The 288,358-nt window shown below is 43.0% G+C and overlaps 3 protein-coding genes, 1 long non-coding RNA gene and 2 pseudogenes across 5 annotated transcripts; 3 read left to right on the top strand and 3 right to left on the bottom strand.

Annotated features, from left to right (window-relative positions):
* Positions 1-67,621: 67,621 nt before the first annotated feature.
* LOC129647858 (uncharacterized) lies at positions 67,622-70,099 on the bottom strand. The gene is made up of 3 exons (XR_008712543.1): positions 69,974-70,099; positions 68,900-69,052; positions 67,622-68,824 (listed from the first exon to the last, which is right to left on the bottom strand). It is a non-coding gene; the product is annotated as an uncharacterized LOC129647858 (long non-coding RNA).
* Positions 70,100-98,318: 28,219 nt separating this feature from the next.
* Positions 98,319-98,912, top strand: LOC129647856 (GTP-binding nuclear protein Ran-like; annotated as a pseudogene).
* A 21,312-nt stretch (positions 98,913-120,224) lies between these two features.
* SERPINE2 (serpin family E member 2) lies at positions 120,225-190,659 on the top strand. Of its 2 annotated transcripts, none has more exons than XM_055573603.1 (9): positions 120,225-120,409; positions 161,139-161,419; positions 164,479-164,706; positions 170,660-170,857; positions 180,853-181,051; positions 183,340-183,440; positions 185,611-185,697; positions 188,686-188,769; positions 189,922-190,659. In XM_055573603.1, exons 2-9 carry the CDS (start codon positions 161,161-161,163, stop codon positions 189,957-189,959), a joined length of 1,194 nt encoding a protein of 397 aa, XP_055429578.1. In that variant the 5' UTR covers positions 120,225-120,409; positions 161,139-161,160; the 3' UTR covers positions 189,960-190,659. The 2 variants fall into 2 exon arrangements, with proteins under 2 accessions (XP_055429578.1, XP_055429577.1); XM_055573602.1 differs by lacking the exon at positions 120,225-120,409 and adding an exon at positions 159,906-160,007.
* A 9,818-nt stretch (positions 190,660-200,477) lies between these two features.
* MRPL44 (mitochondrial ribosomal protein L44) lies at positions 200,478-208,424 on the bottom strand. The gene is made up of 4 exons (XM_055573601.1): positions 208,203-208,424; positions 205,938-206,406; positions 201,868-202,046; positions 200,478-201,028 (listed from the first exon to the last, which is right to left on the bottom strand). Exons 1-4 carry the CDS (start codon positions 208,379-208,381, stop codon positions 200,857-200,859), a joined length of 999 nt encoding a protein of 332 aa, XP_055429576.1. The 5' UTR covers positions 208,382-208,424; the 3' UTR covers positions 200,478-200,856.
* A 773-nt stretch (positions 208,425-209,197) lies between these two features.
* On the bottom strand, positions 209,198-209,296 carry LOC129648046 (uncharacterized; annotated as a pseudogene).
* Positions 209,297-214,123: 4,827 nt separating this feature from the next.
* On the top strand, positions 214,124-267,716 carry WDFY1 (WD repeat and FYVE domain containing 1). The gene is made up of 12 exons (XM_055573600.1): positions 214,124-214,317; positions 235,768-235,835; positions 240,747-240,820; positions 247,957-248,011; positions 249,524-249,674; positions 251,442-251,554; positions 253,613-253,739; positions 254,725-254,830; positions 259,702-259,803; positions 261,456-261,586; positions 263,188-263,296; positions 264,335-267,716. The coding sequence occupies exons 1-12, from the start codon at positions 214,181-214,183 to the stop codon at positions 264,392-264,394; spliced, it is 1,233 nt and encodes a 410-aa protein (XP_055429575.1). The 5' UTR covers positions 214,124-214,180; the 3' UTR covers positions 264,395-267,716.
* The last annotated feature ends 20,642 nt before the right edge of the window (positions 267,717-288,358 follow it).

The raw sequence follows: 288,358 nt of genomic DNA, 5'->3' as shown, positions 1-288,358 counted from the left end.
ATGCAAGAAATGACAGGAAATAACAGGACATGAATACAAAAGTAACTTAGCAGATGTTCCTAGAGCTTCAGCGATGGGACCAGAGCATTGTTCTTTGGCACTAACCAGATAGGACAAAAATAGCACTAAATTCCTGCAGAAGCTCTAGGTGGGTGGCAGAACTTTGGGATAAAATAAAGTGAGAAAAGGCTTCTGTGATCCCTGTCTACAAAATCACTTTGAAGGAAGAATGTCAGAAAACCCTGTGGATTAGAAATTGAATAAGAATATTTAAGGGAGAGTGATTGAAGAATAGCTGGCTCTCAGAAGATTTCTGAGTCTCATGAAGATGGATGGGATTTTTAGAGTTCAATGATTTTTTTCAAAACCCAAAATTAATCAGCCTGGTCAGATGAGTAGGAATCCGCTTTTTATAGAAGGTAAAGAACTTGCTTAAGAAAGATTTCATACATTCTGTGGTCTTCTTCCTAGTTTCTTTATTGTACTTTGATTTGCATGGGAATCTGATCTCACAATGGAATTTTGATTATATTTGATGCCAAAATGTGAACCTGTTTCATCTGCTGATAAGAGAGTGGTTGGGGCTGGGAGAAAGTGATGAGCAAGAAGGGTTTGGTTCAAGTCCCTGTGAAAACTGCAGACATTTGTGTAAGACCCAGTGAATGCTAATGGAGTTTAAAATGGATTTTTAGTCATCTAAAAATCAAGAATATGCAAAAGAGGCCTTAATGATTGAAATCAGTGAATAATTTTATTTTTCCTTTTTATTTCAACATCCCATTCACTATCTTCGGCCTAATCCAATGTCCCTTAATCTGTTCATCCTCAGTTAATGTCGGAGAAGCCCCATTCTGACACTGAACTGCCCTGCTTGCTTGCTGCAGTCCTCAGGACAGGCACTCAGGGCAGGCCTTCTCTCTGGGTTGGGAAGACAGTCACTTTAAAAGCTGCCCAGGGCTTATCCTTGAAGCTTCTGAGGCAGCAGGATTCTAAGAATGACCCCTGAAGACCTCTATCTTTGTGTTGGCCCCTTCCCTTTGGGTGTAGACAAACCTGTGATTACGATGGATATCACTTCATGACTGTTACATTAGATGGCCAAGGAAGATGGTCCAGTGGCCCTGACTCAATCCTGTGTGACCTTCAAAAGCAGAGCATCTTCTTCTGGTCACCAAAGAAAAAGTTAGAGATAAAGCCCAAAAAGAATTTGAGATACCATTGTTAGCTTGAAGATGGAGGGGACCATGTGGCAAGAAATATGGGTGGCTTTTAGGAGCTAAAAATAGTCCTGGCTCAGAACCAGCAAAGAAACAGGGATCTCAAGTCCAAGGAACTGAATCTGGCCAAAAACCTGAATGAACTTGGAAGTCACTCATTCCTAGAGCTTCCGGATAAAAGCCCAGCTTGGGCAACACTTCAACTTCAGCTTTGTGCAATCCTAAGCAAAGAACCAGGACTGTGTGATGATAAATAGGTGTTGTGTTAGGTTGCCATGGACATGGCTACTTGTTACACTGCAATCGTAAAGAGGCCACCAAGAAGGATAAGGTAGGAATCATTGCAGAGTCTGAGTTGGGAGGACACCCACTCTGGGAGAGAGGCAACTGTGCATGAATCCTGATCAAATGCAAAATCCTCTTGAGGGTTTCTCTTGTGGCTCAGTTGGTAAAGAATCCATCTGCAATGTGGGAAACCTGGGTTCGATCCCTGGGTTGGGAAGATCCCCTGGAGAAGGGAAAGGTTACCCATTCCAGTATTCTGGCCTGGAGAATTCCATGGACTATACAGTCCTTGGGGTCACAAAGAGTCGGACACGACTCAGTGACTTTCACTTTTTCACTTGAGGCCACTAGTAGGAGAACACTTGATTCCGGGTTCCAAGAGGAAGCCTAAGTCCAGAGCACTGTCCAGGAAGGGATGGCTAAGCTTTGGCTCAAATCTACTGGGCCAGGCAGGAAAATCCAGGGGTCCAGGGGATGTCTTCTCCTTGTCTGTATGGTGCATGCCATGTTTGTCAAGACAACTTTACAACAACATTAAACAGATTTTTAAAGAAAATGCTTATCCATAACACCATTTACCTACCTAACAGCTTAGTAACTGCTACTGCTGCTGCTGCTGCTGCTAAGTCGCTTCAGTCATGTCTGACTCTGTGAGACCCCATAGACGGAAGCCCACCAGGCTCTCCGGTCCCTGGGATTCTCCAGGCAAGAACACTGGAGTGGGTTGCCATTTCCTTCTCCAATGCGTGAAAGTGAAAAGTGAAAGGGATGTCGCTCAGTCATGTCCAACTCTTAGCGACCCCATGGACTGCAGCCTACCAGGCTCCACCACCCATGGGATTTTCCAGGCAAGAGTACTGGAGTGGGGTGCCATTGCCTTCTCTGCCAGCTTAGTAAAGTCTTCAAAAATAACTCTTTTTGAGGACCAAGTTTCGTACTTTTAGTCATTGAAAACTAATTCTGATCCAGAAATTAGTTGTTTATTTAAAATATCGCACTTTCCACATTGAATATTAAGTTGCCAGCAAATAAATAAGTATTAGATCATGGAGAAAAATATAAAATAAAAGCCAAGTCAAATAATTCAAAGAAACACAAGTTACATTTTTAAATAATCTTACCTAATTTTTTCTCTTTGTAAAGTAGCACATGTATCTTAGGGGAAAAATTAAATTTGAACAGGTAAAAAATGGAAAATAAAAATAACTTGCAATTTCACCTCTGAAATTACATCAATATTTTGTATCTATGCATATGTTTATATATACCTTCCCTCATAACCAGATCATTCTGTGCAGATCATCTGTTAAGGAATTTATGAGTACACACATATATTTCATTTTATACAACTGAAACATCTTTCTATGTCATTATGTGTTATCTTCCTACCACATTATTTGTGTATGTTTTATTGAAGTATAGTTGGATTACAATGTTCTGTTACTATGACTGCAAAGTGACTCAGTTATACATATGTGTGTGTATATATATATATACACATTCTTTTTCATATTCTTCTCCATTATAGTTTATCACAGGATACTAAATATTGTTCCCTGTGCAATACAGCAAGACTTTGTTGTTCATCCATTCTATGTATACCAATTTACATCTGCTAACCAAACTCCCAATCCAACACTCTCCCACCCCATTTTCCTTGGCAATCATCGGCCTGTTCTCTATGTCTCTGATTCTATTTCTGTCTCATAGATAGGTTCATTTGTGTCATATTTTAGATTTCACAATACAAGTGATATCAGGTGCATTTGTATTTCTCTTTCTGACTTACTTCTCTTTGTATGATATTCTCTAGTTGCATCCACGTTGCTGCAAATGATATCATTTTGTTCTTTTTTATGGCTGAGCAGTATTCCATTGTATATATGTACCACATCTTCTTCATTCATCTGTTGATGGACATTTACATTGTTTCTATGTCTTGGCTATTGTGAATAGTGCCCTTATGAATACAGGGGTATATGTATCTTTTTGAATTATAGTTTCACCTGGATATAAGCCCAGGAGTGGGAATGCTGGATCATATGATAATTCTATTCTTAGTTTTCTGAAATCTCTATACTGTTTTCCATAGTGGCTACCCCAACTAATATTTCCACCAACAGTGTAGGAGTGTTCCCTTTTCCCCACAGCTTCTCCAGCATTTTTTTTTTAAGACTTTTAAATAATGGCCATTCTGACTGGTGTGAGTTGCTCACTCACTGTAGTTATGATTTGCATTTCTCTAACAATTAGTCATGAAATTAAAAGATGTTTACTTCTTGGAAGGAAAGTTATGACCAACCTAGATAGCATATTGCAAAGCAGAGGCATTACTTTGCCAACAAAGGTCCGTCTAGTCAAGGCTATGGTTTTTCCAGTGGTCATGTATGGATGTGAGAGTTGGACTGTCAAGAAAGCTGAGTGCCGAAGAATTGATGCTTTTGAACTGTGGTGTTGGAGAAGACTCTTGAGGGTCCCTTGGACTGCAAGGAGATCCAATCAGTCCATTCTAAAGATCAGCCCTGGGTGTTCTTTGGAAGGACTGATGCTAAAGCTGAAACTCCAGTACTTTGGCCACCTCATGCGAAGAGTTGACTCATTGGAAAAGACTCTGATGCTGGGAGGGATTGGGGGCAGGAGGAAAAGGGGACAACAGAGGATGAGATGGCTGGATGGCATCACCAACTCGATGGATATGAGTTTGAGTGAAATCTGGGAGTTGGTGATGGACAGGGAGGCCTGGTGTGCTGCGATTCATGGGGTTGCAAAGAGTTGGACACGACTGAGCGACAGAACTGAACTGAACTGAACAATTAGTCAAAGTTGAGTATCTTTTCACATGCCTGTTAGCCATCTGTCTTTCTTCTTTGGAGAAATGTCTTTAGGTCCTCTCATTTTTTGATGGGTTTTTTGGGGTTTTTTTGTCAAGTTGTGTGAGCTGTTTGTATATTTTGGAAATTAAGGCCTTGTTGGTTGCATCATTTGCAAATATTTTCTCCCAAGCTGTAGGTTGTCTCTTCATTTTGTTCATGATTTCCTTTGCTGGGCAAAAGCTTAGAAGTTTGATTAGATCCATTAGTTTATTTTCATTTTTATTTCTATCACCCTGGGAGAGTAGCCTAAGAAAAACATTAATACAATTTATGTTAGAGAATGTTTTGCCTATGTACTCTTTTAAGAGTTTTATGGTGTCATGTCTTACATTTAAGTCTTTAAGCCATTTTGAGTTTATTTTTGTGTATGGTAATAGGGTGCTTGCCACATTATTTGAATACCTATTTTGTAATACCTTCAATGGCTGTTGTATTTCTCCATAAGCAGGCGATGGCATTTCAGAGCAGCAGCTGGGGGCCTTAGTCAGTTAAGCTCCCTTGATAACTGTGAGGTTCATTCAAAGGTCACCAAAGATGTACTAACGTTTATTTTACCAATGGTGGGGAACAAGATTTTAAGGTGGTCAAATTGTTTGCTATGTTTAAAAATGCTGCAAAACTATTTTTGTGGTTGGGTTTATTTTCCCATCTCAGAATCTTTTAAAATTACATTTCCAGAAGTATAAAAGCTAGGTTAAAGGTTATATACATTAGATAGGTATTTAAAATCTGCCCTACAGAGAGGTCGAGTCAATTTACACTTCTGACAACAAGATGAGAGAGAGCCTGTTTCCTGCAGACTCACCAATATGGGATATGGTCATTTAAAAGTCATTGCCAATTTGAGAAGTGGAAAATGCTGTTTCATTTTAAATTATAGTCTTTGATTATTTATTAAATTCATCATCTTTTTAGGTTTTTGGTCAAGTTATGCTTTTACTTTATGACTTAACCTACTCATAATGTCCTATGCCTATTTTTCTGGCAGAGGTATTAAACTTTTATTGATTGATTTATGTAAGTTGTTTTTTTAAACTGGATCATGAAGGACAGGGAAGCCTGGCATGCTGCTGTTCACCAGGTCGCAAAGAATTGGACACAACTTAATGACTGAACAACAGCAACAGTATAGAGAGAATCATACACTCCTTATACAGGGAATATACTACCCTTAGATGGTCTGCCTTAGCTGTTGCAAATGTTATTTTCCTAGCTTTTCATTTATCTTCTGGACTTCCCAGGTGGTGCTAGTGGTAAAGAATCCACCTGCTAATGCAGGAGATGCCAGAGTCGCAGGTTAAATCTGTTAGTCAGGGAGACTCCCCTGGAGGAGAAGATGGCAATGTGCCCCAGTATTTTTGCCTGGAAAATTTCACAGGCAGAGGAGCCTGGCGGGCTACAGTCTGTGGGGCCACAAAGAGTTGGACATAACTTGCACACACACACATTTATCTTCTAGTTCTGCTTAGAGCAAATTGGTTTTGTTTTGCTTTGCTTTGAAGCACAGAGTTTTTCTATTTTAATATAATCAAATCAATTCATTCTCCTTTCCCTTCTACCTTTCTTCCTCCTTTTTAGAAAGACTCTCTCTACCACAAGATTATTTAAATAGTCATCTGTATATTCCTCTAGAAGTTCAGGTTCTTAATTCAGCTGGACTTTATTTTAGAGTAGAATATAAAGAAAGGATTGAATTTTTTTCTCATGTATCTAGCCAAATGTCACAACACTTTTTATCAAATAAATCATAATGTTCTATCATTTAAAAATGATACTTTTCCCATGCAATAATGATAACAAACCATTATTGAATAATAACTGTATTCCAGAAACTATGCTAAGTGCTTTTCATGTGTTAGCCCCTTTCATCCTCACCCCAGGAGTTGCTATTATTGTCTTCTTTTTACTGAGAAGAGCTTGATTTCAGAGGGTCTGGTGATCACACAGTCAAGTGGCAAGCCAGCAATCAGACTCAATCAGGCTAGCTCCAGAGTCTAAATGCTGTAAATACTACACCAAGCTGCCTCTCTAATTTTTAATATACGCTTCAGCTGATTTGGGGATATTGTATTCTGTTTAGTTGTTTTTCCTTGACGTATCACATTGCTCTTACAATTATACAATACATTTTACTCTTGGGTTGGATGAGTCTCTGTGAGTCAGAGCCTGCGCTTAGGGTTCCTCAGCTTGCTTTGCACACCAAAGATGTGATCAACAGGCACACTGTGGCCATGTTTCCAGTCCTGAAACCAGAAGCTCCTTCTCTTCTTCCACTTTAGACACTTGTAGTTGGATGCATGAGGTACCTTCTGCAGAGAGGAGAGTCACTTCTACTTCCTAGAAGGGCTCTGAAAGTCAGTTTGTCAAGGCTTGCTCAGTCAGGGCCCTGTTCTGCTGTATCTGCATAAATTCCTTGACATTTTGGGAATGCAAATGCCTCATTCTCTTGTCCTGATACAGTCATTTCAACAGCAATTTGGGAAGTACATGTATTGATTCAAAACCGAGTCTTGACAATGTTCTTGTTTTATCTGTTGAGGGTAAAATCCAGATTCTAGCTAATCTAGGTAAGTGCTTAGGGTAAATGCTTCTGATGGAACTACGCAGAATAAGAAAGAAGTACAAAGAATTAGGCTAGTGATACCCTGTCAGAAGCACTGTGGCTGCGATGGACCGGGCAAAAACGCAGCGGAGAGGAGCTACCCCATGCCCAAGGTCAGGGGCAGCGACTGAGAGCACCAGACCGTGATGGCGCAGGAGCGGCCGAGAGGAGCTATCCCACGTCCGAAGTCAGGGGTGGCGGCCAAGAGGAGCAACCCCATGTCCAAGGAGTGGCAGCTACAAGGGCTGAGAGGAGCTACTCCACGTTCAAGGTCAGGAGAGGCAACCTCGTCCAAGGTAAGGAGCAGTGGCTGTGCTTTGCTGAAGCAGCTGTGAAGAGATACCCCATGTCCCAGGTAAGAGAAACCCAAGTAAGATGGTAGGTGTTACAAGAGGGCATCAGAGGGCAGACACACTGAAACCATAATCACAGAAAACTAGCCAATCTGATCACATGGATCACAGCCTTGTCTAACTCAGTGAAACTGAGCCATGCCCTGTGGAGCCACCCAAGACGGGCAGGTCATGGTGGAGAGGTCTGACAGAATGTGGTCCATCGGAGAAGGGAATGGCAAACCACTTCAGTATTCTTGCCTTGAGAACCCCATGAACAGTATGAACAGGCAAAATGATAGGACACTGAAAGAGGAACTCCCCAGGTTGGTAGGTGCCCAATATGCTACTGGAGATCAGTGGAGAAATAACTCTAGAAAGAATGAAGGGATGGAGCCAAAGCAAAAACAATACCCAGTTGTGGATGTGACTGGTGATAGAAGCAAAGTCTGATGCTGTAAAGAGCAATATTGCATAGGAACCTGGAATGTTAGGTCCATGAATCAAGGCAAATTGGAAGGGGTCAAACAGGAGATGGCAAGAGTGAACGTCAACATTCTAGGAATCAGCGAACTAAAATGGACTGGAATGGGTGAATTTAACTCAGATGACCGTTATATCTACTACTGCGGGCAGGAATCCCTTAGAAGAAATGGAGTAGCCATCATGATCAACAAAAGAGTCCGAAATGCAGTACTTGGATGCGATCTCAAAAATGACAGAATGATCTCTGTTCGTTTCCAAGGCAAACCATTCAATATCATGGTAATCCAAGCCTATGCCCCAACCAGTAATGCTGAAGAAGTTGAAGTTGAATGGTTCTATGAAGACCTACAAGACCTTTTAGAACTAACACCCAAAAAAGATGTCCTTTTCATGATAGGGGACTGGAATGCAAAAGTAGGAAGTCAAGAAACACCTGGAGTAACAGACAAATTTGGCCTTGGAATACGGAATGAAGCAGGGCAAAGGCTAATAGAGTTTTGCCAAGAGAATGCACCGGTGATAGCAAACACCCTCTTCCAACAACACAAGAGAAGACTCTACACATGGACATCAGCAGATGGTCAGCACCGATATCAGATTGATTATATTTTTTGCAGCCAAAGATGGAGAAGCTCTACACAGTCAGCAAAAAACAAGACCAGGAGCTGACTGTGGCTCAGATCATGAACTCCTTATTGCCAAATTCAGACTGAAATTGAAGAAAGTGGGGAAAACCACCAGACTATTCAGGTATGACCTAAATTAAATCTCTTATGATTATACAGTGGAAGTGAGAAATAGATTTAAGGGACTAGATCTGATAGACTGCCTGATGGACTATGGACAGAGGTTCATGACATTGTACAGGAGACAGGGATCAAGACCATCCCCATGGAAAAGAAATGCAAAAAAGCAAAATGGCTGTCTGGGGAGGCCTTACAAATAGCTGTGAAGAGAAGAGAATTGAAAAGCAAAGGAGAAAAGGAAAGATATAAGCATCTGAATGCAGAGTTCCAAAGAATAGCAAGGAGAGTTAAGAAAGTCTTTCTCAGCGATGAATGCAAATAAATAGAGGAAAACAACAGAATGGGAAAAACTAGAGCTCTCTTCAAGAAAATTAGAGATACCAAGGAAACATTTCATGCAAAGATGGGCTCAATAAAGGACAGAAATGGTATGGACCAAACAGAAGCAGAAGATATTAAGAAGAGATGACAACAATACACAGAAGAACTCATGACCCAGATAATCACGATGGTGTGATCACTCACCTAGAGCCAGACATCCTGGAATGTGAAGTCAAGTGGGCCTCAGAAAGCATCACTACGAACAAAGCTAGTGGAGGTGATGGAACTCCAGTTGAGCTATTTCAAATCCTGGAAGATGATGCTGTGAAAGTGCTGCATTCAACATGTCAGCAAGTTTAGAAAACTCAGCAGTGGCCACAGGACTGGAAAAGGTCAGTTTTCATTCCAACCCCAAAGAAAGGCAGAATGCTTAAACTACCGCACAATTGCATGCATCTCACATGCTCGTAAAGAAATGCTCAAAATTCTTCAAGCCAGGCTTCAGCAACGTGAACCGTGAACTTCCAGATGTTCAAGCTGGTTTTAGAAAAGGCAGAGGAACCAGAGATCAAATTGCTAACATCTGCTGGATCATTGAAAAAGCAAGAGAGTTCCAGAAAATCATCTATTTCTGCTTTATTGACTATGCCAAAGCCTTTGATGTGTGGATCACAATAAACTGTGGAAAATGTGGAAAGATGGGAATACCAGACCACCTGACCTGCCTCTTGAGAAACCTGTATGCAGGTCAGGAAGCAACTGTTGGAACTGGACATGGAACAACAGACTGGTTCCAAATAGGAAAGGAAGTACGTCAAGGCTGTATATTGTCACCCTGGTTATTTAACTTATATCCAGAGTACATCATGAGAAACGCTGGGCTGGAGGAAGCACAAGCTGGAATCCAGATTGCTGGGAGAAATATCAATAACCTCAGATATGCAGATGACACCACCCTTATGGCAGAAAGTGAAGAGGAACTAAAAAGCCTCTTGATGAAGGTGAAAGAGGAGAGTGAAAAAGTTGGCTTAAAACTCAACATTCAGAAAACGAAGATCATGGCATCTGGTCCCATCACTTCATGGGAAATAGATGGGGAAACAGTGGAAACAGTGGTGTCAGACTTCATTTTTTTGGGCTCCAAAATCACTGCAGATGGTGACTGCAGCCATGAAATTAAAAGACGCTTACTCTTTGAAAGGAAAGTTATGACCAACCTAAATAGCATATTCAAAAGCAGAGACATTACTTTGCCAACAAAGGTTCATCTAGTCAAGGCTATGGTTTTTCCAGTGGTCATGTATGGATGTGAGAGTTGGACTGTCAAGAAAGTTGAGCACAGAACAATTGATGCTTTTGAACTGTGGTGTTGGAGAAGACTCTTGAGAGTCCCTTGGACTGCAAGGAGATGCAACCAGTCCATTCTGAAGGAGATCAGCCCTGGGATTTCTTTGGAAGGACTGATGCTAAAGCTTAAACTCCAGTACTTTGGCCACCTCATGTGAAGAGTTGACTCATTGGAAAAGACTCTGATGCTGGGAGGGATTGGGGGCAGGAGGAGAAGGGGACGACAGAGGATGAGATGGCTGGATGGCATCACTGACTCGATGGACGTGAGTCTGGGTGAACTCCAGGAGTTGGTGATGGACAGGGAGGCCTGGTGTGCTGCAGTTCATGGGGTCGCAAAGAGTTGGACACGACTGAGTGACTGAACTGAACTGAACTGAACTAGGGTGGTCATAACTTTCCTTCCAAGGAGTAAGCATCTTTTCATTTCATGGCTGCAATCACCATCCACAGTTACTTTGGAGCCCAAAAAAATAAAGTCAGTCGTTGTTCCCACTGTTTCCCCATCTATTTCCCATGAAGTGATGGGACCAGATGCCATGATCTTCGTTTTCTGAATGTTGAGCTTTAAGCCAACTTTTTCACTCTCCTCTTTCACTTTCATCAAGAGGCTCTTTAGCTCTTCTTCACTTTCTGCCATAAGGGTGGTGTCATCTGCATATCTGAGGTTATTGGTATTTCTCCCAGCAATCTGGATTCCAGCTTGTGCTTCCTCCAGCCCAGCGTTTCTCATGATGTACTCTGCATATAAGTTAAATAAGCAGAGTGACAATATACAGCCTTGATGTACTCCCTTTCCTATTTGGAACCAGTCTGTTGTTCCATGTCCAGTTCCAACAGTTGCTTCCTGACCTGCATACAGGTTTCTCAAGAGGCAGGTCAGGTGGTCTGGTATTCCCATCTTTCCGCATTTTCCACAGTTTATTGTGATCCACACATCAAAGGCTTTGGCATAGTCAGTAAAGCAGAAATAGATGTTTTTCTGGATATATAAATGTTGCCTATTGCACCTCCATTCTGAAACTTCTCTGGTTTAAGGAAGACCCCTTTCAATTTCCCCTCATTCACCTGTTGGTGCCCTTTTCGCTCCACTCCAGCTCATTCTGACTGTGGTCAGTGCTTCTGTCTTCTACCCACTTCCATTGGCCTTCCAGAATTCCAACCGGCAGTTCACTGAGACCTCGACATGCCCATTCTCCCTCACATCTCTGACACTAACCCACAGGCTCTAGGACAGCCTCTTAGAACTCTTTGAAGATCAAAATGAAAAAGCAGATTCTGATAAAGAGTAAATTAACATTCTGGCCAAACCAAGTTCTCATGGGCCTTGTGCTTTTGAAAACATCCTACCATGTTACCAAAGCAGGATGTGATTCATCCCCAAGCAGGGGACCTCTCAGTTACACACATCAGTAAAGCAAAGCTTGGGCCAAATACAACATGACTGCAGGCATCCTCACAGAGCATACTTTCCATGGAATGTGCCCTTTGCCTTCACTTGGCTTATGTCTGTGATGAAATCAGCTTCTACCTTTTGAATTCACATCAGATTGCAATGCTATGGGTGCTTAAGGGTAAGCTGGGTGGGGATGAAGATGTTGATCTGGGACATTTCTTTAAAAAAAAAAACTTTTTGTCTTGTGTTGGGGTATAGCTGATGAACAGTGTTGTGAGAGTTTCAGTTGAACAGCGAAGGGACTCAGCCATACACACACATGTATCCTCTTTGGGACTTTACATTTCTTACAACATGTTAGTAACCTCTCCAAGGTGATGATTAAACAAGAAAACTGGTGATTAAAGGAGAAAATGGCCAGATTGCAAGAGGAGGGCTTTCCAAGAATTATCAACTTTGCCAAACACCCTATGCCAGTGCCTGGAACACAGCGGGTCTTAGGGAAAGTTCTCCGCCCCCTTGCAGGACGTTAGGGCAGGGGAAAGCATGGGGTGGGCTAGAAGGAACACTCAAACCTGTGCCTGGTACCTCTAGCCCTGTGTTTCCACTTGACCTTCTCAAGCCTGCCACACACTGAGCCCAGATCACCCCAGCCCCTAAATGTCTCCCCTCCTCCTAACCTGACCCTAACTCTGCCCTTCACCTAGAGTTTTTCATTTAAAATCTCCCTTCTGAAGGACAAAATCTGCCTGCTATACACCTGTCCAAAGCTAACATAACTTGGGTGAGGGAGGGGCTATACCTATCTTTTCATATTAGGTTGCTATCTGGCATCATCTACCCCTTTCCCACTTTCTGTGTCACTTTACCTTATTCGTGTCCCTGTCAGTTTAGCAGAAATACAGCAGCCATTTATATATATATATATATAAAAGAACTGTGTTTCTTTAATATGGAAAAGAATGTAGTTTACAAATACAAAGGAAGTCTTATGGGTCTTGTGAAGCTAATGGTTAAAGACTTGGCATCTCAGGCCTGAAATGACTTCAGTGGGGGAAAAATCAGCTTTTAATGAAACTCACTGGAAAATTTGGGGCTTTCTTGGGCTTTGTACTATATTTTAGAGAAGAAATTAAATAAAAAGAGAAATCCAAGGGCTCATCTGGAGATTTATGTAACTTGTCTATTACACAATGACTTTTTAACAGCCACGTCATCATGTCTTGCAAGATCTTAAAGGCTCTGTTCTTATGTAACAAGTTCTCATCTTCCCATGTGACACAAAGCTATTTTAGATGATGAGGGTTGTTTGAATGGGCCTGCTTGTCCTTCATCTCACTTTCCACTGACATTCTTCTGCCACCAAAACACACACACACCTAAGCACATCACTGCTTTAGATCAGGGCATTTTTATAGAAAATATCTGAGGGACTTCCCTGGCAGTTCAGTGGTTGGGAATTCACCTTCCAGTGCAAGGGGCGTGGGTTCAATTCCTGGTGGCAGAGCTAAGATTCCACATTCCTCATGGTCAGAAAACCAAAACATAAAACAGAAACAGTATTGTAACAAATTCAATAAAGACTTTAAAAAACAGTCTACATCAAAAAAAATTTTTTTAATTTTATTTATTTATTTATTTTAATTGGAGGCTAATTACTTTACAATATTGTAGTGGTTTTTGCCAAACACTGACATGAATCAGCCACAGGTGTACATGTGTTTCCCATCCTGAACCCCACTCCTACTTCCCTGCCCATCCCATCCCCCTGGGTCATGTCAGTGCATCAGCCCTGAGCACCTTGTCTCATGCATTGAACCTGGACTGGCGATCTGTTTCACATATGATAATATACATGTTTCAATGCTATTCTCTCAAATCATCCCACCCTCGTTTCTCCCACAGAGTCCAAAAGACTGTTCTATACATCTGTGTCTCTTTTGCTGTCTCACATATAGGGTCATCGTTACCATCTTTCTGAATCCTATATATATATGCGTTGCTGCTGCTGCTGCTGCTAAGTCGCTTCAGTTGTGTCCGACTCTGTGCGACCCCATAGACGGAAGCCCACCAGGCTCCCCTGTCCCTGGGATTCTCCAGGAAAGAACATTGGAGTGGGTTGCCATTTCCTTCTCCAATGCATGAAAGTGAAAAGTGAAAGGGAAGTTGCTCAGTCATATCTGACTCTTAGCGACCCCATGGACTGCAGCCCACCAGGCTCCTCCGCCCATGGGATTTTCCAGGCAAGAGTACTGGTGTTTTTCTTTCTGACTTACTTCACTCTGTATAATACGCTCCAGTTTCATCCACCTCATTAGAACTGATTCAAATGTGTTCTTTTTAATGGCTGAGTAATATTCCATTGTGTATATGTACCACAGCTTTCTTATCCATTCATCTGCTGAAGGACATCTAGGTTGCTTCCATTTCCTGGCTATTATAAACAGTGCTGTGATGAACATTGGGGTACATGTGTCTCTTTCAATTCTGGTTTCCTAGGTGTGTATGCCCAGCAGTGGGATTGCTGGGTCCTATGGCAGTTCTATTTTCAGATTTTTAAGGAATCTCCACACTGTTCTCCATAGTGGCTGTGCTAGTTTGCATTCCCACCAACAGTGTAAGAGGTTTCCCTTTTCTCCACACCTTCTCCAGCATTTATTGTTTGTAGATTTTTCGATAGCAGCCATTCTGACCGGCATGAGATGGTATTTCATTGTGGTTTTGATTTGCATTTCTCTGATAATGAGTGATGTTGAGCTTGTTTTCATGTGTTTGTTAAGCCATCTGCATGTCTTCTTTGGAGAAATGTCTGCTTAGTTCTTTGGCCCATTTTTTGATTGGGTCATTTATTCTTCTGGAATTGAGCTGCAGGAGATGCTTGTATATTTTTGAGATTAATTCTTTGTCAGTTGCTTTGTTTGGTATTATTTTCTCCCATTCTGAAGGCTGTCTTTTCACCTTGCTTATAGTTTCCTTCATTGTGCAAAAGCTTTTAAGTTTAATTAGGTCCCATTTGTTTATTTTTGCTTTTATTTCCCTTACTCTGGGAGGTGGGTCGTAGAGGATCCTGCTGTGATTTATGTCAGAGAGTGTGTTGCCTATGTTCTCCTCTAGGAGTTTTATAGTTTCTGGTCTTATGTTTAGATCTTTAATCCATTTTGAGTTTACTTTTGTGTGTGGTGTTAGAGAGTGTTCTAGTTTCAGTGGTTGGGACTTCATCTTCCAGTGCAAGGGCTGTGGGTTCAATTCCTGGTGGCAGAGCTAAGAGTCCACATTCCTCACGGTCAAAAAAACAAAACAGAAAACAGAAACAGTATTGTAACAAATTCAATAAAGACTTTAAAAAACAGTCCACATCAAAAAAAATCTTAAAAAAACTTTTTTTAATTAAAAATAAAAATATTTGGATTCAGCAGGGTTTTCTTCCTTTGATAACTCAGTTTTGAGAGTCTAGATACAGCCAAGCTCAAATCCACTCTCATTTGCATTTATGCCTTATTACATGATTTAGTAGGTCATGGATCGTCCACCATTGTAATCCCGGTGGGAATTGGTGACACTGTAGCATAAATAAATTGAGGGTAAAACACAACAGTCTCCAGAGAAGTTCTTTCAGTATCAAATTTGTAATTGAATTTATACTTGGGTTTTATAAATTTTTCTATTTTATTTTTTTAAATTGATAATTATCAGAAAAATGCAGTATCCCAATAATTTTAACCATTCATTTTCAATGGACTCTTGTTGGCAAGTGATCTTTCAAAGGAAGATCTGTTCTATTTAAACTTATTCTGGTTACAAGAGCCTTAATGTAATACCTCAGTGCAAAGTATATGACTCTCAAGCATTGTTAACACCACTAGAGTCAAGAACAAGACCTGTTTTCTTTTTCTCAATCTATAGAATTGTACAGGCTCCTGATAATTTCTGATGTTTTCCACTTTTTTATTAGGAGGGTCTCCTGCAAAGCACGGAGAAGGCAATGGCACCCCACCGCAGTACTCTTGCCTGGAAAATCCCATGGACGGACGAGCCTGGAAGGCTGCAGTCCATGGGGTTGCTGAGGATTGGACATGACTGAGCAACTTCACTTTCACTTTTCACTTCCATGCATTGGAGAAGGAAATGGCAACCCACTCCAGTGTTCTTGGCTGGAGAATCCCAGGGACGGGGGAGCCTGGTGGGCTGCCATCTATGGGGTCGCACAGAGTCAGCCTGAAAAGCAATTACTCAAAGCCTCATATGCTCCACCTGAATTTACTTCCATGGAGCAGCCCTCTTTCAAGGCAATAAGCAAAGCATTCAGTAATTCCTTGAACTTAACCCCTAAAATATTCATCACTGCGGCTCTTACAGTGGAGTTACTTTGCCTCTAACTACCTTCAGAATATTTTGTTAAGGTTTTAATGTTTTCCAATCAGAGCCATAAAATCTCTTTAAAAAATGTGGCAATATGTTCTAACATAAACCTTACTTAGCTGGGTATTCTTAATACTTTTCTTAAATGAAATGCACATGGTCTTCACTAAACTCCCCACCCCACCCAAGTGCTACCTTCCCGGTCTGGTCACGGGATAGGGTGTTAGCACTGCTGCTGCTGCTGCGTCGCTTCAGTCGTGTCCGACTCTGTGCCACCCCATAGACGGCAGCCCACCAGGCTCCCCCGTCCCTGGGATTCTCCAGGCAAGAACACTGGAGTGGGTTGCCATTTCCTTCTCCAATGCATGAAAGTGAAAAGTGAAAGTGAAGTCGCTCAGTCGTGTCCGACTCCTAGCGACCCCATGGACTGCAGCCCACCAGGCTCCTCCGTCCATGGGATTTTCCAGGCAAGAGTCCTGGAGTGGGTGCCATCGCCTTCTCCGGGGTTAGCACTAGCACACACCATTGTCTATCTGGAGTTCTCTTTAAATGTTGGGTAGTTCCAGAAATATCCATGTGAGATTATACCCAGAAGAATTGGAAATTACCTGTGGTGTGATTTCTAGGCTGTTGATTCCTAGTATGGCTTGAGGAACAGAAGCACAATGCTGTATTTCCAGGCAGTTTGGCTTCACTTATTACAAGTTTTTGGCTTTGGTTTTGGTTGTTCTTTAACATCCGTAATCTCCAAAATTAGTCTTAAAAGGAGCACAACAGGGGTCCTTGATGGGAGGCTACTACTAATATGATGCCCAATAAAGTACAAATATTTATGAAGCTATTCTGGGACTCATAATTCAATTTTCTTGATGTTTAGAAAGGAATGCATTTCATTCCCTCCTTCTACCACAGAAGAACAGGTTTACTTGTTTCTTTGAAGTGACTGTCATGATTATTATGTTTTCCCTTCATGTAGACATATAGCAGAGATGAGAGAGGAGAAAATAAAGTCAAGTTACAGTAACTTTTAATCTGATCCAGTGAAACAATTTTGTTTTAATTTTTATTTTAAAGCCTCATACATTTTTGATGGCTTTCACACATTTGTTATTCACCAGAGGTTATTTAGTCTTGAATTTTCTGTCACCAACTACTGGCCAGAAGAGGGCTCAAAAGTGTTGAGATTTCAATAGGCAACCCCTGTTATTTTCTTTTCCTTGAACTGACTTGTATATATTAAAAATTGCTTTTGTAAATTATCTCCCAGGATCTTGGGTCTCATTTTAGATAAAGTTTTTCTCTCTCTTATACACTTTCCAAGATAACAATATTTAATTTGGTGCAGCACAGGTTTTTATGGTTCAGTAATATTTTTTCTAATTACAAATATCTTGTGTCTTTAATGCAGTGAGTCAATAACACATTTGGAGTAATTTGATTAATATGATGCATTTTAAAACAGTCAACAAAATTCCAATTATGTTCCATAGCTTCAATTCAACAGAAAAAATGTACATGCTTTAACTATCATGACAACCTTAATGTAACCCACATTTGAAGCATTTTAGTCCTTTGTCTCTACAGTTAATGCCTAGCTTTATTACTTCCTGGCCTTTGTTTACTTGTCATCGTTCCTCCACCCCACCCTCTATTACTTTCAGACCATTTATAAGAACAGTTTCTACGTCAAATTTAGTACATTGAGGTTCAAGGTTACATTACTCAAGATGACTCACATGAGGAAAAGTAGATCCAGAAATAAGCAGCCTTGTTGCCCTGAGCAAGTCACTTAATCTTTGTGAAACCCAGAAAAACAAAGCTGATGATCTCTGAGGTTGGTTTCAAAAAACAAGCTGTGTAATCCTCTAGCCAGAAATGCATATCCTCGAGGAAGGCATAGGGGTGACGCGCTCTTTTTTGAATACAAGTTTCATAAGATCCTAGGTAAATACCTAGTCCCGGCTCTAAAGGGCTAGGGTTGGCAGAACTAGGGTTGCCAGATAACATACACGACTCAAGGAATCCATGAGATAAGTTTATACTAAAAATTATTTAATGCTTATCTGAAATTAACTGCTCTATATTTTTATTTGCTATCTAGCAGGACTTTTTGCTGCTGCTTACAAGTGCTTAGTCATGTCAGACTCTTTGCAACCCCATGGACTATAGTCCACCAGGCTCCTCTGTCCATGGGATTTTTCCAGATAAGAATACTGGAGTGGTCGCCATTTCCTTTTCCAGAGGATCTTTCCAACCCAGAGTTCAAAGCCAGGTTTCCTGTGTCTGCTGCATCAGCAGGGGGATTCTTTACCACTAGCACCACCTGGGAAGTCCACCTGGGCCTTTAACCAGAACTAATTCTTTGGTCATTAGATAATCTAGTACTATCACAATAGAAAGAAGTTTCATCATTAATGCCAAACGTTATGTATTCCACAATAGGCAGATTACAGTTACCTGAAACTTTGCAGGTTCTATAGTCTTAGAGCCCAGAACAAATTTACCCTAAGGTTATGTAAAATCCTTGAACAGGCACTGTTTTAATACAAGAGGCTTCTCTGAGCTATATTCACTCTGCAACCTCACTCACTCTACAGTCTTAGCGGCTGGCATATTAGCCATGCTCAGTGGACTACCTGGCTAGGCAGGTAAGTTTCCTAGTCATTCAGCTCCACCTGAAAAGTAACAAGGAGACTTAGGGTGGTCTTTCCAATCAGCAGTGATTACAGTTCGTCGTGTAGTTTATGGTTTAAACAATGATATTTCTTTCTGTAGTCCCATTGCTTTTGAATGCCAAGAAATTGGTTCATCTTCAAAAGAAAATTTAGGTATAGAACCTCATCATTCTCATCTTACAACTCAGAGCTCCATTTTCTCTTTGTGCAGCAGGGAAGCCAACAACATGTAATATAACCAAGACATTACAAATTCTATTATCCCTTTACTCTCTAGACCATTGCTTTTCAAATTTTGATGTGCACACCTTGCAAATGGGGATCTTGTTAAGATGCAAACTATTGTTTAGTTTGGGGTGGGGGCCAGATGCTGTGTTTACAACAAGATTTGGGGAGATGCTGCTGTTACTGGACTGTGACCACTCAGAATAGCAAAGTAAACCACAGCACTCACCAAGCAACTCCTCACCTGTTCAGGGCATACAAGACCCCAGTCATTCCAGTAAGGAATGAGATAGTAAAGTCACTTAGGGCTATCCATGGAAGTCTCTGCTCCATATTATCTTTTTCAGTCATTCCAGATGAAATTGTTTGTTTAGTAACTCCAACATGTAGCTCAAAGTCCAATTTCAATTCTCCTAAATTAGCCCTGGAGTAGATTAAATCTTATAATCCCTGAGTAGCTAACACTACACTCATGGCACGTATTTACTATTTAAAAAATCATTATCAAAAAATCAGCGGTGGGTGGGGAGAAAGCACCAATAATTAAAATGACTTTACTTACTAAGGTTTTATAGTTTTCCTATTGATATTCTAATGTCCCCCCCTCACTACTAATTGCATAATCTCCTTAGTTTATCCAGAAGACAGTGAAGGTTATCATATGATGTTATTCTGAGTAGGGTCTATATGGCAAAATCACTGTAAGTCAACGATGAAGCAAAAGCAGAAAATGTTATTCTTTTCTTCAAACACAGGCAGACTTTGAATGTCTACAATGCATCAAGCTTTTTTTTTTACATTTTATATACTTTATCTCTTTAAATTTTTTCAATAACCCTCTAGAGTGGTTATATTATAATCCTCACTTGAAAGACCAAGAACTACTTCAATCTAAAAAGCTTCGGCAGAGCAAAGGAAATCATCAAATAAACGAAAAAACAACCTATGAAATGGGAGAAAATGTGTGGAAACTACATATCTGATAATGTAGTGTGTATGTTAGTTGCTCAGTTGGGTGTGACCATGAGCTATAGCCCACCAGGGTCCTCTGTCCTTGGAATTCTCCAGAATATTGTAGTCAGATGGCTAACAAACACATGAAAAGATGCTCAACATCACTCATTATCAGAGAAATGCAAATCAAAACCACAATGAGGTACCATCTCATGCCAGTCAGAATGGCCGCTATCAAAGTCTACAGACAATAAATTCTGGAGAGGGTGTGGAGAAAAGGGAACCCTCTTAACGCTGTTGGTGGGAATGCAAACTAGCACAGCCACAATGGAGAACAGTGTGGAGATTCCTTAAATAAAATTAAAAAAAAAAAAAAAAAACTGGAAATAGAACTGCCATCAGTCAGTTCAGTCAGTTCATTTGCTCAGTCATGTCTGACTCTTTGCAACCCCATAAATCGCAGCACGCCAGGCCTCCCTATCCATCACCAACTCCCGGAGTTCACTCAGACTCATGTCCGTTGAGTCGGTGATGCCATCCAGACATCTTATCCTCTGTTGTCCCCTTCTCCTCCTACCTCCAATCCCTCCCAGCAACAGAGTCTTTTCCAATGAGTCAACTCTTCGCATGAGGTGGCCAAAGTACTGGAGTTTCAGCTTTAGCATCATTCCTTCCAAAGAAATCCCAGGGCTGATCTCCTTCAGAATGGACTGGTTGGATCTCCTTGCAGTCCAAGGGACTCTCAAGAGTCTTTTCCAGCACCACAGTTCAAAAGCATCAACTCTTCGGTGCTCAGCTTTCTTGACAGTCCAACTCTCACATCCATACATGACCACTGGAAAAACCATAGCCTTGACTATACGAACCTTTGTTGGCAAAGTAATGTCTCTGCTTTTGAATATGCTATCTAGGTTGGTCATAACTTTCCTTCCAAGGAGTAAGGGTCTTTTAATTTCATGGCTGCAATCACCATCTGCAGTGATTTTGGAACTGCCATAGGACCCAACAATCCCACTGCTGGGCATACACACCGAGAAAACCAGAATTGAAAGAGACACGTGTACCCCAATGTTCATCGCAGCACTGTTTACAATAGCCAGGAAATGGAAGCAACCTAGATGTCCATCAGCAGACGAATGGATAAGAAAGCTGTGGTACATATACACAATGGAATATTATTCAGCTGTTAAAAAGAATGCATTTGAATCATTTCTAATGAGGTAGATGAAACTGGAGCCTATTATACAGAGTGAAGTAAGTCAGAAAGAAAAACACCAATACAGTATATTAATGCATACATATGGAATTTAGAAAGATGGTAATGATGACCCTATATGTGAGACAGCAAGAGACACAGATGTAAAGAACAGACTTTTGGACTCTCTGGGAGAAGACGAGGGTGGGATGATTTGAGAGAATAGCACTGAAACATGTATATTACCATATGTGAAATAAGATCACCAGTCCAAGTTCGATGCTTGAAACAGGGCACTCAAAGCTGCTGTACTGGGACAACCCTGAGGGATGGGATGGGGAGGGAGGTGGGAGGGGGGTTCAGTATGGGGGACACATGTACACCCATGGCTGATTCATGTCATTGTATGGCAAAAACCACTACAATATTATAAAGTAGTTAGCCTCCAATTAAATTAAATTAATTAAAAAAAAAAGAATACTGTAGTGGGTTGCCATTTCCTTCTCCAGGGGATCTTTCTGATCCACAGATTGAACCCAGGTCTCCTGCATTGCAGCAGAGTCTTTACCTCTGAGCCACCAGGGAAGACATATCTGAAAAGGAGTTAATATCTAAAGTGTGAAGAGAATTCATATAACTCAACTGCTCATATAACTATTAACTCTAATAACTAATAATTCATATAACTAAAAAAAAAAAAAAACCATGAATAACATAGTTAAAAGCTGGGCACAGAACCAGAACAGGCCACAGAAGACATACAAATAGCCAACAGGTACATGAGAAAAGTGCTTAACATCATTAATCATCAGGGAAATGCAAATCAAAACCACAATAAGTTACCACCTCACCTTCCCCAGGCCTTTAATTTCTGCCACCAAAACCCACACCCATTCTCAACTTTCATGACTTCTGTCCCCAGACCACTTCTGCACCAGTCTGGTGGCCTCACTCTCCTCCAGGAAGCCCCCCTCACTCCACCCTCACTTCTGGGACCTGGACTCCTTCCTGTCTTGAGCCTCCTTAAGGGAAGCATCTTCTTATTCCTATGCCAAAGCCTTTGTGTGGATCACAACTAACTGTGAAAAATTCTTGAAGAGATGGGAATACCAGATGACCTTACCTGCCTCCTAAGAAAGCTGTATGCAGGTCAAGAAGCAACAGTTAGAACCGGGCACAGAACAACAGACTGGTTCCAAATTGGGAAAGGAGTAAGACAAGGCTGTATATCATCCCCCTGCTTATTTAACTTAAATGCAGAGTACATCATGTGAAATGCCGGGCTGGAGGAAGCCCAAGCTGGAATCAAGATTGACGGGAGATATAACAATAACCTCAGATATGCAGATGACACCACCCTTATGGCAGAAAGTGAAGAAATAGTAAAGAACCTTTTGATGAAAGTGAAAGAGAAGAGTGAAAAAGCTGGCTTAAAACTCAACTTTCAGAAAACTAAGATCATGGCATCCGGTCCCATGACTTCGTAGCAAATAGATGGGGAAACAATGGAAACAGTGACAGACTTTATTTTCTTGGCCTCCAAAAATCACTGCAGATGGTTACTGCAGCCATGAAATTAAAGGACACTTGCTCCTTGGAAGAAAAGCTATGACCAACTTCGACAGCATATGAAAACAAAGGTCATCTAGTCAAAGCTATCGTTTTTCCAGTAGTCATGTATGAATGTGAGAGTTGGACCATAAAGAAAGCTGAGCGCCAAAGAATTGATGCTTTTGAACTGTGGTGTTGGAGAAGACTCTAGACAGTCCCTTGGACAGCAAGGAGATCAAGCCAGTCAATGCTCAAGGATATCAGTCCTGAATATTCACTGGAAGGACTGATGCTGAAGCTCCAATACTTTGGCCACCTGATGCAAAGCATTGACTCATTAGAAAATACCCTGATGCTGGGAAAGATTGAAGACAGGACAAAAAGGGGACGACAGAGGATGAGATGGTTGGATGGCATCACCGACTCAATGGACATGAGTTTGAGCAAGTTCCAGGAGCTGATGATGGACAGAGCAGCCTGATGTGCAGCAGTCCATGGGGTCCCAAAGAGTAAGACACGACTGAGTGAATGAACTGAGCTCACACTTGTTAGGATGTTTGTTATCAAAAAGACAAGAGATAACAAAATGCTGGTGAGAATGTGGAGAAAATGGAACTCTGGTACAGTGTAGGTGGGAATGTAAATGAGTGCAGCCACTATAGAAGGTAGTATGGAGGTTCCTCAAGAAGATAAAAACAGAACTACCATATGATCCAGCAATCTTCTGGGTATATATCCAAAGGAAACAAAATCACTATCATGCAAAGATAATCTGTACTCCCATGTTCATCGCCGCGTAATTCACAATAGCCAAGGTATGGAAACAAGCTCAATGTGTGTTGATGTATATGTGAATAAAGAAAATGTGAGATATATTTCAGCATTTAAAAAGACAGAAATTCTGCCATTTGCAACAACCAACATGTATGAACCTGGAGAGCATTACACTAAGTGACAGAAACAACTCAGGGAAAGGCAAATACTGCATGGTGTCACTTATTTGTGGGATCTAGAACAAAGGTCAAACTCAGTTCATTTTATTTAGCGCATACTATGTTCCACTCTCTCTGCTAGGTGCTTTTTAGCTACTACCTTATTCTGTCCTCAAATTTTAAGTGGATGTTATTCCAGAGAAAATACTAATTCAAAAAGATACATGTACCCCAATGTTCATAGCAGAGCTATTTACAATAGCTAAGACATGGAAGTAACCTAAAAGTGAACTGACAGATGAATGGATAAAAAAGAAGTGGTACGTATATGCAATAGAATATTCAGTTCAGTTCAGTCGCTCAGTCATGTCCGACTCTTTGCGACCCCATGAACTGCAGCACGCCAGGCCTCCCTGTCCATCATCAACTCCCGGATTTCATTCAAACTCACGTCCATCGAGTCGGTGATGCCATCCAGCCATCTCATCCTCTGTCGTCCCCTTCTCCTCCTGCCCCCAATCCCTCCCAGCATCAGAGTTACTCAACCATAAAAAAGAATGAAATCATGTTCTTTGCAACAACATGGATGGACCCAGAGATGATCATACTAAGTGAAATAAGCCAAACAAAGAAAAAGACCATAATATATCACTTATATATGGAATCTAAAATATGACATGCCTGTTAGTCACTCAGTCATGTCCCACTCTTTGTGATTCCATGGACTATATAGCCCGCAAGGCTCCTCTGTTTATGGAATTCTCTAGGCAAGAATACTGAAGTGCGTAGCCATTCCCTTCTCCAGAGGGTCTTCCCAACCCAGGGGTGGAAGCTGCTTCTCCTGCCCTGCAGGTGGACTCTACCATCTGAGCCACCTCTCTTTCATTATTTTCCCAGATTCCTTAACTTTTCACAATTTTATAAAATCTCTCTGTTTATCACTGAATCTTATGAAAACCGAGCTCAAGGGAAATGTCCACCATTTGTCCGAATGCCTTTTCCTGCAACTATTCTTTTCATTTCTCTTTTTTTCTTTTATATCCATCTTGCACTCCCATCCAGGAAAGTCAAAACAATGTTTTTCTTCTGTGATATCTGAACTTTGAGTTGACTATTGGCATCAATCTTCATCCATTTACAACAGTCCTTTTCCTAATCAGAATTATAGTTGATGAGAAACTTGACATCATTTTTAATACAATCAAGGTTACTTGGAAACACAGGAGAGACTATAGTTCAGAATGGGAAGTTAGGCTTTTATTCACACAATAGTAATCTGTACATTCTTCCACAATATCTCATTTTAAATAGCCTCATGTGTTTAAAGCCAGAAGGTGGAGAGTGTATCGAGGGAGAAGATTGTGTGTCAAGAACATTCCTCAGTGGGAATCTGACTTGAGGTCCAACATGCCCACTTGCCTGGGAGTAGCCAGTCATTTTGGGTAGATCTGGACCAAGCTTCCACCTTGAATCAGGGCAGAAAGGTCCTTGTCTTCTTGAGTAATGACTCTGGTGAAGAGAATGAAAAATAAATGTGATTTTTCACAGCACCCAGGCCATTTATTGGCAAAACAGTTCTTACATGCAAAGAATTGAGTACTTGGCAATGCCCTGTCTTTCCAGATGCCTGACATGGGGCTACTTTCCACTGACCTGGACTGCCTGGACACCCTAAATTAGGGTCTCTCCTTTGGACCAGGGGAGAGTGCTATGCCTTTCACTTGTCACGACACTGACTGAAGTAAGGGGCCTGGATAGGATGGAAGATTTCCCTTCCATCCTTCCTTGTGGATTAACTAAAGAAGTATTTTCTATCATTGGAACACAGGCCCATGAGAGTCAGGACCCTGTCTGTTGTGTTCACCTTGAGTTCCCAGATCTTATCAAAGTGCCTGTTAAAAAGAAAGGATTTTCAAGGAACATTGTGGACTCGGTGAATATGGAACAAACTAATGAATGAGTGAGATTCTGCATTAAGCACCCAGTGTATATTGTCCATTGTATACCTTCTGTGACTGATGCTATGAATTGTAAGACAATATTCTATAAAGGGCACTGCTAGCCTATTTTTGCCCCCTCTGGGTGCCAGAACCTGACTGTCTGGTCCACCCTCACCAGATATCCCCTTGAGAGCATACCTGAGAGGTTCTTAAAAAAAAAAAATTTTTTTTAACTGAAGGATAATTGCTTTACAATATTGTGTTGGTTTCTGCCATACATCAACATGAATCAGCCGTAGGTACACATAAGTTCCCTCCCTCTTGAATCTCCCTCCTGGGGTGTGCTTAATGTAAGGTTTATGACAGAGATACAAGTCATTGAAAAAGATTGAGGATGATCAATCCCACACCCCTAATGAGAACAAGTTCCAGTGTCTTAAACACAGGCATACATGAGCAACCATTAAGGGAGGACAATGGGTTTTGTATTGATTTTTAGTTCCTCTTTACTAAAGGGCTGGTATCCAGTTTAACCAGGGTCACTAAGGCCTCTGTATGTATGGGTCTTCTCTGTTTCCTTTCCTGAGGGTTCCACGTTGCTTTTGTCTTCCAAGCTCCTTTTTCTTACTCAGGAGTCCTTAACATGATCACAGAGTCGTGAGACTTTCGCTAACCTGCATTCTTTGCCCTGAAATCCTGTCAGTACTTTCTGTGCCGCCCACAGCCTGATCCGGGAATGCCTGAATCATGGAAAATTTGCAAATCCCTTTGCCAGGAGGCAGAGGGAGTCATTACCTTCTCAGAGCCTATCAGAGGTTGTGCTCCTATTTGTCATCATCATGACATCCTCTGAGCATCAGCCCTGAACATCTTTCATATGACAGCAGTGAGATGTTGCTATTTAAGTCTTTCAAGCCCGGAACCCTTGCTTACATGTCCACATATTACTTGTTTTTTTTATTGTCACATAAATTTTTATTTTTTAAAAAATCACACAAAATATACTATTTTAGCATATTTGACTGTACATTTCAGTGGCACTAAGTGCATTCACATTGTTTTGAAACTTTCACCATCATCCATCACCAGAATTTTTCACCTTCCTAAACTGAAATTCTGTTCCCATTAAATACCAACTCCCCAACTCCCTTCTCCACTTTCTACTACCTCCCCACCACCTCGCCCCTGGCATCTCAGTTCAGTCGCTCAGTCGTGTCTGACTCTTCGCAATTCCATGGACCACAGCATGCCAGGCCTTCCTACCCGTCACCAACTCCTGGAGTTTACTCAAACACATCTCCATTGAGTCGGTGATGCCATCCAACCATCTCATCCTCTGTCGTCCCCTTCTCCTCCTGCCTTCAATCTTTCCCAGCATCTACTCATGTACTTTCTGACTCTGAATTTGACTATTTTGGGTACCTGGTATAAATGTATGTGGCTTCCCTGGTGGCTCAGCAGTAAAGAACCTGCATGAAATGCAGGAGACTCAAGTTCGATCCCTAGGTTGGGAAGGTCCCCTGGAGAAGGAATTGGTAGCCCACTCCAGTATTCTTGCCTGGGAAATCCCATGGACAGAGGAGCCTGGTGGGCTACAGTCCACGGGGTCACAAAGATTTGGACAGGACTTAGCAACTAAACAACAACAAAGTGTGTGTGTGAAGTAGACAGCTGATGAGGGGCTACTGTACATAGTAATTTTTTCAGTTCCTATGATCACTATCATTATCCCATTTTTCAAAATTTGCTAAAGGCAGACTTTCCCAAGGTGCATCCCATGAAACATTAGCTATCCAGATGCTCATTCTGAAAAAAAGTATTCCAAGTTTGAAAAAAGATGCATAAATCCCCTTCTTAAATATTCCCAGTGCACATGACTCTCACTATAAAAATAACTCATTTAGCTGCTTTTAACCCAGCGGTTCCCACACTTTGATCTCTCTGTTCCTATACAACACCTTTGGAAATTCAGGCCTAAACCACAGACCCAGTGAGAGGGAGTAAGAGAGAAGGCAGAGGTGTGAATCTGTGGTCTGATGACTCTTACCTAGCTAACTATACAGTACACTTTCTTTTACCAGTTCATTAATATGTGTGTTTTTCGTAATATATATGTGTTTGCCACAGTATACATAAGTATTGTTGTTGAGTCACTAATCCATGTCTGACTCTGCAACCCCATGGACTGCAGCATGCCAGGCTTCCCTGTCCTTCACTGTCTCTCAAGAGTTTGCTCAAACTCATGTCCATTGAGTCGATGATGCCACTCAGCCATCTCATCCTCTATCACTCCCTTCTCCTCCTGCCTTCAATCTTTCCCAGCATCACTTAGCATCTTTTCCAAAGAATCAGCTCTAGGATTGACTAGTTCTAAATGAAATCAAATACATAAGTATATGACACAGTATATCGCAGCTACCTTCTTTTTTTTTTTTTTTTTTTACTTGTTCATTGATACTCATAAATTAATCTGAATACTTATGTAGAATGCTGTAGGGAGAAAATGTGAACCTGAGGGAAAAATATATAGGACCTTTTTGGAAAAGGGACTGGAGACAAACACAGAGGACCAAGAGGGATTATGTCCAGGCTGAATAACTTACAATAAATAGAAGAAAGTTTAAGAAACAGCCCAGCAGTTTCCAGGCTTTGGGCATCACCAGTACCAATATCCTTCACATTTACATGGCACTCAACAGTTTGGAAAACCCCTGTAAATGTATCATAAAATCTGATTCTCATAGCTAACATGGCTGGTAGGTATGGGGATTCTGCTTCTGTGAATAAATGAAGCATCCAGAACTCACGCAATGTCCATACAGTTTGTACTCTTGTTGGGAGTTGAGCACAACACTTATTTTAATCCAGGGTCTTTCTAGGCTGAGGCTGTGTGGTTGATGAGAGATGAGGCTACAGTGGAAAGGAAATAAAACCTGGGACAAATTAAGAGAAAAAGCCAGAGACCACTGATTTCACAATTTACCCTGGAACTGGCCCCAGGAGGCCAGTCCATCTAGAGAGCCCCACACAAAGGGCAGGGCCCTTGTTCCAACCCTGGAGACACACTCTTCCACTCTGCCCCTGACAGGTGTTGCCTTGCCTGGTGAGATATTTGGGAATATTAAGGATTAAATAGGTTTGGAACGAAGATTTTCACAGGCTGATAGTCCCTCCCACCAAGTGGACAGAGGAACGAAGGAAAAATCAGAGAGGCTGGTGAGTCAGGACAGTGTTAGGTTTTCTGGGTTCAGAAGTTGGAGGATTTGAGGAAATCCTGAGTTAAAAGGAAAGAGGCAGTTTGGCAAGTGGTATAATTAAAAGTTGGTTTGTAAAAGGGTAAAAATTCTTCAAAAGAATGAAAACCAAGTGTTCAGACATCCCAGAAAGGAGAACTTCAAGGGAGTCCTAATTAAATCATGATCATTGAGTCATAAATGATTTCCAATGAGACAAAAATTTCCTTTTCTCGTGCATCATAATCTTAGAATTTCTTTGGTGGGCATTTTCCTAAAGTGCAAGCATTGTGGTAAGATAACAAAGTGGCTGGTCCCATTGACCATGACATGAAATGAAGCATAAACACTGACGTTTACCACAAATGAGGAAAGAGTAATGATGCCTAACTTCCTGAACTCCTGGCTGCTATGTACCATCCAAACCCCCAAAATGCTTTCTTTTTCCCCAGAAAATGAGGATGAGTTTCTAAAATCCTGGCTTTTGAAATAGGAACAAAATTTTCCTTTCATTAACATTAACCAGATTTCTTCCTTCACCTCAATGAAGCTCTAAAGCCACTGCTTCCCCCAACTTTTCTGGGACCCCCACTTCTCCTGGCAACTTGCTTTCAAGACCAACAGGCTTAGCAATTTCCTGACCATCCTCCAGTAGCCTGTGATGTACGGTGGGGTCTATGTACCCATCTGAGCAAACCTTGAGCATGTGTGTACATGCATCTATTCCATCTAAAATACTTCAATCTTTAATGAATGAAAGCTACCAGTATAATGGTACTATACCACTCTCCTTCCCCCATCTTTAGCATTTTTATTCCCGTTCCTTAGAATGTTCTCACTTTACTGCCTCTTCCTCCTCCTCCCTTTTTTAATGCACGTTTGTGTTTTAGGTGGAGAAGGCAATGGCAATCCACTCCAGTACTCTTGCCTGGAAAATCCCATGGACGGAGGAGCCTGGTAGACTGCAGTTCATGAGGTTGCTAAGAGTCAGACACGACTCAGCAACTTCACTTTCACTTTTCACTTTCATGCATTGGAGAAGGAAATGGCAACCCACTCCAGTGTTCTTGCCTGGAGAATCCCAAGGACGGTGGAGCCTGGTGGGCTGCCATCTATGGGGTCACACAGAGTCAGACACCACTGAAGTGACTTAGCAGCAGCAGCAGCGTGTTTTAGGTTGAGCCCCACCTCCTCCAAGAAGCCTTCCTTTGACCTCTTATCAGACCAGACTAGATTCTTCTCTGTATCTTGAATTTACCCTTAGTACTTGGTGACCGTAATTATTAGGTTGTATTTGCCAGTTAAATTAAAATCTTTAAAGGCAAAAAAAGAAAACACTTTGGTCCCCGCCGCATCACCTGCTGAATAAGGTCAGGACACTTTAGCATGGCGTGCAAGGTCTTCATCACATGTCCTTCATCTATGTGCCTAGTCTCAACTGGCATGTCTCCATTCTGCAACTTACCCCCTGAACCTCAGACTCTCTGAGACTTTTGCCTTTACACAAATGGGCCAGCTACATTCTGTCCCATATCCAAGGTTCAGCTCACAGAGTCACCCAACCTGAAAGTCTGTCACCACAAGTTCCCACCCCTTTGTTCTTAGGTGAGCCACGTCCTCACACTCTAAGACTCAGTTCAAGTGTCATTTCCAGAAGTTTTTCCTTTATCCCATCCACCCAAAACCCCAAATGCATTAGAGGAACACCAAGGTTTATGCTGCCATCACACTAAAAGTAGTGTAATCATCTCTTGATCTATCTACGTTCATTACACAATCATTTATTCTATGTTTGCTATATATTGAATATTCTAGAGAGCAAAACAAACATTCAGCTTACAATCTAGTGGGGAAAACCAATGATCAATTGATCACATATAAAAATAAAAGCATCGACTGTGCTAAGTGCTATTAAGGAAGAAAACAAGGATTCTGTGAGTGCAGACAGTTATAGGTTGGGGATGGATTCTTTTAAGAGGTTTTAACTGGGTTGGAATCTAAAGAGTAAATAAGAATTAAATAATTGAAGAGAGGGGCTTCCCAGGTGGTGCTAGTGGTAAAGAACCAGTTTGCCAATGCAGGAGACATAAGAGACATTTAAGTTTGATCCCTGGGTGGGGAAGATCCCCTGGAGAAGGGCATAGCAACCCACTCCAATATCGCTGCCTGGAAAATGCCATGGACAGAGGAGCCTGGCACGCTACAGTCCTTGGGATCACAAAGAGTTGGACACAACACACAAGTGAAGAGATTTGAACATGCAAGTGAAGCATTTCGAATAGGACAGGAAGTCCTGCCTTTATTTCCCTCTAAGCCCTAAGGCATAAGGTTATGAAACAGTATGTTGGGAGATTGAAGGCATGAACAAAGAAGGGATTTAATGAATGAATGATATCAGAGACCCTGGAGCCCTGAGGATAGCCTCCTGTCTCCATGTTATCAGCCAAAGAACTTAATCTAATAGTCACTGAAAGGCCTAAGACTCTGTGCTTCCACTGCAAAGAGCATGAGTTTCTTCCCTGATTGGGAAACTAAGATCCTGCATGCCACACAGCACAGCCAAAACTTTAAAAAAAGAGAAGAAAGTGACTGAAACTGCCCAATGAGTCTACTGTCACACCCCTTCTTCCCATTGCCTGAGGATAAGGAAAGTGGATTCAAGGGTCAACCCTCAAGGACCATCTGACACCAAAGGATGGTCAACAGTCAGGAAGTCAGGAAGAAAATGGCCTCTTAGAAGTGGAGGCCAAGAGTCTGGGCCAAAAAGATCTGAAAAATAAGGGCAATGTTGGGAAAGAGGAGGGGAAGTAAAGATAAAAGAAGAGAGTGAGACTCATGCAAAGACACTTCTGGCCACAGAAGAGGCAGCAGCTGAACTCTTTAGTTTGGTCAGAGGCCAGGCATAATGATTAAGAGCAAGATCCTGCTATAGAAATGGTGAGAGGAAATCTGAACCCTTGGGCTCTGCCTAAGTGAGAGTTTGTTTGTTTTCACTGACCAGACTGTGTGTTTACTCTCAGGCCTTAGAGTTGTTTGTCGCTGTTAGACCTCCCAGGGCTGTGGGAGGATTTCCATGGAGAATGGGTCTCAGTGCTGGAAGTCAAACTGGGACCAGTGTTACCTGAGGGGTCTCCTCAGAGGGAAACTTAGGGAGTGTTTGTTTATATTTTTTGTAATAAAAATGGTGTTACTGTTACCCTGATCTCATTAGGTCATTTTCTCTTTCATTCTTCTAACTCATGGTGCAGGGAGCTTTAGTAATTAAAACCTCTAAAGTGATGCCAGGAACAGATATGTAACTGTTCCTATCAGGAGGGAGTGTTACTTTTCTATCTGGAAAAGCATTTAAGAGCTGCTCCTTATTGATTTTTTGGTCAAAGCCATTGTGACCACTGTATCATAGGTGGCTGCCCCATCCTGAAGGGAGCCATTTGTCCAAATACCTGCTCTTTCAAGCTACTCCAGACTCAGTACTAATCTGCAAATCTGCATTCAGTTTTCAAAACAGACACCACACCCTCCCACCCCACTCACACCCTCCAGAAACAAGGGTATACCAAACATTGGCATATGTTCTGAAATATCTCTGACTAGAACTCAGCTCCTTGAAACCTCAATTTTATAAGGAAGGTTTTTTTTTGTTTTGTTTTGTTTTGTTTTTAAAAAAAGGAAGGAAGGAAGAAAGGAGAATCAAGATGTAAAAGTACCATGGGCAACCAGGAGCCGCAGGGAAAGTCTCATGAATGGAATTTTGAGCACATTGCTTATAGGAACACATTTCTAGATCTTCACAGAAGCAAAATGCTGGTAAGGAAAGAGTACTGACTGTGAAGCCAGGCAGACCCTTGTCAAGTCTCACCCCTTTCACTGATCAACTGTGTGAACCTGGATCCGTTTTGGTGAGAGGTCCCCATTTCCTCTATCCATAAATCAGCCGTATGAAATTTAGATTAAAAGGCTATTATGATTGGAGGTTAGAAAATAAGATCTCAAGGGTAATTCTTGTCTTCTTTCCAACATGAATACAGCGGGCTTCCTTCTCTGGTTTTATCCAGGTCCACCACTGAGTAGCCCAAGAATTTGAAGCAGTGAGACACTCCCCTGGATGGTGGTGAGAAAGACTCTCAGGTCATCTGATACCAAAGAAAAAGCTGGCACCAGAATTCAAATTGTCCATCTCCCTGCAGTCTTGTAGGGCCCAGAATAAGAGAAAATAGTTTTACTCTCCTATAAAAACTCGGCACAGAATAGTTCAATATGACAACACCTACCTCCTGCCCCCAAAGTTTACATTCTATCCAGAATATTATAGTTAAGAAGACAGGAAGTAAGAAAGATTTTGGAAGTATTTTCATCCACGATTTTTCAAGTTTCACTCAATTAACATCTTTCAAATTTTACTGAGGTCCTGTCACATTTCAGGCACTGATCAATACTTTAGACTATATCAGTAAACAAAACAGACAGATATCTCTGTCCTTGGGCAGCTTAAATTTTTGCCAATCATTGGCATATGCCAATCACAGGCAATAAACAATGAATTATGCAAGGAAGCAAGCATACACTGTGTTCAAAGGTGCTAAGAGCGACAGAAGAAACACAGGGTTTAGGTGATACAAGTCAGGAGAGGGCGAAAGGAGAGGAGTGGGTTACAGTTTTCAGTAGACAGTCAGGGAGGCCTCAAAAGAAGTTTTGTACTTAAAGGAAAAACTCTCTGATGTTGGATAAAAAAAAAAAAAAAAAGAGTTCTGGGAAAGCTAATAATCACAACTCTTTTTCTGTTATTGAATTCATAAACTGGAATTCGACTTTATATCTCATTGCCCGAGTAGACTTCAAGTCTTTGAGAATGAGCTCAGGTGTGTATCTCACAGTGCCCAGGATATCAAGAGGCATTACATGTGTGAGCTATTTTGATGAATGAACAAATAAATGATGAATAAATGAAACTCTCTCCTCTGAGAAATCATGGCTTAATTTGTTCTAACAAACTGGGTGCCTACTATCTTCCAAGGATTTTGGTCATTTGTCCCCTAGAACAAGCATACCTCTTTCTCCCTACTTCTCTCCCTGATGAATTTCCCATTCATTGCCCCCAAGAGAGAAGATGTACTTAAGTCAATATGGAAGCTTTCACTATGAAACTCGACTGTCAGTCAGAATCAGCCCAAGCTACCTCATTATTGAATTTCCTTACAGTTCCATTTGGTTATGAAGAAGACCTGAGAACCAGCGTATTGTGGTTAGGGCGACAAGGTCCTAGGGAGGGAGAAACTATAGACTGAACCTCCCAAGACACATTCTTCAGAAGGAGGATGCAAGAAAGGCAGTCACGTACTGTTTTGTCAACCAGCATGTGGGCAAGCTAAATCGCTTCAGTCATATCCAGCTCTGAATGATTCTATGGACTGTAGCCCACCAGGCTCCTCTGTCCATGGAATTCTCTAGGCAAGAATACTGGAGTAGGTTGCCATTTCCTTCTCCATGAAGAATCAGCAGGTACATGTAGTTTCAAGAACAAATTAGAAAATGGGGAGAGTGAGGCTGAGATTATGAGATAATCTCCTGAGTTGCTGTAGGAAATCTCCCTGGTTTTCATCTTGATACCTTTTACTGCAAGCTGCAGACAGAACTTGAGTAGATTCACAAGGCTAGACAAAAGCTGGCCCTTAGCCAGGAAACAACCAAGATACTAAATTCTCAAATGTAGAATGCTTTTTATTATATACATTGAACAAACAACTGTGCTTCCCGTATTTAGACTTATTCCTACGTCAAATCACCCATCTGCAAAATCTCAAAAGTTAACTTCGTATCATAAGTAAGTCCTAGGACAAAGGCCGTATTTGAGAAAATTTATCCAAACCAAAACCCCAGGAACGGAGCCTTATGGAAGTGTTCGCTGAACCACATGGCTGGGCTTGAATCAGTTCTCAAATATCTGAACCACCTGTACCTTTCCATGCCTTTGTGTGGAGGTCCTTCATGTCTGAACAGGCATCACTTTCCTTTTTGTAGCCAACTCAGGGCCCCACACGAGGCCTTCAGCAGAGCAGAAAGCAGCCTGCTGGAAATGAGTTAAGATGTGCTCTAATTACCAAGGGGGTGGTTACTAGGATGGCCTGGTAAAAACCAACCCGGTTTAAAATGGAGATGAACACACGCTGCAGTCCTCCAGGTTTTCATTTTCCAAGTGTGGGGCAGGGTAGGGCTATATGTCTGATACCTGCCCTTTTCATTAGAATATTTCTAATTTTGTGATCTCACTTCTGGTTGATTACTCGGTTCAGTTCTGGCCTCAGAGCATTTTCTCACCCTATGTACATGTACATTGCACCTACAGGTCCATACTATAGTATAAATAATTAATTTCATATTTGTAAAACATCATATAAGCTATGTGTTATATGTCTATTAAGCAAGGATATACATGTGACTGGGCTTCCCAGGTGGTGCTATTTGTTAAAGAACCCATCTGCCAAGCAGGATATGCAGGGTTTGATCCCTGGATCGGGAAGATCCCCTGGAGAAGGAAATAGCAACCCACTCCAGTATTCTTGCCTGGAGAATTCCATGGACAAAAGAGCCTGGCAGGCAACAGTCCATAGGGTCACAGAGTCAGACATGACTGAAGCTCCTTAGTACACACACATATATATTTACATACACATACATACATATATGTGTGTGCTAAGTCACTCACTCGTGTCCAACTCTTTGGGACTCCATGGACTGTAGCCTGCCAGGGTCCTCTGTCCATGAAATTCTCCAGGCAATACAGCAGTGGGTTGCCATTTCCTATTTCAAGGAATCTTCCCAACCCAGGGATTGAAACCATGTCTCTTATTTCTCCTGCATTTGATAGGTGGATTCTTTACCACTACGCCACCTGGCAAACCATATATACTTATATGCGTGTGTGCATGCTCAGTCACTTCAGTCATGTCTAACTCTCTGCGACCCTATGGACTGTAGCCTGCCAGGTTTCTCTGGTTCATGGGATTCTCCAGACAAGAACACTGGAGTGGGTTGCCATGCCCTCCTCTAGAGGATCTTCCCAACCCAGGAATCGAACTCGCATGTCCTGTGGCTCCTGCATTGCAGGTGCATTCTTGATTCTTTTGCGCTGAGCCACCAGGGAAGCCCATATACATGTATATCAAATATATATTGATTGGTTCAAACTCCGAGAGTCCAAAAGGAGCAGAAAAACTAAGCTATAGACACGGGGGCAGCTGTTTGGTGGAAATGAGCCATGACTTGTTCCATGAGGCAGCGGCTGTGAAGGGCGTGGGGAAGGATGGATGTGGCCGTCAGGGAGACAAACTCCTAAACCTCACTGGCTCCTTGGCCAGGATTGTGCTCAGGCCCAAACCACACACTAAGTCAAGTTTCTCAGATTCCTCTCAGAACCTTCTTTCTCTGCTCCGCTCTCTGGCAATCATTTCAAGGCCAGTTCCTCCCAGACCATCTTCCATAGCCTCTGCTTCATCCAAACTTGGCTTTTCCCCCAAACAGCAGCTCCCTTGGGTCCACCGCCTCTTTCCTGCTTCCTCTGCAATATCTTTTTACTAACATTTCTTTTATTAACAAGGCCTGAGGACTGGAGCCCTTTATTTCTGGTGTTCTTTTTTAATAAAATAAACTACTTCCATGTTATTTGTTTTATTTCGTTTCTGAATAATCCCACTGTAGGAGTGACTTTTGTTGTTATTTTCAGAGAGGTTTTTGGTTGTTGTTTGTTTAAGGAGGCTTAGGCTGAAGACACTGTGATGTCCCCCTGGCCCTGCCTCCGGGCTCTGGAATTTTCCTTCAGCCCTGGCCAGCCACGCCCTCGGCTTCCTGTGGGCCCTGGCCTGGCCGGAGCCGCGCAGCTGGAGCGGGGCTGTCTGGCCTGAGTGCCTCCGTCTTCAGCCTCCCGCTCTGCAGAACTCTCTGGGAACCATGAATACCCAAATTCCCATGCTTCTCCCCAGACACTCTCAGGTCGCCAGACTCCTCGGAGAGTATTTCCTATCTTTATTTTCCAGCACTCCATAATTTAAATACGTTGTTTTTCAGGGGAGGTGCAATTGATATCATCCAAAATCAAAACCTTCTGGAGGAAGTCTATAAAGTAAGCAGCTCCTTGTAACACAGTACATCCCCCCCAAATTTATTTTTTAATTTAAGGACAAGGTACGGTTACCAGCACTGAGAACCCTTAAAGATGGGGAAATTCTTTGGATTTCAATACACTGGAGCTAAGAACCACAAAAGCAGGGAGCTCTGTTTTGTATACTGATGTATCCCAAGCCTTCACATTTAACAGACACTCAGGAAAAAGTTTCCCAGAGGGAAGAAAGAGCTCATTATTTAAGTCATTAATATATGAGAGACCCACTGATACAGCTCATTAAGTTTAAACATTGAAATGGTCTAATCTACACCAATGCCCTTGCCAAAAAATAAAATTTCCTCTTCAACCTGTTGTCACACTGTGAATTTTGATAATTTTAAGATCTGTTCCACTCTTTATTAGACTGAATTCCAACCAAGATGCCCCAACAAAGAAAAAGCTCACAGGAAAACAAATTTTAAGGGTGCTAATAATGAATCTGAACATTAAATTCTTTTTTTATATATACTCTTATAGTACAAACATTACCTGAATTTCCAAGATGAAGGCTTTTGACAATGTTTAGTTCAAGTAGATACATAATAACATATGTTATTTGCTTAATGTCACTAATTCCAAGTCACTCCTGGAAAGTTTTCTGGCAATAAACTTCTTTCTGCTAATAAAACTGATGTTTACACAAAAAAGGCTGTATTTAATATCTTTATGTTTATAGAACCTGGTGCATAACAGATACCCAAAAAATGTTTGTGAAGGGAATGACTTTGGAAATACTTTATCACCGGGTGAATAGTACCATATTTTGAAGGCTGAATTTGACCAAATGGCCAGCAACATTGGTATACAAACACTGTGGAGCTATAATCTCTCCCTGAAGCATCCCGTATTTTAAAAGGGAATGAAAAAGATGAGCCTGGTTTATCTTATTTTGCAGAAAATAGGCTATGAGAAATCTTTGCCTGCTTCCTTGTCTTAGAGAGGGAAGAGGTTGATGAGATGGTGTTTTGCAAGAGTTTTATTTTCGTTTAGGTTTGAAGGATTTGTTAACAAAAGAAACCACTCATTCACAAATAAACAACTTCAATTTTTAATAGAAGATTATTTAACTTGATTTTAATATACAGTCATTAGGGAAAAAAAAAAGAAACAGAAACAATAGAAGTAACAGCATATACACCACCAAATTGAGCTGACCTACATCTAGACTTAAACAGCACAGGGAAGTCCCTCATTAGCAGCAATCTGGAGTCCTAATTGGGAAAGGGTCCCAGGCGGTGAGTCCACTCCAAGGGTGAAACTTCAAATTGTAGCTTTGCAGGCTCACACTTATAATCCCAGGCTGCAAACTGATATCATCAGTTTGCAAAATGTATGCAAAAATGCAGCTCTAGTTTTCCTTTAATTTTTACAATGCTGTTTGTTTCACCTTGTGATTCACAAGACTTCTTAGACTCCAGGGGTTGGCCAGACCTACAGGGGCTTAAAGAGATTCCAAAACTCACTCCCTTTCTTATCTAAAGTGCTGCCTGACTTGCTGTGCTTGCAGGCAGGCATGGAATCCGGTCAGTGTCCAGGCAGGGCAGAGGTAAGTCAGAGGTCAGCTCTCCCACTTCTGAAACCCAAACAAGACTTACTCCATTTTAATTTCCCTAATCAATAGAGTAGACTAGAAAGTTTCCCAGGTTTTCTGAGAGCACTGGATGGGAGTAGTATTAAACAGAATAAGCTCATTTGGTCTTAAGAGAGACAATGATATCTGGGGGAGGGCCTCGGAATCTGCATTTTAAAACATATTCCCTGAGGTGGATTTTTAACTTTGCCCAGGTAGCTAACATTCTCCACTCTTCCCTGTATCCGTGCCACTTGCAGTCTTGCAATGTGGTATTGCAGCTCTTCCCATAAAGATGGGAAGTCTATTTTCCATCCTGAATTTGGGCCACTCTGTTGACTTACTTTGACAAACTGAGTGTGGCAGAAGGAACAATGGGCCAGTTATGAGCCTAAACCTCCAGAAGCCTCACTTGTTTCCATTCATTCTTGTGTTTGCTGCTACCACCATTATGATCTATGACCATCAGGTACATGATCCATGAGCATCACAAACCTTCTAAAAATATATTTCAGTTTCCCCATCCCTCAGCCAGAAATGAAGGGCAGAACTGATATAAAAGCAAGTTGTGTTAATCCTAGAGTAACAGTCTATGGTGCAATCATGATCTTCAAGTGAAGAATTTGAGGGCCTGGAAATGGGAACTGAATCCTTCATTTTTTAGCAATGGATGCATTCTGCACTCCTTCTAATCTCTGGCCTAATAGCAACACTGTGTATTAGTATAGTGATGAAAGTCTATTGTGTGTATGCAGCTTGATTACTTAATGACTGGACAGAGAATTCTGTGCATACCGACCGGCAAGTTGTCTTAGTGTTATTAATCATCAAAAAGTGAACTCCACTGAGTCACAGGGAAAGAATAAGAGCTTAGTTATATTCACTATTTTTTAAACCACTTAAAAAATAATTTTGTTTATTCATTTAAGGTCTCATTGCTGCATGGGCTTTTCTCTGGTTTCAGGGAACGGAGGCTACTCTCTAGTTGCAATCCATAGATTTCTCATTGTGGACACGTCTCTTGCTGCAGAGCACAGGCTCTAGGCACACGGGCTTCAGTAGTTGCAGCTCAAGGGCTCTAGAGCCCAGGTTCAATATTTGCGGTGCATAGTTGCTACACAGCACGTGGGTTCTTTCTGAACCAAGGTTCAAACCTGTGCCTCTTTCATTAGTAGATGGATTCTTCATCACTGAGTCACAAGGGAAGCCCTATATTCGCCGTTGTTCATTTGCCTTTAGGTCAGCTTGAATGCACAGGGCAAGGCAGTACAGGAAAGTTATGTCGAGTGAAGATACCAGGAGTCAAGTTGCTTGAGCCAGTCCACATTCCCTTGTGTTTTGGAGGCTGATGAATGAGCGGCAACATGACCCTAACGACCTGACAGCAACAATGAAATCAAACTACTTTTTCAATTAACACATGGATTAAAGATTTCACAAGTACTTTTATTCTCCTTTTATCTGCTAATAGGTTTTCTTATTGGAGAAAAAGAAAGCCTGGCATATTCTACCCTATTATAATATTTCATTAAAACCAGTGACATTTTGAAATAATAAAAGAAAATAGCACCATAAAAGGTGATCCAAAAAGTAATACCTTTTAAAACAAATTTGCCTGACCATTAAAAATTCATATTATGTTTTGTTTAGCATAAAATAGGTTTAGAAGAGAGTTTATATTCTTTGAGAAACCTTCTTTTATGAGCCAGATTATGAGCTGAAATAACAATATTTCAAGTGGAAGAAGACTGAAGGAATAAAAGAAACCCTGGCTGTGTGTAGCTTTTGTGCCTTGAAGAGTCTTTTGGCATGCATAAGATAATTTCCTTCAATCTCATCTAAGAAGTAGATAGGGCATGTTTTGCTTCGCTCAATGTGCAAATGAAGAAATTGATATTAACTTGCTAAGTACACATTCTAGAGCCGATAATCAAGCACATTTAAAACAAGTAGGTTAAAATATACACACTACTATATATAAAATGGGGCTTTCCTGGTAGTTCAGTTGGTGAAGAATCCTCCTGCAATGCAGGAGACCTCGGTTCAATTCCTAAGTCTAGAAGATCCACTGGGGAAGGGATAGTCTACCCACTCCAGTATTCTTGGACTTCCCTTATGGCTCAGCTGGTAAAGAATCTGCCTGCAATGTGGGAGACCTGGGTTTGATCCCTGGGTTGGGAAGATCCCCTGGAGAAGGGAAAGGCTACCCACTCCAGTATTCTGGCCTGGAGAATCCCATGGACTGTATACTCCATGGGGTCGCAAAGAGTCAGACATGACTGAGCGACTTTCACTTACACTTTTGATATATAAAATATAAAATATATAACCAACACAGACCCACTGTATAGCACAGGGAACTCTACCCAATATCTTGTAATAACGTATAATGAAAAAGAACCTTAAAAAGAATACATCGGGACTTCCCTGAAGATCCAGTGGTTAAGACTCTGGCTTCTACTGCAGAGGGCATGGGTTCAATCCCTGGTCAGGAAACTAAGGTCCTGCATGCCACATGATGTGGCCTAAAAAATAAATAAAAATAATACATATGTATGTATGTATATATACATATATATGTGTAATTGAATCACTTTGCTTTATACTTGAAACTAATACAAAATCAACTATATACTTCAATAACAATTTAAAAATTAAAATTAGATTAAAAAATAAAACAAGTAGGTAGCTTCCACTCCACGGTGGTGTATTAGACCAGTGCATCTGTCTGCTTTCCCATCTGTGCCCACACTAAATTTATTGCAATGGATTAATAATAGTCACAGCAACAACAGGTATAACAGCATAGTAATAGGTATTTGTGTTTCTTCTCACAACAAAGGAAAGAAAGGGGAGACCATCAATAGATTTAAGATTTCAATAAACTCCTAGAAAAATGGAAAGCAGACTCTGGAATTGTAGATGATTCAAGTGGAGAAACTTGTGGTCAATAACAAGTAGAGAGATGGGTGAGCATCTGAGAAGGGAAATGATTTGCCTGATTTCAAGAAGTACAGGAAAGCTTGAATTTGGGGATTTAAAGTTCAACAGAGGGTCAGGGTCATGACAGGGTCAGGGTCATGACAGGGGAACAACTGAAGTCTGTGGACTAACAGGTTAAGCCAACCTTCACCCCAGGAGCAGGTGCCCAGGAGAGGCATTACTTTACCCTTCCAATAAGGAGTTCTTTTCTTGATTGAATGGAAGATTCAAGAGAACTAAGACCTTTATGTGGAAGATGGTACCCTAGAGAAATATTCTCTACATTCTAACTTTAGGGTCTCCAAAGCAAAAGAGCTGGATCACCACTCTTTCACTCTGACTTAGTAAACAAGCTTCACCCTTCTGCATCGAGCTGCTTAGTAACCCTTTTGTGATCTCTGATTTTTTAACTACACAAGTTTATTTCTTTAATATTTTTGAAAGCTATCTTCATACATTTAGAAATTAAAACTAAAGTAACTTTCTTACTAAATTATCATCTTGGAGCTCATTTCTCATATATGTTTATAATTTCATATTAGCTACAAATCATAACACTTTTAGTATTTTCCTGGCTTTAAAAAAATACCCTAAAGTAACTTTTTAAGTCTGTGAGTTAGTTATCAGATGGATCTTCACACCATTAAATGTTAGAGCAAAAGAAAAAGTTTACAAAGAAGACAATATGGAAATGATTAAATAAATCACTTGCATAAAATGAAAATTTATGCAGCTAGTCAAATTTTTAGACTAAAATTTATTTTCATAAAATATGTATATATTGTTGAGTGAAAAGTAAGTTACAAAATACTGTATAAGCCATTATTATCATTTTATTTAAGTTAAACTTAAATATGTGTACATGCATTAAAAAATTATATTTAACAAAATGATAACAGTGATTGGCCCTGGATGGTGAGATTATAATAGTTTACATTTTTTTTTAATATGTTTTCTGAATTTTCTATGTAAACATGGCATATTTAAGTAATTTAACAGTTCTTTTCTTGTTTTTCCATTTAACATCTTCAGTTCAGTTCAGTTCAGTCGCTCAGTCGTGTCCGACTCTTTGCGACCCCATGAATCGCAGCACGCCAGGCCTCCCTGTCCATCACTAGCTCCCGGAGTTCACTCAAACTCATGTCCATTGAGTCGGTGATGCCATCCAGCCATCTCATCCTCTGTCGTCCCCTTCTCCTCCTGCCCCCAATCCCTCCTAGCATCAGAGTCTTTTCCAATGAGTCAATTCTTCGCATGAGGTGGCCAAAGTACTGGAATTTCAGCTTTAGCCTCAGTCCTTCCAAAGAACACCCAGGGCTGACCTCCTTTAGAATGGACTGGTTGGATCTCCTTGCAGTCCAAGGGACTCTCAAGAGTCTTCTCCAACACCACAGTTCAAAAGCATCAATTCTTCAGTGCTCAGCTTTCTTCACAGTCCAACTCTCACACCCATACATGACCACTGGAAAAACCATAACCTTGACTAGACGGACCTTTGTTGGCAAAGTAATGTCTCTGCTTTTCAATAGGCTATCTAGGTTGGTCATAACTTTTCTTCCAAGGAGTGTCTTTTAATTTCATGGCTGCAGTCACCATCTGCAGTGATTTTGGAGCCCCAAAAAATAAAGTCTGAGTCTGTTTCCACTGTTTCCCCATCTATTTCCCATGAAGCAATGGGACCAGATGCCATGATCTTCGTTTTCTGAATGTTGAGTTTTAAGCCAACTTTTTCGCTCTCCACTTTCACTTTCCTCAAGAGGCTCCTTAGTTCCTCTTCACTTTCTGCCATAAGGGTGGTGTCATCTGCATATCTGAGGTTATTGATATTTATCCTGGCAATCTTGATTCCAGCTTGTGCTTCTTCCAGCCCAGAGTTTCTCATGATGTACTCTGCATAGAAGTTAAATAAGCAGGATGGCAATATACAGCCTTGATGTACTCCTTTTCCTATTTGGAACCAGTCTGTTGTTCCATGTGCAGTTCTAACTGTTGCTTCCTGACCTGCTTATAGGTTTCTCAAGAGGCAGGTCAGGTGATCTGGTATTCCCATCTCTTGAAGAATTTTCCACAGTTTATTGTGATCCACACAGTCAAAGGCTTTGGCATAGTCAATAAAGCAGAAATAAATGTTTTTCTGGAACTTTCTTGCTTTTTTGATGATCCAGTGAATGTTGCCAATTTGATCTCTGGTTCCTCTGCCTTTTCTAAAACCAACTTGAACATCTGGAAGTTCACGGTTCACATATTGCTGAAGCCTGGCTTGGAGAATTTTGAGCATTACTTTACTAGCGTGTGAGATGAGTGCAATTGTGCGGTAGTTTGAGTATTCTTGGCATTGCCTTTCTTTGGGATTGGAATGAAAACTGACCTTTTCCAGTCCTGTGGCCACTGCTGAGTTTTCCAAATTTGTTGGCATATTGAGTGCAGCACTTTCACAGCATCATCTTTCAGGATTTGAAAGAGTTCAACTGGAATTCCATCACCTCCACTAGCTTTTTTTTTCAACATCTTAGTATAAGCAAATAAATACTTTTAGTAAAAAATGTTTTGCCTAATGTACTCAGACTCTTTTTTTAAAAAAAGTAGTATGTTACATACTACTATATTATCAACACTATATTATAATTTATTTCCCTGGAGAAGGAAATGGGAACTCACTCCAGTATTCTTCCCTGGAAAATTCTGTGGACAGAGGAGCCTAGCGGGCTATAGTCCATGGGGTCGCAGAGTTGGATATGGCTGAGCACACATGTAGTATCATACTTTATTTAAACATTTCTCTATTATTTGATTTTTTGGAATTATAAGTAATGCTGAAAGAAAAACTCTTATTTAAAAATCTTTATCTCATCTCTCAATTTCCTGAGAATGCTTTCTTAGAAGTAGAATTACTAGATTTAGGAATTTGAATTTTACTAGGGCACATGGTATATGTCACCATATTAGACTTGCAAATCTTTCTCCAGCTCTATTTTTTTTCATAATTTCACTTCTTAGATTTAACTCTTTAATATTTTTGTCATAGCTGTAAGGTAAGATTATAAATTTAATTTTACCCCCTGGCAGAGGGGAGGGTCTCAGTTGTTCAGTCGTGTCTAACTCTTTCGACCCTGTGGACTATAGCCTGCCAGGCTCCTCTGTCCATGAAACTTTCCAAGCAAGAATACTAGAGTGGGTTGCCATTTCCTACTCCATTATCTCCCAGATATCTAGTCAACTTTCCCAACAATGTTAAAAACCACTTTATTATGTTCGGTACCTTATCTGTGTACGTACATGCTCCTTTGGTTACAGAACTAGTTGCTGTTTTCTGGTGATCTTCATCACCTTTTGTTGCTACAAATGACATGGTTTTGATGATCAAACTTTTAAAGTGAATTTTAAAATCTCAAATAATAAAGCTTTTCTTAATACTCCTTTTTTTCAAAATTTTCCAAGCAGTTCTTACTGTATTAATTTTCTATGGCTGTACAACAAAGCTTAGCATCACTCTAAGCACAACACAAACTTAGTGGCTTAAAACAACACAACCTTACAGTTTTTGCAGGTCAGCGCTTCACAAACCTGAGTGGGTTTCAAGGTGTCAGAAGGGCTGTGATTCTTATCTGAGGATTGGAAACCTCTCCCTAGCTCTCTTACTGTTACAGAATTGAATTCCTTGTGGTTGTACAACTCTATTTAAGTTGTAAATTAAGCACTAATCATTTATGATATGATCTGGCAATAACGATCTGCAAAATATCACCATCCGAAAGTCCTAACTAAGGACTTATTAGAAGCAAGGATAAGCATGACTCTGGAGAGTCAATCACACAGACATTTTTGTCTTTTCAAACATTTGAACATTTTCAAATACTTTCAGACATTTTGGGTGAGCTAATATATAATGAGGTTGGCTGGTTGCTCTGAATTTTGAAGGACAAAGTGAGGAAACAAAAGGATGATCTCAGTTATAGCACTAGCGAGGTGGCAATCCCTAGCCACCTAGCTCTCCAGATGGCTGTGTATGCTCTGAGCCAACATTCAATATATGGTGTGCTGTTTCTCCCATAACCAGGGTTTAAGAGTCCAGGAATCAAGAGGTCAGATGGGAGTGGCACCACTTACCATTACCCTTAGTGACACACTAGCAAAAATTTTGCTTCCTGTCTCTGTGACCTTATGTTCTGCTGGTCTAGAGGTCTTAGTTCCAAACAGAGCAATGATTCCACCAGTAGACACAACAATGATTTCATTGAACTGGAAATCAAGACTGTCACCTGGTCACTTTGGGTTCCCCATGCTTCTGAATCATCAGGCAAAGAAAAGAGTTACTGTTGTCTGGGGAGATTGGTTCTGAGTGTCAAGGGGAAATTGGACTGCAGCTCCACAAAGTGGGTAAGGAAGAGTAGGTCTGAAATACAGAAGCTCTCTTATGGTATCTCTTAGTATTCCCACGCCTGGTGATTAACGTCAATGGAAAACTGCAACAAGCTCATCTAGACAGGACTACTACTGGCCCAGATCCTTCAGGAATGAAGGTAGGGCTGGGTCACCTCTCTTGGTAAAGAACAATGACTAGCTAAGACGTTTGCCAATAGCCAAAGGAATATAGAATGAATGGTGGAAGAAGCAGTACAAATACCAGCTACAATCACCATGATCAGTTACAGAAATGAGTACATAACTGTCAAGTGTATTTCCTCCTTACTTTGTTATGAATATGTTTGCATGTATGTACTAATATTTCTGGGCTACTTAGGTGGCTTAGTGGTAAAGAATCTGCCTACCAATGCAGGAGACATAGGTTTGATCCCTGTGTCAGAAAGATCCCCTGGAGAAGGAAATAGCAACCCACTCTGGTACTCTTGCCTGGAGAAATCCCATGGACAGAGAGACCCAGCAGGCTACAGTCCATGGGGTCACATTTTCTTTGTTTTCCCCCCTCTTACTCCTTTATCTTGCAACATAAGATGTACTGACTCTATATCATAATACTTAAGTCTACTTATCATTGGAATTTACTAATAGACACATTTTATCATTGTAATTTTCCAAATAAACTTCAGAGGGGTTCAGTTAAGTTCTAAAAGAAAATCTCATCGAAATGTTTCTTTACTTGCAGAAGACGAAATATCTTATTAATGTATAGCATTCACACAGAAAAGTATACAAATCACGGGCACATACTCAAATTTTCACAGAACTAATACTTGCTCAAGTGAAAGTGAAAGTCTCTCAGTCATGTCCAGCTCTTTGTGACCCCACAGACTATGCTGTCCATGGAATTCTCTAGGCCAGAATACTGGAGTGGGTAGCCTTTCCCTTCTCAAGGGGATCTTCCCAACCCAGGGATTGAACCCAGGTCTCCCGCATTGCAGGCGCATTCTTTACCAGCTGAGCCATACTTCCTCAGCCTGCCTGATCTATCTCCATTGTTGTTGCTGTTCAGTCGCTCAGTTGTGTCCAACTCTTTGCGACCCCATGGACAGTAGCACACCAGGCTTCCCTGTCTTTCACTAACTCCTGGAGTTTACTCAAACTCATGTCCATTGAATTGGTGATTCAATCCAATCATCTCATCCTCTGTCACCCACTTTTCCTCCTGCCCTCAATTTTTCTCAGCATCAGGGTCTTTTCCAATGAGTCAGCTCTTTGCATCAGGTGGCATTATGTTTGTAAAATTCATCCAAATTGTAATTTGTAGTTGCTGATTCTCATTGCTGTATAGTATTCCATTGTGGGAATCCACAATTTATTTATACCTGCTGCTGGATCATTTCCAAATGTTCATTATAATGAGTTGTGCAGCTATAATCATTCTTGAACATATGCTTTGGTGAACATATAGCCATGGGGATTTTAATTAGAATTTCTATAAACTCCATACATAACTTTGACAAGAATTGAATACTTTCTTTCCTTGATCCAGTAACTTGATAGATCTATCCATTTATTTAAAATTCAAGTCTCTTTCAGTGGTGATTTTTCTATACTTACCCAATTTGATGCCCATTAGCCCTGGTCAAAGAGATAGAAAGAAGACAGGAGCAAGGAAATTCCTTTTTTTTTAGGGATTTATATTTATTTATTTTTAGGGATGTATATTTTAGGGATTTGTATCTAAATAAATTTTTAGAAATGTATATCTTATTTATTTTTATGGAGTATAGTTGCTTTATAATGTTGTGCTGATTTCTACTGCACAGCAAAACATATTGGCTACATACGTATATCCCCTCTTTTTTGGATTTCCTTCCCATTTAGTTCACCACAGAGCACTGAGTAGAGTTCCCTTTGCTATATAGTACATTCTTATTAGTTATCTATTTTATCAGTTCAGTTTTATACACAGTATCAATAGTATATGTATGTCAATCCCAATTCATCCCTGCCCCCTACAGGGCCAAGGAAATTCTGACATCTCTCTTACCTGCTAATGTTCACTATCTTGTCAAAACATTGCTTTGGGCCATTTCCCCCATATTCTGCTCTGAGAACAGATATTATGACTTTAGCTTCCTTCACTTTTCACAAGTGCTCCTTGAGCCCAGTCATTTGCTTTCACAACACATTTCTTGCTTTCCTTCTTGGTTATCTCTGGCTCATTCAGTTTTTTTGGTACATGACCTTTTAAAATGTGCACTCACTGGATAGCTCCCTGGGGGCCTATTTGGGGTGTTTTTAGAGACTTCCTTTTCTACATCATGCACTTTTAGAAATGCCCTTCCCTTTTGAATCATACTCTTGTTTAGAATCTTTTCTTCACATTTATAAAAATATCTGCTTTGGTAATATCTTGGACATGTGTCTTACTATGTCTAGAATTCTTTCCAAATAATGAAATGGTCATCAAGAAATGCCAGACATTGAGCAGATATTCTGCCCTAGGCAAACAAACCTTCTAGCTGATGGTGCAGTGCTAAAGCCTTCTGTCACTGTCATATCTTACTTTTAACTGAGCTGGTTTGATAAATTTTCATTAGAAAAACATCTGCTAGACCAAATAGTCTGTAAATGATGGAATCTCATCATTGGCTCTGGGCATGTACTTTGGGACATGGAGCCCCTTCCAATGATCTCTAGGTGGGTATCACTTCCGTTGTCACCTGGTCAAGAGTGCAAATCTGTTCTTTGCTGCAACCTCTGTGCTCTTTGACCTGGAGCAAAAAGAACCCCGCGATCCTTTTCCAGGCTCTCTAAGAGCCATGGAAAATATTAGTTCTCCAGGTACACCAGACCACAGTCCAAACTCACTCCTTGCACCCCATCTGCTCCATTAAGCATCCTTTGTTGTTGTTCAGTTGCTCAGTCATGTCCAACTCTATGCAACCCCATGGACTGCAGCACACCAGGCTTCCCCATTCTTCACTATTTCCCAGAGTTTGCTCAAATTCATGTCTATCAAGTCGGTGAAGCCCTCCAACCATCTCATCCTCTGTTGCCCCCTTCTACTCCTGCCTTCAATCTTTCCCAGCATCAGGATCTTTTCCAATGAGTCAGCTCTTTGCATCAGATGGCCAAAGTACTGGAGCTTCAGCTTCAGCATCCTACCTTTGCATAATTCTAAGTGAGAAGCAGTCACACACTCTCCTTGTTTTCTGATAACCCCAGGCTCCCCAGAATCTTTATGAAACTTGTACAGTAACTCCCTCACTGCACTCAGACAGCTGCACCAGGGTCAACCTGCCCACCTGATAGCTCAGCCAATCTTCTCTCCATGAAGCAGATGTGGTCTTTCCAACTCCAACTCCAGAAACAAAACCTCTTGGAGATTCCAGGGTCACTTGGCTGGGCAGAGTCGTGGCAGAGGTGGAGGAAGTAACCTCTCATCTTTACTAAAAGCCAGTGGCCCTTTGCTTTCTCTCTCTCTTTCCCGCTCCCCCCCGCCCCCCACTTTTTTTTTTCTAGAAACTCTCCCTACCCTTTTGTTGGGGTTAACAGGGCCATTTTTTGCAGCTGTTTAGATAGACCCAAAGGAAGGGCCGGCCCTGATTTCTTATGCCAATTTTTAGAATTCAGGAGTATGTAACAAATGATTTGTCCTCAGTTTTGAACCTAAGTCAGCTATCTAAAAATAATATAAAAGGTCTCCATCAACAACAGGTTACAAAGGATATATATAACAATGCTTTTCCAAGTGCTATGAAGAAAATGAAATCGTGTAACATGATAAAAGGAGATAGGATTCATTTTAGATATGAAGATCAAGGACAGCCTCCTGGAGAAGGTGGTACCTGAGCATCCACCAAAATGATGGAAATCACTGAGCCCTTTGGAGATATGGGAAGAGATACTTTCAAGCAAATGGAGCAGCATGTGCAAAGACTCTGAGGTGGGAGTAAGCTTAGCTATTTTGAGAAGCATAGAGAAAGCCAGTGTTCCTTACAATATGAATTTTGCCTGGATTGGGCAAGACTACACCCCCATCCTCAGCCTCCCACCCAAATGGCACGCTTCTCTTATCTATGAGAGTGCATTGCAGCACGTCTCCTAATAATAAAGTCAAGGGATAGGTGATGCTCAGTGAAGTTGTTCTTAGAATGACCAAGAAGCACATTTGACATAAACACATCATTAAACCTTGGACCCTTAGATATCACTAATGTAAAAACTATTCTTGTCTACTTTTAGGTAATGTGTCTACTTCTGGAAAGGCTACCCTGGGGGTAATTATCCTCTGTTGATGTCTGGATATTCTTTAAAATAAAGAAACCAACTGAAATCTTCAAAAAGATTCCTGGTACCTAGAAAGCAGCAGTCTACAGTGCTGAGTAATATAATCAGAGTGACTTTTTAAACAGTCGAATGAAAAAGACAAAGAAATGTGTTTCTTGGGATGCAAATTATCAACAACAAAGCAAAATAAGTTTGTGGACATTTTATGGCAACTTCTAGGAAGGGAAATGATAAAAAATATTTCCCAGAAAGTGGTAAAATAGAAATTAATTTCAAAATTCCCATCCTTAGCTGGGATTTATAAAATGTCATTGATATTTCCTTAAAAATCAAATTTTTATTTAAAAGAAGATTTTTTAAAAAAAACCACTTAAACTTATCCCCTGAATGCAGAACTATGACCAGAATTCACAGTCAATCCACAGTGGTAGTGGGAAGTGTGAGCTGAATTGTTCTTTTTGTCTCTTCCACCGCTCGTGGACACCCACTGACAAAGACAAAACAAAACAAAACAAAAGCTCTCCTCTTTCCTCCTTCTGTCAAAAAACAAGTCTCTGTGCATGTCAGCTCGTAGTCAAGTAGCTTCATTGTCTGACCTTTCTACTCCATAGAAAACCAAGTCTTGCAAAACTCTAATACTTACAAAGATATGGTACTGACCATCACAATTATAAGAGAGTCCTCACAGTCCTCTCCCCCAAGCCCTGTGTACCTTTGTCTAGTTCCTGGGACTGTGAATATGATCAGTTTTACTCTCATGATTAGGTTACATTTATGCCATAACTGACCTTGAGGTAGGGAGATTATCTGGGTTCAGTTTAGTTCAGTTCAGTTGCTAAGTTGTGTCCGACTCTTTGCAACCCCATGGACTGCCACACGCCAGACCTCCCCGTTCTTTTACCATCTCCTGGAGCTTGCTCAAACTCATATCCACTGAGTTGGTGATGCCATCCAAGCATCTCATCCTTTGTCATCCCTGCCTGACCTAATCACCGGAGCTCTTTGAAGGCAGAGAGTTTCTGCAGCTCATCACAGAAGAGAAAGTGAGAGATTGGGAGTTGGAAAGGATTCCGTGCACACTTGCTGACTGGCAGATGGAGGTCATGAGGCAAGGAATGTGGAAACAGAGAGCTTGTAGAAACAGAGAGCAGCCTTTGGCCAAAAAGCCAGCAGGGAAATGGGGAGCTTAGTCCCACAACTGTAGGGAACTGAATTCTGCCAATAATCTGAATGAGCCTGGAAGTGGAGTCTTCCCTGGAGCCCACAGATAAGAGCTCAACCAGACTGATGCATTAATTTCAGCCTTTGAGACTCTTCAGAAATCCCAGACACACCATGCCTTCTGATCTGTAACACTGTGGGCTAATAAGTGAGTGTTGTTATATATCAATTATATCTCAGGATTTTTTTTATAAAAAGAAGAAGAGCATTACTTAATTGTTTACCTTTTTCCCAGATCTTTTTCCTTCCATTCTCTGACATGTAGGTAGGCATCTTTCTCATGGACTAATTACCTATTTCCCTTACTTATTAAATACTTCCTTAGACATAACAGCTTAGCCTGTATCCCTTCTATGTGGGTTGAATGTAGGAGGACAGAGTGAACAGAGATGATGTACAAGAAAGAAGAAGAAAGAAAGATAAGAGAGAAAAGAAGAAAAGAAAGTAGGGAAGAAGAAGAAAGAGGAGAGAAGGAAGGAAAAAGGAATGGAGGGATGGAGGGAAAAATGAGAGGGGGGGTGCTCTGGTTATCTCTAGCTGTATAACAAATCACTGCAAAATTTGTAGTTTTAAAAAACAGCTATTCCATTTTCTCATGATCCTGGCTCAGATCCATGGCTCTGATGAGTGACACTTCAGCTCCATATGATACTGGCTAGGGCTGCAGATATTAAGGGACTTGGCTGGGCTGGAATGTCCAAGATGGCACTGACCCATGACCATGCCAACTGCTGTCTGGGAGGGATCTTAGCTGGGGCTGTTAACCACAGCCTCATGGTTCTCCTCCATGTGGTGTCTCCATGTGCCTTGGGCTCCTCCTAGCATGGTTGCTGGGTTTCAAGAGGCTAGAAGCAGAAATGACCCATTTTGTTTAGATCTGGGGCAGCAGTCCAATAATGTCACATCCCCTGCATTCTTGTCAGAGCCAGGTAAGAGCTTAGATTCAAGAGGAGAGGAAGTAGGCTCTGCTTCTTGAAACGAGAAGAGATGTACGTGTACAGGTTGGGGAAGGATTCTTGTAAGACATCATTGGGGGGGTCACTACCACAGGAAGCAAGAGAGAAATACATAGAGAACCACCACCACCTGCCCAGGGATCTTCCTAAAACTTAAGTCAGATCACACCGCTCCACCACTCAGGGTCCTACCACTGTCTGCAAAGGAATACACAACCTGCTCCAACCCTTGAGCTCTTCTGAATCCAACTTCTTTTACTCTCTCCCTGGCTCATTGCACTCCAGACACACTGATCTCCTGGCTGTTTTTCAAGCACTTTCTTATCTTAGAGACATTGCCTTTGCTGTTTGTCTGTCTGGAAAGCGTTCTCCAGAAATCCACAAGTTTTCTTGCCTCACTTCTTTATCTCTCAGATCAAATGTCAGGGGAGCTTGTCCCAGCCATCCTACATAAAATAGCAACTTGCATCATCTCACCACTGTGACTGAATTGTGTCCCCTCAACATTCACATGTTGAAGCTATAATCCCCAATGTGACTATATTTGGAAAAGGAAATAATATTAAGTGAGGTCATAAGAATGGAAACTGAATCTGATTTGCATTCTTATAAGCACTCCCTCTTTCTCTGTCATGCGAAGACACACCAAGAAGGTGGCCATCTGCCAGCTAGGAAGAGAATCCTCACCAGGAACTGAATCAGCCAGTGCCCTGACCTTGAACTTTTCAGGCACCAGAACTGTGAGAATCAATTTCTTTTGTGTAAGCCACTCAGCCTATGGTATTTGTTATGGCAGTTCAAATGGAGAAAGTGCTTATCAACACCCTCTAACCACCTATCCTTTATAGCCCTTTATCACCACCTGGACTTTGTATATATATTTGTTATTTGTGTGCTGTTTGGCTCTCCCCATCAGAATACATGCTCAATGGAGAAAAACTTTGTCTGTTATAAGTGCTGCTGCACCAAAAAACTATTGAGAAATACCTGCCAAAAATTTTGAGTGAAACAGTAAGAAGGGATTTTTAGCATCGATGAAGGTGGAAAGAGCATTGTTGCTTCACCAACTGAAAGCATCACACTTAACCTGCCTTTACCAGCAAAGAGAGCAAACGTTTTCAAAATGTAGCACAGATGAAATGCTGCCAGGACAACACCTTACTTAAACCTATGAGAGCAAAATGGAACAGGAAATGAAATAGTGTGATGGTGCTAGGTGATGCTGGACAGTGAACAGACTAGTCTTGAGTATGGGGGACATGTTTCTTACCTGTTCGTATCTTTGCAGTGTATTTGAGTGCCTCTCACCCACAGGAACCTGTTAGTGTAGCATAGGTTAGACAGACATGTCCCCTGGGAAAAAGTGCTTTAGCTCATTACAGACCAGTGATGTGTGTTTTGAATCTTCACTAAAGGTATATCTCAGAGCATCATCTAAGAGCTCTGGGCCTTTGTTTCCATGACAGGCTTACTGACGGTGCCCACTGAGAAATTGCATCATGAATCTGTGGTGGAATATGTTGATGCCAGAATATTAACCCTTTACAGGGGATCATCACTAACTTGCAACACCAAAGGTTAAGGTTGCAACAGCTTCTGGGACAAAGGAACTTGGAAGCAGCAATGACACCAGTTCCTTGGGCTTAGTACTGCTCACTTTCTGGCCAGTGGTTGAGTAAAGCAGCTGATGGTGCAGTCCTGTTTTACCAACCAGGAAACTGATATGGAATAAATTGTTTAAGGCCAGGTCACAGAAAGAATTAAAGAGAAATCAAGATGAGGAGTTGAAGAATTCAAACTAATGATCTGTTTTTAGTGCCAATTTAGAAAATTCTGCAGCAAGAAAATAAAATTGACCACTTAAGAGGTCATATTGTGTGTGTGTGTGTGCGTACTCAGTCATATCCAACTCTTCTCAACCCCATGGACTGTAGCCCCCAGGCTCCTCTGTCCGTGGAATTTTCCAGGAAAGAATACCAGAATGGGTTGCCATTTCCTACTCCAGGGAATCTTCTTGACTCAGGGATTGAGCCTGCATCTCTTATATCCTCTGTATTGGCAGGAGGATTATTTACCACTATACCCTCTGGGAAACCCCAAGAGGTCACATTTTGGGACCCATTTCTAGCTTCCAAGCCAAAGCATTCAGCTCAATTTCTCCATCAAGAAGCCATTTCTCAGAAGATACACTTTGACCCTGGCGAGACACCAGAGTTCTATGGAACTCTGTGGAAGCAGATCCACAGAAAAAAAATGTGACAGGTACTCTGTATCAGTTTCCTGGGGCTGTCACTACAAATTGCCATGAGCTTGGTGCTTAAAACAGAGAAATAATTTATGGTTTGGAAACCAGAAGTCTGAAATCAGTAAGATAGGTTCCTTCTGGAAGTTCTGACGTGGAATCCATTCTATACCTCTCTCCTAGATATTAGTGGCTCTGAAAATCCTTGGTATTTTTTGACTTGTGGACAGATTACTCCAATATCTGCCTTCATCTTCATATGGCTTTCTGCTCTGTATCTGTCTTCTTTTCTGGCTGTTACAGACACTCATCATTGGGTTTAATGATCTTAACTAGAGAACTCTAATTACATCTACAAAGACCCTTATTCCAAATAAGATCACATTCTGAGGTTCCAGGAGTTAAGACTTGAACATATTTTTTAGGACGACACTATTCAACCCATTGTCATCATGTCCAACTCTTTGACTGCGTGGACTGTAGCATACCAGGCTACTCTGTCCTCCACTATCTCCCAGAGTTGCTCAAATTCATGTTCATTGAGTCAGTGATTCTATCCAACCATCTCATCCTCTGCCACCCCCTTCTCCTTTTGCCTTCAATCTTTCTCATCATCACGGCCTTTTCCAGTGAGTCGACTCTTTACATTAGGTGGCCAAAGTACTGGAACCTCAACTTCAGCTTCAGTCCTTCCAATGAATATTCAGGGTTGATTTCCTTTAGGATTGACTGGTTTGATCTCCTTGCAGTCCAAGGGATTGTCAAGAGTCTTCTCTACTGCTACAATTCGAAAGTGTCAGTTCTTCAACACTCAGCCTTCTTTATGGTCCAACTCTCCTTTAACGTACTGCTGCTAAGTCACGTCAGTCGTGTCCGACTCTGTGCGACCCCATAGACGGCAGCCCACCAGGCTCCCCCGTCCCTGGGATTCTCCAGGCAAGAACACTGGAGTGGGTTGCCATTTCCTTCTCCACTGCGTGAAAGTGAAAAGTGAAAGTGAAGTCGCTCAGTCTCGTCCAACTCATAGCGACCCCATGGACTGCAGCCTACCAGGCTCCTCCGTCCATGGGATTTTCCAGGCAAGAGTGCTGGAGTGGCTTGCCATTGCTTTCTCCATTTAACGCACTACATGCTCTTAACCCAAGTTCTCAGCAGGGTCCCAGTCACATGGCCACAGATATGTGCATCACTTGGTTTTAAAGCTCAGATAAGATGAATAGCATTGTGCCCTTGCAATTCTGCAGTGCTCCTCCTCTCTCTAAAGCCCTGTTTCATTCATCTTCAAATCTCTTCTTGATTCATATCTTCCCAAATCACAATAATTTCTATAGATTCCGGCAACTCCCTCCCAAAATCCTGCTTGTTCCTCAGGCACCTCTATTTCTGCAAATCCATATCTTATTACAGAGTATGTTGAAAAACATACAATTCTGCTTATTTATCTATTTTGTACACAGCATATATATATATATATATATATATATATATATATATATATATATTGATCCCAATCTCCCAACTTATTTCCCCCCACACCCCCTTGGTGTCCATACATTGGTTCTCTATGTTTGTATCTCTATTTCTACTTTGCAAATATTGATAGGTTCTAATGAGAACCTTGGAGAAGGAAATGGCAACCCACTCCAGTATTTTTGCCTAAAGAACCCCATGGACAGAGGATCCTGGCAGCCTACCATCAATGGGGTCTCAAGAGTCAGACACAACTTAGCGACTAAACCATCACCACCACCAATGAGAACCTGCTATAAAGCAAAGTAGAAGGTACAATCTATTTGTAGAACATATTTTAAGTTAACCTTAAAAACACATTCCAAAAGACTGTTCTATACATCAGTGTCTCTTTTGCTGTCTTGTATACAGGATTATTGTTACCATCTTTCTAAATTCCATATATATGCGTTAGTATACTGTATTGGTGTTTTTCTTTCTGGCTTACTTCACTCTGCATAATAGGCTCCAGTTTCATCCACCTCATTAGAACTGATTCAAATGTATTCTTTTTAATGGCTGAGTAATACTCCATTGTATATATGTACCACAGCTTTCTTATCCATTCATCTGCTGATGGACATCTAGGTTGCTTCCATGTCTTGGCTATTATAAACAGTGCTGCGATGAACATTGGGGTTCACGTGTCTCTTTCAATTCTGGTTCCCTCAGTGTGTATGCCCAGCAGTGGGATTGCTGGATCATAAGGCAGTTCTATTTCCAGTTTTTTAAGGAATCTCCACACTGTTCTCCATAGTGGCTGTACTAGTTTGCATTCCCACCAACAGTGGAAGAGGGTTCCCTTTTCTCCACACCCTCTCCAGCATTTATTTCTTGTAGACTTTTGGATCACAGCCATTCTGACTGGCGTGAAATGGTACCTCATAGTGGTTTTGATTTGCATTTCTCTGATAATGAGTGATGTTGAGCATCTTTTCATGGGTTTGTTAGCCATCTGTATGTCTTCTTTGGAGAAATGTCTATTTAGTTCTTTGGCCCATTTTTTGATTGGGTCATTTATTTTTCTGGAGTTGAGCTGTAGGAGTTGCTTGTATATTTTTGAGATTAGTTGTTTGTCTGTTGCTTCATTTGCTATTATTTTCTCCCATTCTGAAGGCTGTCTTTTCACCTTGCTTACAGTTTCCTTTGTTGTGCAGAAGCTTTTAAGGTTAATTAGGTCCCATTTGTTTATTTTTGCTTTTATTTCCAATATTCTGGGAGGTGGGTCATAGAGGATCCTGCTGTGATGTATGTCGGAGAGTGTTTTGCCTATGTTTTCCTCTAGGAGTTTTATAGTTTCAGGTCTTACATTTAGATCTTTAATCCATTTTGAGTTGATTTTTGTGTATGGTGTTAGAAAGTGCTCTAGTTTCATTCTTTTACAAGTGGTTGACCAGTTTTCCCAGCACTACTTGTTAAAGAGATTGTCTTTAATCCATTGTATATTCTTGCCTCCTTTGTCAAAGATAAGGTGTCCATATGTGTGTGGATTTATCTCTGGGCTTTCTATTTTGTTCCATTGATCTATATTTCTGTCTTTGTGCCAGTACCATACTGTCTTGATGACTGTGGCTTTGTAGTAGAGCTTGAAGTCAGGTAGGTTGATTCCTCCAGTTCCATTCTTCTTTCTCAAGATAGCTTTGGCTATTTGAGGTTTTTTGTATTTCCATACAAATTGTGAAATTATTTGTTCTAGTTCTGTGAAGAATACTGTTGGTAGCTTGATAGGGATTGCATTGAATCTATAAATTGCTTTGGGTAGTATACTCATTTTCACTATATTGATTCTTCCAATCCAGGGCTTACCAATGGATGGTGAAATTATTTATACATTCTTTTGATTTCCTTTTTTATAATTTCTATGCTTTCAACATTTGTAATTTTTATAAACAGAAAAATATGTAAACAATAAAGAAACTTTATTCTATAGTAAAAAAAAAAAAAAAACACCACATTCCAATACACATTATGGGCAGACAAATTCTGTTTTATTCCACTTATTCAAAATGCCTAGACTTGTTAAATTCATACAGTCAGAAAGTATATTGGTAGATACCAGGGGCTAGAGGGTAGAGAGGGTGGGGAGGGGGAATGGGGAGTTAGTGTTCAATGGAGACCAAGTTTTAGTTTAGGAAGATGAAGAATTCAGGAGATGGATGATGGTGAGAGTTTCATTGTACATTCATACAACTATGTGAATGTACTTAGTGCCACTGAACTGTTCAGTTAAATATGGTTAAAATAGTATGTTTTATATTATGTGACTTTTACTACAATTAAAAAAAAAAAAGCATATGATCCTGGCCCTGTCACTTTGTCATGTCACCATAGAGGAGGTATGAACCTCTCTGAGGCTCAGTCTCCTTACCTAAGAAACAGGGGTCACTGTAAGAATTAATGATATTTTGTAGAGTCCATCTGGTGGCTCAGATGGTAAAGATTCTGCCTGCAATGCAGGAGACCTGGGTTCTATCTTAGGGTTGAGAAGATCCACTAGAGAAGGAAATGGCAACCCACTCCAGTATTCTTACCTGAGGAATCCCATGAACAGAGGAGTCTGGCGGGCTGCAGTCCATGGAGTCCCAAAGAATCAGACAGGAATGAGCAACTAAGAACATATACACACACACAAATACATGAAGCACCAGTTCAGTGCCTTTCCCTTATACAGCAAAGAGTCAGTCAGTGCTAGCCAGTATTACTGTTCTTCCAGTGAACACATTTTTTTTTTTTTCTGGGTGACATTAAGTGCCGACACTTGGTATGGCACAGTAGTAACAGGCTTTATGGGAATGTTTCTGAGGCTGGAGAAGAAACATCATTGCTTCTAGAGAATTAACAAAGAGATTTTCCTGTGTTCTGAAATTCCTCAAGGAAGATTTGGTAATGCTCTTGAATGCAACCAGCACAGGTCATGGCTTTTTCTGCCTCTAGGAAGGCAAGTACTCTCACCATTACTGATGATAGAATTATTTATCTTAATTTAAAAACCTCTTCCAAAAAGAAATTACCTTTCCTCTCTTGAAAACCTGCTTTAGGTAGCAGCTTCTTGGCAACTCTTACAAACTAGATAAGCCCATGTCCTGCTAAGTTTTCATGTGATTACTGACTTTCCACCTTTCATTCACTTTTTAGCAATCTTCTCTTGTTCTAAATTGTGGCCAGCGGATTCTAAAGATCTAACCTAATCACAGCAAGTTCCTAAGAGCATTAAATCCCTCCTTGTGTCGCCCTCTGAATTTCCCTGATACAATGAGACTACTGCTCAAAGCATCACCAGGCACTTTTAGTGTCTTCTGAATCATTAATATTAGTCGTTAAGTCATGTCTGACTCTTTCACGACTCCGTGGACTATAATCTGCCAGGGTCCTCTGTCCGTGGGATTCTCCAGGCAAGAATACTGGAGTGGGTTGCAATAATGAATCATTAAGAGAATCAATAATAATCAGTCAAGTTGGGATGCTAAATACATTTTCCCCTCTGCCAATTTCATGGAAATGGCAAATCTGCATGTTGTTGGTAAGATAAAACTCATGGCTTGCAATCGTGAATCAGAAATCATAATGTTGATAAGCCATCTGCTCTGTTCCCTAGTCCTACCAGATAGCAGAACATTACTATTTTCTAGGATCATTCTGGCTTCTATTACTTAAATCTTGTCTCTCAGTTTCAGGGCCTCCCCAATGGCTCAGCAGTAAAGAATCTGCCTGCAATGCAGGAGACATGGGTTCCATCTCTGGTTCAGGAAGATCCCCTGAAGGAGGCAATGGAAACCCACTCCAGTATTCTTGCCTGGAGAATCCCATGGACAGAGGGGCCTGGGGGGCTACAGTCCATGGGGTCACAGAGTTGGACACGACTAAGCAAGTAAGCACACATGCACATCTCTCAGTTCAAGACAAGGGCTGTACACTGATAGCTCATGTAACAAATACTGTCCCCAGGTGAGTTTTCATTGGAAGACATAGGATAAAAACCTTTTTATTTTTTTTGCTTTTAAGTGATCAAGTACTCCCCAGTTCAGCATGGTTCCTACCACTTTCCTTTTCATTTTTATTCACTTATGCCATTGCCTGAGGCATCTGAAATGATTTCTAGAGAGATGTAGCAATTTCACTGGAAGATGTTCGGTAGTGTTGGCTAATAGACCTACATAGGATTATTAATGACTCCTAAGTCTGCTAGGCACACCCATGCAGAGCTGGTTTGTTCATCCTGACTCATGGATTCATATTTCAAGTTTACTCAGATAGTTAATTGTCAGATTGTTTGATTCCAAGAACCACAGGCTAACTTTCACTGGGTTATGGTACTTTGGTATTTCCTAAGATGTGCTATAAAAACACCAGAAACAATATGCTTGAATTTTTCCTTCAGTGCAATATTTAATTTTTAATTTAGAATTTTAAATAAAATCTAAACTGGCCCAATAAATCCCAGGACAAAACTGAAAAATGTACCTAGGAGACTGAGTTCTTGTGGCAGAAAAACACCAAACAGCTAATATCAGTTTTCCCACTTTTGATTTCAAGTTAGTGGATGTTCCACACAACAAGTGTTCCTTGGTCAAATATATTGGGCAAATTCTCTGATTGTTGTTGAGACTACTCAGTTGTGTCAGACTCTTTGTGACCCTATGGACTGCAGCTCATCATGCTTCCCTGTCCATCACCAACTCCCAGAGCTTGCTCAAACTCATGTCCATTGAGTCGGTGATGCCATCCAACCATCTCATCCTCTGTTATCCCCTTCTCCCTCCTGCCTTCAGTCTTTCCTAGCATCAGGGTCTTTTCTAATGAATCAGTTCTTTGAATCAGGTGGCCAAAGTATTGGAGCTTCAGCTTTAGCATCAGTCCTTCCAATGAATATTCAGGACTGATTTCCTTTAGGATGGATTGGTTGGATCTCCTTGTAGTTCAAGGGACTCTCAAGAGTCTTCTCCAACACCACAGTTCAAAAACATCAATTCTTCATCCATACCTGACTACTGGAAAAAAACATAGTTTTGACTAGACAGACCTTTGTTGGTAAAGTAATGTCTCTGCTTTTTAATATGCTGTCTAGGTTTGTCATTTAATATGCTGATCTTTGTTGCTGTTGTTATTTAGTTGCTAAGCTGTGTCTAACTCTTGTGATCCCATGGACTATAGGCCGCCAGGCTCCTCTGTCCATGGGATTTCCTAGGCAAGAATACTGGAATGTGTTGCTATTTCCTCCTCCAGGGGATCTTCCAGACCCAGAGATCAAAGCTGCATCTCCTGCATGGGCAGGTGGGTTCTTTACCACTGAGCCACATAGGTAAAGAAAGCCCAAATTCTCAGATAAATGTAGTCAAATGCAGTTTTTACTGTAGAATCTGTGTTGTCAGTATGTTCCAAGAAAAGATACAGTACATGCTACTTCCTAAATTCATCTGTCTAGCAAAATCGATGCCCAGAACCTCTGTTCACCAGTATTGTAAGGTACATACTTTGAAAAAAATGCCAGTGCAATCTGTTGGGCAGAATTTATGACAAATGCTTAATACTTTAGCATCACCCCTGGTGGCTGAGCCACCCTTAAAAATTATAAGACCTTTATGAGACCTTGAGCAAGTTTCAAAACTCCTGTGAGTCACTCTGTCTTCATCTGGAAAGTGAATAAGTTTTCTTCCAGCTCAAAGTTTCTGATTTGCCCCAGAGCATTATGATATGGCATTTGGTCTTTTTCACTAAGTAGCTAAAGAGGATGAAGAAAAGGAATGCTATCCTATAAAACAGAGTTCTAGGACTTCCCAGACCCACCTGACTTGGCAGAAATACAGTTAGGATTCCAAGGCCAAGTGGTTATTTTTCCCCAGAGACGCACCGATTTGCTCCTTAAGTGGCATTTCAAGCCTTTGTGTGTTAAGATCACTAAAAATGTCTGCTGATGGCTGCTTCATCAATTCAAGATTTTTCATGGAATTATCATGAGAACTCTTACTCATTTGAATAAGGAAACTGAGAGAGGCTAACAGACTTTATTATTCAATTTCTTAAACATGATAGAAGTGGGTCTGAAGTTAGGATCCCTTCAGTGTTTCCAGTTTATCCTCGGGTTAGATTTTCTTTCTTCATTACACTAAGCAAGGATGGAAAAGGAGGTCACAGACTCAACTCCTCTCCCTCTGAGTCTTCACTTCCTGGGGTTTAAATCTAATGACTCATCTTCAGGATTGGCTTAAATGACCAGACAACAAGCCCACTATTTTCAATATTCAGAAAGAAGTAGAAGCAGTTTGTGCAAGTCACAAATACAGGTCACCAACCTCTGCAACTTATGAGTTTTCTTTCTAATTCCAAGAAATAAAAATAAATATTTCTGCTTGTTTCCCAACCTAAGGAAAAAAATAGGTTTTTTGGTTATGTATGAGAACAGAGCTTTGTCTGAAAGTTATTCTTCCAGGTAGATAAGAAGGTTGTTATAAAGTAAAATTCCCATTAAGCAACTTATTCTTATTACTGTTTTTTTTCTTATCACAGATGCAAACATATGCTTTGATTTTTTTTTTTTCTGGATGGTAATCTGTACTTGAAGAATTAAAAGTCTTCTGTTACAAATTTGAGTGAGTCCAGGAAAGCTACCTAACTGTCCTCTATGAGGAGCTGCCAATGTTTGGTGGTGGACGGAACCCATACATGAATTTATATCTAAGTTTTCCATCAAAATTTGGTGAAAATGAGGAAAAAAAATTGGAAGTTGTGTTGACTGAAAGAGATGGAAATACAACTCAAACTAGCATTTCAGCCAAAAAGACAATGTGTTGGCTGGGAAGTCTGATATGTGCATCTTGCTTCAAGGATAGTGAGATCTGGGGCTGTTTGTGACACTTGAACTCGCTCCCTCTTCATCTTTCCATTCACCACTGCTCGGTTTTAGTCTCAGGCACTTTCTCCATCTGACCTGAAGATTCCATTCATGGCCCCAAGCACCCCTTGTCTATCTTCTGATTCTGGAAGAAGAAAGAGACTATCTTCCAGTATTCCCAATAAAAAAATCTCATGGAAGGGCTCTGGTGGGACTTGCTTGAGTCACATGCTCATGGCTACTCCAATCAACATGACCAGAGTAAAGAGCTACTCTGATTGGCCAATCTTAGGTCATGTGCCCACCCTAGGTCAAGAAAAGCATGGCTGATATCCCACCATCATGGTGGAAGGGACAGTTTTCCAAAAGAAGAAAGTCTGACAGGCACACAGAAGGGATGGCTAATACAAAAGACACTGGCTTCCTGACAAGCACTGGAGAGCTGAAGGGAACTTCAGCTTAGCTAGCCTCCTCTTCCTATGCAAGGCACTACTAAGGACTCCTAGCAGTTCTGATATCTTATACCACATGTGTAAAACCTCTTCCCCAACTATCCCCCTCTCTCTGAGATGCATGAGGATTAGAGACTTGAGACCCAGACACTCAAAAATGTGCCAACAATAAAAAGAGGGTTAGTGAGACAAAATGCCTAGAATTCAAAGAAAACATGTTAAAAATGTATTTATTGAAAAATTATGCTTCATTTGTGTGCTTGTGTGCTTGTGCTCAGTCATGTCTGACTCTTTGTGGCCCCAGGGACTGTAGCCTGCCAGGCTTGTCTGCCCATGGAATTTTCCAGGCAAGAAAATTCTGGAGTGTGTTGCCATTTCGTACTCCAGGGGGGATCTTCCCAACTCAGGGATCAAACCTGCGTCTTTTGAGTCTCCTGCATTAGCTAAAGAATCTAATCTGCATTAGATTCTTTACCACTAGCGTCAACTGGGGAACTCCTATGTTTCATTTAGACTTCAAGAATTCCCTCTCACCCCAATACCCCCACCTCTAGTATTCAGTTGCTTAAAATGAGGTTAAAAAAAAATTTTTTTAAATACTATCCTTCTATCTTACTCAGATATCCCCCAACCCAGAAGCTAGTCAACTGGTATGAGAACTATGAATCATCCTATGATTGAATACTCAAAGCCTAAAAACATTTGCTGAAGATTTTAGGTAGAGTCAGTGATTCATGGCTGAACATTCTTCTTAAAATTCCATCTTGCCCTCTGAGTCATGGTTTTCACACTTCCTATTTCCCTTCCTGGGACATCCATCTTTCTTTTCACATCTATATCCCTTCTCCCTTTCCTTTTCACCTTCACAGAGAAGCTCTCTTGCCTGATATATAATAAAGGCCACTTATCTGCTATTCTCTGTTATGGAGCTTCATTTGCTTCCCTCATGGGGCTAATCACCCTTGATTACAGGTTTATTTATTTCTTTGCCTGTTTCCTGTTAGTCCTAGATTGTAAGACCCATGAACGCAGGGACATGCATTATTTGCTAACACACATCCAGCAACTAGCACAATGCCTGGCACATTGTAGAAAATGAAAAATGACTCTTATCAAGGGGAAGAGTGGGGGAAGGGATTGTTAAGAAATTTGGGACGAACATGCACACACTGCTATATTTAAGATGGATAACCAACAAGGTCCTACTGGGAACTCTGTAGCTTCCACAGGGAACTCTGCTCAATGTTATGTGGCAGCAGGGATGGGAGGAGAATGGATACATGAATATGTATGGCTGAGTTACTCTGCTTTGCACCTGAAGTTGTCACAACATTGTTAATCAGCTATACTCCAATATAAAATAAAAAGTTAAAACCAAAACAAAAAAGAAAAATGACTGAATAAAGTTAGCCAGAAGAAAGAAGTAACTTAGGGCTTCTTGGTTATTATCCAGGCTAAGAAAAGTAGGGAGAATTTAACCTACTAGGCACTGACCTTTTCTTTTTGGCAGAAACTGAGAAGGTGATGAGCTGGAGTGGCAGGAGAGGACCAGAACCTCCGCCTTAACCATCTTGTATGATTCCTCCCATCTCCCAGTTTCCATTTCACTATATGTTGTCCACTGTCTGCCCTGGCAAAACTTGCTGTTAAGAAGGGGCGAATAAACTCCTACACTCTGTTGTATGTGACTAAGAACAGCTTAACATAATAACTTTTTAATAGAACTGATGCTGAAGCTGAAGTTCCAATACTTTAGCCACCTGATGTGAAGAGCTGGCTCACTGGAAAAGACCCTGATGCTGGAAAAGACTGAAGGCTAGAGGAGAAGGTGGTGGCAGAGAAAGAGATGGTTAGATAGAATCACCGACTCAATGGACGTGAATTTGAGCAAACTCTGGGAGACAGTGGAAGGCAGAGCAGCCTGACGTGCTGCATTCCATGGGACCACAAAGAGTCAGACGTGACTTAGCAACTGAACAGCAACAACAAAGCCTCAAACTTCCATCTATAGATTTCAGCCTTGGAAGCTGGGGGACTTAGGCAATATATGGGGTGTCCATAGAGTCTGGGAAAAAAATAAATAAGTAAAATATTCTCTGTGAGACCCTCAATATATAAAGAAATAGCATGACATTATGTTTCTATACTTAATGGACACCCTGTATTTCCTATCTATATTCATATTTCCTATAATGTGTTCATGAAAGGAAAGGAATCTTTAAAATTCACACTTTTAGAAGGTTCTGGGGCTGAGAGAAAATAGATTTTTCTTGATTAAAAGTAAACAAGAGAAAAGACAAATAGTCTAGCACTCTGGAGAAATTTTCATGAAAGGCTTGGGGATAAGGGAGAGAGCAAAGTGGGAAAACACAAGAAAAAGGAGAGTGACTTCCCTGGCTATCTAGTAGTTAAGATTCCATGCTTCCAGCTCAGGGAGTGCAAATTCAACCCCTGGTCTGGGGACTACGATCCACATGTCATTCGGTGTGCAAAACAAAAAGTAAAGATGAATGGGAAAAAGGAAAATGGGGCAAAGACTTCTTAATCTTGATGAGTTCTAAGAGGAAGGCTGGAGGGAACTACTTTCTCCTGGAGCAGATTAACCATGGTATTCCCTTCTCCAAGGGATCTTCCCGACCCAGGGATCAAAGCCGAGTCTCCCACATTACTGGCAGATTCTTTACTGTCTGAGCCATCAGGGAAGCCCTAACAAGGGTATAAAGTGTGTTTACTTGTAGGAACATTTTTTTTTCTTTGATCTTATGGAGACTTGAATCTGAAGTCTGAATAAATACACCCTTTACCACTGGCTCAAATAATTGTCTAGTCAATATCAATGGAATTTAGGTTTCTTAAAAAAAGTCTGCTTCTTCTGGGACACACGCTCTTGGTTTATAGGCTTTTACTAATCCCTCTTAAAACACAGAGATGCATTTAATCACTCTCCGAGTATGAATCCAAAGTAAAAACTCTATCATAGTGCCCTATTAATAAAGGCACTAGGTCATCCATGTTTCCATGGATGAAGTCTCTACGCAGTAGCCTGGCCACAGTAGCCTTGTTGTTGTTTAGTTGCTAAGTCGTGTCTGACTCTTTTCAACCCATGGACTGCAGCAGGCAGGCTTGCCTGTGCTTCAACTATCTCTGGAGTTTGCTCAAATTCATGTCCATTGAGTCAGTGATGTTATCTAGGGCATCTCATTTCCAGACCAGCCATTCCCAGATGATATGGTCTTTTGAGTCCTTGCAGCTGAGCTCACCTCTACCCTGTTACCTATTTCTCCAACTCAGCACTTCAGTGCTCTAAGTAGTATTTATGCCACAAAGTCAACTAAGTGCAACTTACTCAGGAAAATGTAAATAATGCTACCAACTACTATAGATGCTGGGACTTGCTTTACATTACCCTCCCCACCCCCATGGAAGCTACCACTAGAGTTTTAAGGGTGATGAAATGAATAGCTAGGTCCTAGAAATCATCTCAACACCAGAAAAGACTTGCTGATATCACAGAAACCAAGAGAATCAGACCTGACTTCCTTCTACTTGCGGTGCTAATGAAAGTGACATCGACCCATACAAAAGAACCTGAAACCGAGGCTCAGCTGGCAACTCATGTGCGGGTCATGTGTTTCTGAACCCTGATGACCACTTTTCTGTGGTCAAAGAATAAATACAGTGGTAATAGTATGCCCTTGTCCCTACCAACAAATCTGCCAAGGGGATTTCTCAATACCTTTGTTCTTAACATGAAAGAATAATTTGTTGATACCTTAGTAAATAAGGCCATTGCTTCAAGCATGTGAAATATTTTGAATACACCACAAAAGTTTTGAGTTTCCTGTATGTTATTTGTAACCATTTTGAATGGTGGACCTTACTGCTTGATTGAATTTGTATTGGAAATTTCTACACTAACTGACCATATCCTCTCTGTAAAGTGGTTTGGGAAATCATGAATCCTGGAATTTAATTACATGGATGTATTTTTCCAATAAGGACTTGTCCAGTTTTGGCTGTAGATACACCTTGGGTCAGAACAAGCTGCTTTATGAAAAATAAGGTACATAAATCACTTAGAAAGAGAAACTCCTGAGGTGATGCTACAGCATAAACTAGCGCAGTTGTAAAACTCCAAAATGCCTCCAGTCTGTGCCAGTTCTAGTCACATAACTGCAGTCAGGCTGAATCCCTTCTAACATTTCGTTTTACAGGTGAAGACCAGAGAGACTGAAAGCTGTGTCCAAAGTTAGGGAGCTGGTCACTAACAGACCAAGACCAACTCTATACCTTGACACTAAAATGAAGCCCTGCTTTTGCCTTCACATCCTTTTCAAGCCAAACCTGTTCGTTATTATTTATTCAATCAGCATGAGCTTATTGGCCGATCACAAGGTACCAGGCACTGGGATTTGACTGTGAAATAATGCAGAATTGGTCATCGCCCTCATGGAGCTTACATCCGGCTGGGTGAAATAGATGAGCACATAAGTAAGATGATTACAATGCGTATGTTCAGTCATGTCCAATTCTTTGTGACCCCATGGGCTCACCAAGCTCCTTTGTCCATAGAATTTTCCAGGCGAAAATACTGCTGTGGGTTGCCATTTTCTCCTTCAGGGGCTCTTTCCGATCCAGTGATCAAACCTGTGTCTCTTGCATCTTCTGCACTGGCAGGTGGATTCTTTACCACTGCCCCACTTAGAAAGCTCCCAGATGATTACTAATTAGCCTATAAGCTCTTAAAAAAATTTTTTTAACAGGATGAAGAGAAAAACAGGGAAGTATCTACTTTAGATACAGCAGCTGCCTATCAAATAATAGCTCCCAACTTTAGACACAAGAATTTAAGCTCAGATCTCTGAGGGAAGAAAAATAGATAGCCATGAGAAGAGTTTGGAGGGGCATAAGAAAAAGATTCTGAGCATACAAAGGTGCTTTCAATGTTGCTGAGCATGAAGGTCAATCCAGACTGTTCTCTGACATGCTTAAGATGTCCAAGGATGAACCATGCCTGACTCTTACATATACCTGGTTCAACTCTTCATTCAATTCGAGATAATAAAGCTGGCTTAAAACTCAACATTTAAAATAATTAAGATCATGGCATCCAGTCCCATCACTTCATGGCAAATAGAAAAATGGAAACAGTGACAGACTTTATTTTCTTGGGCTCCAAAATCATTGCAGTGACTGTAATCATGAAATAAAAGACGCTTGCTCCTTGGAAAGAAAGCCGTGACAACCCAGACAGTGAATTAAAAAGCAGAGACATCACTTTGCCCACAAAATTTCCATATAGTCAAAGCTATAGCTTTTCCAGTAGTCGTGTATGGATGTGAGAGTTGGAACATAAAGAAGGCTGAGAGCCCAAGAATTGATGCTTTCAACTTGTGGTTCTGGAGAAGATTCTTGAGAGTCCCTTGGGCAGCAAGGAGAGCAAACCAGTCAATTGTAAAGGAAATCAACCCTGAATTTTCACTGGAAGGACTGAAGCTGAAGCTCTGCTCAGTTTCATACTCGTAGCTCTGCTCAAACCAGCTTGACTTCTTCCTGATTAGACTGAGAGCTGGGCTTCCTGGCAAGAGGAAAAAAATCAAATATAGGACTTAGGAAATTATTCAGATGATTCATGAGCAGATGAGAATCCCACGTGTTCTCGTCAGGTATTATATGGTCAGGCCGCTCAAGATGGCTGTTCTCTTGCTCTCTGTACATTCGGGCTTTAACAGTCCCTGCTTCACCTACACGGTACTTCCATGAATGTGTTTTCTCCTTGTCCCTCAGACCAGAAGAGCTCCACCTGCTGGTTGGATAAAGGGAACCATTCACCCTTGTGAAGGTCATTAACCTGAGGGTCTGTGAAGGACATTCCCCCCCGCTGCTGGTTTCCCTGGTAGCTGATGCACTACCCTGATGTCAATTCCCCTATAAGAGGTAACCCCCTCTCCCACAGGCAACGAATCCTTCTGCTCTGTCCTGCCCGCTGTCTACTGCACACTGTGGGAGCCTCGTTGCCCCAGGACCTTGCATCAGCGTGTAAGCCCCCATCTGTTAAATCACTGGTGTCTCTGTCACTGTCTCAGGCTCTTTCTTCTGTCTCGAGGCTGGGCAACTACAAGGCTGGCAGGCCTGAGGGATACAGGCCAACAGTTATATTTATCACATAATGAGCTTGTTTTTCAATATTTTATACACTAAACAGATGTGTAGCAAAAATGATGCCCAGAAAGTACAATTACAGTGGACTTGCTCATTTGATAACATGGAAACTTCTGATTGCATCTGAATCTATTGGCCGCCTTCAAATTTGTTCTGTTAAAATATCCCAGAGTCACTTATGTTCATCTTTTTGAAAAATAAATCTATTCTCCCTTTTGGGCATAAATAGGATTGTTTCCTCAAAGTTTCAGCCAAACCCCACTAGACTCCCTAACATCAGACCTCACACGCTATGATATAAATGTTTTGTAGATAACACGTATCTAAACCCACCCTGTCTGTCTGACTCAGTCAATAACTTGACCTCCCAGATAATCCTGGATTTAACTGCTGCAGCTTGCCTGAAGACTGGTTGCTCTCCAGCCAGCCAATTCAGCTGGAATGGAAGTAATGAAACTGGGACTACAGACTTGGTTCCCCTGAGGACTAATTAGTTTATCACAGAGAAAAAATTTGTCCAAACTTCCCCCACAACCCCAGCCATCTATTTTGGAAGTGCACTTACTGGGGAAGGAAGGTATTCTAACTCACTCTCCCCAAATCTACAGATTCTCTCTTCTTCTTGACATTTTCTTGCAAGGGATGTTTAGAGTCATTAGCTCAGTTTCCTTTTTTTCAGAGTTATTTCTTCTATGCCCAGATTCCTACCTCCTCCTAACACGCCACTGAAATAATTCCTTCTAAAAACCTCCAACAATCTGCTAACTGCTCTGAGAAAGGACCATTCAGAGCCAATCTATTCTCCTGGGAAGAAAAACAGTGGCAAACATAGTCTCGCTCATAGAAGATAAATGAGCCCTAGTAGAGGCTGTGCTGTCAGCTCCTTCCCCAGCTGCTGGGGCAGTTGGAAGTGAAGGCGTTCAGCTGGGTTGCTCTTTGGGAATCCGCGGCAGCTGAAAGCACCTGTCTGTCCCGAAGTCTTTACCTTTCTGGGGACCCCATGCAATGACTGGTTGGTGGAGAAGTGAGTATAAAGTGTCAGCCCTCTCTCCTTAAATTAAGACCACCCTAAAGGACCATCCTTTCCCCAAGCCCTCTGTGGGATGGACAGAAACCTTTGTTTCAAATGCCATGACACAACACCATCTCTTGATGAGAACTACCTTGGACTCTCCACCGTAGAAGGGACAGCAGTTGACTCTGACAGACATATAAACACATTTTATGGGGTCTGGGTTGGCCTCTTCTTCCCACAGGACCTCACCCAGCAACACCGCGTGAGCATCTGATCCACTGACATGGGTCCTGCATAATGTCATATTGGACCAAAGAACCCACTATAGAGCACAGAGGTGTTGCAGGGGTCACATGATCATGGGCACTACTGGTCCCATGACTTACTATACCACTCCGAAACTGCTGGCCTGATAGAACAATAGAATGGACTTTATAAGATATAATTAAGGCACCATCTTGAAGGTGATACCCCTGAAAAGGAGCTACCTTCCCTCCCCTCCACCCCGCCAGGACTCAGCATGTACTCTAAATCAGTCACCACTGCACGATGTTGGCTCACAGAAGGTAGAACACAGGTATCTAGAATCAATGGGCAGAAGTAGGAGTGGTCCCATCGGCCATCGTGCCCAGTGAAATGCTCTTGGTCTTCAAAACTCTACTTCCTATGGATATAAAGGTCCTAGTTCCCAGAATGGAAACACATGCACCAAGGGGCAAAGCAAGGGTCCCACTAAACTTTAAGCTACTGGGCTGCACCCAGTCACTTCGCTCTCCATGTGCCAAGAAACAAGAAGGTAAAGCAAGTTGCCTCTACCCTGGCAGGAGTGGTTGATTCGGATACTCACACGAGATGAGGCTGCTGTTCCAGAAGGAAGATTACATTTCGTACCCAGGTGACCCACCTGAGCCTCTCTTGGTAATGTTATGCCCAGTTTCAATAGTGAATGGGTAATGGTAGCAGCTGCAGCCTGAGAAGGGCAGACTGACCAATGTTCAGACCTCTCAGGCTGGGGGTTCTGGGTCATCCCACCAAGGAACCCCCCTGAACCAGCAAAAGTGACAGCTGAGGGTGTGAGAAATCTGGAATAGGCAGATTAGTTGTATCTCTGAGATGAGCTAAAGTGATGGGACCCGTAGCTCATCCTACTAACAGTTTTCTTCTAAGTATCTCTAGAGAAATAGATCAATAGAATCCAAGGAGAGTTATCCCCAGAATGTATTATATGGCAAAGAGTGGATCCAAGCAGTGTAGAGGGTAAACAGCTGTGCACATGTTCGGGTACAACCCAGATCCTCCCTCTCAAGATTCTGATACCCTCGCCCCCTGTTGCTGCAAATAGACAGGAGAGGACTTTCAGATGAGTCGTTCTCCAGAAACTGTCCTCTGCCAAGTAGAGCCACTTCACACAAAACCATGCCTTCTTCTCACTGGCAGCCCATGTTCAGTGACTGGATAATCCTAGGAGAATATAAATAACCACCCCCTTTGCCTCAGGGCAGGATGCACCGAAGGACCATCTCAGTTTCTGAGCTCCCCATAAAACAGGGTGAGGTCTTTGTGATTGCTGCTGTTGCTGTTCTTCAGTCGCCAAGTCGTGTCTGATTCTTTGCAACTTCATGGACTGTGGCACGCCAAGCTTCCCTGTCCTTCACTATCTCCCGGAGTTTGCTCAAACTCATGTCCATTGAGTCGGTGATCCATCCAACCATCTCATCCTCTGTCATCCCCTTCTCCTCCCTTCCTCTATCTTTCCCAGGATCAAGGTCTTTTCCAATGAGTCGACTCTTTGCATCAGGTGGCCAAAGGATTGGAGCTTCAGCTTTAGCATCAGTCTTTCCAATAAATATTCAGGGTTGATTTCCTTTAGGATTGATTAGTTTGATCTCCTTGCTGTCCAAGGGACTCCCAAGAGGCTTCTCCAGCACCACAGTGCAACACTATCCATTCTTTAGCACTCAGTCTTGTTTATGGTGTGTTACACTCCAATTTGTTCCTCTGACCAACTCACAATCTCCCATGAGTACTAAGATTGCTGACACTCCCCAGTGAACTTTTTACTGACCAACCTCCAACTCACAGTCTGTTCCCTGGGGAAGCTAAGACAGGAGCTTGAATATAAAAATCAGGTATCACAAAGGGTTTAAGGAGAGTGTGGATTCTGAAGATCCATAGAACTAGTTCCAATCCCAGCTTTCAATGTACTACTTACTACCTGTGAACTTGTAAGCAAGATGCTTACTTTCTGTTTCTGCATCTGTAAAATGATAATAAGAATGTGACATTCAATGGCATTGAAACATGTATAATATCATATAAGAAACGAATCACCAGTCCAGGTTCGATGCAGGATACAGGATGCTTGGGGTTGGTGCACTGGGATGACCCAGAGGGATGGTATGGGGAGGGAGGTGGGAGGGGGGCTCAGGATTGGGAACATGTGTACACCCGTGGCGGATTCATGTTGATGTATGGCAAAACCAATACAATATTGTAAAGTAATTAGCCTCCAATTAAAATAAATTAATTTAAAAAAAAGAATGTAGCATTCAAATGGCTGCTGCTGCTGAGTAAATTAGATATGATAAAGTTGTTAGCAGAGTGTTTGGCATAATAAGCACTCAAATGAAAGTACATATGCTTAAATGTGCCTTCTGCTGGGTTCCTCCTGAAGCAGACCTTGAGTCTAGTTATTTCAATGTGGGTAGATTACTGGGGAGGTGATCCCAGGAAGCACTCACTGGGGAAAAAGTATGTGAGTTGGAGAGAATAAAGGAAGTCAACAAGATAGTTAATGATGTGGGCAATTAGGACTCAGTCCCACCAGGGAACTCTGAAAGGTTGGGTAGAACTTGCTTTCCTCAAGAAGGGTAAGGAAGGACTTCCCTGGTGGTTCAGTGGTTAAGAATCTGCCTGCCAATGCAAGAGACACCAGTTTGATCCCTGGTCCAGGAAGATCCCCCATGCTGCAGGGGCAACTAAGCCCTTGTGCCACAACTACTGAGCCCAGGCTCTAGAGCCCATGCATAGTGACATTTTGGCCCAAATGCCATAACTACTGAAGCCCAAGCATCGAGAGCCCATGCTTCACAACAAGAGAAACCCCCTGCTCACTGCAGCCAGAGAAAGGTTATGCAGCAACAGGGATGCAGCACAGCCAAAAATAAATAAATGCATGATTTATTAAAAAAGAAAAGTAAGGAAGCTGGGACATTTGCCCCTAACTACTATCTGTCATCTGCCGAATCCTTTCCCTAGAGTGTTAATTCCTTGGTAATTTTCATTCTGCCTCACCTGCTCTGGAGCAAACACAGTCCAGCAAAGAGAGGGAATACTTAGGCAGAGTGTGAGAGGTGCCTGCAGTTAGAAGCCATAGGTGTGTGGGAATGGTGGATGCTGGGGTTTACAGGCGAGGCAATGACAAAACTTGCTGCTGTCTGCGTTTGCACATGTTATACAATAACAGTAATCTTCTTACACATTTTCACTTTATTCATACAATTTCATTTTCTCTGATCCTCTCCCTGTTTTGTGTTTGGGAGAGTATAGTGGGTTGGATGTATGCATGCATGTGTGCTCAGTTGCTTCAGTTGTGTCCAACTCTTTATGACCCCATGGACTGTAGCCCATCAGGCTCCTCTGACCATGGGGAGTCTCCAAGCAAGAATACTGGAGTGAATTGCCATGCCCTCCTTCAGGGGATCTTCCAGACCTAGAGATTGAATCCGCATCTCCTGAGTCTCCTGCATTACAGGCAGATTCTCTATCCCTGAGCCACCAGAGAAGCCCCATAGTGGATTGGATGGTGTCCCCCCAAAAAAGATACGACTGCATCATAACCCCTGGGACCTGTAAATGTGAACTTACTGGAGAAAGGGTCTTTGCAGATGTAAGTCAGTTAAGGATATTGAGATATGGATCTGGGTGGGCCCTAAATCCAATGGTAAATGTCCTTAGAAGATAGAGAATCTTATGACTGAGGAGGAGGAGGCAATGTGACCATGGGGTCAGAGATGGGACTGATGCTGCCACAGTCAAGGAACACCTGGAGCCACCAGAAGATGGAAGATGCAGGAAAGGATTTTTCCCTAAAGACTGGAGGGCCACAGCCCTGCCGACACCTTAGATTTGGTCTTCTGGACTGCAGAACCATGCAAAGAATCAATTTCTGTCTAATGTTTTAAGCCTCTCAGTTTATGGCAATTTGTCATAGCGGGCCTAGGAAATGAAAATAGGGAGTCTCCATAAATTTGTTTCTGAATGTGTTTGGCATTCTTTAGAGAAGGGCAGTAGCCATTGCCCTCGTAGAGCCTTTTTGTTTTGTTTTTAAGGTTTATTTATTTTATTTTTTGGGTGTGCGTCTCCATTGCTACGTGTGGGCTTTCTCTAGCTGAGGCGAGTGGGGCATGCTCTTTGCTGCAGTGTTTGCACTTCTCATTACTGTGGCCTCTCCTGTTGTAAGGCATAGGCTCTAGGTGCCTGGGCTTCCACAGTTGCAGTGTGTGGGCTCAGTAGTTGTGGCACACAGGCCTAGTTGCCTTGTGGCATGTGGGATCTGCTGGGATCAAGGATCGAACCTGTGTCCCTTGCATTGCAAGGCGGATTCTTAACCACAGGACCACCAGGGAAGCCTAAGACAGCTTTTTGCTGCTGTTGCTGCTGCTAAGTCACTTCAGTCGTGTCGGACTCTGTGCGACCCCATAGACGGCAGCCCACCAGGCTCCACCGTCCCTGGGATTCTCTAGGCAAGATCACTGCAGTGGGTTGCCATTTCCTTCTCCAATGCAGGAAAGTGAAAAGTGAAAGTGAAGTCGCTCAGTCGTGTCCGGCCCTCAGCGACCCCATGGACTACAGCCCACCAGGCTCCTCCGTCCATGGGGTTTTCCAGGCAAGAGTACTGGAGTGGGGTGCCATCGCCTTCTCCGAAGACAGCTTTTTACTGAGGAATAAAGAAGCTTGCACACAGACCAGTCCTCCAGTCCTACCCAGGCTCTCCCTTGGAGGATCTACACTGGCTGCATTTCCCTGACTGGCAGAGGCACATCACACCTTGAGAACCAGGAGATCCTCAGCACTGGTCCCCTGGCTCCAGACCACAAGCGTTATCCTTTTCTGAGGTTCTCTGGCCATTTCAGAGAAGCCAAAGGAAATGGAATCTCTTCTGTACTCACTTAGGCAGTCTGGGGAGAAAAAAATGAGTTAAATTAGAGCTAATTGAAGAAGCTGATTACTCTGTTGGAAGCATTTCAAAATGCATTCTGCAAATTGATGAACAAGATGGATATTTATTCCACAATCATTTTTCAGCTTCTCTGGGGCACCAGGAATTTTCCTGGGTGCTAACAGAGATAGGACTCCATAGCGAAAAGTAATGATTTTTTTTTTTCTATAAAATGGTTTATTTAGGTGCATATTCTCACTCCAGACAAGGTTTGTGCATGTGGTATGTCAGTGTGGTGAAGATCCATTTTGACTGTGTTCAGAGTTCTAGTCCTCTGTCTGACCTGTTACTTGGGGATGGATGCTCCTCCTATGATTTGCTTGCTTCTGAATGTGCTGTTCTGTATGATGTAGCAGGGAGCCCTGTCTCTAGGGGATATTGGGTGCAGAAGCTAAAAGGCTCCCTGGAGCTCCTTTCACATTTTAGAGGACAACATCTACAGGCTTAAAACGGTGGGGAGGGAGGGAGCAGAATATGATCCTTTCCACCCATCCTTCCTGGGCCATTTGGTCCAACCTCCTCCAAAATGCTTCTCAGACTTTTCTGGCCCAAGTAACCCATCTGCCGACGGTGCTCTGGACTGAGCCGCCTATGCTGACCCGAACATCTCTATTGTTATTTGCCTACTTTGTTAAGTGCAGGGACAGGATCCTGACATTGTCCTAGCTCAGGAAATCTAGTAGATGCTCAGTAATTTGTTTGAATGAGTATAGAATGGAATTCTTTAAGCATTTGGGGAAAAAAATGAATAAATCATGACATTTCTCTGCTCAAAGCCTCCTGCTATCCTATCACACTCAAAGGCCAAGGCCAAAGTTAGTACAGTAGCTTAAAGACTCCCTGCGACCCAGCCATCTGCCACCTATAGGACCTCATCTCCTGTCAGTCTTCTTCTTGCTCATATCTTGGACCTTCTTGTTGTTCTTTGAACACACCAAATATACTCTTTCCTCAAGACCTAACAAGCCTTTCCAGATTCAGCAAATAAAATATAGCATGCCCAACTCAAGTTGATTTTCAGATAATTTTTTTTTTTAGTATAAATATGTCCCATGCGATATTGGGGACATACTTATACTAAAAATAATTTGCTTTTTTATCGGAAGTTCAACTTGAACTGGACGTCCTATATTTTATCTGGCTACCCTATATGGTGATTCTTCCACACAGACCACCCTTTCCCTAGGCCCAGTCTACATGGCTCCATTCCTCACTTCCCTCAGATAGCATCCCATTAGAGAGGGCTGCCCTGGACACTCTGTCTAAAAGAGCAGGTCACCATCATCAACTCCATCCCTCTCCACCCCCATTCCCAAACTAATTCTTCTTCTTAACACTTAGGACCCCCTGACAGAGAGTATTTTTATAAGGCTCTTGTCCAGCTTCTCTACCTGCCTTGTCAACCCCATGTGAATAGGGATTTGTTTCATTTACTGACTTTTTTTTTTCATTCCTAAGACAGAGTTGGCACAGGATAGATCCTTAGCAACTATTTGTTGAATAAATAAATATAAATGGCTTATTATTGTTGTTCAGTCTCTAAGTTGTGTCCAACTCTTTGCGACCCCATGGGACTGCAGCATATCAGGCTTCTCTGTCCTCAACTATAACACAGAGTTTGCTCAAGTTCATGTCCATTGAGTAGGTGACACTCTCCAACCATCTCATCTTCTGCTGCCTTCTTCTCCTAATCTTTCCCAGCATTAGGGTTTTTCCAATGAGTCAGCTCTTAGCATCAGGTGGCCAAAGTCCTGGAGCTTCAGCTTCAGCAATAGTTCTTCCAATGAATATTCAGAGTTGATTTCCTTTAGGATTCCCTGGTTTGATCTCATTGCTATCTGATGGACTCTCAAGAGTCTTCTCCAGCCCCACAGTTTGAAAGCATCAGTTCTTCAGTGCTCAGACTTTTATGGTCCATCTCTCACATCCATACATGAGCTTTGACTATATGCACCTTTGTCAGCAACATGATGTCTCTCCTTTTTAATATGCTGTCTAGGTTTGTCATAGCTTTTTCTTCCAAGGAGCAAGTGTCTTTTAATTTCATGGCTGAAGTCACCACCCACAGTGATTTTGGAGCCCAAGAAAAGAAAATCTGTCACTGCTGCTACTCTTTCCCCTTCTATTTGCCATGAAGTGATGGGACCAGATACCATGATCTTAGTTTTTCTAATGCTGAGTTTTAAGCCAGCTTTTTCACTCTTCACTTTCACGCTCATCAAGAAGCTCTTTAGTTCCTCTTCACTTTGTGCCATTAGAATGGTATCATCTGCATACCTGAGGTTGTTGGTATTTCTCCTAGCAATCTTGATTCCAGCTTGTGAGTCTTCCAGTCTGGCATTTTGCATGATGTACTTTTCATATAAGTTAAATAAGCAGGGTGACAATATACAGCCATATCATACTTTTTTTGCAATTTTTAACTAGTCAGTTGTTCAATGCAGTGTTCTAACTGTTGCTTTTTGACCCACATACAGGTTTCTCAGGAGACAGATAAGGTGGTCTGGTATTCCCATTTCTTTAAGAATTTTCCACAGTTTATTTTAAATTGTTGATTTCTATAGAGATTATTTGTGTGCTGTGCTTAGTTGCTCAGTTGTGTCCAACTTTTTATGACCCCATGGACTGCAGCCCACCAGGCTCATCTGTCCATGGGGATTCTCCAGGCAAGAATACTGGAGTGGGTTGCCATGCCCTTCTCCAGGGGATCTTCCAAACCCAGAGATTGAACCCATGTCTCCCGCATTGTGGGTAGACTCTTTACCAGCTGCACTACCAGGGAAGTCCAGAGATGATTTGCAGGTAAATATTTAAGTGCTAGATTTTAATATTTGTATTCTATCAAGAAAATACTCTCTCTCACCTTCCACTTCTCACATCATGACAGACCCTATCCATAAGAAAACACCTCAAACAAGAAGGGAATAGTTTTCTCCAGTCGAATCTTTTACCTTCTTTCTTCCATGCTGAAATCCAGCTTGGAAACATGGAAGTGTTTTTTAAAATATAGTTGATATACAATATTATGCCAGTTTCAGGCATACTATGTCATGATTCAATATTTGCATACATTATAGAATGTTCACCATAATAAGTCTGGTAGCCAGATATCTGCCCCCATACAAAGTTATTACATTATTGACTATACTCCTAATGTGGTTTATTCCATCTCTGTGGCTTATTTATTTTATAAATGGAAGTTTGTACCTCTTCAGTTCAGTTCAGTTCAGTTCAGTCACTCAGTCATGTCTGACTCTTTGCAACTCCATGGACTGCAGCACACCAGATTTCTCTGTCCATTACCAGTTCTCGGAGTTTACTCAAACTCATGTCCGTTGAGTTGGTACCTCTTAATGCTCTTTAATATTTTTCCCCACCCCACCCCACTCCCCTCTGGTGACCACCCACTTGTTCTCTATATCTGTAAATCAGTTTTCATTATGTTTTGTTTGCTTTGTTTTCTAGATACTGCATATAAGTGAGATCATATCATACTTGTCCTTCTCTGTCTGACTTATTTCACTTAGCAAAATACCCTCTAGATCTGCCCATGTTGTCCCAAATGGCAAGATTTCATATTTTACTTCATTGTATATGTGTATATTTGTTCATGTGTACTATATATGTATATATACACAAAGCTTTTGCATAGAAAATGAAGCTATCACCAAAATGAAAAGGCAGCCTACTGAATGGAAGAACGTATTAGCAAAAGGTATATCCCCTAAGGAATTAATGTCCAAAATAGACAAAGAGCTCATACAACTCAACATCAAAAAAACAGACAACACTTTAAAAAAAAAAAAATGGGCAGGGGACCTGAATAGACATTTTTCCAAAGACATACAGAGGGCCAACAGACATGAAAATATGCTCAACATCACTCATCATCAGGGAAATGCAAATCAAAACCACAATGAGGTTATCACCCTAAATCTGTCAGAATGGCTATCATCAAAAAGTCTACAAATAACAAGTGTAAATAACAAGTGACAAGGATATGGTGAAAAGGGAACCATATGCACTATTGATGGGAATGTAAATTGGAGTAGCCACTGTGGAAAAAAGTATGGAGATTCCTCAACAAATTAAAAACAGAACTGCCATATGACTCAGCAATTTCACTTCTGGGTATTTGCCTGAAGAAAACATATGCAGGACTTCCCTGGTGGTCCAGTAGTTAATCTGCCTGCCATCGTAGGGGACATGGGTTCAATTCCTGGTCTGGGAAGATCCCACATGCTGAGGAGCAACTAAGCCCATGAACCGTAAGTATTGAGCCCATGCTCTAGAGCCTGGGAGCCGCAACTACTGAAGCCCACACACCCTAGAACCTGTGCTCCACAACAAGAGAAGCCACCATAATGGGAAGCCCGAGTACCACAATTAGAGAGTAGTCCCTGCTCACCACAACTAGAGAAAGACCATGTGCAGCAACAAAGACTCAGCACACCCAAGAAAGAAAGAAAGCATATGTACCCCAATGTTAACTGCAGTATTATTTGCCATAGCTAAGATATGGAAGTAATCTAAGTGTTTGTAGTTAGATGAATGGACAAAGTAGAAATCATTTGTTTAAAACATAAGTTCTCATCCTTTAGTTGTCAGAAAAGTATAGCATTAGAAGTCCAGCTGACTCTTGAATTAGAGGATTCATTTGACCTTCACTTTTCCCTGAAGTGGCCTGAGGACCAATTTGTCTATAATTAACAATCTAGGGAAGGCAAAAATGAACGTTAGTCATTAAGGGAATGACCCATGTTATTTCATCCCATGTTCCACTTTTCTATTTGTCCCTTGCCCGGGGATGGGGAGAGAATTGCCTGTTTAATTAGAGTTCAGATAGAAAGAAAATTGTAGCTGTTGTAGGTGCTCAACTGCCAGGTGAGGCCCACTGTTGTGATTCCTATTTGTCTAGCACTTGAAGGACTAGGCATTGCTTGGAAACATGTAATAGGCAGGTCCCTTAGGAGCTGCAAAGTTGACAACAAGGAAAGGAATGCTGAGTTCATCCAGCCAGTATCCAACAGGACAGATTTTGCCTTCTGAATCTTTACCCAAAGCAGATATTGGAGCCAGGATCACACTGGTGGTCAGTTGACTAAGTGGGTCCAGGAGAACCCAAAACTCCAAAGCCCTCCAAAACTCCAGTAGCGAAGAGTCTCTGTGACTTCTCCCTGCCCCTACCACCACACATTAGGCAGGGTTCTGTCACTATGTGCCTGACTTCCTGCCAACCAACACTTGAGTCCAGGCTCTGCCTCAAGAATCTGGGGGTCCCTGCCATGAATTAATCTTCAAGGTGTCTTCCACTTATTCAGAAATTGTAGTGATAATATAGCCTTGCCCCAACAAGAGTCTTCAAAGGCATTCAAAACCTTCCATCATCTACTTTTCCCCACCAGATCAGCCTGCACCCACTCATATCTCCAATTTCTACCTGCCTTTCTGGTCTATATTACCTTCCAGGCGTTCTTTCAGATGCTCTCTTTGACATGTCTATACCCTAAAACTTACCTCATTTTCAAGATCCTCTTAAGCCTTTATCGATTTCTGCTCAAAGGCCGGAAAGCTCCAAGTTTAAGCATTTCATTAAATACTCACTGCATTTTAAAGTTTTCTATTGTTTTTTTTTAACCAAGTAAATTGTAAGTACCCTGAGATCTTGAATAATTATACAGAAAATAAAAACTATACCTGATGATCGATTTATTTGTGAATGGCCCCAGTGGCATAACATATAAAACCTAACACCAACACCTAAGTTCATAGCTACACCCTTGGTTTTCTCTTATAAGTAACTAGAAGAAAAGGAGTCTTTGTTGGTTCACAATACCGGTCTTAAACTTATTTGACCAAATTTGGGAAATCCTATTATATTGACGTTGGTCCAATAAAGGCTGGTTTATAGACTCTTTCTAAGGAGTCAAAAATAAACATGTATGTGCTTAACATTGATTATATGTTATCTTTAATCCTTATTACAAATGTATGCAAAAGGATTGTTATCCTCATGTTAAGAGTTTAGAAAAGCTTAGTCAGGTAAGAAATGTGCCCAAGCTCACGTAGCTAGTCAGGATTTGAATTACAGGTTGGTCTAACTTTCAGGGCATTTCCCATTCATTCTGTAGGTATTACAGATCTTAAGCACTAACACCATTATTATAGAAAATGGTGAAGAAAAGTGTGCGGGCTCACAGGAGCTGTCAAATGTTCAAATAAACTGGCAGCATCATGAGCCCAGAAATTAGTCAATACACGATTTCTTTACATTCCCACGGATATTTGAAAAATCTCAAATCACAAAGTCTTCAGAAAACACCATGTTCACTCAAAATTTTGACTTGCTAAACCTGAGAGTGCTCAGAAAATATTAAACATCAAGATATGATTGATTGTCCTCCTGGGGGATGGGGGTGGGGGAGGGTGCAGAGAGTCAATGTTTTAATTTTCCTCAAGTTTGGTAGAGCTTTTTTAAAATAAAGATCTTCCTTTAGAAGACTAAATGCTTAATCCAAATGAGTCCTGGGACTCCACAGTGCTTCGCCTTACACAGTTGCATTTTAAAAATGCATGGCTCAATAGCCAAAAAGATTACATAATAGAAATTTCATTCTTCACTTGCATCTCTTATAGAATATCAAGAGATCAAATTCTTAAATCATGGGAATGCGTATCCAAATCCTGTTTCCTCTTATACCTATTTCTCTTCTACACTGAGGCTGTTGGAAGCCTCTCATTTACCAAATCCCCAAAATTCTTTCTGACATTCAATCCACATGAACTCTCTTCTCTTCCACCCTCCTTTCTGGTCCACTATCCCTCTCCATCCATTCTTCTCATTTGACACCACACACAGAGACAGACAGACACACACACACATACAGACAACCAGACTAGCAGCATTGCAACATTCCTAAGTGTGAGAAATAAAAAATGGCCACAATTTTTCATGCTTCTCTATATCCATACCATTTGCAATATGATTTTGTATCTCCTCTTCTGGACATAGAAGGCTCTATGTGCCAATTCTGAGTTTAGAGTTGAAAAAATACCTTGCCTCTTCTCTCTTTCTAACTTCCTCCCTACCCCCTCCCACCCCCACCCCCAACCACCGCATTTCTCTCTGTCTCTCTCAGCCCGGACATGGCTATATGAACAAGTATAGGTAGCATGCTGGAAGATGAGTAGAGGAGAGCCTGGTTGTTCCATCTGAGAACATCTTAGATAAATATATAGTGAAAGTGTTAGTTGCTCAGTTGTATCTGACTCTCTGCAACCCCATGAACTGGAGCCAGCCAGCTTCCTCTGTCCATGGGATTCACCAGGCAAGAATACTAGAGTGGGTTGCCATTTCCTTCTCCAAAACATGTAAGAATATAGTCAATATCAGCAAAGCCAGCCAGCAGCCAGCCCATGAACCCATCACCTATGCATGAGCAAGTCCAGCTGAGACCAGAAGAACCACCGTGCCAACACACAAATTGATGAGCTAAGTAATGTTTGCTGTTTTAAGCCACTGCTTTTTGGAGTGGTTGTTACACAGTACTAGCTAACTGATAAAATTTGTGAAAGAGAGAAATCAAAACCAAAGCAGAAGAGAAAAAGAAAATTCTCATAAAAAATTTCAAATTCATATGACATTCATATATCATTATGTTATTCATATGCCATTCTGCATATATATGGAATCTAGAAGAAGAATTTACTTACAGGGTAGCAATGGAGAAACAGACATGGAGAACATACTTATAGACATGGGGAGAGGGGAGGAGAGGATGAGATATATGGAGAGAGTTACATGGAAACTTACACTACTATATGTAAAAAAGATAGCCAACGGGAATTTGCTGTATGGCTAAGAAACTCAAACAGGGGCTCTGTATCAACTTGGAGGGGTGGGATGGGGAGGGAGATGGGAGGGCGGTTCAAAAGGGAGGGGATATATATATATATATATATACACACACACACTCCAAAATCACTGCAGATGGTGACTGCAACCATGAAATTAAAAGACGCTTACTCCTTGGAAGGAAAGTTATGACCAACCTAGATAGCATATTCAAAAGCAGAGATATTACTTTGCCAACAAAGGTCCATCTAGTCAAGGCTATGATTTTTCCAGTGGTCATGTATGGATGTGAGAGTTGGACTGTGAAGAAAGCTGAGTGCCGAAGAATTGATGCTTTGGAACTGTGGTGTTGGAGAAGACTCTTGAGAGTCCCTTGGACTGCAAGGAGATCCAACCAGTCCATTCTGAAGGAGATCAGCCCTGGGATTTCTTTGGAAGGAATGATGCTAAAGCTGAAACTCCAGTACTTTGGCCACCTCATGTGAAGAGTTGACTCATTGGAAAAGACTCTGATGCTGGGAGGGATTGGGGGCAGGAGGAGAAGGGGACGACAGAGGATGAGATGGCTGGATGGCATCACCGACTCGATGGACATGAGTTTGTGTGAACTCTGGAAGCTGGCGACGGACAGGGAGGCCTGGCATGCTGTGATTCATGGGGTTGCAAAGAGTCGGACACGACTGAGTGACTGAACTGAACTGAACTGATGGCTGATTCATGTTGAGGTTTGACAGAAAACAAAAAATTCTGTAAAGCAATTATCCTTTAGTAAAAAAAAAAATTAAAAAAAAATTTTTTTGTTCCCTCCTGATAGAAGCTGATATTTACCAACGAGAGTTTCTCATAGTCAGCAGCACTGAGTTTAGTGTTACCCTCACCTTCTTCTTTTGACCTGATCTACCAAAATAACTCTGGTCAAAAAAAAAAGGTACCCATGGACTTCCTATGACAAATGTAAAACTTTTCTCTAGCCCCTACTTATCATATTGAACAACAATTTAATCTGCAATTTTCTATATAATCCAAAGCAAAGGTCTTTTCTATCACAGACGTGGCTTCTGGTCAGAGTCCACTGTGTGAGGGTTTTGCTGAGAGTAGTGCCTACATATCAAAGAAGCATTTATCATATTCTGTGAAAGGTTTATGTGTGAGCAACAGCAATGTATAAGTCATTGCTTCCTGACAGAACTGTAATAAAATCTACATATTGGCTTCATCCACTTAGGAAATATTCCCCTTCTGAGGATATTTGTTTGCTTTCAGACATAAATTTTTTGAAGTTAGAGTACATACTTCTGAGATACTGCCAAAGAGCTGCTTACATCACATCCAAATTCTATCCCCACAAGATATTCTGTAGCTTGTTTTCTTTAAAACAGAGCTATAACATAATAATGATGATAAGGCATTTCCTCAAGATTTAACAAACACACATTTCAAGATAAATTGGATTAGGAAATAATATGTAATGTCACCATCTGGTGACTTCCCCAAAATGTTACAACTATCTCCATGCCAATAATCAACATTTTTATTAGTGCCTTAAAGCAAGAAAAGATGTTTTTTAAAAGAACATATGGGAATTGTTTTGTAATATTTAATAATCTATTACAGAACAGTGTACTGGAGTGTCTTTGAGGGTTCTGTGCTTATAGCACAGAAGTCAATTGTAACTAAATTAAGCAAAAAGGAACTTGTTGAGAAGGATATGGGATGACTGTCATAATCAAAAGAAAAGCTAAAATGAACAAATAAAAAGCCCCCACAGACTACTGAAAAGACAAGGAACAGAGTAGCTCCAAGTATGAGGTGCCAGGATCTGTTTACTATGTCACCCCTTCAGATTGTCGTTGTCTTGATGAACAGCCTCCAGATATTGTCAGTCTTTTTGTGCCAATTTTCTTTATAATTCCACTTCCAGGAAGACACTTGGCCTAACTTGTGACACCTACTTACTCTTGCCCAGGGGAGGGCTAGGTTGCCTCAGATCCAAAAGGAGTGCATCCAGTGGTGTGTATAGAAGAAAAGGAGGTGGGTCCCCAAAGCAAAATCAGGGCTCCATAATCTGAATAACAAAAAGCAGGTGCTGAGAACTCAAACATCAAATGTCTACACAGACAACTAGGCCCAGAAGACTTTGGAAAGCTGAATAAAACCTAAAGAAATATCTCCCTCCCATTGCTCTATCATCTACAGCTCTATGTCAAGACTTACCTGTTGTGCTTACCACTCAGTTGTGTCCAACTCTTTGCAACCCCATGGACTGTAGCCCACCATTCACCTCTGTCTATGGGGATTCTCCAGGCAAGAATATTGGAGTGGGTTGCCATGACCTCCTCCAGGGGATCTTTCCAACCCAGGGATTGAACCCAGGTCTTCTGCATTGCAGGCATATTCTTTACCAGCTGAGCTACCAGGGAAGCCTATCAAGATTAAGATATCACTAAAAACAATTCATAGACTAGGCCTGGAGTGAAGATGGGAGATAAAATATGTTAAGGGCAATTTGAAAGGAGAGAAGGTATTAGCTTTCAGCTTAATTAGGCATAAAAAAGATCTTACTATAGTCACTAATTCAGATGACCACTATATCTACTAAGGTGGGCAAGAATCCCTTAGAAGAAATGAAATATCCCTCATGGTCAATGAAAGAGGCCGAACTGCAGTACTTGGGTGCAATCTCAAAAACGAAAGAATGATATTGATTCATTTCCAAGGTAAACCATTCAGTATCAGAGTAATCCAAGTCTATGCCCCAACCACTAATGCCCAAGAAGCGGAACAGTTCTATGAAGACCTACAAGACCTTCTAGAACTAACACAAAAAAAGATGTCCTTTTCATCATACGGACTATAATGCAAAAGTAGAGAGTCAACAGATATTTGGAGTGCAAGTTTGGCCTTGGCATACAAAATGAAGCAGGGCAAAGGCTAACAGTTTTGCCAAGAGAAAAACACACTCTTCCAACAACACAAGAGACAACTCTACAAATGTACATCACCAGCTTGTCAATACTGAAATCAGACTGATTATATTCTTTGCCGCCACAGATGGAGAACAGTTAGCGAAAACAAAACCTGGAGCTGACTGTGGCTCAGATCATGAACTCCTTATTGCAGAATTCAGACTTAAATTAAAGAAAGTAGGGAAAACCACCAGGCCATTCCCTGGTAAATCAAATTCCTTATGATTATACAGTGGAAGTGACAAATAGATTCAAGGAATTAGATCTGATAGAGTGCCTGAAAAACTATGGACAGAAGTTCATAATATTGTACAGGAAGCAGTTATCAAAACCATCCCCAAAGAAAAGAAATGCAAAGAGGCAAAATGGTTGTGTGAGGAGATCTTACAAATAGTAGAGAAGAGAAGCGAAAGGCAAAGGAGAAAAGTAAAGATATACACATTTGAATGCAGAGTTCCAAAGAATAGCAAGGAGAGATAAGAAAGCCTTCTAAGTTAACAATGCAAAGAAATAGAAGAAAACAATAGAATGGGAAGAACTAGAGATCTCTTCAAGAAAATTAGAGATATCAAGGGAATATTTTTTGCAAAGATGAGCACAATAAAGGACAGAAACAGTATGGACCTAACAGAAGCAGAAGAGATTAAGAAGAGGTGGCAAGAATATGAAGAAGAACTGTACAAAAAAGGTCTTAAGAACCCGGATAACCATGACAGTGTGATCACTCACCTAGAATCAGACATTCTGGAGTGTGAAGTCAAGTTGACCTTAGGAGGCATCACTATGAACAAGTTAGTAGAGTTGATGGAATTCCAGCTGAGCTATTTCAAATCCTGGACATGGAACAACAGACTGGTTCCAAATAGGAAAAGGAGTACGTCAAGGCTGTATATTGTCACCCTGCTTATTTAACTTATATGCAGAGAACATCATGAGAAACGCTGGACTTGAAGAAACACAAGCTGGAATCAAGATTGCTGGGAGAAATATCAATAACCTCAGATATGCAGATGACACCACCCTTATGGCAGAAAGTGAAGAGGAACTAAAAAGCCTCTTGATGAAAGTGAAAGTGGAGAGTGAAAAAGTTGGCTTAAAGCACAACATTCAGAAAACAAAGATCATGGCATCCAGTCCCATCGCTTCATGGCAAATAGATGGGGAAACAGTGGGAACAGTGTCAGACTTTATTTTTCTGGGCTCCAAAATCACTGCAGATGGTGACTGCAGCCATGAAATTAAAAGACGCTTACTCCTTGGAAGGAAAGTTGTGACCAACCTAGATAGCATATTCAAAAGCAGAGACATTACTTTGCCAACAAAGGTTCGTCTAGTCAAGGCTATGGTTTTTCCAGTGGTCATGTATGGATGTGAGAGATGGACTGTCAAGAAGGCTGAGCACAGAAGAATTGACGCTTTTGAACTGTGGTGTTGGAGAAGACTCTTGAGAGTCCCTTGGTCTGCAAGGAGATGCAACCAGTCCATTCTGAAGGATATCAGCCCTGGAATTTCTTTGGAAGGAATGATGCTAAAGCTGAAACTCCAGTCCTTTGCCACCTCATGTGAAGAGTTGACTCATTGGAAAAGACTCTGATGCTGGGAGGGATTGGGGGCAGGAGGAGAAAGGGACGACAGAGGATGAGATGGCTGGATGACATCACTGACTCGATGGACATGAGTCTGGGTGAACTCTGGGAGTTGGTGATGGACAGGGAGGCCTGGCGTGCTGTGATTCATGGGGTTGCAAAGAGTCAGACATGACTGAGTGACTGAACTGAACTGAAAAGATGGTGCTGTTAAAGTGCTACACTCAATATGCCAGCAAATTTGGAAAACTCAGCAGTAGCCACAGGACTAGAAAAGGTCAGTTTTCATTCCAATCCCAAAGAAAGGCAATGCCAAAGAATGTTCAAACTACTGCACAATTGTACTCATCTCACACGCTAGCAAAGTAATGCTCAAAATTCTCCAAGTAAGGCTTCAATTGTATGTGTACTGAGAACTCCCAGATGTTCAAGCTGGTTTTAGAAAAGGCAGAGGAACCAGAGATCAAACTGTCAACATCCATTGGATCATAGGAAAAACAAGAGAATTCTAGAGAAACATCTACTTTTTGCTTCACTGACTTTGATGAAGACTTTGACTGTGTATATCACAACAAACTGTGGAATATTCTTGAAGAAATGGGAATACCAGACCACCTTCCCTGTGTCAACTAAAAATAGATGTACAACTTGAGAGCTGTGTGTTAAGTTTTATTTGGGGCAAAATGAGGACTGCAGCCCAGGAGGCAGCATCTTAGATAGCTCTGAGAGACTGCCCCAAAGCTGCAGTGGGGGAAAGTCAATACATAAGGTTTTGGTGAAGAGGGAGTTCAATGCCATGAAGCACTCATTTTACAAAAGATTCCCTGGTGGCTCAGATGGTAAAAGCGTCTGCCTGCAATGTGGAAGACCAGGGTTCGATCCCTGGGTCGGGAAGGTCCCCGGAGAAGAAAATGGCAACTCACTCCAGTATTCTTACCTTGAAAATCCCATGGGCGAAGGAGCCTGGTAGGCTACAGTCCATGGGGCCGCAAAGAGTCAGACATGACTGAGCAACTTCACTTTCACTTTCTTTTGTTAGTCATAAGGATCTGATGTCACCATCAAGGGATTTGGTGCTTCTCTAGATATGAGGAGTTGCAAGGATTGAGATCATAAAATCTGTTCCTAAAAACATCCAACTATTTAAAGACCTGTCCCACCAGATTCCCTGTAGCACAGAGTGCCTCTCTCTACCGTGAACTCCCTCAGGGGTTGTTGAAGGTCAACAGCCATAGCAGAATGGGGTTCAGTCTCCGTAGAGGCAGATGGCAAATGCCTTTGTTGTTCAGTCATTGGCAATGCTCTTGGTAAGTGCCAATTTGTAGTTGACATGGCCTGTTGTGGTCATAAATCCGACAATACTTTGGGGGGCATTTCGTAACCATCTTGTCCCACGTTGCTGGGAATGCTTGTTCCCAGTTCTGAAGAAGGTTTTGGTTGATAAGCCACTCAATGTGCTATTACTGGACTAGGTCTTAATAGTCAAAGATCTCTGGACACCTGTCTTCTAGTTATGGTCCAGGAAAGTATTCTCTCTCATTGCATCTTTTCATACCTAGAGTTATACTATTACAATCACTGATCATATATCGAGCCATACATTTGATCAACTGCTTCAAGTCTATCATCATTTTCGTTGGAGGCTCAGTCATACCCTTGGTAATATAAGAAATAATAATCTTGTGAAACAAGCAAAATGCAAATGTTAATAATATTAGTGGAATTAAAAGCAAATATTTTAACCATGAACCTCCCACACCAAACCAGTTTTTTTTTTTTTAAGATCATCAAAACTAGGGAATGGGTCACTTAAAGCAGAAATCTGATTTTTCATGTGGTTCAAATGTGTTACATTAAAGGATTTATCAGGTATGAAAATGCAGCATTCAGTTTGAATTATAGCACAGATATCTCCCTGAGATGCTGTAAGGTGTCAAGGGCCTTGCAGTTGTGTAGCATTGCCTTTCTCATCATAGAGATCTCAGAATTCAATAGGCTAATAGCCCAATTACTATCATTTAAAGCTTTTGAAAGTTGTTAAGGCTATCCTCTAACCCCATCGAAGGCACATGCACACACACACACACACACACACACAGCTGCTAAATGGTCATACCAGTAGAATACAGATCCTTGACCCACTGTAATCATACCAATGGTAGATTGGTTGGGGTTACCTCTAATTTGTTAACATGTATGACCTTAAATTTATGGGAATCCCAGGCTACACCTTCGTATCCTTCTCTGTAGATGTGAAGGCTATAACTTAATGCTACAAATCCACTGAGTTCTATACCAACCACTCTCTCTAAGGGTAAAAATAGACATAGCTCATAAAGCACCCAGTCTTGTCTCATAATTACCAGGTTGATCATTTTTAGTGTGATTTAACCCTTCCCAACATAGAGGAGCTTTTAAACTTAAATGACCATAGCCTGGTGTTAACCATGTAGATCCACCCCATAATTGTGGGAATTTTCCTTTTAATAGATGAGAGGTTAATTTTTTTTATTGATACTTAGCTCATCACTCTGATTGAGTTTGAATGACCCTAAGGGAAAACTTAAATCTATGGCCAGCATCAGAGCAGGTATTATTAATTTGCCAGATGAAAGGATCCCGTCTAGTAATATCGTGAAAATAGAATAGGACTGAACACTCAACTAAAATAAATTTCCTAGGGGGTATCCAATCAGAGCCCTAGCGCACAGAAATCCACCAAGGTAACCCAGAAGTACTGCTGCTGCTAAGTCACTTCAGTCATGTCCGACTCTATGTGACCCCATAGACGACAGCCCACCAGGCTCCACCGTCCCTGGGATTCTCCAGGCAAGAACACCGGAGTGGGTTGCCATTTCCTTCTCCAATGCATGAAAGTGAAAAGTGAAAGGGAAGTCACTTAGTCATGTCCAACTCTTCATGACCCCATGGACTGCAGCCCACCAGGCTCCTCCGTCCATGGGATTTTCCAGGCAAGAGTACTGGAGTGGGGTGCCATTGCCTTCTCCAAACCCAGAAGTACTAGACACAGGAAATTGGCCACAACCAAACAATTGGTTTGAGTTTTAAACTAGCACAGACTCGTGTCCATGATAGAAAACATTTGATTGATAGGCATAGGTCCAAGGATTCAGGGACATCATAAATGACCATAAGAGTCAGATCAGCATTTTGGGCAAGCTGTCTACTTCTGATGTCATCTTCTCCTCACCCTAGTGTAGTGTAGTTTCCTCTGTTTGAACATTGTTTTAAGGTGAGTCTGAGGTCAGCAAGCCTCTCTATGGACCAGTCCAGCTTAGAGGCCTTTGAAAGTGGGAGTTAACCCAAGAGTTAATTTCCCTTCAATTTCACTGGCCATGAGCTAGTTAAGAGTACCTGATAGAAAGGTCCTTCCATCCAGGTTGGAGACAATTTCTTGAATTATGTCTTCTTCCAGTCTTGGTTGCAGGTCATGTGTGAGGTGTCTGATCTTCATCCAAAGACAGATTACTGAGATAAGCTTCAGAAACAACCTTAGCGTATCCTTTAATAATTCAATTAAATTTTACATTAATATACCCTAACAGCAAAGAACTATCCAGGAAATGAGTCTTAGTAGATATAGACCTCCATTAACAAACTGGGATTTAACATTCATTGAAACATCTCTTTCTCCCTAAAATCACCATCATTTTTACCAAACATAACTAAGACCTGTTTGTAATATAGGTCTGGTCTCAATAATCTTGGCCTGATGATTTATATGACCATAATTGATCATAGACTCTTGCTTTTGCTGGGACTTTTACAGAGTCTCAGACTGAACTTTTAAAATAAGACTTTTCTGGGCTAGGAAAGTCATGCCAAAGGCTTATCACAGATTTTGTCTAACAGATTTAAGTAAATTTCTCCCGTCTCAAGGTCTCCATTCCTTGAGATTCTGTACCTGTTATTGGGATAACCTTCCTAACTTACCTGATAAAGTTACTGGAAACTAAGAGCTTCCAGTCTCTGGAGGGTTCGGATAGAGAGAAAAGATAAATGTTTCAATTTGTTTATAAAATATAATTTTACCAAATTACTGTAATAATTAGTTTCAGGGAAAGGTTTTTTTTCTTACACCTGGAAAACACAGATTCAAATCAGTAATTTTTCAGATAGAAACCATAAAAGTTATAAGCATATTCACCAGTTCATTCAGCCCTTTTGTTAACCTTTGTGAAGTCATCAGGTTTTCCATTAGAATCCTTACCCAGTTCAGAAACTGGTATTTATCCAAAAGTCCTTTTTATAAATCTTCTTGAAGAGGAAGCATTTTTGCAAAATTTGGTTAGTGCTATGACAATATTTTGAAACAGTAACTAGAATTATACCTGATAACATTTTACCCAAACATATCAGAATTTTGGAAATTCCATACAGTGTCTAGGATATCTATATTAGTAACATTTAACATCTGCCTCCAATGCGGGAGACACGGGTTCGATCCCTGGGTCAGGAAGATCCCCTGGAGAAGGAAATGGTAACCCTCTTCAGTATTCTTGCTTGGAAAATCCCATGGATGGAGAAGCCTGGTAGGCTACAGTCCATGGGGTCGCAAAGAGTCAGACACGACTGAGCGACTTCACTTTCACTTTCACCATACACTATAACCTGAGACTTATTACTCGCTTGACAATACTCCCCATGTAATTCTGCATACAAAATGAACCTAATTAGTGTAATATCTCTCTTTGGGATGTTTCAGGGGCCCTCTGAAGCATCCAAAGTTAGCTAGAAATCTTCTTCATTAGAATGATTCAGGAAGTCTTGTCAACAAATATCAAAATGATTTAAAACACTCAGTCAGATAGGTTTATAGGCCATTGTGAAACAATAGCTATTCATTTTGCCAAAGTAACAGTAAAGGATTTCAGAACAGATCATTTAAGAGATAAAGAAACTTAAATCTATTATCAAAGGCAGTTCAATATCTGAAGAAAAGATGTCCTCTTAACAGAGAGAAAAGCTAAATTCAAGCTTTTGCACCAGCTCATTTTACTTAAAAGGTAAATTTAATTAACTTTATTTTAAACTTAGACCTAACCATATACAAAACTCTTTCTTCATGGTTCACTTTTCACAAAACTTATCACTTTCTGTACCCATTACTGTCTTCTCCCATCCTGAAAAGCCACCTGTAAGTCAGGCTTACTTCCTTTTCCCTTCATAAAGTACAATTCCATTCCCCATACCTTCTTTACCAAAAACACACTTCCTATTTCCCTTAGGCAACCAAGAACTGATTTTCATATTAGCATTTTATAGATTGGTGAGCTTAAATACCAGTGATAATTTCTAAAACCTTATTTTCTTAGAGAGAACATTTTAGGATGGCACCAAACATCATTTATTTTTAATCCTAAAACTCTTTAGTTTCTCTGTAAGAGGAAATCAGTGTTTAGTAGCAAATGTTTCAAAATCTTATTTTATTTGGAAATGACGTAGCTATTCAATTGACTTCCAACACTTAGTTTAGCACAACCCTTAGAAGTTCAAGTTATCCCAATCCAGAGAGACTATTTTATAAACATATTCCTAAAGAGCATAATTACTTTTAATAGAGTCTATCTAAAGGCTCATATCTCATTTACATTGTTTTAGAAGTTTCTTCACTTGAGGTAATTTCCTTGCTGGCAAACTTGTAACAGATATAATGATATTTAACATATTAAACCTAGGTACAATGAAAATATTCTCCTTAATGTTAATTACTCTTAGACATGACTACATTATTTAGATCAACAAATAAACATTAATATCAGGTATTTAATACTGAATATTTTCCAGTTCACATGAACCTGAAATTCATTTAGGTTACTTTCTCTTGTATTTAGAATTGTTTGATTTGTAAGTGCTTATAAGGCCAATTAGATTAGAGCTCATTTACAAACTGATCTCAGCAATCAACAATATTATAAAAAAAAAAAACAAAGACACACACTGAGACATACATGTATTCAAATAGACACAAGAGATCCTATAGCTTTATTTTCCAAACTTTAGTTATGAATAAAAAATAGCTGGAATAAAATTTTAAAAGGCTTTGTTCCCCTTTTTTTCCTTTTGGTTTCAGGAATTAGAGATGGTCTAGATAAGTGATCCAGAGAGCTCTGGTCTAAAGGTATAGGAGAAATTATTTCCTCAGGGCAAGAATTCTTAATGAGATATTTTTCTTCAAGCTTCCTCTGGAGTCTAAAGAATATTGTGACCACATTGTCAAAAATCATATCTTTTTGTGACCATAGATTTATAGCCAAAATTTAGACCAGATAGTTGTCAACTTGGCTGATAACAAGGGCAGATCTGTCTTAGCAAGGATTATCCCTCTGGGGAAGTAGGGGTCTTAGTTTGATCAGTCCCTGGCTGTTGATTACAGGAGGAAGTCCTGGACATAAGGGAACTTCAGTCCATTTTCCTATCCTATGTCAATAAAGATCTAATATTTTTTAGGCCATTTTTCTTGTCGTTGGATCACAGCTATAGATTGACCCATCAAATTTTTTTTTTCTTTTTTCCCAAGGGGTTCCCAGATGGAACCTTACAGTGAGCAATTCCCATATTAGCTCGAGCAGTTTGTTCCAGATGTCTGTGTACTCGAACCAAACCAACAAAAGCAAACCAAACCAGAACCTCACCAGCCAGGAGTCACACTCCAAATGAAACAAAAGGCAAAGAGATGCCCAGAAATCAAAAGCCAAGTGTCAAGAGTGCCCCCAAAAGATGGTAAAATGATGCCCAGAAATCAAAAGTCAAATGGCATAAATGCCAAACGTGACTTCCCAGTTTGACTAGACCTGTGACCTGGCAAAGTCAGTTCTAGCAGCCTTTTTTTAGTTTTGATATAGTTTCAAGATATTTTTTGTTGATTTTCTGTGAAGAATTGACTCTATCATTTCCTGTTTTAGAAGTTTCTAGATATCAGTCAAATCATGGCCGGCCTTTTCTAATTGTGTGTGCAAAAATATCAATTTAGAATATCAAAAGAACCCCAATTTGACCCATTTTAGGTTGAGATCTCTTTTAGTATAATTTCTCCAATTAACTAGGTACTTGCAAGTATGAGCTCCGTACGTACTGTACACGAATCTGGCTAGAGTGTTAGTCAGAGGCTGGCTTTCTGACACCCCTTCTGTTTCCCATTTTAAGCTGAATTTGTCAGGTATAAAAATCACTCATGAACTTGTGTAGTGGGCCCGTGTGCTGCTTGTGAGCTTAACTCCTCCTGGAGCCTCCCCAGAGTAATTTCAGCTCCTCTTATGTGTCTCAGATTCTGCCTCCAGCAATCTAAGACCACCATGGCTGCTCAGGTCACTGAGTGGCCAGTTCTTATGGCGACCCCCAGACAAGCAAGTATTTTAATTAATGAGTGGGTTTCTCTATGGGACCACTGCACAGTATGAGAACTAGGCCTCCACCATGCCCGTAAATTTCTCAGGCACCTGAGAAAACCAAAACTGGCCAGGAGGAGTCTTTTCCCTTTCCTTCAGAGCAGAACTCTCAATGATTTTCCTCATTTTTATCCGGACAAATTCTACAATGGCAGTTAAATTGAGGAAAATTGTCAGATCAGCCTCTTACTTAACCAGTTAGCCAAGACCATTCAGTCTCCTACAACAGAGCGACCTCGGCATCTTTCAGCCAAGCCCCAGGTATTTCTTGATTCATGGATGCCATAACTGTCGACTAAAAAAAGATGTACAACTTGAGAGCTGTGAGTTAAGTTATGGCAACCGTGAAGGAACCCAGAGTGGACTTCCTTTCTTCCACTGGACTCTGCGAGGAACTGGAGCTTTGGTACCAGCAGTGGCCACTTGCACCCATCCACCTCTTTGGGGAGTGCAGATGAATTTGGGTAAGACTCTCCTGGTTCTCAAATCTCCCATACTGGTTGAGATTCTGAGTTTTATTTGGTGGTGGAGCAGGTTACCTGCCTCCTCCCGGTAGAAAAGATACTGGCAGGGGGATGCCCAGATGAAACATCTGGGGCACACCCACTCCTGGTCTGGACAATTAGTGGGGCTTGGTTGAAAGATACCAAGAAATTCTCACCCAGTCACAAGATACTGGGTAGGGGGCTGGCTAACAGATGGCAGGAGAATTGCCCACCCAGTGGAAAGGTCCTGGGGAGGGGGGCTTGATTGAAAAAAAAATCAAGAAATTTCCTCATAAAAGTGAGGAAAATAGCTGAGAGCTCTGCTCTGAAGGAAAGGGACAAGACTCCTCCTGGCCAGTTTTGGTTTTCTCAGGTGCCTGAGAAATTTACGGGCATGGTGGAGGCCTAGTCCTCATACCATGCAGTGGTCCCATAGGGAAACCCACTCGCTAATTAAAATACTTGCTTGTCTGGGGGTCGCCATAAGAACTGACCATTCCTTCTCCAGAGGATCTTCCTGACCCAAGGATCGAACCCAGATGTCCCGCACTGTAGGCAGACGCTTTACCATCTGAGTCACCAGGGAAGTCCATGATGAACTTAGTGTATTAGAAAGCAGAGACATCATTTTGCCAACAAAGGTCCATGTAGTCAAAGCTATGATTTTTCCAGTAGTCATGTATAAATGTGAGAGTTGGACCATAAAGAAGACTGAGCGCCAAAAAATTGATGCTTTTTAACTGTGGTGCTGGAGAAGACTCGCAGAGTCCCTTGGTCAGCAAGGAGATCCAACCAGTCAATCCTAAAGGAAATCAGTCCTGAATATTCATTGAAATGACTGATGTTGAAGCTGAAGCTCCAATACTTTGGTCACATGATTCAAAGAGCCGACTCATTGGAAAAGACCCTGATGCTGGGAAAGATCATAGGCAGGAGGAGAAGCGGGTGACAGAGGATGAGATGGTTGGATGGCAACATTAACTGAATGGACACAAGTGAAGGAGACAGTGAAGGACAGGGAGGCCTGGCAAGCTGCAATCCATGGGATTGCAAAGAGCTGGACACAACTGAATGGCTGAACAACAACAACATAGTCACTAAGGCAAAATGAAAAAGGGAGTAGAGAATATGGGGAAGTAAAAAGACACATAAACAATGAAAAGTGAAGAAGATAACAAAAAAGAAGCCACCTCACAGACATAGAGAACAAACTGGTGGTTACCAGTGGGAGAAGCAAGGGAGGGACAATATAGGGGGAGAGCATTAAGAGATACAAGCTATAAGGTATAAAACAAGCTACAAGCAGGATTTCCCTGGTGGTCCAGTGGCTAAGACTCTGCATTCCCAACTCAGAGGTCCTGGGTTTGATCTTCGGTCAGGGAACTAAAGCCCACGTGCCACCAGCTAAGATTTTGCATGTTACAACTGAAGATCCCTGTGCTGTGCAACTAAGACTCACTCAGTGCAGCCAAATAAATAAATATTTAATCAATTATATGGATTAAATATTATCTGTCAGTCATACAGAGTGAAGAAAGTCAGAAAGAGAAGGATAAATATCATATATTAATGCATATATATGGGGATCTGGGGAAATGGTATTGCTGAAACTCTTTGCAGAGCAAGAATAGATATGCAGATATAGAGAACAGACTTGTGGACACAACGGGGGAAGGAGAGGGTGGGACAAATTGAGAGTAGCATTGACAGGTATCCACTACCACGTGTAGAATAGATAGCTAGTCAGAAGCACAGGGAGATCAGCTCAGTGCTCTGTGATGACCTAGAGGGGTAGGATGGGGGAGGTGGAAGGGAGCCTCAAGAGGGAGGGAATATATGTATACATATAGCTGATTCACACTGTTGTACAGCATAAACTAACACAACATGGTAAAGCAATTATCCTCCAATAAAATGTTAAATTTAATTTTTTTAAAGCTACAAAGATATATTGTGCAACATGGGGAAGATAGCCAATATTTTGCGATAATTATAAGTAGAGTATGGGGTTTCCCAGATGGATCAGTGGTAAAGAATCCACCTGCCAAGGCAGGAGATGCAAGAGATGTGGGTTGAGAACATCCCCTGAATAAGGAAATGACAACCCACTCCAGTACTCTTGCCTGGGAAATTCCATGGACAGAGGAGCCTGGATGGCTATAGCCTGTGGAGTTGCAAAGAGTTGGATGACTAGCAACTAAACCACCACCACCATAGATGGAGTATAACCTTTACAACTGTGAATCACTATATCACACACCTGTAACTTACATAATATTATACAGCAACTATACATCAATTAAAATATATGAAACTTTTCAGTTTTAAAAAGTGAAGGAGGCCTCAGTCAGACGGGTGTGGAGATGCTTCGCGATGGCTGCCCAAAGAGAACCCCAAGTTTTGTTCAAACTTGTATTGGTTGGTGATGGTGGTACTGGAAAAACTACATTCTTGAAATGTAGTTTCACCTGACTGGTGAATTTGAGAAATATGTAGCTACCTTGGGTGTTGAGGTCCATCCTCTTTTGTTCCATACCAAGAAGACCGATTAAGTTCAATGTATGGGATACAGCTGGTCGGGAGATGTAACATCGAGAGTTACTTACAACAATGTGCCTAACTGGCATAGAGATCTGGTACGAGTGTGTGAGAACATCCTGATCGTGTTGTGTGGCAACAAAGTGGATATTAAGGACAGAAAGGTTAAGGCAAAGTCCATTGTCTTCCGCCGAAAGAAGAATCTTCAGGACTATGACATTTCTGCCAAAACGAACTACAACTTTGGAAAGCCCTTCATCTGGCTTGCTAGAAAACTGATTGGAGATCCTTACTTGGAGACTGTCGCCATGCCTGCCTGCTCTTGTCCTGCCAGAGGTGTTCATGGACCCAGCCTTGGCCGCACAGTACAAGGACGATTTAGAGGTTGCTCAGACAAATGCTCTCCTGGATGAAGCTCGTGACCTGTGACAAAGTGAAGCTGGGGCCCAGCATCAGAAGTCTAGTTATATAGGCAACTGTCCTGTGATGTCAGTGGTGCGGTGTGTTTGCCACTTTATTATATATCTAAGCAGAACATGTGCTTAATCTTTGGATGCTGAAGGAGATGGATGGGCTTTGGAGTGAATGTGGCATTTAAAAAAAAAATACCTTCATTTTTTGGACCTTCATATTTAGGTGTTTCGGAACACAGTTGTTTCCTCCTTGAGTTTCAAATAGAAGACTGCTATAGTCATATTACAATATTGAGAGGTGGAATCTTGTTTGTTACTATCGTTCCCATTCCTTTTTGTTTAGAATCAAAGTAAAGTTATATTTCAAATATCCTAAAAAAAAAAAAAAAGATGAAGGAGAAGGAAATTTATCCATTAGGAGGAAAAATGCCATGATAATTACTACTTCCCTGTGAGACCATATAGACTAAACAGATCCACACTGAGTGCTTACCTATGGTAACATCGATGCACTCTATATCTTAAATGTGACTTCAAGGACAATTCCAAGTTTTGTATTTTCTAAGCTTATTCTGCTAGAACTATCTCTGTCCTCTCTTCTTTGTACCTAAAGTGACTTTTGTTGCTCTTGTTGTTCAGCTGCAAAGTCTGAACTTGATGATCCCATAGACTGCAGCACATCAGGCTTCTTTGTTCTTCACTAACTCCCAGTTCAGTTCAGTTCAGTCGCTCAGTCGTTTCCAACTCTTTGCAACCCCAGGAACCGCAGCACACAGGCCTCCCTGTCCATTACGAACCCCTGGAGCTTACACAAACTCATGTCCATCAAGTCGGTGATGCCATCCAGCCATCTCATCCTCTGTCGTCCCCTTCTCCTACTGCCCTCAATCTTTCCCAGCATCAGGGTCTTTCCCAGTGAGTCAGCTCTTTGTATCAGGTGGCCAAAGTATTGGAGCTTCAACTTCCACATCAGTCCTTCCAAAGAATATTCAGGGTTGGTTTTCTTTAGGATTGACTGGTTTGATCTCCTTGCTGTCCAAGAGACTCTCTGAGTCTTCTCTGGCACCACAGTTTGAAAGCATCAATTCTTCAGCGCTCAGCCTTCTTTATGGTCTAATTCTCATATTCATACACGACTACTGGAAAACCCATAGCTTTGACTATACAGACCTTTGTCAGTAAAGTGATGTCTCTGGTTTTTAATACGCTGTCTGGGTTTGCCATAGCTTTTCTTCCAAGGAGCAAGTGTCTTTTAAATTCATGGTTACAGTCACCATCCGCAGTGATTTTGGAGCCCAAGAAAATAAAATCTGCGACTGGTTCCATTTTCCCCCCATCTATTTGCCATGAAGTGATGGGACCAGATGCCTTGACTTTTGCCTCTTATAATTAACTTACTTTTATACTGTTATTATTAGTGATGGTGGAGAATAACATGTCATTGCCCTTCCTACAAATATTCCTTGTGTGCTTACCATTATTAAACCAATTCCAGTCCTGCTGTGAACCAAGCTGAAGGATCAAATGATCTTTTCTCATCAATCCTGTGTACTCAGCCCTTAACAAGTTTTCTGAAAGAAAAGGTGAAACCTTTACTATGTTTTCAGAAGGGGTAGAGGTCCCTCTGTTCTCCATTCAGGATGGAAATGATTTTTTAAAAAGGAAGAATCATACTGAACTGATGGAATTTGATCCCTATCCTTCCTTTACAATATATGCATGTGGGACTTTCCTAGTGCCCTAGTGGTAAAGAATCCTCCTGCCCATGCAGGCAACATGGGTTCAATCCCTGGTCTGGGAAGATCCCACATGGCTTGAGGCAACTGACCCCATGCTCCATAACTACTGAGCTTATGCAGCCTAGAGCCCCTGCCCCATAAGAAAAGCTGCTGCAATGAAAAGCCCTCACATGGCAACTAGAGAGTAGACCTTGCCTCCCACAAATAGAGAAAAGTCCATGCAGAAATGAAGACCCAGCACAGCCAAAAATAAATAAGTAACATTGTAAAAATACATGTATATATATTAATATACATGTGAATATCCTCTCACATGAATGCAATGGCAGAAGTTCCCTAAGGCACATTAAGGCACCTCGGCCTGAGAGTATCCCAGTATTCTAGATTGATGGAGAAAGGACAGAAGCCAAAATAAGGAGCCAGGGCAAGGGCAGCGGGAGTACCAGTTCTAAGACCAACCAGACCAACCAATCATGCGCCATAATAATAATATCACACAGTATTTACGTGTGCTGGGCTTTAGGTCAAGTGCTTCACATGCATGGCCTCATGAAATTCTTTTATCCACCCTTGCTCTAGGGTTATTTTTCTCATCTACAGGTAAAGAAACTAGGGCTCAGGGGGTGAAGACATCTACTCAAGATTTTACTTCATAGGAAGTGTCAGAGCCAGAACTCAGAACAGGAAATCTGGCTCCAAGACCCGGACTAGAAATGGCTGGGTGATACCAGGGTAATCCCCTGTGCTGGAGGTGGAGATGGAGTGCCCAGTCTGGTGGGAAGCTGCCTGAGGATTCTGGAGGAAGGTGGTGAATAGCCAGCAAACCAAGAGAACAATTTCTGGACCGGGCAGGCTAAGGGAAATCCTGCGGAGAGGAGAGTCTAATGAATGGAGGCGTGGGCAGTTCTATTGTTACACTTCAGCAAAAATCCATATGGCAGTGTCGAAGTCTGATTGTCTCAGGCAAGCCCAGGATGAAGACCAGAGACCCAGTAGGTGTTGTTCAAACTGTACTCATGAGCCAATGAGAGACAAGCCTGGCAACATATTCAGTTGCCAAACCACCAGGGCCACACTAGTGTCTGACCCGGAGCCAACAGTTACCTAAAAGATCAGAGCGGGAACCAGAACCTGCGTACTCCCTCCAGCCCTGCTCACAGCCAGCACTGTGTGTGGCCCCTCACTGGATCCAGCCAGATCCTGATCCATTCTCTGCTGGACTAGAACCCTAAAAACCTGCTCAGCCCCTTCCTGCCTCCTTGTTTCTCCAGTGAGCTGAACCCTGTTCCTCAACCCAACAGCCATTTGTCAGTAACGCTGCTTCATCCCGGATATATCCCCCCTGGATTCAAAATACCAACCATTGGTGTTGGTTACTATGGCTACTCAGAGATCTTATTACTGTATCCTTGGTCTTCAAACTGGACCAGCTGGCTGCTTATGCCAGGCCTGATTAAATCCAATCTTACCTGATAGTTAAGATGGCTAGCTACCTTCCTTGGGCAGGATCTCCTAAATGGTCATTCCCAATTGTTCCAGTCCCTGCAGCTCTAGCCCAATCTGAGTCTCCCCCACAGGCCTGTGGAGGAGTCCCTACATCCTTGGGGATCAACTTGGAATACGTCATCATAACACAGGCTGCAAACAGAAGGCAGGTTTGATGGACCAGCCCTACATGATGAGGGGCAGGCACTGAGCTCCTTAGCATAGGCCATCAGGACAAGGGCCGCTGTGAGCTGCTTGGCTCCACACAAGCAGGGCTGGGAGTCACGGGACCTGGTATGACCTTGCTCCCTCTTGTACGCCCTCCCACTTCTCGGCATCTGTCCTGGATGTTCTGTTTTTGGGGGCCTGCCTCCTCTCACCTCTGCCTAGAATTCCCCTAGATATCCACTGGCTTTTCCCATTTTGAAAATGCATTTCTTCTTTACTCATTGCTTTTTTTGGGGGAAAAAAAAAGTTATGAAAGCCCTTCCTGTGCTGTCCTCTTGACCGGGCTCCTCGCAGGTGGCACCCTGATCTTACAGGTATTGGGCTATTAAAGCCAACGGCTTTACTCAGGTTAGGCAAACTGAACCACTCGGGGCACCCCTCACAAAGAATAACATCGGCCCCGCTGTTGCTCAGTTGCTGTCAGAAGTGGGGATGAAGGAAGTACTTTTTTTTCCAAAAGTCTGCAATTCTGCCCCTTGAGGCAGGACTGTTAAGCTCAGGAATGAGAGTGAGTTTCAGGAGTCCACAATAGGAGTCACTGTATTTATATAAAACGTTGTGAAGGTTCATTTTCCTGAAAATGGGATCCACGGCTTTGACGAGACACTACCCTCCGCTCACCCTTTCTCCATCCTATCACTACTCTTCCTGGACTGCATCTGCACCTGTGTTCTTCCTCCATCACAATGGTCTGAGCCATCAGAACTTCTGCAATTTCTTCCCAGGGGCCTCCTGACCTATGCTCGTGCCCACCCTTTACCAGCAGACTCAAACCAGGGCCAGAATGATCTTTTAAAATGCAGAGCTGATGGGGGCAGCCTGTTGACTTAGAGGGTTCCACCCTTCCACTCCCATTCATCCACTGAAATATGTTGCTTTTGCTTCTTTCATTTCTTCCCTTTTGCTCTGCTCTCCATGGGTGTTCTGCTTTTGTCAGCGCACTTCTCATGATTCTTGTGATCCTGATTCAAGATGAATATTTGGAGAGATGGTACATAGAGAGGTGGGAGGGAAAAGGTGAGGTTGGGGACTTCTCTGGCAGTCCAGTGGTTAAGACTCCACACTTCCAATCAGGGAATGCGGGTTCGATCCCTTATCAGGGAACTAAGATCCCACCCACAAGCTGTGTGGTGCAGCCAAAATTTTCTTAAAAGGAGAGGTCATGGGAAAGCCATGGCCCTGCAGGCTTGGGCAGGTTGTATGTTGCAGATTTATATGCCATAACAAAAAGCACTAGAGGGAAATGGCCTGTAACCCTTCACCTAGTCCTACCAAGGTATCATCTTGCACAACTGTGTGTGTGTGTGCGTGTGTTTAGTTGCTAAGTTATATCCAACTTTTTGCGACCCCCATGGACTGTAGCTTGCCAGGCTCTTCTGTCCATGGAATTTTCCAGGCAAGAACAATAGAGTGGTTTGCCATTTCTTTCTCTGAGGGATCTTCCTGACCCAGGGATTGAACCTTGGTTTCCTGCATTGCAGGCTCGGCATATTCTTTACCATCTGAGCTACTAGGGAAGCACAGCTTAGAGCACATAACTTTATTTCTTTTTTTCTCTTAGAAGAAAGAGAGAAATTGTTATGGTCTCCAGGACCCATCCTGTGTCATCTGGAGCCTGCAGACCTCTTCAGTCTGCGATGTACCACGCCCTCCCCCAACCTCTCAGCCTCATCCTATAGATCTTCAGTTTCCTCCAGGGCATCATGCTGCTGCTTTGCATACACTGTGCCCCATCCCTATACCTTCCTCCTTCTATACCTGCTTTCAGACCTCTGTTCACACACGTCCCTTGCTAAGTAAAGTCTTAACACCACTTCTTTTCAGTCTAAATTATACCCTTCCAGTTTTCCCTCACATAGTTTCTTATACTTTCCTTTCTTACTGATTATCTGATTATCACAGTTTTTCATTTTATGTGTATGTGATTATTGATCAATCCCTTTTTTGCTGCCACTTCTCAGTAAATATTTATTTAAAACGAATGAGTGAGCGAATGGGTGAATTCTAAAAAAGGCTTTGGATTCTCCCCAAAGTTAATTGCTTTAAAATATTCTAAAGTAGGATGTATTCATGATGATGCTTTTGGCTGCAAGTAAAAGAAATAATGATTCAAAATTCCCAAGACAATATGGGCTATTTATTACCTCATATAACTTGGTGTTCCTAGGTAGGGCATCTCCTGAGTTGGTTAATTCAGCAGCTCAGTGACATCATCAAAGACTCAGAGTCTTTCTTTAGTCTCTTCCATCCCCAGCATGTAACTTCATTCCTCCCGTAGTCACAAGGTGATTGCTGTAGTTCTGGGCAACAAATAGAAGTGATCCCCTCTTTCAGTACAAACCACTTTTTATCATCAAGACAACCTTTTTCAGAAGCTTCCTGCCAATTGACTTCCCTACAGATAATTTCTACCTCTAAACCAAGCACTGGCAAAGAGAATAAAATTATTGCTGACCAAGATTAAAGAGGATGTACTTCTAAGATAGGTATCAGAGACATAGATGGATAGATGCCTGAATGAAATTCTGATTCTGCTAGCAAGAAAGGGGGATGGCATTCACAGACAAACCACTGTTGCTACACATTGGTTGGCAACTTTACAGACTTATTGCCAGATTTTGATCTGAGTACAAAATGTATTATGTGAATATGTATTTTGATATGTTAATAGGTGACAGATAAAATTGCTATTGAGCTAGTTGTCTTGCTGTAGGGTAGTACAGCGTGTATTTTCCCATGAATAAGAGTCAGAAGCATTCAGTGTTACAAAGATATGTATTCTAGAACACATGAAGACCTTTTCTCATGAGTAAATCAGAGTAAATGTCCAGGGTATAGGTTTAAAGAGGCACTGAGTGGGTTATTTCACATCTATGTCTTAGGATGTACTCCACAGGCCTGCAAGCCCTTATTTGCTCAGCCTCAAGACTGAAAAAAGAGTCCAGAATCAGTTACAGAGACATCAATGGTTTAATGGATAGGGAGGAGCTTAGACTTTGGAAGCAAGGTCTTGAAGTGACAGTCCACTGTGTGTGGCAGACAATAGGCAGGACCAGGCAGCAGTCTTCATCGGCGGGGAGAGGAGAGGGGCTGGGAAGGGGGAGAGGGAGGTTACCATCTGTACAGAGAACTAATGTTAGGGAAACCAGCAGAAGGAGATGGCCCTTTGATAAACTATCCTAGTAGAGATGGTTCTGATCTAAAGTTTAGAACAATCACCAGCTGGGGCTGAGGGCAAGTATGTTAGCACTCAATGACTGCGCTCTACGACTAAGAGGAAAGGTCAGTTAGGTAAATAGAGTGTAGGTGAAGCTGGTCAAGCAGGAGATGTACAGTGAGCAAGAGATGGGACACTCTCAGAGCCATTGGGTATCATATATATGGATATAACTTATGCATTAAAACTTTAGCATAGCGACCCTGGCGATGCCCCATGCCTCAGCAGCAACAAACACGCATGGTGCCCAGATATTCATTTCTAAATGCTGCTCCCCAATAAAAGGACTCAGGGCTCCTTGAAGAAATGACTGATTCTAGGACTCTGTAGAGAATATAAGATGAGCCTATACCATCATATAAATGCCCTAACAACTTGATAATATATTGCTCACTGTTTAGTGTTTAAGACAAAAAAAGAGTTTATTAAAATGCAAATATTATTTGAAAGGAAGTGAATCTTCCCAGGTGGCGCTAGTGGTAAAGAACCTGCCTGCCAATGCAGGAGACATAAGAGATGCGGATTAGATCCCTGGGTCCAGAAGATCCCCTGGAGGAGGGCATGGCAACCCACTCCAGTATTCTTGCCTGGAGAATCCCATCAACAAAAAGAAGCCTGGCAGATTACATTCCATAGGGTTGCAAAGAGTCGGACACAACTGAAGCAACTTAACATTAGCATGAAGCAAGTGTTACATTTGCTTATCACCTTGCCTGGCCCATCCTCTGGAATGAAGCACAGAGAAGGTGACTTTTGATGTGTCAGGGTAAGATCCTAAGTTTATTGAGCTTTCCAAGAGATGGGAAGAGGAGGAGCCCCCTATAGGAAGGCTGTAGGGAGTCTGTGTGGGAATGCTGGGGGTCACAGGAGGGTGAAGAAAGGGAGAAGCCCCTGAAGGCAGTGGAAATGTGCAAACAAACACCTCACTCACCTGATCATTTCTCCAGGGGGTGGTTGTCTCTGCTGGACACGAAGGAAGGGCCAAGCTAGCAGGAGCTGGGAAGCAGGATCTGAGAAATCTTCAGCTGCATCATGTTGTGTTTACTTTCCTTTTGAGGGCCCCCACCCTTGTCCTCATTCTTTCAAACTCCAGAATGTAAATTAGATAGAATAGTCTCAAAAATACCAAATTTATCCAAAGCACTACTTTTCCCATTTCTTGCAAGCAACATGGGATGCCCAGGAGGCAGCACAGAATCAGGAAATCCAAGTTAGAGTAATGATCATCAGAGCTCTTTACTGAGAATTTTTCAGGTGTTCTTTACATGCTTTTCATCTTACCTTTTCAACAGGCCTATGAAACCTGATTAACAATGAATAATGGGAAGTTTAGTGCTATGTTCAGGGGCTTACCTAAGATTTTAGGCTAGAAAATAGGGGTGCCTGGATTTGAACAGGGGTCTACCTGACTGCAAGCATAGGTTCCTATCCAGTTACCCATATGATCCCATGCTTTACCCATGTGACCTTGGGCAAGTCAACTGGGTTCTTGGATCCCAGCTGCCTTGTATATAAGTGAGTTTGAGCAATCTTCTTAAATTTGAATGTTCATATGGCTCAAGTGGGGATCTTGTTCTGATTCACTAGGTCTGGGATAAGGTCTGAGATTCTGGATCTCGAACAAGCTACTCAGTGATACTGATACCACCAGTCTAAGGACTATGTCTTCAGAAGTAAGGGTTTGACCAAACAGAGAAAGAAAAATAACGTATGATATCGCTTATGTGTGGAATCTAAAAAACAGTGAAGCAAATGAAATTATTTACAAAACAGAAATAGACCCTGTTAAATTAAAATTGAGAAAATCTTATTCAGAATTCATAAGCAGGAGAGCTGGCCTCTGACCTGCTTCTGACCTGCCTGGACACTGCCAGGATTCTGTGACTGCCTGTAAGCACAGCAGATCAGGCAGCACTTTAGATAAGAAAGAGAGCGGGCCCTATAATTTCTTAAACCCCTGAGGGTCTGGCCAGGACCCTTTTCCCCTTAGGGCCTTAGCCCAGGGCCTAAGAAATTTTGTGACTTACAAGGTGAAACAAACAGCATTGCAAATGTAAAACCAGAGCTGCATTTTTGCATGCAAACTAATGATATCAGTTTGTGGCCTGAGATTATAAGGGGGAGCCCCCCAAACTGCAATTCAAATTCTCACCCATGGAGTGGATGCACCTCCCAGGACACTTTCTCACTTGGGATTCCAGATTGCTGTTAATGGGGGACTTCCCAGCACTGTTCAATTCTGGTGGTCGGCCCAATTAGGTGATGCATATGCTGTCCTATATGCAGGTCAGGAAGCAAAAGTTAGAACTGGACATGGAACAACAGACTGGTTCCAAATAGGAAAAGGAGTATGTCAAGGCCGTATATTGTCACCCTGCTTATTTAACTTCTATGCAGAGTACATCATGAGAAACGCTGGGCTGGAAGAAGCACAAGCTGGAATCAAGATTGCCGGGAGAAATATCAATCACCTCAGATATGCAGATGACACCACCCTTATGGCACAAAATGAAGAGGAACTAAAAAGCCTCTTGATGAAAGAGGAGAGTGAAAAAGTTGGCTTAAAGCTCAACATTCAGAAAACGAAGATCATGGCATCTGGTCCCATCACTTCATAGGAAATAGATGGGGAAACAGTGGAAACAGTGTCAGACTTTATTTTTGGGGGCTCCGAAATCACTGCAGATGGTCATTGCAGCCATGAAATTAAAAGACACTTACTTCTTGGAAGGGAAGTTATGACCAACCTAGATAGCATCTTAAAAAGCAGAGACATTACTTTGCCAACAAAGGTCCGTCTAGTCAACGCTATGGTTTTTCCAATAGTCATGTATGGATGTGAGAGTTGGACTGTGAAGAAAGCTGAGTGCCGAAGAATTGATGCTTTTGAACTGTGGTGTTGGAGAAGACTCTTGAGAGTCCCTTGGTCTGCAAGGAGATCCAACCAGTCCATTCTAAAGGAGATCAGTCCTGGGTGTTCTTTGGAAGGACTGATGCTAAAGCTGAAACTCCAATACTTTGGCCACCTCATGCGAAGAGTTGACTCATTGGAAAAGACTCTGATGCTGAGAGGGATTGGGGGCAGGAGAAGGGGACGACGAAGGATGAGATGGTTGGATGGCATCACCGACTCAATGGACATGAGTTTGAGTGATCTCTGGGAGTTGGTGATGAACAGGGAGGCCTGGCGTGCTGCAATTCACGGGGTCGCAAAGAGTTGGACACAACTGAGCGACTGGACTGACTGAACTGAGTGATGTTGTTACTTCTCTCTGTTGTTTCTATTTCTCTTTTAATGACTGTATATTGAGATTAAGTCAAATAATCTATAAAAAATTGAAATTGTTTATTTGTGAGTAAAGAGTAGTTTATTTTGTTAACAAATCCTTCAAACCTAAAACTAAAGTAAAACCTTTGGTAAAACAAACCCACAGACACAGAAAACAAACTTACGGTTACCAAAGGATAAAGGGGTGAGGGGAGTTAGAAGTTTGGAACTGACACAGACACACACACACATACAAACACACACACACATATATGTAAACAAGAATCTACTGTATGGCACAGGGAACTCTACTTAATATTTTGTAATAACCTATAAGGGAAAAGAATCTGAAAAAGAATAGATATAAACATGTATAACTGAATCATTGTACTGTACATCTGAAACTAACACAACATGGTAAATTAACTATACTTCAATTAAAATTTTTTTTAAAGAAGTAAAGGCTTGGACTACATCAGTGTTTAGATGTATGTGTATAAATGATGTATATGATAGGCTTGTTAAAAAAAATCATATTGAGATGGCTGCTGAATGAATAGATCTTGAGATGGATTCCCAGGTGCAACTTTAATAAGAATTTCAAAGATGATCTTGCAGCCATCTTTGGATTATACTTTTAAGAAATGCTGGCCTGTTGATCAGTAAGGTTCCTTCTTCACTCCAGAAGTCTTTGAAGAAATGTTCAATGCTAAGATGACACAGCATTAACACATCAACAGCATGTGTTAATAGATACAGTTAGTCAAAGATCACACTTAAAGGTTCAGTCATTGGTTCCTAGATCCTTCAGGGTCAGTTCAGTTCAGTTCAGTCGCTCAGTCGTGTCCGACTCTTTGCGACCCCATGAATTGCAGCACGCCAGGCCTCCCTGTCCATCACCAACTCCTGGAGTTCACTCAGACTCACGTCCATCGAGTCAGTGATGCCATCCAGCCATCTCATCCTCTGTCGTCCCCTTCTCCTCCTGCCCTCAATCCCTCCCAGCATCAGAGTCTTTTCCAATGAGTCAACTCTTCGCATGAGGTAGCCAAAGTACTGGAGTTTCAGCTTTAGCATCAGTCCTTCCAAAGAATGCCCAGGACTGATCTCCTTTAAGATCGACTGGTTGGATCTCCTTGCAGTCCAAGGGACTCTCAAGAGTCTTCTCCAACACCACAGTTCAAAAGCATCAATTCTTCGGCGCTCAGTTTTCTTCCCAGTACAACTCTCATATCCATACATGACCACTGGAAAAACCATAGACTTGACTAGACAGACCTTTGTTGGCAAAGTAATATCTCTGCTTCTTAAGATGCTATCTAGGTTGGTCATAACTTTCCTTCCAAGGAGTAAGTGTCTTTTAATTCCATGGCTGCAATCACCACCTGCAGTGATTTTGGTAGAAATGCACAAAGCATAGTTTGGAAAGACTACAGAGGCTTCTTTAGTGGTCCCTTATGGAATTATTACTTTAAAAATGACAATGGATCTCTATGTCTGGTATGATTTAATAACTGACTTTTTCTTTAATAAGAACCAGTCTTTTCTCAAGGTCTCATAAGGATGGGACATGATTATCCTCATTAAATCTAAAATGGTGTGTAAGGAGAGCTGATAAGGGGGAAGCTGAAGAGGGTAGAACACAGGGACCTTCTCCACAACAGAGATGCTGGAAGCTTGGGACAGCAGGAACTGCCCTACAGGGAGGCAAGAGGCAGTGCATTTCAGCTCCTGCCCTGTGACTGGCTACAGAGATTATTAAGCAAACTGTGATTTTTTTTTTTAACATTTCTTTTTCACTCAGAAGCCATTCTTGAGATTTTAAACCCTGGTTATTCTCTCTGCAATCTAAGTCACCTTTGATAATTCAGGGGTCTTCCTGAACACTTGAAGACAGCTTTCTAACCTGGTGAAGTTGGGAACCTAGAAAAAGACATTCCTTCTGTTTAGAACTGGAAATCTCAGAACACTTGCCTTCACCTTCCCCTTCCCAAACATCTGTCCATAGGGACTGGAAAAACAATAATAAATGCTATTATCTATTGATTTCTATGATGTGCCAGGCACTATGGAAGGCACACCAGAGGAGTTGGTATAGAGCAGAATCAACAAAGAACCAAGACAGTGAAGATCAAATGCGTGACTTCCTCAGTGGCCCAGTAGCCTTTGTTCTCCCAGAGCAAGGTGTCCAGGTTTGATCCCTGATCAGGGAACTAGATTTCACATGCTGCAATTAAAACCTGGAGCAGCCAAATAAATACATATTTTAAAAAACCAAAAACAATTAATTGTGTGTTTCAGAATTAACAATAATAATGTTGTGGGCTGAATGTTTGTGTTCTCCCAGAAAAAACAACAGTGCGTGCATGCTAAGTTGCTTCAGTCATGGCTGACTCTTTGCAACCCTTTGGACTATAGCCCACCAGGCTCCTCTGGTCATGGGATTTCCCAGGCAAGGATACTGGAGTGGGTTGCCATTTCCTCCTCCAGGGGATCTTCCTGACCCAGAGATCGAACTCACATCTCTCATGTCTCCTGCATTGGCAGGTGGGTTCTTTACTTCTAAGTGCCACCTGAGATGCCCCAAACAACAGTAATGTTATGAATGAATGCTTGTCCCCCCAAAATTTATCTGTTGTAGCCCTATTCTGCAGTGTGACAGAATTTAGAAACAGGGTCTTTATGGAAGAAACTAAGATTAAATGAGGTCATGAAGGTGGGGCCCTGATCCAATAGGCTTAGTTTCCTTATAAGAGGGACTTCAGAGTTCTCTTTTTCTCTCTCTCATTCATAGGCACGAAGAAGAGATCATGTGAGCACACATTGGAAAGAAGTCACCCAGAACCAAAGGGGGAGTGTCTCATCAGAAACTGACCATGCTGGCACCCTGATCTTGGAATTCCAGCCTCCAGAACTGAGAGAAAATAAATTTCTGTTCCTTAAGCCACTCAGTCTATGTATTTTGTTATGGCAGCCCAACCAGAGTAATACAAGTAATAATGTCTGTGAAGTTCTTTGGATTTCAAAAAATGCTTACTGCTAAATATCATATTCCCTCTCATGACAAACCTAAAGAGGCATTGCTATTCTTCCTTCAAACTGAGGCTTAGAGAAATCAAATTACTTGCTCACAAACACAATTAAGAGGAGGCAGAATGGGACAGTAACCTAGGCCTTCTGGTTCCCAGTGTCTGGTCTTCTAGTTCTACCCCCATGCAATGGTATAGGGAGCTAGAAGAGAACACAGAAATGAAAACTTAAAGATATGAAAAAAATTGTGATTTCCTTGAAGTTAGAGCCTAAACCAAAAGCTTATAACCAAGACAGGATGTGGTCATGAGACATAAACAACCCGTACTTAGAACTGCAAGAGTGCTGAGTGAGGAGATCTCAACACCAGCTAGGCTGAGAAGGGGAAATTGTGAAGCATGAAAATTATTAATTCAGTGGCAGAGAAAGATGGTGAATTAAGTCCAAAATTGATCCCTCCCATCCTGTGGGTCCTTTGCAAAGTGATTTTTCCACTTCTCTTGTTTTATGCTAAGTTGTATCTCTCCAAAATTCATATGTTGAAGCCCCAACCAGTGTGGGGCTAATTTGAAGATAAGCCTTTCAGGGAAGTAATTAGGATTGTTTTTCAGTTGCTAAGTCACATCTGACTCTTTGCAACCCTACTGCCTGCAGCATACCAGGCCTCCCTGTCCTTCACCGTCTCCTGGAGTTTTCTCAAATTCATGTCCATTGAGTCAGTGATACCATCCAACTATTTCATTCTATGTCATCCCTTTCTCTTCCTGCCCTCAATCTTTCCCAGCATCAGGGTTTTTTCCAATGAATTGGCTCTTTGCATCAGATGGCTAAAGTATTGGAACTTCAGCATCAGTCCTCCCAATGAATATTCAGGGTTGATTTCCTTTAGGATTAACTGGTTTGATCTCCTTGCTGTCCAAGGGACTCTCAGAGTCTTCTCCAGCACCACAGTTGGAAAGAATCAATTCTTCACTGCTCAGCATTCTTTATGGTCCAACTCTGACATCTGTACATTACTACTGGAAAAACCATAGCTTTGACTATGCAGACCTTTGTCAACAAAGTGATGTCTCTGCTTTTTAATACGCTATCTAGATTTATCATAGCTTTTCTTCCAAGGAGCAAGCATCTTTTAATTTCATGGCTGCAGTCACTACTGCAGTGATTTTGGAGCCCAATAAAAAGAAAATCTGCCACTGTTTTCATTTTTTTCCCATCTATTTGCCATGAAGTGATGGGACCGGTGAGTTTTAAGGCAGACTTTTCACTATCCTCTTTCACCTTCATCAAGAGGCTCTCTAGTGCCTCTTTGCTTTCTGCCATTAGAGTGCTATTTTCTGCATATCTGTGAGGAAACAAGTGTGAGGCTCTTCTCCAATATGACTGGTGTCCTTATAAAAGGAAACAACAACAAAGATCTCTCTCTCTCTTCACACACACAAAAAGACTACAGGAGGACACAGTGAGAAGGCTGCCATGTGCAAGACAGGAAGATAGGTCTCACCAGAAACCAACCCTAAGAGTACCTTGATCTTGGCATTTCTAAGATCTCTGTGTGAGAATAAATGTCTGTTGTTTAAGTCTGTGATATATTATTCTGGCAGCTCTCGGAGACTATTGTCTCTCTCATCAAGAAGCAGAGTCTACTACTCCTCCTTCTTTGAGATAGTTCTACTCTAAATGTCACAGAAGTGACTGAATGCAACAGAGGTGTATGTATGTGAAAGTCGCTCAGTCATGTCCAACTCTTTGCGACCCCATGGACTATACAGTCCATGGAATTCTCCAGGTCAGAATACTTGAGTGGGTAGCCTATCACTTCTCCAGAGGATCTTCCCAACCCAGGAATCGAACTGGGGTCTCCTGCATTGCAGGCAGATTCTTTATCAGCTGAGATACCAGGGAAGCCTTGCAACAGAAGTGACACTGTACTAAATCCAAGGCTGGTCCTTAAGAGGTCTTGCAAGTTCTGGTTTCACCCTCTCAGAGTCTTGCGCTATCATGTAAAGAAGTCTGCATATTGCTGGAAAATCAATGTAGAAAGAAGCCTCTTAGTTTGAAATATGAAAGGAGGCGAAACGCCCATAAAGATGAACAAAGTGGAGGAGAGAGAAGATGGAGTTCCAGCCAAGCCTGTTTAGGGTCCATATATGTGAGTGGCACCATCTTAAATCTTGCAGCTGCGCATGTCTGACAACACTGGGTGAGTCAGAGATGAACCATCCTAGCTGAAGTCTGCCCAGCCAACCCATAAAACTGTGAACTAACAAAATAGCTACTTTAAGCCATTAAGATTAGGATAGTACATAATACAAGGCTAGAAATTGATACAGGTGGAAAGAAAAGGTATTTGGGGTAGATAGAATGGTTCAAACAAGGGTACAATAGTAGAAAACTATAATATAAATTTAGATGAGCAATTCTCATTGGTAAGGACTTTATGAACATATTAGAGAAAATAAGAGGATAAGGTTAGCAAGGTAGGTTCGAGTTAGAGTGTGGTGAGGTTTCAATGTAATAATTTCTTACTGAGCACTTATTATCTACACTCAGCTAAACCCTTTTCATGGACCAGCTGGTTCTCACATAACTCTGGTGTAGGTTATACTATTACTTAAGGCTCAGAGGTTAAGTTACTTGAAAAAAAAAAAATGTTTTGATGAGACTGGTATTTGAACTCAGGCACTCTAACTCCAGAACCTATGACACCAACCTCTACAAAAGATGGCCTAAGGCAAAGAATTTGGACCTTAGTGATAAGCATGAAACCATTTTAAGCAATGAAGTGGCATAATTGAAGCAGTGCTTTAGAAAAATTAAGCAGGCAGAGGTGGATAGAATCTGGAAGCAGAAAGTTTAGGATACATTGGAGTGGTCCAGGTATGACGTGAAAAGAGTCTGAACTAATTTGAAAAAAAAAAAATGGGCAAGGGATAAATATGAGAGACATCTGCTGCTGCTGCTGCTGCTGCTAAGTCCCTTCAGTTGTGTGCGACTCTGTGTGACCCCATAGACGGCAGCCCACCAGGCTCCCCCGTCCCTGGATTCTCCAGGCAAGAACACCGGAGTGGGCTGCCATTTCCTTCTCCAATGCATGAAAGTGAAAAGTGAAAGGGAAATTGCTCAGTCATGTCCGACTCTTCATGACCCCATGGACTGCAGCCTACCAGGCTCCTCCATCCATGGGATTTTCCAGGCAAGAGTGCTGGAGTGATGAGAGACTCAGGAAAACGCTATTAATCCCATCCAGGAAATGGCTGGATATAGGATAAATAAAGGAAAGAGGTGTTGTCAGAATTCATTTCCATCTTCTCATTTCTATGACTGAGATGGTAGTCATCCCTTTAAAACTCTTGTGGCAGGGGTCCCCGACCTCTTAGATCCAATGCCTGATGATCTTAGGCAGAATTGACGTAATAATAATAGAAATAAAGTTCACAATAAATGTAATGTATTCGAATCATTCTGAAACCAGCCCTCTTATCCCCTATCCATGGGAAAAAAAATGGTATTCCATGAAACTGTTCCCTGTTGCCCAAAAGGTTGTAGACTACTACCTTATGGAGTTCAGGAGGAAGAGATGCTTTGGCAGGGAGATAATAAATTGGCTTTAGACATGTTAGGTGGGAGGCGATGGTGGGATATGAATTAGAAGTATCTTCCAGGTATTTGGAGATAATGGGAGTAGGAACTTGGACAGGGGTCAAGGCCATCTGTAGATACAAGCTTGGAAATCATCCAGAACTAAGCAAAGTTACACGCATCTAGAATGTCTCTGTTAAGAGTCCTTGGTTACAAGCAACAGAAACCAAATCTAACTAAAGAAGAGTCCAGTGAGGACTTCTAATCAGAAGAGTCAGGGACCAAGGTGGTTCTGGAGATCCAGATGGGAAGAACTCATAAACAATCTTAGAAAGCTAGGATGAGTCAGTTCCAACTACTTTCCCCACTCCTTTCAGTATTCAGGGTCCTGGGAAGGGATCCAGTGAGTTTGGTCATATGTCCATCCCTTGGCTAGAAGAAGTTAAAGACACCATGTCATCCATTGCCAACAAGGTGATGCATAAAGCAGGAGAGGTAATTCTCCAAAGGCAACCAGATTTGGCAATCAAAAGACAGGAAATAGATGGGGGTGGCCACAAACCAATCAATGGTCCTGCCACTGACAGAATATTTGAAGGAGAGGAGACAGCTGAGGGCAGATGAGTATATGGCACCCACATGTGGAAGGAGGAAGATTTAATGAGCCAAAGATAAAGGCTGGCTGAGGAACTGGAGGATAGAGAAAAGGCAAAGGAATTTCAAAAATGGACAAAACACCAGAGTTCAATGGTGCTAAGAGAACAAGGGTGATAATGAATGACGGAAAACCACTGGGGTTGGCATTGGAAGTTACTGGTTACTTTTGAGAGAGAAGGGTGGTGAGGGAGACACAGTAACGCAGATATGAAGAGAGGGCAGAGAGAGTATAAAAGAAGAGACGTGGCATCCCTGTTCAGTGATAAAAGGAAGAAGAGTTAGGCTCTTGTTTTAATGGGTGAGCATCACAATGACCCTCAGCACCAGGGCTTTCCATTTTCTTTGGTCAAATATAAGTAGCAAGTCATCCTCAACACAGCACCTAGCGATATCTTTTCTCTGAAGCTCTTGGGGAAAAAGTATTGATGACAATGGGAAAGCGTGAATTGTTTCAGAAGTTACAGCAAGAGGAAACTGGATTTATTTGAAAGCCAACTTGAAAGGGAAATAAAAAGACAATTGCCTATTATAAGCTAAAAAAAAAAGAAATCAGACCAATGCAACAGCCCCAGAAACTAATTGTCTAAGTGAACTATTGTAACCAATCTCCTTGCCTCTGGTTAAAACCATCTTATGAAACAGCATTTGCATCTGTGAAGTTGTGTAACAAGTCGAGTTGCGATGAAATATATTTTAAATAGTGGTTAGATAGGAGAGGAGCAACCATTATTATCTTATTATAGAAACATCAGTAGTTCTTCCAGACAAAACACCATCACCCATTGGGAGCTAAGGGTAGTTTTTATTTAAATACAAGGTCATACTGTTTGGGTGTTTGAGGGAACGGTGGGGGTGGGGCTGGGGGGTGGATTTTCATCTTCTTCCAAAGCACTCAAAGCTGGACCTCTTCCAAGAGAGGAAACGAGACTAAATAGATCATTTGTTTTATTCTGTTTGGGCATTTTCTTGCATTTCTCCCAACTGCAGCTTATGGACACAAAGCCAAACTCAGAGACTGGCTGGAGCTGGCTAAACTCCAGGTCACTTGAAAAAAAAATTTTTTTTTTAAGGAATAAACAATTTGAAGCTCTATCAGAGGATTAAGGCAAGCCACACAATTGAAGGACAAAATGAAATCCTGCTATGAATGTGAAGTCGTAAAAAAAGAAGTGGATAGGCGCGTTAAACGATTTGGATTTTTCAAACAAAACAGAGGTAGAGACAGGAGGGAAATGCTGATTGAAAATACACACCAGTGAAAAATCCATTTCAGTGAGGGTCAAAGACCAGAGGAACTGCTGCTCATGGGCACCAAGTGAGGTAGGAACAACACAGCTTCTTTCGGGCAGCCCGTAATGATGGGTATCAATGTGCCTGGTCACTTGAGTGACATGGAAAGCTTGGGAGATTGCACCTATGTCCTCTTGCTGGCATTGGGGAGACCGGCCAGCAGCCTCCATGCACATTCTGTAGCAAGCATAGTTGATATTCCCAGCATATCGCACTAGCAGAATGGGTCTTTGTCTTGAATCACTTCCCTCTGGGAGGCACTCATTGGCAGTCTCATCCAATATCCAAGGAGAGAGAAAGGCCCATTAGTGGCTAGGCGTAGTTCAGCATATTAGTTAACACTGCATCCTGTCTGATTTCAGAATTGACAAGTCATGTACAGTATTGCTCAAAACATTCCTTCGACAGTCCTGGGTAGAGCGAGGAAGTGAATGGTCAGAGACAAGTTCCAAAGATTTCGGACTGTCTTTTATAGATGAAGAATCTGAGCCCTCACTATGTTCTAATTGGGAAAATAAAACATTTTTCACCTTAAAAAAAAAAAGTTGATTCCATTAAAACAAGAGACTGACACCCTCTAAAATAATATTCTTTCAAAAATCAGAGTAATTTTACCAAAAAATTTGAAATTGAAAGTAATTACCAAAGTGTTTGAGACATGAATCAATCTAGCCATGCTAATATCCTGATTATGATATTATACAGTAGTTTCACAAAATGCTACCCAATTATCTCAATAAAAGTGTTCAGTTTAAAAAACGTGATGGAGTAAGCAGATAAGAATCCACCTGCCAATGCAGGGGACATGGGTTCGATCCCTGGTCCAGGAAGATTCCACATGCCACAGGAGCAACTAAGCCAGTGTGCCACAGATACTGAGCCCACATGCTGCAACTACTGAAGCCCGCGAGCCCTCGAGCCTGTGCTCTACAACAAGAGAAGCCACCGCAATGAGAAGCCAGTGCATTGAACCTAGAGAGTGGCCCCCACTCGCCACAAGTGGAGAAAGCCCACGCACAGCAACAAAGACCCAGTGCAGCCAAAAATAGATAAAATGTTTTCAAAAGTGATAGAGATAGAAATGGATGGGGGGGATCATGCAGGCTTTCATAAGCTGGCTTCACCTACATCTTGGTTCTCATTTGTTTCTCCTCTAGTCCCCTGGATGATTCCTATCTGGAAGACATTAATCCCAGTTTCTCAAACACATAAATCCCAGTTTCTCCATCTCTGGGCTTTCTCCTCTAGCCTCTTCCACCTCCATCTCATTGTTCCCAGCTCCAGCTCACCCTGCCAGATGAGACCAAGCGATAACCCTGTCCCTGGAGCAATACCTAACCTTGCTAATAGTCACTTGGCACTTGTCCACCCATTAGTCAACAAATCTTGATTGAGCAACTACTTTGATGGAGTACTGGCTTCAGGCACTAAGAACTAGGTGAGTTAGAAATCATATTCAACTGGTTTCTCTTCCCTGCTTTCTGGGAGTATATATTCTAATGAAGAAGGATGGGGAAAAAACTAGCCAAGAAACAGGTGGAAAAAAAAATCATGATGAGAGTTATGAAGAATGTAATGGGTTGGAGAAAGGAAGAAGTGGCTTTAGCTCAAGTGACCAGGAAAGGTTTTCTAGAGATGGTGACATTTGAGTTGTGACCCGAGGTAAAAGGAAGTAGTCATGAGGAAGATCGTAGGGAGAAAAAAAAAGCATTTCTGGCAGAGGGAACAACAAGGAAAAAGGATCTGTATCATGCATATAACTGAATATAAATACTAGACATGAAAGCAAAGCAGTGAAAGGCATTTTCTCTTTGTGGACTGTTTCCTTTTTGTTTTAGGACCAAACCTCCCATAGATAGTTTCCCTATATGAGAGGCTGTGAAAACCCTTCTAAGAGTCCAAGATGCTCTCATCAGTACGTGCAAACTTAGTTCAAGGATGTGTTTCAGATTTACATTTTTTTTTTTTTTCACAGTTGGGGCCGTAGGCCTGGTGATGAGGATTCCGCACTGTTTAAGGGTGACATAAATTATATGTCATTAAAGTTGGGTACCCACGAACCTAAGTTGACGCAAAGGAGGGCTGAATACGGGAGATCTGGGTAACACAGATGGAAGCGGGACAGTGATTTGTCGCCAGCCTCTGGGGTCTGTGCCTCTCTGCAGCGCACAAGGTCCCATCGGCGGCAGTAACCGGTTGGGAAGGGCCAAATGCCCCAGGCTTTGCGGGTACCTTACGCTGTCACCACAAGCAGGAATTCAGTTTTCTGGATTCCCTCGTCTGCCTATTGCCTAGGGCGACCAGCGGCCGCTCCTCTGTCCCCGAGGCCGGGAGAAGTCGGCTCTGGGGCACCCGGCGATCTGTCCGTCCCCAGCCGCGACCTGGCACCGTTCACCCCATCACCCGGAACGGTAGGCAGTCTCCCGGGCGTCCCAACCCGTCTCTCCTGGGGCGGGCTGGGGGATGGGGGGTAGGGGAACAAGCCCAGACGACTCGGCCGGCGTCCCAGGGACGCACCGCGAGTCCTCGGGTCCCTCCCCACCTCCCACACCCCCCGCCGAGCCCGGCGACCCACGTGCAGCACGGCCCGGGCTGGCGCCGCACCTCGGGGTCGGCGTGTCTCCCGGCGCTTTCCGGGCGCAGCCCCGGGACGGGGACCCGCGGGGGGGGGGGCCTCGGCGTGGCGGCGGCGGGAGCGGGGGCGCCCCGGAGTGCGGGCGCGGGGACGCGGCAGCCGCCGGCACACAAAGAAGGCGGCGGGAAGGCGGGGCGGGGCGGGCCGGGGGCGGGGGCGGCAGGAAGGGGCGGGGGCCGCGCGGGCCGCCGATAAAGCCCCCGCCGCCGTGGCCGGCGCTTCGCGCTGTAAGGCTGCCGGGTTGCGCGGCTTGTGCAGGCGCCGCCGCCTCTCTCCTCGCCGCTCTTCCTCCTCAGACTTCCCCCGCCCCGCCAATACCCGGCTCCGGCTCGGGCCGCGCCGCGCCCCGCGGCAGCCACCTGGGGATCCCGATCGAGGGGCGGTGAGTACGGGGCTGCGCGCCCGCGGCCGATCCCGGGCGCCCGAGGGGCGGGAGGGGAGCGGCCGGGGCTGCCCGCCACGCCGGGGACGGTCCCGGGGCTCAGCGCGCCGCAGGCTCCGCGCTGCGACCTTGCGCCCGGCCGGGAGGCTGCGGGGCGAGCGGGGCCCGAGGGCGCCGGCGTCGGGCGGAGGAACTTTCTCAGTCTCGCCCGACCGGGCTGCCTCGGCCACGGCGGCGTGCGGGCCCGGCCCCGCGGGGAGCCGGGGTGGGACCAGGGCTGGTAGCCAAGGGGCCGCGCGTGCGGTGGCGTCCAGGTGTGCCCGCGACCGGGAGTTCTGGAGCCGCCGTGGCTGCTGCCGGTCCGTCCTAGCGGGCGCCCCTGACCCTGAACTTGGGGTACCCAGGTACTCGCGGGCGTCCCCTACCCCGTACTTTACTGGTGCACCTTCTGTTAGGGAGGACTCCTACGGACTCCTACTTGTTACCGCTGCCTGAGCAGGGTAGGGGTAACCGGTGGTTTGGGGGAGAACCTTTAAATTGGTTTCCTGCCTCCGATTTAACCCTGTGGAGCAGATCTTTCTTTCTTTCTTTCTTTTTTTTTTTTTTAATTGCCTGTCGCAATGGGACTTGCAATACTGATTAGTGCCTACAGGTAAGGTGAAAGTACTCAGAAATTCTGGCGGAACTGGGTGTTTAATTTGCCTACAAACTGAGTGCGGAGGGAAGGCTTCTATTACATAAGCCAGCACTCCACCTTCAGGTGTCATGGAAGATGCTCTCAAAGGTTTTACTGTTTTAATGAACGAAAAATAATCTTCGCCTGTGTCTCTCTTGAGAAATCTCTAATGCTGCTGTGGCTTGCTTTGACTACTTCTCAGGGAGCGTTTTTATATTTATATTCTTATATTTAGCATCAACATAAAAAGGTGTTTGAAGATTTGACTTCCTCTTTCAAGCCAGGAAGCAGTTTACTCCTCTGAACTGTTCAGGAGCAATCTACGTGATAATTTTATACTTTGGAGATTTTATATCAAAAGTTGAACACTGATAACTGGGAAAAATGTAAGCGTTGCTAATTTGTATATCTAAAGTACACTTCAGAAATTGAAGATACCTTCCATGCTGTCTGCATATCTAAATCAGTAATTATGTGCTGTTTGCAGTATTTCAGTGAAAATTTTCTTCAGGCATGCAAATGAAGGTTTTAGCTGAAATCATGTAAGGTTTCTTTCAACTCTGAGTTTTGATTCTTTCTTGAAATGAGGTTCAAAAATATTGTACAGTGTAGGGCAATTACTGAAGGTCAGCAAGGTGTCATCTTTTTTTTAATTCTTTAAAAAATGAATCTATGCAGAAAATTTCATCCCCCATGAACTTTACTTATTAGTGTAATTTTAAAAGGACAGAAATGAGTCAGTCTGTAAAGGACAGTAATTTTCAGTTCCACACGTCAGTAACTAGATACTAGTCAGAGATTGTTTGAGGTGGCAGAGTTGGAAATGAGGTGGGGACCTAGTCAGGTCCTAGCTACCCGTCTCTGTGGCTGTCCTCTGCCAACCTTTCCCACAGCATGGACAGTTGACCCGTGGGCTTTCTCTCCTCCGCTAGTCCCACAGTTCATGTGGAAGATGCTCCCATGCCTGCTTCTTTGACCATCTCAATTCCAGGGACCTCCACCCACTCTCACTACTGGGTCCTGTACATCCGGGTCTTGCCCTCACCCAGAGTTGCTCAGCTTCTGAAATCAGCATCTCAGTGTCTCTGCACTGCAAGCTCCTTCCTTCCGGGTTGCAGACTGGTCCTCCCATCACAACTCTTCTTGACCATAGGAGATCTCTTCCCTACCCACCTTCCACTTTGGCAGGTGACTCATGACCCATTCAAATCCTGAAAGAGGATGCTGTGAAAGTGCTGCACTCAATATGCCAGCAAATTTGGAAAACTCAGCAGTGGCCACAGGACTGGAAAAGGTCAGTTTTCATTCCAATCCTAAAGAAAGGCAATGCCAAAGAATGCTCAAACTACCACACAATTGCACTCATCTCACATACTAGTAAAGTCATGCTCAAAATTCTCCAAGCCAGGCATCAGCAGTACGTGAACCATGAACTTCCAGATGTTCAAGCTGGTTTTAGAAAAGGCAGAGGAACCAGAGATCAAATTGCCAACATCCACTGGATCATGGAAAAAGCAAGAGAGTTCCAGAAAAACATCATTTCTGCTTTATTGACTATGCCAAAGCCTTTGACTGTGTGGAAAATTCTTCAGGAGATGGGAATACTGGACTACCTGACCTGCCTCTTGAGAAATCTATATGCAGATCAGGAAGCAACAGTTAGAACTGGACATGGAACAACAGGCTGGTTCCAAATAGGAAAAGGAGTACGTCAAGGCTGTATATTGTCACCCTGCTTATTTAACTTCTATGCAGATTACATCATGAGAAACACTGGGCTGGAGGAAGCACAAGCTGGAATCAAGATTGCCGGGAGAAATATCAATAACCTCAGATATGCAGATGGACTTATGGCCGAAAGAAGAGGAACTAAAAAGGCTCTTGATGAACTGAAAGAGGAGAGTGAAAAAGTTGGCTTAAAGCTCAACATTCAGAAAACGAAGATCATGGCATCTGGTCCCATCACTTCATGGGAAATAGATGAGGAAACAGTGGAAACAGTGTCAGACTTTATTTTTTGGGGCTCCAAAATCACTGCAGATGGTGATTGCAGCCATGAAATTAAAAGACGCTTACTCCTTAGAAGGAAAGTTATGACCAACATAGATAGCATATTAAGAAGCAGAGATATTACTTTGCCAACAAAGGTCTGTCTAGTCAAGTCTATGGTTTTTCCAGTGGTCATGTATGGATGTGAGAGTTGGACTGTGAAGAAAGCTGAGTGCCAAAGAATTGATGCTTTGGAACTGTGGTGTTAGAGAAAACTCTTGAGAGTCCCTTGGACTGCAAGGAGATCCAACCAGTCCATCCTAAAGAAGATCGGTCCTGGGTGTTCATTGGAAGGACTGATGCTGAAGCTGAAACTCCAATACTTTGGCCACCTCATGCGAAGAGTTGACTCATTGGAAAAGACTCTGATGCTGGGAGGGATTGGGGGCAGGAGGAGAAGGGGACGACAGAGGATGAGATGGCTGGATGGCATCACTAACTCGATGGACGTGAGTTTGAGTGAACTCCGGGAGTTGGTGATAGACAGGGAGGCCTGGCATACTGCGATTCATGGGGTTGCAAAGAGTCAGACGTGACTGAGTGACTGAACTGAATGACCCCTTCTGCCAGGAAAACAGGAATCACTGTATTGATGTCTCTCCATGTCCTACCCCATTTCCTTCCCGCAGAGTTTTCCACAGTTACCCACATCCAGGAAATCTTAAGCAGCTGTTGTGTCCAGGCACTTTGTTAGGCCCTGATATATGGTAAACAGCAGGTCCCTACTCTCCTGGAACAGTCTTTCTTGTGGAAGCAGGCAGACACAAAGCAAACATAACTATGCTCTGATAGAGTTGCAATAAGGCAGAATAATAGAAGAAAAATCGGGGGATGGTCAGGGACTTAGAGAAGATCAGAGAGACAGACACACATATGACAATGCTCCATGTCTCCCCATGAACTCTTTTTTTAAAAAATATATTTATTTATTTTAATTGGAGGGTAATTACAATGTAGTGGTGGTTTTTGCCATACATTGACATGAATCAGCCACGGGTGTACATGTTATCAGTATTTTTAAAACACCATAACCTCCTTGTCCCTGCATCCCCAACTCAGCTACAGTGACCACCTGTGTATCCAAGTCTTCTTAAGTGAGTTAACCCTTCCTCAGGCTCCCCTTTCTTCTCAACTCTCTGCAACCTGGCCAGTCTCCCCACAGTAGGAGTTGTTGTTCAGTCGCTCAGTTGTGTCCGACTCTTTGCGACCCCATGGACTGCAGCACGCCAGGTTTCCCTGTCCTTCACCATCTCCCAGAGTTTGCTCAAACTCATGTCCATTGAGTTGAGGATGCCATCCAACCATCTCATCCTTTGTCACCCTCTTCTCCTCCTGCCCTCAATCTTTCCCAGCATCAGGGCTTTTCCACTGAGTCAGCTCTTCCACATCAAGTGGCCAAAGTATTGGAAGTTAAACTTCAGCATCAGTCCTTTCAGTGAATATTCAGGGTTGATTTCCTTTAGGATTGATTGGTTTGATCTCATTGATGTGCAAGGGACTCTTAAGAGTCTTCTCCAACACCACAGCTCAAACTCATCAATTCTTTGGCACTCAGCCTACTTTATGGTCCAACCATACATGAGTACTGGAAAAATCATAGCTTAGACTATATGGACCCTTGTTGGCAAAGTGATGTCTCTGCTTTTCAATATGCTGTCTTGGTTTGTCATAGCTTTTCTTCCAAGGAGCAAACGTCTTTTAATTTCATGGCTGCAGTCACCATCTGCAGTGATTTTTGGAGCCCAAGCAAATAAAGTCTGTCACTATTTCCATTTTTTCCCTATCTAGACACCACAATCCCTGAAGGATCTCAGGATGTCCTGTAGACCTTTCTGCAGGACTGGGTATGGATCTTTCCTCTTTTTCTCATGGATACTTTTCTTCTTCCCTAGTTGCCATCTCCTCCTGGTTTGCCTTCTGCCTCCCTGGCAACTCCACTACCTCCTGGTGTTTCCTGGGGCTCAGTTCTCATCCATATTGAGCTCTACGAGGAGTGTTAGAGTTACCATTTTCCCATGGCTTCCACTTTCACTAGTTCAAAGTCCCAGATTGTATCTCCAGCTAGTTCCCTACAGTCTAGTGGGCTGAGCCATGCTCTTGAGGTAGAAAACCCACAATAAGTCCAAAAGCAATTTTAGTTTTTAATCATCCACCCCACACCTGTTTCATCCTTAGTGAAAACCTGTCCTGTTTTACATGATGGCGCCACCATTCACCAGGGTGCTAAAGCAGGGACCTCCCAGGGTCACCAGACTCCTCCAGCAACCACCAGCCCCCAACATCCAGTCACCAAGTCCTGTCCTAGTGCTGGTGCTGTGAAATCCATTAAACTTCTGCTCCAGTCACCGTGGCCCTGTTCCGCTTTGCAGTCCAGAAGTGGCACAGTGACGGCCAGTGTGCCACTTCTAGCTGGCAGACGTGTCATTGGCCTGAACACAAGTCTACAGAAATTGACTTAATCTTTAGAAAGGTTAAGTTATCACTTGGATTTACAGCTACTCTTAAAAACCAGGGGCCCTGGAACAGGAGGCCTTCATTGCCATGTAGCAGCACGTGGCTGGCATGGAGCTCCCAGGGCCCGGGTAGGCTGGAGACTGCTTGCTTTCCACTCCCCCTGGACCCCCTGGTCCCCCCTTACAGCAGCTTCCCAGTGCCCATGGTCTTCTGAGCTGGCAACGACAGGCTGGGGAATGACCACAGGCAGTCCTGAGTGACTGACTGCACCATCTCCTGCCTGGTCTTTCACGCTAGTTTTGTACCCCTTTCAAACCATCGTCCACATTGCTGCTGGGCCTACTTACTGTGGGCCCCTCAAATCAGAATCCGTTTGTGTCCCTCCCGAGAAAACTCAGTGCCTCCCTCTTGGGGACAAAGCCCTATTCTGAAAGAGTAGCTGTGTTGTGTCACAAGGTAGGTATCTCAGATTGAAGAGGTGATCTTTCTGTTCACGTTTAAAGGTGCTGTATCAGAGTTTCTCAAAATACTTTTGAGCCTCTTCAAGGAGGGTTGCTGATACATAATTCTGGTGTTGTCTCACCTGTGCTGAGATGCAGTCTCTGCTGTTTATAAACCATGTCCATAGACCTCACCACACTCCTCCTGCCCCATTACCACTGGAGGAGACAGGGCAGGCTGAATTCCACGTCCCAAAGCCATTAGACCTCAGCCCTTGGAACACGGCAGAGCTCATTTCACGTGGTGCCCAGAGTCATGCACTGTGTTCCCAAGATCGCTTAGCTCCCTTTGGGCAGTCCTATCCCAGAAGTCCTCAGCACTCAGCCAGGGAACTTTCCACAGTGCCCTTCTCTCCAGTACCTCCCCAGGCTGCTGGCCATTAGTAATGACCTTACAAAGGCCAAGCTTCCCACCTCCCTGCTTTGTTGTTGTTCAGTCGCTAAGTTGTGTCCAACTCTTTGTGACCCTGTGGACTACAGCACACCAGGCTTTCCTGACCTTCACTATCTCCCAGAGCTTCCTCAAACTCGTGTCCATTGAGTTGGTGATGCCATTCAACCATCTCATCCTTTGTCACTCCCTTCTCCTCCTGCCTTCAATCCTTTCCAGCATCCAGGTCTTTTCTAGAGAGTCGGCTCTTGGCATCAGGTGGCCAAAGTATTGGAGCTTCAGCTTCAGTATCAGTCCTTGCAATGAATATTCAGAGTTGATGTCCTTCAGGATTGACTGGTTTGATCTCCTTGCTCTCCAAGGGACTCTCAAGAGTCTTCTCTAACACCACAACTTTATTTTCTTGCAAAACTGAATTCCCTGCAGACTTCTCACACCATGATGGTGTCCTTGCCTCCTTACTTTGGCTCCTACTGAACCTCTGCCTGGAATTCTCTTTCTCCATCTTCTGCATTCGTTGTCTGGCCAACTTCCACTTTTTCAGGACTCATGGCTAGTGTCCCCTGTTCCAAAAAATCTTTCCTGAAGACTGGTAGTATCCGCCAGTCCTCCCTGATGCACATGTGGTGTGTTTACACACACATGTACACTACCCAGTGGATGCCTTTCTGATGGTGGTTCCTGTGTCATAGCAACATGCTCTATCCGCCAGATTCCCAAGTGGTATGAAGTTGTGCCTGAGTTCTGGTTACATTTATACCAGCAATGGTGCATGACCCAAAGGCATTTAATGGATGTTGAACTAAACCATTTTCATATCTTTCATAAGTTTGCTGCATATTTTATGAAATAGTGCTTGGCTTAAAGGGGAGCTTTGCCTCTAGACCTCTACCCCTGGTGCTGGTACTTCTGCACTTAATCAATCTGTATCCTAACATAAAAAGAATATTTGATCAACCATGTCTTCTAAGACAGAACATTACTGAGAAAAAAGTGGAAGTCTAACACAGAAGGGCTTCTGTGGCTGTGTTCACTTCAGTTATCCCCATTTGAACCCTTTTTGGCTTCGTTCTGTCTTCCTTGAAGTCCACTGGCTATTCTTCATATTTCACAATTTGTAGAAGGTAGAATTGTTGTTCAGTTTGTGAGTCGTGTCTGACTCTTTGCGATCCCATGGACCATAGCCCACCAGGCTCTTCTGTCCATGGTTTTCTCCAGGCAAGAATATTAGAGTGAGTTGCCATTTGCTTCTCCAGGGGTCTTCCCAGACCAGGGATTGAACCCATGTCTTCTGCATTAGCAGGTGGATTTTTGACCACTGAGCCAGCAGAGAAGCCCACAAGGTAGAATGTGTTCTAGCTTATTCCACTAACCTTTTCAATGATGGTTATAGCATGCCTTCTTTGTGACCCATTTTTTTGTTGTTGTTATGTTTTTTTTTTTTTTTTTCTTCAGTTTTTGCCAGGGCAGTTTTTGGGCTAATGTCTTAAGCTAAGTTTAGTGGAAGGAGGCCTGGGTTGGGAGAGGGTCTGCCCTGTGCCATAAAGGATTTATATAGTTGATCATTTGGATCTTAATTTCCTTACCTATACAATAGGCATGTTGAAATAGTGATCTCAAACATGTCTTATTTAAAAAAAAAAACAAAACAGTTTAACTTCTTGGCTTATTTTCCTTTCTGATCCAGCTTTCTCATAAATATCAGGCCTAGATGAAATTTTTTCTTAAATGCAGTTTTATGTTTATCTACATGAAATTAATTCTTCTCTTTCATTTTTTCTTTTGAACCAAATAAATCATTCAGTTTGGCTCTTTAGGGCTCAGGAATAGCACTGGGGCCCAACAGGAAGATGTATTTGGTTTGTATTCCTACTTGGAGGCATTTATAAAAATGTGTGATACATTGAGTCCCGTATATTGGGATCTTCTTTGTAAACCTCTGTCTCCATTCATAAATGTGTCTGCCTTCTCTTTGCAGAACCATCTTTCCTCATGAGTAGATTGCATGTCTAATCTAAAAATCAATACTGTGTTTAAAAAAATACCCTTAGGTATGGAATGGAGTCAAATGCAATAAACTACATCTTTAGGTTATTTCTTATCTCTAAGTTCACAATTTATCTAAGAACACTGAAAGACTAGGACAATTTTATTTCTCTTTTGAGAAATGCTACCTTTCACCCAACAGGCCAAGTCAATTTACACAGTAAATGATTCTCCCTTTATTCTGCTGTTAGATTTCCAGGTCTGGATGTCAGCCCAGTCCAGAGAAGTTGGCGTTCCTTCTGGGCCTCTTTTTTGTGCATGGGGATGGCCACTGAGCCTCAGCAGTCTTCTATTGTAATTCCATTCATGCATTTTGACAAACATTTCATCCCCATTTCCTCCCTGAATTCCTTCAAAGGTTGGGGTGGATGCCCTAATTCAAGATGAGACCAGGAACACCCCATGCTCCTGCCTCAGTCTGACCTCTGACTTTGCCCTTTGCCTCAGAAGATAATTGGAAAATTGGAGCCCACTGTGCCTTTTTATTTTTATCAGTTCATTCTTGGGAGAATGATAATATGCAGACATTTTAATATAAAACAATTAAATCCTATGAAAAAGCAGAAAGGATTTCTTACAGTGATTGTAAACCTTGGTGAATATACTTTGTTTTGTTTTTGTAATGCCCTCCCCCACCTTACAGCAGTGAGAAGTCCAGTAACCTAGGGAATTTCAGTGAGCAAGATAAAAATAGCATCAGTCCTTCCTCCCCGCCCAGTGCCCACCCCCCGCATACCCTCTGCATTTAGTGTCAACTGGGAAATAGATGGGGAAACAGTGGAAACAGTGTCAGACTTTATTTTTTGGGGCTCCAAAATCACTGCAGATGGTGACTGCAGCCATGAAATTAAAAGACGCTTACTCCTTGGAAGAAAAGTTATGACCAACCTAGATAGCATATTGAAAAGCAAAGACATTACTTTGCCAACAAAGATCTGTCTAGTCAAGGCTATGGTTTTTCCAGTGGTCATGTATGGATATGAGAGTTGGACTGTGAAGAAAGCTGAGCGCCGAAGAATTGATGCTTTTGAACTGTGGTGTTGGAGAAGACTCTTGAGAGTCCCTTGGACTGCAAGGCGATCCAACCAGTCCATTCTGAAGGAGATCAGCCCTGGGATTTCTTTGGAAGTAATGATGCTAAAGCTGAAACTCCAGTACTTTGGCCACCTCATGCGAAGAGTTGACTCATTGGAAAAGACTCTGATGCTGGGAGGGATTGGGGGCAGGAGAAAGGGACGACAGAGGATGAGATGGCTGGATGGCATCACTGACTCGATGGACGTGAGTCTGAGTGAACTCCGGGAGTTGGTGGACAGGGAGGCCCGGCGTGCTGCGATTCATGGGATCGCAAAGAGTCGGACACGACTGAGTGACTGAACTGAACTGAACTGAATACAGCTATTGAAAAAAAATAACTGTTTTTGGCCCCAGTTTTTATGGGCCAAATCTTGAAAGTGAATGTGGGCAGGTGAGAAAGTTTAACGCCGAATACGAACCCCACTGAAAATGAACAAGGTGACTGAAAATGAAAATAGATGTTTCTTTCTTTTGAGAAAACGAGTATAAATAATGGCAGTGTTTGCCTTTTATAACCAATAAATCCACTTAGGAGAAAATTATTTTTATTGAGGATTTGGTCACTGATTAGATTATATGCGCTTTACTGTCTGATCTTTGGGTTACAAGTGCAGAAGTATAATCAAGTGTAATCAAAATAACTGACTCAAAAAGACAGAGAGCCTGGGAGGAGCTACTGGTTTACGTTGCTGACCCCAAGCCAGGGCAAGGGTGCTTTGGCCCTGGAGGTGACCGGAACTAGAGACTCACGTCCTTGAGCCTCTTTTCTCTCCCACCCTGTCTTGTCTCTGAACATGAATGACTGCAGGCACCTTCAGGCTGACCTCCCTATAGCCTCAAGATCAAAGAGGAAAGATGAGCTTCCTGGCTGTTCAGGTCAGAAAAAAAAATCCCAGGGAGGCACTCTGATTGGCTCAGGTTGGGTCATGTGCCTTTCCCTGGATCAATGGCTGTGGTCAGGGGAATAAGTGACTGTGATTGGCCAGGTTCTGAGTCACATGTTCAAAGCTTGCAGTCAGAGGCTGCTAAGTCACTTCTGCTGCTGCTGCTGCTGCTGCGTCACTTCAGTCGTGTCCAACTCTGTGTGACCCCACAGACGGCAGCCCACCAGGCTCCTCCGTCCCTGGGATTCTCCAGGCAAGAACGCTGGAGTGGGTTGCCATTTCCTTCTCCAATGCAGGAAAGTGAAAAGTGAAAGTGAAGTCGCTCAGTCGTGTCTGACTTTTCACCACCCCATGGACTGCAGCCTACCAGGCTCCTCCATCCATGGGAGTTTCCAGGCAAGAGCACTGGAGTGGGGTGCCATTGCCTTCTCCACAGTCAGAGGAGGAAGGAGTATTGAGAGAGGGGTGCTGGTTAGTATTTGTATGCCGTTGACAGAGGCTTAGCGTCATCTCCTCCAGCCTCATAGCTCCTTGTAGGACAGATACGAACATCATTGCCATTCAGACAGTTGTGCAGAAGAGTGTAGAGCAGCCCAGGTATCCGTGGTTACTCATACAGCCTGTATGTGTCAATGCCAGAGGCTGAACCCAGGTCTGTAAACGTGTGAGCTCTGAGCTCATACTATGAACCGCCAAAGATTTATGACTCATCAATATTTATAACCACTCAAAAAGAAACCCATGTCAAACTGCGGGCCTCCTTTCAAGAGACTATCTTCTTTCCTTGCTGTATGATGTCCTTTAATAAGACAACCAAAACAGAGACGGAAAGAGGCTAATACTTTTGTGTTACTTTTGAAGTTATGTTTTCACACCTTTGGGCCCCTGGGCCCAGTTGTTTCTTATATACTTGTTTTATTTCCTGGGACTCACACTCTAAAATTAATACTGACCTTTGGATTGAAAAGGTAGAGTGCATATACCCAGAGTCCAGGGGAATAACATATGTTTAAGCTGGATAAAACTAAACTAAAGAACAAAGGTGACATTTTTAAAGGAGGTCTACTCCACAACTGTTTAGAGACTTAGGTTAAAACATTGAGATTTAACTTGTTTTATGGTTTTCTTTGTATTTAACTTTATTTCAGAGTTTGTCATATCTTGTGGTATACATTCTCCCCATCCTCCTCCTCCTCCTTTGTATAGTGTAGTAAGTAAGAGTATGGAGGATGTAGAGATGAATGGGCTTTCATCTGTATCTAGATTATATCGGATACTAGCTGGAGGTCAGGAGGCTGTAGCCAAGCCTCAGTTTCTTCATCTGTGAACTGGGCGTGAAGGTAATCACATCTTAAGTGTTGTGAGGATGCAGTGGAGAGTATGCTTTAGGTACTGAGCACAGTCTCTAATGGAGTTGACTTTCATGACACGAGATGGAGGTGGGGTTCTCTTTGTCACAGTAGCCCATGTGAACGTTTCACTCCTCTGGGACCTGCGTTTTCATTGTGCCTTTGACCTCATGAATGAGTGACTTGCTGTCTATGTTTGCATGCTTAGTTTCCAGACCCCTTTTCTGTAAAACTCTCCTGAGCAGTGTTCCCAGTGATCAGCTGGTCATCTGTCTTTTCCACAGGCTTCCAGCTCCTCCGGTATTGGCCACAGAGCAAAGGATAGCTGGTGCATGAAATCAACTCCCTTTTAGTCCACCTTTGAGGAAATGTAAGCAGCAGTGTTACCATTAGGTCTTTCTAGGGGTGCATTGCAGGCTGGCCTTGTCAGACTGGGTGCTATTTTTTTTCTTATTGTAGTTATGAAGAATGAATAAATTACACAATAAGAAAAGTAATCTTAGGTAAAAGTAAGCTTTAATATTTAGGTTTCTGCAGATGCAGCATCCAAAGTCTTCTCCTTTTGTTCTTGTTTGTCCGACTGTGAAAAGGTCATTCTTTTGTATCCAGTGATGTCCATATATCCAGAAATAGCCATTTTAAGCACGTGGTGAACATATTTAAAACCCACGGTCATCTAATTATGATTTGATTCCTTCAGTATACAAAAGAGTTCTGTGAATGTTGGATTAACCATTGCCAACATTCCTAGATAGGAAATGTATTTTCTACTGCCATTAGTATGATTTAAGAATTTTACTGGCAAATATCCACGTGGGACTTTTTATAGCACCCAGTGTATGCCCGAACCTGAATTGTTGCTCGGACAATGAGTTGGGAAATGCTAAGGAGATTCTGGGTGATGACTTAATTATAGAGTTTTCTTTCTAAAAGTGTGAATTTTCTCTTTGAAGTTACTTTAGTGATAGACTCATATCATGTCTTGCCAAACCTGTGTTTGTTTCTTAAAGACGTGTTAATTAAAATAGCAACTCAGAAGATTGGCCAGAGATGCTGAACTGTTCATAGTGAACCTCTTCTTGTGCAGCTAGGTCATTAATCATGACCAGTGCTAGTCATACTAATGTGAATTAATTCAGCAGTTACTGAAAACAGAGTTGTTTCATGCACGTATATCACTTATTAGTCTAAAATTTCTTTAAGAAAGATAAGTATATTTTTTATATATACATTGGTAAAAGTGTGCTTTTCTCATACCCTCTGTCATGTGTTCTAGTTATTTGAGTGTGTCTTCTCTGCCCCACTAGGAAATCTTCAGGATTTTGTAGTCTCTTTTATTCCTCTGGTCTCCTTCCACAGTACTTGACACAGAGGAGCTCAGAAGATGCTTGAAATGGGGAATGAAGTGAAAGATCACTGGGTCATCAGGGTGTCAAGTGCTGTGAGACACCTTTTATACATGATCTTGTTGAATCTAAACAGATGGAAATTAAGTAAGGTGGAAATTAGTCGTACTTCATAGGTGAGAACACTGAGATTCAAGTGTGTGAAGCACCCTTCTGAGACTCCTGCCCATGGGATGTTCACTCCAGGTCTGGGTGTCTCAGTAGAGATTTTTGATTCTGAAACAGTGTTTTCAGGGAACAACTAAGGCTAAACAATGGTGGTCGAACCCACAGACCATGGCTGGATGGAGGGTGACTTGGGAAGTCCAATGAACCTGGACTTAGGTGTCTTGTTCTAAGCTTAGTAGTTTTATGTCTGCAAAATACTCTCCGCGTCCTCCACCCTTGCACCCACCATTAGTCCTGAGCACCATTTCCAAAGCTAAAGAATGGAGATGATAAAGGATGCAGCTTCATTGCAGAGAGAGATTGAACTGTTCCTGTTTTACAGACAGGGAAATAGGAAGTATTACGAATTAGGTCACTTGACCAGCCCTAGGATGTTCTGTTGGAGAAGGCAATGGCACCCCACTCCAGTACTCTTGCCTGGAAAATCCCATGGACAGAGGAGCCTGGAAGGCTGCAGTCCATGGGGTCGCTGAGGGTCGGACACGACTGAGCAACTTCACTTTCACTTTTCACTTTCATGCATTGGAGAAGGAAATGGCAACCCACTCCAGTGTTCTTGCCTGGAGAATCCCAGGGATGGGGGAGCCTGGTGGGCTGCCGTCTCTGGGGTTGCACAGAGTTGGACACGACTGAAGTGACTTAGCAGCAGGATGTTCTGTGAATGAGGAACTCGGAGGCTTCCTGAGGGTCAGGAAGCTGGGCAAGAAATGGACTGTGTCCAGGTCTCAGTTTCCTCCCACTTGAATTGAGCACTGTTATACCCACTTTCCAGGAGCCTGGAAGGCTCAGCCATGCTGATGCTAAAGCCCTTTACTCAGAGGAGTTTCCTAAATGTCAGTCGCTACAACTCACGTGTGTTCATATGCGTGTGCCTGTATGTGTTGAGGTAAGAGTGTGCACAGTGTGAAGCGTTGGCTTGTGGCTGACAAGCACAAACGTGAAGATGGCCCTCTCGGGTAATGTGGCCCTTTCTTTTTCTTTTAGGTTACTCTCCACAAAATCCATTTTGCCCTAAATTGTGTAGAATCGCTATTTACTGATTTGTATCCATAATAAAAGTTGGCCATTTAGTCTCTCATGGGCTCCTGGCAGAGAGATCAGATCTCATAAAAAATATGGCAGTTTTAATGTATGACTTTGAAAAGTGTAAAACATTACTTGCATGTTACTTTCAGTTTCAGTAAATACTCTAGACTTCAAGACACTGAAGTGTCCCAAATTGCAGCAAGGCCTGCTCTTTTCTGGGTCAGGTATGCCAAACTGGTACCTTGGAGATGCCTTAATGAGTCACTAAAAAGCATTGCAGGCATGCTAAGTCAGTCACTTCAGTTGTATCCGACTCTTCGCAACCCTATGGACTGTGGCCCTCCAGGCTCCTCTGTCCATGGGATTCTCCAGGCAAGAATACGGTAGTGGGTTGCCTTGCCGTCTTTCAGGGGATCGTCTCAATCCAGGGATCGAACCCACATCTCTTACATCTCCTACATTGACAGCCGGGTTCTCTACCACCAGCATCATCTGGGAAGCCCCCAAAGGCACTAAAATGGGGGAATTTTGTCTGTGAAAAAGAGAATGTCCTAGTTCAAAACCTGTGTGAATATGAAGTAAAAATTTTTCTGAAATTGTCCCTCAGCCAAAGAGATGTTTGCTGTATATTGGGGTCCTTACAGAATCTTCCATTTTGCAAAGATCTTGATATGTTTATCGGTCATAGCTTACCAAAAGCACCGGATGGGTGAGACTCAATGAGAACACAGACAGAAAACACATAAGCCTGAAATCACCTTTATCAATACTTAGTATGAGTGCTTAGAGAGATTGCATGATGAAAAGGCATTTTTTTAAAAAGGCAGAGAAATTGAATACAGGCTTAATCATTATTCCTGAGGTCATGGTTTCACAGTCACCAAATGTTGAATGTGTTGTGTTAGTTATGGTCATGCTAGTGGCTGTAAAAAGTAAACCCAAACATGTGCCGTGGTGCAGATGTGACGGAACGTTATTCTCCGCTTGCATAAAGCCCCAGATTGGTGCGTTCTTTTCCAACCTGGTGATTCAGTGACACAGCCTCTTTCCATCACATGGTTCCACTTCGTTTAACAGGTAGATTCCTAGGGCATGATGCTGGTCGGCATCAAGCTGGTAGAACCAGAAAGGTCATAACAGGTTGCATATGGCAAGTCTGGATGGGCCAAGCCGGCGGGCAGCATTTCTACTCCCATTTTGTTCACTGCATTTCAGTCTTATGGTCACTCCCACCTACAGCACAAGCTATTGCCCCGTCTTCAGAGGAAGAGGAAACGGGTTTGTTGAGAAGGTTAGCTACTCCATCAGGTCAAATTTAAGCCACAAAGGGTCACTTTAAAATGTAACACAGCCAGTAATATGCTGTGGGGATCGCAGATATAGTTTTGTCTGGGAGGGCCACTGTTCTGATGATCTGTGGGGGGGCTTCTTATGGCTTGCTGCTGCTGCTGCTAAGTCGCTTCAGTCGTGTCCGACTCTGTGCGACCCCATAGACGGCGGCAGCCCGCTAGGCTGCCCCATCCCTGGGATTCTCCAGGCAAGAACACTGGAGTGGGTTGCCATTTCCTTCTCCAATGCATGAAAGTGAAAAGTGAAAGTGAAGTCGCTCAGTCGTGTCCGACTCTTAGCGACCCCATGAACTGCAGCAGATTTGAAAAGTACAGTATCACAGGGAGCTCGGAAGGAAAGTAGATAATGTGCTGAAGGAAATGGTTAGACTCAAAAAGTGATGACAGGCATGGAGAAGATGTCTGGGGAAAACTCTGAATAAAATTGCTTCATGGAAGGTGGAAATGGAAAGGTTCTATTTCTAGATCATCATATATGTGATTTCACATACTAAGTCATAAAGTTTATTTAGTCATGTGACCAGAACTTGCGGGTTGGGCGCGCTGGGATGGAGGTGTTGGGATTCTCTCGCTGGACAAGGGAACTGTCCTGTTTGGGAGACACTATGTATTCAAGCACAGATGATACTTAGAACATAAAAAAACAGACTTTCATGCTGAAAGAAGGGGCGCCTGGCGTGGCGGAGGCTTGGCAGATGTGCTCAGAACACACTGTTCAGCATCCAGGAGCAGAAGGTGAGGCGAAGCTGGGGGAAGGGATCAGCACCAGCCCTGAGCTCTGACTTGGGGGGTTAAAGAGGATCCAGAGGGAGTGGACGAGGGGAGGCAAGTGACAGGACCACCTCTGCACTCTATCCGGGAGAAGCCTCTGGCAATGTCTGTCACGTGGTGGTGGGCATGTCCATGTCGTCTAAGGCCTCTTTCTTGCTGTGTGATGTGAGACAGATGACTAAGCCTCTCTGCATCCCTGTTACTTCAGCTCAAACTCAAAGGGCTCATGTGAGATTCAGTAAGACCATGCATTCACAGGGCTGTGCACACAGGAAGAGCTTAATAAATTAGCCCTCCCCTCTCCTGTGTGCAGTGACTCACTAGCTCCCCAGTTATGGTGAACATAACTGGTCCTGAGAAACTGGAGAGACATTCTCCCCTACAAACTGTATTGTTGTTGTTTTTCAGTCACTCAGTCACATCTTACTCTGAGACCCCATGGACTGCAGCACCCCAGGCTTCCCTGTCCTTCACCATCTCCCTGAGTTTGCTCAAACTCATGTCCATTGAGTCAGTGATGCCATCCAACCATCTCATCCTCTGTCGTCCCCTTCTCCTCCCACCTTCAATCTTTCCCAACATCAGGGTCTTTTCTAAAGAGTAGTTCTTCACATCGGGTGGTCAAAGTAATGGAGCTTCAGCTTCAGCATCAGTCCTTCCAATTAATATTCAGGGTTGATTTCCTTTAGGATTGATTAGTTTGATCGCCTTGCTGTCCAAGGGACTCTCAGGAGTCTTCTCCAGCACCACAGTTTGAAAACATGAATTCTTTGGCACTCAGTCCTCTTTATGGTCCAACTATCACATCTATACATGGCTGCTGGAAAAACTGTAGCTTTGACTATGTGGACCTATATGGCAAAGTTATGTCTCTGTTTTTTAATGTACTGTCTAGTTTTGCCATAGCTTTTCTTCCAAGGAGCAAGCATCTTTTAATATCATGGCTGCAGTCACCATCCACAGTGAGTTTGGAGCCCCCCCAAAACTGTGACTTCCTGACAAAAAGAAGCCCAGCCTCCTCCATCCCTAGTGATCTCTCACTGCAGTATCTTATAGCAGAGGTTAGAGATGGGTAAGGAGAACTTCCATTAAGTCACTGATTTGTTTTTTTTTTTTTTTTTTTTGGTGTATCTGGTACTGATTCTTTTTTTTATTTTATTGGAGTATAATTGATTTACAGTGCTGTACACCTAAAACTGAAAACCAACATAGTGTTGTAAGTCATTGATTTTTAATTCCAGAAATCCCTGTTCTCCCTCAGCTTTGTGTAAAGGCCTGTCCCATGAGGAAGAGTTCTGTGGGACCAAAGAGTTGTCAGGTGACCTCTCAGAATGGTGTCTCGTGTGTGGATTCTGCTGGATGGGGGTGGGGGCAGGTATCACTGATTTGATGGGAGAGCGGAGTCACAGAGCAGGGATGGGATTTATCCCACACAGGCAGGCCTAGGGCTCAATAGTCTTATTCCATCACCATGTCCAAGTAGACACGGGTTAGAACACCTCCCCTCCCCTGCTCCCCCTCTCCTTGCCAGATTCCTTCAGAAAGCACCAGCAGGGACCTCAGCGAGGAAAACTGAGTCAGACTAAAGGAAGAACCTCGGTATTGGGTGATTGAAGCCAAATTTGAAATTATACTTCCCATCACTTCAGATGGTTTCTAAGTTTTGCATAACTTTGCTGGTTGGATGGTTCTTGCCAGGGTGTGGCAACAGACAACATATACATATAGAGTGGTGTGTTAGTTGCTCAGTTGCGTCTGACTCTTTGTGACCCCGTGGACTGAAGCCCACCAGGATCCTCTGTCCATGGGATTCTCTAGGCAAGAATACTGGAGTAGGTTGCCATCCCCTTCTCCAGGGGGTCTCCCTGAACCAGGGATTGAACTTAGATCTCCTGCATTGTAGGCGGTTTCTTTACCAATTGAGCCACCAGGGAAGATGGGATAAATATAGAGTGGTCATCTTCTTAAATATTCCCTTGGATTTTGTTTAAATACTTGTTGCTGCCTCCTGGGGGATTTTCTCTGGGCCTCATGTGTGCTAAGTCACTTCATTCATGTCTGACTGTTTGTGACCCTATGGGCTGTAGCCTGGCATGCTCTGTCCATGGGATTCTGCAGGCAGAAATACTGGAGTGGGTTGCCATGCCCTCTTGCAGGGGATCTTCCCAACCCAGGGATCAAACCAGCATCTCTTGTGTCTCCTGCATTGGCAAGTGGGTACTTTACCACTAATACCACCTGGGAAGCCCTCTCTGGGCCGCAGAGGTCTGAATCCATCAAGTCCAGGAATGTTTGTATTCTTGGAAAACACAGCCCTTTTAAAGCCATTGTTAAAAAAGTCACTTGGAGCATTAAAAACCTCAGGTCATCAATTCCTGGTGTGAAAATTTAGGAGTGTTGGGGCTTCAGGCAAGCAGTATTGACTCAAATGTGCAGAACACTTTAAGACAGCATTTGATTGTACATTTAAAACAGGGAACGCAAATTGAAATTCCTCCTGGGGGCTTTCGCTCATGCATTCTACGTGCAGTATTTTCAATTAGCTGCAGAAAAAAGTACATTCAGTGTGGGTCTATTTTTACAGCTGGGAATTGCTCTGAGAACACAATTGGCTATTTCATACATGTGAGACTTATTTAAATGACTCGTGGGAGTATTTGCAGTTTAACCAATAATTGAAAATATTATTGCAGTGTGGCAGGTAAAAGTAGGAAGTCATTTTGAATTCTTCCAAGCTCAATAGCCTTATGTTAGTCTAAGGGGCAGGTGGTCGACAGGGTGAGAGTAGTGTTGAGATTCCATCCTTCCCATTTCATTCCTGGGCTCTGCCACAGCATGGAAAGAAAGAGAACTTGTGGCTGCCTGCGTGAGGGCACTCAGCAAGGACCCGAAGCATTAAGGTGTCCTCTTGGCGCTCTCTCCTGTTTTCACGCACCAGGCACAGATAGAAGGTTAGATCAAAGGTAAGAAGCCTCATCCTTCCCCCAGTTCTTCTTGGACTACCTGCTCCATTCCCCCACCCCCGCCATACTTTTCTTCCTGTTTCACTTCAGCTTGTCACCTAGCGCACTGGTGCAGAAAGCTAGCTTGAGTCTCAGGATGGACCCACCAGCCCCTCTGCGATTGTTCATACATGTTACGAGAGGCTTGAAATGCATATTCCCACAGAACTGAAAAGGTGTAAATGCCGGTTAGGTATCATTGTATTAAAATGCATTCTTGAACTTCACTGACAGACCAGTTGTTAGGACTCTGAGCTTCTGCTACAGGGATGTGTGGGTTTGATCCCTGGTCAGGGAACTAAGATCCTCTATGCCACATGGCAAGCCCCCTCAAAAATGCATCCCTTGGATACATGTTTACGTATAGCTGAATCCCTTCACTGTTCACCTGAAACTATCACAACACTGTTCAGTTCAGTTCAGTCCAGTCACTCAGTCATGACCGACTCTTTGCGACCCCATGAACCGCAGCACGCCAGGCCTCCCTGTCCATCACCAGCTCCCGGAGTTCACTCAAACTCACATCCATCAAGTCGGTGATGCCATCCAGCCATCTCATCCTCTGTTGTCCCCTTCTCCTCCTGCCCCCAATCCCTCCCAGCATCAGAGTCTTTTCCAATGAGTCAACTCTTCACATGAGGCGGCCAAAGTACTGGAGTTTCAGCTTTAGCATCATTCCTTCCAAAGAAACCCCAGGGCTGATCTCCTTCAGAATGGACTGGTTGGATCTCCTTGCAGTCCAAGGGACTCTCAAGAGTCTTCTCCAACACCACAGTTCAAAAGCATCAGTTCTTCAGCGCTCAGCTTTCTTCACAGTCCAACTCTCACATCCATTCATGACCACTGGAAAAACCATAGCCTTGACTAGACGGACCTTTGTTGGCAAAGTAATGTCTTTGCTTTTCAATATGCTATCTAGGTTGGTCATAACTTTCCTTCCAAGAAGTAAGCATCTTTTAATTTCATGGTTGCAGTCACCATCTGCAGTGATTTTGGAGCCCCAAAAAATAAAGTCTGACACTGTTTCCACTGTTTCCCCATCTATTTCCCATGAAGTGATGGGACCAGATGCCATGATCTTCATTTTCTGAATGTTGAGCTTTAAGCCAACTTTTTCACTCTCCATGAAAGTGAAAAGTTAAAGTAGTTCAGTCATGTCTGACTCTTTGTGACCCCATGGGCTATACAGTCTATGGAATTCTCCTGGCCAAAACACTGGAGTGGGTAGCCTTACCCTTCTCTAGGGGATCTTCCCAACCCAGGGATCAAACCCAGGTCTCCCATGTTGCAGGCAGATTCTTTAGTAGCTGAGCCACAAGGGAACTCTAAGAATACTGGAGTGGGTAGTCTATCCCTTCTCCAGCAGATCTTCCTGACCCAGGAACCAAACTGGGGTCTCCTGTATTGCAGGTGGATTCTTTACCAACTGAGCTTTCAGGGATATACCCCAATACAAAATTAAAAGTTTTTAAAAAAATAAAATTTAGATATTAGAAAAAATGCATTCTTGCTCCTGTGATTCAATCAAAGCATGGGTTAATTAGGCATTCTGTGGGCAGAATTGAAGTCTTAACCACTAGTATTTAACTTTTCTCAGGATCAACAGTTCTTAGCCGGGGTGAGCCCCCTTTCTCCCAGGAACGTTTGTCAGTGTCTGCAGACATTTGGTTGTCACAGCCACATGAGTGGTGCTACAGGCATCTGATAGGAGAGGCCAGGGAGACAACTAAACACCCTATAATACACAGAGCATGCCTTGCAACACAGAGCTATCCAACACGGAAAGTCAGTAGTGCCAAAGTTGTGAAGCCCTGGTCTAGAAAGTTTTTTGTTTTTGTTTTTGTTTTTAGAAAAAATGACTCCCCAAATAGTGGGTTGGTCAAAAGATTCATTTGGATTTTTCCATAACATCTAATGGAAAAATCTGAATGAACCTTTCAATGCTTGCAAGATGGTGGCTTCTGTAATCGATGTTAGCTGTGGTTTAGTTGCTAAATTGTATCTAACTCCTCCAAGGGATCTTCCCCATCCAGGGATCTAACCCATGTCCCCTGCATCACAGGGTGGATTCTTTAGCCACCAGGGAAGCCCCAAATCAGTATTATTACATAAGGTGAATTCAGGTGATTACCAAAGGCCTGGCTTCTTCATTGATGGCCTGGTTACCAAGAGAGCGCTGTGGTGTCCCATGTGCAGCACTGGATGCTGGGGAAGTGTGAACAGGACAGAAAAAGTACACTTTCCCCCCACCCCCACCCCCACCCCCACACAAAGATAAGAGGAGGCAACAAGTGTGGTAGTCAGAGCAGGATTATAGAAGCCTGAAGCTGGAAAGAGCCTGGCAGGTTTTGCATACTGCCAGGGGGAGAGTGTGGCTGTAGAGGAAGCCAGATCAGACCAGACTGGCTGGGTTGGTAAGACCTCAGGGAAGACCTGTTTGATGCAGGTCTTTTTGGTGCCGAGGGTCAAGGTCAGCCTTCCCTATCAGCAAGGTCACTGGACAGTGCAGACTCTGGGTTAGATGTGGGAGACTGATGTCCTCTTCCAGGAATGTCGGTGGCTTGCTGAGTACAAAGGAGGTGGAGAACATAGACCATTCAGGAAGCATCTTAGAGGTAGAAGGATAGAGCTTGCTGATGGTTAAATAGTGTCAGGGAGGAGATGCAGGGTGACTCCCAGACTTTCTGCTTAGACTCTTGGATGGATGGGGAGCTGCCCTTATTGGGATGTAGGTAGTACAGGAAGGAACAGCAAGTTTAGAGGAGGGTTCTTTTTTCTTTCCATCCTAGAATTTCTGTGAAAACAGGTAAGGGGACTTCTCTGTATCTTTCTACCCCATGTTTCTTTTGAAAAGAAACATTGGGTTTGAGAGTCTGCTCTGTGAGCTAAAATCTAACATATTTCTCCCGGGTTGCTTCTTCTCTCCAGTTACCATCATAATAGGCTTTGCAGTGCAGCTCAGAGTGATTTCTAAATGGCTTCCTTGGGCAATCGTCAAGCATTTTCTGTATTAGACTTCCCCTCCACCTAAGTAAATAAAACAGTAATGAGACTCTGCTTACCATTCACGCTTCTTAGACAGGGCTCATCTGGCTTTGCCACGCTGAAACTCTTCTGAATTATATCGGTCTGGTCCTGCCCTATTTCATTTTCAGCTGGTAGGAAACATGTCTCCTTATGCCTGAGCCTGGCAGTCTCAGAAGGAGCACCAGGAAGTCACTGGAGCCTAATATCCATATCCTAGGTCACCCAGTGACATCAGATACATTTTTCTAAAAAAAAAAAAAAAAAATTTCTAGAGCAGCCCTGACACCATCACCAGGGCTGTTCAAGGAGGCTTCACGGGGCCCAGCTGCTGCCCTAGGAGGGCAGGGCTGCTCTCAGGTCCCTTCCCTGAGGACCTGTGGCCACACGTGAAACTATGATAAAGTTAGACGGTAGATCCTTGAAGCCCAAAGAAATGAAGGAAATGGCCCACAGTTGCAAAGAGACCATGAATAAAACAGAAAAGGCAGCTTTAAAAATTCCCTTTGATTTTCAGAGATTGGAATTTGGGGAAATTTTGCAGTTGAGGAAGAACTGTTAGGATGGGCTGAAGAGTCTATGTTCGGAGACTGAGGACAGAGACCCAAGGACTCCTTGGTGTTCAGGAACTGTCCAAAGAACCTGAGCTGTGTCGTCCTTTTTCATTCCTCACATCAGTGCATCAGCAGGGACTACTGTTACATGCCCTGTGCAGTAGGCAGGTGAAGTATAGTGCTTGTCAGAAATCAGGCAGTGAATTGGTGGGGGACCTGGTTAGAATTTGAGTGGTTTGTCTCCGGAGCTTACAGCGGCCAAGACAGCTAAGAATTGGTGCTCTCTCAAAGAATTATGAAAAGGCAGAATTATTCAGACACATAGTTTTGACATTTTTTTTTTTTTTTAGAATATTGACATTTTTAGTGTGCTTGCAGTATTGGGAAAAGAAAGTAAATAATGAAAAGGTCTGTCTTAAGGTGCATTTGCTGACTAAAATTTTAAAATAATGCTTTTTATTTTTAATTTTTCATTTTAAGATAGTTGCAGATTGATATGCCATAACAAAAAACAGTAGAGGGAAATCACCTGTAACCCTTTACCTAATTCCTACAAAGGTATCATCTTGCACAACTGTGTGTGTGTGTGTGTGTGTGTGTTTAGTCACTCAGTTATATCCAACTTCTTGCGACCCCATGGACTCTAGCTTGCCAGGCTCCTCTGTCCATGGAATTTTCCAGGCAAGAATACTGAAGTGTGTTGTCATTTCCCATGCCAGGGGATCTTCCCGACCCAGGGATCAAACCTACGTCTCTTGGGTCTCCTGCATTAGCAGGCAGATTCTTCACCACTGTACCACCTGGAAAGCCCTTGCGCAACTCTAGTACCCAGCAATATATACTATAACTACAGTACTGCAACTAAGATATTAACATTGAATTGTATAACCCTCCACCTTGCTCAGATTTCATCCAGTTGTACATGTACTTGTGTGTGTGTGTACTGACTCCTATGCAGTTTTATCGTATTGTAGATTCGTGTTACTACCATAGTCAAGACACAGAACAGTTTCATCATCAGGACCCCTCATGTCAGCCTCTTGTAGTCACATCCACCCACCTCCCTCTCAGACCGCTGATTCCTGGTTACTACTAGTATGTTCTCCATCTCTATAATTTTGTTATTTTAGAACTATTTTATCAAGGAAATCATACAGCATACATGATTTTGGGGCTTGGGTTTGTTGTTGTTGTTTTGGCTGTGCCGTGTGATTTGTAGGGGATCTTAGTTTCCCAACCAGGCATTGAACCTGGGCCCCATCAGTGAAACCATTGAGTCCTAACCACCGGGCTGCCAGAGAATTCCCCAGTGGGTAACCCTTTGGAATTGACTTTTTCACTCAGCGTAATTCCCTTGAGACCCATCCCGGTTGCAGTGTGTATCCATGGCTTGTCCCTTCTTTGTGCTGTGTTCCATGTAGGATGTGCCACAGTTTATTTAACCAGTCACTTGTTGAAGGACATCTTGGTTGTTTCCAGTTTGAAGCTATTACAGATAAAGCTGCTACAACACTGATGCAGGTTTTTGTGTGATGATGAGTTTCTATTTCTCTTAAATAAAGTCTAAGATAGCTGGATCGTATGCTTCAACACGTACAAGAAACTGCCAAACTGTTGTCTCGAATGGCTGTACCCCTTTACATTCCCACTAGCAATGTGTAAGCAATCCAGATTCTCTGCATCTTCTCCAGCATTTGGTATTATCACTAGTTTTTATTTTAGCCGTTCTGATAGGAGCGTAGTACCAGCCTGTGGTGGTGTTTTAATTTGTGTTTCCCTAAGAGAGTTCCAGAAAAACATCTATTTCTGCTTTATTGACTATGCCAAAGCCTTTGACTGTGTGGATCACAATCAACTGTGGAAAATTCTGAATGAGATGGAAATACCAGACCACCTGACCTGCCTCTTGAGAGACCTGTATGCAGGTCAGGAAGCAACAATTAGAACTGGACATGGAACAACAGACTGGTTCCAAATAGGAAAAGGAGTACATCAAGGCTGTATATTGTCACCCTGCTTATTTAACTTCTATGCAGAGTACATCATGAGAAACTCTGGGCTGGAAGAAGCACAAGCTGGAATCAAGATTGCCGGGAGAAATATCAATAATCTCAGATATGCAGATGACAGCACCCTTATGGCAGAAGGTGAAGAGGAGCTAAAGAGCCTCTTGATGAAAGTGAAAGCAGAGAGTGAAAAACTTGGCTTAAAGCTCAACATTCAGAAAACTAAGATCGTGGCATCTGGTCCCATCACTTCATGGGAAGTAGATTTTTGGGCTCCAGAATCACTGCAGATGGTGATTGCAGCCATGAAATTAAAAGACGCTTACTTCTTGGAAGGAAAGTTATGACCAACCTAGATAGCATATTCAAAAGCAGAGACATTACTTTGCCAGCAAAGGTCCATCTAGTCAAGGCTATGGTTTTTCCAGTGGTCATGTATGGATGTGAGAGTTGGACTGTCAAGAAAGCTGAGCACTGAAGAATTGATGCTTTTGAACTGTGGTGCTGGAGAACACTCTTGAGAGTGCCTTGGACTGCAAGGAGATCCAGCCAGTTCATTCTAAAGGAGATCGGTCCTGGGTGTTCTTTGGAAGGACTGATGCTGAAGCTGAAACTCCAATACTTTGGCCACCTCGTGCAAAGAGTTGACTCATTGGAAAAGACCCTGATGCTGGAAGGGATTGGGGGCAGGAGGAGAAGGGGACAACAGAGGATGCGATGGCTGGATGGCATCACAGACTCAATGGACATGAGTTTGAGTGAACTCCGGGAGTTGGTGATGGACAGGGAGGCCTGGTGTGCTGCTATTCATGGGGTCGCAAAGAGTCGGACACGACTGAGCGACTGAACTGAACTGAATGGCTCATGACGTTGAATATCTTTTCATGGGCCTATTTGCCTTTTGCATGTTCTCTTCAAGGAAATGTCAGTCTGTTTCTTTGGCCCATTTTCAGATTGAATTGTTTGGTGTTTTTTTTTTTGCTTCTTTGTTATGAGAGTTGTTTGTGTGTTCTAGATACCGTATTAGACTTTTGTTAGATAGGATGTTTGCAAATATTTTCTCCTAATCTGTAGTTTGTCTTTTCATCATCCTTGTAGAGTCCTTGGTAGAGCAAATATTTTTTTAGCTTTTTATTTTGTATTGGGGCATAGCCAATTAACAATGCTGTGACAGTTTCAGGTGAATACCAAAGGGAGTCAGCCATACATATCCATGTATCCATTCTCCTCCAAACTCCCCTCCCATCCAGGCTGTCACATACAATTGAGCTGAGTACTCTGCTGTACAGTAGGTCCTTGTTGGTTATCCATTTTAAATATAGCAGTGTGTATATGTCCATTCCCAGCTCCCCAACTATCCCTTCCCCCATCCTTCCCCCTGGCAACCATAACTTTGTTTAGAGCAAATGTTTTTATTTTTTATGAAAATAAAAAGTGAAAGTGTTAGTCGCTCAGTAGTGTCCTACTCTCCGCTAGGCTCCTCTGTCCCTGGAATTCTCCAGGCAAGAATACTGGGGTGGGTAGCCATTCCCTTCTCCAGGGGATCTTCCTGACCCAGGGATCAAACCTGGCAAATGGGCAGGCAAAAATTCTTTACCAGTGAGCCACCAGGTCCAGTTCATAAGTTTTCCATTTTGGGGGTCATACTTTTAATTTCAAAGCTAAGACAAAATAGATTCCTGCCTCCTTTAACGTGTGGTGTCTGATTGTGCATCCTGAAGGCGGGGGTGAGGGGACAGGATGGAGATTGGATTGTGAAGCGTTGTTCTTCCAGCCTCTGTCTAGTTTAGACTCAGGAGGTGTGTGTCATGATGAGTTGTTCCTTAAGGTTATGGCCCCAGGGTAGACCTGGTCCTACAAGGACTATAGGATGATGATGGTGTTAAAAAAAAAAAAAAAAAAAAAAATCAAAATCTCTGTTTCCAGAACCATCCACAGTACCTCCTAACACAAAACTTTTTTGCACATGAGATCCTCTGTTGGAGCACTCTCCCCTGCCCCCAGCTTCCTCCCCATTGTCCTTTTGAGCTCATCCTGCAAGGCTGGCCCTTCCTCAGAGCAGCTCTCCAACCCCTGCCTGTCCCTCCTTCTCCTCAGGTGTGTCTCGGCTCCTCTGTTGTCCATTGTACTTTCTGTCAGAGCACTTGCAAAGCAGGTATGTCAGTGTGAATGTAAACATCCACCCAGGATTCATAATGGTCTCATTGAAGTCTGTTTCCCTCTAGTCCAAGGTTTCTCAACCTCGACCCTCTTGATGTTTTGGAGTGGACAGGTCCTTGTGCAGGGCTGTCCTGAGCCTTGGAGGGTGTTGAGCACCACCCTGGCCTCTGCCCACTAGATACCCATAGCACCCTACCCTCTACGCCCAGTTGTCATGACCAAAGACCTCCAGCTGTTTCCAGATGTTCCCTGGGGCACAGACCACTCCAGTGGAGAACCGCATCACTAGACTGTTCTAGAGGGTAGGCGCCGAGCCCGTTCTGTCCAGGTTCTCCCCCTAGTCCTCCTGGCACACCAGTGCCTCGTTAATATTTGTGAAATTGACAAATGGATGAACGGTACCTCCTCATTAAACAGTTCTTTATGTGGCATCCTCAGAAAGACCACCTGATTTCAAAAGAACCAAGCGGGTTTTGTTGTGAATTTGAGCCTTCAAAATCTAGAGTTCCTCTTCTTAGCCGAAATCTAAAGTTCCTCTTCTTAGCTGAGTATGGTTTCCTTACCCCCTTCCCCTGCTGCCTGGAGTAAGGATGCAGGAGTCCTCGGCTTCCTGCCTGATTAAAGCCCACATCCTTTGTTAACACTGCCAGGGCAGGGGCCCTCAGAGCCTAGAAGAAGCACCTCCATCATTCCCAGAGCTGGGAGGCCTCCTGCTACCTCTGAATGCTCCTTCTGAATGCTCCTTCTGAGGAGCATCTCTACGGGCGGAACCGGAACCTCCTGCAGGTGGCATTTTGCGGGTAATTTGGCGCAGGGCTCACCTGGAGACGCAATTCAGCATTCATCAGCTGAGTCACCTCCCCTCTCTTGCTGGCCTCTGCTCCCTTTTCATGAGGAAAGGGAGGAAAATAGAGGTTTGGGCTCAGTTTTGCTTAGCTAAGCATGTAACTGAATATAATTAGTTCAGAAACATGCCAAGGAGTAAGCGCAGTCAGCCGTAAGTATAAATGTAGGGTATGTGTGAGCGGTTTGGTCTTTTCTCTGTACCTGGCAGTTTTGGTGCCGTGAGCCTGAATGATAGAGCGGGCTTTGCTTTGCATGCGTGCTCAGTCACATCCAACCCTTTGTGATCCCATGGACTGTAGCCTGCCAGGCTCCTCCGTCTATGAAATTTTCCAAGCAAGAATACTGGAGTGGGTTGCCATTTCCTTCTCCAGGGATCAAACCCGCGTCTCTTGCATCTCCTGCATTGGCAGATGGATTCTTTACCATTGAGCCATTGAGGTGGGCGGTGGGGTGGAGAAAGAAAGGACTGCTGGATGAGGAGGAGTAGGCAGTGGGGAGGGGGCAGGCTGATGGGGGTAATGACTGGTTACTCCTGCTTTATGGGAGGAACATCAGGGGTGACCCGCAGCAGAGAGAGGCTTGGGCTGGTCCTCCCGTGGTGCAGGAACAACTGGCCCTGCTGTTAACACCTTCCGTGCTGCTTCTTGCAGGGGGCTCGGGGTGACATGGGCACCACCCCCCGCTCCAGCCGCAGAACTTCACAGGCTTTTATTATTTTTTTTTAATTTTATTTTATTTTTAAACTTTACATAATTGTATTAGTTTTGCCAAATATCACAATGAATCCGCCACAGGTATACATGTGTTCCCCATCCTGAGCCCTCCTCCCTCCTCCCTCGCCATTAAGAGCCCGATTTGATAAGGCGGCTGACAGACCACAGCTTTATCTAATGGTAACACAAAGCTTCCCATCTGGGATTCCCAAAAGGGATGGGCAGGATGCCTTCCTCCCCTAGGTAGAGAAGCCTCGGGTCCAAAGTTCCAGGGAGAGTCACTGTGACATTTGTCGCTTTGACAAGAAACAAGTCTGTGATCGGACTGAGGCGTCGATTCTAAGTTAAGGAAAGTCAGTCATGACACACGAGGGAAGAGTGCACATGTGTGCTTTTTTTGTATTGGAACAGCCTTCTTATCCTCGGCACAACTAACATTTGGGGCTGGATGACTCTTTGCAGCAGGGAGCCGTCTCAGGCAGCGTCCCTGGCCTCAACCCGTGAAAAGCCAGCAGCACCCCCTCCCACATACGGCAAACCCAAACATCTCCGGACCTTGCCAAATGTCCCCTGGGGCAGGGGAGGGGGGCAGTGTCACTCCCCCTCCCAGTTGGAACCACGGCCCTAGAGAAACAAGCATACTGTTCAGTTCCTGTGCTCTGTAGAGCTGTGGTCACTTGTTTACTCTGAGTATTTGATGATTTAAGCACAGGACAGAGAGGTAGAAAGAAGGCAGTGTTTCTTTACTTTTCCCTCAGCTGACCCTTTAAACTGCATCCCAAGAGTCAGCATGATAGACTGGCTAAATGTGTCAGTTTTCAGACATCTCTTCAGCTTGTATGATCTGTATGAGCTGGGAGGTTTATTTAATTTTTCTGGGCAGAATGGTGTATGTAACCTCCCAGGCACTTACAGCCCACTAAGATTGTGGGCTCCAACTCGCAGTGGCAAGCCTCTGAAAATAACGGGTACATAGAGTTAGCATCAAAGCACACAGAAGCTGGAGGAAAAGGGCACAGAGCTGCTAAGAGGTCACCCACAGTGTCCCTCCCTTGGAAATTTAGGTTGCAGTGACCATTGCTGCTGCAATGATCTATTGCAAAGAATATTGTGGTGATTTTGCTACGAGAAACAACTCCACAGTGAACCTTTTTAGGCTCAAATCTTTTATAATTATTATTGTTACCTTAAGATTGAAGAGCTCTTACTGTTCCAGTAGGTATACACACTTTTAAGAATTTTCATACCAAGAATTGTTTTTCAGAAAGAATTTTATCAATTTACACTTTCAGCACTTACTGTTCACTCTTTTTTTTTTTTAAGCAAGAAGTCTAGAGAGCATTGATTTCTCACCTATGAATTGAAGACCTGTAGATGACAACAGAGTTATTCTCAAGGGTCAAAAAAGTCATGTTCCTGGTCTAACTTTCAGTATAGACTGAATAAATAATATCTCAAAACATGATTGTCTTAAAATGTATCAAGATGCTACTATGTATAGATAGAAATAATTTGCATTTTAATGGTGTTTATGGATTCATGGTAGTATTTTATTGTGTCTTTTCACCAATACTAAAATATAATTAGTCATGAAGCATCTGTAATACTTTTCTTAGGTCTCAAAAATGTGCTGCCTTGTTCTAAAGATTGAGAACCACCAGTCTGTATCACTCTAATATTTTAGGCTATTGATTAGAAAGTCATCCATATAAACTGTTGTGTCTTAAAGATTTGTCAATAAGGAAGTCTGTAGGACTTGACATCACCTGTAAAACATTTAATGGCCCAAGTCAGCAGCCTAAAAAAACATATCACACAACCATTAAAGGTTTTTTGGAACATACTTACCTGCCTCCCATGCTCAGTTGCTCAGTCTTGTGAAAGTCTTTGTGGCCCTGTGGATGTAGCCTGCCAGGTTCCCCTGTCCATGGGATTTCCCAGGCAAGAATACTGGAATGGGTTGCCATTTCCTCTTGCAGGAGATCTTTCTGACACAGGGATCAAACCCGCATCTCCTGCATCAGCAGGTGGATTCTTTACCACTGCACCACTTGGGAAGCCCTACCTATCTCCACTCCCACCATATAAAACCCCTTCTTTCTCTTAGAAAGATTTGGGAACACACCAGCACTGTATTGCTCTGTGTAAATAGTCTGGTGGTGGTTTAGTCACTCAGTCGTGTCTGACTCCTACGACCCCATGAACTGTAGCCCGCCAGGCTCCTCTGTCCATGGGATTCTCCAGGCAAGAATACTGGAGTGGGTTGCTGTCTCCTTTTCCGTAAATAGTCTAAAGAAGTTGTAAAGATACAGACAGGGCTCTATTAAGGTGGAAGTATTGTTTGACCTGTTTTCTTAGCTCAATCCTTGAGACTTTCTTAATAGCTATTGAAATGAAAATCAGAGACTGTTTGAGCATCGAGGGAGATGAGACAACATTTACTGAGCCCCCTCCTCTGAGCCAGGCACTATACTCGGTCCTGTCTGCCTTTCTGTTGTGCAGATGGCATTCCCACGACCACCCTTGAAATTCAATTTCTAATACAATAAATGAGAAAGCTGAAGTTGATAAAGATTGTGACTTGCTTTGGATCTCTTTGTTAGTGGATGGTAAAACTGGGATTTGAGCCTTAGATAAATTTCCCCTGACACTTAGAGGAAAAGAAAATAAATGTCCCATTATCTTGTATTTTAAAAGTTGGACAATTCTCAATTTTTAAAAAAAGAACCATAAAAAAAGAGATGGACAACTAACAAAACCCCAATTACCTTCTTTCTCCTAGCCTTTCCCTTTCACCCCAAAAGAGATTTCAGAATGAATGGTGTGTGGATGAAAGGCACTTGGATGTCGGTTAGAGCGTATGTACAATACGTGTCTCTTGGTTGAAGGAACCTTTTAGACGCTGATGCCATACATTTCCGTGGCTGAACATTTCTTTCCTGGGTATTTTTAGGTTCCTTTTTGGCAAAGGGAATTAGTGTCACAGATCAAGCATCTGCTTTGAAGTCTTAAAAAATTTAAGAAAAAAATCCAAAGAGGTCTCTCTAAGCCTCTCTCCAGTAACCTGAAAGGAGACATTTTAAAACCACCAAGCTGCTGTCACTTTGATCAGTTGGCATTTCCTGTTTGTTCTCTTAAGTCTTAAGAATGCTAACTCATTCAGATAACACTCCATACCTTCCCAAGAAGGATATCAAGATGCCCTTTCGTTTTGCTTGTTTATCTAATTTTCTATCTTAAGAGAATGTGGTAGATATTTGGAAATGAGGACAGATTCTGGTGGCCATGTATCAGTAATGTTTGTAGAGGTTTGAGGGACTGGAGTCCCCCTCTCTCCATCATAGGACCAGACTTAACCACAGCTACTTGTGCATAAACAGCTACAGTCACTTTGCACACATGGACTTCACCTCCGTAGAGCAACTCCTGAAGTTCTCCAGGCTGCCTCTTGCCAAGTACCCTTACCAGTTGGGCCATTGCCTGTTGGCAAAGCATTGGTGAGAAACATTGGTCTGATGGCTAGGCAGCACAGTCCTACTTCAGGCCTCTTAGAGGTCTCAGTCTGGCAGCCCAACACCTTTCCTTCACATTTACTTCTTTGGGAAGCTCTATCAAGAAATCTGTTGGGAGATATCATGATTCTAATATAATCTGATGTGCTGTTCTTTTTCTCTACCTCCTGTAGCCCCCTGCTAGAAGAATTGGCTAATCCAGAGGCAAATTAATGAAGGGTCTTAGTTTCCAAGAACCAGGATCCTAGAAGCACTGAAATCAGAAGGATATTAACCATTTCCAGTTTCCTAATACTTGAGAATATGTCAGCGTTTATCAAGGGGAGGGAGCTGATTGTCATGCCTCCCCTCTCCCCCTCATAAACTGGGGGACTCTCCTTGTCATGCTGTGGGCCAGTTGTTCATTCTAGGAGCTTGCATTGTTAGGGTCTCACTCAGGATGGGGTTGATCCAGGAGACTTACCACCTCCACATGAGAGTGATCCATTTTAATTATCCTAGCTCAACTTCTAATGCCCAGCTCATACCCTCATCTTCTCAGCATCCAGGACTATAAGGGCTGTATAGCCCTGGGAAGCAAACCAGTTCACATGTAAGCAATCTGTCTTCCATAATTTGAATTTTAATATTTGGCTGTAGTCCAGAGAGGGATGTAAATGGATTTTGTATTTTTCCATATTGTTGTTGCCCAGTATCCCCATGGTTAATTTAGGGTTTATTTGATCAGGTTACTAAGATTGTGGTCTCTAAATACTGTCTCCCACTAAAAGGAACCAGAGTTCCCTAGAGAAGTATCTGGTTCCAACTGGGACAGGAAGTATGTCAAACAAGCCTAGAACATCTTGCCAAACCAGAAACAAGGGAGCTATTGAGACTGCAGGGTCATATAAAAGGTTCAGGGGCCAGCCTGAAGAGGCTTGTTCTGAGCACCAATAAAAGTAATAGCATCTCAGTCAATCAAAAGCCTTAAAATATGTTGGAAAACATGCGTTCATAATTATACTAAGCAAACAAACAAGGAAACCCCCTCTGGTTAACATTAAGAATTCTGGGTAACCAAGTCATTATTTGGAGAATGATATAAGGAATGGATTATTGCCTTTGCTATACAAACTGAACCTCAAGACAACCAAATAGTTGGTTATGGGAAATTTCTTTTTATAGAAATATTCCAACTAATAAAGAAAGAAAGAATTACAATAGCACCATTTGGCAAGCCGTAATAAAACAATGCACTTAGGCAATGATCATGAGTAAGTGCTAACATCACAAAAAAGACACAGACAGCCTCTGTCTCCTGATTCCAGCCCCTTGTACAAAACCTCTGTGAAATACTCTTTCAAAAAAAGAGATTTAAATCTGATCAGCCTCTGGAGCAGAAGTTGGCAAACTTCCTGTGAAGGGCCAGGTAGTAAATGTTTCTTGGCTTTGCGGTCCAACTGGGCAGCTGTCTGTTCAACTTGCTGTAGGAGCTTAAATGCAACCGGAGACAAAGCAACAAAGTGTGGCTAGATCTGACCCAGGAGTTTGCAGACCAATGTTCTAGGTCTAAGTATGGGTTTACAGAAAGTAAGGAAGACAGAGGAGCTTGTTAAACAGCATCACATGAATGCAGTTAGCAAAATCTTGACTGGGAAATGATGGAACAAACAAATTGGACTCTTCAAAGACAGACTTCCCCAGGAAAAAGTTAAAAATAAAGTAACTAGGGAAAGATTTTTAAAAAGACAAGAGACATGTCAACCAGTTGCCAGGTATGGAGCTTATTGAGATCCTGATTTAATTATTTAGATCCTGACTTAAATAAACTGCAAAAATGGAAGACAATCAGGGAAATTTGAACACTGATTAGATATTTAACATAATAAATAGTTATTAATTTTTGAGGGGGATAATATGTATATGTATTCCTTGGGTTTAGAGTATATATTGAAAATACTTTGAATTATATACTGTCAAGCATTTGCTTCCAAAATAATCTTTGATTTTAAAAGAAAAAAAGCCATGAGTTAACAGTTATTTTATCTGGATGTTAGGTATTGAGGATTTATTTTTGCATATACTTGAAATCTTTTATGACAGAAAGATTTTTAAAATATATACATTTTACCAAAATACATCACTTTAAACATATTTTGGAGAATAAGAAGGGATGGAGCATTTTTTATTAGACACTCCTGTGTCCTCTTAAAACAGATGGGAATCATCTGGCTAAGAGTTGGCACCAAAAGAGTCTTTCCAGTGTTTTTCCCCCAAAACTGTTTATAGACATCTTATTTGTTATTTTAAATAGACTCGACAGATATCACATTATTTATCATTTGAGCTGACAAGTATATTACTTATCATTTGCTCACATGTTATATGTAAAAGATGTTTTGTTAAAAAAAAAAAAAAAGGAGAGAGAGAAAGAATTTATAAGACTGAAAATAAGCTTCATCTTTTGTGACCAGCTCCACTGGTCCCCCGTTGTTTAACTGATGAGCGATTGCAGGAATCTGGCCACAAGGCCTTTCCACAAGGGAGGTAATGTGAGGGAGGTAATGTGAGTGACGGCAACTGGCGGGGATGAGGCGGTGGGGTGCAGCGGGAGCCAGGGATGTGGGAAAGCAGGCGTCAGCTTCAGGGGTGGTTGCTGTGCAGGATGTCTGCCGTGGGAATGAGGGCCCTGTGTTACCAGATGCCCATCAATTTTCCTTTTTCCTGAGAAGAACTCTACATCTAGATTGTATGTGACATCTTCTAACTTTACTGGCCTTTGGCCTGTTAGGAACCAGGCTGCACAGCAGGAGGTGAGCAAAATGTCTGTATTTACAGCCACCCCCCATCGCTCGCATTACATCCCAAGCTCCGCCTCCTGTCAGAGCAGCCGTGCAATAGATTTTCATGGGAGTACTAACCCTACTGTGAGCTGTGCATGCGAGACAGCTAGGTTGTGTGTTCCTTATGCAGGTCACCCTAAAACCATCCCCCCACTCCCATCTTCGGTCCATGGAAAAACTGTCTTCCATGAAACTGGTCCCTGGTGCCAGAAAGGTTGGGGACTGCTGGCCTGAAATATTTCTAGAGCACCTTGTATTCCAGACCAGACCCTCACATAGCTGGATTAGACCTCAGATTTAGCTTTCCTCCCCAGTGGCAGGGCCCTAAATGAGAGCCTGAGGGCATGGGGGTTCTAAAGTGCTCTGGCCCTGCTTTCTGTGAACTTCCAGTCTAGTTGGGAGGGGAAAAAAAACTTGAAAAACAAAATGAGAGGTGCAGATAGAAAATGCTGTGGGAATTCAGAGAAGGGGGTGGCTAGTCCCATCGGAGACAATAAGGGAGTACTTCCCACAGGCCGTGGAAGGAGTTGGGGGAAGCCCTGGTGTGCTAGGTGGAGGGCCAGGGAGAGAAGCAATGCCACAGACACGGGCAAGAGCAAGACCCAGCCACGGGAAACCAACCCTTTAAGAGAAGAGTTGGGGAACTTTCCTGGTGGTCCAGTGGCTAAGATTCCACGCTCCCAATGCAGGGGGCCCGGGTTTGATGCCAGGTCAGGCAACTAGATCCCATGTGCCACAACTAAGAGTTTGCATGCTGCAACTAAAAAGGATCCCACAACGAAGACCAAAGATCACATGTGCCACAACTAAGACCCAGGGCGGCCAAATAAATGTAAGAGATTTCAGGCCAGTGGCCCTCCACGACCCACCAGGGAAGGGTTTTCAGGCCGAGATAGTGTTCTGCACAATCAGATGAATAGTCAGCAAACAGTGGGAAGCATGGCACTGAAATTTGGCTGAGCATGTGAGCTGCACATTGGAGCCATCGTCTTCCTAGAAGTGATGGTTGAGTCACAGGCCCTGTAAAGAGTGTGTTTCTCTAACGCTGCCCTTGATAGGTGGTACATTTCTATAGGTGGTCAGGGTGCTCTCTGGGTCTGGCACTTGGAACACTGCTGGTGGTTTAGTTGCTAAGTTGTGTTCAACTCTTGCGACCCCATAGACTGTGGCCTGCTGGGCTCCTCTGTCCGTGGGATTCTCCAGGTAGGAATACTGGAGTAGGTTACCATCTCCTTCTCCAGGGGATCTTCCCGACCTAGGGATCAAACCTGCTTCTCCTGGATTGCAGGCAGATTCTTTCCTGACTGAGCCACCAGGGAAGCCCTGTTTGCAAAACTGCCAGCCCATTATTCAGAACACTGTGTGTGTGCACGCGTGCTGAGCCGCTTTAGTCGTGTCCGACTCTTTGCAACCCTACAGACTAGCCCACCAGGCTCCTCTGTCCATGGGATTCTCCAGGCAAGAATACTGGAGTGTGTTGCCATTTCCTCCTCCAGGGGATCTTCACGACCTAGGGATCAAACCCACGTCTCTCGTGTTTCCTGCATCGGCAGGCAGGTTCTTTACCACTAGTGCCATTTGGGAAGCCAAGTTTACAACACTAAATCTCACTTAAAGCTCAAAAACATTCCTCACTCTGGAAAGGAAAGATTTGAAGTCAGAAACAAGAAGTTCATGGGGAAACAGAAGCCCACATTTGGAAGGATATACCTATAATAATGGGCTTCCCTTGTGGCTCAGCTGGTAAAAAATCTGCCTGCAATGTGGGAGTCCTGGGTTCAATCCCTGGGTTCGGAAGATCCCTTGGAGAAGGGAAAGGCTACCCACCCCAGTATTCTGGCCTGGAGAACTCCATGGACTATTGCAAAGAGTTGGACATGCCTGAGCAACTTTCATTTTCACCTGAAATAATGACTTTATTTATAGGTTTGTGATCTCCCTACAAGAATGGCTTAAAGTAGAGACTTTTCACTACTATGAAAAGATTATTCAAGAAATGGGAGCCTGGTGGGCTGCCGTCTATGGGGTCGCACAGAGTCGGACACAACTGATGTGACTTAGCAGCAGCAGCAGCAGCAGGATCGTCCATATTGATGCTATGTAATACATTTGGGCAACATCTTTATTCCTTCTTTTACCTGAACATTTAAAGTGTGATTTCTTTCAAAAATATAAAATAGGATGTTATTATGTTCCTCCCATAATGAGAATCTCTTCCTTCTAGAGAGTAAGCATTTCAAAGCCTGATAACTCTAACAGTTATTTCATGTAAAAGACTGTTTGAAGATGAATATGTATTCATATCAGGAATGTTATCAGCCGATAGTAATGTTTGGATTAATACTCACTGTCCTGGCTACAGAACTTTGGGAAGAAGTAAAAGCTTAATCTTAGACACGCGCACAAGCCAGGTAAGTTTAGACAGCCTGAGCATTTAGCCTATGAAACTGAGGCCAAGAAGAAGTTCTGCCCAGAACATCAATCACAAACAGCTCTGATTCCAAGTTCGGCACAGCCTCTGACCCTGTCGCAGTGTGCTGTTATGAAACTACACACAGGCATCTCTCAAAACTTCCCAATCCAAGGAACCAAGAAAAACACCCCTGGCAGACTTCCCCCACTTTATAATGAAACTGTTCTTTTAGCTAAAACTCACGACCAAGCAAAATTCTGCTAAATAAGGTGGCTATTTATTTGGGAGACAGTCTTTGCTGATTCCAAGACCTTGGAATGTAGCTTTTTCTGGTTACTGATCCTTTCTACCCGTTTTACAATCGTCTACATAAATCCATAGTGTTTGGGTAAATCAACTTTAAGCTAGCAGAGGCTAAACCGATTTGGTGTCCTTTCTGAGTATGCAGATTCAAATATTTGCTAATCCGGGAGAATTTTGTTGGGAGGTGTGGGGAGTGTGGATTATGGCACGCTGAAGGCAGCTGCCTGAGTCCACCAAAACGCAAGAGTCAACAGTTCAGACTGATTAAGTTGGTGCCAGTCACCGGATTTGGCCCGTTTGTAGCAAAGATGGTACTGACTATTTTATATTTATGCTGGCTTTGTAGTATCTCAAAGGTTAAAGCAGACATTTATTTCCAGAAAAAAAAAAAAAAAAAAAAAGAAGGGAGGGAGAGGGGATGGACACTGTGTCTAATGTCTAATTTTTAGATGCATTGAGTAAAGCTTCCATAGTCAGGTATGGGAAGCTCTGCATTGTCAACCAGGCCAAAAGAAACTCAGAGGATTGTTGTGGTATTAGAGCCGGTCCAAGGTGCCAAAGTCAGACTAGGCCACTCTGGCCATAGGAAAGCCCTGAGTGGGAGTGTATGTAGGTCACTTACATGTTTTGAATTTAGACAGGCTGTATTTACACTCATTCTACAGTTAAGCTCTGAATGTTCTGAATTTTTTGTAATGTGCTTGTTTGCCAATATAAAGAATATTCCACCATCACCTTTGAACGATGGCCTTAGTGGTTCACCTTGGGGCCCTGCATGTTCGGTGGGGAGCAGGTGGGGAAGTAGTGGGTGCCTCTTCCCACTCCAGTGCATTTTACTCTGTTGGAAAATGTTTGAAGCTAAAAGTGAGTGAGGCTCAGGACTAAACAGAATCATTTTCTTAGGACTTCCCTGGTGGTCCAGTGGTTAAGAATCCACCTGCCAATGCAGTGGACAGGGGTTCAATCCCTGGTCCAGGAAGATTCCATGCTGTGGGGCAACTAAACCGTGTGCATAACAGCTGCTCAAGCCTGTGAGCTTAGAGCCCATGCTCCACAACCAGAGAAAGCCTGTGTGCAGCCAGAAAAACATAAATAAGATACATTTTTTAAAAGGAATCATTTTCTAGTCATGCTCAATAACATTATTTTGATGCAATGAAAAATAACAAAAATAGAACGTATATAAGGCATCAAGTTTAATCCCACATGCATTTATTGAACACCTACTGGAGGGGGGAGCAGGAAAAGTAAATAGAGAGGAAGGCAAGAGAACACGGAGCTTCCCAGGTGGCTCAGTGGTAAAGACTCCATCCGCCAATGCAGGAGATGTGGATTCAATCCCTGGGTCGGGAAGGTCCCCTGGAGAAGGAAATGGCAACCCACTCCAGTATTCTTGCCTGAAAAATCCCATGGACGGAGCAGCCTGGTGGTTGCAGAGAGTCAGACACGACTTAGTGACTAACCAAGAACTAAGGGAACACACATTCCCGTGTTGCCTGATGCTGTCCTGGTTCCGTTTCCTTCCCTGGAACACATGGACACTATTTTCCCCTCCAGGTTACCTCTGCTAAAAGGCTCCCCTCTGTCTTATTCTCTGAAGACACACCCTCTACCTTCCCCATGCAAATACACATAGTGTCCATGGGATTCTCCAGGCAAGAATACTGGAGTGGGTGCCATTTCCTTCTCCAGGGGATCTTCCTTCCCGACCCAGGGATCAAACCCTGGTCTCCTGCATTGCAAGCAGATTCTTTACCATCTGAGCCACCAGGGAAGCATGTAACATGAGGACCAGTTGTTTCCTGGAGAAACTTGTGCCCATCAGGAGCTCAGATCTAGGGAGGAGCCAAGTTAGCCACACCTTGAGTTCTGTGCTGGTTTTACCAGTTGCCGCTTCCAAGTTCTTATTTAACGAGAGTATTTGCTTTTCCATAAACACAAGTAAATTTCCTACCTCTTACTTGTCACAGCCAAAGAAAGCTCAGCAGTAATCAAGGAAGAAAGCGTATTTCAAAGGAATCAACACAACTGGCAATATCTGTAAACAGTGCCGTCTTCACAGTTGCTGAATTTGCCGATTGCTCTGCCCTCTTGCAGGTTTACATTTATTTTCACTTAAATTTAGTTTCATTAAGCATTCTTTAGTTAAGAAAATCATATGCTTATGGTAAAAATCGTGTACGTGTATTTAATAAAATAATCTCAGCAACCTGAGAGATTCACTCCCTGTTTCAAACCCTCATTCTCACGACCCATAGAATGAAATGCAAGAGCTGGATGGGGCTTGACAAGCCCTTCAGAATCTGGCCACTTTTTCTTCTTCATCTCCTCCCCGACCCCTCCTCCCTACGTCCCTTATATTGCAGCCACATCGACCTCTGATAACCCATCCTCTGCCCCTCCGCCTGGCGCATCCTTTCCCCTGATCTGCACTTCCTCTGGTTACTCTGGCCTTGGCACGTGTGTCCCTCTGCAGAAGTGACTTCCCTCCCCATCCAGGTTCATGCTGCCCCACCCCTACTGCTTCCTTCACTTACATCACCATTCCTACTGTCGTGACCCTGCTCCCTCTCTGTAATGACTCTATTGCCTCCTGGTTTTCTGTCTCCCCTCTGGAATGTAAGCTCCAGGAGGGCAGGGCTCATGGCCATTTTCTTTACAGTCTGTGCTCAGCACTTAGACAAGGGCCTGGCACACTGCAGGTGCTCAGTAAATATTGGTATGATGGGATGAAGGGTGGTTACGAAAAAGAAATAATGATTAGAGTCGTGTTTGCCGCAGTCTTGGGACCAGCAAGTGGAAGTTTCCTTCCTCTAGCTCCCCATCCCCCTCACAAAATATAAAGGAAAACAGTTTCATCTATGCTGTTCTATCTTGACTATATTAAAGATCTGCAGTTACACTGGATTTAGTAAATCATAGCCACCTGGGTACAGAGCTGTTTTGTTGTTGTTAAGTCGCTGAGTCATGTCCAACTCTTTTTGTGACCCCTTGACTGTAGCCTGCCAGCTCCTCTGTTCATGGGGTTTTCCAGGCAAGAATATTGGAAAGGGTTGCCATTTCCTTCTCCAGGGGATCTTGCCCACCCAGGGATCGAACTTGTGTCTCCTGCATTGGCAGGCGGATTCTTTACCACGGAGCCACCAGGGAAGCCCGAGTACAAAGTAATTCCTCCAAAAATGTTTGTTCAGTGTAGAACGTAAATATTTTCTCCGCCTCCTCTTTCAGGTTGTCCTTGCTGGAAGGAACCATGAATTGGCATTTCCCCTTCTTCCTGGTGGCCTCCGTGACGTTGCCCTCTGTGTGCTCCCAGTTCAACCCTCTGTCTCTGGAGGAACTCGGCTCCGACACGGGCATCCAGGTTTTCAATCAGATCGTCAAGTCCCAGCCTCATGACAACATCATCATTTCTCCGCATGGGATCGCGTCTGTCCTGGGGATGCTACAGCTGGGAGCCGACGGCAGGACCAAGAAGCAGCTCACCACGTTGATGAGATACGGCGTGAACGGTGCGTGTGTCCGGGCCTGGCTGTACAGGCATCCAGGGCAGGAGGGCCCCTTGCTCAGCAAGGAGGGGTCTCGCTAGTGCCCCCTGGGCCTGAGGACCAGCCTCCTCTAAGGGCCAGTGGCAGTGCTGGGGCTCGGGAGAGCTGGGCTCTGGGCTTTGCTCTGCAGCTGTGGGTCTACAGGCAGGCACTTGATCTCTGGATGCTCCTGTTTTTTCATCTCAAACGAAACTTCCCGTCTGCCCCACCCCCATGGTATACAGGGCTCAGAATGCATTATGGCTGTGAATATGCTTTTAAATCCATAAGCCTGGGGAGGTGGGTGGCTGTGACCATGGAGGGCAGCAGCGGGGAGCATTGTGCTAGGGAATCCATCTGCGTCTTCACTGGTGGTGGACACATGAGTCTCCGTGGGGATGAAATTGCAAAGAGCTGCACAGGCACACGCACACACACACATGCATGCGTGTAAAACAAGTGCATGGGAGCCTGGGCCAGTGGCAGTTTTCTGGGTGTGGGTCTGTATCCTACCATCATGCAAGATACTATCATTGGGAAATTCGGGTGAAAGGTAGCAATATACAGGTAAAAATATATGGTGTTGCAACTTCCTGTGACTCTATCACTATTGCAAAATAAAAAGCTTGATTTCTTTTTCAAGTGAGGCCCGATAGGAATGGTTTTGTTTTCTTGAAAGAAAACCCTGTTTGAATTACCTGCCTAAACTTAGGAGCTTACATCTCCAAGCATTGTCACTCAGCCTTAGCTCAGGTTTTCTTACCCGAGTCCCCATCCACCACCTCCTCCAGGGCATGGGGTATGGGGGGCAGCGCTGGTCTTTGGCACCAGCGGGCACCGTGACCTTTAACAATTCCTTTCTCACGTCTGGTTCTTGGTTGCTTTATTGGGAAGTGAAGGTGCTTTCCCACCCCCATTCTTCCACTCCCACTTGCCATCATATTCTAGGAGTCTTGACCCTGTTGACACTTGGAGCAGAGGAGAGAGGTGGGGGTTTGGGAGCTTGAGTGCCTCCCTCTGCACCCCAGCTTGACTCTTCTCTAAGCAGCCTCATCTGGGGCCACCAGCCCCAGAGGCCTACCCGCCCCCACCCTCCCACGCTGGCTCTCACTCTTGTTTACACAGCATGAAACCTCCTCTTGAGTTTGCAGTTCGTTCACCTGTTGGAAGCACAGGAGGACTAAATGCTTGGAACACACTGTGCTGCCCTCGTTGGAAGCCCACAGAACTCTTGGTGATTTATAACTTCAGAGCAAACCACCCATAGGGTTCCTGGCCTCTCCAAGGGCCGGCCAGGCCCTGCCGGCCAACACCATTTTAAAAGAGCAACTAGATTCTTGTTTGTTTTCCCGCCAAGCCACATCCATGTCAGGTAGTATTTCTAAAATGTTGACAATATCGGCCGGTGGGCAGCCTCCCCCGACCTAAAGTTGCTCACCGTCAGTTCACACGACAGACTCATCCAGGGGAGCCCGGGTGGGCTGTCAGGCCCTGGTTTGGGCTCAGCCTCTGGGAACTCAGGATGGCGGTACGTGTGTTGTGGAGGGAGGTGAGGCAATCCAGGGCAGGGGAGGAGGACCTGCCCTGACCTTTTCTGAGGAGGGGGCCGGGGCTGGGGCCGGTGGAGGAGGCCGTGCAGCTGAAAGGAACGAGTGCCAGGATTGGGCCCTGATGGCGGCTGGTCCCTTCATCATACAGGGGGCCTGCCCGCTCCTGCTGGGCCCGCCTCTCAGAACCCACGAGGGGTGGGGTCCCCAGAGGCCTCCCAAAGGGCCGGACCGTGGGGCTCTCACCTGCCGTTTTCCAGAGTGACGGTCAAGGTGACCCTGCTGGTTGTTTTAGAACAGTGTCATTTTGAAAGGACCCCAAGTGAGTTAGACGGATCTGTAAGTCGAGCTAGCTTGTAGGCACACATTTCATCCTCTATGACTTCTTTCCCTCTTTTCCATGCCCTGAAACCAGATGGAGCGCATACAAGTCACTCATGTAAAATAAAGCTTAGTGAAAAGTGAAGTTGCTCAGTTGTGTCCGACTCTTTGTGACCCCCATGGACTGTAGCCTATTAGGCTGCTCCGTCCATGGGATTTTCCAGGCAAGAGTACTGGAGTGGGTTGCCATTTCCTTCTCCAGGAGATCTTCCGGGCCCAGGGATTGAACCCGGGTCTCCTGGATTGTAGGCAGACGCTTTACTGTCTGAGCCACCAGGGAAGTCAAAAATAAAGCTTATGTCGCCATAGAATGAATCCCCTTTGTGAGCTTGGTATCAAGTAAAAATCACATTGTTCTTGGATGGTGGCGCATGGCAGTTTTTCGTAGTCTTTCTGATGTTTCTTGATACCTTTTTTTTTTTTTTTTTCAAAATAGAGACAAGAAATTGAACTATTAAATCTTTGTCAGGAAAGGAAATAGCGCTTCAGAAGAAAGAGAGAGAGATTAGGGAGAGTCCTTGGGCTGATTCCCCCATGGGTACATAACTGATGAGGGTTCCAGTCTCCCTGTTGGCCTGGTGCCAGGACCTCTTCCAGGAGAGCGAGGCCTACACAGGGAAGGTGTGGAGAAGCCCAGGGAGAGGCCTGTTTTCAGGCAAGACATACAGTTGATCTCGTTTGTCTGTGTGCTCAGTCATGTCTGATACTCTGCGATCCATGGACTGACTGTAGCCCGCCAGACTTCTCTGTCCATGGGATTTCCCAGGCAAGAACACTGGAGCGGCTTGCCATTTCCTTCTCCAGGAGATCTTCCCAACTCAGGGATCGAACTTGCATCTCCTGCATTGGCAGGCGGATTCTTTACCACTGAGCCATCTGGGAAGCCCGCAGTTGATCTTGAGGGGTTGTGAATGGTTACGTATCATTTTCCACCCTCCCCTCTTTTCTTAACAGGAGGCCACTGAAAAATCAGATGATGTAATCTCTTGCTCCTCATACTCATCTTTTTTATTATACTGTTCTTATTTTCCATACTACAGATGATATTTTTTTTTTTAAAAAGAAAGCCTTGAATTCTTATGGAAATATCTCTGCATTTTCTCCTTTCTGCTTCAGGAGTCGGTAAGATGTTAAAGAAGATCAACAAGGCCATCGTCTCCAAGAAGAATAAAGACATTGTGACGGTGGCCAACGCTGTGTTTGTGAAGAATGACTCTAAGATGGAAGTGCCCTTCGTCACGAGGAACAAGGATGTGTTCCAGTGTGAAGTCCGGAATGCGAACTTCGAGGACCCGGCCTCCGCCTGCGCGTCCATCAACGCGTGGGTCAGGAACGAGACGCAGGGTGAGTGGCCACGGGTCCCGGGGCGAGTGGGGGTGGTTTTCTGCTTTGTGTAAAAAGGCGTGAGTTAGGCTCTGAGACCCTACCTGGGGTCAGTGAGTGCAGCGGCCTGTCCGTGGTGAAAGCCCTGGACCCTACTGACTGCACCATCCTCTCCCTCTTAGCAGCCCCACGGTTCAGTCTTCTTCCTTCCCTTTTCCTGCTGTGGGCACAGCTCGTCCCCACCCCCACCCCCAGGGACTTGTCTCCCTGTGGCTCAGGGACCAGGGCAGAATACAGCTCCAAGGATTCTTTTTCTTCCTCGATGCATCTCATCTCCAGGTCCCTGCCCCCAGGCTCTTGTCTGTTCTGCAGATTTTTTTTGCTCATTTCTTCCTGCTTCTATACTTGCATCCCCCTTGCCCAGAATGTGCTTCTCAGCCTGTAAGGTTCAGGACTGAGCCCTCCCCACACCTTCCTGCTTCTCTTTATTGAAGTATAGTTGATGTACAGTATTATGTAAGGTACGGTGTACAGTGTAGCGATTCACGGGTTTTAGAGGTTGCGCTCCATGTACGGTTATTACAGAATATTAGCTATATGCCCCGTGCTGTACAATACATCCTTGTAGCGTATTTTCCACATATTCGTTTGGACCTCTTGGCCCCCTGCCCCTGTGTTGCCTCTCTCCTCCCCTTCCTCCCTTCTCGCCTCTGTCATCGCAGGAAGTAGGTGTGTTGGTGGGTTGTGGTTGGCATGTGCTTACACGACCGTGCCCTTCATTGATAGAGCACGTCCACCATGATGGTCATTTGTGCATGTGCGTCCCTTCCCCTGTGAAACTGAAGAAATGTCTGACGTCAGTGTTTTTAGCCTGTTCACATGGGAAGTGCAGTTTCAGGTGGAAACATTCAGGAGGTGGGATAGGCACAGAACAACAGGGAAAAGTTAAGGCTAGAAACAGAGATTTGGAAACCATCTTTCACAAAGAGGGGAGTTAAGGTCATGAGAGTGGAAGCAAAAGAGACTCAAGAAGGAGAATAAGCCCAAAGAGGAAGCTTGGAGAAACTCTCTCTCTTCCGGTCACATCTCTCAAAGCATGGTTCCAGCCTCAGAATGGCCCGGGGCATGTGCTTAGAATTCTGATCCCTGGACCCCCAGTCTGCTGAGGCAGAAGCTCTGAGGCCGGGGCCTAGCCTTCTGCCCTAAAGCAAGTTCTCCCCTAGTCTCCCTCCAAACTTGTCAAGGCAAATGTTTGCAAACCACATGAGGGGCTAGAAAAGATGCTCCAGAGGGTGGAGGAGAGCCAGGGTGGTGTTGGTAAACCCGTGCCATCCCTTCTCAACAGGACCCTGCACGGTGCAACCTAGGCTCCCTTCCTGAAACCACGAAATGATCAGGAGACCAGCGAGTGGGAAGGGATTAGTGTGACTTATGAGCCTGTAGGACTGAGAACAGAGGCAGGAAGCTGATGGCACTTAGATGCGGAGTGGCTGTGTGATGTGACATGTCAGATCCCACCTAGTCTTCTCCTCTGCTGTGTCCTGGGAGCAGTAAGTCCCTTAGGATGCCGCCCCACAGTTTCAGGCCACTTTGAACACACACTGACTCAATGCATTGCTCGTAGCATCTGGGGAAAGGAAAGCAGTAAGGCTAAACAAGCGCTCTTCAACCCTGCAGACCTAACACCAGCTGTCAAAAGAAGATTTTCATACTCTCTTGAAGTGAAATGCATAGCTCCTGTAACCTATGCACACATACATAAATTTTAAAAAATTAATATAATGCCAAGCTGTAATACTAGGAAAAACAAAAGTAGTTTATGGATGTAGTTCAATAGGTAAACCCTTGGGTACAGCCACCCCTGAATATGCAACAGAATCTTAGAATAAGAATTGACATGGGAATTGACATTCACACTGACTGTGAATTGACAGCCACAAAAGCAGAGTCAGGCCCGCTCTACTCGTGACATAAAAACCACAGGCTGTGTTGCCATCACTGATGCAGTTTTTTTCTAAAACACTGCAAAACTCGTTGTAAATTTCTGACCAAAACAAGTACAGGCTCCTCGGTTTGTGTGGTCATCACTTTCCTGGCAAACTCAGTGTCCATCAACAGTACGCAAAATATATGGCAGAAACCAACACAATACTGTCAAGCGGTTATCCTCCAATTAAAAATAAAATATTTTTTAAAAAGATACTTCATGTTTACAAGCAAGAAAAGTGAGGTTCTGGGCTCAGATGACCTTGAGCAGGTTTCTCAGCAACATGACTCTGCAGCGGAGTGTTGGAAAGTTATGCCGGAAGCAGGACCGTTCACTGTGTGGGGCTGTTTTGAACATTACAAGACAGGTAGCATCTCTGGTCACTGTCCACTCAGCCAGAAACACTCCTACAGATTTTCAGACGGCCCCACTCAGAGGCACTTGGCTACGTGCGAGGTCTCAGAGAGACACTGGAGGTGAATCAGTCCACATGTGGAAGACCACCACGTGGAGATGACAGATCCTGCCCTGCAGAGGGTGGGGGAGACTTTCCAGTGTGCCAAGGTTATGGTGACGGCTTGCCTGGGACACCCTCTCTATGGCCTTGGACCCAGCCATGCGGGCCCCCTCCCAGTCTCTCGGCCATCCTGTCTCCAATCACAGACACCCCCGTGCATCCTGCTTCCTGGAATGCTTTCTCTCCCCAATAGCCCCTGACCTGTTCATTTTACACTATCTCATGAATGGCATAGCCCTTACAAGCCTAAGTGCCTAGTTTGAATATCAGTTCTGACACCTACTGGCCGTGTAACATCAGGCCGGTTACTTAACCTCCCTGTGCCTCAGCATCCTCCTCTGTAAAATGGGGAGATGATATAATAGTGATACCGGACTTCCCCGACGTCCAGTGATTGGGACTCAGTGCTTTCACTGCTGAGGGCACGGGTTCGATCCCCGGTGGGGGAACTAAGATCCTGCCAGCCTCATGGTGCAGCCAAAAAAAGAAAGACTGAAGGAAAAATAAATGACAGTGGAGCCTACTAGAATTCTTGTAATAACATTAAGGCTGTTATGGGAATATGAATAATACTCATAAGGCATTTAAACTTGACACTTTAGAAATAATGTTCAGCAAATGTGAGCTATTTTTACAGCTGTGGGTTCATGTAATACTTCCTCAAGGAGCTCACCCATCCCTGATCTCACTGACCAGATCGCATCCCCCTCTTACTTGCCCTCACATCCTTAAGTATCCATACTTTTACTGCAGGATATTTATTACAATTGTATTTCCAAGTCACTTATGTCAGCCTCCACCTCCCTCTAATCTATAGCTTTTTGAGGGACAGGGTTTATCTTTGTTTTGTTTTCTTACCTAAAAGAATTCCTGGCACATGGTAGGCAGGCATCAAAGAATGAATGCATGAATAGATGGATGGGTGGATAGATGATGGATGCATGTTCATGACAATTATTGATGGCAGGTCCCTCCTTGCCTCTAAACCATGCATTTTTTTCTTCTTATTTCTTTGTGCTCCCTTATTATATCTTAGTTCTACCAGTAGCAGTTGTCTTGTTTAATTGCTAGGTTGTATTTGACCCTTTTGTGACCCCCACAGACTGTAGCCCACTAGGCTCCTCTGTCCCTGGGATTTGCTAGGCAAGAATACTGGAGTGGGTTGCCATTTCCTTCTCCAAGGGAATTTCCTGACCCAGGGCTTGAACCTGTGTCTCCTGCATTGGCAGGCAGATTCTTTACCGCTGAGCCAGCCTAAACCTAGTGGCAGTAAGAGGCTTTATCTGTCTCAGGAAAAAGGGCAGAAGAGGTTGCTTCAGACTCTTGGTATGCACCAACAGAGTGAACGTAGCATCTTAGGTGTGCTTTTTCAATAATTGATGACGGGGTGCTTGCTCTTGCGCAGCTCACAGTTTAGTTGAAGGAGATAGATGTTACATTTGGCTAGAATAAAATGCTGCCGTGTAACAATAGTGCTGAGCATTGGGTTTTATGGAAACTCCTGGGAGATGGGAGGAGGGTCAGAGAAGAGTTGTAAGAGGGGACCATTGAGCTGTATCTCAAAGGTATGTAGGAGTTGGACTGGATGGATAATGGTCCCAGCGAAGGCAAGACACAGCTATTGGGAAACTGACTCGCTGGAGCACAGAATTCTCACTTCCTTTCCACAGGATCCAGTGTTCACAGAGGCCGCTTGCATAGAAAGATGGCTATTTATAGCGCTTGTGTTCTTGCAGATCCTGCTATAAGGGGGCGTTGGCGCCCCCTGGTGTAAGTAAAGAGCAGTGATGACACTGACTTACTGAGAACCCTGCGGGTCAGGGTATCCATCCTGGTGTGCTTCTTAACGATGACTCACATAAACATCTATTTATTGTCCATCTGAGTCTTCTTGAGCTTCATCTAAAAGGACTTAAAGCTCTCTCTGCTGAATTAGATAGTCTTGCTTCTTCAGAAGCTGTTGGTTTTATTCCCACCGTTTAAGGTATTGTAACAGGCATTTATATTAGGTACTTTTTGGATTAAAAGCTACAGTGAACCCATTTTTAATAGTTTTGGTATTAGTGATCTCTCTTAAACCTGTACACACTCAGAGAGACAGATACACACACATACACAGGTGCACACACACACCAACACACAGTTGAATCTTTAAACGCCAAGCAAAAGGAACCTAAATGAAAATCCAAAGCTTCAGGCAGAGATAGCACTTGAGGGGGATCTCCATGCATTCACAAGAGCATCCTGAAACCACAACAGCTATGTTTGCTCCTTAATCCTGCACAAACAAGCTGGACCATCCCAATGCCTTGTGAAGAACTCTTCCTTAACAAATAGTTTTTCCATACAGACAGACCCTGGTTCTTTTTAATCTCTGTAATATGAGCCTAGACGGATCCCTGACCCATCAATATAGACACCGATTTTAGTCCTACCTCTTCTTTAAGTAGCTTTGTAATAACCAGGGATTCCAAACTAATGCTCCACATTCCTAAAATCTTAAGAGAAATTAAGCATTTAGCTTTGATAACATTGCATAGGCTGAAATGTTCCTTTATTTTTAACTGGGATTAAATCAACCCAAGAGTTAAAACAAATCAACATGACACCAGTTTATCTTGTACCAACCAAAGCCCTCAATGGCAGTCACGTGTCAGTTATTATCAAACACAGAAATGAATTAATGAGTATAGCTTATGAGGATAAGTAAAATGTTCTTACGGAGAAGGCAATGACACCCCACTCTAGTACTTTTGCCTGGAGAATCCCATGGATGGAGGAGCCTGGTAGGCAACAGTCCATGGGGTCGCTAAGAGTCGGACACGACTGAGCGACTTCACTTTCACTTTACACTTTCATGCACTGGAGAAGGAAATGGCAACCCACTCCAGTGTTCTTGCCTGGAGAATCCCTGGGACGGGGGATCCTGGTGGGCTGCCGTCTATGGGGTCTCACAGAGTCAGACACGACTGAAGTGACGCAGCAGCAGCAAAATGTTCTTAAAACGGGGCTTGTAGGGAATGAGTTATAAAATCATTTTTTTCAGTGTTCTTGTCTTGTGCTTTTATTAGATATATTCCTTTGATTATTTTTGATGCTATTATAAGTGGATTTGTTCTCATTTTATTTTTTAATTGGTCATTCTGAGTGTACAGAAACAGAGATTTTTAGTATGTTGCTCTTATATCCTACAACTGTAAAAGAATTTCTTGATGAAAAGTTTGGTGACTCTAAATAGAGGGTCTCTGAAGTCTTTTCTAGTTCACTGATTTTTAATTTTTTTTCAGCTTTTAATTTTTAGTGAGGAAAACAATTAGAAGGACAAGAGGATATTGTGAAAGGTCTTTTAGAAATCTTTGAATCTTAAAACTTGTTAGATTTTTTCATTCCCCCTGACCCCTCAGCTGCCTTTGCCTGCTAATGGATGTCCGGTCCCAAGTGTCCTCCATGTCTGTTCTCTGCCTGCACAGGTATGATCGACAATCTGCTGTCCCCAGATCTTCTCAACGGCGTCCTCACCAGACTGGTCCTGGTCAACGCAGTGTATTTTAAGGGTTTGTGGAGATCACGGTTTCTGCCTGAGAACACCAAGAAGCGCACATTTGTGGCAGCTGACGGGAAATCCTACCAAGTGCCCATGCTGGCCCAGCTCTCTGTGTTCCGCTGCGGTAAGTTCACGCTGGGTGAGGCTGTGTTCTAGAATGTGCCAGCCGTGGAAAGGCCCTCAACTGTTGTCACTAAGTTCAGGGGCAGTCTTCCCTTTTAGTTTGTAAAAAGCACGGGGGAGGGGAGGGCAGGATTTTTTAAAAGCTCATGGTAAGTCTTGGCATTATTTACAAAGGTTATGTATTACTGTGGGCTTTCCTGGTGGCTCAGTGGTAAAGAATCTGCCTGCCACTGCAGGAGACGTGGGTTTGATCCCTGGGTTGGGAAGATCCCCTGGAGAAGGAAATGGCAACCCCCTCCAGTATTCTTGCCTGGAAATCCCATGGACAGAGGAGCCTGGTGGGCTACAGTCCGTGGGGTCATGAAAGTGTGGGACACCACTTAGCGACTAAACAGCAACATGTATTAATATGTAACACATGCATCCCTTTTAGGTTGAAATTTAAAGATAAAAGGACAATTTAGGACACAAGAAGTATAAATGGACAGTAAACGTATGAATGCATTGTCAACTCATCATTAGCAATCTTACATTACCAAATTAAAAATGAAAATAAAAATTAGATTTATTTTCCACTGATCAGATTAGCAAAAATTGCAAAGGTTGACAAGGCCAGCCCAGTCATGACTCTGGTGTGGGGGCACATGGGCGCCCTTGAGTGCTGTGGGGCTGGGGGGGCTGTGGTCTGACTGACTTTCTAGAAGCTGAGCCCCAAGAGTTTCACACCAAGGAATTTATAATCTGAAGATAATCGCACACTGGCAAACAACTAGAAGCTATACACGTACATGTAGTGGAACACACATGACAATTAGATTTATGTAAGTAGAAAGTTATATAATATGTGGTTGATTTCAGAAAACAAGTTAAAGAACAGCAGATGCTGTTTCATCTCATTTATGTAAAATACTTTCTATATATTCATACAGTCATGTCTTGGAGGATGTTCAATAAGATGTTAAGTGGTAGTATTTCAAATGATTATTTTTCTTTGAGTTTGAAAATTTTTTAAATGAGCATATGTCAGTTTTATAGTTGTGGGGGGGCAGGGAATGACCCATTTCTGCCCTCATTACCACAGAGAACTAAGGCTGGTGATTATTTTATAAACCTGCTTTCATTGAAATACTTGTGGTCCAGTTAAACTACCTTTTCATTTATAAGTTAACCTTCATGTCTCCAGTCTGTATGTGGACGTGTGGGTCCCAAGCACTCCATTTGCATATACAGTGTGTATTAGATCAGGCACTTCTCTTCATGTCTCTAGCTGCCTAATTCTTTAGATTAAGGAATGACTCACGGGAGGGACGCAATAAACAGTCACTTTTCTTCCTCTTGTCATTTATTAAGCTTCCAGGTGGTATTTTGTCGCCCACTCAGTACATTTTTTTAAAGATAATACGTATTTAAAAGTCCTACAGAAAGGTGTCATGCAAAGAAACTGAGGAGAATAAAAATCTCTCGGGAATTCCCTGGCAGTCCAGTGGTTAGGTCTCCACACTCTCATGGGTTCAATCCCTGGTCAGAGAACTAAGATCCCACAAACCACATAGCAAGGCCAAAAAAAAATGCAAATAAATAAAATTTTAAAAATAGAAGGCTCATTTTGTCTATAAATCACTTGCAGGTTACGTTTCCTAGGAAAACATCTTTGGAACACTAGCATTGCCTCTAGCTCCTATCTGAAGAAAAGCTATTTTGTTTTAGATCAGTATTTGTACATTCTAATAAACCAAATTGGAGAGGGCCTCACTGTATATTTCTATTCCTGAAAAATAACGAATAAGTCAGGAAAGATTCAAATGCAAGGCTTCTGTAGACATTCCCATGAAGATGAAAATGTTTGTATTCGTAGGAATTTCTTGAACGTGTAGGATGTTTCCTGGGAGGGAGTTATATCTCCAGGTGGCTTCTCGATTAAGAACTAATTTATCTAAGAATATGTGTGCGCTTTACAGAAAGTGAGACAAATACATTCTTACAGTCCACGGTGTGGGGAATCTCTTCCCCGCCTTCTCTGATTCATGTTCTCCCTCCTCCCCTCCCTTCTGAGCCCCCAGGAGGCCGCATCAGTGGGTTTCCTTGCCCCGGGCTTCCTGTTGGTTGGCTGATGGGGTGAACCAGCAGGTGGCGGAGTAAAGGGGGAGAGCAGGGTCAGGCATTGGCACCCCAGCGCTCTCCCTGCATCACCGGGGCCGCCTCATTCCCCAAGCAAGGTCTCCGGCTGTCAGGACCTGCCCAAGGGTCCTTTGTCTCTGGGCCACCACCCCCTCCCCTCAGCCCTCCCCGCCTAGGGCTGGTAATGGTGCTCAGGTTTGTGGCCCAGGGTACCATCCTATGACTCCTCTGTGTCCTCCCCTTGCTTAATAAATGGTCCCTCCATGAATTTAATTGCCCCCGTTTGGTGTCCTGCCTGTTAGCCGTTGGACCCGACTCACCTGTGCTGAATTCAGAGCGGACCATGAAAGTCCTGTCGGTCCTGTTCCCTCCCAAGTCAACACTGCAAGTGGCCCGGGGCCGTCCTCCCTGCCCCACTTTCTTTACCTGGGATTGGAACCCAGGGCCTTCCATGGCATTGTCTGTTCCCAGGTTTCCCCCTTTGGCCGGCAAGGCAGCTTTTCATGGAAAGAGGGGGCCAGTTTGTCTTGTGAAGAAAGCCCAGTAGTCCATGGTGGCCGCAGGCAGGCATTTGTTTTCATGACAGTAGACCGCCCAGCGGGTCACCCATTTTCTGCCTGTCTCGTCACTGTCTGACCACATGACCAGCCAGGGCTGGAGGCAGGCGGTCCTGGCAGTTGGTCACTCACATGGCCTCTGGTGCCTGCTGCCCAGCTTCTCGTGGGCCTCAGCCAAGCTGAGCCATCCTTGGTCACTTTGCTGGAACATTGCTGTTCCATTTACCCATTTATCAGCCTTCCTGACTTTTCACCCGAGATGTCAAGGTCTCTGAGAGGATTCACTTAGTAAAACAGTAAGGGAGAGGATGGAAATAAGAGGGGAAAACCCTTCTGACTTAAGTTCCATAAACTGTAAGTACTTTGAAGGCAGAAATTTTTCCATTAAAAAAAAGCCTTAAAATTAGTGGAAATATATTTCACACTCATTACAAAATCTTCAAACATAACAGTATGTAAGGTAGAAAAAAAATATTCCCCTATAATCCCCTTTCCAGTATAAAAACTCCTATTAAGTGCTTGGTGTATCATTTGAGACCTTTTCTGTGGGTATATAAAATGTCTGTGCAACTTTTTGCATACATGGGATTACACTATAATTTCTATTTGGTAACCTGTTTTATTAGACAATCTCCCTTGGAAAACTTTATGTCACTTCTTTGGATCTGCTTGATCCTTTTATCAGCTACATAGCATTCCGCATATCATAGTATCCTCTGGATGGCCATTTACTTTTTTTCTGTAACAGCACTAGAATGAGTATTCTTGTACATGAATCTTTAGATGTTTGTGTTGGAACTGCTAGAGATAATTTCCTTGGGAATTCCCTGGTGGTTCAGTGGTTAGGATGCTGCACTTCCACTGCCAGGGCCCTGGGTTTGATTCCTGATCAAGGAACTAAGATCCCACAAACCATGCAGCATGGCCAAATGAATAAATTAATAAATCAATAAAGACAATTTCCTTGGATAGGAATTGCTGAGTCAAAGTTGTTAACAACTTTTTTATTTTTATTGCTATGAATTTAGACTTAAGAGACTCACTTATTTTGAAAAAGACCACAGAAGAATCCAGACATACATGTATATGAATATGTGCACGTGTGTTCTGTGAATACACAGTATGTTTCCAGCTTCCACTCTCCTCTGAGCTTATGGCTTGTACCTATGTGTCCATATTACATCTCCGCTTAGTTGTCTACCAAGTTCTAGTCCCGCAGGTAGACACACTATTGCCCTCACCATCTGCTTCTCCCCGCAGTGTTCCTTTGCCCAACAAATTGGCAGTACTCAACCCAGTTGCTCAAACCACATCTCCTTCTCCATCAACTCTCCCCAGACTCTCTTTCCATTGCAGCCTGATTGTAGACTACCATGTACAGTGGATCAACGTGTGCTTCTTTTTCTCAAATATATATTTCAATTTCTATTTAAGAATAGCCTGAACAGTTCCTTAAGAACTCTGAAATCCACAAAACTGCTTGTAGTAGAAGTAATTAGAGGGACTTTCATCTACAAGGATTTCTTGATACTGAATATTTAAAATATTCTCTCTCATTTTTTACAGGCTGAGAAGGGTTCTTAACACTTAAGAACCGTGGTTATCTCCTCCATTATAGGACTTAAAGTAGGAATCAGAGTACTTTACAGGGCTTTCCAGAAAAACCAGACCATCTGCAAAGCACCACCTACAGAAAGTTCTAAATCTTCTCTGTATTTTCAATGTTTGATTCTTTGCCTGTTCATTAAAAGATTTTGTGGATCGCCATTCATCTAAGAGGGCTTCTCTAGTGGCTCAGCAGTAAAGAATCCGCCTGCAATGTAGGGAATACAGGAGATGTGGGTTTGATCCCTGGATTGGAAAGATGCCCTAGAGAAGGAACTGGCAACCTGCTCCAGTATTCTTGCCTGGAGAATCCCATGGACAGAGGAGCCTGGTGGGCTACAGTCCATGGGGGTCACAAAGAGTCAGACACAACCAAGCAACTAACATTTTCACTTTCATTCATCTAAGAGAAAAAACTGATTTTTCCCTCTTTCACCCTTTCCCTTCTCTTTAGAATGAATGGGGCTGCTCCATTCACATCTCTATATACTCCAGGAATTCTCCTCACTGGAGAACACTCAGTCTACTTCCCAGATGTTAAAGGATGGAGGGCCTGGGGCAGAAAGAGGTCTGGGATGGCAACAGGCTCCCTGCTTTGATACAAAATCCCTAGATGCCGCTTCCTTGCCTGGTTCATTCCACCCAGGAGCTGTGTGCCCCACTGAAGCAGGTGTGGTTTCTCCTGATGGACCAATTCTGGCACTCAGGAAGTAAAGTATCTTACAAAGCTGCTCATACCATAGATGAAGGCTTTTTGCTGTGTGCAGCCACTGGGCTGAGCTCCAGGCATGAGTTATCTCATTTAATTTTCACAACAGCTGTGTAAGGTGGGTACTATCATCCCATTTTACAGATAGAGAAACTGAGACCTGGAGTTCAGGAACTTGCCCAAGTCCCAGAGCTAGTGTGTTGGAGCCAGGGTTTGAATCCAGGTCCTCTGACTCCAGATAATTGTGTCTTTAACCTTTGCCCTCTGTAAAACCATGCTGTGAAAGCAGTACTTCCATAATTGGGTGGACAGAGAGGAAAAGTGTTTTTTTACCCTGATGGCTCAGACGATAAAGAATCTGCCTGCAGCACAGGAGACCTGGGTTTGATACCTGGGTCAGGAAGATCCCTTGAACGGCTACCCACTCCAGGATTATTTCCTAGAGAATTCTGTGGACAAAGGAGCCTGGTAGGCTACAGTCCCTGGGGTCGCAGAGTCGGACATGACTGAGCAACTAACACTTTCACTTTCACTTTGCACAAGCAAAGATAAGCGTGGAAGGGGGCTGTCTATGGAGTCTTCCTAGCTGACATTTGTCATCTGCTCCTGTGATAAGAAGTGGGGCCGGAGAGAAATGGAACATCAGGCAGCTTTGAGCGACTAGATGCAAATTGATTAGCTGTTATTCACCTTACTGATCAGTTAACGATATGTCCCCTCAAGGCTGGATTCCCTGGTAGAAGTAGCAGCTCTCGCCGCACCTGGAACACACTCCAGCTCATAACTTCATTTTTCATGACCCTGATTCTCACCAGAACAGAAAATACTTCTAGAAGTGGTTAATGAACACCTCCGGGTCCTTATTTCATGCCCCGGAGCAGTCCTTTATTAGCAACTTCCCAGATTTCACAGTTTCCAAAAATGAGCTCTACCAGCATAGGAACCTAATGTTTTCTTTGAGAATTAAAAGGTTTATTAGGAAGTGGTTTGTTGTTGTTTTTTTTCTCTTTCTCATCATTTTCAGTTTCTGCTGAGACCATTTTATGGTGCAGGGGAAAGACACAGAATCTCATCTTGGGTTCTCAGGCAGCCCTGAGACAGAACCTGGGTGAGAGTGAGGTCCACGTGTGTCCTGAGCTGAGACCAGCACCCCAGGTGCCTGGGCAGTTCCACAGGCAGAGGCATATGATGGGAACAGGAGACACCAAGTGACAACCCACGAATTGCTCGCATGGTTCTTGCTCAAGGAGAGCCTGTCGTGTCCTCCTGTAGTGTCATGTATTCTAAGAGCTTCACCATTTTGTCATATTACTGTGGCTCATACGGTAAGGAATCTGCCCGCAATGCGGGAGACCCAGGTTTGATCCCTGCATTGGGAAGATCTCCTGGAGAAAGGAATGACTACCCACTCATTCTTTCCTGGAGAATTCCATGGACAGAAGATCCTGGCAAACTACAGTCTACAGAGTCACAAAGAGTCAGATAGGACCGAGCGACTCACACACACACACAGCTAAAAGTGTTTCTTACACACCCTGATAGCTCAGTTGGTAAAGAATCTGCCTGCAATGGCAGGAGACCCTGGTTTGATTCCTGGGTCAGGAAGATCCACTGGAGAAGGGATAGGCTACCCACTCCAGTATTCTTGGGCTTCCCTTGTGGCTCATCTGGTAAAGCATTCCCCTGCAATGCGGGAGACCTGGGTTCAATCCCTGGGTTGGGAAGATCGCCTGGAGAAGGGAAAAGCTACCCACTCCAGTGTTCTGGCCTGGAGAATTCTGTGGACTATATAGTTCATGGGGTCGCAAAGAGTCGGACACGACTGAGCGACTTTCACTTCACTTCACTATGTATCAAAGTTCGCAGTCTCTCCCTTCATCAGGACCTCCCTCCCAACCCCTCTCTGGAGAAAGGGCTTACTGAAGTTCCTTGTCTCAGATGCAGTGATTAGCAATGGTCATCCCCCCAAAAAAGTCAAGTGAAGATCATGAGAGAAACTCACTTTCTCTTTTCTCTCATCCTAAATGTTTTGTCCTTCTTGGTCATTCAGAGGAGGAGGAAGAGGGGCCCAGCATTCACTGGGCACCCACCATGGCCAGGCCCTGCTGGGAACCTTGTTGTTTAATCACTAAGTTGTGTCCAATTCTGCGACTCCATGGACTGTATAGCCCGCCAGGCTCTTCTGTCCATGGGATTTTTCCCAGGCAAAAATACTGGAGTGAGTTGCCATTTCCTCCTCCAGGGGATCTTCCCAAGCCAGAGATCAAACCCACGTCTCCTGCATTGGCAGATGAGTTCTTTACCACTAAGCCACCAGGGAAACCCCGCTGAGTACCTTGTATATGGCTTCCAAATTCATCCTCACAGTGATCTTGTGGGCTACACACTTTTTAACTTTTTATTTTATATTAGAGTATAGCTGATTAACAATGTTGGGATAGTTTCAGGTGGACAGCAAAGGGACTCAACCATACATATACATGTATCCTCTCTCCCTCAAGTCCCCCTCCAGGCTGCCACTTAACATCGAGCAGAGTTCCCTGTGCTATTACAGTAGGGCCTGGTTAGTTACATTTTTTTCACGCTTTTTATTTTCCTGATCTCTCTGTTCTCCAAACCAGGAGGCACACAGAGGTTAAGGAACCTCACCAGGATCACCAAGGTCTTCTTCTAAAGTTGGAAGTGTTCAAGAAAACATTTCAGAATTCCACATAATCTAGAAATGCTGGTTTTCCATTCACGTAGTTAATTCTTACAGCTCTCCCATTGCATGGCTAATGTAAAGGTTTCTTGGGATGCTCAGGCATGCTCTGTGGAAGGCTCTTTTCCTGGGATGCTCATGGCCCCTCTGGGCCCCACACCTGCGCCCTGGGCTTCTCCCCAACACCCGCCGTGACTGCACTTGTGCTCCCTCTGGTGGGCGATCCTCAGTTGTCCTGCTTAGTTTTGTTTTGAATGTTTCACATGGGATTGTTGTTGTTATGTAGTCACTAAGTCATGTCCAGCTCTTCGTGATCCCATGGACTGTAGCCCACCAGGCTCCTCTGTCCATGGGATTCTCCAGGCAAGGATACTGGAGTGGGCAGCCATTTCATTCTCCAGAGTCTTCCAGACCCAGGAATTGAACCCAGGAATTGTCTCCCGCATTGGCAGGCAGAATCTTTACCACCAAGCTGCTAGGGAAGCCCCTTCATGTGGGATAAAAGGATTCTAAGATCAAATAAATTTAGGAAACCTGGGAATAACTAGAGTTAAACAGTTTTCTTCGGGACCTCTCAGAGCCTTTCTTGGACTGTTGTGTATTATAAATGTGCAAGAAGCATCAAGTGTCCGGAGCTTCCTGGGATGTGGAATTTGTTTTGTCTGCCAGGTGTCTTGCAGGCTGTGTGTTCTCTAGATGACTTTGTGAGAAGTGCTGGTTTAAATCACTCTTGGGTCTTTATTAGTAAGCATGGGTACCATAAACTATCAGAAAGCCCTCATGGTAATTACCGGAATGGATGAAGAATGAGTAGGGAGTCTGGGAGTGAAGGAGGAGCACCTTTGGGTTTAGACGTACTGAGTCATTATGGAGCTCTGCTCCACTTCTCAGCCACGTGTCCCTTCTTGACAAGTTAGTGTCTCTAATTGTAGCCTCCCCAGCTATAAAATTCTTCCCTGGTGGCTCAGACAGTAAAGAATCCACCTGCGATGCAGGAGACCCACGTTCGATCCCTTAGTCAGGAAGATCCCCTGGAGTAGGGAATGGCAGCCCACTCCAGTATTCTTACGGGGAGAATCCCATGGGCAGAGGAACCTGGCTGGCTACAGTCCATGGGGTTGCAAAGTCGGACATGACTGGGTGACTAACACTTTCACTTTCACAGCTGTAAAATAAGACTGCTTAAATCTACTTTGTAGGGTGCTGTAGATTCTAAATGTGTTGGCATAATTGGTGTGGGCCTGGCAAAGAGTGGACCCTAAACAGGGGAAGCTGTTTACTACACGCCCCTGCCACAACTCCTCTTCACACACACAGAGACTCCACCAAAAGAATCATGCTTAGGCAGCTCACATTCACCCCTTCATCCATCTGATAAAGGTCAACTTCTTACAAAGCACTGTATTCTACATGCCTTGTGATCTGGTTTAATTCTACTTAGATTTAGTGTGGCCAAAGGCATTCTAGACATGTCTAGACTAAAGAATTCTTTACCAGGGAAGGAAAAAATAATTGCCCTTGTCTTTTATTTTCTAAGAAAGCTGTTTTTGGAAGCTTTCATAAAAACAGAAAATGAAGGGGGAAAGCAGTGAGTGCTGTGTAGACTAACGTGGCTGGGCATTTATTTGTCTTCTAGAGATCTTATAATACAAAAAATGAAATAAAAGGCGATGCAGTTAGGACCCAACCACCTGACATACTTGCCTGAATGTTATCATGATTTTGAAAATGAGCTGTTTCTCATCTTTTAAAAATATGCACATGGGGCCTGAATATCAGTCGTCTTCTCACTATTAAAAAGAGAATGGATGCATGAATGACCATCCTTTGAAAATGAAATGTTTGTTGATGCCTACTATGTGGCATGTGGCGGGGGCTTCCCTGGTGGCTCAGACAGTAAAGAACTCGCCTGCCAATGCAGGAGACGTAAGAGACGCAGATTTGATCCCTGAATGGGTGAGGAAGATCCCCTGGAGTTGGAAATGGCAACCCAGTCCAGTATTCTTGCCCAGGATAATCCCATGGACAGAGGAGCCTGGTGGGCTCCAGTCCATGGCATCACAGAGTTGGATGCGACTGGGCGACTCACACACACACCATGTGGTAGGCCCCGAAGATTTGAAAGATTCAAAAGGTGAATGAACATGTTTGGGAAATGGGCATATAAAAAATGGAAAACGATAAAAGTATGTGCCCCAAAGTCAACACAATGAAATAAATAAAAAACTACCCTGGCCATCAACAACCGCTCATGCCCCTTCTGGAAGTCACCAAGGGTGCCCTGAACCTGCCTCTGATTTCTTTAGGGTCTACAAGCACCCCCAGTGGCCTATGGTACAACTTCATCGAGCTGCCCTACCATGGCGAAAGCATCAGCATGCTGATCGCGCTGCCAACAGAGAGCTCCGTCCCACTCTCGGCCATTGTCCCTCACATCAGCACTAAGACCATCGACAGCTGGGTGAGCACCATGGTGCCCAAGCGGGTGCAGGTCATCCTGCCCAAGTAAGTAGCCCCTGTCACTAAAAGAGAAAACAGTGGGAGCCCTCGAGCCCTGGGAGTAACTGTGTCACATACCGGACAACCGAAGGGTGACGCATCATGAAACCCCACTTTATTTTGCAGAAATTGCATGGTGGGAATACAAAGCTATGCTTTTGTAGAAGTTGGTTTTCAACCCGTGTGCCTCTTCTGTGGCAGGATAATGACGATGGGGAAGCAGAGGAAACAGCCTGGTCACTAAGCCCTCTACCAGACCACAGGCTGCTGTGCTACTACAAGGGTTTATAGTATATCTCACTGTTCAAAGGGGGCTTCTCTGGTGGCTCAGTGCTCAAGAATTCACCTGCCAGTGCAGGAGATGAGGGTTTGATCTCTGGGTCGGGAAAATCCCCTGGCATAGGAAATGCCAACCCACTCCAGTATTCTTGCCTGAGAAATCCCATGGACAGAGGAACCTGGCGGGCTACATCCATGGGGTCGCCCGTTGGATACGATCGAACACACACCACGCGTACCTTCCAGTTCTGATAGCTTTTAATTCTCTAGTCGCTGAGATAAGCAATCAGAGGCATGTATTCATAATAAGTATTATAGCAATCCTCCCAAGAGTTTTTTGTTGTAAAATAAGTCTTCACATAAGGCAATGCTTGCCATAAATGAATAGGTTGGTAATGTACATAGATTATAATTGTAAGTAAATTACCATTACAGCCCATCTGCTCACTTGCCCTTGCTGCTCTCCCACAGGATGTGATAAAATCTGGTAAACACATCTTCTTTTGACAGATTTAATAACTGACATTTACATATGTACAGCTATAATCCCCGGAGAAGGCAATGGCACCCCACTCCAGTACTCTTGCCTGGAAAATCCCATGGACGGAGGAGCCTGGTAGGCTGCAGTCCATGGGGTCGCTAAGAGTTGGACACGACTGAGCGACTTCACTTTTACTCCTCATTTTCATGCATTGGAGAAGGAAATGGCAACCCACTCCAGTGTTCTTATCTTGAGAATCCCAGGGACGGGGGAGCCTGATGGGCTGCCGTCTATGGGGTCGCACAGAGTTGGACATGACTGAAGCGACTTAGCAGCAGCAGCAGCAGCAGCTATAATGCCAGATAGTCCAAGTATCCCACAAATCCGTATCATATGCAAAGGAATATCATTCCTAATGTTTACCCCTGTTTTAATGGTAAAATGCTTCCAGAATGCAAACACTTAACTAGCAGGAATGTGTCTCCTCCCTTTGACCATCCACAATCCCAATAACCATGGTGGTTCTGTGGTTGGATACGGGGGAAGACTGTAGAATACTGAACACTTGTCAATACCCTGTTACTGAGTCTACTGCTCATCAAGAACAGACCAATAAAGAGATGAGTTGCTGGGGCTTCCCTAGTGGTCCAATAGCTAAGACTTCCTCCTCCCAATGCAAGGGGCCTAAGTTCAATCCCTGGTCAGAGAACTAGGTCCCACATTCCACAACTAAAGATCCCACATGCCTCAACGAAGATCAAAGATCCCAAGTGCTGCGGCTAAGACCTGGAGCAGCCAAATAAATAAATATTCTAAAAGAAAGGGAAGAGAGAGAGAGATGAGTTGCTGGAGCAAGGAATAGCGACTTTATTCAGATAGCCAGCAGACTGTGAAGATGGTGGACCAGTGTCCTAAAGAACCATCTTGCTTGAGTTAGAATTCAGGCTTCTTTTATACTAAAAGGGGAGGGAGTAAAGTTGAAAATTTCCTGGTTTCCATCAGTCTCCAGAGGGGATGTGTCAATTTCTTCCTCCCTGCAATCATTCACAGGTGGGCCTGGCCTATTTCCTATGAGCTAAACAAAAGTATGTTAGCTTAATGTAGATTACCTGGGAGGCAGGGTTCCCAGAGATGGGTGAGTAGGTATAATTTAAGCTTAAAGGCAACATCCCTTTAGCAATTAACTTGTAAGAGAATACAGAGGTTCTTTCCTATTGCAACCCTGCATCTCCCCATTCAGCATAAGAGAAAGTACTTCCATAGCTCTTCCTCGGGCTAGAATGGGGAGCTGTTGCCCACGAGGGTGAGGATCCCCCTACTTGCTGTTACTGTTCCATTTTGCCATATATATGTTTGAGAGATAGATTGTTCTCTACTTACCTGGCACGTAAATCTTGGGGTTAAAATTTAAGATATGACTGTTCAGAGTATACATTTAAAAACATGTTTGTAAACATTTTTCCCCACTGGCATTGATTATATCATTTTGTATCATTTATAATGATGTTCTCCCTGTTTTCTGCTTTTGTGCTAGGTTCACAGCTGTAGCACAAACAGATTTGAAGGAGCCGCTGAAAGTCCTTGGCATCACCGATATGTTTGATCCATCAAAGGCGAATTTTGCAAAAATAACAAGTATGTTCAATTTAAAACTTGCTCTTAAACTTAACAGTATGTTATAAACCGAGTTTCTGACTTGTTCAGGAAGAAAAGGTCAACATTAGGAATGTGTTGCTGTGAAACTCTTCAGGGTTTCATTGGATGCCTCACCGAATGATGCTACCGAGCCCTCATCACTTATATCAGCATCAGTCATCCATCCCTTACATTTCCCATGTACATTTCATGGGAAACCTACGTGACTGCATGCATTTAAAGAAACATTTCATGTATTGTTTCCATTACCTAAAAATTTGGCTCTTAATTAGATATTAGTCTCTTCTTTTTCCAAATGCACAATTTTCCCCTGTATTTTCAAATTTTCAAGATCAAGAATGTTTGAGCTCTCAAATGGCTTAACTTCCACCAAACAACTGCAGGTGCCAGTATGTGCAAATAGGATTTTGGCATCTCAATCCCATTAATCTGAAATATAAATTCAAAGGAGGCTGATTAATTGCCTTTGCCAAACCATCTAGGACACAGCTGGTATGATATCCCTTCATTTGCCAGTTACATGTAATTTTTTTCCCTAGAGTCATATCTCAATGGTTGATCTTTGTCTTTTAATTGATAGCACAGCCAGCTCCTTCCACAGACAAGACTTAAACATTATTTGTGCTCCATTTCGTACTTTTCCCCCTGAGTGATAAGAGAATAGTTCAGTACCAACCTCAGTTGCCTGTTAGTGAACACCTGGTTACCTGTCGTGGGGATTAACTCGACTCCCCTGGTAAAACTGCAGCTCCATGGATGTTCTGAGCTCTCATTCCGTGTTAACCAAACTCTCTTCCCTTATCCAGCTGCATTAGCATCACCTTGTCTGAAATTCACGATCGTGGGTCTGACTCAGACCTACTGAGTCAGCGTCTTTGCTTGAACAAGGCTCCTCATCCCAGTGAAGCCTGGGAAGTGCTGTTTTACCCTGCACTTTCCCCTTCAGGATTACGCATTGTAGCTTAAATACTAGATACCTGGGACAGGGTGTTCACAGGGGTTCCGAGGGAGGAGCAGGTGCCAGAAATTCTCCTGAGACATTCTGTTGAACCGTGCAGGTGACGAGGGCCCTGGAAACGCGTCTCTCATTCATGATCAGTCACATTAGAGCTGAGTACCAGTGCAGACGATTTAAAAGCAGACAACACAAAAAGCACTTTTATCCCTTTGCACCAGACCTGTGTCCCATCAGGGTCAACATTAACTTCTGTTTGCATTCTCCTCAAACGCTGACCCCAGTGGGTGTTGCTGGAATGGTGAGATTTGCTGAGAAGGGAAGGGTGTTCAGTAGAAGGTCCCAGGGGCCTAGCTGCACTTCTGAGCCTGGCTCCTCCTCCTCTGTCACTGCTCTGCCCTTAAGTGAGGGACTTTTGTTAGGAAAAGAGGGCTCTTCCTCTGCCACTAATGAGCCATGTGACTGGGGGACAGTTTCTTAACACTCTGGGCCACGGGTTCCCTGTGTGTAAGTGCTATATTTTTTCTGGATGTGAGATTCTGTAATTGAAAAGTAATATTGTTGGTTTGCTTCTTCCAGAAAACTAGATTACCTTTTTAAAGCTCTGCTCTTTTTATTTTTTTAATAAAATTCTTAAGTGATGGGAGTTGAACCGACAGAGGCACTAACACACTTGGGGTCCCGGACTCCCTGCTGTGAAGTGAGGTCACAGTTCACTGAGCAGAGACTGAAATTCACCCCAGTGACAGTCACCCTACACCCTTCCATCATGGGGACTGTCAGAAGTCACTTTCTCTGACACTTCTTTGTTTTGATTTTTGGATTTTTTAAAAATTTATTTTTAATTGAAGGATAATTGCTTTACAATATTGTCTTGGTTTCTGCCATCCATCAACATGCATCAGCCATAGGTATACATATGTCCCTCCCTCTGGAACCCCCTCCAACCCCATGCCATCCCTCTAGGTTATCATGGTTTGAGCTCCCCACGTGTCATACAGCAAATTCCCACTGGCTATCTATTTTACATACGGTAATGTATATGTGTCCATGCTACTGTCTCAATTCATCCCACCCTCTCCTAACACCTTTTAAGGACTGAAACTTGCCATGGCTTCAAAATTACTTCTCTCACCCAACCCAGTGGCCTGCATATCAAGCAAATGCTGTTTCTGTTTTATTTTCTGGAAACAGGGTCAGAAAACCTTCATGTTTCTCACATCTTGCAAAAAGCAAAAATCGAAGTTAGTGAAGATGGAACCAAAGCTTCAGCAGCAACAAGTAAGTAAGCCCTGGGTCTCGGGGCCGGGAGCAAGTACACCCGGTTCCTTCATCAGCTCAGCTACTGTGTCCTGAGCCGCATTTCTAGCCAGGCGTTGCGGGCTGACCTCGGGAGACAGTGGCGTCCGTGAAGCTCAGGGTCTGTTACATTACGGAAAGTACTTCAGTAGAAATTCCTCCAGGACAGGGGTCAGCAGACCTTTTCCATCAAGAGCTGGATGGGACCTAGTTTATGATTTTGTGGATTGTACCGGCTCCCTCTCCACTTCTCAGCTCCGCCTTTGCAGTGTGAAAGCAGCATAGACTGACTATACAAGCAAATAGGCACGGCTGTGTTCTAATACATCGTTCTTCATAAAAACAGGATGGTGGTTAGCTGACACCCCCCGCCCCCACTCTCGGATGGATCAAGAATATTGTGGCTTCTTATCGGCAGTAAAGCCCCATCTTCATATTGACACACAAAATACTAGCAACTACTAATAGGAAAATAGCCAATCGAGTCTATCCAGGACCAAGTGAAGAATTAGCAAGCAACTGTTGAGTTCTGGCAGGATTGCTCCGCAGCCTTCGTTGATAATTAGAACTTCCACATTTGCTTTCTCCTCAATGGCTCATATAATGAAGGAGAAAACAGAACAGTCTTAGGCTGGTTTTTGTACCCCCTAATTATCCATATGAAATTGGATGAATAGATCTGGCCAAACTCTGTGAACTCATAAACTGTCTTAGCTTTACTTGTAACTGGGTCAAATATTTCTGGTCATTACAATGTACCACTTGTACTCAAAATAGACCCTTTATTGCCTTTCTAGAATAAACATTTAATTTTTATTTCCTTAAAATAACATTTAAAGCAAAAAGCTAGAAAGTGACATCTAAATTTTGCCAAAGTTATTGAGAAGTGTTGCCAATTAGTACTGCAGGACCACCTACGTAAGTTGCAGGGCCCCATGCTAAATGAAAACATGGAGCCTTTTGTTCAAAACTTACTAAGAATTTCAAGGACTTCCCTGGTGGTCCAGTAGCTAAGACTGTGCTCCCAATGCAGGGGGCCTGGGTTCAATCCCTCATCAGGGAACTAGACCCCACACTCCACAACTAAAGATCCTGCATGCCACAGCTATGACCCAGTACAGTCAAATAAGTAAATAATATTAAAAAAAAAAATTTCAAGTCAGCATCCACAAAGCACTAGACCAAGTATAGGGCCACTGTGAGTGTGGGGTCTTGTGACGGCCCAGGTCACATGCTCTTGAAGCCAGCCCTGCTGTGTTAGTCTGCTAGGACTGCCATGGCAAGCTACCACAGAGTAGGTGGCTTAAGCAAAAGAAATTTACCTCTCATTTCTGGAGGCAGAAGTCCAGTATCAAGGTGTTGTCAGGGTTGGTGTCTCCTGAGGCCTCGCTCCTTGGCTTGCAGACGGCCAACTGCTCGCTGTATCCCCCCCATGGCCTTTTCTGTCTGTTTACATCCCTGGCCTCTCACTCTCTTCCTGTAAGGGCACCAGTCCTGTTAGATTAGAGCCCTACCTTCATGGCCTCATTTAAACTTAAAGCCTTCCTAGGGCTTCCCTGTGGCTCAGTGGTAAAGAATCCGCCTGCCGGTGCAGGAGACACAGGTTTGATCCCTGATCCGGGAAGATCCCACATGCCATGGAGCAACTAAGCCCGTGTGCCACAACTACTGAGCCTGTGCCCTGGAGCCTAGGGAGCCAAACCCACTGAAGCCCTTGTGCCCTGGAGCCTGTGCTGTCCAAAATAGAAGCCACCACAATGAGAACCTGCGTACCACAACTAGAGAAAAACCCACGCAGCAACGAAGACCCAGCACAGCCAAAATCAAATTTTAAAAATTTGAAAATAAACTTAAAGACTTCCCTAAAGACCCTGTATGCAAATACAGTCACACTTGGGGCTAGGAATTCAGCAGACAGATTTTGAGGGATACAGTTCAGTCCCTATCTGTTGCTGACTCGTGATTTGATTGTAATAACCCTTGGTTGAGTTTGTCCAAGCATAGCTACAGCTGTTTCCCTTACAACATCAAGCCCAAGTCATTAAGGCTTCCCAGGGGGTTGAGGAAGAACACTGGGCCATTGCAGCAAGCATGGGGCAGTTATGCCAGGTGTCCACCCTTCTGCAAGGCCTTATCACTGGCTTATTAGATCAAAACTACGATTGGGAAACAGGGCAGAGGAAACGTGTCTAAGACCATAAGCGTAGATACGTTTGCTTCCAGTGTCCGCACCAGATGAGCTGAACAGCAGCGTCAGGCAGTAGGCCCCAGATGAGCAGTCTACACGGCCAATGCGAAGAAAGTCTAGATGATGAGCCCAAGGGAGAAGGCACAGACAAAATGGATGACAAGTGAGCTGGTCCTTAGTACCGAGAAAGGATCTGGATAGGCCAGAAGGACCAGGGGCCAGGCCTCAGCTAGGTAGATGGTATGAATGAAGCACAGTTCATAGTAACAGTGAATGTGTGTTGGGTGCTTATTAAGTGGCAAACACTGTTAAAGGGCCCACCTGCCTATGCAGGAGGTGCAAGAGACACAGGTTTGATCTCTGGGTCTGGAAGATCCCCTGGAGGAGGAAATGGCAACCCACTCCAGTATTCTTGCCTGGGAAAGCCCATGGACAGAGGAGCCTGGTGGGCTACAGTCCATGGGTCGCAAAGAGTCAGACACAACTGAGTGACTGAGCACACACACATACATTATTCTAAGAGCTGTCATATGTTTCAGTTCATCCTCATAACAGCGCTACCTGGAGTAAGCATGGTTTTTAAAGGAGATGGGCTTGTGTGAACTAAATGAGGCAGATTGGAAAGGGCCTGGCCCGTGGTGGCTGTGCCGTCAGTGGTGACCACAGGGCCTGTTGTTGCATGGCCAGCCTCTGGGACAGGAATGATGTCCTGCCTTGAATTACGTGCTGCCTTTGCTGGCCTCATGCTGGGTGTACAATGGGTTTTCCTTTTCTTCCTGCAGCTGCGATTCTGATTGCAAGGTCATCGCCTCCCTGGTTTATAGTAGACAGACCTTTTCTGTTTTTCATCCGACATAATCCTACAGGTGAGTGACTGCCTTCTCCCATTGTTCACTAGCTGTGAGTTAGCTCCAGCAGTGCGGCTTTGAATCCCTCTCCCATGTGTCAACAAGTGCCAACGCTTTGAGTCATGTAACTGCCGCCTTTGCAGAGAAAGGAGAATCAGACTGTTTTTACACAGTGTGATGGCATCTCTCAAACACAGGATTTTAGGTTTTGTCTCTTTTTTTTTTTTTTTAACATCTGAAGAGCTCTGTAGTCCTTTGGGGCTTTTTGACATCTGCTGACTTTTTTTTTTAAATAAATGCAATTAGGTAAATTTTTCAGGAAGCTGCATGTCCTCAACCTTTATAAGGGCACCCTGCTGTTATGACCTGAGAACTTTTAGTTCAGTCAATCTTAGCTCCGTGAGTCATGGGTTCAAAGTTGGCGCTGTCTTTTAGCTTCATCTTTAAAGTTAGAATAACAGTAATTCCTACCTCTTAGTACAGTTATGAAGAATAATTAAGATTGTCTTTGTGAAGAGGTTGTCTTCATGTTGGTGCAGAGTAGAAACAAACATATTCTAGCTTTTACTTTGCTTTTGATCAATAACCTAAGCTGCCTCCTATCCTTTTATCTCATCGCACCTTAATCATTATAATTAGTATGTGCCTGAGCCAAACAGTCCAAATGGGAGCCTCTAGCCACACGTGAGACTTAGCTTTTTAACTTTAATTAAAATGAAGGGCTTCCCAGGTGGCTCAGTGGTAAATAATCTACCTGCCAATGCAGGAGACTTGGGTTCGAGCCCTGGGTTAGGGAGATCCCCTGGAGAAGGAAGTGGCAACCCACTCCAGTATTCTTGCCTAGGAAATCCCATGGACAGAGGAGCCTGGCAGGCTACAGTCCATGGGGTTGCAAAGAGTTGGACGTGACTTAGTGACTAAACAACAATTGAAATGTAATTTAAAATTCAGTTTCTTAAACCACATTTCAAAGGCTTAATAGCCACACGTGACCAGTGCTACCGTATTGGACAATGAAAATGCAGACCACTCCCATCACTGCAAAAAGTTCCATTGGATAGCATTGCTTAAGAGCAATGGGGTTAAAGACAGCCCAGAAACCTCCCCTTAGATATCTTCCATCTTATCTGAAGGACTAGAGTTATGCGTTGTTTCCTTTTAATTCTCTAGGTGCTGTCTTATTCATGGGGCAGATAAACAAACCCTGAAGAGTATACGGAAGGAACCATGCCAAGCAAAGACTACTTTGCTATGAAGAAAAGACTCCTTTCCTACATCTTTCCTAGTTCTGTTAAATATTTTTGTACATGACTTTCTTTTTCAAAACTAGTTCTTAGGTTCAGAGACTCAATGATGCAGCATTTCTGTTCTGGGAAGTCTTAAGGGGGGTAAGGGGCAGGATGATGGAACACTGTACTGAGAAATGAATAGAAAGGTTTCAAAATGTCTAAAAGATTCTTTAAACTACTGAGCAGTTACCTAGGTTAACTACCCTCTTGAGTATTTACTGTCCAGTTCAGGATTTTTGTTTTGTTTTGTTTATATGTGTGGCTTTTCAGAAAAATTTAATCAGTGTGATGGGGGAGGGGGAAAAAAAGGACATTTTATGGTAGCTTTTACTTTTATATGAAAAAAATATTATTGGCCTTTTAAAATTTTTTTTGGGTCTCATCCAAAGTCTTGAAAGTAATCTTGCATTACTTTGGGGGTAGAAATAGTGAAATCTTTAGCCTCTTTGTGTGTTTTTGTTGTTGTTATTTTATATAATGCATGTATCCACTAAAATAAAGTTTAAAAAACTAATGTCTTGCTAGACAAGGTTTGCTGTTGTGCAGTGTGCCTGTCAACTATTGGTCTGTACTCTTTGGATTTGCATTTTTGTATTTTGTACAAAGTAAAAATAAAGTGTTATGAGTAGTAAAAAAAAAAAGAAGAAGAAAAAGCCATTTCTCTGCTATTTAAAAACACAACAAAAGAAACAGCCTTTTAAAAATACCTCAGTCTCTTCTAATAAACCTTTGCACTTAGGCAAACAGCAAAAAAAACCCTGGCCTTCCCGTCCCTCACCTAAATCTGGCAGTCACTGTTCCTGTCCCAGCACCTCCCAAAATCTCCCTTCCAGTGCAGGAGAAACAAGAGACCTGGGTTCAATCCCTGGGTCGAAAAGATCCCCTGGAGGAGGGCATAGCAACCCACTCCAGTATTCTTGACTGAAGAATTCTGTGGACAGAAGAGCCTGGCAGGCTACAGTCCATGGGGTTGCAAAGAGTCGGATGCAACTGAGTGACTTAGCACAGCACACACAGTTCAGTCGCTCAGTCGTGTCCGACTCTTCTTGACCCCATGGACTGCAGCACACCAGGCCTCCCTGTCCATCAACAACTCCCAGAGTTCACCCAAACTCATGTCCATTGAGTCAGTGATGCCATCCAACCATCTCATACTCTGTTGTTCCCTTCTCCTGCCTTCCATCTTTCCCAGCATCAGGGTCTTTTCTAAGGAGTCAGTTCTTCGCATCAGGTGGCCAAAGTATTGGAACTTTAGCTTCAGCATCAGTCCTTCCAATGAATATTCAGGACTGATTTCCTTTAGGATGGACTGGTTGGATCTTTCAATTCAAGGGACTCTCAAGAGTTTTCTCCAACATCACAGTTCAAAAGCATCAATTCAGGGGAACCACTATCACAGAGAAATCCTGTCTCTAATTTCAGATAGGGTTCTTCAGGCCAGGACTGAGGCTTCCCAGCAAAGGTACGGAGGGGTTTGGTAGCAAGAGCAGAAGGAAATTACCCAGTGAACAGTGGCTGTTTCATTTTTGATGATAGGCTAGGACGCTTGTTTTTCAAAGCAAGTTTTTGTGGATTTTTTCTTTGTCTTTTGTGTTTTTGGAGAACTCATCACAATTCTAAGTTTACCTTTTTGTTTGTTTGTTTTATTAATTTTCTAGAGATTTGGGTACCCTTATCTAAATAAGAATAGTTTGTATTCTAAATAAGAATAGTTTGTAAGAACAGTAGTTATCAAAAACTACTTTTTTTTTTTAACCTATTAACTCTATTCCTCTCCTTGTACATTAAAACCTCACATTCAACTCTTCACCAGTTTGTCGTTTACAATTATTTGTCAGATGGACTGAGTCTTGCTGTTTGCAACTATTTAAATGTGGATACCTTGATTGTTAGGGCTTCCAGGTGGTTCAGAGGTAAAGACTCCACCTGCCAAGCAGGAGCCTCGTCGGGTTTGATCCCTTGGTTTGGGTAGATCCCCTGGAGAAGGAAATGGCAACCTTCCCTAGTATTCTCTAGCTATGGTCCATGGGGTCGTAAAGAATCGGATGTGACTCAGCAAGTGAACAATAACAACCTTGATTATTAACCAAGAGAGAAGGGAGCAAGGGGACAATTGTTTTCCCTATTTAAGTGTAAATGCCAAAGAATTATTTTGAATGGTTACCTAAGACCACTTGTATTCTAGCAAACATGCTAGTATAGTTCAGTTCAGTTCAGTTGCTCAGTCGTGTCCGACTCTTTGCGACCCCATGAATCGCAGCACGCCAGGCCTCCCTGTCCATCACCAACTCCCGGAGTTCACTCAGACTCACGTCCATCGAGTCAGTGATGCCATCCAGCCATCTTATCCTCTGTCGTCCCCTTCTCCTCCTGCCCCCAATCCCTCCCAGCATCAGGTTCTTTTCCAATGAGTCAACTCTTCACATGAGGTGGCCAAAGTATTGGAGTTTCAGCTTCAGCATCAGTCCTTCCAGTGAACACCCAGGACTGATCTCCTTTAAGATGGACTGGTTGGATCTCCTTGCAGTCCAAGGGACTCTCAAGAATCTTCTCCAACACCACAGTTCAAAAGCATTAATTCTTCAGCGCTTAGCTTTCTTCACAGCCCAACTCTCATATCCATATATGACCACTGGAAAAACCATAGCTTTAACTAGACGGACCTTTGTTGGCAAGGTAATATCTCTGCTTTTGAATATGCTATCTAGGTTGGTCATAACTTTCCTTCCAAGGAGTAAGCGTCTTTTAATTTCATGACTGCAATCACCATCTTCAGTGATTTTGGAGCCCAGAAAAATAAAGTCTGACACTGTTTCCACTGTTTCCACATCTATTTCCCATGAAGTGATGGGACCAGATGCCATGATCTTAGTTTTCTGAATGTTGAGCTTTAATATATTTGTATATCCTCTCTTTTTCATTTGATCCTCTCAACTTACTCGTCTTTAGCCCTTCCTCCTGTTGACCTAAAACACGTAGAATGCCAGGCATTTCTTCAGCAAAGATGGGTTTATTCAGGATAGGCAGAGAATTACAATTTGGGATATGCAACTATGGTGAGAGGAGTACTATCTACCCCCGTGGCAAGAGAAGGAAATGCTTTTATAGAGGAAAACAGGAAGTTGAGGAGCTGTGATAAAAAGGGTTCATGGCTTCCCACTGGCTGAGTCCTTGCCAGAAAAGACAAGTATTTTTCCTTGTTGGGCTCATCTGTCTTCACAGGTGTGAGAGCTCCCCCTTCTGGTCTCCAGTTTCTATTGCAGTTTCTATTAACTTTTTTTTTTTTAGGTTTTTATCCTTTTTTTTTTTAACTTTACAATATTGTATTGGTTTTGCCATACATCAACATGAATCCACCACAGGTGTACACGTGTTCCCCATCCTGAACCGCCCTCCAACTTCCCTCCCCATCCCATTCCTCTTGGTCATCCCAGTGCATCAGCCCCGAGCATCCTGTATCATGCATCAAACCTGGACTGGCGATTCGTTTCACATATGATAATATACATGTTTCAATGCCATTCTCCCAAATCTTCCCACCCTCACCCTCTCCCACAGAGTTCAAAAGACTGTTCTATACATCTGTGTCTCTTTTGCTGTCTTGCATACAGGGTTATCCTTACCATCTTTCTAAATTCCATATATATGAGTTAGTATCCTGTATTGGTGTTTTTCTTTCTGGCTTACTTCACTCTGTACAATAGGCTCCAGTTTAACTTTTTTTATACTCCAGTCAATACCCAGTTTCGATCCTGGCTGACTCCTGTGCTTGTGCTTAGTTGCTCAGTCATGTCTGACTCTTGTGACCCCATGGACTATAGGCCCTGCAGGCACCTCTGTCCATGGACATTCTCTAGGCAAGAATACTGGAGTGGGTTGCCAAGCCCTTCTGCAGGGGATCTTCCCAGCCCAGGGAGCTGATTTGTAAACCTTGTTTATAATTCCTGGATTTAGGGGGAAAGTTCATCGAATTATTTTTCTAAAGTTCAACTTTTATCTTTTGATACACTTAGTAGGTCTGAAGGCCTTGCCTTCAAATGATAACATTTATGAAAACTTTGAAGGAAACGAATAAATTTAAAATACAGAGATTGCCACAAATATGGCAGACCTGGGGTAAAAGATTATATTTGCTGTGCTGTTTTGATTTATAATAAAAATATATATATACAGTATCTGTTCCTCATCCCAGCTTCTGGCACAGAACTCCCAAAACCCTTGGAATGTCTTAAGTGAGAAGCACAATAAAGGTGCCTTTTGTTATGTTAATATGTTAAAGTAACTTGCAGCTCCCAGGGATGGGGACTGGTCATGAGGAATACCAGCCATCTGATTCGGGGGCCCCACACCCCAACCTCAGGCTGGGGGGCTGGCTAGAGGTTCTATCAGTCACTGATGGCCAATGATTTCACCAATCATGCTTATGAAACCAGGTGGCTCAGTCGTAAAGAATCTGTCTGCCAGTGCAGGAGATGTGAGTTCAATCCCTGGGTCAGGAAGATGCCCTGGAGAAGGAAATGGCAGCCCACTCCAGCATTCTTGCCTGGGAAATCCCCTGGACAGAGGAGCCTGATGGCCTACAGTCCTTGGGGTTGCCAAGAGTCAGACCCAACTTAGCAACTAAACAGCAGCAACAGCAGCAGGTTATGACATGAAGTCTCTGTGAAAACCCAAGATGACGGCTTGCAGAGCTCCTGGATTGGTGAACTCAACAGTTGAGATACAGGGAGGGCACCATGCTCCTTGAAAACTCCTTGCCCTTGCCCTTCCCTCAGCCCTTGCCCTATTGGTCTCTTCCATCTGGCTGTCCTTGAGTTATGTCCTCTTTTAAGAAACCAGTAATCTAGTAATGAAATATTCCTCTGCATTCTGGGAGCTGCTCTGGCAAATTTATTGAACCCAAGGAGAGGTCATGGAAACCTCTCATTTAGAGCCAGTGGGTCAATGGCACAGATAACAACCTGGGCTTGCAATTGGCATGTCAAGTGGAGCAGTCTTATGAGCCCTTAATCTGTGGAATCTGATGCTCTCTTCAGGTGGGTAGTATTGGAATTGAGTTGAATTGTAGGACCCTCAGCTGATGTGGGGAAAACCCCCGCACAAGCTGGAATTGGGTATCAGAATCTTTATTTGCTATGTAGATATTTGAGCAAACAATTCTTATTTCACATTGAAGTTGGACAGAAGATTGGCTGCGATTTCCCTAAGGTCACAAAATGGTAAACTTAAGGAAAAGTGGAGATCAACAACTAGGAAATTCACTCCTTGGACACTTAATGAGATGGGGATTTCAATTCACCTGAGACACAATGGAAAAAGAGTGGGCACTGACCCAAATAAGTTGAAAGCGCTGTCTTGTCAGCCTTTGAGTCTTTGTCCTGAAAAGGAAATGATGACAGATGACCTGAAAAAAATGCCAATCATTTTTACAAAAAGACACAAAGGAGTGGCTTTTGTCCCTGTAGCTCTTTGTTTTTCTGAAAATTAAAAACTGAAGGACACCTGAGCTCCACACTCAAGGACCTAAAAACTGAAGGAGGAAGGGTGGAGTTTGCTGGGAACAGGCCGAGTAGATGTGATTGGTGGTGACTTCCTGGGAGAGGTGAGGTTTTTTTCTAAGCTGATGGCCGACTGCTATGTCCTTGACGTCCTGTGATGCAGAAAGACACTGTGTCCTACCAAGAGTCCACTTTGGCCGGCCAAAGAGTGGACACCACCACTGGCTAAGCTCCATTTCTTTCAAGATTCCCCAAACTGTACCCCTGACACTCACTGAAATCTTGAAGAAAATAGGAGGCAGTTGTGATTTAAAGGAGGAATTTGCTAAATGAGAAACCACTACTCTACACAATACCAGGTACATCGTTGCTTGCAGATTAAATTACTGTATATGAAGTAGCAAAATGTAAATAAGTTTTTTAACTTCTTAATGCTGTACCTCTTTCATCTAAAGTTTGTAATCCTGGGTCTTTCCTGGTGGTCCAGTGGTTAAGACTTTGCCTTCTAATGCAGGGGGTGCATTCCCTGATTGAGGAACTAAGACCCCATATGCCTTGTGGCCAAAAAACCAAAACATAATTATTGTAACGAGTTCAATAAAGACTTTAAAATGGTCCACATTAGAAACAAAGTTTAATAAAACATAACAAAAAACTTTAAAGTTTATAATCCCAGCTGCAGAAGGTAAAGAGAAGACTGGAGGCCTTCATGCTTGTCCCTCTCAGACAAAAAGCAATCCCAGGATCAAAACCTGAGCGGCAGGTTGTCAGGAGCCTGACCTAATGGTGATCGTTGTTGCTAGTCTGAGGGTTGTGCTGTTTTGACTGCATTTGCCTCATTAACTGTATTGTCTGCTGATAAATATCTCTTACTGACATGTTGTCTTGCTGTAGAGACGCTGATACCAATAGTTTATGTAAAGGAAGTGTCATCAGAAAGTCAGGTAGACCTTCCTCGTCTAACTAGAAATGTCCTTCTCCAGCTGACAATGTCCTCATTTCTCTTCTCTTCTGCAAAACTCATTAAAATAAAGTCACAGGTTCACTGTGCAATTTTATTGCACAACAGATAGGTTAAAAAAGTGTTCTATGAATACTCAAATAATGGGTTCCTCCTCAATTGAAGGGGAATAAACTAACGTATTCCATTTTCTCCATCTCAGAAAATTTTCTTAAAACCCTTACTCTTTGGTCGTTAGTGAGACCTAACAGGCAGCCAGGTTATTGAACAAGAGCCCATGAACACTGAGTGGGAAGCACAGATACCACTAATATCAAGAAAGCTTGCTTCTTTCAGGAGCCTGTGTGCTTGTGGTTATGATTTTTGACTGCATGCATTTTTTTCTTGGAAAAATTGTCCTCAGTTTGCAAGATTCAATTCAGTCTAGCAATCAGCCTTGGTATCCCAGAAAGAACTGTGGCTTTCGAATGCTCTGAGAAGCAACAGAAGTTGTGAACCATGGCTCTAGGGTCTAGCAACCATGCCGGAGGGCTTCATCAATGGAGACAACTCAGGGATCTGCTGAAGGGAAGAAAAAAGGTGGGCTTAAAGATGCAGAGGTGTGCAGCATGCTGCCTGCTGGGCATCCTCAAGGGGCTGCCTGCAGCTGGGGAAAGCTGTGAGCTGGACCCCACCCTTCCCCTACCCCCACGAGAAGGATGGCAACATCTGGTGTCAAGATGGACAGTGTCCCTTGCCTCTGCAGTGCATTTTCTTCCATCATAAAAATGAGGAGGAAAGAATAACAAGAAGGGGCCAAAAAAAGAAGGAAAAAAAAGGTCTTTTCAACATATTATCTATGACAACCCTTAAATTTTCACTCTTTTCTAGTAAAAAGAGCTCCAAACATTGGTGCTTTCATCAGAAGTGAATTGCTCATAGAAAAGGTGAGCTCGCAGAAGAGAGCTGTAAGAGGTCTAGAGAAGTCATATTTCACTATAATTCTATGTAATCAGTCTTTCCTGTTTGGGGAGAAAACAGTGTTCCCCCTAATGTTACTTTGCATGCTACTAATACTTCACTGAGAAGTAGGGTTAGAACACCATCTTGTGGCCAAAATCCCTAAAATGCTGAGCACTAAAAAAATAGTCTTGTTTGTTTCATTCCTAACCAGGATAAAAGTTTGTGGGGAGTTTTTTTGCCTTTTTTAAAAATTAAAGTGTAGTTGATTTACAATGTTGTGTTAATTTCTGTTGTATAGCTAAGTGACTCAGTTATACATATACATACATTCCTTTAATATTCTTTTCCATTTTGGTTTATCCCAGAATATTGAGTACAGTTCCCAACAGTAGGACCTTGTTTATCGATTCGATATGTAATATAGAAGTTCCAGTTTATCCTCTCCCATCCCCACTGGCAACCACGTTTGTTCTCTTTATCTGTGAGTTTGTTTCTGTTTCATAATTACATTCATTTGTGCCATATTTTGGATTCCACATATAAGTGATACCATATGGTATTTTTTTCTGACTTACTTCACTTACTATAATGTATAGTTGCAGAGATAGTTTTTACTAATATTTCACTTCCTTAAAACCACATAAGATACTTTTGAGAATAATATGCCCTATTTTATATATGCATATAATAACATAATATGAACTATAGTAAAAAAGAATAAGGCTTAGATAACTGAGTCTATAGACATCAATATTACACTTTTGGATAAGGAACTTTTTTGGGGCTGTGGAAACTGGAGGATGGAGTGTCAGAATTTCAAAGTAAATGACTTCAACATCTTACTTCTCTGGTACCAAGGTTGAGTCAGTGCTTACATATGCCACCAACTTCCCACGGTTATGATGACTGTCTTCTCAACATGGACTAAACATCAGTCAAAAAGGGGTCCTGGAATGGTCACTGAATGCTCTTGGGTACAGTTCTTTAGCAACACCCTCATACCCACATGGTCCTCTTGCCCACACATCAAATTTCTGTAATACTTACTCTCATATAGCAAATTAAGTAGTCGCTCAAGTTGGTCCCAAGTTTCAAGCTATTTCACATTCAAATGCGAGAGTGTATAAATTGTCTTCTATGTTCTAGTTCATAGTATTTTAATTGGTGCTTTTTAAAGGTACCAGCTTCTCTGGTGTTTCAGATGGTAAAGAATCTGCCTGCAATGAAAGAGACCCAGGTTCAATCCCTGGGTCGGAAGATCTCCTGAAGAAGCGATTGGCTACCCACTCCCAGTATTCTTGCCTGGAGAATTCCGTGCACAAAGGGGCCTGGCAGGCTACAGTCCACGGGGTCGCAGTTGGACACAACTGAACAACTAACGCTACACTACAAACTAGTTTTAATGAACTAGAGAGTTAGACTTGTTCCACGTGTAACGCTAAAAGCATTCAAGGATTAGAAGCTTGAAAAACCTAAGGGTGAAGATAATTCCCCTCCAAATTTGTAGATTACGGTCCTGCAAACTGCCCTGAGCAGGAGAAATATATCCATAGAATTTACAGAGGAGGAAAGGATTACTCAGTTTGCAACTGAGTTCTCCAAAGACTTTTGGAAAAAAATATTCAACCAAAATAAAATTAGAACACTGCTCTAGCACATGCCGGATGAGAAGTGGTTGGAGGACACATACCATCTTTTGCTTCCCAGAAACTTTTTATATCGTATCTCTTTCCTCCTATGTTGTCAATGAGATGCTTGATGTGTTTACTTGTGGATGAATGTTTAAGGGTAGCATTTCATTATTGGGTTTGGTCCTCTATCCCTGTGCTGAATTATTAGAGGAGTTGGAGTTACTCTCAAAAGAAAGGTGAAGAGTTTACACTTTGTCATAGCTATAAGTCTTCTTTTTTCACCTTGTTTAGTCAAGTCGCATCCAACCCTTTGCGACCCTTAAAAGTCCACTGGGCTCCTCCAGCCATGGCATTTCCCAGGCAAGAATACTGCAGTGGGTTGCCATTTCCTTCTCCAGTAAGTCCTCCTGCTAAGTTGCTTCAGTTGTGTCCAACTCTGTGCGACCCCATAGATGGCAGCCCATGAAGCTCCCCCGTCCCTGGGATTCTCCAGGCAAGAACACTGGAATGGGTTGCCATTTCCTTCTCCAATGCATGAAAGTGAAAAGTGAAAGTGAAGATGCTCAGTCGTATTCGACTCTTAGCGACCCCATGGACTGCAGCCTACCAGGCTCCTCCGTCCATGGGATTTTCCAGGCAAGAGTACTGGAGTGGGGTGCCATTAAGTCCACTTTGAAACTGCTTGCCTGAGACTGGTTAGGAGTTTCAAATATTCTTCATCTTCCTTTACAAAAAGATTTCATGGCAAAAAGTGTTACCAATTTAAACATTTTACCTCTTTTCTATTCTCAACTCCCATTTTTCTTGTTAACTTCTGGGGACTGACTGCTGGCAGACTGAAACTGAAAATTATTACTGTTGCCAAAAAGTTGAAAAGAAATAAAGGGAATTTGTAGGAGGAGGATTACTAAATTGAACACAAAGGATTAAAGAATCAGAAAGACACACTCTTAAGATGTGTCTTCTACTGAATTAACTGTGTTACAATATTTAAGAGCTGTGCTTGGGACATGGTCACCATGGTTATGGAATACTAAATTGATAAATATACTTTATTTTTCCATTAGTGTCAACGTTTTAATCTGCTTTTGATTTTCATGTTTTATTTTAAAAGCATAAAATGTACATCCCTGCCATTCATTTTATAGAAATTAAATAGCTATGAAATTAACTTGCATACAGAATTTTAAACCAAGGCTTCTCTCACCATGGACCACAGGCTCTAAGAACACAGGCTCTAAGAACACAGGCTCAGTAGTCGCCACCTAAGTTATCGTAAATGGCTAACTGTTATAATCAGCACCTTATATTTCTAAAGGTTAAGAGTTATAACTATTTTAGCTAAAACTGTACTAGAGAGGCAGGGTTCACTAATCCGGGTAAATCAAATTAAGCTACAATGAAATACATGAAGAATAACTTTTTTTAATTGGCTTTACAGCAAACATCATGTAAAACATACATTCAAATTATGATACCTCAAAGTCAGAAGGGAATAAAATACGCCTAACTGTACAATTTAAATACAATAATAAGATCAAGAATTTGAGTTAAAATTTATCAGGAAAATACCAAAAGATCAAAAGATTTTTGACAGAACAAAAATGACTAAAAAGAAAATAAAAGAAGTGACCTGCTAAACATTTGTTCAATTTTAGGAACTCAGTATGAGGAATAAGACATATTTCTTTACAATTTAAAAAATGTCCAGGTTGGATCATCTTTTGACGTTCGTTAGTCTCGCTGTTTTGCTCACAAGTTTCAGGCTGCACGTCTCTGGCTGGCTAGCTGGCGGCAATGGTCTTTTCTGCTCTCACAGGCTCTTTGGGCCTAGAGTAGTCCCAGGGCTGGCGATTCTCAGTGAACCCGTAGAGTTTCCTAAGTGCCACTCGAGCAGCTTCTTCTTCTGCGACTAGTACTGTCTCCCCAGGGCCTTCTGCAATCAGCTTTTTATCACTAGGAAAAAAACCCAACAATAGCCTGAAATTACATGGTGCATCATAAAACAAAGCACACAGATCAGTTTTCCCTGGTCTAATTTTCGCAGCAATATTCACCAAAACTATCAGAAATATTGTGCCTTTTCTTGTCTTTCTACCAGCAGTGTATGAACTGCTGATGAAGGATGTGTTTAAAGCCTGCCCATCTGATAAGCAAGAGCATCTCATTTTGCTTTGCACTTCAATTAAAATTAAAGATGCAACATCTTACAACACCATCAAGTTTCTCCTTTGCAATGTCTTCCACTGCCTTTATACCTACGAAGTCCTACATCATATAAAATCAGAAAAATATTTACCTAAATTTTAAAAAAGTCATTGTAAATATTTTCACAGTTTACACTTAACACTTCTATCCACCTGAAATCAACCTGAGGCAGGTCGACTGTTACTAAGAAACCTAAAAGTTCTCAGCATGGGCTGACTTATTTTGATGGACAACGTTCAATTTCTTTTTCAGTTCTAGGCTCAACTGAAGCTGTTACAAGTGTGGACTGGGGTTAAATCTCTATTACAAGTCAATTTTTTTTTTAAAGAAATGTTTAGATTAGCAGGATACTCTATGAGATTTCCATTGTAAATGGTTGGTTAACAAAAGCTACTATTAGCAAACCACAGATTACCTACCTTCCCCTAAGGATGACAAGCAGGAAAGGAAGTAGTTAGTGACTAGATCACCAAGGGAATGAGGTTTTCAAAAAATCCTTTAATGCAATTCGAGGTTTATTAAAGAATTGTGAAAAGTCAGTTTTTAAGACTTCTGATCAATATTATAAAGATTAAAATTTTACTAACCAGTATAAGCCAACAAAATACACAGGCAAAGCTGTGGTGCTTCCAGACTGCCTAGTGAGTCTAGATTCAGGAGCTGAAATATTCCTTTTCTTCAGTTCTTGTACCAGTAGCCCCATGGGATTTATTATCTTCCAAATCTCAAAGAGTTCTTTTCCTGTCATTTGAGTAATTAAGAAGTCCTGCATATAAAAATATAATTTATACATTTAAATTAGTATAAGGAAAATAAGGACCAAAATTTAAAGTTCATTTCTAACAGAAACTTTAAAATTTAATGTGATTAAAAGGTATGAGCTAGTATGTATTGGGTTGACCAAAAAAGTCCATTTGGGTTTTTCCATAAGATGTGACAGAATAACCTAAAGAAACTTTTTGGGCAACTCAATATAAAATAAATAAAGTATAAGCATATGTTGTACAGCAAAGGGAATATGCTCCTCAAGGTTTCTTCCTGGAATGACCTTCTTGGGGCAAATGTCACTTCTCTAAAACTTCCCTAACCCTGCTGGAATTAGTAGTCGCCTCCCCTGAGTTCCCTCTACACCTTATAATACCTGAGGGCACTGTCCACATTCTACTCTCTCTGCCTATGAGCTGTGAGCAAAGACTGAATCCAATTAAACTCTGGTTCCAGTGCTTGGCACAGTGCCTGGCACACAGGAAACAATACATATTAGGTGAGCAAATGAATGACATAAGACCATTCAAACCAGTCAGTTCCACTATGGAGAGTGGCTGTGCTCACACTATACCACCAACACAGTAAGTTCTACTATGGGAGATGTCACAGCTCTTGACTGAGAAGTAAGATATTTGAATTATCTATCTCTTTGAGGATCTATCGACTTCCCTGGTGGCTCAGATGGTAAAGCATCTGTCTACAATGCGGGAGACCTGAGGATCTATAATTGGAACTGTCAACAGAGGCACTAAAATATGGTAAACAAGTATTTCCAAAATGGTCTCATGACTACCTTATGAAAATTTCAAAATAGTGACCAAAAATTGTTTAGATAGTTCTAAGACTCTATATAAGCTATAGTGATTGGGAGAGAATGGAAATCAAGGGAGGATCTTGTTAGAATTTCTTTATAAAAAAATGTTTAATTGCAGGAGAAAGGGGGGGGCAGGCGAGGCTTTCCTTTTCACCTCAGGCCTGCTGCTGCTGTTAAATTGCTTCAGTCGTGTCCAACTCTGTGCGACCCCATAGACGGCAGCCCACCAGGCTCCCCCGTCCCTGGCATTCTCCAGGCAGGAACACTGGAGTGGGTTGCCATTTCCTTCTCCAATGCAGCAAAGTGAAAAGTGAAAGTGAAGTCGCTCAGTCGTGTCCGACTTTTAGTGACCCCGTGGACTGTAGCCTACCAGGCTCCTCCATCCGTGGGATTTTCCAGGCAAGAGTACTGGAGTGGGGTGCCATTGCCTTCTCCTAGAGGGCTTCAAAGGGTCCCCTGGCCTCTGAATGAGGCAATGGATGTTCAGTCAACTGGCAGTCAGCAAACACTCCCACTTAAGGTGACAGTCTGGCAGAAGTTACCTGCAGTAATGGGGCCGAAGTCCACACCTGATGTCAGGGGTATAAAAATCCTTAAGACCTGAGGTGGGATTCATAGCAGGGATGTCATTTTGAAAGGAACCCTATCCAGAAAACTAGAAGCTGACAGCCAACGCCCACATGAAGGTACATGGTTGTAAGGTTCCAGCTAGGAACAAAATGCTCACTAGTGTCTGTTTAAACAGTGAGCAGACTCAGAAAGCACTAAACCAGCTTTTAGCCATCAAGTCAAGTAAACACCTTCTGCTTTCCTTTCCTTCTATTTCCCTCAGCTCCATCTCCAGAGGCGTCAGTTAAAAACCTGCTTCCATAAGACAGACAGATAAGTCCTGGCTGGGAAGTTGGAAGGGAGACCTTAACTCTGAATGAAGTCTGAGTGTTGGTTAATGCGAGTATCCTTCTCGATCAAAATGATCAGATCAACTTAGTGTCAAAGCTAAATACATAGATTCCAACAGTAAGGGAAACTGGTTTAAAACAACTAATTTCAAAGGCCTGAATCAAGACTCTTTTTGTGACTTGAAGTGATTGCCTGGACTATCCATTATGTAAGAAAGACCAAAACTCATGTTTTCATCCAAAAGCAAAGAATAAAACTTCTCCCAATTGACAACTTCTAAAAGGACAGTGGAGTTAAATCATACCAATTACTTAAGTATTTTAATTAGGCAAGCTACTGGCTAACAAGGAATTTGGTGTACATAATGAAAAATGAAAGTGTTACTCACTCAGTTGTGTCTGACTCTTTGCAACCCCATGGACTGTAGCCCGCCAGGCTCCTCTGTCCATGGGATTTTCCAGCCAAGAATACTGGAGTGGGTAGCCATGCTGATCCAGGGATTGAACCTGGGTATCCTGCATTGCAGGGGGATTCATTACCACCTGAGCCACCAGCAAAGCCCATAATAGGGACTCAGAAATCCAAGACTGTATCACTCAGAAAAGCAGAATAGCAGCTGGTACTTAAGCAAGGAGCTGCCAAGCTACACTAGGCCCTCCAGCGGTGTCCTTTGGACTCATTCACTCACTAAACACCTGAGCCTCTACTGTGCAGGCACTACCCTTGTCCCTTAGGATGTAAAACTAAAAACATGGCTTGCAGTCCTGCCATGAGGTAAACACTAAATTTAATATTTAATTCACCTCTAATTATTCAAGAATAATTAAGATACTATCATAAAAATAATTAAGATACTATCATAAAAAACTTTTTTTAGAAAAGGCAGAGGAACCAGAGATCAAATTGCCAACATCTGTTGGACCACTGAAAAAGCAAGAGCGTTCCAGAAAAACATCTGCTTCTGCTTTATTGACTATGCCAAAGCCTTTGATTGTGTGGATCACAACAAACTCTGGAAAATTCTTAAGGAGATGGGAATACTAGACCACCTGACCTGCCTCCTGAGAAATCTGTATGCAGGTCAGGAAGCAACAATTAGAACTAGACATAGAACAACAGACTGGTTCCAAATAGGAAAAGGAGTATGTCAAGACTGTATATTGTCTCCCTGCTTATTTAATTTACATGCAGAGTACATCATATGAAATGCCAGGCTGGATGAAGCACAAGCTAGAATCAAGATTGCAGGGAGAAATATCAATAACCTCAGATATGCAGGTTTCACCACCCTAATGCCAGAAAGCAAAGAGGAACTAAAGAGCCTCTTGATGAAAGTGAAAGAGGAGAGTGAAAAAGTTGGCCTGAGGCTCAACATTCAGAAAACTAGGATTATGGCATCTGGTCCCATCACTTCATGGGAAATAGATGGGGAGACAGTGGAAACAGTGACAGACTATTTTGGGGGGCTCCAAAATCACTGCAGATGGTGACTGTAGCCATGAAATTAAAAGATGTTTGTTCCTTGGAAGAAAAGTTATGACCAACCTAGACAGCATATTCAAAAGCAGAGACATTACTTTGCCAACAAAGGTCCATCTAGTCAAGGCTATGGTTTTTCCAATAGTCATGTATGGATGTTAAAGTTGGACTAAAGAAAGCTGAGCACCGAAGAATTCATGCTTTTGAACTGTGACGTTGGAGAAGACTCTTGAGGCTCCCTTGGACTGCAAGGAGATCCAACCAGTCCATCCTAAAGGAAATCAATCTTGAATATTCATTGGAAGGACTGAATGCTGAAACCTGATGCTAAGAACTGACTTCTTGGAAAAGACCCTGATGCTCGGAAAGATTGAAGGCAGGAGGAGAAGGGGATGACAGAGGATGAGATGGCTGGATGGCATCACCATCTCAATGGACATGAGTCTGAGTAAACTCCAAGAGTTGGTGATGGATAGGGAGGCCTGGCGTGCTGCAGTCCATGGAATCGCAAAGAGTCGGACACAACTGAGTGACTGAGCTGAACTGATAAAAAGCTTTAGGTCTTTCTCAGTTTGGATTAGGAGAATAATTCACATGTAACCTGCCAAGGTCATAGCACAAAGAAGTGAAGCACAAAAAGAAATTTTTCTTTCTACCTCAAGCATGTTCCAGCATGTGCAACTAACAATCACCTACCCTGATGAAGAGTGCAGTCCTCTTGGGTCCGCTGCTCTGTAGCAGGGCTCCAATCACTGCAAAGAAAGTCTGCCGTAACACAGCTGGGGGGACAGGGAAGTCGGCACTCAACGTCAACTGCTCCACTGCCAAGTTCCTAGCTACGTGACACACAACTTCCTCACCGGTGAGATAGTCAACCAGACTTTTAACTCCTTCAGTGGGCAAGTCTGGGAACGCGTCCTCAAAAAATTGCGTGAGGCATGTCTGTGAAAAAGATGTCCCTTGTTCAGATAGTTCTTGATTATCTTTGAGGTTCAGAAGAACAGCTTCCTTCTCTATTCCAAGTTTTTGGCGTTTGGCCTCCTCACTCTTAATATAGCAGCTATTAACAAATGCAGTTTTGAGAAGATCTAATGAAAAAGTTTCCTGTAACCGAGGGCCAAATGCTTGTATTTCAGCATGGTAATCCCAGTTGGGCTTCTCCGAACTGAAAACGTAAAACAGAAGACAGTAAGAGATAATAAAGAGAACAAGATGTTGCTGTGATGCAAACATTTCTCGTTGTGATGCAATTTTATTTAATTATATAAAGAAAATTTTAAAAGATTGAGCTTCATTTTAACTCCAGAATCTGATTTTCTAAAAATTAAAACTTACATCAGCTGATTACTTGTGGTCCTTTGCTGGATTAATTGTCCCTCTGAGTCAACTGCCACATCAAAGCAGTTCATCAACAGAGACTAAGACCTTAACCTCACTTTTAGGTTCTACTGTTATAACCATGGTACTATGCTTTATACTTATACATGAAACACAAATTATAATTTCATATGTTCAAGTCATAAACACTAAGTATATTATATTTATCTTGTATTTCATTATTTTAAGATTTGGAAGCATTCATTGAAAATTAGCAATAAAATCTAGTTATCAATATTGTAAGTAGGTTAAAACTTCACAATCATTCTCAAGAACGACTAAAAGGTCTTTTAAAAACTAAAGACAATAAACCAAAAATAAAACTCTCAAGTAAAAAGGAGCTGCAAAAAGATCTGGGTTGTAAGTCATTAAGACATATATATAATCTATATAATATATAAAGTTTCTAACAACTATTAAAGCCTGAAATGACTAACCTCACTATAACCAAATGTAGATTAAGAAGGAACACTATTTTACTATTGTTTTTAGGAAAAAACTTAATATTCTGTGTTGAAAAAATATAGAACTATGAACATATATATTCCTACCAGGTGTATAAACTAGATCGGCTTTTTGCGGGGGAGGGCAATATTAAAATAGCTATCAATTTTCATACTAAATTTCCAAAGGAGCAATAACTTCAAAGCTATTCGGTGTTACATCGGTTGTAACAGCAACAGTAACTCAAACACCCATCAAACGGAGCCATCAAAGAGTGAGGTGCATCTATTCGTACGACTACGACACACGTTAAAGAAACATTATTTTAAAAAATGCAAAACTTTATGTATAAGGGGATCTTTTCTGGAGTTATATAAAGATCTGAGGGTCTTCCTACCAGACTTTCCACTAGCAGAACAAGATTAATTATGGCAAAAACCTAAAGCCAAACTATTTTCCCTTTCCTCTGGATAGTGGACTTGTGATTGTGTACTTTTTTTCTTGCCCTATATCGCAATACTGTTTTATGCTTTCCTCCCTCTTGTCCGTACCCAAGGAATTCTGAGGCAGCAAAACAAAGCAGGGGCTAAAACACCCAAGCCCGGGTATAGGTTACCCTCCAGCTGGCCTTATTTCTCACAAGTCTCAGTCTGCTAAGTCACTTCAGTCGTGTCCGACTCTGTGCGACCCCATAGACTTCGGAAGCCCACCAGGCTCCCCCGTCCCTGGCATTCTCCAGGCAAGAACACTGGAGTGGGTTGCCATTTCCTTCTCCAATTCGTCAAAGTGAAAAGTGAAAGTGAAGTCGCTCAGTCGTGTGCGACTCAGCGACCCCATGGACTGCAGCCTACCAGGCTCCTCCGTCCATGGGATTTTCCAGGCAAGAGTACTGGAGTGGGGCGCCACTGAGTTCCAAGAGCGTCGGAGGCAGCCATGCGCCCAACTCCTCAGCAGAAATGCATTGCCTTTGCCTCCGCCACGCGTCCACGACCCGTGGGTGTCTCTATCGCACAACTAGGGTCAGGCCAGGAGCAAACGTGCGATGAGCATCCCTAGCCACCACCCGGCGGAAGCCGCGGGGGAGCGCGCGCCCCGGCTCTAGGACCGCCACCCCTAATCTCTTCCCCCGGTGGCTCCTACCGGCGCACAGGCGGCGGCGGGCACCGGAGCAGGCGCCACCGCTCTAACTCCTTCTGGAACCGGAAAGCGGCGCGGAATCCCTTCTTCACTCCCCGAACCGGCGGGGCGAGAGTGGGGCCGGCCGTTGCCAGGAGGCAACGGGGACCTCGCAGCAGCAGCCTCGTCAGGCCAGATGCCATTGCACCGGAGAAAGCAATGGAGGGCGGAAAAAGGAGAGCCGGAGCAGTGTCACGGTAACACAGTTCCCCCGGAAACCAGGAGACGCGGGAGAGGCGGGGGCTGAGCCAGCGCCCGGTGGATGGGGGGGCCAGTGGGGGTGTTTTAGTGGGCATGCGCAAACGTTGGAGTTTTGTTGTTGTTTGTTTGCTTGCTTGCTTGTTTTGTTGTTGTTGTTTTCCCTCAGTTCAGTCCATTCGTGTCTGGCTCTTTGCCAACGAACCATCTCATCCTTTGTCGTCCCCTTCTCCTGCCTTCAATCTTTCCCAGCATCAGGGTCTTTTCCAATGAGTCAGTTATTTGCATCAGGTGGCCAAAGTATTGAAGCTTCAGTTAAAGCATCAGTCGTTCCAGTGAATATTCAGGGTTGATTTTTTTGTAGGATTGACTGGTTGAATCTCCTTGCAGTCCAAGGGACTCTGAGGACTCTTGGTTCCAACACCACAGTTCAAAAGCATCAATTCTTCAACATCCAGTCTTCTTTCTGGTCCAACTCTCACATCCGTACATGACTACTGGAAAAACTATAGCTTTGACTAGACGGACCTTTGTCGGCAAATTAACGTCTCTGCTTTTTAATATGCTGTCTAGTTGGTCATAGCTTTTCTTCCAAGGAGCAAGTGTCTTTTCATTTAATGGCTTTAGTCACTATCCACAGTGATTTTGGAGCCCAAGAAAAAGAAGATCTGCCACTGTTTTCATTTTTTCCCCATCTGTTTGCCATGAAGTGATGGGGCAGGATGCCATGATCTGCTTTTTGAATGTTGAGTTGTTTTTTTTAAAATATGGAATGCTTCACGAATTTGCATATCATCCTTGCGTAGGGGCCATGCTAACCTCTGTATCGTTCCAGTTTTAGCATATGTGCTGACGTGAACTGGAATGTTGTGTTTTAAGCGGTTTTTTTGCTCTCCTCTTTCACTTTCATCAAGAGGCTCTTTAGTTCCTCTTCACTTTCTGGCATTAGGGTGGTGTCATCTGCATATCTGAGGTTATTGATATTTCTCCCTGCAATCTTGATTCTAGCTTGTGCTTCATCCAGCCTGGCATTTCAAATGATGTACTCTGCATGTAAGTTAAATAAGCAAGGTGACAAGATACAGTCTTGACGTACTTCTTTCCCAATTTGGAACCAGACTGTTGTTCCATGTCCAGTTCTAACTGTTGCTTCTTGACGTGCATACAGATTTCTCAGGAGGCAGGTCAGGTGGTCTGGTATTCCCATCTCTTTAAGAATTTTCCAAAGTTTGTTGTGATCCAAACAGTCAAAGTCTTTAGCGTTGTCAGTGAAGCAGATGTTTTTCTGGAATTCTCTTGCTTTTTCGATGATCCAACGGATGTTGACAATTTGATCTCTGATAATTTGACCTTTTTATTTCCTACCTGGATATTAATTACTCTTGAGTGTACAGAGCTTCATGGGCTTTGGGGTCCAGAAATTTCTGGAAGAAGTTTCTTCATCTTGTCAGTTGCTCTTGTTCCTTCTGTCCTAATTAAAGTAAAACAAGCTGTTTCATGTTTAAAGAAAACTCTTAAATTCTCAAAAAGAAAATACTTCTTATCAAGGCGTAGTCTTAAAGAGTTCAAGACCATGAATATAGCAGCTGTTTATGGACAAATATTTACCTGGCATGTCTCCAGAAGCCTTCCTTTTAGGAGCCCTAGACTAAGAGATTATTGAATCCAAAATAAACATTTTTATTTAAAAACAATCTAAGTACAAACTGTTTTACAGCAAAAGGGGGAGGAGGATGGGAGAAATGGGTCAAAATGGGAACAGTGGATTTATGTCATTTTTTTTCTTTATCTTTCACTCTTTAGCAATATCATTATATCACTTTCTTTGTTGTTCAGTCACTCAATCAGATCCAACTCTTTGCCTCCTCATGGACTGCAGCACATCAGGCTTCCCAGTCCTTCATCGTCTCCTGGAGTTTGCTTAAAATCATGTCCATCGAGTAGGAAATGCCATCCAACCATCTCATCTTCTGTCATCCCCTTCCCCTCCTGCCTTCAATCTTTCCCAGCATCAGGGTCTTTTCCAATGAGTCGGTTCTTCACATAAGGTGGCCAAAGTATTGAAGCTTCAGTTTCAGCATCAGTCCTTCCAACGAATATTGCTTTCTTACCAAACTGTTAATTTATTTTTTTAACTTAATATTAAGTCACAAAAGAAGACGAAATCCTCAAGTTTTGAACTGCCCACAAAATATGTGGATATTGAAAGAGTACCTCTTTCTGTGATCTCTCTACTTGTTAATGGCATCCCCCATAGTCACCCAGGTTGGACTGCTATGTCTTCAGTTGTTCCCATTTCCACAAATACCCTCTTTTGTCCAGGTGGCAAGTCTTCTTTCAGTTTATTTCCATAGGAGCTACCTGATGGCTAGCCTATCCCTCTCCCAGGTTATTGTAGTTAGCCTCCACTGTAATCAATCTTCTTCCTTCCTTTCTTCCTGGACACATCTCACCTACATTCACCTCCCTGAAAACTGGTTCATAACAATGTATAGGAGGTAGTGACCAAAACCATCCCAAAGCATGCTACAACTTAGCTCAAGAATCTCCAGTGTTAGGATCTGGCAAAGATTCTCCTTGACCAAACTTCAGTCTAGCTTCTCTAAGCCCTCTTCTCAACAAGGCTTCCACCTCAGGCTCCAGTCTGCCCCATTGACAGGCCTGCGTCACAGTTTCAGCAATAAAGTTAAGTCAGTTTAGAGAGGCTCCCCCCACCCAATGTCTGACAATCCTTGATATCTTATCAAATTCATAAACCTTACTATCCTCCAGTTACGTCTGATCACCCTGGCCTGCCTTTTGTAAGAATTCTGTCAACTTAGGTTAGACAGAATCCCTTAGTACCCCTGATGTTTCCTCCTAGTGCTTTTCTAGCCACTGACCTCTACCCTACTCCTTGGCTTTAAATCCCCACTTCAGTTCAGTTCAGTCTCTCAGTTATATCCAACTCTTTGCGACCCCATGGACTACAGCAGGCCAGGTTTCCCTGTCCATCACCAACTCCTGGAGCTTGCTCAAAGTCATGTCCATCCAGTCGGTGATGCCATCCAACCATCTCAGCCTCTGTCGTCCTCTTTTCTTCCTGCCTTCAACCTTTCCCAGCATCAGGGTCTTTTCTAATAAGTCAGTTCTTCGCATCAGGTGGCCAAATTATTGGAGCTTCAGCAGCAGTCCTTCCAATGTATATTCAGGATTGATTTCCTTTAGGATTGACTAGTTTGATCTCCTTGCAGTCCAAGGGACCCTCAAGAGTCTTCTCCAACACCACAGTTTAAAAATCGCCACTTGTCCATGCTGTATTGGAAACTGAGCCCAGTTCTATGCTGGTGTCTCTTTTCCTCTATTTTTAGGGGAATAGTTCCTAAATAGAATGTATTAACTACTGTCCAGCTCTCATTTTTCTTTGACAGGTCATACAACTCAGTTCAGATCTCTTAGCTTAACCTATTAAGAAGAAGAATCTGAATGGTTCATTCCAGTTTGTAAAAGGGTTCCCTATGGGGAGGGAGAGAAGAAAAGAGGGATATGACACATATGGTAAAACAAGCTGATGTATTTCTGGGTGAAGCAAGTTCTCTCAGAAGAGGTGAGAGGGGATTGTGATTGGGCTTTGTGTTACACTGCATGTGAAATATTGAAAATTCATGGAATATCATTCAAATAAATTGAAGAAAGCACAGGGAACTGTTATTTTAGCAGTATTTTATTAATTGAGAGAAATACTCTAATAAATGACTACTAATATAGTTGGAGAGAGAAGTATTAAAGAAAACGGGGGACCACAGTTTTTTGTTTACAGAAAAAGGCTCAAGTCACTGACCTTTCCTGAGTTCCAAAGAGTAGTTACTAATTAGGAGAGTGAGGGAACACAGAAACAAAGGAAAAGCAGTCATCAAGAAAAGTAATAATAGCTTAAACAATAGTTCAGTGATAACAGTCCTTGTTCCTCCTCAAGGGAGAGTCTAGCAATCTGATGCATATCTTTGAGTTGTTTTGCAGAAACTAAGACCCGCTCCACTCAGGTGGAGAATGGTGACTACAGGCTGACCAAAAGTACCAGTACCCTAGACAAGTGGAAACCAGAAGGTTGATGATTCAGATTTCTAATCATAGCCAATCACCACCAAGCAACCAGAAGAAAGTCATGAGTCCCAACCCTTACCCCATATGTTGCCTTTAAAACCTTCACTGAAAGCCATTCTGGGAATTGCCTCTTTTGAGCATGAGCTGCCTGTTCTCCTTGCTTCTCTTCCATAGCTGCTTAGTCATGTTTTTTGTTTTGGTGTTTTCTTTTGTGACCCCACATACTGTGTAGCCTACCAGGCTCCTCTGTCCATGGAATTCTCCAGGCAAGAATCCTGGAGTGGGTAGCCATTCCCTTTTCCAGGGGAATCTTCCCTACCCAGAGATCAAACCTGGGTCTCCTGTGTTGCAGGTAGATTCTTCAGTGTTTGAGCCATCAGGGAAGCCACCCTGCAAATTAACTCTGACTTTCCTTCACTGCAGTGTGGTGGCAGTAGCTTTGCTGTGCTTGGGGCTAACAAATCCAAATTTGGTTCAGCAACATTTATGCTCCACAGATACTAACTGTGAGCACCCAGCCAGCTCCTAGCAACACCCAAGTCTGGCTGACAGTACCAGGCCAACTCCTAGAAATGAAAGGCTGCTTTTCTCTTTCTCATAGCTTTGTGACCTTAAACAAGTGATTCAACTTCTCCATGGTTCAGTTTTGTAATTTCCAAAGTGAGACTGCGAGAGCACTTACCTCTTCACCTCTTAAATTGTTATCCTGATGAAGATAACCCATGTAAAAAAGCTATGGTTTTTCCAGTAGTCATGTATGGATGTGAGAGCTGGACTATAAAGAAAGCTGAGGACAAAGAATTAATGCTTTTAAACTGTGGTGTTGGAGGAGACTCTTGAGAGTCCCTTGAACTGCAAGATCAAACCAGTCAATCCTAAAGGAAATCCATCATGAATATTCATTGGAAAGACTGATGCTGAAGCTCCAATACTTTGGACACCTGATGCAAAAAAGCTGCCTCATTGGAAAAGACCCTGATGTTGGGAAAGATTGAAGGCAGGAGAAGGGGACGACAGAGGATGAGGTGGTTGGATGGCATCACTGACTTGATACATGAGTTTGAGCAATCTCCGGGAGTTGGTGATGGACAGAGAAGGCTGGCGTGCTGCAGTCCATGGGGTTGCAAAGAGTCATACACGACTGAGCGACTGAACTGACTGAACCCAATAAAGATTTTAGGATCGTGCTTGGTATACAGTTACCGCTCAATGAGTGCCTTTCAAAGATCCTAAATTGCATTCTTATTTTTCGCACTTTAACATGTCTGGAATGGAGGTGTGGTCCAAACAAAGGCTTCTTAGAATGGATACAGTATAGTATTGTTATTTTCGATAGGTTCTAGTTTGAGGGACAATTCCTTTTCACCGCCAACTGCTCAATCCATTCCTGGGTCCATGAGTTTCCTTTTCGAACTTTGTAACCTCCCCCACTTCTCAGGCGAGCCCTTTACAGGCCTTTCCTGGCCACGTAATTTTTTTGGCTGCGCGGCTTCCTCAGCCAATATGGTAGGCGGCGGACGCACTCGGGAGCTTACGGCGGCGCGGCACCCACGCGGCCGGGGGAGCCGGAGCGAAACCCAACTGGTCCCCGCCCGCCCGCCCGCCCGCCCGCAGTCAGCTGATGGGCCGCCCGTCGCGGAGACCGCCGCCGCCGCTCGAACATGGCGGCCGAGATCCACTCCAGGCCGCAGAGCAGCCGCCCGGTGCTGCTGAGCAAGATCGAGGGGCACCAGGACGCCGTCACGGCCGCGCTGCTTATCCCCAAGGAGGACGGAGTGATCACGGCCAGCGAGGACAGGTAGGGCCGGCGGCTGGTGCGCGGCGGGGCCGAGGCGCGACGAGGGCGGCCCGGATTCCACCGGCTCCCGAGTGTGGGGGCCGTGGGAGTCGCCAGCCTTGGCCCTCTCCGCGTGGGGGCGTCCACGGTCACCGGGTCCCACGGCCCGTCGCCCCCCGCCAGCCCTTCTTGGTCGCCGGGACCCCCTCCCTCGAGTTCCCGCCTGTGGGGTCCTCTAGTCTTGACCCGCCGCCGCGCTTCTCTGGTCCCAGACCCCAGTCTGTGCTTCGCACCTCCCGGTCAGGGACACCTGTCCCAACCCCCGGCCATTGCGTTCCCCCAGCCAGAGACCCGCATCTCCGCCGCGCCCCTCCGGTCCGAGACCCCCCATGGTATACCCTTCGAGCCCGGGACCCCCGCACACCCTCCCCCCCTACGCCCCACCTCTCCTTTGCCTAGAGCTGGAAGCGTCCCCTCCGCGGTCCGTTCCAAGTCGCCTTCTCTGGTAGCCAGGACTGGCCTCCGGTTCCCGCGGGACCGGGTGCCAGGGATCCTTTTCTTGAAACAAACCTCCCGGCGCTTCAGCACTCTTCTGCTCTACGCTGGGGTTTACACCTCTCTTTGGCGCTCACCAGGTCTCTAGATCAGTTACTTTTCCACAGCTGTTAGAACCACTTGAATTGTTACTTACAAAACAAGGTCCCCCCCCCCCCCCCCCGACCCCCCCGAAGTGACTCACTTAAGACTCTAAGAATAATAAAAATGCTTTTATTTTTAAAGAAATTTGATATTTCCACTGTTAATGGAAAACCAGTTATCCCTTTCCATAAAAAATGGATGGCTAAAACGTTAATCTCTGTGCACCTAAAGTCAGCTCTTGTCTTGTTAACAGGGCGTCTTGCCTATCATATCTTGTTAACAGGGCGTCTTGCCTATCATACTTTGGGAAACACTGATCCTATGCGATTTTCTCATCCTCCCCAAGAGGAAACAGGTTCGTAGAAAGGCAGAGATTCTGGTGACGCCAGAAATGCACCCCAAGATTCCCCACTCCAGCTCTCTGGTCTTTCTAGGGTTTTGTGATTGGATGGGAGAGAGATTATTTGTGTTGTAACTTGAGCGTTTTGTAAACCCTTAAAACTTTCAAAGGTTAGTGGCTTTACTGTGGGAATTTGGAGGAAATGACTGATGTTTTTGAGAGAAACTGTTTCCTTGCTGCAGTGAGTGTTCTTAAACGGTGATATTGCAAAAGTGGAAAGTCTTTCTGGAAGAAGGAAGGTTGTGCTGTTTTGTTAAAGTGGGAGGCACGGTACAGCCTTTTGTCGTCTAGTTTTTGAAGTCGGTAGTTTTGAGGGCCTGCTCCCACTGATAAGAGGAAACCTGAAGCCCCCAGCGCCTGTTTGACCTTTGTATTTTGCCTTTGAGTGAGTTTGTTGTGAGCAGGCAATTTACCAGTCACTGACCGCCAACGAGGTGGAGAGTGATTGGTTAAACCTGGATGTGGGTGTGTCACCAGGAAGGAGTGGGAGACAGCGGGGGTGCCTGAGCCGCAGGGAGAGATTGTTCTTGTTCAGTTGCTAAGTCTCCTGTCCTTCTCGGGGAGAAGAGGGAACTGTTTAAAAAAAAAGACAAAGGACACAATAATGATATTTGCATGATATGAACATAGATGGAGACATCACTTTATACAAGTTAGCTGTCTTTGTTCAGTAAAATATTTTAGTCATGACTCATGTGTGTTGGGTAAATTGCTGAGTATTTGCGATTACTGGCCAGGAGCAGTGTTGATCAGTGTTTTATGGAAAGTGATTACTTAGCTGCTCTGGGACTGAAGTGTTCCAGGAAACACTTTCATGGGGGTACAGCAGGGTCCTGGCAGAGGACTGGACCAGGTGGGATTGGGGCCTTGGGTTTTTAATTTGTGTTTCAGGCCCATGGAACTTCCTGGGAGGCAGGACACTGGTTGAAACAGGTTCTGCACTTTCTGAGATTTATGAAAGCACATGGCTATGAGGTTTTTTTGTTGTTGGATATGGTGGTTTGTTTTCACATTGTCATAAGTCTGTGTCATATTCTTCAATCGTTTGTTTATTCACTCATTTATAGATTTAGAAATAATCTCCTTATTGAGTGCCAGGCCCTGGACAGAACAAGGAGCAAAAGTCACAGCACTTGCCCTTATATAACTTCTGATTCATGATTTTATAGCCCCGGACCTTTTAGAACCAGCCAGGAAACAGAACACTGACCACCATTTATCATCAAACAAGCATTTATTGGGCACTTACTGTGTGGCAGGCCCATCTTAGATCTGTGGGTAGAAAACACGCTGAAATTGATATTCCCAAAAGGCTGGATGGTGTGGTGAAGAGATGGCCCTGTGCTCTCCACTCCCTGGGGTGCTGGGGAGACACAGGGGAAGGAGGGTCCTTGGGTGAGCGCTGGGTTTCAAGAAAAGCCTGGAAGAGATATCACTGGTGAAAGGAGTGGTCTCTGTGACCCTGGTCCAGGCAGAGGGAAAGGACAGGAGGGAATCACAGGCGGTACAGAACCATGGTTATTTCTAGATGCCCAGAGCGGAAAGTGTACTGAGACCTGGAAGGCCCAGTGTCCAGTTATAGAAGGATCTGCCTTGTGTGCCACTGTTAAGATTTGGACTTCGGTTTGTGAGCAGTGGGAGACCATCAAAGAGTTTAAAGCAAGCAAATGATACCGTCAGAATGTATACTTGAAATCTTTCTTTTTTTCAAAATATTTATTCATTTACTTGGCACCGGAGGTCTTAGTTGCATCATGTGTGTGCTTGGTCACTCTGTCATGTCCGACTCTTTGTGACCCCATGGACTGTAGCCCGCCTGGCCCCTTTGTCCCTGGGATTGTCCAGGTAAGAAAATTGGAGTGGGTTGCCATTTCCTCCTCCAAGGAATCTTCTTGACCTAGGGATCTAACCTGCATCTCTTTCTTCTCCTGCATTGGCAGGTGGATTCTTAACCACTGCACCACCTGGAAAGCCTCTGTAGCATGAGTTCTTTTTAATTGCGGCATGTGGGATGTAGCTCCTGACCGGGGATCCAACCCAGGCCCGCTGTACTGGGAGTATGGCGTCTTGGCCACTGGACCACCAGGGAAGTCCCCCAGAATTTGTACTTTAAAAATAGCAATAGTTAACCTTTAAAAGTCCCCTCCCTCTTTCAGTAGAGAATTGGACCAATGTATGTGACTGCATCCAGTCCTCACATCTCCCGGTGAGATGGTTTCAATCACTTTCTCTTATCAACAGTTCCAAAATTCAAGGTATTGTAAAAGTCAGAGGTGTTTTTGTTTGTTTGTTTTTGTGAGTTAGGCCTGAAAACTCATTGGTGCTAAAACTTGACCTCCATAGATGAGAGTATTTGTAATCTGTATTTATCCCATGTGGCATGAATATTCATTTGTTTTACTGCAGAGATATCAGTGCATTTCATTGCGGGTCCTACTGGGAGTTTTATGGAACATGTAGTGTAGGTGTCTTATTGTAATGAACATTTGGCCATTTAGAAAACTGGGGTGCAAGGGGCACTGAAGTAACTATTAATACCCGAGGTCACGTTGCCAGTAAATGATGGGAATGAGATTTGAACCCAGGTCTGACTCTGAGGCCCAGGTTCTTTCTGCCGTGCACCTAGTTCCTACACGTTTGGAGAACCTGAGTTGAGGCAGTGTCAGTGGTTGATGACTCCAGCAACAAGTGTGAAATGCTAGGATTCTGCCTTTTGCCCTCCCCCCCGCTTCCTGGGGGAGGGACATTTGGCAATATCTGGAGATATTTTGGTTGTCATAACTGGGGGAGGGTACTCCTGGAATCTAGTGGGTAGAGGATGTAACATCCTGTAACACACAGGACAGTCCCTCAATGAAAAGGATTGGCCAGCTCCAAATGTCATTAATGCCGAGTTGGAGAAACCCTCGTCTGGGCTTAACGTACTTGTTTGTCCGATTTGCCTAGATGGTGGTTCTCAGAGCTTGCATGTGCATCAGGGTCACATGGAGAGGGATCTTGTTAAAGCACAAAGATCCTGGTTCAGTAAGTCTGGGGCTGGGCCCCAGTGTTTGCCTTTCTGTCAGGTTCCCAGTGATGTCCATGCTGATGCTGCTGGTCACACTTGGAGGGCCATTGCTTTATGCAAAAGAGAATTATTCATCGTGCTTGTCTGTGGAGAGGCACTGGGAAAGAATACTGTTTATACCTTGTCGTCTTTTTTTTTTTCATCAGTTTATGGGATATATTTGCCTGGAGCCATTTACATATACCCATCTATTTCCTAGTAAAACCGAACTATATCTGGTAGTGCTAAATACAGAGAATTCCCCCAAGGAGTAATAAACTAATATGGAGGATTCAGCTTAATTCCATGGGACCTGGAGTCACTGCTAATGGTTTGGGCAGCAAGTTTAGGGGTCTAATCAGAAACCTTCAGGGATTACTGTGCCCTGAAGGGTTAACAGAGAATGGTGCTGCTCTTTCACACGGATTCATCTGTATTTTGTTGGGGCTTCCCAGGTGGCTCAGTGATAAAAGAATCTGCCTGCCAACGCAGGAGATGTGGGTTCAATCCCTGGGTCAGGAAGATCCCCTGAGGAGGAAATCGCAACCCACTCCTGTATTATTGCCTGGGAAATCCCATGGACAGAGGAGCTTGGTGAGCTACAGTCCATGGGGTCGCAAAGAGCGACACATCTGAATGACTAAGCACACCCACACAAATTCCTTTGTTTAAGCTTCGTTTTTCATGAAACCTTAGTATTTTTAAATTTTAGTTTTCAGTCACACGTTGGAACTAGAATATCTGAGCATGCAGCGTAGAAAAACGATACATTGGTAAAGTAAAAAAAGATATTCTTGAGTCAGTGGAGTATGACTGTCTTTCTAGTCAGGAAACTGTAAAAATAAAAGTAATAACCTCAGTATTACGTTTCACAATTTAACTGCAGCAGTCATTTTCCTGGTCGGAGAAACAGAAAATGAGACTGTACTTTCAGGACAGAACTGAAATGTTGTGAGGCAATCGGAAATGATCCCCCAGACACGTTTGCTTTCTGAACTTCTTGGAGTTGCACCAAAAATTTAGACAGTTGGTTGAAAAGGATAGATAGCATTTTTTTAAAGGTAAAAATCTTACTAAAAGTCTTACCAGTAAGTTAAGGCTGTGGGCTAGCTATCTTCAATTTTGAAAAATAGAGTTTGGAGAGATGCCTGCTGATACTACTATTTCAGGGGCCTAAAGGTCAAGGTTGATTTCTGCAAGAAATTGTTTTGTCTGGCCTAAGTCAAACAAAGAGAGATTGCGTGTATTTTAAGATATTTTAGGATGTTGCACTTAGGCTGGTAAGCAATAGAGATCACAGAAGACCAACTTTTAAAATATTTTTGGTAGCATCTTCCTTCCCCCCCTCAATAAACATTTCCCCCTAATAAACATTAGCTGTTTATTTTTTTGTTTCCTTTTAGACATTTCTAGGCATATTAAGATGGTTTGAAGGAAAACTGTATATTTAGTAGCTGTTCTCATAGAAACAGTGCTAAATAAACAAACAACTTGATTTTTAAGTGTTATCCTTGGGAGGAATCCTGGTGTAGCTGGAAGTTTTCAGTTTATACAGAAAACCAGAATGTTAACTGCTGTATTTTTGTTGTCTTGCAGTGCCTAAAAATAGACTTTCATTTGTGTTACAAGATAAAGTGAAGAAGTGAGAAGTTGGAAGCCTGGGCAGGAAAGCATCTATTGCTGTGTCGTTAGGAGTGGGTTTTCATTGTTAAGATCATTTTCTTTTATAGCATAGTTTAGAACAGATTCTGAATCTTGAATGCCTGAGTTTGAATCCTAGCCATGTGACCTTGGGCAGTTTACTTTTTTCTCCCAGTGTTGTAGTTCTGTCATCTGTAAAATGGAGATAATAAAGGCTCCAGCCTCCTAATTGTGGGAATTAGATGAATTCACGTGTAAAACACTTTGAACTGTTCCTGGCACAGAGAAGATACTTCATGTGTGTTGGCTATTATTATTTTAATTCCCATTTATTTTGCACTTAATTGCTTTAATCTCATCAGAAGCTAAACATGTCTTTGCTTACGGTGACTTTTGACTATGCGTGTGCGTGCGTGCTCAGTTTGTCTGACTCTCTGCGACCCTATGAACTTTAGCCGGCCAGGCTCCTCTGTCCATGGGATTCTCTAGGCAAGAATGCTCCAGTGGGTTGCCACCTCGTCCTCCGAGGATCTTCCTGACCCAGGGATCAAAGCCGCTCTGGCGTCTCCTGCATTGCAGGTGTATTCTTTACCACTGAGCCACATAGGAAGCCCCTGGTATATATGTGTGTGTGTAAATAATGTGAAATTTTTCCTGCCTGAATAGAACAGTTTCAGAGCAATAGATGCTTTCCTGCCCAGGCTTCTGACTTCTCACTTCTTCACTTTATTTTGTAACGCAAATGAAAGAGTATTTTTAGGCACTGCGAGACAACAAAAATACAGCAGTTAACATTCTGGTTTTGTGTATAAACTGAGAACTTCCACTTTGGGGGTTCCTTACAGACCTTAATAACTGTCTTTGAGCCGTGCCTTTTCAGCATTTCCATATTTGATCGCTTGCAAGTCATGTCAGTCACATGTTTTCACTTATAAAAGTCCTTGCCCTGCTTGCTGTGTAAGGGAGCCCCCAGACCACTGCCAGGTTCTTTGATTCACGAGGACTGCCATTGAGTGGTCATCCTCACGGCTGCACTGTATTTCAGTGGGAGGACAGGGAACAAAATCGATGAAGGGAAAGGTATGGGGTGAAGTCCAGAGGAAACCAAGCCTGAGCTTCCAGGAGTCCTGGCCCTGTAGAGACTCTCAGGAGAAGTTCCATTCCCCCAGCCCGGAGTCATCCCACACGTTTGAAATACTCACACTGGCTACCTCCAAGCTGGTTAGAGGCTCAAGATACCCAGGCTCTCACTGGGGGATGTTCCTGAAGGCAGCCTCTGCCTCACACGTGCCGAAATCCCAGACTCCCAGAAGGAAAGCAGGAGGTCAGTGGTCTCTCAAATGGTAGTTTGGTTTTGGTTTTGTTTTATTTTTTTCCCATATTTAATTATTTGGCTGTGCTGGGTCTTAGTGGCAGCATGCAAACTCTTGGTTGAGGTGTGTGGCATCTAGTTCCCTGACCAGAGATCAGACCCAGGCCCTCTGCATCGGGAGCTCAGAATCTTAACCTCTGGACCCCCAGGGAAGTCGCTCAAATGTTAATTTGAGAAAATCCTCAGTAAATAAATCTGGAAGAAGCATGGACCAGAATTGCAAAACAGCCTCACTATCTCCAACTGTTTTTCTTTTAAGTTTGTTTGCCCTTGTGTTTCAAGACTTCAAGGCTATGAAGAGTTTGGAACGTTTTTGTTTTTTTTTTTTTTAATTTGGAAGTTAATGTTGCATGGACCCTACCTGGACTGACTCCATCCTCTCCTCCTGCTCCTCAGCGGTTGTAATAGTTTTTACCCTCACACTGGCTCACAGGGTAAAATAGCTTTTACCCTCCTGGGTGGCACAGAGGTCACAAAAGATAATTTTGAGGCTGACAGTGGAAACATAGCAACAGGAATGGTTCCTCAAGTCAGAAAGAAAACATCTTCTCAGGTGGAAGACCCAGCCACCCGGCTTGTGGAGCCATTATTCTAATTTAGGGGCTGGCAAAGGTGCACATGCCCTTTGCCCCTGGGTAAAAGTCCGCTGGTGACAGAATCAGCAGTCTGAGGGTCACCATCGTCATGGACAGGATTCCTTCCCTAGACTGTAGAAGGGGATGGAAATGTAAATTTTCTAAGCCAATCTGATTTTCCTTTATTCAAAAGAGGCAAGTTGCCTTCCTTTCAGTTTAGTTAATTAAGTAAAAATCTAGTGTTTTCCCCCATTGTTATTCAAAGAGGAAGGCTGCTTTCTGCCATAGTAATGAATAGGGCAGAGTTCAAGAGACTTGGCTGGAAGGAAACTGCTGTTTATTTGATAAAAGCAGATAGTACCATTAGGACTTCCCTGGCGGCTCATTGTTAAGGAACCCAGCTGACAATACTGGAGACCTGAGTTGGATTGCTGGGGAGGGAAGATCCCTTGGAGGAGGAAATGGCAGCCCATTCCAGTATTCTTGCCTGGGAAATCCCATGGATAGAGAAGCCTAGTGGACTACAGTCCATAGGGTCACAAAAGAGTCAGACACAACTGAAGCCACTGAAACAACATTGTACCATATCCTTTCCTTCTCTCCCTTTTAGGCCAACATTTTAGTGTTACATCAGTAGAAATTACTCGGGCTATCAGAATTATGCATTTTTATCTGTAACCCTGGAGATACTGTCAGACTAGGAAAACACATCCTTTGACATAGGTAACACAAATGTTTGGTCATTTACCAAGGTATAAAATAGCATCAGCAATCCTAAGAGCGACTGGAAAATCAGATTTCCCCAAACTTACTATTTTTTCCAAGTTTAAAAAAAGTCAGGCTTGGGGCTTAATTTGTAACACATGCTATATTCTGTATTCTTTTAAGCCAATTCAATGAATAAGCCCTGCATATCAGTTTACAATTTAAAGATGATTAAATTGCTTTGAGTTAGCTATTTGGGGATGATTAGGGTGTTTTTTGGAGAGCTTTTTGAAAGAGCCGGTTTTAGAAATGCTGATGTATCAGGCAAGGTAGAATTTGGCTTTGGGATTTTATAGAAACACCTGTGTGCTATTTGAATCTCTTTATCAAAGTATGGGCATGATTTTCAAAGTAACCATACCAGAAAATAATATGTACTGAACCTAAATGTATGTTCTCATTGGGCGATAGGTTTGAAGAGGGTATTAATCGTGACTTGCACAAGTGCCTCTGGTTTGAGAGCCAGTGCTTTTCAGGAGGAAAATTATGCTTTAATCTGTCTTTTCTCTGGGTTGTAGCATATGTAAATGAGATTTTATAAACTTGGTGATTTCCTAAAGTATCTTTTTAACTCGCTTTTGACCAGTTCTTTGACAGAGTGAAACCAAGGGGCTAGAAAAGATCAAAGGAACCTTTGTTCCTCATCAGGAGTATCTGTGAGCAGATCACAGATTCATCTCCCTGGAATAGGTGCTGCTTTTTATGTATCTACTCTAGTAAGGTAAAGGAACATAAAGAATTCTTATTCTTGATAGGATGAAAAATATTGAGTAATATTTAATTAAGAGTAATATGATCATTTGTGCTTTTGCATAACTTCAATTTCTTGGAAATCAAATTAGCATCTGAGCAGAGTGAGGAGAAGGCAATGGCACCCCACTCCAGTACTTTTGCCTAGAAAATCCCATGGACAGAGGAGCCTGGTAGGCTGCAGTCCATTGGGTCGCTAGAGTCGGACACGACTGAGCGACTTCACTTTCACTTTTCACTTTAATACATCGGAGAATGAAATGGCAACCCACTCCAGTGTTCTTGCCTGGAGAATCCCAGGGATGGGAAGCCTGGTGGGCTGCTGTCTATGGCGTCACACAGAGTCGGACACGACTAAAGCGATGCAGCAGCAGCAGCAGAGTGAGGATCCTAGAGCTCAGTTAAAATTAAAAGTGGACTTAATGTGTTTACTAAGTACTCTGAAATTTTTGGCACTTGGTCAATGCCAAATGCTGTTTTTATTTCCAATTTTGAGGTCAAAGTCCTAATTATTCTTAAAGATGTACTACTTGGAACAGGCAGCATTGTATCGGTTAGCTCTTGCTGTGTTGCAGGCCGTCGTGAAATTCAGAGGCTTAAAACAAGAAGTGTCATCATTGCTTGTGAGCCTGTGAATCCCCTAGACAGTCCACCTGCTCACAGCCAGGCTTGCTTATACACGTGTTGGCCCTGCTCATTTCAGCCATTCTCTTTCACGGGGCTTGCTGGCCACGGACTGGTAGAGGATGGCATCACCTGACACTTGGAGCTCTCTTCCTTGTGGTCCATCCTCTAGCGGGCTAACCCCTCTTCTTCATGTAGACGTAGCCTTTACTCAGGCCCAGTACAGAGCCGGTACTGCATTGCTGAAGCCACGTTCTTTGGGCCAAAGCAAGTCACAGGACAGCCCATCTCCAAGGTTGGAGAAATAGTTTCCGCCTCTTGTTGGGAAGAACTGCAAAGGCACATTGTAAAGCTCACACAAGCAGGGATGGGTAAGAATTGGGCTTGTTCTTGCAATTTACTACCTCAAGCACTTAAATATCATATTGGATACTGTAGTTGATCTTAAGGTACTGAGAAATTTTGTTAGAATCACTGTTCCTGTTTAGCGCAGAAGTTGGGTTTTTATTATTATTATTTTTAACCAAGTGAGAGTTTTGGGGTTGAACCTAGACTTTTCCACATTCTGCATTTATTTGGAGAAAAAAGGAATCAGCTTTGAAGGATAAAATGTAGAGTTTTTTGAATGCCCTTTAGAAAATTGTTCTGTGTATTAATTGCCATATGAAGCATCTTTACTTTGAATTATTTACATTGGTGTTGTCTTGAAATGTGAATTTTCATCACCTTCTGGCAGAATAAGTAGACAGAAGTCAGAAAATCTGATCCAGTGCTGCTGTTGGCTTGTTTGATTTGTAGGGCTTTCTCCCTCCTGGCTTCTGCTTCCCTAAGTATAAGACAGAAGTCTTGGCTGGCATCTTTGTCAAGAGGATGTGGCCAGCATGTACTCAACAGACCACAACTTTTCTAGACTCCCCATGCAGTAGAAGGCAGAAGGTGTTGCCTGTGCCACTGGAGTTCTTCACTGTGAACTTTAAGAGTTAAGCACGTTTCTGCGGTTGTTCTTATTGTTGTTCAGTCGTCCAGTGGTGTCCGACTCTGTGTGACCCATGGACTGCAGCATGCCAGGCCTCCCTGTCCTTCACCATATCCCAGAGTTTGCTCGAACTCATGTCCATTGAGTCGGTGATGCCATCCAATCATCTCATCCTCTGTGGTCCCCTTCTCCTCCTCCTTTCAATCTTTCCCAGCATCAGAATCTTTTCCAGTGAGTTTGCTCTTCGCATCAGGTGACCAAAGTATTGGAGCTTCACCTTGAGTATCAGTCCTTCCAATGAATATTCAGAACTGATTTCCTTTAGGATGGACTGGTTGGATCTCCTTGCAGTCCAAGGGACTCTAAAGAGTCTTCTCCAATATCACAGTTCAAAAGCATCAATTCTTCGGTGCTTAGCTTTCCTTATAGTCCAACTCTCACATCCATATGTGACTACTGGAAAAACCATAGCTTTGACTAGATGGACCTTTGTTGGCAAAGTCATATCTCTGCTTTTTAATGTACTGTCTAGGTTGGTCATAGCTTTTCTTCCAAGGAGCAAGCATCTTTTAATTTCATGGCTGCAATCACCATCTGCAGTGATTTTGGAGCCCAAGAAAATAAAGTCTGTCACTGTTTCCACTGTGTCCCCATCTATTTGCCATGAAGTGATGGGACCAGATGCCATGATCTTTTAGTTTTTTGAATGTTGAGTTTTAAGCCAGCTTTTTCACTCTCCTCTTTCTCTTTCATCAAGAGGCTCTTGAGTTCTTCACTTTCTGCCATAAGAGTGGTATCATATTGCATACCTGAAGATATTAATATTTCTCCTGGCAATCTTGATTCTAGCTTGTGCTTCATCCAGCCCAGAATTTCGCATGATGTATTCTCCATATAAGTTAAACAAGCAGGGTGGCAATATACAGCCTTGACATACTCCTTTCCCAATTTGGAACCAGTCCATTGTTCCATGTCTGGTTCTAAGTGTGGCTTTTTGACCTGGATACAGATTTCTCAGGAGGCGGTTAAGGTGGTCTGGTATTCCCACCTCTTTGAGAATTTTCCAGAGTTTGTTGTGATCCACACAATCAAAAGCTTTAGCATTGTCAGTGAAGCAGAAGTAGATGTTTTTCTGGAATTCTCTTGCTTTTGCTATGATCCAGCAGAAGTTGGAAATTTGATCTCTGCTTTCTCTGCCTTTTCTAAATCCAGCTGGAACATCTGGAGGTTCTTGGTTCACGTACTATTGAAGCCTAGCTTGGAGAATTTTGAGCATTACTTTGCTGGCATGTGAGATGAGTGCAATTGTGCGGTAGTTTGAACATTCTTTGGCATTGTTTTTCTTTGGGATTGGAATGAAAACTGACCTTTTCCAGTCCTGTGGCCACTGCTGAGTTTTCCAAATTTGCTGGCATATTGAGCGCAACACTTTCACAGCATCATCTTTTAGGACTTGAAATAGCTCAGCTGGAATTCCATCACCTTCACTAGCTTTGTTCGTAGTGATGCTTCATAAGATCCACTTGACTTCAGATTCCAAGATGTCTGGTTCTAGGTGAGTGATCACACCATCATGGCTATCTGGCTCATTAAGATCTTTTTTGTATAGTTCTTCTGTGTATTCATGTCACCTTTTCTTAATATCTTTTACTTCTGTTAGGCCCATACTATTTCTATCCTTTATTGTGCCCATCTTTGCATGAAATGTTCCCATGTTATGTATAATTTTCTTGAAGAGATAGATCTCTAGTCTTTCCCATTGTATTGTTTTCCTCTGTTTCTTTGCATTGATCACTGAGGAAGGCTTTCTTATCTCTCTTTGCTATTCTTTGGAACTCTGCATTCAGATAGGTGTATCTTTTCTTTTCTCCTTTGCCTTTAGCTTCTCTTCTTTTCTCATTTATTTGTAAGGCCTCCTCAGACAACCATTTTACCTTTTTCCATTTCTTTTTCTTGGGGATGGTCTTGATCACTGCCTCATGTACAATGTCATGAACCTCCATCCATAGTTCTTTAGGCACTCTATGGGATCTCAACCCTTGAATCTATTTGTCACTTCTACTGTATAATGCTAAGGAATTTGATTTAGTAATTCCTGAATGGTCTAGTGGTTTTCCCTACTTCAATTTAAGTCTGAATTTGGTAATAAGTTCATGATATGAGCCACAGTCAGCTCCTGGTCTTGTTTTTGCTGACTGTATAGAGCTTCTCCATCTTTGACTGCAAAGAATATAATCAATCTGATTTTGGTATTGACCATCTGGTGATGTCCATGTGTAAAGTTGTCTCTTGTGTTGTTGGAGGAGGGTGTTTGCTATGACCAGTGCGTTCTCTTGGCAAAACTGGATTAGCCTTTGCCCTGCTTAATTTTGTACTCCAAGGCCAAACTTGCCTGTTACTCTAGGTAACTCTTGACTTCTTACTTTTGCATTCCAGTCCCCTATGATGGAAGGGATGTTTTATATTGGTGTTAGTTCTAGAAGTTCTTGTAGGTCATTGTAGAATAGTTCCACTTCAGCTTCTTTGGCATTAGTGGTTGGGGCATAGACTTGGGTTACTGTGATATTGAATGCCCAGAGGCACAGTTTATTGCCTTGAATTTTTCAGGCCAGTGAGTCCCTGCCTTTTGGTGCCTTCTCTTTCCTGCCTTTCTGCCCCAGACTTCTTTGCTCCACTCTGCCCCTGTTCACAGATCCCAGGGAGTAACTGTTGCTCTCAAGGCCCCATCCACCCAACACCTCTCGCCCTTGTGTCCAAGCCCTCCTCACCCCTCTGTGCTGACCTCCATGGATACATCAGCTGGACTCCGAGGGGCCACAGAGCCTCTTAGAGTCTGCCACACTGAAAATAAGTGGTTGTGTCCTGTTTGAAACTGCCTCTGATTCCCAGGTGGCTCAGTGGTAATCCTCCTGCCAGTGTAGGAGCTGCAGAAGATGCAGGTTTGGTCCCTGGATTGGGAAGATCCCCTGGAGGAAGAAATAGCAGCCCACTCCAGTATTCTTGCCTGGAGAATCCCATGGACAGAGCCTGGCGGGCTACAGTCCATGGGTTCACAGACAGTGACCACAGACACAACTGAGCGAGTGAGCACGCGAGCACTGATTCTAGTGCCTGCAGCTGCCCAGAGCTTCAGGCTGACCCTGTTTCACTCCTCACCCTCTCTTGCTCTCAGTGGTAACAATTTGTTAAGCACACTTCCAGAGAGTGGACGGTTTTTACATTTAGAATTTGAGATAGCCACACTTGAAAAATCAGACAAAATAAGTCCTATGTACCTCAAGGCTTATGAAAGTGTTAGTCATTCAGCTGTTTCTGACTCTGTGCAACCCCATGGACTATAGCCCACCAGGCTCCTCTGTCCACGGGATTCTCCAGGCAAAAATACTGGAGTGGGTTGCCACTTCCTTCTCCAGGGGATCTTCCTGACCCAGGGATCGAACCCAGGCATCCTCCGTTGCAGGTAGATTCTTTACCGTCTGAGCCGCCAGGGAGGCCCCAAGGTTTATGACAAAGTGTTTAATAGGTGGTGGTCCTGCTGTCCTCCTGCTTCTCAGCTGCTCCACATCTTTTCTCTGGGGACCACCCCCCATCCTGCCCTCCTCAGAAGCCAAAATCCTAGTCTACCTTAAAGGCGTGTTCACTTCGCTCTTTCTGCCCCTAATCAGCCTTATTGCCGTCTCTGCCCAGCCTGACTCAGCGTGGCTGTGGAATTTAGTTCCATCATCTTTTATTATGCTTAAAAAAATCATAAACATTTCTTCATGCTTCCATGGTCATCATAACTCATTTTAGTGACTATATAGGCTATTGAATTAATATGTCATTAACCCATTTGATTATATGGCATTTTCCTTTAATTTTTACTCTTTTGAATAAGGCTCATATGAACTTTTAAAAATACATAGTTCTTTTCTCTTCATCTATTAAAAAATTTCTGCAGATCAGTTGCCAAGCTTGGAATTCCTAAATCAGTTTATTGTTTTTATCATCATCATTACTGTTATTATTATTAGGTAGGTAATGTGTTTCTCACTAAATGAAACAGGATTCTTGCCACAGAAGTAGTTCTAATGTGCAGTGCTGACAAAGCATCACGAGAACCCTGGAAATGGCACGTTACTGTTGTTCTCAGTTGTTCCTTGCTTAGCCCTGCTCAGCAGTTTCAGTCTGAAATATTTAAAATAAAGAAATATAATCCAGCTTTGGCATTTTCATTTTCCCAGAAATTAAATGAATGATAATCCACTGGGGTGAACAGCAAGACAAATAAGATCATGATTTGATCTCTTACGAAGAGACCTCTCTTTGTTTCCGCTCCATGAAAAACTCTGCAGCCCTACGTGAGTTCGTGCTTCTCGGACTAGGAGGGCAAAGGAGACTGATGGTAGAGCCCTCCACACGATCAGCAGGAGTGTAAGGAAGTTTAAAAAGCACTTTAAAAGCACATTTCTTCTCTGGAAGAAATGACACATTTCCTTTCTAAGTACCTTTTGGAAAAGTTTCAGGCTATTGTTTTAAAATAACCTAAACATAGAGCTTGGCAAAATGAACATGTTTCTAAATTTTTTTTTTCTACATTGACACAGTCTTAGACTATCAAAGAAAATCCCTCTACTAGAAAAATGGGTAGAATAAGCAGCAAGCAAAACATACAATGAGTTTAGGTGAGTGGGTGTAAGTTGTCAAAACAGTGAAGGAAAAGGAAGCTATTTTATCTTAGTGCAGACCATGGCTTCCCTAGTGGCTCAGATGATTAAGAATCTGCCCGCAATGCAGGAGGCCCAGGTTTGATTCCTGGAAAAGGAAATGGCAACCCACTCCAGTAGTCTTGCCTAGAAAATCCCATGGACAGTGGAGCCTGGCGGGCTACAGCCTGTGGGGTTGCGAAGAGTTGGACACGACTGATCGAGTAAACACAGAGAGTATGGCTTAGACATTCATGAAGGTAGTTTTTGTAAAAATGAAGCCATCTGGTCTTGATACTTTGATACAGTTTATTAATATCATTCAGGAATTTTAAATAGTTTGTGCCTATAAAAATTGTTGCTAAATTGTATTGTTGTGAATAGTAGATTTTGTTTCCAGTTTGCTTAATAGTAAATTTTTTTAGTCTGGAATTTGTTGATTTTTAAAAATAAAACAGCCCAACTTAAGCCTGTTTTAATAACCATTTTTTAAACCAATGAGACATATCCTTAATACAAAACAAATTTCTGTATTACTTAATAGAAGTTATACAACTTTGTTTAATACATAGTTTCTTGAGAGCGCTGGAGTATTAGGAGTTGAACTTAATATTGTTTTGATTTTATCTCAGAAGTGGGAGATTTTAATTTGTCACCCAAGGAAGTAAAGGAGTATGCCTGGAAAAAGAGCAAGAAGGAATTCTAGATAGAACGTGTGAATATGGAAGTAGAGCCAGCTATCAAGGTCAGCTGCCTGGTTTGAAACCTGATTCGCAAGCAAGGATGGTCTTCTCTCAGCCTGAATGTGATAAAAATTTTTTCAGGTGAAACACCCCCAACAAATAGTATAAGTCTTGCCAATTTTCTAGTGTGTCTGCTTGAGCTGGGTGCAGACCGCATGGTAGTCTGATGTTTGTCCTCCAAAGGAAATACTACTGTGTTTCAGAATTCCTGGGGTCTAGGTAGGTCGCATTTTGACCTTGGACCAGTTTATCATTCTGAAGCTTCATGAAGTTAAAGTGTGATTTTTTCAGGTTAGTTGATTGAATGGAAGAGGTGACTTTAAGGTTTTCTACTCACAGCAGCTTCTCTGCTGTCTGAAATCATTCTTCTTTCAAGAAGACACAGGGAAGAGCATGTCCCATGAGGCCTCCATTGAACTACTGATGCATTTGTACTACAACTTTTGGGGTTGATTTTGGGGGGTTTAGAATATGTCCGCATTCTGATCTTTAGACCCTTAAAACCACACAGATAGGTAGCTTGTTAATCGCTTTGAGTGAAGGAAGGTGCTGCCCGACACCCTCATCTCCAAGTGCCTTGGCCTTTACTGTCCTGTTTGCAAGTGGAGTAGAATCCTTGAACAGGCTTTAATGTAAGTTTTAGAAATATTTATTTATTTATTTGGCTGCACTGGATCTTAGTTGCGGCCTGTGAACTCTTAGTTGAGGCGTGTGCTCACGGCACACAGGATCTAGTTCCCCAACCAGAGATCGAACCCTAGGCCCCTTGCATTGGGAGCATGGAGTCATAGCCACCAGACCACCAGGGAAGTCCCTCCTTGAGCAGATTTAATGCTTAGAGGAGAGTTGGCCTTTACCTTCTTATAATTCCTTCTGTTTCATCCCCTGTGTTGAACATATATAATGGAATGTATCCATAAGCATTCTATACTAAGTAACAAAATACTGTCAACAAAATGTGATATTGTGTTAGTAGTTCAGGCCTACTACTACTACTAAGTCGCTTCAGTCGTGTCCGACTCTGTGCGACCCCATAGACTACAGCCTACCAGGCTTCTCTGTCCATGGGATTCTCCAGGCAAGAACACTGGAGTGGGTTGCCATTTCCTTCTCCAATGCATGAAAGTGGAAAGTGAAAGTGAAGTCGCTCAGTCGTGTCCGACTCTTAGCGACCCCATGGACTGCAATCTACCAGGCTCCTCCATCCATGGGATTTTCCGGGCAACAGTACTGGAGTGGGGTGCCATTGCCTTCTCCCAGTTCAGGCCTAAGGATCATCATTATAAGCGTCTATTGATGATTTTAGATAAGGGAAAGTGAAAGTCACTCAGTTGTGTCTGACTCTTTGTGACTCCATGCACTATATAGTCCATGGAATTCTCCAGGCAAGAATACTGGAGTGGGTAGCCTTTCCCTTCTCCAGGGGATCTTCCCAACCCAGTTATCCAACCCAGGTATCCCGCATTGCACGCAGATTCTTTACCAGCTGAGCCACCAGGGAAGCCCTTAGGTATGGAAGGCCATGCCAAATGCTACTCATCCTGCAGTGTGCTGCCCAGGGGGACTACTGCCTGGCGAGAAAAGTCCTTGGTAGGGAGGTGAGGGACTAGGGCTTCGGATACAACCTGAGCTTGGTATTTTGGGCACCTGGAGGATGACAGCTTGCTAGGATGCAGGGTCTGGGTGTGGGAATCACAAGCATGTCAGTTGAACCCCTGATTTGAGACCACCATTGGTGGTCTCTGAGCCCAGGGGCAATGGGATGCATGGCTCCGTGGGAGTTGTCGCCAGTAGTTGACATACCCGAGGTGGTCTGGAGGGAGAAGCCTACCAGGTAACATGGGAGGAGGGTGCACTGGGGCATGAGTGGTGAGGGTTGGATGTTGGTGGACGTGCCAAGAACAGAGGCAAGGTCCAGTGTCTTAGGTTGGAATTACTTCTTAAAAAACAAGCAGAAACCTGCAACATGGTTATCACATCTAAAGAACAGTGTCTTTTAATATCAGATATCTAGTTAGTGTTCCTATTATCAGCTGTTTCATGATAATATTGGAGAAGGCAATGGCACCCCGCTCCAGTACTCTTGCCTGGAAAATCCCATGGACAGAGGAGCCTGGTAGGCTGCAGTCCATGGGGTTGCTAAGTCAGACACGACTGAGCGACTTCACTTTCACTTTTCACTTTCATGCCTTGGAGAAGGAAATGGTAACCCACTCCAGTGTTCTTGCCTGGAGAGTCCTAGGGACAGGGGAGCCTGGTGGGCTGCTGTCTGTGGGGTCGCACAGAGTCAGACATGACTGAAGCGACTTAGCAGCAGCAGCAGCATGATAATATAGGCATGCATATGTAACAGTTTGAGCGAATCAGGATCTAATAAGTCTCCACATGGTGATTACTTGATGTGTCTGTTAAACCTCTGTAGTGGTAGGCTGGTCCTCCATCTCTGTGTTTCCCCCCATGCAAATTATGTGTTGAAGAAACTAGGTCATTTGTCTACAGAGTTTCCTGCAGTCTTGCTTTTTTGCTGAATAAACCCCTGTGGTGGTGGTCATTGTGTTCCTCTGCATTTCCTATAGACTGATAGTTGGATCTAGAGGTTTGACCAGATGTATTGTAAAATAAAGTTGGTATCATACTGCACTTATCAATTTTATATAGGGCCTTTTACTTAACATTATATCATGAACATTTTCCCATGCCATTAAGTATTTTTTCTGTTTCATAACTTCATTTAAATGGTTTCCAACTAGAAAGATCTGTTCCATCAGTTCAGTTCAGTTGCTCAGTCCTGTCTGACTCTTTGCAACCTCACGGACTGCAGCACGCCAAGCTTCCCTGTCCATCACCAACTCCCAGAGCTTGCTCAAACTCATGTCCATCGAGTCAGTGATGCCATCCACCCATCTCATCCTCTGTCGTCCCCTTCTCTTCCTGTTCTGTTCCTTCTGTACATGGAAATGTCTTAACCTCTGAGATTTGTGGAAGAAGAAAACTAAATAATCGTGAACAGTAACCAAGAACCCACAAATAGTAACACAGCGGTTTAAACATTACCTCAGAGTGTAAAATTTTGATTTAAGATGTTGAACTACAAACAGTAAACAGTATAGATCTGTTTACATATGCTTTCGTCTGATCTGTGTCTCGCTTTCCCTTTTAATTTTGGATGTGAACTTGAACTTCTTGGAACTTCCTATCACAGTACAGGTACTCATGGAGGAGTCTGCCTGATTCTTGCTTTGTGAACCTTGTGACGTAGGAGCTCATTCTCTCTTGAACAAAGAGACTGCGTGTCACCATGTCTTCATGGTGTCCATGCAGATGTGGTATATTAGTACCTGCTTGATTGCAAACGATGAAAGTCACTCAGATTCGCTGAGGCTGCTAAGGGTGATTGTGGTGAGGATGCTGGGGCGTCTGCCTCACAGAACCCTCAGAACACAGGAGGGGCCTCAAGAGCAGCTGGCGTGAGGCCCCTCCACCTGAACTGTCTCCAGCTTCTCTTCGTAGGTCGGCTTCATTCTTCCCCATTTATTAACATACAGAATTCTCCAGTCCAAACTGCAAAACGTGTGGCCAGAAACAGTCATTTCAACTCCTGGAGAGGTAGGGTCTGTTTCTCTCTCCTGGTTTCTGATTTCCCAGGGAAGGAACTGACTAATCTCTTCTCTGGTCTGACCAGTGGTGATCAGAGGTGGGATAATGTAGAGGAAAATCCTGGATTCAACTTGGCAAAGATTCTGTTGTGACCAGTCCGCCGTGGCTGGAAAATGGGATGTGTTGTGCAAATGGCAGTTCATACACCAAGGCCTGTCTCCAGGTCACATATAAAATAGCATGATGCCCACTGTGCTGCTCAGTCATCTTATTTATTTGGATAAATGAGGGTCAACATCTAGTCTTTCTTTATTATGGTCTAATCATTTACAATGATCTTAAATAAGCTGGGCAGATTCTGACACATGCATACACCCACATCACCACCTTTCCACAGCCTGACACGGCCCCAGAAAGTTCCCTCGTATCCCTTTGCTGTGTTCTGTCCTTTCTCAACCCCGGAAGCGGCCACTGTTCCAGTTTTTATCCTCAGAGACCAATCTTCCTTGTCTCGAACTTCAAACAGAATGGAAACAGAGAGTGTCAGCACTTAGCCTTAATGTATTCTAGCTCAAGGTTGTAAACATTAATTCAGTGCTGGCTGTGAGCCAGAATCTCGTTGCTGTTGGAAATACAAGAGTGGCTGTGACAGAGCTGACAGTAAGGGAAAGAGAGAGCTGGGACTCAAGGCGAAGGCAGAGCACGGCTGTGCTGGGCAAGGCGGCCGGCGTCCTGCTCCGAAGGGGAAGAGCCCCAGAGCTTCCAGGAGGCTAGGTGGAGTGCAGGAGAGGCATTCCTTATTGTTTTTCTGAGGGAATGAGCCAAAATATTAAACCTGGGCTGTTTTGGTCGTGTGTCCTTTGCCCACCTGTGGGCAGGACTTCCTCATCTCCCACGTGTGCTCTGGTTAAAGGAGAGGCCCAGGGACTGGTGTGGAAGGGTTTCTTCCCAGGGCCGAGATGGCTGGGAACTCTCGGTGAATGAATAGTGATAATGTGCTCCACTCTGTATGCAGGTCTCTCCCAGTTCTCCAGAAACGTTTTCTTTCTGTTTACCTCAGCTACTTTCCTCATTTGGGTGGGATGGCCAAGACACCAAGTTTGCAGTTGGTTGCCAAGAAATCAGTAGTCCTCAGCGTTGTTTGTATATCGCTATAAAATGAGCACTTTGCATGTTACTGATATTATTTAGAATCCTGACTCCTAGTTCTTTCATAACTTACCATGTATAGACATAACTGTAGGTAGCTATTGAGTTGGCCAAAAAGTTCATTTGTTTGTAAGTAAAAATAAAAGACATATTTTTCATTTTCACCAAGAACTTTTTTGAGCAGTGTAGTCACTTAACCAAGTGAACTTTCTGGCCAGCCTGCAGGGAAGCCTGGGTTTGCTCTAGTCCATGGGGTTGCAGAGTCAGACATGACCAAGTGACTGAATAGCAACAATAAATATATAGAGTGTGTGTGTATGTGTATACATGTATATACTGGTATAATACACCATGTACTCTATGTGTGTGTATGTGTGTATTTGTCTAATTTGTCCAATTGATTAATGTTATAGGGTCAATGGGAAATAGTGTTGAAAATTAGAAGTTTACTTGGGTAGCAAAGAGGATAAATTTATTAAAGACTACTCATTCTTTTCTTTTCTCTACAGGACTATCCGAGTATGGCTGAAAAGAGACAGTGGTCAGTACTGGCCCAGCATTTACCACACAATGGCCTGTGAGTAGCCGCACTGTTCCACCCAAGAAAAATGTCTTTGATGATTTAAATTTCAAAATGAGCTTGTTGGTTACCTAATACCTACAGCATTCTGTGTTAAAATGCAGGAAAACTCCCCTTCTCTTGCAAAAAGGAAGCTGAGTCAACTGGTTTAACTGAATCAACTTGAACAAAACTTGGGGAAAAAAAATAGGAAGAGGAAAGCCGCCCACCTCCCCCATTTTCCTTTGTCTTCATTTTGCCAACTTATATTAGTAGTAATTTTCTACTTAGTAATAGCCGACACTGACACTAAATCAGGATTCTGAACACTCCTTTGCCTCATGCCTGGCCTTTGTGCCGCTTTTTCTTAAACTCTGGGTACTGTTGAGAAGTTTGGTCCAAGGCACGACACATTCTAAATGGAGATTTTTTTTTTTCCCAGTAGTCAAACATGTTCTAAAAATAAACCCAAAATATAAAGCTTTTGTATTGAGATTTTAGAAGAGCCCTGAGATGTAGTGACAAAATTGCAATTAAATCCTGCCCTTCCTGCCAATCTAAGCTTTGCCTCCTTCTCTCCTACTTCTCCATCCCTTTCTTGAAAAAAAGATGTGGTACCACCCAGGTCCAAGCTGGACTCGAGTCCTACCGCCCCAGTGGCCACATGGAAGGCATCATAGCTGCTTATTTCCGGGTGGTTTTGGTCCTTAATGAGGAGATTTTCCTCAGTTAACGTTTCAATGTTCAGAAGCTACCCCTGGGAAAAGACACACGGTTCTGGGGCAGGCTTGCTGGTCTGTTACTGAAGACCATTACGAAGTTCTCCAAAGAGCGCTTGCCAGGGCCAAACTCTGTGGACACTGCAGCTCCATGAAGAGTTACTGCAGGGGCTGTGGGGTGTGTTACAAACGCAGAGTAGCCAGTTATTCAGCAGATTCTATTCCATCAGCTTGAGTCACCCTTCCAAGCACCGCCTGTCTTGCTAGCACTTTCTCATTTATTGCAGGGTACCTGCAGGATTTCAATCCTATAAATATTTCCACAAAGGATTAGTAGTTTATCAGGATTTTCCTTTGTCCTACCTTCCACTAACAGCTTGGGCAGGCCAGTTACCTTCTCTGTCTTGATAACCATTCAATGAGAACGAAGTAGACTTTTTGGAAGACTGGTATAAAGCTAACTATTATAAAAGGACCCTTTTATATAATTATAAAATAGTTATAAAAAACTGTTATAAAAAGTAAAACTTCATTGTATGTATGTAGCGTGTTAAGACTACCTGAAACCCTAATCGTGGTCTCTTGTGCAGGCAGTAGTATCTTCTGTCTTGCATCTGCCTTTATTTGTGGATGGGTCACCTTGGTTACTTAGTGTGGAACATGAAGTGGCCATTGTCTCAGTAAATGTCCTTACAGGCCCATTTAATAAATTTACTTTGGGATTTTGGGGAAGTGAGGCAAAGGTAGATGGAGCACCCTCATCCCCTGAGCCTACCTTTTACTCAACTGGAAAAAAAAAAAAAAGGGGGCTTCTCTTAGATGAGTAACTCCTTACTTCCAATGGTCCAATGATGGGTCCGTAGCTGGAAATAGCCACAGCAACCCGGGGACCTCTGACAGTGCTGGGAGATGGTTTGTCATCCTTGTGGATGGTCTTATTAATGCTGTTGACTGTGATTCTTCCCTCCTCCCCCTTCCCTTACACTTCAGATTTTGGCCACAGCTCAGTCTCCTTGAGACCTCAGCTGTGGAGTTTATGCCTTTAGAACAAGGAGAGTCTAAGGTGGATTTTTCTTGCATTTCCCCCAAATTCTTAGTTCACTTTGTAACTGATTTCTCTCATGGGACACCAGAACCTAACAGCAGCAGCACACACTCTTCCTTGGCTTTTGAGTCTTAGGCACATGGCTTTACTTTCTCCATTGCCATCCCTTGCTATCTTGGCTTAACTGTATCCTCCGGAAGTAGCTCCCAGAACTCTGTGGCTGGAAGGATCAGGAAAAAAACAGGATAGAACAGGCACAGCATCTCTGCCGTGGGTGACTGACACCTTCGTGTTTGTATACATGCATGCAGCCTTTTGCTTCCAGATAGTGGTTATTACCTCCAGCTAGAGCAGTATCTGTGGATGAAACTGCAGGAACACTGCCAGAAGAAAACAGAATGAATGATTGTTGAGAAATTTGCTTGTCTGTTTTAGGGTGACTTTTAAAATTAAATTCAAAACACAAGAAGAAAAGCGCCATGTTGCTTTTAAAAACTACTGCAGATTCACCAGTTGACATTTTAGTGGTCATCCGTGAATTTAAACTGTCCCCGTGATGAAACAGAAGTGATCAGTAAGTGAAACCTTAGAATATCGCTGTACATGGACCAATTACGAATCATAACAATACCTCACGTAACAAAAATAACTTTGAGAATCTGCTTTAGCTGAAGAGAAGTGTAACCGTCAGTTTCTGTTTCTACTGTGTGCTGCTCGGATGCTCAGTCATGTCCAAGTCTTTGCAACCCTGCGGACCATGGACTGTAGCCTGCCCGGCTCCTCTGTCCATGGGCTTCTCCAGGCAAGAATACTGCAGTGGGTTGCTGTTTCCTCCTCCAGGAGGTCTTCCCGACCCAGGGATCAAGCCTGTGTCTCTTATGTCTCCTACTTTGGCAGGTGGGTTCTTTACCACTAGCACCACCTGGAAAGCCCATCTACTCTGTGTCTCATGCATTTTTCTTGGTACTATTTTACCAAATCATCACAACAGCTATTATAAGAAAGATGATATTTTCATCATTTAGTGGGCAAGGAAACTGAGGCCAGAGGTTGGAATTCCAGTCCATGTGCATCCAACTCCAGAACTGGGCTGCTCACCACAGTGTGGGGTGGGTCCACAGACTTCTCCTACAAAGGACCAGACATAAATATTAGACTTTGTGGGCCAGACAGTCTCTGTGGCAGCTTCTCAACTCTGCCATTGCAGAATCAAAAGCAGTCATAAAGAATACATAGATGAATGAGCCTGGCTGTATTCCAGAAAACCCTTTGTTTATAAAACTAGAGTTTAAAGCAAACGATTTTGTACTGTATTGACCTTTTTAAAAGGTCTCTGATTTGAAAGATGATTTGTGTTTTCCTTGTTTATAAAACTATGTTAACATTCACATTAAAAAAAAAGATTATCTTTTTAAAAAAAGTTTATCTCACTAGAAGCTTCCCTTCTAGGAAAAAAGTCAGAGCATTTTTATATACCAAACAAATAAACCAGGAAGGCTTGCTTTTTTTTTTTAATGTGAGATGTCTCTAACCTTATAAAATTACTCAGCACATTGTAATTTTTACGCAAAGGAGAGGTTTTACATATTCATGTGCAGTTTGTTATAGGATTGTTCATAAAAGAATTGAAAAGAAGCTTAAAACTAAAACATTAAGATTTAGTAACAACTGAAAAGCAAGCAAAAATGATGACAGTGAATCTTTAAAATCATCAAAGGGATTTGATTTGTTGAAGATAATTTTGTGTGTGATTATTGAAGAGCATTTTGTGTGACAATAGCATCTGTCGTTGGGCTTCCCCAGTGGCTCAGTGGTAAGGAACCTGCCTGCCAATGCAGGAGATGCGGGTTTGATCCCTGGGTCAGGAGAAGGAAACGGCAGCTCATTCCAGTATTCTGGGCTGGGAAATCCCATGGACAAAGGAGCCTGGTGGGCTGTAGTCCAGGGGGGTTGCAAGAATTGGGCACGACTTAGTGACTAAAACAAATAAACATGTATCTTTGTGGTTATAATCCTTAAACATGATCATTCTTTGTAGTTTCAAACATCAATATGGTGGATAAGGGTTACAAACTTGTAGTCTATTCTAATTGTTAGGTGTGTAGACAATTTTAGTATCTACATTTCCACGACATAGTTCTTGGAATGCAACTGAAATAGTCTTTTTCTATAGTCTGATCATGCAGCTAACTATGTTTCTGCCTTTGAGTACAATCCAGCTTTTCTTCCAGTTTTCTTCCTTTGGTGGAGAATATCCGCCATGGTAGTTAGAGAACTTTAAACTGTTTTCAAGTGGTAACTTCATTTATAGGATTTTTCTCTTTTACTTTTTTATAAGACGTTTTATTTCAAAGTAAGCTCAAGTTTGTTTGTTTGTTTCCTGGCGTTCATTTCTTTCCGTGGTCAATTAAAATTCTTAAGGCTGAAGTGAACCCAAATATTTCTTTTTCCAAGTGTTCCATTTTCTAAATCACTTTAATTTTGATTTTTAGCAGAAGGAAGGGATTTAGAGTTTCTCCTTTCTGAAACTCATTCTCTGGCACACGTTTTCTGGAAGAAGTTTAGGTGGAACCTGGAAGGGTCATGTCTAAGGGAAGAGTCAGGCTGTCTCAGTCACATGATGCTGCTTTAGACAAAGAAACAAGCTGGGATTGTATGAGTCACTGCAAAACGGAACCTTTTTTGACCATTGGGGAGAAAAGACAACAACAAATAATCCCAAAGTAGCCTCCCCAGTTTGCTCACATGCCTTGGAATGGCAATTGTGGTACTGGACACCTCTCTTTCCACAGATGCGTGCCACTGTTTTGCCTGTGATGGGGAAGGGAGGAGGGGCAGGATGACCCACAGAGTTTGGGTGGCAGATCACCTGCTCTAAACACTGGTCCCCACACCTTTCCAGAACCAGGTAGGAATTTCAATCAGATGAAACTTCATGCTGACTCGCTTCACCCAAAGTCATAAAAGTAACTTGGAAGGTTATTAAAGTTAAAATTTGAAACTAAAACAGCAGAAAGAAATTTAATAACATTTTTTAAAATAAAACATCTTTGCCCTCTTTTTTTTTTTTAACCTGAGTCGTATAGCTCTTTTTAATAACATACCTTGAACAATGACTTAACCTGCTTAACTCTGCTCATAACATGATCTTTGTCTTTCTGGCAGCTCCCTGCTCTGCTATGGCTTACCATCATGATAGTAGACGGATATTTGTGGGCCAGGATAATGGAGCTGTGATGGTAGGTAGCTTCCAGAATGTATTCATTGTATTGACCTCCCCATGTTCACCGTTGGACAGTTTAAATAAAGTTAACAAAGAATGCCCGGTTGTTTCGCATTAGGAAATGTTTCATTCAGTACAGATGGTAGACCCAAAAATGGATTAATTCTAGAATTAACTAGCATTAATTAATAAATTAATAAACTCCAGATTTTCCTTGACTTATGACGAGGCTTTGTCCTGATAAACCCATTGTAAGTTTAAAAATATCCTAAGTTGAAAATACACTTAATACACCTAATCTACTGAATATCATAGCTTAGCCTCACCCACCGTAAACATGCCAGAACACTTACATTAGCCTGCTGTTGGATGAAGTCATCTAACACAAAGCCTATTTTATACTAAAGTATTGAATATCTCATGTAATTTATTGAATACTGTACTGAAAGTGAAAAAGAGAATGATTGTATGAGTCCAGCATGGTTGTAAGTGTGTCGGTTGTTCACCCTCAGGACGCTGATTAGGGGCTGTGGCTGCCCTTGTCCAGCATCACGAGAGAGGATCATACGGCTTATCACCCGTCTGGGAAAAGATCAACATTCAAAAGTCAAAGAATAGTTTCTACTGAATGTGTACCACTTTTACACCATTGTAAAACTGAAAAATCATAAGTTGAGCCATCCTAAGTTAGGGACCAGCTGTAGCTCCACGGAGCTCTGATGATTGATGGCTGATTCTCAGGCTAATCCACAATGCACAGCCTTTGTACAGGAAACATGAGTCGCGTGGCAGCCCCATCCCTGAGCCCATGAAGGAGGAGACTGGGGCAAGGAGGACGTGGAGGAGATCATGCGCATGCGTGTGTGTGTGTGTGTGTGTGTGTGTGTGTGTGTATGTGTGACAGAGGAGGGAGAAGAAGAACAAGATCAGGGACCAGTCATTTGGCCAACAACTCGTGTAACTCTTTGAGGCAGTGCTTCTCAAACCATCTTTGGTGAAGGACCAGATATTTAAATTTTCAATTTATTAGAGATTGGTGTTTTTGTAAGTCTAATTGTATGTGTGTGTATGTATATATTTCATTAAGATGTAATTCATATACCATAAAATTCACCAAGTGTGCAATTCAGTAGTTTTATAGTATAGTTACAAGATTGAAAGTGTAGTCACTCTGTTGTGTCTGACTTTGCGACCCCATGGACTGTAGCCTGCTGGGCTCCTCTGTTTACGGGATAACCCAGGCAAGAATACTGGAGTGGACTGCCATTCCCTCCTCCAGGGGATCTTCCCGGCCCGGGGATTGAACTTGGATCTCCCTCATTGCAGTCAGATTCTTTACTGTCAGAGCCACAAGGTGTGTATGCATATATTTCATTGAGATATACTTCATATACCATAAATTTCACCAGCTTAACGTGTGCAGTTCAGTGGTTTTATAGTATAGTTTCAAGATTATACAACCGTTAATAGTCTAGATTACTTTTATCAGTGCCTCCCATCCCCCAAAATGAATCCCATATCCTTTAGCAATCACTCTGCATTGTCCCTTTCTTCAGTTCCTAGCAGTCAGTAATAATACTTTCTGAGTTCATTCTAAACATTTTATGTAAATAGAATCATAAAATGTATAATTTTTTATATTTGGCTTCTTTCACTTAGCATCATATTTTCAAGGTTCATCTGTGTTGTAGCTTGAATTAATACTTCAGTCCTTTTTGTGGTGGAATAATAATCTGTTGTATGCCACACTTTGTTTATCCATTCATTAGTTGATAGATAGTTGGATTATATCTACCTTTTGGCTACTGTGAATAATGTTGCTATGAATAGTCACATAAACGTTTGTGAACCTGAGTTTTTCATTTTATTGGGTATACACATCTAGGAATGGAATTGTGGGTCATATGGTAACTCTGTATTTAATTTTTTACAGAACTGCCAAACTGTTTTCCAAAGTTACTGTACCATTTTACATTCCCACCAGCAATGTATGAAGGTTGTAAATTTTTACATATTTACCAACACTTATTATTTTCTGATTTTGTTTATTTCCTAGTCAGTGTGAAGTGGTATCTAGCTTATCTAATTTGTTGGCATATCATTGTTGATAGCAGCCTTTTTTAGTCCTGTTTATTTCTGTAAGATTTAATAGTCCCCTTTTCATTCCTGAGTTTAGTAGTTTGAGTCATTTCTCTCTTTTTTTTTTTTTTTTTCACCATTCTAGCTACATGTTTGTCAATTTTGTTAGTTTTTTTCAAAGAACCAGTTTTCATTGATTCTCTGTTGATTTGTTTTCTCTATTATTTTTCTAGTCTCTGATAATGTGTTTCAGATTTTTCCTTTGATTTGCTTTGAGTTTAGTTTGCTTGATTGATTTTTTGGATATTACATTATTGAGTGAGAAAATTTGGAAGGATCCCTGGTGGCTCAGATGGTAATCTGCCTGCAATGCAGGAGACCCAGGTTTGATCCCTGGGTCGGGAAGATCTCCTGGAGAAGGGAAGGGCAACCCTCCTCAGTATTTTTGCCTGGAGAATTCTGTGGACAGAGGCTACAGTCCATGGGGTTGCAAAGAGTCTAGCATGACTGGATGACTTTCACTTTTAACTTTGTCCGCTTGAATGTCATCATGATATTAAATTGCTGGAAAGTTTTCTGAACACTTATTCCCTAATTTTCTGCTTTAAAGAAGCAGACCTCATTTTGAGTAGCACTGCTTTACAGAACTGGGAATGGTAACAATAAGTAAGATTTAGCTACTAGGGTTCCATCACATGTAAAGTGAAGAATGCGCACAGAGCAGTGAGAGCACAGGCCGGCGCCTGCACCCCCCTGGCCGGAGAGAGTGGCATGGCCAGCCTGTAACTGTGCTAAGCCCTAGCGGGTGGTGAGGAGTTAACCAGGAGAGAAGGAGGAGGACTTGCAGACACAGAGGACTGTACGAGCAAAGACAGAGAGGTTTTCAAGGTCAGAGTGTGTGCAGAGAGAAAGAATGAAGCGGCTCGGCAGCATGAAACACGTAAGACTGAAGAGGTGGCTGGAGCAGGTCAGAGAGAGCCGTGCATTCAGATTTTACTCAGCACTGGGTGTCCTGCAGAATGCTGATTAAGAAGGAAGTAGACATGGTCCCTGCTCCCAGGGGTCTTTTGGACTAGTAAGGAGGACAGGTAATACAAAAGTAAGCATCACATTGCAGGTTGTGTTGAGCACTGTGGAGAAATGAACAGGAGTGGGAAGGAGAGGGTGTGGCCCCATGCCCAGCAGACAGGATCTGCAGGAAGGAGGGCCGCTCCAAGGCTGTGACATCCAGCCGAGGCCTGAAGGGCAAGCAGGAGACAGCCAGGCAGAGCGGGTTTTCCAGGAGCGAAGGTATGTGTGGAGGCGTGAGGCAGGACGTCTCTGTGTGTCTGAGGACTTAGAGGACATCCTCTTGGCTTGTTGGTGCTGAGTGACAGGGCAGCTCTGGGGGTGATGTGACCAGGTGAGCTGAGGGCAGGTCATTCAAGGCCTTGTGGGTTGGGGTGAGGTTTTCAGTTTTGTAAACCCGTGGGAAGCTCTTCCAGGATTTTCAGCAGAAGAATGGTGTCATTTAATTTACAAAGATCCCCCTGGCTGCTCAGTGGAGCACGGATTGGAGGGCAACAAGAGTGGAGGTGGGAGGGAATTCCCTGGTGGTCCAGTGGTTAGTATTCGGCCTTTTCATTGCTGAGGGCCCAGGTTCTTCCTTCTCTGGTCAGGGAGTTAAGATCCTGCAAAGCCATGCAGTGCAGCCAAAAAAAAAACACATACGCTCTAACACCATCTATAAAAATAAACTCAAAATGGACCAAAGACCTAAATGCAAATATAAGGACAGACACTATAAAACTCTTAGAGGAAAACACAGGCAGAACATTCTTTGACACAAATTGCATTCGATATCTTTTGTGATCCACCTCCTAAAGAAAATAAAAACAAAAATAAACACATGGAACCTAATTAAACTTAAAAGATTCTGAAGGCAAAGGAAACCATAAAACAAAAAGACAGCCCACAGAATGGGAGAAAATATTTGCAAATGAAGCTACTGACAAGGGATTAATCTCCAAAATATACAAACACCTCATGCAACTCTATGTTAAAAAAAACCCAAAAACCCAATCAGAAAATGGCAAGAAGATCTAAATAGATATTACTGCAAAGAAGACATACAGATGGCCAAGAGGCACATGAAAAGATGATCAACATCAAGAGAAATACGTATCAAAACTACAATGAGATATCACCTCACAGTGGCCATCATCAAAAAATCTATAAACAATAAATGCTGAAAAGGGTGTGGAGAAAAGGGAACCCTTCTACAGTGATAATGGGAATATAAACTGGTACAACCATTATGGAAAACAGTATGGCAGTTCATTAAAAAACTAAAAATAGAACTACCATGTGATCTAGCAATCCCACTCTGGGCATATATCCAGAGAAAACTCTAATTCGAAAAGATACATACACCCCAGTGTTCATTTCAGCACTGTTTACAGTAGAAGCAACCTAACTGTCCATTGAAAGATGAATGGATAAAGAAAATGGACTATTATTCAGCCATAAAAAGAATGAAATAATGCCTTTTGCAGCAACATGGATGGACCTAGAGATTATCATACAAAGTAAAGTAAACCAGATGGAGAAAGACAAATATATGATGTCGCTTACATGTGCATGGTAAAACATGGTACAAATGAATCTTTACAAGACAGAAATAGAGTCACAGATGTAGAAAACAGATTTGTTGTTAGCAGAGGGGGAAGTAGAGGGGAGAAGTAAATTGAGACATTGGGATTGATAATATACACACTTTTATATATAAAATAGGTAAATAGTAATATAGCGTATAGCACAGGAAACCCTACTCAATACTCTGTAATGACCTAATAATGGAAAGGAGTCTAAAAAGAGTGGCTATGTATGTGTGCCTGTTCGGCTCTGTTGTACAGCGCAGGCTAACACACATCGTAAATCAATTATACTGCCACAAAAATTTTAAAAATGGAGGCGGAAATATCAATTGTTGTCGCCGTCTGGGTGAGAAGGCTGTGGCAGTGATGATGGACAGAAGCAGATGTCTTGAGCTGCAGTTATGGCAGGTTGGGTGCAGGGGTGGGGGGAGGAGCAAGTCAGATGACAGCTGGGTTTTTGGCTTGAGTGTCTGGTGGATGGTGCATCATTGAGAAGAAATGGCTTAAGGGTGTGTGGGGAGAGGGCATTTAGAGCAAAAGGACAGGGAGGAATCAGTGGTGCAGTTAAGATACTGGGGAGACACCATTCATGGGTGATGCAAAATGGGCCAAGGGGTGGGAGGACCAGCCAGGACAGTGGTCGTGGTAGCTGGAGGGGCAGTAGGTTTCAGGTGGGGCAGAGAGAGGATGAGATCAAGACAGGAACATGACCTTGGGGATGGCAGTTAGCAGCTGGTGGTTGCAGGGAGAGCCGTTTCCATGCAGTGGGGTGGTGCCCTGGGGTGCAGTGGATTGAAGGGTGGCTGGGGTGAGGAGCTAGAAAGCCTTAGTGTTGAGTGTGGGCTGATCTATAGAGAAGGTTTTGGCTGGGATGGGGTTGGGGGGGGGGGGGCAAAGAAAGTTTTAGCATTGTTAAGAGGGTTTTTTGTTCACTTGTTCTGCTTTTTAAATTAGAAGAAGTCTTGAGTATGTTTAAGAGCCAGGAAGGAAAGAGCTAGGCTCTCTTGCTAGGCTGTCTGCATAAGAAGTTCACTGGACAATAGACAGGCAGTGAGAACGGAGGGCGGGGTAGGGGATCTGCATGGTTGGGGGTTGATGCCCACCAGTTTTTTGCTGCTGTAAATCTGTTGTGTGATAATAAATGCCAGTGGTCTCATTTTTCTCCTTCTGAAGATTTTTATCGGAATATGGTGATGTGCCTACACATAATAAGAGGCCAGGAGTGCAGCCAGTGGCCATGGATTTTTTTCTCTAGGGACCCTTCTTATGGCTCCTAGTTCAAGGGTACTCTCTACTGCCATCATAGAATGGCATATAAAACTCTTACAGCTCTTCGGTTGAAAGAGGCATTGTAAGTCCAATTTAGCATTAGTTAGTATTGAACTGTTTATTTCCCATCAGAGATTGTGGTGGTGGTTTAGCCGCTAAGTCATGTCTGACTCTTGTGACCCCTTGGACTGTAGCCTGCCAGTCTCCTCTGTCCATGGGATTCTCCAGGCAAGAATACTGGAGTGGGTTGCCATTTCTTTCTCCAGAGGATCTTCGCAACCCACGAATTGAACCTGAATCTCGTACATTGTGGGCGGATTCTTTACCGACTGAACTATGAGTCCCAGCAGAGATTAGTATGTATAAAATGCCGATACATTTTTGTACTTTATAGAACCAAGATGAAGGACAAGAAATCAGTATTCCTTTGTGGATTTTTTTTCATCCTGACCAATCAGCAATTCATAATGTCCATGTTATCTAGACAGTTAAGAGCTTACCAATTTAGCACTGATCAATAGAATTTTTAAGTAGTGCATTTTCCGTAGAGTTTTATCTTAGTCTTATGCCTGAGGCTCATTTTTTTTCATTAAGAAGCACATACTTTTAATTTTTTCCTAGTTATAAAGTATTACACAGTCCATAAAAACTTTGGAAGATAAAAAAGGAAAATCACCACAATCTTTAAATTTCTTTTTTCTGTGTGTGTTTGTGTGTTAAATATATGTAATATGCCCCTTCTGTTGCTTCAGATACCCAATGCCTTATTTTCACTGGTACTGAGAACTCTGTTAGTAATGGGTCTTTGTATATCACTTTGCTTTGGATATATCATCTTGAGAAACTTTTAGTGATACCAAGAGAGCAAAATTAACAGGATGCCTCCTTTGCAATTAGAGGGAAAGGAAGTGTAGAGCACTCATTTGTAGAGGAAGAATTAGACAAAAATTCTGTGGTGGTCAGCAGCACTTTCTTTATTTGTCTGGTTCCAAAATAAATAGTGTTGCAAGGACAGGACCAAGAAGCAATTCTCTGCTGTTCCTGTGGAACCAGTCTTGAGTCATAAGGCTGGTGATGGCCAGTTTTAGATTTTACATTCTTTTGGAAGATAAGTTCCTATTGTTTTTAAAACTATAACTGTTCTCTTATTGCATGTTTTTACTTTTAGGAATTCCACGTTTCTGAAGATTTTAATAAAATGAACTTTATCAAGACCTACCCAGGTAATTATAATACACACACTCATTTGCACACATATACACATAGATACACACAAAAATAAACTAGAACACCATGTCTTATGATCAAGATTAGGTTTTCACATTAACTTTTTAAAAGGTTGGTCACCCCAGTTACATGAGAGGCTGTTATCTCTTCAGAGTTATTTACACATCCTTTTCCTGCTTATTAACATGTGAAATTTTGTATACTGTTCCACTGGGTGCGTGTGTCAGATTTAGTTTAACCATTCCTCTATTTTTGAAAATATGTACTGCTCCCATTTTTTGATAACACATACTAAGACATACGATGATATGTACATAGGTATGTGTGTTTACATATATCTGTGTGTATTTTTATATATATATATGTATAAAAGTAATTTCATATATATGTGTGTGTGTGTCCTTGATGGTTACTGACTCAGATCCTGTAACTCTTATTACTTTAAGATAGATTACTAAAAGTAGAATAACTGGGTCAAACATTAAAACTTTTTTTTAATACTCTAGATTTATTTTGTAAAACTCTTTCCAGCAATAGTGTAAATATTTTAGTAAGTAGTGATCGAAAGTGCCTGTTCATTAAGTCTTCATTGCTCTTTTTAAATGCTTATTGCCAGTTTGATAGTTAAAATAGTTCTGTTTTAAAATTATTTAAACTTTATTTGATATTGGCCATTTGTTATGTTTTTATGAATGTCTACATGACTACGCCTTCATTTCCAGTGGGTTGTAGTGTTTTCTGGTTAATTTATAAGAAACAGTCCCTCTGTTTTTCTGAAGCAGCCTGTACAGCTGAGAGTAAGGTCAGATGTGTCTCTGTCTAGCTTCTGACTTCATTCATCAGACTGGGCATTTATTAAACACCAGCTGTATACAAGACCCTGCTCCACGTAAAGTAGACAGGTCACTGCCCTGGTATGGCTTAAAATTGACCTGGAGATAGAAATATTCCAGAAGTTAGGTAATAGAATACTTCCTCATTCTCAGCTATTACTTTGGAATGTGGAACTTTACAAATGCTTCATCTTAGAAATAATAAAAAGTTTATTTCAGAAAATTTCAGTTGCCCTTTTCACAATGCCAGTGTTTTCTAAAGAGTCAAAGCACTAAAGGTACAGACAATAAAAACAAACAAACTTGTTCTGTTAAGAAAAGACTACTGCTTTCCATATGAAACTCATTGATAGTTGTTTGAGGTTTTTTTTTTTTTAATCTGTCCTCTGATATACTATTTGAATCTCTCTTGAGCATTATTCTTTTAAGGATTTGTAGCTTCTGATGGTCCTCTCCCTTGCAGGGAGGCAGAGGGCAGGGCCTCGGAGAGCCTGCCCATTAGATCATGGGTTGGGGGTCGGGCAGATTCTCTGCCGCCTGTTCAGAGTGCAGGCTTTCCAGGGTGGGCCTGTCCAGCCTGTGAGTCTGCAGGCTGACTGGGTGGAGAAGGGGAGCTCCAGTTCCCACCCACTGAGACTGGATTGCCCAGGTCGTGTTTCTTCTCTGCTCCCTCAGCTCATCAGAACCGGGTGACGGCGATCATCTTCAGCCTGGCCACCGAGTGGGTGATCAGCACTGGCCACGACAAGTGTGTCAGTTGGATGTGCACCCGCAGCGGGAACATGATCGGGAGGCACTTCTTCTCTTCCTGGGCCTCGTGTCTGCAGTATCCTTCCCAGTCTCAGGAGTTAGCTCTGCATCTGATCCTCAACTGCTAATTGAGATCTAAAGGCTGAATGATTCCTACATATTTCACATAAAATCGAAGAATTTCTGTCTCTCCTTTCTTGGGTATAAAATTGGTTTATTAGGACTTGGTGGTTAAGACTTGGCCTTCCAATGCAGAGGGTGTGGGTTCGATCCCTGGTCGGGGAACTAAAATCCCTCACGCCTCTTGGCCAAAACCCCAAAACAGAAAACAGAAAAACTATGGTAACACGTTCAGTAAGGACTTTAAAAGTGGTCCACATTAAAACAAACAAATGAAATACTTTTAAAAATGGTTTATTAGAAGTAATAAATGAATTGCTGTTCTCTGCTGAGGTGTGCCATAGATGTTTTAATACAGAAATCTCAGAAAATCTAAACCTCATTAATACAGACCCCTCCTTCACTCCTTTGCTTTTTGAAGTGAAAGAAAAGACTTTTTGTTGTGTAAAGAGGAAAAAAAGGGGATGAATCTTCTAGTAGTGGGTTATTTGCAGACCTGGCAAGAGAATACAAGAATTTGTGACCCTGGAATTCATAAAAGGGCTACAAGGAGTTTTTTAGTTTTCTTGTGTGTGTTTGAAGAGGGTTCATAATCCTTATATGACTCTCGAAGGTGCCTCTGGATCCCTCAAATGTTAAGAAATTGCCACTCTGAAATTCTGCTGCTCTATTCATTCGTTTCATGTAGAGTGCGCTCTTGCATCAGGCTGCCTGTGGTAGCTGTGTATCTTAGTGCTGGCAAGGTCAAGGCTGTCAGCCGCAGGCAAATGCCCCATGGTATTTTCTCTTTCCGTGTTGGATATCTGGTGTAGTGAAGTTCTTTCTTCCATTGAGAGCCTTTATAAAAATGTTTGCTACAAATGAACGTACATCATGAGATACTTAAAATAGTACCATACACTTGAGAATCAAACAAGGGAAGACTACTCAGATATATCATGTGCTATATAGGCTTTTCTGTTATGTGTTTCATATGGATTGATAGAAAATAGCACAGAATTACATCATTGTGGTCCAGCCTGTGGTCTTCCTTTTGATCCATGTTTTGGAATTAAAACAGTAATTATCTTATTGTATGTAGACACCTGATTTACCACAAACTGCTATGGCCATAGAGTAACTGAGTGTTAATGGCAAGTTGTTACCAATAGTTAATATATTTTTAAATTTTAAATTTACTACTGCCCCAAATGACTGCCTTTTGGATGGCTAAACTAAACAGCAATTTAAAGTAAACCATCTTCTTCACTTAAATCTAAATCATCTAGGCCTCCCAAAAGATGAGTTCACATCATTTGCTCTCAGTTTTACATTATTTCCAGAGATAATTTCATAAAAAGCATTTTTTCTTCCAGTTCTTTTTGACTGTTTTCATTATTGAGTATTTTACATTTTAAAACTTTACTATAATATGATTACTTATTTTTATGTCTCTCTCTATATATATCAGCTCTTTTATCTTTTTTGTTGCCAATTCCTAGGATATCAGTTGAAATAATAACAGGTACTCAGTGAATGCTTATTGAATGAATGAATATTAATTTTCCTGATAATTCTAGCTTAAAGCATTTTTTTCTTTGGTGTTTCCATGCTGTATGAGTTTCAGTAGAGTGTTTCTTTTCTCATAGTTTTAGGTTTGTGCTTACCCTTTATAGAATGTACATTTTCTGCTTTGTAACTTTGAGATGGATTGTGTTATACATCCTTGACTGCTTCTCCACAGATATGACTTCGATACTCAGTATGCATTTGTTGGTGATTACTCTGGACAGATCACCCTGCTGAAACTTGAACAGAGCACCTGTTCAGTTATTACCACCCTTAAAGGACATGAAGGTAGGCTGTGTGATCACCGCTGTTTTTCACCCAATATGTGTGCATGTGTGCCTGCTCAGTCGCTTCATTCTTCTCTGACTCTTTGCAACCCTATGGACTGTAGCCCTTCAGGCTCCTCTGTCCATGGGGATTCTCCAGGCAAGAATACTGGAGTGGGTTGCCATGCTCTCCTCCAGGGGATCTTCTTGATTCAGGGATCGAACCCGAGTCTCTTACATCTCCTGCATTGGCAGGTGGTTTCTTTACCACCAGCATCACCTGGGAAGCCCTTTTCACCCAATATGGGCATCCAAATCTAGTTCTTGGCTCTGTGGTTTCATGAATGATTAGCTCCCTAAGATCTTGTCAGGTTTCAGTTTGACTGGTCAGATATGGGACTTGAGTCCCAGAAGATCTTATGAAAACTAAGTGAAGGCAAGGTATGGGGTTAGGTTTCATGATCCCTTCTAGATTTGTAATACTTGTGTGACATTACTTTCTGTTCTGTTCCCCTTCTTTAATTAAATTTTAAATTAAATTTAATTTAATTTTGTTCCCCTTTTTAAAATTTTGTATAAATGGTAAGACCTTTGGAAAAAGATTGTTATTTTAAATGTGTCACTTTCTAGGACACCAAGACACAGTAGGTCTGTCAGTACAATTGGAAGTGTATGAGCTGGTTCTGTCTTTATTTGGGAAACATCCACTGGGGAGGGACCGAGGGAAAAGAATGACTGGGTGGAATTCTGTTATTGCTGTAGCAGAGTGATTTGGCAGGGCTTCGTGGAAAGGTTTTAAAGCTCAATTGACTGTATTTCATAACATTAGAAGCTTTGAGACCATCTGGTTCAGATTGAAGAATTAGGAGTTTGTTGAAGGAATTAATGATGGATTGATTTATGAAAATAGCGTTTTTAAGTATAGCCAGTTTAAATGTCCTCTGTAGGTAATTTATTTAGATAAATCTGAGTCTGTGACCTTGTAGAGGAAAAGGGGGAGGGAAGGACAGTAAGTTTGAGTAGATAAATCTAAAGGCAGGAAAACACAGGCCCTCAGAAACCACTTTCTGTTTATGACTCATGGTCTCATGATCCCAGGCTCTTAAGTGTTCTCTGGGTTGCTCAGGACAGAATGAGTTCTGATAACTGCTCAGCAGGGTTCATGTAGAAAGAGCTGGCTTGTCTGCTGTTAGGCTCTAGCTGAAAAACATAGGTCATAGGATCAAACAGGGCTAGGGTTTCTACAGAATTGATCCCTGAAGCCAGTTTTGCACAGTACTTCTTTTTTCACTTTGGTTAAGCTTCTGTGAGAAACAAGTCTCTTGTGGTTTGCTTTTGAATATGGCTTTACCAGTTTTCTATACACCCACCAAAAATACTGTTAGCTTGTGTGACTGGTTTAATAAGTTTATTACTTTTTCTAGGCAAGCAGCAATTAATGGAACAATGAAGAGATCTGTTGAAAGAGAAATCTGTAGAAAGAAAGAGTTTTCCCAAGGGTATCAAATTTAGTAAGTTTAGTCAATACAGAATATGAAACGTAGGATTTGGATTTTTACCTACATTCTTTGGCATAATTGTGTGGTACGATTTCACTTTTTTTTTCCTTCCTCTAAGACACTTAATTTCCTTAAACAGAGGCATCCTGGAGTAGGACACCCGCAAGGTCCCAGAGACCTGGAATAATCCAGACTTTTATCTTAGAAAACTCCTGAAACCTTCACTGCCTTTGCTCTTTAGATACTGGTAGCTATTTTTTTTTTTTCCCCTTCAAAAGCTTTTTCTGAACTAACCCTCACGTACAGCTATAAAATAGTTTTTTGGTATAGAGGAGGAAAATCTTATTTTAAACACCTTTGTGTTCAGAGTAGTCTGATATACAACTCCTGAAAATCCTCGTCTTGTAGCTTGGATAGGGGTTGTGCTGTGTCTCCTTTGTGACTCATGATAAAGTGTTAGGCGCCCTTTTATACCAAGAAGATCCATTTTTACATCCAGACTCAGCTGGTCCTGGTCCAGTCTTCTGTTGTCAGTTGCGTGCCAGTGGAGCGTTCAGCTAACCTCCCTCTCTCACCCCTAGGGAGCATCGCCTGCCTCTGGTGGGACCCTATTCAGCGGTTACTCTTCTCAGGAGCGTCCGACAACAGCGTCATCATGTGGGACATCGGGGGAAGGAAGGGCCGCACACTCCTGCTCCAGGGCCACCAGTGCGTGACTGGGGGCGGGGTTGGGGGTGGAATCCAAGCTGGGGCGAGGCGGGGGGAGGCATGAGTACTCTGAGACCACTGTCTCCAAATCGCATCCTTTCAGCTGTCCAGGTGATAGGGCTTTCTCCCACCTTTCTCTGCCAAGGAGTCACCCCAGTGAAATGTCTGCTTCAGGCAAATGTGAGTTAGGGACCATGGATGGGGACTTTGACCTTGGAAGATGGCCTGCGGTACGACACTTAAGCCAGTCTCATTAGTGAATTTCATTAAGGAATAATGTCTGGATTGACCCAGTCCTGCTTCGCCTAAGCTATGGCATTTTAATGCTCAGGTTTTTGCCATCTAGTCTTGAAGAGGAACCCTTTCCTCCTCATTGGGTAGGCTTGTCTGTTGCTTAGCTACGAGCAGAGTCAAGTTGAAAAGCAGCCAAGGAGAGGAAAGCTTCTCCCCACAAATCTACAAGTCAGGAGGTTGTTTCCTAGGGCGTCCAGAGGAGGAGGCAGACAAGCATGCAGGAGCAGGGCAGACTCCCTTACCCTGTCAGAGTGTGTGTGCGCGCATGTGCGCACCAGTAATCTCCATCGTGTTCAATTGCTTATTCTTACGGATTATGTAAGTAAGGGAGTTACACCTCCTTTAAGAGATGAACACCTCTTAAGTTCTGAACACCTGCTTGTTCAGAAACAATCTTGTGCACCTGGAAAGAAATTATAGTGGTTGGTCCAGAAACTATGGTCACCATCTCCTTTCTGACCTGCAGTTCTTAATGACGGATTTGAAAGTAGTAGCATTTATTTCATAGTAACTGTTATTCTGTATAGTACATTATAGAATGCCTGGTAACGTATATACAGGGATCCAGGTGACTATACCAAATAGTTAGTGATAAAATGCCAGTTGCTGATTCCAGCGAGGGGAGACACTGGAGCCTGCATGAAGACTGTGTGTGTCCCAGCTTGAGGCAGTGACTGCTGTGTGTTTGCAGTGACAGAGTGCAGGCGCTGTGTTACCTGCAGCTCACGAGGCAGCTGGTCTCCTGTTCCTCGGATGGTGGAATTGCAGTGTGGAACATGGACGTCAGCAGAGAGGAGGTAAGAGGGAGCAAGGCAGGGCTGACCCGGGGAGGTCCCCCAGCCCGCCTCTTGGTTTTCCGCCGTCTGGCTGGAGATGCAGGCAGTCCCAGCTCCTCCCCGCTGTGCTTCCTGGTCGCGTCTAACGCGGTCCTGTGTGTCACAGTCGCTGTGTCCTCCACGCACTGGAGAGTTTCCACGGGGACAAGCAGCACACACACGGGGCATTTAGGCTGATTTTCACAGAGAAGTGCATGGAGAGGACGCTGGAGACAGTCCAGCCCGTCCAGGGAATGGACTGCAGGCCGGTGCTCCAAGGTGCTGCTCCACACCTGTCATGGGGTCCCCAAGACACTCACCAGGGACATAGCTCATCTGGGAACATATTTCCCCATTCTCTGCTTTTATTTCCCACGAGCTCTGTCCCACTGAGTCCGTGTCACTCTAGTGTTCTTTTCAGGAGACCTGAGTTTAAGTGCCTTAATTTCCTCGTCTCCGTTCCTTCTTCTATCAAGTGAAGTAATTGAATGAGACGACTTCTAAGCTCTCTTCCAGTTATTTAGACAGACACTATAAGCAGTCTCTCCTTTTTTTCTATTTTAACTAATGCTGCAGTGAACATTTTTGACCTTGTCATTGTGTGATTGTTCAGTTATTTATTTCAGACAAAATTCTGAAAATAGACCCTTCGGGTCAAGGGTATATACAGTCTTAAGGCTTTTTATAGATGTTGTCAGATGATTTCCAGGCAGGATTTCCATTCTCATCTTTACCAGCATAGGTATTATTTGTCTTTCCAAGTGACGTCTAACCACCTGTGGTGTAAAGAGTGGCATTGATTCCAAAGATTTTTTTGTGAGGGGGTTAGGGTCTTATGGTTTAACCTCAGACATATTTACTGATTAGCTAAACGGTAGCCCTAAAGTCTGAAAACTTAGCCACATATACCTCGTAAATGATATTGTGTTGTGGTACATATTAGGTGGCTCAGTGGTAAAGAATCTGCCCACCAATGCAGGAGACAGAGGTTTGATCCCTGGGTCAGGAAGATCCCTTGGAGAAGGAAGTGGCAACCCACTCCAGTATTCTTGCCTGGAAAATCCCATGGACAGAGGAGCTTGGAGGGCTACAGTCTATGGGGTTGCACAATTGAGCAGCTAATCAAAAACAACTCATGCTCTGATGTCACGGGATGTGTTCCAAGTGCTGTCCTTTGTACAGTGTGTAGGTCAGCTTGCTGCCCACTGCAGTGGATGCCGGGCGTGAATGCAGCATTCCCCACAAGCCCTGCACATGCTGCTTTGTGTCGCCTCTGATTACTTGCGAGTCTGATTCTCCCTGAATACAGTTGCATCTTTAGCATACCCTCGGGAACATAATCAGAGGGGTTCCGTCTATTAAAAAAAAACAAAACAGCGACTTACTTTACAGGACATTACACTTGCAGACTTTATAATTACTGTGCTCTATACATAAGATCGGAGAAGGCAATGGCACCCCACTCCAGTACTCTTGCCTGGAAAATCCCATGGACGGAGGGGCCTGGTGGGCTGCAGCCCATGGGGTTGCTAGGAGTCGCACACGACTGAGCGACTTCACTTTCACTTTTCACTTTCATGCATTGGAGAAGGAAATGGCAACCCACTCCAGTGTTCTTGCCTGGAGAATCCCAGGGACGGGGGAGCCTAGTGGGCTGCCGTCTATGGGGTCGCACAGAGTTGAACACGACTGAAGCGACTTAGCAACAGCAGCAGCAGCATACATAAAGAATCTTGCCTGCCAAAAACTTGCAATCTAATGAAGGAAGTAGATTCCCATATAAATAATAAAATTTCATTCATAATCTGGAGAAGTACTGACTGCTAGTTTTTTAGTGACCTTGTAAGACAAGTCAGATAGAGGACATATTGATGGCATATCTGCTGGTTAATTTCTCTATTTGAATTTTCTAAAAAGCTTTTTGGTAAGGCTTAGAATAACTTGTTATTAAACGTATGTAAAATTGACTCAGTATTACAGAGTGTGTAATACTGCCTTTGCAAATGTTTATCTGAACTGGGTTATGTATTTGTCATCTACCAGTTTCACGCAACATCAGCAGCTAGTGTACTGCACTGTTTCCTCAGTTCAGTTCAGTCACTCATTTGTGTCCGACTCTTTGCAGCCCCATGCACTGCAGTGCGCCAGGCCGTTTCCTAGACTTGTTGCTCTTCAGTCTAATTCTGAGAGAGCAGGAACTCGGGGAGGATGGGGAGAGGATGTGTTCCCTGAATCAGGAGGGAGGAGACCATCGGGGCCTGATACTACTGGTGGCTCTTGTCAGGGTTTAGGTACTTGGATTTCAGTCCACTGCTCTCATCCTTGCTAAGTCCTTTCAGAAGTGGAAAGTAGAAGCAGGGTTCTTACGTCCAAGGTTATGCGAGTGTGAGGTTATTTGTACCTCTAGGGAAAGAAGAGAGTCCCATCTTCTCTTTGGGGGCCACTCATTCAAGGTGCTTCCTATGTGTGTAGGGGGGAACTCTTTTCTTCTGAATCACTTATAGGCAGTTATCCCAAATCATGCGCACACTGGCCGGTAACACTGTCTCAGTGGTTGGCAGTGTTGGTGGGAAAGAAAATTATGCCAAAATGATGCAATATTTTTAGTAGGACTTTTTGGTTTGGTTGTTGTTTTGTTTTTACCAACTCAGTATATAAGTGCAAAAGTAAGCACCCTCTGGTATATGAGATTCTGACCTTGCATTAGGGTTTTCTACAATTTGTAGGACTTGCTTAGGCACCAGCTGAGAGGATTAACCCCAGATTCTCTAGCCCCACAGCCCTTGCTGGGAGTTTCTTTCTGAGACACCTGGAAACACTGACTGGGGCATCTCCAACCCACAGTGGCTGTCGGCCACCACATAGGCAGGTTGGAAGCAGACGATCCCTGCCCGATTGTAATCAAAGGGACTCCTTTTTGGAAGGAGGCAAGAGACGTAAATGAGCAAGTAGCCATAATAAATCCACATGAAGAAATTGTATTTGGAGCTAGCTGATTACAGAATGGGAGGTATTTTGTACATTAGTGCAAAACAGATTATCAGTGCCCTGGGGTTCTTGTTACATCGTGTTTGTCCAGATTAAGCAGGTGGAACAAGATTTAGAAAAGAGAGTGCAACAGTCAGAATACTTGAATAATGTTCTCTTTTGCTCTTCTCAGCACAAAAGAAGACTTTTTCTCCTTAGACAATGAGCATTCAGTAGGATGGTTCATGAGAGCCTATACCATAACACTTAATCCTGTTAAAAGAAACAAAGTTATGGTTATTTCTTATATTAAAATATGTTCCAAAAAGTCTATTTATTTCTGAGTTTGTTTTTTTGTCCATTATCTGATTATTTTAAACATATTTTTTCTTTCCTTGTGTCCCTGTCCCTTACAGCTCAGCAAAATGATATTCTTCCCTAACCTTTAGACAGAATTATGCTCCCTGAGGGCAGGAATTCAGTCCCATTGGTTGTCATATTCCAGAAACATGTTTGGAGACCCTGTTGAAATGAAGAGGACCATGTCCAGAGACTATGTAGAGTGCAGTGGACAAGCACAAAGATGTGGGCTGGAGTCCTGCATCTCTTGGGAGCTCCACCCACTGACCAACCATGGACAGGCCACCTCAGTCTCTGAGCCACAGTGTCTTTGCCTGTAAAACTGAGAGAATGTTGTTCTGCATCTCCTAGGGTTGTGTTGAGAGTGAAGCACACTGGTGGACTTATATGGCACTTCCTGTATACCAGGCACTGTGCAAAGCACTGCATTTAATGCTCACAGCCTTACCCATTGTGTACTCATACTGAATATCGCTGCCATGAAGACATTTTTGTGCTGATTGTTCCGTGTGACTGCTCCGCATATGGGTGGTGTTGCAGGAGTTACACTGGCCTGTCACAAACTAAGACTAGACAGTGGCCCTGCTTTCCTTCCACTGCAGTTAAACATTCCCATGGTGTTGGCAGCAGGCCCACTGTGTCCGGGTTTTCCTTGAGGGACGTTGTTCACAGGCAGGGTTCTCAACCCCCTCCTCTCTTCCCTGATCACAGAAACGAGCAGTTCTACATCGGGTAGTAATCTTGTCATGTGGGTATGCATTTCCTCTTCACTCTTTCTGTCCTCCCCACTTCGCGCATTGCCCCAGTCATTTACAGAAGGCTCTTTTGTCTTAGCCTGCTTCATTCTGTTTGTGGGTCCCTTCTCCACCCCCACTCCAGGAAGAAAGACTTTTGTAATGGCTGTCTTATGTAGAAATACTTGTAATGCCATATCTAAAATAAGAAAATAGGAAAGCCAAAGGTTTTGATGCAATAGGAAACAAAGAATTAGGGGCACTCACTCTAAACCACCTTGTCGAATCTGTAAAGCTGACCATCTTCACTGAAGATTTTTTAAGGGTCAGTGTAGTTTGATTTTTCTGGTTCTCCCGTATTGTCTCTTCTTATCAGATAAACTTTTCTTGAGTGTTAACTTTCAGAATCAAGAAAAGATTATTCCTTACTTCATGATCTTTGGTATAATCTTAGAGTATTTTCTGTTTTTATTGCATATATATGATGCCAAGTGATTGAGGTCAAATATGCAAGGACAACTCTTAAAGAGTTCATAATGCAAATTGAATTCCTCCCTCCTGTCTATAGATTGAACAATCTAAAATTAAACAATCTTGAAAACATTGCAAAAATGGCAAAGATTACTCAAAACACAAACATAATATTGAATGAATATGGAAACAGCTATAATACATAGAGAAATTAAAAAAAAAAAAGAATCCCAGTGAGGTCTAAAACTGTTGTATTAATTTCTGAAAACTTGGTAAATAAGCAGATGCTCTGATGTTGGGTCTGACTTCCTCCTCCCCCAGGCTCCTCAGTGGTTGGAAAGTGATTCTTGTCAGAAATGTGAACAGCCCTTTTTCTGGAATATTAAGCAGATGTGGGACACGAAGACACTGGGGTTGAGACAGGTGAGTAGCTGGCATCCAGTTGTCACTGTGTTAATCTCATGTTTTGTTACTTATATGATTAGTCTAACATTGTATTTGGAATCACACTTTTCCCTGTGAATGCTGTTAATTCCTACGTTTGTGATGTCACCATCATTGTGTGACAAACATGAGCAGATCTTTCCTGGGGTAATAGTGAGACTTAACTTTCCCAAAGTATGCCATCGTTCTTCCTGCTCTGGAAAAGCAGGGATGTCCAGAAAACCCCCAGAGCCTATTTGTAAAGGGATGAAAGAGCTCTGAGTTTAGGGCTATTCCTTGTTAAAGTTAGTATTTGTACCAGCCCAGCACAAAGTCAGAATGAACTCGGCCTCTAAGCCTTAAACTTTCACGAACAGACAAAAAGTAACAGATTAGCCCTCACTGAAATATTCTGACAGTAAGAATTTTAGCTTGTTCCATGTGCATGTACCCGCAGCATTTCTGTTAAGCATGTTTCAAGTATGTACTGTTTTTTAATTTTGTAAATTAATTGAAAAAACATGTTCCAGATAGCCTATAGATTTCAAGGAAGCTGTTACCATTAGGTATTCATGTAATACTAAAGTTCTACAAAAAGCATAGTTCTATAGCAAGCTTGAAGGTAGCCACTCACTCAGACTGAATGTGAATTTGTGCAGGTAAGTAAAAATGGAATGCCAATTTTAATAGCTTTTCTTATGGGTTGTACCGTCTCTAAGGAATTGGTGCAAAGTTTGTGTGTGTCAATAAAGTTTTACTTATGAAGCTACTCTATAGCAAGGTCAGATATAAGACTGCCAGTGTAGGAATTATTTTATCACTCATAACATTCTAATGCTCAGAAATTGCAGCAATATTCTGTCTTTAGCCTCGTTCTCACAACACATGGCTGGTAGTAACTCATGGGTGAAGTAGGCCCTACTTCAAAGGAAACCTGGAGAATTCATTTTAATCTTATGAGTTAACAGCTAATAGAAGAGCATGGAAAGGTATGGGTCACAAAATTTCAGTGGTTTAAAAATATATATATGTCAAAAGTAGTGATAATAGCTAGCTATTTTGGAATGTTCTTGAAGCTCATTTTCAGAATCATCATTTGAAAAAGTAAAAGAAAGAACAAAACATGATTATGGATGTTTGTTTCTTAATGAGGGCAAATTACATTTAAAACTTTACTTCCATTTAAAACTTTTCTTTGTTATAGGATTGTTTTTCCTTCCCAAAGTCTCTAGCCATTTGGGTTCCTAAGTGAGCTTGAACTTGGTTTTAAACGTCGTTTGTTGTCATCTAGGCCGAAAATACGAAAGAATAAAAATCAGTATTTCACCAATAACAAAGTAAGGATATTTGGAAATCCTTAAAAGTGTTGAAATCATCAGCCCTTGGTGTGTTAATTGATACATTGAGTTAGGGGTAATTATAATTCATGGAGAAGGGAATGGCAAGCCACTCTAGTATCTTGCCTGGAGAATCCTATGGACAGAGGAGCCTGGCGGCCTACAGTCCATGGGGTCACAAAGAGACACAACTGAAGTGACTTTGCAGTATCATTCAAGGCACACCATCCCCAATCCCATTCCCCTGCTCTCAAGAGAAACCACATACCTTAAAACAAGAGGTTAACTCCCCCTTTCCCTCCTTCCTTCTGGAAGCATCACTGCCGGAAGTGTGGGCAGGCTGTTTGTGGCAAGTGCAGCAGCAAGCGCTCCAGCTACCCCGTCATGGGCTTCGAGTTCCAGGTCCGAGTCTGTGATTCCTGCTACGACTCCATCAAGGACGAGGAGTGAGTGTTTGCCTGTCTCTGTCTTACTGTGTGTTCATCTGCAGCGGGAGAGCCTGGGAAATGACATGGATACACAGTCGACCCTTGCACAACGGTTAGGGTCCTGTCCTCCATGCAGTGGAAAATCTGGGTACAACTTAAAGAGTTGGGTGTAGCATATACCTTAGACCCTCTGGGTCTGACTGGGTATCAAAATCTGGATATAATTTAGACCCTCCTATCCATGGGTCTGCAGATCATTTAGCGCTGTGATATTTACTAGTAAAAAAAAATCCGGATATAAATGGACCAGTATAGTTTGAATCTGTGTTGTTCAAGGATCCACTGTATTGATCTTTTGTCTCTTGTAAACAGTTTCCAAGGAGAGAATTCTGCCCTGGCTTTGTGACTTAAGACAAGTTTCTCCCAAACACTTGGAAGAATGATTCTGCTCAGACCAGTCAGGCCATGAGTGGCCGGCCCTGAGACTCCGAGCCACTCAGAGTGCTGTGAGGGTCAAGGCTGTGTGCACACTGGTGGGTGGCTGAGCAGGCGCTCTACAGAGGCACCCCAGCTTCAACCTGTGCTCACACTCATGGACAATTTATTAGTGGGAAAACCCTGGAGACCCACATTCTCTCCCACATAAAGTCTGACCTAGTGATCTATGCTTAAATAACTGTGTATAAGACACGTCTGTCCCTCATTCAGTTCTGATTCAGATAGATCCATGAAGGCAGGACCAGCATTTTCTTTTGCTCCTTTTTTTAAAAAATGTATTTTATTGAAATGCAGTTGAGTTATTTTGGTGTGTTAATTTCAGCTATGCCTGCTAAGTCGCGAAGTCTTGTCTGGCTCTTTGCGACCCCATGGATCATAGCCCTCCAGTCTCCTCTGTCCATGGGATTTTCTAGGCAAGAATATTGGAGTGGGGTGCCATTTCCTTCCCTACTTCTGCTCCTTTTTGAATCGTCTTTGAAAGCAGTAGCTGGGCACACCGTGGTGGGTGCCCAGGTAGGAAGGCTGGTGTGACACCACCACTGCTCTTGGTCAGTGAGCTGGTGATGTGGCCAGGGTGTGGGCTTCGGAGTAGAGTGAGGGTCAGCACCCCGGGGCAGCACTGCCTCTCCAGCCCGGGTTAGAGGGGAGCCTGCAGCCTGTGATCTCGTGCAGTGTAGTTCCTCTTCTCTGTTAAACGTTCTCGTTCTGATGTCTGGGAATGTACAAGCCTGTCCACTAAAAGAAAATCAAATATTTTGGGAATTTTGGAAAATCCTTTATAAAACTGCTTATGGGAATCCCCGGAGGTCCAGTGGTTATACCTCTGCTCTTACCACCGAGGGTGCAAGTTCAGTCCCTGGTTGAGTAACCAAGATCCCTGAGGTCATACAGCACAACCAAAACAAACAGAAAGACCAAAAAAAAAAATCCAGAAAACCAGTCCTGCAACTTAGGCTTTGTCGTCCTTTAATTAAAATTGGTTTTCAAAACCATAGCCATATTTTGGGGAGCAAATTTTGACACTGTTACCGTAAATATTTCCTTTATGTTGCTAAGACGACTCATCCCTCAGCTCTAGAAACCGTCGGGTGAGTTTAAATGGCCTCTCTTCTCTCTGTTAGTCGGACATCTCTAGCAACCTTCCACGAAGGAAAACATAACATCTCCCACATGTCCATGGATGTTGCTAGGGGCCTGATGGTGACCTGTGGGACCGACCGCGTGGTGAAGGTAAGCTGCCTAAAAATTGTCCCCATTAGCACCTCCGTGCAGACTGCCCCACTGACATGCTGTGAGTATATAAGGCAGTTCTCATGGACAAGCTCGCCTTCCCTTTGGATGAACTCCCCATGGCCAGGTGAAAGCCCTGGCTAACAAATTGCATGTTTGTGAGTTTCCATGTCCTTCCCCGAGGCTCAGTCCAATGGGGTCTCTCTCCACTGTCTCAGTCTCTCCAAGTAAGCTGGTGAGGTCTGCCACCTCTCTGTCACTATCTGCCCTGAGCTGGCCCCAGGGTCCTCCCTCCCACTGCTTGGCCTTAGCTGACGTCTTTCTGTGGTCGCTCCTTCCCTGGCTAATGGTCCTTTATCCTGGATAGAATACTCCCCATTTATAAGAAATAACCATACTTTCCTTTGTTAAATCCCTGAGTGACTAGCACAGAAACTGAGTGTGAGCGCTTTATCCTTAGTGCCGTTCTTGAGTTATAAAACTGCCATGCCTGCACATGTGCTCAGCCGCTCAGTTGTCTCTAACGGTTTGCGACCCTGTGGACTGTAGCCCGCCAGGCTCCTCTGTCTGTGGAATTATCCCAGCAGGAATACTGGAGTGGGGTGCCGTTTTCTCCTCCAAGGGATCTTCCCAAGCCAGGAATTGAGCCCATGTCTCCTGTGGCTCCTGCTTTGGCAGGTTGATTTTTTTACCACTGAGCCACCTGAGAAGCCCCGTAAAACTGTCATAATTTGTTTCATAATTTAAAAAATGGGCTTTTTCCCAGTGGGCTTTTTATTCAAAATAAAAGTAAATTGTAGTGAAACATTATTATGATGTAATTCGCAGGTGTTGAGAGAAATACTGCTTGTAAGCTTTTTTTGTGTTTTAGCCAACCACATTGTCTTGTCACTGTGTAAATCTCCAGAAGCTTTATAGGGAAAGAAGAGGATGAGTTGTGGGTCTTGACCTGCTGGTCAGTGTACCAGCTGTCTGTCCTCCTGTGGGACCATGTGGCCGGTGCCACCTCTCCAGGTCCTCCCCCTCCTTCTCTTGCAGATTTGGGACATGACACCCGTGGTGGGCTGCAGTCTGGCAACCGGCTTCTCTCCACACTGATGCAGGGGCCAGCGGGGTCTGAGTCTTCACGGCGGCCACCTTCCCCTACACACAACGCTTCCCTCTAGCTCCACAGTCCCTGTCAGGTGGATGGACAGCCAGCCACTAAAATCAAATCAGCATTTTTATAAAGAACAAAACGTGAACGTGTGTTTTTGGGCATTTGTGGAACTATCCGTGGGGACTGACATAGCGGGTCCCTGAGGAGTGGAGTTACTCCAGTGAGACATCCCGTGAACAGTGAGCTGATGTGTGCCGAGACGGTAATTTAGCACACGAGAGTTTCAGAAGAAAAACACTGAACAAAAGACTTAAAGCCTAGAAGTTTCTTCAAGCAATTCCAAGTGCAAACACACTCCCCTCCTCCCAGACTTGCTGGGCCCTCGGGGGTTCCCACGCATCTCTGCAGTCAGAGCAGGGGTCCAGGGAGGAGGACTTGCGTTCTCTCTTGGGGGGGTGCAGGGGTCTTAGGAACCCAGAGACCCTCCTCGTCCACTGGCGTCTGTGAACATTCTCTACCCCTAGTCACTGACAAACCTCTTGATGGTACCTGTCCTCTCCAGGTAGTGCCATGTCTGCACTTCGTGTGTGGTCCACTTCAGTTGTTTCTCGTCCCAGCCAGCGTGCCGTGGGCGGACCCTTACGGTTGTCACCAAGTGAGCTGTACAGTGTCTATACTAACCAAGGGAGTCCACATCCTTCCCTGTCCCCCAGGTGTGCTCTGAGGACAAGACGTCTCTATGGTGCTGTTAACACAGGACTCGCACAAGCCGCCTGACTTTTTCTCATTGCAATTAGGGATGACTAATGGAAAACCCAGCTACCAGCGTGACTGGGATGGGAAACGAGCAGTCCGCTCCGTGGAACAGCCCAGTCCTCCTGAAAGACACAGTCTATTTGCAGCCCAAGATGAGCCCCTGTAAATACCGTGACACTTCAGTAGACACCTCAGAAGAGAACTCCAAAGCTTTTTAAACTAGGTTGACTTTTAGTTACAACTTATTTCGTAGAAGGAAATTGGTAACCCAGAGCAGTGACTATTAACAAGGTCCTGCACAGGTATTCCTAACTTGTAAGTTACTCCCAGAACAGTTAGCAAAATCTCTTGTTATCAAATGGCATTTTAATTTAAAAGTTTTTGGCTACTTAGTACCAGGATTGGGGAAGAGGTAGGAAATGGGGAGCCTGTCTTTTAATATTCAGATATTTATTTGTTTTTAACTGGCAGTACATGTGTCTTGTTACTTTAGGGCTATTTTAAGGATAGATTTTAAAATAAATAGCAGCAGTATTTTTGTTAGTCTTACTAATGGATATAGAAAAATACTATTGCATTGCTTTTAGGGGATCAAACCAAGATATCATTCTGTGTGACATAACTAAGGGGCTTGATAGTTTTAAATAACAGTTGTTAATGAAAATGTGTTTTTAATAACAGTTTAAGACAGGCAATTAAACTAAGATGTCTTAATGGCCAGTGGCACAAATTAGGAAAGGAGATCAGGTCATCATGTTCTAGAATGATCTGCAGTAGATGTCGACTTGCCTTCAGAAATAAGACTGAAGAGTTTTATTGCTCCTTGTAATTTTTGTGTTATATCACCTGAAAAAGATGTTTTTTTTCAAAACTTGCCCTAGGCCCTTTGCAGAATGTGTGTTGCTGACATAATCCAGGAGAAAAATCGAGTGGTGGTAACTTGAATGGTAGTGTTGAATGTCAGCTTAATTTATTTCATGGTTTGGCTCATACATACAAAGGTGCTGTGTTGGGGATTCTCTGAAGTCCTGAAAGGAAAAGAGAATATGAACTATTCCTTGCCATGCTGAAGAATGCTACACGATGCTTCAGCCTCTGTAAAATGTGATTTTATGATGCTGTGGTAGACTGAGCAGTTTCGCAGCTGTCAAGGATATGCCATAGCTTTTTGACTTTTTTTTATTTTAAAAGATTCCTAATGAAAAACCTAATGTTTCACAGCGAGTGTAAGGCTGATACAGTGCCTCCTTAGGGCTTAAGCTAACATAAGTCAAGAGGGAGAGGTCTGTGTCAGGAAGAATTGGAGCCAGGTATCTGGAAAAGGAAAGGAGAAAGTTTCAATATATTTTCTTTCCACCAGAGCTTACTACCATTTTTTGTTTTAAACACACATGTGGTAGGCTTGCCTTGTCTCTGTCACACACAAGGTAGTAAATGGGGTAATATTTTTTATAGAGGTGGGTAAAAATCTTAGTGATTGGGCACGTATAGTTAGACTTCTGGTTATTGCCTTATTTTGACTGCGTTACTTTTAAACGGGTCACTTACAATATATAGTTCTTCAAATAATGGTTTACCAGTTTTTCCATTCCTGAATGCTCCTGCAGAGTCCCACTTGGGGATCACGAAGAACAGAATGTTAAGAGATCTTTCTGTTTAGATCTAGTATGCGTGGGGTCGCAGAGTTGGCCACGACTTAGCGACTGAACAACAGCAACACTTAGCGAATGAACAACAACAACAAAAGGTTCGTGATCAAGACTTGCCAGTTCTTCCTTCTAAACATGTTTTAAAATTGCTCTTTATTAGTAGAAGCGATAGGAATAAACTCTTGTAGCATTAGATGGAAGCAGACTCTTCATTACTTGTAAATCTCTGTTTACTGTGTCTTAGTTCTGTCCTGCTGCCTAGAGGCCATAAACGAAACACACTGCTTTATACTTTAGAAGGTGGTGTCACTTTCTTCTCCCCCTACAGCATTCAGTTAGGTAGTACCTACAGATTTAAACTGTTGAAACTGGCCTAAGTATGGAATAAAACCACAGTGGCTCAGATTCAAGGAGTTATTTTCTAAAAGCAGTTTTCATTAATTACTTCCTGCTTCATTCCTGGATCTGGTATCTCTTAAAATGTAAGAAACCGGTTACTATTAATGATAAACCATCTGCTCATTATAAATGTGAAGTTTAACAAATAAGTAATACATACTGTATTTGTGTGTCTATTGCTTAATTGTTAATTGTGAGCAGATTATTGAATGCCTACTCTATTTTCTGCAGTTTACTACACAATAACTCTTTGAGTAAGTTGATGTTTAATTGTGCAACAAATTTATATTAGAATACAATTTAAAGTGTTTTTCTCTCTAGACTTTTTTGACTAGGGAGGCAAAGGGCAATGTTGATTAGTACATTTTGTCTTGTACTACTAGCTACGTTTCTATAAGATAGGGTGCCCTGTGTGTCCCAGAGAGCTAGAAACCTTTGTTCTTTGCTCCTGTTTGTGGGTTCTGTTTTTGTGGGTTTTTTGAGAACATGCATACAATAAAATGTTCCTTGCTTGTTACCCGGTTGTTTAATTTAGCTTTTGTTCTGTTTGACCTGGACATAGTACAGCAGGAGTAACTACCATGAGTTTAGTGCTGCCTGTGTGCTGGGTGCCCTGCTGACCTCATACTGTTTAATCCTGGCAACACTTCTGCAAGGCACTGTTTTCTCCATTTTACAAATGAGAAAACGAAGTGAATCTTGTCTGTCTGTCTGACTCAAAAGCACATGCCTTCTTTATATCGCCTGCCTTAATGTGCTAGCGTGTAATGAGGGTTTGGTATAAAGGAAGTAGGTATGATCTGTCTTGAAGTTTATGAGGCCCTGGAGTGAGATTGCTCAGGATACCCAGGTCCCCTGAGAGCACTGAGCCTCGTGGAGACAGCATGAGCTCTGCCCTGGGTCCCCTCACAAACAGCTCAGTTTTATGAAGAAACAGGATGATTCAGATCCGGGAGAACGGAGTCGTTGGCTTAACTGATGAGGGGATCAGTTGATTTAGAGATCAGAACAGCAGTTTATTGAGAGTTTTTTTTTAAGAACCAAAGCTTTATGTTCTCTCATCATCAGAATGTTTATTGGCACTTCCCTGGTGGTCCAGTGGTTTGGAACCAGTGCTGTCCCTGTCAGGGGCCCTGGTTCCCTCCCTGGTCGGGGAGCTACTATCCCACAGTGTGCAGCGTGGCCAAAGAAAAAAATATAATAATATGTTTATTGCAATAAAAAAAGGAAAATAAAAAGATAATACCAAAAAAGTATTTAAAATATTTATTTTTAAAAAGTCCTGTAGTGCAACCATGCAGAGACACCACTGTTAAATGTATGCCATATATCTTCCCAGTATTTTTGCTTTTTTTTTTTAATGCATATGTACATATAGGACACATACTTACAGACCTGTTGTTAATGGGTACCTACCTTTAGTGTGGAGAGTTTGCCCCATGCCCAAAAGTTGTGCCCCCTATTAGCCTCATCAGCTGCTGTAGAGTTGAAGTGGATGCTAGCTCTGTGCCCATGCACTGGGACTGTCAGCCTCCTACTCTGTGAAGGTAGGTAAGGCCATGTGACTTGCTTCAGCCCATGACATGCAGTCAGGAGAATTTAATTGCAGCTAAGAGGCTTAACCACCAGTTTCTTCGGGATGCCAAGCCATCCCATGAAACCCAACGTGCTCTGGATCTACAGTGGGTGTTACTAAATCTTCTGTTGTTTTAGTCTGCTGAGATAAGGGTTTTCAGTTCATTTGCTCAGTCGTGTCTGACTCTTTGTGGCCCCATGGACTGCAGCACACCAGGCTTCCCTGTGCATCACCAACTCCCAGAGCTTGTTCAAACTCATGTCATCAAGTCAGTGATACCATCCAACCATCTCATCCTCTGTCGTCCCCTTCTTCTACCTTCAGTCTTACCCAGCATCAGAGTCTTTCCCAGTGAGTCAGTTCTTCCCATCAGGTGACCAAAAGTATTGGGTTTTCAGCTTCAGCATCAGTCCTTCCAATGAACATTCAGGACTGATTGTCTTTAGAATTGACTGGTTTGATCTCCTTGCAGTCCAAGGAACTCCCAAGAGTCTTCTCCAACACCACAGATTTTTAGCTGCGGTATAATCTAGCCTGGACAACTGTATTCCATTATTCCATTATGTGACTAAACCATCCTTTATTTCACTGATCCCATTAGTTGAAGTTAGGTTATACATTTTTAGAATATTTAAATTTTCAAATAAAACTAAACATTTAAAAATACTAAACTCAGCATGCTTGTATATTCATATTTGCACATTTTCCCAATTATTGTCTTAGGATTTATTCTTAGAAGTAGGAATTGCTAGGTCAAAGAATATCTGTTCTAAGTTTTTAACTCTTATTGCAAATATCCTCATACCATTGCCAATACTTGAATTGGTTCCTTTGCACAGGCAATAAACAGGCATAACTTAGTGTCCTAGTCTATGAAATTCCAGTTTATTAATGTTTGAGTTTCTGTGGGACAGTCTAGATAGAACCCCAGTCACCCCAGGAAGGCCGCTTAGTGGACAGGATGCAGAGGAAGAAAGGTTGGTGGGTGACCTTGCTGCTGTCACGACGGCCTGATAGGCGTGTCTCCAAGGTTGCTGGAGGGTGAGCTGGTCTCTACTTGGAAAGTGGAAGCAAGACACAAGACAAGTTCTTGTGTCCTGCCTTCCCTTTTAGGTGTTACCTGGCTTCCTTGTAAAAACATTCTCAGGAGGAGAATGTAGGTACTTGAGATATGCTTCCTTTCCCATCTGCCAGTCTTTAGTCCCTAAGTTTCCTTGACAACAGTATAATTAGATCTCTTTCTATATCCTTTCACCGCACATACAGACCATCCCTTAGGAGGCTTGTCCCATACTGATATATATGGTTTCCCATAAAAGTTGAGACCATGAGTCCTATCATTTGTAGCATAGAGATGGAGCCTGAGAGAAAGTTTCCCAGGTCAAACCCAAGTGGAAGACTGAAGAGTCAAGCTGCGGTCCATCTGACCTCAAAACCCATGTTCCTCTTTCTAGTGCCCCATCTAGCTCTTTCTTTGAAAAAAACCTTTCTTTGAAGAGCATTTAAATCCTGAACTTGACATTCTGAAGAATGACAAAGTAATAGAAGTTTATTTATACTGTTAACAAGGGTCGTGTGGCGTGTTTCCCCACAGCCTAGTGTTTGAGATCGAGAGGGCCATTAGAACTCTATTTACCCCTCAGTCATGAATCAGCGGTGGCCCTAATAAGTGGCTTCTTTGGTGACATAATGCCAAAATTTCTTACAAGCCAATCATTTCCCATATATTCTAAAGAATAGGGATCCTTAATCTATGCTTTATGATACTTAACGATTCTCTGTTATTTTTACATAATTTCACCGTGGTTAAATTCCTTCTAGAAAGTAAAATTTATTTTTATCTGAAATAGATTAATGCACAATAAAGAATGTAGGCATGCCCCCAAATCAAAAATTTGAAAGAACTTGGGAATCACTCTTCTAAAGTATGGCTGTTAAAGCGTATGACACTTGTAACATTTTTATGTAGATCTGCCCTCATAATGAGGATTATCATCTATTCCTGCAACATTTAAGAATGGCCAGTAGCCTGTAGACTCTAGAAACAATCAAACTCACCTAATGGAGTCTCATGTCATATTTACATGTTTCATGATTTTACTGTTTCAGAATTCAGAGTGTCATTCCCTTATTAAATATGATAATTCTTTTGACAATATAATGGTAACCAAGTATTTCCGTAGATGTTCCCAGTTAATGCGGTGATATTAAAACTTGCATGATTGCACAATTTGTTGAATTCAAGATAACTTAAGTCATAGAAAGGCAAATGATTTTCCAACACTTGCAGGTTTATTTAAACTCTTCTGTACCCACCACATACTTTAAATCATGGCAGGAAAGTTGCCACGTGCATGGTGATGGTCTGCTAACGTGCACTGGTTCCTGCCAGAGAGCCTCTGGAAGGCAGGGACTAGCCTTTCTGTGTCATCATTGCCCATCATACCCGAGTTTCTTCCCATCCATTGAAAATGCCACGTTAGGCTGAATGGGTTGGTTTTGTGTGCTCTTCCTTGAGCTGTTACCTAGAGTTAGAGGAACTAATTAGAGAGCAGCTTCTAAAATGAAGTAGAAATATCTGGTGGACTTAACCCAGTGTGGTGTCAAAAGGGAACTTCCCAGTTGGCTTAGTGGTACAGAATCCATCTGCCAATGCAGGAGATGTAGGTTTGATCCCTGGGTCGGGAAGATCCCCAGGAGGAGGAAATGGCAACCCACTCCAGAGGAAAAAGCATACGGTCAAACAAATTTGTTTATTTCTGGATTTACTTGCATAAAAATAATTTTTTGCTCAAGTGACTTGGGACTTTATTTCTACATTATTAACGTACTTTCCTGTTGTTTGTATTTTATTGACATTGAATTGTCTTTTGCTGCAGGAGTCTATCAACTGTATCTATCTAATGAGTCCCACATTGCAAACGTGTGTTGAAATAACAGACAAGCTTGCAGACCCAAGCCTCAGTACAAGTCTGGTGGCTCTGCCCTCAAAGTGCATCCTCCCAGTACGGCCATTTTTCACCATCCAGCTCCTATTACCACGGTTCAGTTCCCTGTCATCTGGATTGTGCCAGTGGCCTCCTAACCTGTCCCCCAGCTCCTGCCCCTACCAGCCTTTTCTCAACGTGCCTGTTAACACACAACTCTGATCATGCCATCGGTGGACACAAAACCCTCAAAACTCCACCCCACCCACAGTAGACACCCTAGTTGTAAACAGTCCAGTCATCACCTCCCTGACCTCTGCTCTCCTCGCTCATTCTGGTCTAGCCTCGAAGCTGTTGTGTTCATCTCTCTAACTGCTATGGCACAGGAATTTGTGCAAACAGCATAGACCTCGGTAGGCAATCAATAATGAATGATGTGGGACTTCCCTGGTGGTCCAGTGCTTGCTTAAGACTCTGTGCTTCCACGTCAGGAAGCATGGGTTCCATCCCTGAGAACAAAGATTCATTGTGCAAGCTGTGCCACCACAGCCCCCCCAAAAAAATTTAAACTAGCAATACTTCAATAGTATGTACACATACTTTTGTATGTGTACAGTTTGGATGCCGTGTGCATAAATGACAAGGAACTTAGGTGAATTTTCTTAGGGAGTGAGTCGGTAGTGTGAAATTCCTGTTCCTCCACTGCCATCATTCCTGCCCACCCTGTCCTACCTTCCAAGCTACTCAAACAGTTTCCAGTGGCCAGAAGGAGCAGAAAGAAAAGTGGGGAGATTTTATAGGGGCTAAGTACACAGGGGACATGAGACATTTCTAAAACATCAAACACTAATTCCGGGTTTCTGATCATCATAAGACCTAATCAGATGTAACTTCAGTCTGCAGCTTCATGCTTGAAGCGATGTGTGATTTTAAAATACTTCTGCAAATGCTTAGACCTTCCTTCTGTTGAGTGGTGGGTCTTATGTACCCTCCCCTTGAGTCTGGGCCAACCTTAGTGACTCACCAGTAGAATGTGGCAGAATTGACTCTGCAATATCTGAGGCTAGATTAGAACATGCCCTGCAGCTTCCACCTGGTTCTCTGCGGGACACCAGGCACCTGAGACCAACAGGTGTTCTGGTCAGCCGCCAAGCTTGAGCTCTCGCCGATGGCCAGCATTAACTGCCAGCCGAGTGCGTGTGCCTTCTTGGACGTCCAGCCCAGCTGAGCTTTCAGATGTCTGCAGATCAAGCTGCCAACTGCCATAGCAGGAGAGACACCCAGCTGAGGACTGCCAAGATGAGCCCTTCCCAAATTCCAGATCCACAAACTGTCAACAAAATAAAATACTTGTTTGAAGCTGCTAAGTTGTGGAGTGATTTGTAGCAATAGAGTAACCTGAACAAGGAGCCATTAATTCCCCATCTGGGAACCAGAGGGCAGAGCGCTACCCCTCCCCTCCCCCTCCAACCCTAGCAAGAAAAGTGGACCCAAGTCACCATAGTATTGATGAGCTGATTCAGAAACAAGGAGTTTTTTTGCATGAGTATTCTACAGGCCTATAGCTAATGGGTCATGAGCCTTGTTATTTTTTTCTTCAGATTTCCTCCCTTTTCCTACCCAGCTAGCCTCATCCTTCTATTTCACTCCAAATTTTTCTTTGAGGTTTTCATTTTGGCCACATTGAATTTGGTTTTGAATTAACCCTGTCTGTACTAAGCACATTCAGATTTTATATGGGCCATATTTAAGGGTGCTCAATTTTCTCAGTGTTTTTACCCATTATGGAAATGTAAGTTATGTACCATGATTAGGGCATAGGGAGTTCTGAATTATGGAATTTCCAGTTTTCCAAGCACTGAAACATGACTATGAGATGCATATCATATATATTGTGTTTCTATTGACATAACACCATTCTTTGAAAAATGAATCTACCATGTATAGGTACTATTCTAGATCCTTGAAGAAAAAAAAAAAGAACTAAACAAAGATCCTGCTCTTGTGGAGTCTACATTCTTGCAGTGGGAGACAATAAATGTAAAAGACAGATGAATTATACAGCATACTTCGAAGGTGGGTTTCCCAGGTGTCTCACTGGTAAAGAATCAGCCTGTCAATGCAGGAGAGGTGGGTTGGAGCTCTGAATTGGGAAGATCCCCTGAAGAAGGAAATGGCATGGACAGAGGAGCCTGGCAGGCAACAGTCCACAGGGTCTCGAAGAGTCAGACACAACTGAGCACACACTCATACTCAAATGTAATGGTGCTACAGAGAAAGGACAGAGCAGGTTGCTGCAAATGGAGTGTGTAGGTGAGGGGCAATTTGTCAGAATTCCCAGGGAGGGAACACTGCTGGATCAGAGGTTCCTAGACAGGAGTGAGGTTGATGTGTCAGGAAACAGCAAAGAGAACAGAGTGGCTGCAGTGGTCTGAATGAAGGAGAGTTAGCAGAGACGGTGAGGGCTTCGTGGGGGCTGGATCATGGAGGCCACTGCAAGGATGTTGGCTTTTACTGAATGAGGTAGGAGCCATCTGAAGGTTTTGAGTATAGGAGCAATGTGATCTGACTCTTATATTAGGGTCACCAGCCACTCTGCTGTTCTTTGCCTGTCGTGGCAAGAATGGGGAGTAATCGAGGCAAAAAGTGGCTCAGTCAGAAAAGGCTCCAAGGTTTGCCCTGAGCATAGGAAGGGCAAAGCTCACATATAGCTCAGAATGATGATCAGTTGTTGAGCTGAAGAGTACATGCTGGGAACCTTGATCTGAACCTCATACCACAAAAAAGAACCCAGCGTATTCGGACCAGATGCTGAACTAATACTCCTTGTGCATTTTTGCTTGATTTCACACAACATTCATGAATGAGGATGAATCCTCATTTTACAGAGAAGGAAACTAAAGATCGGAAAGGTTCAGAGACATTAAAGTTCAGTGACCTTGCCCAACCTACTAAGAGGAGGAGCCAGAATTCAATTCCATTTCGACTCTACTGCCTGTTGATTCTGCTGCACCCTGGTTGAGGGGAGGGGGAGCAGGGAGCTTTCCTCCACTAGGACCTTGTTATTGCTGGTCAATTGCTCAGTCATGTCCAACTCTTTGGGACCCCATGGATTGCAGTACACCAGGTTTCCCTGTCCTTCCTTCACCATCTCCTGGAACTTACTCAAACTCATTACTGAGTTGGTGATGCCATCCAACCATCTAGTCCTCTGTCGTCCCCTTCTCCTGTCTTCAGTCTTTCCCAGCATCAGGGTCAGCATCAAGGTCTTTTTCTAAGACCTTAGCAGCTGGCATTTTCACTATTACTTTATCATAATATATTGCTTAACTATGCAGTTGTGTAGGACAAAAATATTGACTAAAAAGTATCACAGGGCTTCCCAGGTGACGCAGTGGTAAAGAAACTGCCTGCCAATGCAGGAGACGTGGGTTGGATCTCTGGGTTGGGAAGATCCCCTAGGACAAAATGGCAACCCACAGCAGAATTCTTGCATGGAAAAAATCATGGACCTAGGAGCCTGTAGCCTGTAGGAACTGTAGCACCTATAGTCTGGCAGACTACAGCCCACAGGGTCACAAAAGAGACACAAATTAGTGACAACAACAAAAAGTGTCACTGCCTTCTAAATCATTCTCCAGTATCCTTATACTTACAAATCGACTTGATTTAATCCATTCAACTTGAATGGCTTCTGTTCTTCCTGTTTTATTATCTTGTATAGCTCGAACACATTGCTGCCAAAGATTGTTGAAGTCAAGTTTCTTTGAGTCCTACCTATAGTTATCCAGTAATAAATACCTAGTGTTTCCAAGCATAGGTATATAAGTTACCTATAGTTTCTGGATCTTTGCTGTGCTGATTTTGGCACCATTTTATTTTTGACATCTGAATTCTCTATGATGCCAGATGATCTGTTAATTAGGAATGCCTGATAAACTACATTTTTTTCTTACATCTTCATAGACTTCTATTCTATGCAATAGGAGGATATTGAAAAACAGTAGCAGGGCTGGCTGAGGAGTTACTGCTGCATAAATGCCCGTGTCTGCTGGACTCTTGGGTTTCCCTGGTTGCTCAGACAGTAAAGAATCTGCCTGCAATGCAGGAGACCTGGGGTCAATCCTTGAGTTTGGAAGATCCCCTAGAGGAGGGCATGACAACCTACTTCAGTATTCTTGCCTGGAGAATCACCATGGACAAAGGAGACTGGCAAGCTGTAGTCCATGGGGTTGCAAAGAGCTGGGCATGACTGAGCAACTAAGAACAGCACGGCATGTATAGATACCTTCCTAGACTCTTAATAGGATCACATCCCCCAAAACCCACTATTTTGGTGGGAGAATCTTTGTTCCCCAACCAGTGATTTTGGTTCTCTTTTACAGTTTGGCACATTTTGTATTAAATTTATTCCCAAATGTTTTTTTCTTTTCATTTTGTTGATTTGAAAGCTTCTCATTATATCCTCTAATTGGTAATTGTATATATGAAGGTTATTGATTTTTTTTCTCTTTTGAAATTATACCTAGCTTCTTGACTGATTTTTTTTATTGAGTGCTGACTGTTTTAAACAATTTTGTGTTTCTGCCTCTGCTCCCAAAAAACCTGTTAGTCTTCATAAAACCTGGACATCACTGATATACAATGATTTACTTGAAGAATTTTTCCTGCTACATTTCAACCCAACTTGTAAAAGTAGATCAATGAAAATTAAGAAATGTACATTTCAATATAGTGTTCTCTCAAATCTTCATATTTAATTAGGTAAAAGTCAAATTTTAACCATTGTTTACAAATATTAAACAGATTATACTTACACGAATTTGAACCACTCAAAACTTACAAAAAATGTTTAATTGTACAATGTTGTTTTAGTTTTTACTTTACAACAATGTTAATCAGCCTTATGTATACATATATACATGTATCTCCTCTCTCTTGAGCTTCCCTCCCACCTCCCCCATCCCACCCATCTAAGTGAGCTCCCTGTGCTATACAGAAGGTTCCACTAGCTATCTGTTTTACACACCGTAGTGTATATATGTCAATGCTACTCTCTCAGTTTGTCCCATCCTCTCCTTCCCACCCTATATGCAGTCCATTCTCTATGTCTGCATCTCTATTCCTGCCCTGCAAAATAGGTTCATCTGTACTATTTTTCTAGATTCCATATGTCAACTACAAATTGGCACTTACCAAGCAAGGGCATTTGCTAACAACAGACTGGTTCCAAATAGGAAAAGGAATATGTCAAGGCTGTATATTGTCACCTTGTTTATTTAATTTATATGCAGAGTACATCATGAGAAACACTGGGCTGGAAGAAGCACAAGCTGGAATCAAGATTGCCGGGAGAAATATCAGTCACCTCAGATATGCAGATGACACCACCCTTATGGCAGAAAGTGAAGAGGAACTAAAAAGCCTCTTGATGAAATAGAAAGAGGAGAGTTAAAAAGTTGGCTTAAAGCTCAACATTCAGAAAATGAAGATCATGGCATCTGGTCCCATCACTTCATGGGAAATAGATGGGGAAACAGTGGAAACAGTGTCAGACTTTATTTTTCTGGGCTCCAAAATCACTGCAGATGGTGACTGCAGCCATGAAATTAAAAGACGCTTACTCCTTGGAAGGAAAGTTAGGACCAACCTAGATAGCATATTCAAAAGCAGAGACATTACTTTGCCAACAAAGGTTCGTCTTGTCAAGGTTATGGTTTTTCCAGTGGTCATGTATGGATGTGAGAGTTGGACTGTCAAGAAAGCTGAGCGCTGAAGAATTGATGCTTTTGAACTGTGGTGTTGGAGAAGACTCTTGAGAGTCCCTTGGTCTGCAAGGAGATCCAGCCAGTCCATTCTAAAGGAGATCAGTCCTGGGTGTTCTTTGGAAGGAATGATGCTAAAGCTGAAACTCCAGTACTTTGGCCACCTCATGCGAAGAGTTGACTCATTGGAAAAGACTCTGATGCTGGGAGGAATTGGGGGCAGGAGGAGAAGGGGACGACAGAGGATGAGATGGCTGGATGGCATCACTGACTTGATGGACGTGAGTCTGAGTGAACTCCAGGAGTTGGTGATGGACAGGGAGGCCTGGCGTGCTGCAATTCATGGGGTCGCAAAGAGTCAGACACGACTGAGCGACTGAACTGAACTGAACTGAAGGAAGGGCATTTGCCATCTGCCTCTGAAGGGATGGAATCCTGTGCTGCTGTAGCTGCTGACCTTCAACACACCCAAAGGGTGTTCAGGATGGGGAATGAGGTACTTTGTACTCCAGGAAAACTGGTGAAACAGGTCTTTAGATAGACATTTTCAGGAACTAATTTCATGATCCTAATCTTTGCATTTCCTCATATCTAGAAAAACACTGAATCCCTTCGTGGTGACATCAGCTTCCTGTGACTAGTAGAATAAGATAAGTGCTTGATTTCATGAACTCTCCCTTAACCGAAATCACATATATTGATCTTCCCCCACTATCTCTTTAAAGCAGTCTCTCAGAGCCACCTGAGGTGCTGTCTCCCAGGCTGCGTTCTCATTTTGCCCCAAATAAGACTTAACGTGCAATTCTCATGTTGTGCATCTTTTTTAGTCGACATGTATGCCACAGGAAGGTGGACCCCTTCCAGGGCCTGAAAGTGGGCTCTTGTCTAACACTCAGAAATGAATTGTCTGAGGAGACATGTGATGACAAAGCAAGAGATTTTATTGGGAAAGGGTACCAGGGCGGAGGGCAGTAGGGTAAGGGAACCCAGGAGAACTGCTCTGTCACGTGGCTCAAAGTCTCGGGTTTTATGGTGACGGGATTAGTTTCCCAGTTGTCTTTAGCTAATCATTCTGACTCAGAGTCCTTCCTGGTGGTGCATGCCTTGTTCAGCCAAGGTGGCTGCCAGAGAGAAGGATTCTGGGAGGCGGTTGGACACGTGGTGTCATTTTTTGACCTTTCTTGAACTCTGCCGGTTGGTGGTGGCTTATTAGTTCCTTATTCCTTATCTGGACCTCCTGTCGTAAAACAACTCATGCAAATGGTTACTACGGTGCCTGGCCAGGGTGGGCTGTTCAGTCAGTGTGCTTCCCTAACACATTTATGTGTTAATATATGATATTTGTTTTTCTCTTTCTGACTTACTTCACTCTGTATGACATACTCTAGGTTCACCATTCAAAACTTGAGCAACCTATTGGGTAAAGGGTAAAGAGAAAACTCCATATATTTTTCAGATTGCCAAAAGGCAGTAGACAAAGACAGTTGTTCCCCTCCCCCCAATCTAAGGGTTTATGTGTTAAAGTGTATTAATTAAGGATTGTACACAATTAAGCACCTAATTGTGTTGAAAATGCAATTACACATTTAGGAGAATTCTCACTAGTTACAAAGTTGTTTCTGTACTCCTATAATCATTTTAATTGTTCCTTAATCTCCCGATGTAAACTATTTATCTGCATCCTAATGAATTCAGTGAAAGCTTCTAATTAAATCCAGTGTTGAATATTTCCACCTACTGCCTAAGCCTCAAAACTAAGTCATGGCAGGATTCACAGGGGCATTTACATCTCAGAAAATAAGATACCATTAGAGAATTTATCTCAGTGTTTGTGCTCAGTGTCTAGAAATCAAATATCCAAAATTCCATAAAAGGAAGTGTGTGTACTTCTTAAAGCTTTGTTCCCTTTTTAAATGTTTCCCAGCATCACAGAGTTCAGAGTTAATTCAATGGAAAAAAAAGTCCAATATATTCTTCTATATACCTTTGGTGAAATGAAAGAATATTGGGTTATTACTTAGAGCTGACTGGTGCTTTCAACAAAGTCAAATTAAAAAGTAGAGCATTGAAGAACCCGTTTTTCAAAGAGGGTAAATATTGATTCATGTGTTTATTTATTTATTCACTTTTTCAAATATCTTCTTCACATATTTAGTTTCTGGCACCGTTTTAAGAAAAACACTAGGAATATAGCAATGGATTTTATATCACATGATGACAGAATGAGAGAAATCATTCGATGAAATTTTGGTTGTCCAGGGACTATAGATAATCTATCTGAATCTTAATTAAAATTACAGGGTCTTTGCGTGATACACAGAGTTTAACAAGAAGGAAAAGTCCATCTTCCAGGGAAGCTTCCATTAATTGGAGATGACTCCTTAGTTGGTATTGATACAGGAACACTGAGTAGGATATGAAGATGGTTAGCAAAGGACTAGTTAGATTGGTTAGTAAAAGAGCCCTACAGGATAAAGATATAGATCTATATCTAGATATACAACTTTAATAAAGTCATTCTCTGGAAAAAAAGATAAAACTAAGTAGGAAGTTATGCAGCAGCTACTGCATACTAAGGATTTTTAAAACATGGATCAGTTCAGTTCAGTTCAGTCACTCAGTCATGTCCAACAGTTTGGGACTCCATGGACTTTCAGCACGTTGGGTTTCCCTGTCCATCACCAACTCCTGGAGCTTGCTCAAACTCATGTCCATCAAATAGGTGATGCCATCCAATCATCTCATCCTCTGCGGTTCCCTTCTCCTCCTGTCTTCAATCTTGCACAGCATCAGGGTCTTTTCCAATGAGTCAGCTCTTTGCATCAGGTGGCCAAAGTATTGAAGTTTCAGCTTTAGCATCACTCCTTCCAGTAAATATTCAGGATTGATTTCCTTTAGGATGGACTGGTTGGATCTCCTTGCTGTCCAAGAGAATCTTAAGAGTCTTCCCCCACACCACAATTCAAAAGCATCCATTCTTCAGTGCTCAGTTTTCTTTATAGTCCAACTCTTACATCCATACATGACTACTGGAAAAACCATAGCTTTGACTCTGTCTCTGCTTTTTAATATGCTGTCTACGTTGGTCATAGGTTTTCTTCCAAGGAGTAAGCGTCTTTTAATTTCATGGCTGCAATCACCATCTGCAGTGATTTTGGAGCCCAAGAAAATAAAGTCTCTCACTGTTTCCATTGTTTCCCCATCAATGTGCCATGAAGTGATGGAACCAGCAGATGGTGATTGCAGCCATGAAATTAAAAGACACATTCCTTGGAAGGAAATTTCTCAGTTCATGTACTGCTGAAGCATAGCTTGGAGAATTTTGAGCATTGTTTGCTAGCATGTGAGATGAGTGCAATTTTGTGGTGGTTTGAACATTCTTTGGCATTGCCTTTCTTTGGGATTGGAATGAAAACTGACCTTTTCCAGTCCTGTGGCCATTGCTGAGTTTTCCAAATTTGCTGGCATATTAAGTGCAGCACTTTCACAGCATCATCTTTCAGGATTTGAAATAGCTCAACTGGAATTCTATCACCTCCTCTAGGTTTGTTTGTAATGATGCTTCCTAAGGCCCACTTGACTTTGCACTCCAGGATGTCTGTTTCTAGGTGAGTGATAATACCATCATGGATATCTGGGTCATTAAGATCTTTTTTGTATAGTTATGTGTATTCTTGCCACTTCTTAATATCTTCTGCTTCTGTTAGGACCATACTGTTTCTATCCTTTATTGTGCCCATCTTTGCATGAAATGTTCCCTTGGTATCTCTAATTTCCTTGAAAAGATCTCTGGTCTTTCCCCTTTTATTGTTTTCCTCTATTTCTTTTCATTGTTCACTTAGGAAGGTTTTCTTATTTCTCCTTGCTATTCTTTGGAATGCTGCGTTTAGACAGATATATCTTTCCTTTTCTCCTTTGCCTTTTGCTTCTCTTCTTTTTTCGGCTATTTGTAAGCCCTTCTCAGACAACCATTTAGCCTTTTTGCATTTCTTTTTCTTGGAGATGGTTTTGATCACCACCTCCTATACAATGTTATGAACCATGAGGAGGTCCATGCCATTTCACCTTTTCATCTTTAATTTACAGCTTTTCCTACATTGGCTCCCTCTAACTGTAATCTTAAAACACTTTAATAAGCTTGTTTGTTACCATTTGCCATATTTTTATAAAAATAAACTTGAAAATGTTCGCCTTCAAAGAATAGCTTCTTGCATGCTGGAAAAATACCAACAACCTCACATATGCAGATAATACCACTCTAATGGTAGAAAGCAAAGAGGAACTAGAGAGCCTTTTGATGAGAGTGAAAGACAGAGTGAAAAAGTTCACTTAAAACTTCAACATTAAAAAAATTAAGATACCTGGTCCTATCACTTCATGGCAAATACATAGGGAAAATGTGGAAACAGTGTCAGATTTCACTTTCTTGGCCTCCAAAATCAATGCAGATGGTGACTGCAGCCACAAAATTAAAAGATGGTTGTTTCTTGGAAGAATAATTATGACAAACCTAGACAGCATATTAAAAAGCAGAGACATTACTTTGCCCACAAAGATCCACATAGTCAAAGCTATGATTTTTTCCAGTAGTCATGTATTGATGTGAGAGTTGAACCATAAAGAAGGCTGAGCTCCAAAGAATTGATGCTTTTGAACTGTGGTGTTGAAGAAGACTCTTGAGAGTCCCTTGGACAGCAAGGAGACCAAACTAGTCAATCCTAAAGGAAATCAGTTCTGAATATTCTTTGGAAGAACTGATGCTGAAGCTGAAGTTCCAATACTTTGGCCACCTAAGGTGAAAAGCTGACTCACTGGAAAAGACCCTGCTGCTGGGAAAGACTGTCAGCAAGAGGAGAAGGGGACAACAGAGGACAAGATGTTTGAATGGCATCACTGGCTCAATGGATACGAGTTTGAGCAAACTCCAGGAAATAGTGAAGGACAGGGAAGCCTGTAGTCCTGCAGCCCATGGGGTCTCAAAGAGTCTGTCACAACTTAATGACTGAGCAGCCAGCTATGCTAAACTTTAAAAAAATGGTAAAAGTAGGCATAGAATTGAATTGCATTTTGTTTTTGAATTCATTGCTTGTGTTTTAGTATGGATGTGTGTGGGTGTGTGTGCTCAGTCGTGTCCAACTCTTTGCAACCTAGTGAACTGTAACCCACTAGTTCCTCTGTCCATGGAATCTTCCAGGCAAGAGTACTGTAGTGGGTTGCCATTCCAGGGGATCTTCCCAGCCCAGGGATCACACCCACATCTCTTGTGACTCATGCATTGGCAAGGAGATTCTTTACCACTGCACCACCTTGGAAGACCTTTCAGTATGGGAACATCAGTCACTCAGTGGTGTCTGATTCTTTGCAACCTCATGGACTGTAGCCCACTAGGCAGTGGGGCTGGCCCAATTCTGACAACACATAGCATCTCAGAACTCTGTGTTTTGTTATTTGTTGCTTTCTCTTTGCATGTGTGATTTTCTCTGTTGAATTTCCGGCAGTTCTTTAAAAATTTTTAGTTTTCCTGGTGGTCCGGAGATAAGGACTCAGTATTTTCCTAGCAATGGCCCTGGGTTCGCTCCCTGGTCAAGGAACTAAGATCACAAAATCTGAGTGGTGTGGCCAAAAAAAAATTTCGAATCAGAACTTAACTAATTTCTCTACTGAAAACATATTTGCTAGCATATGATTACTTATTTTATTTCTTTAGTTGTGCTGAGTCTTCGTTGAGGTTCAGGGGCTTAGTTGTCCAGCAGCATGAGGGATCTTAGTTCCCAGAAAGATAGAAAGTGAAGTCGCTCAGTCGTGTCCGACTCTTTGTGACCCAATGGACTATAGCTTACCAGTCTCCTCAGTCCATGGACTTTTCCAGGCAAGAGTACTGGAGTGGGTCACCATTTCCTTCTCCAGGGGATTTTCCCAACCCAGGGATCGAACCCGGGTCTCCCGCACTACAGGCAGACGCTTTACCGTCTGAGACCAGGGATCAAACCCATGTCCCCTGCATTGGAAGGCAGGTTCTCAACCACTGCGCAACCAGGAAAGTCCCAGCACATGATTTTAAATTGTATTCATTTGAAACCAAGCCTGTCTGGATATAAAGTTACATGTTTACACCACCTACATTTTTTTTTCTTTTCTTTTACCACCACACTGCTCCTTCATCTTCCAAATGGCCTGGTGTTACTGCTTCTCTTGTGTGAGGTCCAGTTTTTGTTCACCTGTTGTCCAGAGGAGATAGAGGAGGAAAATAATGGAAGAGGAAGGGTAGTGGTGCTTATTCTTTTTTAATCTTGGTGCTAAATTCTTTATTTGGGTTTTTTCATTTAACCCTTTTTAAGAACCCTTTCTGGTAGGAACTATTTTAATTCCTATTTTGCAGATGAAGAAATGGTCCTTAAATACTGTTTTGTTTTGTTTTTCCTACCCAAACATTGATTCTGGCACCCTAGAGGAAGCCCAGGGGAAGTGCTAATAAGCACCTTCAAAGACAGCATGGGGTAGAAAGAGCATGTATTTTGTTCCCAGACTTATCTGGGTTTGAATTCCAGCACTGCTGTTCACTGGCTAGGTTAACACTGGAGAGTTATGCAAACATCCTGGCCATTCATTGCTTTAATTACCTGTAGAATCAGTACAATAATATTGTATATGTGAAAGTATAAAGTTTTTGAAGTAGCTAGCCTAGCATTCGTACTAGATATTAGTTTCTCTCTCCTCTTTCCCTTCACTAGAAGTGATGGAGTTAAAGTGGAGATTGAACCTGCTTTGGGGAGGCTGATGGGGGATAGAGGGGTGTGTGAGACACGTTCCCTGAGGCAAGGCTCACTTTAGGGTGGAGAGTTAAGGTGTGTGGCCTGATGGCATCCTGAATTCCTGGTTCACAGCCTAAAAAGAACACCGGGTGCTTTAACAAAATGCCTATACTGGGCAGGGCACGCAGGTGTTCCTTAGCCCAGGCCCAGGGGTACTTGTTATCAGTTAAAGAAAAATAAACATAAATCTGAGTGAGCAGGACTGGGGATTATGGGTGAGGCCGCCTCTCCAAAGGTAGCTAGGAGTGCTCTGTAGTCATGAAGGGCAAACACCTTCCATGGGCCAGGAATTGACCTGCTGGCCAAGAAGCGCATACGGGCCAGAAAGGAAGGGAAGGGGCTGGGAGAATCTGGAACCTAGGAACACTGCTCAGTGGGATCTTGAATCTTGAAGTGAGTTGCATTTTGATTCATTCAAGCATTCACTCAACATTGATTCACTCAACATGTATTCATTAAGCAGCCACTCTGCAGAGCTGTGGGGGTTCAGAGTATTGGGGGTGACCAAGACCATGGGCTGTGGAGCCAACTGCCTGGACTTGAGGTTCCTTTAGGAGCTATGTGGTCTCAAACTAGTTATTTAACCTCTGGGTTAAGAGTTCTTTACCCATGTGGTGGGGACAGTAATTGCCTGCGGAGGGTCTTGTAGTGAAGGTGAAATGAGTTAATATATGCAAAATGTTCTGAACATTGCCTGCCACATTCAATGCCCAATAAATTTGCACTTTTTTGATGCAGCAGCCTGGGCCAGAAGATTAGAAATTCAAGGAATAATAATGTATCTCAGAGGCCTCCAAAACACTCAGAGGCCCCTCGTGCCCAGCAGGTGGAGTCTGGGAGTCCTTATCCAGGGAGAGATAGTGTCAAGCAGCTCCTCCACCCAGTTCCCAGCCCTGCTTGATGAGAGGGTGTTTGAAGAGTCCAATTTGCTTCCCATGGCTTCATGTCTGAGTCTGTCTTTCCTGGCTCCTGACTGGCCTTTTGTACTCAGGTCTTCTTTTTTGGGAACAGAGACCACAGTGTTCCCAAACACTGACAGCCAAGCTTGGGGAGTGCCATATATTTGGACAAGTTGCAGTGGGGACTCTTTCAGGCCTGGGAATTTGGGTGGAAGTTTTGAAAGTTACGAGTTGAACGCAGCAGAGAAGAGCCTACAAGAGCACCGAATCCAATCCCCTAGTTCCTTCTTGACCCTGAGACCGGGTGAAGCTCAGTGACTTAACCACCCAAGGCAAAGGCAAGACTAGAACCCAGATCTCCAGTTGTCATCACAGGCTCCTGAAAGTTGAGAGTTGAAATAGCCACTGGATAGTACATGGACCAAATGTACTATGGTCACCGATGGTAACACCATGTCTCATCAAGGCTGAAAGACAGCTCATTACTGACCCAATTTCTTTTTTTTTTTTCCTGCAGATCCATTTATTTTATTAATGTTTTTTATTGTAAAAGTCACATAATATAATACATACTATTTTAACCATATTTACCTGTACATTTCAGTGGCATGAAGTACATTCACATTGTTGTGCAACTCTCGCCATCATCTATCTCCTGAACTTTTCACTTTTTGAACTGAAACACTGTTCCCATTAAACACTGACTCCTCGCTCCCCACCCCATTCCCAGCCCTTGGCATCTACCAATGTTCTTTCTGACTCTATGAATTTGACTATTCTAGGTACCGTCTATGGGCTTCCCAGGTGGCTCTGGTAGTAAAGAATCTGCCTGCCAATACAGGATGTAAGAGGTGCGGCTTCAATCCCTGGGTTGGGAAAATCCTTTGGAGGAGAGCATGGCAATCCACTCCAGTATTCTTGCCTGGAGAATCCCACAGATAGAGGAGCCTGACGGGCCACAGTCCAGAGGGTCACAAAGAGTTGGACATGACTGAAACAACTTAGAATGTATGCCAATGCAGGAGACGTAAGAGAAACAGGTTTGACCCCTGGGTTGGGAAGGTCCCCTGGAAGAGGGCATGTCAGTCCATCCAGTATTCTTGCCTAGAGAATCCCACAGACAGAGGAGCCTGGCGGGCTACAGTCCATAGGGTCGCAAAGTGTCAGATACAACTGAAGGAACTTGGCAGGCATGCATGCAGGTAACTTATGTAAATGGACTCAAACTGTACTTGTCTGCACCTAATGTATATTGGAATGCATTTGTAAGGCTAACTTCCTATTTCTTAGTGCCACTGAATCTGAGCTGACTTTCTTAAGTTGTATTTGGAAATGTGGCAACTAATTACAGAGAAAAAAAATAAACTTCTTAAGAATGGCTCTGATGCATAAAGAACATTTTTACACTTAACTCCTATAATTTTCTTTTTTTTTAATGTGAAATGTCACTTGTTTTTATTAATAAATAAATGGACTCTTTTCTCATATAGGTTATCACAGAATATTAGGTAGAGTTGCCTGGACTAGACAGTAGGTCCCCATCAGTCATCTGTCATATATAGTAGTGAACTGTGTTCATTCCAAGCTCCTGATTTATTCTTTCTGTTTCTAATCAGGGGAAAACCAGGCTCATGCCAGTAGCTATTACTCAGAATGAACACACGGGGTCTCTCCTGCCATGTTTTGGCTGAAATCAGCTCCCTCTTTTGGTCTTCTTTGAAAGCTATGCTAACACCTAACTCTCCTAAGACTGTTTGAATCTAGTCTTTAAATTCAGCAGAGACAGAAAAGATTATTTATTTCTCTGAGAGCTTCATTTTACCAGAAATCAGTTCAGTTCAGTTCAGTCGCTCAGTCGTGTCCGACTCTTTGCGACCCGGTGAATCGCAGCACGCTAGGCCTCCCTGTCCATCACCAACTCCCGGAGTTCACTCAAACTCATGTCCATCGAGTCGGTGATGCCATCCAGCCATCTCATCCTCTGTCGTCCCCTTCTCCTCCTGCCCCGAATCCCTCCCAGCATCAGAGTCTTTTCCAATGAGTCAACTCTTCGCATGAGGTGGCCAAAGTATTGGCGTTTCAGCTTTAGCATCAGTCCTTCCAAGGAACACCCAGGACTGATCTCCTTTAGGATGGACTGGTTGGATCTCCTTGCAGTCCAAGGGACTCTCAAGAATCTTCTCCAACACCACAGTTCAAAAGCATCAATTCTTTGGTGCTCAGCTTTCTTCACAGTCCAACTTTCACATCCATACATGATCACTGGAAAAACCATAGACTTGACTAGACGGACCTTTGTTGGCAAAGTAATGTCTCTGCTTTTGAATATGCTATCTAGGTTGGTCATAACTTTCCTTGCAAGGAGTAAACAAGCTCTGAGCTAATATGTATACTCCTCTTTTTGTCTGGAAGTGTTGTTTAATGCAAGAGAACTATGTGGGCAAATATTCAGTGATAACATATGGGAGCAGTGGTTAATGTGGAAAACTCCCTATTCCAAGAAAAATGATTTCCTATGTTGCTTATGGGGGGCTCAGATAAGCAAATAACTCCACTGCCAAGGGCTGAGACGGGTGACACCATTTATAAAAGGATTCAGAGAAGGGAGACAGGAGTAGGGGACAAACATTCTATTCATGAATGTGTTAGTCATTGGAACTAATGAAATTTGGGTGCCATTTTGTCTTAAGTTTTTAAAAATTTTTGGCTGCCCTCTGTGGTAAGTAGGGTCTTAATTCACCGACCAGAAATCGAACCCTGTCCCCTGCATTGGAAGCACAGAGTCTTAATCATTGGACTGCTGAGAGAAGTCTCTCCATTTGTCTCTTGTTGTTGTTCAGTCACTAAGCCATGTCTGATTCTTTTCGACCCTATGGACTGCAGCATGCCCGGCCTTCCTGTGCCCCACCATCTCCTGGAGTTTGCCCAAGTTCATGTCCATTGCACTGATGATGCCATCCAACCATCTCATCCTCTGTTGCCCTCTTCTCCTTCTGCCTTCAATATTTCCCAGCATCAGGGTCTTTTCCAATAAGTTGGCTCTTCACATCAGGTGGCCAAAGTATTGGAGCTTCAGTTTCAGCATCAGTCCTTCCAATGAGTATGCAGGGTTGATTTCTGTTAAGATTGACTGTTTTCATCTCCTTGCTGTCTGGGGGACTCTCAAGAGTCTTCTCCAGC

This window comes from Bubalus kerabau, chromosome 3, assembly GCF_029407905.1.
Source record: "Bubalus kerabau isolate K-KA32 ecotype Philippines breed swamp buffalo chromosome 3, PCC_UOA_SB_1v2, whole genome shotgun sequence".
Classification (NCBI taxonomy): domain Eukaryota; kingdom Metazoa; phylum Chordata; class Mammalia; order Artiodactyla; family Bovidae; genus Bubalus; species Bubalus kerabau.
Note: the sequence above shows the minus strand (reverse complement) of the source record. Positions and strands in the feature narration are given on the sequence as shown.

What these genes read in the sequence shown, in the direction of transcription:
- SERPINE2 (XM_055573603.1), top strand. Translation starts at nt 161,161, where the DNA reads ATGAATTGGCATTTCCCCTTCTTCCTGGTGGCCTCCGTGACGTTGCCC. An exon ending in GCTCTCTGTGTTCCGCTGCG is followed by an intron (nt 170,858 to 180,852) that starts GTAAGTTCACGC and finishes TGATTTCTTTAG; the next exon opens with GGTCTACAAGCACCCCCAGT. An exon ending in CAAAGCTTCAGCAGCAACAA is followed by an intron (nt 185,698 to 188,685) that starts GTAAGTAAGCCC and finishes TTCTTCCTGCAG; the next exon opens with CTGCGATTCTGATTGCAAGG.
- MRPL44 (XM_055573601.1), bottom strand. Translation starts at nt 208,381, where the DNA reads ATGGCATCTGGCCTGACGAGGCTGCTGCTGCGAGGTCCCCGTTGCCTC. An exon ending in CCGCCGCCGCCTGTGCGCCG is followed by an intron (nt 206,407 to 208,202) that starts GTAGGAGCCACC and finishes TTACGTTTTCAG; the next exon opens with TTCGGAGAAGCCCAACTGGG. An exon ending in GGACTGCACTCTTCATCAGG is followed by an intron (nt 202,047 to 205,937) that starts GTAGGTGATTGT and finishes TTTTATATGCAG; the next exon opens with GACTTCTTAATTACTCAAAT.
- WDFY1 (XM_055573600.1), top strand. Translation starts at nt 214,181, where the DNA reads ATGGCGGCCGAGATCCACTCCAGGCCGCAGAGCAGCCGCCCGGTGCTG. An exon ending in AGGATAATGGAGCTGTGATG is followed by an intron (nt 240,821 to 247,956) that starts GTAGGTAGCTTC and finishes TTTTACTTTTAG; the next exon opens with GAATTCCACGTTTCTGAAGA. An exon ending in TGGACGTCAGCAGAGAGGAG is followed by an intron (nt 254,831 to 259,701) that starts GTAAGAGGGAGC and finishes CTCCTCCCCCAG; the next exon opens with GCTCCTCAGTGGTTGGAAAG.